The following is a 288358-nucleotide window of genomic DNA, read 5'->3' as shown; positions in this document are numbered from 1 at the left end:
GGAAATGCATTTCTTGGGTCTATATACTCTGTATAGCCACTTACGTCATCTACGAATGGGATGACCATTGCCCACCCTACATCCTCCTGTCTGGCCACATATTGTTTACATGTTTCTCCCTCAGTTTGGCTTTGTTTACTTTGACCGGTCCCCATGACCCCTGACCAGTAATAGCTTTACACACACACACAATCAAAAGGATTTAGCGTCTAATGGAGGCAAGTTCCGACTAGTCCGTCACCAACAACAGCTGTTTCATACACTGTTACATGTAGTCTTCAAAACTGCTAGCCAGGACGGAGTATCTTAGTACTTAAAGTCAGTTGTTGTCTCCACTAACTCATGCAATAGTAGACACAAGATGAACCTTATGTCCTTATAATAAAATAGCAGCAATGAAATATACAATGAAAATACAATAAGAAATGGTGAGCGATAGTAAACACAGGACACGAGTTGTGTCTATGTCCTCATAATAGAATCGCAATATTAAAATACAAACAGTATACAATATGAGTAGTACAGAACATATAAGACAAATAATTTCATGATACATATGACTCAAATAACAGAACAATTACAATATGAAGCAAAAGTGCACATTCTATACAGGTGTCACCGTGCTATCGTTTATCCGTGTATCATTAGGCGGTGGCTTTCGACACGGTAAACGGTGCGTCTTACACCTGCGTATATGTACTTATAATAGAGTTGCAATAACAAGACAAAACATAAATAGCAGCAATAAGGTACTGGTCTCAACCAAGACTACAGAGGGCCAAATTAAACCTTAAACCTAAACCTTAAATTCCGCGGAGGTCTCCCTAGACACTTTTTACCCACCCGGGTTCTACCAAAGACAAAAAAAATTCCCCAAATAACTGGATATCGATCTTAATGGGCCTTCTACAGGGCACAGAAATCAAGTCACAATATATAGACAAAATTACTCACCCTGTTGAAGGCTTTCGATTGATCGATCCCACTTCTGATCACCAGACTGTTAGGAATTATCCCGGGGCAATATTGGAAGATGAGTCTTGGAGGAAAGCAGTGACCTTCTCGGACGTCCGGGGAAACAATTACCAAAATAACACACACAGGCAGGTTATCATTAGCAAATGTTCCGTTTATTCTGGGACCAAAAGCACAATATATAGACATGGATACATGTGGGCATTTCTGGTGCGTAACATCATCTTATTGGCTAAGCATAATACAGTAATATATTTCCTAATGGCCTTATTTGGCATGCAGCATAACATATATGAAAAAAGAACAGACATGAAGAAGAGAAAAAAATGTATATTTTACAGCTTACAGGAAATAATGTAGGTGGGTAACATTTGTAACAGTTGTGGTTTTGGCTTACAAAAAGCACCTAAGTTTGTTTGGCTTTGAAAAAAGTACCTTGCTTCCTGTTGAAACACAGACAGATCAGCAACTGAAATTTGCAAATGTAACTGATATTACGAATGGAGTGCAGAAAAAATGATATTACGAATGGAGTACAGAAAAAATACATCAGTGCATAACATTATAGATAATGTAAAATAAGTACATAGGTAAAGTGTGCAACACAAATAAGTGATGTTCCCTGACACTACCTAATACCAAAAATACACAAAAACAGTAAACGCCCACCAGGACGTCCAATTGTTTCAGGAAACGACAACTTAACGGAAAAAGCGAGCCAGTATATAGACATTAGACTCAGGGAATTCTTGACTCAGATGCCCTCCTACACGAAAGATACTATGGAAGTCCTACAACACTTACAAGATATTCAATTAGATTCTGAAACGTGGTTAGTAACGACCGATGTGGAGGCACTATACACGAGCATCAAACATGAGTTAGGCCTGAAAGCTGCTCAACATTACCTAAATATGTCAACAGAGGAGGACGACAAACATAACCAGTTCATTTTAGACCTTCTTGAATTTGTTCTAAAGAAGAATTTATTCGTATTCAATGATCAATTCTACCTCAAAATACGAGGGACGGCTATGGGCACAGCATGCACCCCCACGTATGCGAACTTATTTCTAGGGTGTTGGGAACAGACAACAGTCTTTTCCAGTGAGAATGATGAGCAGACTAAGAATATTCCCCTCTGGCTGAGATACATAGATGATATTTTATTTATATGGGAAGGCCCCAAATCAGAACTTCAGACATTCTTGGCAAAATTAAATCAAAATCATCTAAATATTAAATTGACATATGATCTCAGCCAGAGGGAAGTCATTTTCTTAGATTTAAAAATCTTTAAAAGGGAAGATGGCAAATTAGGAACTGACCTTTTTAGAAAGGAAACTGCCACCAACACTTTACTATTCAGCACAAGTGCCCATTCTCCCCATACCATCAAGTCACTCCCGGTCGGAGAATTTCTGAGAACGAAAAGAAATTGTTCAGAAGAGGATCTATTCAAACAACAAGCGAAGGAACTGGAAACTAGACTATACCAAAGAGGGCATAGTAAAAGGTCAGTCCAAGCAGCCAAAAAAAGAGCGCAAAAAAACAAGAGATCTAACCTCTTAAAACCAAAGGAGCATAAACCAGATAATAAAACCAGACTGGTGCTTACGTACAATTCCCAGAGTAAAGATATATTAAATATCTTAGAAAAGAACTGGCCAATATTACAATCTGATCCAACATTAAATGAACTAATTGGACAAAAGGTGGAAGTGAGTTATAGGAGGACCAGAAATTTACAGGAGATGGTAAGCTCCAGCCATTTCACAAGAAAAAAGAGAAAAAGGACCAATATTCCGAAAGGCTCTTACGCCTGCGGCTCATGCATTAGTTGCAAACATCTCAAAAAGACCACAACTATAACCGACAGGTTTGGTAAAATTCATGCAATCAGGTCGTTCATAAATTGCAATACTACGGGGGTAATTTATACCCTAAAATGCAATTGCCCGAAAGTTTATGTAGGTATGACAACGCGTAAATTACGTACAAGATTACAGGAACATCTCCGTAATATTAAGAACGCCTCCAAACATCTAGCAAGAATGAAATCCATCACATCAGTGGCATATCATTTTTACAGATACCACCAATCCAAACCTAATTGCTTATTATGCTGTGGCATACAAAAAATTAGCCTAGGAATAAGAGGCAGAGATATGGAGACTATCCTCCTCAGAAATGAGAGTCGATGGATTTACCTACTGAATTCAGTCCAACCTCAAGGACTTAATGAACATAACAATTATTTCTCTTATCTCTAAAGGTGGAAATACACTAAGTAAATAACCCTGTTTTAATATAGATCAAATCTTGATCTGAATTCTCATTGTTAAGCGAAATAAACCTGCAATAGCGAACTCATGATATACATAAATTGACATCATACAATAAGGAAATTTATTATAACGATATAAAGATGTTGAATAAGACAAACAGTTAGAAAAGTTACTACATTATTCTTTGGGTATGTTCTTGATTTTTAATTTTTAAATATCACACCTACAAATATTTGTTTTAAATTTATCACATTTCCGTATATTAAATCCAACATGTTCCTTTAAAATTTGGGTCACGGTTTATGCTGAAATAATATTCAGTTTGTCACAACAGCTCACTAACCAACACTAGTAAAATTCACTATTCACTTTTCAAGCACAGTACACGTGTCCGTCACACCATTAGAATAAACAATCTTACGTTAATTGTATATATGAATATTATCATGAAATTTGCACTTTAATTTATTTGTTATCCCATCCCCATCAATTGCACCAAACGATATGTCACTAAGAGTATTTTAGTCTATTTCTTCACTTCAATTTATGCCACACAGTATCGCAATATTTTGATTAAATTGTGCCGTTATGTAGTTCAGCACATCATCCACACAATTATATGTGTTCACTCACTCTGTTTTAGCTTAAAACATACGAGATGTGATTTATAAAGGTAGTAAAAGTTCCTTATTAGTATTAAGTTTGATATGAATGATGTTTCCCTATAAAATGTACACAACATTAATAGCCGATAAACAGTACCATTCTACTAAGTTACATATACCCATCTGTAACTATCTAAGTGGATGTCAGCATAATACAAAATAACCAAATTTACAATACGTGTAGTTACCTATTAATGTCAATGAGAACGAACAGGCATGTTCTTCCTGAAAAAGTAAACAATGCAGCACGAATCAGATTGTGGCGTTCTCTTCTCTCATATGATTGGCTTCAACCCGTTGTATGGGTGGAGTTACAGCAAATAAATAATTCAAACAAAGGCGCGCCCGCACCCTTTGACAAAGCCAGGTTACTGGCGAAACATGTTAGGGGATAGTGGTGTTGCTTCATTTTAATTGTTAGCTATCATATTGGAATAAGTTTGTGTTCTTAACTCACTACTCATGTATTTAAACTAAAATTATGTGACTTAGTTCGCAGTACTTTACAATTTAACCTCTGTAGGGATTAATCAGGTTACATGCCGAACTATTAGTGTTCGGAAGACTACAAAGGTATAGGCCGGTAACAATCATTATTAAAATCACAGCAAAATCTCTTTTGATAATTTAGTTGTGGCTACTTCTACATACAGTAGGGCTGATAAAGTGCTATCGATAGTTTGGTATAGGCCGGTAAAATATTTATATCAGGTTGCTTACGGAGCTATCAGCTATCAGCCGGTAAAATATATATATCTAGCTACTTGCAGAGTTATCTGTGTTCAGCTAATCATAAAGGTATAGGCCGGTAACTATTATTGTAATTCCAGTAAAACTCATTTAGATATCTGGCAGCGACAACCTTAACACTCAGCAGGGCGGTCTGAGCCCTATCGATAGTATGGTATAGGCCGGTACAATATGTATAAGTATACTATCGTGTATTAGAAACCTACACGGAGGTGAAAGCAGACACATTGCAAAGCTATTTCATTACTATGGTTTAGGCCGGTATAAGTATGCCCACAACGCTATAGCCCAATATTATTTTAGCATCAGCATTGTGTGTCATACGGTGCTGAAATAAGGCTAATAAAGCATCTTGTTGTTTTGGAAAATAATCTATGTGCATTAACATCTGTTAATACGGCACCTTAATATATGTATCTGGGCATAAGTAAAGTTATAGGCCGGTCCATAATAGTCTATTCAGCAATAATCAATAGTCGGACTAACCTATATAATGTTATACCGGGCATTTAATTGAATAGAGTATATCTTTACTACCCAGAAGGTATAGGCTGGTAAATTAACTCTTTACTATTTGTACATAGATTATCAACAAATATCTGCGAGCTTATAGGCACATTGCTCGGCTATTTAACTTTGCAGCAACTTGCAAGACATTAATGATACAGGCTGGTAAATTCACGCACACTCAATAACTATTCTCAGTAATCTTGCTCATATATCCTTTAAACAAGGGGTGTTATGAGACTTAGAATCAGCAACGTGTAAATTCAATATCACTTAGTGGATGATAACGATACTAGATGCAAGACGCAAGTACCTTAGCTAACGGAATGGAATATACATTATCGCCAACCTTAGCGGACAATAACTGTTAAATAACAAGTAATCACAATAGTACCTTGTACACTTGTTAAGAGGTATAGGCTGGTAATTTTTCAGTTTGGAATAATATTATTGGTACTTGGTGATTATCTAACCTCACTAATATCTCCACATTACTCGGTTTATCCAAGTGGTTATAGGCCGGTAATACTACATATATAAAAGTAATGTTATATAAATTACTATAGTTATATTGCATTAACTGGATTAATAGGAGAGTTGGCAACCAGCTGTACACATGCCACCTGTGTCCTGAGACACATATATATTGTGGATTAAAACTACATCAGTACGTCATCATACTCTCCATTTAATTTAAACTGCTGTGACATTGCCAGCCATATTATTTTGGACCTCTGTTTTATTGGCTAAACTAATATTTATTAGTGACTTTCCCCAAAGCCAATAGAATTCGAGTATTTGTAGTTCCCTATTATCTAACCTAAAGGTAACCCCTTGTGAGGCCATTTACAGAGTATATAAACCAATATGATTCTAACGTTGATTTTAAATGTGTGTCCTTTTGTAAATACATTAATTTTTTTTTAAAAAATTTGATTAAAAGTTATATTTTTATGAGTGTGCTTTAAACTCCATCCCAGTGTTTGTAACTTATCTATCTCAATAATTTTTGAGCAGGAATGTGAGTGCTATTCAAGTGTACACTAATATCAGTTTTTTACTGATTTTTTCTAGTTGTTTCTCCAGTACACAGCACCCCAAATTCTTTACCTATTGATTACAGCACACAAGTAGGCTGATTAATCATATAAGAAACGATATTCTTGCAATACAAGTTAGTAGTGCCTTAGTAACCCCAAGTTTGTTTCAAAATACACAGGAGCAGACTGCTCTAAAACAGAGCCAGAGACAAAGTAAGCTGATCCTCTGCTAGACCGCTACCAGGGTAAGCTTAGCAGCTTTTTATTCAACCTTAAACAGAGCTGTTTAGCGAAATCCAGAACTCAACTTATATGAGGGGTTTCCTCATCAGGATGAACACTTTGCTGGCATGCTATCTAAACAGCTTAAAAAGCCCTAAGTTATAGACTCATCTATTGCACAATTATACAGAACACCTCAACTATTCAATGTGGCTAGTTCTTTTTGCCTACTGATGTTTTTCTTTATAAACACCTCACAAAGCGCACTCCAGGCTCAACTATAAGCTACACTCGCAGGCTACCCTATTATAATCATTAAGGGACCTCAAAGATATACTAATGTTATTAGCTATCACAGAAATAAATACAGCAAAGCCACTTAAAGGGATAATAAACTCATTTTTTTTTATGATTCAGATAGAGCATGCAATTTTAAGCAACTTTCCAACGTACTCCTACTATCAATTTTTCTTTGTTTGCTTGCTTTCTTTCTTTAAAAAGCAGGAATTTAAAGCTTAGGAGTCATCCCATTTTAAGTTCAGCACCCTTGATAGTGCTTACTTATTGGTGACTACATTCAGCCAACCAATAAGCATGCATAACCCAGGTTCTGAACCAAAAATGGGCCGTCTCTTAAGCTTTATATTCCTGATAAAGATAGCAAGAAAACAAAGAAAAATTGATAATAGGAGTAAATTAGAAAGTTGCTTAAAATTGCCTACTCTATCTAAATCATGAAATAAAAAAAATGGGTTTAGTGTCCCTTTAATGCACTCAGGATAATTTAAGTAACCCTTTTTGTGCAAATTGTCAAAGTGGAGAGTCTGCATATAATATTATCCTGCATTTTAACACGGGACTATTGAACTGCTATAATTTAACAATTCTTACTGCGGATATCCTTATATATAACAGAACCAATCTAAAGCTGTAACAAAGCTGCATTATAAACCAGCCTCTTGATATAATACATTGTTTTAAGTTGTGCTTTTATATACTACCAGTCACTTACAATGGCCACTAAGAAGAATGTAAAACCTGCTAAAGGTTCTCGTACCCTATCAGTTAAGGGTCAGATGGTAAGCTCCCATTTTAATCCTTTGAAGCAGAAAGTAATAGAACATGCTTTTTTGGACTGTGACATCTAGGGGCCCAGAACTATCCAATGATATCCTGGAAAATCACCCCGAAACTATGATCTAGCTATTGTAGGTCTCTATGTCCTATGGCTCTTTAGGAGGCACCAGCCTGTCTAGAGGGGGCAGGTCTTTCTTGATCAGGTAAGGCTCTTATCAGATGGCAATTGTGTATATAAGCTGTGTGTTTGTCTCAATAAAGTCTGTTCGTGTTTCACCTTAATACTGGTTTTGTCTGGTTATTAGGGTGGGCTACTTGCTATAATCACTTTCCAGCTATACAGCTACAGGTTCCAGGGTGAAGAAGGTCTTTTTGGCAGAGATACCCAGTCGGGGTATCTGGAGTCCATCACAACTGGTTGGCAGCGATGGGATGTTTCCTTCTACCTGTAACATTCAAACCACCACCAGGACCTACTCGGATGGAGCAGCGGTGTTCTGGCTTAAAAGAAGTACCCTTAAAGAATTGCTGGTAGCTTGGAGACAAGTAGCTAGCAACAAATCGAAGGCAGCGATCATAGCCGAGCTAATGGAGAATGACAGGGCCAGTGATCGTGCTAATGAGCCTGCCAGCAGCCAGGGCAGTGATCGGGCTACTGAACCATCCACCAGGGGGACTGAGATGTCCAAGGTCCAACGGGAGATCCAGTGGTGGCTGGCGCTCTATGGGACAACCCCACCACAGGAGATCATCACACAGATTATTGCCAACACTACTCGCTTCAAAATGATGGAGGTCCAAAAGGCTCTAGGGGAGCCGCCCCTACCAATCGGGGGCCCACTTCACAGCGGTAAAAGTTACCCCATGAGGCCTTCCATGCCTTTAAAGATGGAGAGGAGGAAATCAATCGGCACCTACAGGTATTAGAGACCCAGTGTGAGCTTCATCCACTGGAAATCATATGGTCCTGATGAGAGAAGTGGAGTAGCAGCATCAGAGGTTCATGCTCCTACATTCATCCGAGATTTCAGGGAAAACATCCTAACCATCCTGCTCACAGTCATCCCCGGAGGTTATGCCTAAGGAGGGGGCACTGTTAGGGTCCTTACCCTGGTCCTAGTTGCTTGCCGCAACAAATGCAGGGGCCCACCGGTCTGTCTCGGCATCCCACATGCAGAGACGCCAAGACCAGTCTGACTAGCAGCTACGGATGTGATTTAAAGATTTAAAGGTCCAGTCTCTGATTGCACGGACTCCCACCTGGAAGGCGCAGGTGTGGGAGTCCATAAGAATGCCTGGGGTTTGCATGCACAAGGCCATTTGCACAAGAAATTGTGTCCAGTGGCTTCTCCTTTGGTGAGACAGGCCCAGGGCAGAGACTAGATGAGCCTCTTGCCTTAAAGGGACATGATACCCAAATGTTGAAACACTTGAAAGTGATGCAGCATAGCTGTAAAAAGCTGACTAGAAAATATCACCTGAACATCTCTATGTAAAAAAGAAAGATATTTTACCTCAAAATGTCCTAATTATTCACAGCCTATTGTAAAGAATTTTAAGCAGCAAATCAGTATGCCTTTTCCGCGACCTGCAAGGGAGCGCGCACCATGCAAACTCGTGTTATTTCCCTCTTCAGTTTAAGGAAGTTTAGAATTGTTAGGTCAAATAGCTTTCATTTTTACATAGGGATGTTTAGGTGATATTTTCCTGTCAGCTTTTTGCAGTTATGCTGCATCACTTTCAGGTGATTTAGCATATAAGTATTATGTCCCTTTAAGAGAAAAGGGTGTTTGTAAGGTGGTGACAGGCAGCTGTAAAGTAAAGTAGTTCTGAAAGTAGCAGAAGAGGGAAAGGTGTGAAAGTGTTTCCTTGCTGAGCAGCTGAAGAAATGCTTGTTTGTGCGGAAGGGCAGGAGTAGCAGCTTAGAAAAAAAGGAAGGTGTCCGGAGAGGCCTGCACTACAAGAGGAGTAAATGCAGGCCCCGTCTCTGCCTACGGTAGGGTTGCCACCTCAGCCATGTTTTCCTGGACACTTATGAGTTACACATGCTGCAGGGTGTGCAAGGAGGAACATCTATTGTGTTTCTAGACAGCACTATTCATATTCCTCCCTGCACACCCTGCAGCATGTATAACTTATAAGTGTTCTGTATTTTAAGGGACGGGTGGCAACAATAGCCTATGGCCACACCACCCTGAATGCGCCCGATCTCGTCTGATCTTGGAAGCTAAGCAGGGTTGGGCCTGGTTAGTACTTGGATGGGAGACCGCCTGGGAATACCAGGTGCTGTAGGCTTTTGCTTTTTCAAACTTTCACCAGCAGGAGGCGCTGGCTCCAATGCACTTTTCTACACTCTTAACACACCATTCTCCTCACAGCCTTTCTCTTACAAAGCTCTTACGCAACGCACATTTTTAGCAGCACAGTACAACCCTAGGCGCCTGCAACATGGAATCAGCAAATCGCACGCCGACTCTCAAGCATTAATTAACAGAGCTACATTTCAAAACAAAGGCAACTACAGCAGTAGCACCTCTTTTGGCCAGTCGTTTTCAACAGGTGAGGCTGCTGCCGGGGGGAAGCCAGTTTATAAGCTCGCCTCTTTCCTAGACAAAAAAAAAAAAAGAGTTTGGGCCTATTAGGCTTTCTGCTGCTCTCAGGCTGTCTCGTCAGAATGAACAGCTCGCACCTGGGCCGGAGGAAGGGAGCTGAAGGCACTGCAAGATGGCCACAAGATAACAAAACGCTTGCTCAGGTTCAAAGAAAAGCAAATCTTCCTTTTTGGAGAGGTGAAAAAGATAGAAGCCTGACGCTCCTCCCCCACCCCACCATATCCGAAAGCGTGCTGTCGCGAAAAACACCAACAAGTGAGTAAAAGAAAAAGTGGAGGTGATGCAAGAGCGTGTCTGAGAGAAAGAATGCGTGTTTTTCAGGTCAGCAGAGCCCTGCGGACGATTGAAATAGGTTTGAATTGGTTTCCTGTAGTTGAGCAGAGAAGCATTTCCCCAGAAAAGCAGGCACGCTAGAACAAGAGGTGATGAACTGAAGGTGAAAGATCCAGAATAAAAAAAAAAATGAAGAAAAAAGAGCTTAACGCTCTGCTGGAAAGTCTAGTAGGTACGTGGGAAAGCCTTTCGGCAGAGGTGGTAGGAGCAAATAGAGCGGTGGAGCGTAAGAATGCCTGGGGTTTGCACGCACAAGGCCATTTGCAGAAGAAATTGTGCCCAGTGGCTTCTCCTTTGGTGAGGCAGGCCGAGGGCAGAGACTAGATGAGCCTCTTGCCTTAAAGGGACATGATACCCAAATGTTGAAACACTTGAAAGTGATGCAGCATAGCTGTAAAAAGCTGACTAGAAAATATCCCCTGAACATCTCTATGTAAAAAAGAAAGATATTTTACCTCAAAATGTCCTAATTATTCACAGCCTATTGTAAAGAACTTTAAGCTGCAAATCAGTATGCCTTTTCCGCGAGCTGCAAGGGAGCGCGCACCATGCATACTCGTGTTATTTCCCTCTTCAGTTTAAGGAAGTTTAGAATTGTTAGGTCAAATATCTTTCTTTTTTACATAGGGATGTTCAGGTGATATTCTCCTGTCAGCTTTTTGCAGTTATGCTGCATCACTTTCAGGTGATTTAGCATATAAGTATTATGTCCCTTTAAGAGAAAAGGGTGTTTGTAAGGTGGTGACAGGCAGCTGTAAAGTAAAGTAGTTCTGAAAGTAGCAGAAGAGGGAACGGTGTGAAAGTGTTTCCTTGCTGAGCAGCTGAAGAAATGCTTGTTTGTGCGGAAGGGCAGGAGTAGCAGCTTAGAAAAAAAGGAAGGTGTCCGGAGAGGCCTGCACTACAAGAGGAGTAAATGCAGGCCCTGTCTCTGCCTACGGCCACACCACCCTGAATGCGCCCGATCTCGTCTGATCTCGGAAGCTAAGCAGGGTCGGGCCTGGTTAGTACTTGGATGGGAGACCGCCTGGGAATACCAGGTGCTGTAGGCTTTTGCTTTTTCTGGAATACCAGGTGCTGTAGGCTTTTGCTTTTTCAAACTTTCACCAGCAGGAGGCGCTGGCTCCAATGCACTTTTCTACACTCTTAACACACCATTCTCCTCACAGCCTTTCTCTTACAAAGCTCTTACGCAACGCACATTTTTAGCAGCACAGTACAACCCTAAGCGCCTGCAACATGGAATCAGCAAATCGCACGCCGACTCTCAAGCATTAATTAACAGAGCTACATTTCAAAACAAAGGCAACTACAGCAGTAGCACCTCTTTTGGCCAGTCGTTTTCAACAGGTGAGGCTGCTGCCGGGGGAAGCCAGTTTATAAGCTCGCCTCTTTCCTAGACAAAAAAAAAAAAAAGAGTTTGGGCCTATTAGGCTTTCTGCTGCTCTCAGGCTGTCTCGTCAGAATGAACAGCTCGCACCTGGGCCGGAGGAAGGGAGCTGAAGGCACTGCAAGATGGCCACAAGATAACAAAACGCTTGCTCAGGTTCAAAGAAAAGCAAATCTTCCTTTTTGGAGAGGTGAAAAAGATAGAAGCCTGACGCTCCTCCCCCACCCCACCATATCCGAAAGCGCGCTGTCGCGAAAAACACCAACAAGTGAGTAAAAGAAAAAGTGGAGGTGATGCAAGAGCGTGTCTGAGAGAAAGAATGCGTGTTTTTCAGGTCAGCAGAGCCCTGCGGACGATTGAAATAGGTTTGAATTGGTTTCCTGTAGTTGAGCAGAGAAGCATTTCCCCAGAAAAGCAGGCACGCTAGAACAAGAGGTGATGAACTGAAGGTGAAAGATCCAGAATAAAAAAAAAAAATGAAGAAAAAAAAAGGAGCTTAACGCTCTGCTGGAAAGTCTAGTAGGTACGTGGGAAAGCCTTTCGGCAGAGGTGGTAGGAGCAAATAGAGCGGTGGAGCTTAAGAATGCCTGGGGTTTGCACGCACAAGGCCATTTGCAGAAGAAATTGGGCCCAGTGGCTTCTCCTTTGGTGAGGCAGGCCGAGGGCAGAGACTAGAGGAGCCTCTTGCCTTAAAGGGACATGATACCCAAATGTTGAAACACTTGAAAGTGATGCAGCATAGCTGTAAAAAGCTGACTAGAAAATATCCCCTGAACATCTCTATGTAAAAAAGAAAGATATTTTACCTCAAAATGTCCTAATTATTCACAGCCTATTGTAAAGAACTTTAAGCTGCAAATCAGTATGCCTTTTCCGCGAGCTGCAAGGGAGCGCGCACCATGCATACTCGTGTTATTTCCCTCTTCAGTTTAAGGAAGTTTAGAATTGTTAGGTCAAATATCTTTCTTTTTTACATAGGGATGTTCAGGTGATATTCTCCTGTCAGCTTTTTGCAGTTATGCTGCATCACTTTCAGGTGATTTAGCATATAAGTATTATGTCCCTTTAAGAGAAAAGGGTGTTTGTAAGGTGGTGACAGGCAGCTGTAAAGTAAAGTAGTTCTGAAAGTAGCAGAAGAGGGAACGGTGTGAAAGTGTTTCCTTGCTGAGCAGCTGAAGAAATGCTTGTTTGTGCGGAAGGGCAGGAGTAGCAGCTTAGAAAAAAAGGAAGGTGTCCGGAGAGGCCTGCACTACAAGAGGAGTAAATGCAGGCCCTGTCTCTGCCTACGGCCACACCACCCTGAATGCGCCCGATCTCGTCTGATCTCGGAAGCTAAGCAGGGTCGGGCCTGGTTAGTACTTGGATGGGAGACCGCCTGGGAATACCAGGTGCTGTAGGCTTTTGCTTTTTCAAACTTTCACCAGCAGGAGGCGCTGGCTCCAATGCACTTTTCTACACTCTTAACACACCATTCTCCTCACAGCCTTTCTCTTACAAAGCTCTTACGCAACGCACATTTTTAGCAGCACAGTACAACCCTAAGCGCCTGCAACATGGAATCAGCAAATCGCACGCCGACTCTCAAGCATTAATTAACAGAGCTACATTTCAAAACAAAGGCAACTACAGCAGTAGCACCTCTTTTGGCCAGTCGTTTTCAACAGGTGAGGCTGCTGCCGGGGGAAGCCAGTTTATAAGCTCGCCTCTTTCCTAGACAAAAAAAAAAAAAAGAGTTTGGGCCTATTAGGCTTTCTGCTGCTCTCAGGCTGTCTCGTCAGAATGAACAGCTCGCACCTGGGCCGGAGGAAGGGAGCTGAAGGCACTGCAAGATGGCCACAAGATAACAAAACGCTTGCTCAGGTTCAAAGAAAAGCAAATCTTCCTTTTTGGAGAGGTGAAAAAGATAGAAGCCTGACGCTCCTCCCCCACCCCACCATATCCGAAAGCGCGCTGTCGCGAAAAACACCAACAAGTGAGTAAAAGAAAAAGTGGAGGTGATGCAAGAGCGTGTCTGAGAGAAAGAATGCGTGTTTTTCAGGTCAGCAGAGCCCTGCGGACGATTGAAATAGGTTTGAATTGGTTTCCTGTAGTTGAGCAGAGAAGCATTTCCCCAGAAAAGCAGGCACGCTAGAACAAGAGGTGATGAACTGAAGGTGAAAGATCCAGAATAAAAAAAAAAAATGAAGAAAAAAAAAGGAGCTTAACGCTCTGCTGGAAAGTCTAGTAGGTACGTGGGAAAGCCTTTCGGCAGAGGTGGTAGGAGCAAATAGAGCGGTGGAGCTTAAGAATGCCTGGGGTTTGCACGCACAAGGCCATTTGCAGAAGAAATTGGGCCCAGTGGCTTCTCCTTTGGTGAGACAGGCCGAGGGCAGAGACTAGATGAGCCTCTTGCCTTAAAGGGACATGATACCCAAATGTTGAAACTAGGCATGCACCGAAATTTCAGCAACCGAAATTTTCGGCCGAAAATGGGCCTATCCTATTTCGGCCGAAAGAGAGACAAGCTGTCCGAAAATTGCATGTTACATTTGTGCCACACTTACACTTGCTGGCCGCCGCTAACCGCATCCACCCACACCTAAATTTAGACTGGTGCAACTAGAGGCTTTCTAGGCCATTAGGTTACTAAACTACATTTCCCACAATGCCACTCACGCATGAACAGCACAGCCTCCTCCCTCCCTTCCTATCTAGAGCGGTTTGTTTCAGAATTCAGAAGAATCTGCAGTGCGTGCACTTCCTGAAAGGCTCTGGTATTTTGCTGATTTAGTGCTGACCTTAGTGAGGAGGATGAGTTGCTCCGGTGTTAGAGACAACGGAGGTTTGATTTACAGCAGCCTAAAACTTAGTAACCCCCCTCTACCTCCAGGCACTACAAAGCTGTAAATCAAACCTCTGTTGTCTCTAAGGGAGCTGAACTGCTGAACCGGAGAAACTCTTCCTCCACACTAACAGCAGGTTAAACTCTTCCTCCTTACTAAGCAGCAGCAGTTAACCCTTAGGCAGCAAAAACTGCAATACTCTAGTCCTCAATCAAAGTCCCATAGGCAGGATAATAGCATACGTGGAGCACCTTCCTGATTTAATTTTAGTCGGAACGGTGTAAAAGCCGGAACGGAACGGAACAGGCCGGAACAGGCCTTTTATGAAGGAAATTGATTTAAAATATAATGGGATGTATTAGAGACTCTTGAGAACAATTTTAGGAACAAGAATATTTGTGATATAATAATTAATTAACCCTTTAACTACCAAAATAGTGTCCGGAACCAAACATAACAGCCCGGAACAGCACCTTCCCAGAAAACCAAATACACCAAATTCACAAGTCACATGTGACTAAATGTAATAAGTGTAATCAGCCACAAACCATCCACAGAAACCACGTTCCAATACCCGTTCCAGCCTGTAAAATGCTTTTTCGTGAAAAGTGACGGAACGGCACCTTACCAGCAAAATATACAGACCAAATTCACCAGCCACACATAACTAGATGTGATAAGTGTAATCCACCACAAACCATCCACAGAAACCACGTTCCAATACCCGTTCCGGCCTGTAAAACACTTTTTCATGAAAAGGTACGGAACAGCACCTTAGCAGCTAACCAGATACACCAAATTCACCAGTCACACATGACTAAATGTTATAAGTGTAATCAGCCACAAACCATCCACAGAAACCACATTATGGTATCTGTTCCGGCCTTTAATACACTTTTTTATAAAAAGTGACGGAACGGCACCTTCATAGCAACATATACAGACCAAATTCACCAGCTACACATAACTAGATGTGATAAGTGTAATCAACCACAAACCATCCACAGAAACCACGTTCCAATATCCATTCCGGCTTGTAAAATGCTTTTTCATGAAAAGTGACGGAACAGCACCTCACCAGCAAACCAGATACACCAAATTCATCAGTCACACATGACTAAACATTATAAATGTAATCAGCCACAAACCATCCACAGAAACCACATTATGATATCTCTTCCGGCCTTTAATACATTTTTTTATAAAAAGTGACGGAACGGCACCTACCCAGCAAAATATACAGACCAAATTCACCAGCCACAAAAAACTAGATGTGGTAAGTGTAATCAACCACAAACCATACACAGAAACCACGTTCCAATACCCGTTCCGGCCTGTAAAATGCTTTTTCGTGAAAAGTGACGGAACGGCACCTTACCAGCAAACCAGATACACCAAATTCACCAATTACACATAACTAAATGTTATAAGTGTAATCAGCCACAAACCACCCACAGAAACCACGTTATGATATCTGTTCCAGCCTAAAATACACTTTTTTATAAAAAGTGACGGAACGGCACCTTTCCAGAAAAATATACAGACCAAATTCACCAGCCACAAATAACTAGATGTGGTAAGTGTAATCAACCACAAACCATCCACATAAACCACGTGCCAATACCGTTCCGGCCTGTAAAACGCTTTTTTGTGAAAAGTGACGGAACGGCACCTTACCAGCAAACCAGATACACCAAATTCACCAATTACACATAACTAAATGTTATAAGTGTAATCAGCCACAAACCACCCACAGAAACCACATTATGATATCTGTTCCAGCCTAAAATACACTTTTTTTTATAAAAAGTGACGGAACGGCACCTTTCCAGCAAAATATACAGACCAAATTCACCAGCCACAAATAACTAGATGTGGTAAGTGTAATCAACCACAAACCATCCACAGAAACCACGTTCCAATACCCGTTCCGGTCTGTAAAACGCTTTTTCGTGAAAAGTGACGGAACGGCACCTTACCAGCAAACCAGATACACCAAATTCACCAATTACACATCACTAAATGTTATAAGTGTAATCAGCCACAAACCACCCACAGAAACCACGTTATGATATCTGTTCCAGCCTAAAATACACTTTTTTATAAAAAGTGACGGAACGGCACCTTTCCAGCAAAATATACAGACCAAATTCACCAGCCACACATAACTAGATGTGGTAAGTGTAATCAACCACAAACCATCCACAGAAACCACGTTCCAATACCCGTTCCGGCCTGTAAAATGCTTTTTCATGAAAAGTGACGGAACGGCACCTTACCAGCAAACCAGATACACCAAATTCACCAGTCACACATGACTAAATGTTATAAGTGTAATCAGCCATAAACCATCCACAGAAACCACATTATGATATCTGTTCCGGCCTTTAATACACTTTTTTTTATAAAAAGTGACGGAACGGCAACTTCCTAGCAACATATACAGACCAAATTCACCAGCTACACATAACTAGATGTGATAAGTGTAATCAACCACAAACCATCCACAGAAACCACGTTCCAATATCCGTTCTAGCCTGTAAAATGCTTTTTCATGAAAAGTGACGGAACAGCACCTCAGCAGTAATCCAGATACACCAAATTCATCAGTCACACATGACTAAATGTTATAAGTGTAATGAGCCACAAACCATCAACAGAAACCACATTATGATATCTGTTCCGGCCTTTAATACACTTTTTTATAAAAAGTGATGAAACAGCACCTACCCAGCAAAATATACAGACCAAATTCACCAGCCACAAATAACTAGATGTGGCAAGTGTAATCAACCACAAACCATCCACAGAAACCACGTTCCAATACCCGTTCCGGCCTGTAAAACGCTTTTTCATGAAAAGTGACGGAACTGCACCTTACCAGCAAACCAGATACACCAAATTCACCAATTACACATAACTAAATGTTATAAGTGTAATCAGCCACAAACCACCCACAGAAACCACATTATGATATCTGTTCCGGCCTATAACACACTTTTTTATAAAAAGTGACGGAACGGCACCTTTCCAGCAAAATATACAGACCAAATTCACCAGCCACACATAACTAGATGTGACAAGTGTAATCAACCAAAAACCATCCACAGAAACCGCGTTTCAATACCCGTTCCGGCCTGTAAAATGCTTTTTCATGAAAAGTGACGGAATGGCACCTTACCAGCAAACCAGATACACCAAATTCACCAGTTACACATAACTAAATGTTATAAGTGTAATCAGCCACAAACCATCCACAGAAAGCACATTATGATATCTGTTCCGGACTTTAATACACTTTTTTTTTATAAAAAGTGATGGAACGGCAACTTCCTAGCAACATATACAGACCAAATTCACCAGCTACACATAACTAGATGTGATAAGTGTAATCAACCACAAACCATCCACAGAAACCACGTTCCAATATCCGTTCTAGCCTGTAAAATGCTTTTTCATGAAAAGTGACGGAACAGCACCTCAGCAGTAATCCAGATACACCAAATTCATCAGTCACACATGAGTAAATGTTATAAGTGTAATCAGCCACAAACCATCCACAGAAACCACATTATGATATCTGTTCCGGCCTTTAATACACTTTTTTATAAAAAGTGACGAAACAGCACCTACCCAGCAAAATATACAGACAAAATTCACCAGCCACAAATAACTAGATGTGGCAAGTGTAATCAACCACAAACCATCCACAGAAACCACGTTCCAATACCCGTTCCGGCCTGTAAAACGCTTTTTCATGAAAAGTGACGGAACGGCACCTTACCAGCAAACCAGATACACCAAATTCACCAATTACACATAACTAAATGTTATAAGTGTAATCAGCCACAAACCACCCACAGAAACCACATTATGATATCTGTTCCGGCCTATAACACACTTTTTTATAAAAAGTGACGGAACGGCACCTTTCCAGCAAAATATACAGATCAAATTCACCAGCCACACATAACTAGATGTGACAAGTGTAATCAACCAAAAACCATCCACAGAAACCGCGTTTCAATACCCGTTCCGGCCTGTAAAATGCTTTTTCATGAAAAGTGACGGAATGGCACCTTACCAGCAAACCAGATACACCAAATTCACCAGTTACACATAACTAAATGTTATAAGTGTAATCAGCCACAAACCATCCACAGAAAGCACATTATGATATCTGTTCCGGACTTTAATACACTTTTTTTTTATAAAAAGTGATGGAACGGCAACTTCCTAGCAACATATACAGACCAAATTCACCAGCTACACATAACTAGATGTGATAAGTGTAATCAACCACAAACCATCCACAGAAACCACGTTCCAATATCCGTTCTAGCCTGTAAAATGCTTTTTCATGAAAAGTGACGGAACAGCACCTCAGCAGTAATCCAGATACACCAAATTCATCAGTCACACATGAGTAAATGTTATAAGTGTAATCAGCCACAAACCATCCACAGAAACCACATTATGATATCTGTTCCGGCCTTTAATACACTTTTTTATAAAAAGTGACGAAACAGCACCTACCCAGCAAAATATACAGACAAAATTCACCAGCCACAAATAACTAGATGTGGCAAGTGTAATCAACCACAAACCATCCACAGAAACCACGTTCCAATACCCGTTCCGGCCTGTAAAACGCTTTTTCATGAAAAGTGACGGAACGGCACCTTACCAGCAAACCAGATACACCAAATTCACCAATTACACATAACTAAATGTTATAAGTGTAATCAGCCACAAACCACCCACAGAAACCACATTATGATATCTGTTCCGGCCTATAACACACTTTTTTATAAAAAGTGACGGAACGGCACCTTTCCAGCAAAATATACAGACCAAATTCACCAGCCACACATAACTAGATGTGATAAGTGTAATTAACCAAAAACCATCCACAGAAAACACGTTCCAATACCCGTTCCGGCCTGTAAAACGCTTTTTCATGAAAAGTGACGGAACGGCACCTTACCAGCAAACCAGATACACCAAATTCACCAATTACACATAACTAAATGTTATAAGTGTAATCAGCCACAAACCACCCACAGAAACCACATTATGATATCTGTTCCGGCCTATAATACACTTTTTTTTATAAAAAGTGACGGAACAGCACCTTCCTAGCAAAATATACAGACCAAATTCACCAGCCACACATAACTAGATGTGGTAAGTGTAATCAACCACAAACCATCCACAGAAACCACGTTCCAATACCCTTTCCGGCCTGTAAAACGATTTTTCATGAAAAATGACGGAACGGCGCCTTACCAGCAAACCAGATACACCAAATTCACCAGTCACACATAACTAAATGTTATAAGTGTAATCAGCCACAAACCACCCACAGAAACCACATTATGATATCTGTTCCGGCCTATAATACACTTTTTTTATAAAAAGTGAGAGAACGGCACCTACCCAGCAAAATATACAGACCAAATTCACCAGCCACACATAACTAGATGTGGTAAATGTAATCAACCACAAACCATCCACAGAAACCACGTTTCAATACCCGTTCCGGCCTGTAAAATGCTTTTTCATGAAAAGTGACGGAATGGCACCTTACCAGCAAACCAGATACACCAAATTCACCAGTTACACATAACTAAATGTTATAAGTGTAATCAGCCACAAACCATCCACAGAAAGCACATTATGATATCTGTTCCGGCCTTTAATACACTTTTTTTTATAAAAAGTGATGGAACGGCAACTTCCTAGCAACATATACAGACCAAATTCACCAGCTACACATAACTAGATGTGATAAGTGTAATCAACCACAAACCATCCACAGAAACCACGTTCCAATATCCGTTCTAGCCTGTAAAATGCTTTTTCATGAAAAGTGACGGAACAGCACCTCAGCAGTAATCCAGATACACCAAATTCATCAGTCACACATGACTAAATGTTATAAGTGTAATCAGCCACAAACCATCCACAGAAACCACATTATGATATCTGTTCCGGCCTTTAATACACTTTTTTATAAAAAGTGACGAAACAGCACCTACCCAGCAAAATATACAGACAAAATTCACCAGCCACAAATAACTAGATGTGGCAAGTGTAATCAACCACAAACCATCCACAGAAACCACGTTCCAATACCCGTTCCGGCCTGTAAAACGCTTTTTCATGAAAAGTGACGGAACGGCACCTTACCAGCAAACCAGATACACCAAATTCACCAATTACACATAACTAAATGTTATAAGTGTAATCAGCCACAAACCACCCACAGAAACCACATTATGATATCTGTTCCGGCCTATAACACACTTTTTTATAAAAAGTGACGGAACGGCACCTTTCCAGCAAAATATACAGACCAAATTCACCAGCCACACATAACTAGATGTGACAAGTGTAATCAACCAAAAACCATCCACAGAAATCACGTTCCAATACCCGTTCCGGCCTGTAAAACGCTTTTTCATGAAAAGTGACGGAACGGCACCTTACCAGCAAACCAGATACACCAAATTCACCAGTCACACATGACTAAATGTTATAAGTGTAATCAGCCAAAAACCATCCACAGAAACCACATTATAATATCTGTTCCGGCCTTTAATACACTTTTTTTTTATAAAAAAGTGACGGAACAGCACCTTCCCAGCAAAATATACAGACAAAATTCACTAGCCACACATAACTAGATGTGATAAGTGTAATCAACCACAAACCATCCACAAAAACCACGTTCCAATACCCGTTCCGGCCTGTAAAATGCTTTTTCATGAAAAATGACGAAACAGCGCCTTACCAGCAAACCAGATACACCAAATTCACCAGTACCACATAACTAAATGTTATAAGTGTAATCAGCCACAAACCATCCACAGAAAACACATTATGATATCTGTTCCGGCCTTTAATACACTTCATTTTAAAAAGTGACGGAAAGGCACCTACCCAGAAAAATATACAGACCAAATTCACCAGCCACACATAACTAGATGTGGTAAGTGTAATCAACCACAAACCATCCACAGAAACCACGTTCCAATACCTGTTCCGGCCTGTAAAACGCTTTTTCATGAAAAGTGACGGAACGGCACCTTACCAGCAAACCAGATACACCAAATTCACCAGTTACACATAACTAAATGTTATAAGTGTAATCAGCCACAAACCATCCACAGAAACAACATTATGATATCTGTTCCGGCCTTTAATACACTTTTTTATAAAAAGCGACGGAACGGCACCTTCCCAGCAAAATATACAGACCAAATTCACCAGCCACACATAACTAGATGTTGGAACGTGGTTTCTGTGGATGGTTTGTGGTTGATCACATCTAGTTATGTGTGGCTGGTGAATTTGGTCTGTATATTTTGCTGGGAAGGTGCCGTTCCATAATTTTTTATAACAAAGTGTATTAAAGGCCGGAACAGAGATCATAATGTGGTTTCTGTGGATGGTTTGTGGCTGATTACACTTATAACATTTAGTCATGTGTGACTGGTGAATTTGGTGTATCTGGTTTGCTGGTAAGGTGTTGTTCCTTCACTTTTCATGAAAAAGCATTTTACAGGCCGGAACGGGTATTGGAACGAGGTTTCTGTGGATGGTTTGTGGTTGATTACCCTTATCACATCTAGTTATGTGTGGCTGATGAATTTGGTCTGTATATTTTTCTGGGAAGGTGCCGTTCCGTCACTTTTCTATCAAAAGTGTATTAAAGGCCGGAACAGATATCATAATGGTGTGGTTTCTGTGGATGGTTTGTGGCTGATTACACTTATAACATTTAGTTATGTGTGACTCGTGAATTTGGTGTATCTGGTTTGCTGGTAAAGTGCCGTTCCGTCACTTTTCATGAAAAAGCATTTTACAGGCCGGAACGGGTATTGGAACGTGGTTTCTGTGGATGGTTTGTGGTTGATTACACTTATCACATCTAGTTATGTGTGGCTAGTGAATTTGGTCTGTATATTTTGCTGGGAAGCTGCCGTTCCGTCACTTTTTTATAAAAAAGTGTATTAAAGGCCGGAACAGATAATATAATGTGGTTTCTGTGGATGGTTTGTGGCTGATTACACTTATTACATTTAGTCACATGTGACTTGAGAATTTGGTGTATCTGGTTTTCTGGGAAGGTGCTGTTCCGGGCTGTTATGTTTGGTTCCGGACACTATTTTGGTAGTTAAAGGGTTAATTAATTATTATATCACAAATTTTCTTTTTCCTAAAATTGTTCTCAAGAGTCTCTAACACATCCCATAAAATTTTAAATCAATTTCCTACATAAAAGGCCTGTTCCGGCCTGTTCCATTCCGTTCCGGCTTTTACACCGTTCCATTTTAGTCAGCTGACATGGGAACTGAAGTTAAAAGATATTACAAATGCTGCTTTTAAGGATCCACTATTTTTTATTTTTTGTTATAGAGCACAAGTATTTATCAGAACTGTCATTTACATAAGTGCCTTAAACAGAGAGCTGCCACTCACATATGTGAATGACAACTCTCTGTATAAAGCACTTATGTTACTGTCTTCTCTCTATAAAACACTTCTGTAAATTACAGCTCTGTATAAGCCTCTTTTATGAATGACAGCTCTCTGTATAATGCACTGCTGCTTATTACAGCTCTCTCTTTTCTATAAGGCAATCATGTGACTGACAGCTCTCTGAATAATGCACTTCTATTACTAATAACATCTCTCTGTATAATGATCTTACGTTACTAAAAGCTCTTTGTATAAGGCACATCTGTTACTGACAGCACTTTGTTGTATGAGGGTCTTCTGTTACTGTCTGCTCCCTGTATAATGAACTTCTGTTACTGGATTCTCTCTATATAAGGTACTTATGTTACTGGCTGCTCTCTGTATAAGGCATTTCTGTGAATTACAGCTATGTGTACTGTGAATGACAGCTCTCTGTATAAGACACTTATGTGAATCACATCTCTCTGTATAAAGCACTAAGGTACACTATTAATAGAGAGAGTTGTAATAAGCACCAGTGCATTATACAGAGAGCTGTCATTCACAGAAGAGGCTTATACAGAGAGTTGTAATTTACACAAGTGTTTTATACAGAGAGAAGACAGTAACATAAGTGCTTTAAACAGAGAGCAGCCAGTATCAGAAGAGCCTTATACAAAGTGCTGTCAGTAACAGATGTGCCTTATACAGAGAGATGTCAGTAACAGAAGTCTTACACAGAGAGATCTCAGTAACAGAAGAGGTTTATACAGAGAGCTGTTAGTAACAAGAGCCTTATAAAGAGAGATGTTAGTAACAGAAGAGGTTTATACAGAGAGATGTTAGTAACAGAAGAGCTTTATACAGAGAGCTGTTAGTAACAAGAGCCTTATAAAGAGAGATGTTAGTAACAGAAGAGAGTTTTATACAGAGAGGTGCTAGTAACAAGAGCCTTATAAAGAGAGATCTCAGTAACAGAAGAGGTTTATACAGAGAGCTGTTAGTAACAAGAGCCTTATAAAGAGAGATGTTAGTAACAGAAGAGAGTTTTATACAGAGAGGTGCTAGTAACAAGAGCCTTATAAAGAGAGATGTTAGTAACAGAAGAGGTTTATACAGAGAGATGTTAGTAACAAGAGCCTTATAAAGAGAGATGTTAGTAACAGAAGAGAGTTTTATACAGAGAGGTGCTAGTAACAAGAGCCTTATAAAGAGAGATGTTAGTAACAGAAGAGGTTTATACAGAGAGCTGTTAGTAACAAGAGCCTTATAAAGAGAGATGTTAGTAACAGAAGAGAGTTTTATACAGAGAGCTGTTAGTAACAAGAGCCTTATAAAGAGAGATGTTAGTAACAGAAGAGGTTTATACAGAGAGCTGTTAGTAACAAGAGCCTTATAAAGAGAGATGTTAGTAACAGAAGAGGTTTATACAGAGAGCTGTTAGTAACAAGAGCCTTATAAAGAGAGATGTTAGTAACAGAAGAGAGTTTTATACAGAGAGCTGTTAGTAACAAGAGCCTTATAAAGAGAGATGTTAGTAACAGAAGAGAGTTTTATACAGAGAGCTGTTAGTAACAAGAGCCTTATAAAGAGAGATGTTAGTAACAGAAGAGGTTTATACAGAGAGCTGTTAGTAACAAGAGCCTTATAAAGAGAGATGTTAGTAACAGAAGAGGTTTATACAGAGAGCTGTTAGTAACAAGAGCCTTATAAAGAGAGATGGTAGTAACAGAAGAGGTTTATACAGAGAGCTGTTAGTAACAAGAGCCTTATAAAGAGAGATGTTAGTAACAGAAGAGAGTTTTATACAGAGAGCTGTTAGTAACAAGAGCCTTATAAAGAGAGATGTTAGTAACAGAAGAGGTTTATACAGAGAGCTGTTAGTAACAAGAGCCTTATAAAGAGAGATGTTAGTAACAGAAGAGGTTTATACAGAGAGCTGTTAGTAACAAGAGCCTTATAAAGAGAGATGTTAGTAACAGAAGAGAGTTTTATACAGAGAGCTGTTAGTAACAAGAGCCTTATAAAGAGAGATGTTAGTAACAGAAGAGGTTTATACAGAGAGCTGTTAGTAACAAGAGCCTTATAAAGAGAGATGTTAGTAACAGAAGAGTTTTATACAGAGAGCTGTTAGTAACAAGAGCCTTATAAAGAGAGATGTCAGTAACAGAAGAGCTTTATACAGAGAGCTGTTAGTAACAGAAGAGCTTTATACAGAGAGATGTTAGTAACAGAAGAGCTTTATACAGAGAGCTGTTAGTAACAAGAGCCTTATAAAGAGAGATGTTAGTAACAGAAGAGAGTTTTATACAGAGAGGTGCTAGTAACAAGAGCCTTATAAAGAGAGATGTTAGTAACAGAAGAGGTTTATACAGAGAGCTGTTAGTAACAAGAGCCTTATAAAGAGAGATGTTAGTAACAGAAGAGAGTTTTATACAGAGAGCTGTTAGTAACAAGAGCCTTATAAAGAGAGATGTTAGTAACAGAAGAGGTTTATACAGAGAGCTGTTAGTAACAAGAGCCTTATAAAGAGAGATGTTAGTAACAGAAGAGAGTTTTATACAGAGAGCTGTTAGTAACAAGAGCCTTATAAAGAGAGATGTTAGTAACAGAAGAGAGTTTTATACAGAGAGCTGTTAGTAACAAGAGCCTTATAAAGAGAGATGTTAGTAACAGAAGATAGTTTTATACAGAGAGCTGTTAGTAACAAGAGCCTTATAAAGAGAGATGTTAGTAACAGAAGAGGTTTATACAGAGAGATGTTAGTAACAAGAGCCTTATAAAGAGAGATGTTAGTAACAGAAGAGAGTTTTATACAGAGAGCTGTTAGTAACAAGAGCCTTATAAAGAGAGATGTTAGTAACAGAAGAGGTTTATACAGAGAGATGTTAGTAACAAGAGCCTTATAAAGAGAGATGTTAGTAACAGAAGAGAGTTTTATACAGAGAGGTGCTAGTAACAAGAGCCTTATAAAGAGAGATGTTAGTAACAGAAGAGGTTTATACAGAGAGCTGTTAGTAACAAGAGCCTTATAAAGAGAGATGTTAGTAACAGAAGAGAGTTTTATACAGAGAGCTGTTAGTAACAAGAGCCTTATAAAGAGAGATGTTAGTAACAGAAGAGGTTTATACAGAGAGCTGTTAGTAACAAGAGCCTTATAAAGAGAGATGTTAGTAAAAGAAGAGAGTTTTATACAGAGAGCTGTTAGTGACAAGAGCCTTATAAAGAGAGATGTTAGTAACAGAAGAGTTTTATACAGAGAGCTGTTAGTAACAAGAGCCTTATAAAGAGAGATGTTAAGTAACAGAAGAGAGTTTTATACAGAGAGCTGTTAGTAACAAGAGCCTTATAAAGAGAGATGTTAGTAACAGAAGAGTTTTATACAGAGAGCTGTTAGTAACAAGAGCCTTATAAAGAGAGATGTTAGTAACAGAAGAGAGTTTTATACAGAGAGCTGTTAGTAACAAGAGCCTTATAAAGAGAGATGTTAGTAACAAGAGCCTTATACAGAGAGCTGTTAGTAACAAGAGCCTTATAAAGAGAGATGGTAGTAACAGAAGAGCTTTATACAGAGAGGTGCTAGTAACAAGAGCCTTATAAAGAGAGATGTTAGTAACAGAAGAGAGTTTTATACAGAGAGGTGCTAGTAACAAGAGCCTTATAAAGAGAGATGTTAGTAACAGAAGAGGTTTATACAGAGAGGTGCTAGTAACAAGAGCCTTATAAAGAGAGATGGTAGTAACAGAAGAGGTTTATACAGAGAGCTGTTAGTAACAAGAGCCTTATAAAGAGAGATGTTAAGTAACAGGAGAGCTTTATACAGAGAGGTGCTAGTAACAAGAGCCTTATAAAGAGAGATGGTAGTAACAGAAGAGAGCTTTATACAGAGAGGTGCTAGTAACAAGAGCCTTATAAAGAGAGATCTCAGTAACAGAAGAGGTTTATACAGAGAGGTGCTAGTAACAGAAGAGGTTTATACAGAGAGATGTTAGTAACAAGAGCCTTATAAAGAGAGATCTCAGTAACAGAAGAGGTTTATACAGAGAGGTGCTAGTAACAGAAGAGGTTTATACAGAGAGATGTTAGTAACAGAAGAGGTTTATACAGAGAGGTGTTAGTAACAAGAGCCTTATAAAGAGAGATGTTAGTAACAGAAGAGAGTTTATACAGAGAGGTGCTAGTAACAGAAGAGGTTTATACAGAGAGGTGCTAGTAACAAGAGCCTTATAAAGAGAGATCTCAGTAACAGAAGAGGTTTATACAGAGAGGTGCTAGTAACAAGAGCCTTATAAAGAGAGATCTCAGTAACAGAAGAGGTTTATACAGAGAGGTGCTAGTAACAGAAGAGGTTTATACAGAGAGATGTTAGTAACAAGAGCCTTATAAAGAGAGATCTCAGTAACAGAAGAGGTTTATACAGAGAGGTGCTAGTAACAAGAGCCTTATAAAGAGAGATGTTAGTAACAGAAGAGAGTTTATACAGAGAGCTGTTAGTAACAGAAGAGGTTTATACAGAGAGGTGCTAGTAACAAGAGCCTTATAAAGAGAGATCTCAGTAACAGAAGAGGTTTATACAGAGAGGTGCTAGTAACAGAAGAGGTTTATACAGAGAGATGTTAGTAACAAGAGCCTTATAAAGAGAGATCTCAGTAACAGAAGAGGTTTATACAGAGAGGTGCTAGTAACAAGAGCCTTATAAAGAGAGATGTTAGTAACAGAAGAGAGTTTATACAGAGAGGTGCTAGTAACAAGAGCCTTATAAAGAGAGATCTCAGTAACAGAAGAGGTTTATACAGAGAGGTGCTAGTAACAAGAGCCTTATAAAGAGAGATCTCAGTAACAGAAGAGGTTTATACAGAGAGGTGCTAGTAACAGAAGAGGTTTATACAGAGAGATGTTAGTAACAAGAGCCTTATAAAGAGAGATCTCAGTAACAGAAGAGGTTTATACAGAGAGGTGCTAGTAACAAGAGCCTTATAAAGAGAGATGTTAGTAACAGAAGAGAGTTTATACAGAGAGGTGCTAGTAACAAGAGCCTTATAAAGAGAGATGTTAAGTAACAGGAGAGCTTTATACAGAGAGGTGCTAGTAACTGAAGAGCCTTATACAGAGAACTGTCAGTAAAAGATGAGCTTCCAACAAACAAATATCAATAGCAAACTTAGAAGAGTCTTATACAGAGAATTGTTTAAAGGGATAGGTAACCCAAAATTTTTCTTTCATAATTTAGCTAGAGCATGTGTTTTTAAACAACTTTCTAATTTACTTCTATTAATTTTTTCTTGGTTCTCTTGGTATTTTTATTTTAAAAAGTTGGAATGTAAGCTTAGAAGCAAACTCATTTCTGGAGCACTATTTAAAGGGTTAGAAATTGATTCCCATGTGAACCTAATTAAAGTATATTTTTATAATTACTATTATAAATGCAATAATTTAAAATAGTTTTTTTAATTAAATTAAGCTTTTTACATACCTTAAATTTAAAGGTTCAATTGTCATGAAATGTGCGGTAATGACTGCCCATAAAATGAGGCATGGCTCATATATTTCATCATCCGTCCCCCATCCAATGACAAAGCTGCTGGGCCCCTTAATTTAAATATTACATTCAGTCAGCATCGCATGCGCAGTACTGACATTAAATCACAGCTGTTCACAGCTTATTCATCCTATTGGTTGAAGGGGCAGCTTTACACCAGCAACTGAGTGGAGACAGATAGGGAACAATATAAACGGGAACTCTATTACCCACGCTTCAGGATGAGAGCTGTGCAACACTTTACAAGCTGCTTCTGTCCTACACTAAGGAGAGCAGCGTGTATACTAGAATTCTTCCCTTCCTGTGATGAAGTCCATCTGTGTTTTAAACGTTGAATACGGCAGTGAGTTTGAGAGCTATGTTTATTTAACTGCCGGGCTCATCTCCCCCCTCCCTCTGGCTGTGTTTGATTAATGACGATGAGGACTCAGTTTCCACATGAAAGCAAACACAGCCAGAGGGAGGGGGAAGATGAGCCTGACAGTTAAATAAACATAGCTCTCAAACTCACTGCCGTATTCAACGTTTAAAACACAGATGGACTTCATCACAGGCAGGGAATAATTCTAGTATACACGCTGCTCTCCTAATGGTCTCTTCTCATTTGCAAGTGTGAAGCCGCCCCTCCACTCTGTGACTCTCTTGATGCAGGAGATGAGATCTGTGAACATAATCTGTCAGGTGCGGTGCCTGCTTGAAAGAACTCTCAGTAGCCTGGGGGCGAGTCTGCGCATGCGTTGCTAATAAAATAGTTTAATTGTGCATGCGGGCCGCCATGATGTTTCTACCTAAGTAGAACATCGTAACAGGACCCATATAATGTTTAAAAAATGGGTTTGGCACAGTACCAAGTTTCTAATGGAAATTACAAAAAACAGAAAGAAAACTTTACAAAGGTACCAATTACAAATGTATATATTATTTTAAGTAGTTTTTAATGAGTTAAAAATATTTTTTGGGTTTACTATCCCTTTAATATCAACAATTATTCTTCATTCAGTCCTATATAATGGAAACAGATTTATCAGATTTTTATTTATATTGGCTTATTAAGTTTATTTTCTGTCTAATTTTGGTGAGTTACTTTCAATAAAAGTGTGGTTATTTATTTTAATGGCTTGTAGTTTTTCATTTTAGAGTAATTAAATTAATTAAAAAGTCTAATATTATTAATACAATTATAGAAAAAAACTATTTTAAAATCATTTGGGAAAAAGGTCATTTTTGGTTTCGGTTTTCGGCTAAGGGCATCCTGAATTTTCGGTTTCGGTTTCGGTCCAGAATTTTCATTTCGGTGCATCCCTAGTTGAAACACTTGAAAGTGATGCAGCATAGCTGTAAAAAGCTGACTAGAAAATATCACCTGAGCATCTCTATGTAAAAAAGAAAGATATTTTACCTCAAAATGTCCTAATTATTCACAGCCTATTGTAAAGAACTTTAAGCTGCAAATCAGTATGCCTTTTCCGCGAGCTGCAAGGGAGCGCGCACCATGCATACTCGTGTTATTTCCCTCTTCAGTTTAAGGAAGTTTAGAATTGTTAGGTCAAATATCTTTCTTTTTTACATAGGGATGTTCAGGTGATATTCTCCTGTCAGCTTTTTGCAGTTATGCTGCATCACTTTCAGGTGATTTAGCATATAAGTATTATGTCCCTTTAAGAGAAAAGGGTGTTTGTAAGGTGGTGACAGGCAGCTGTAAAGTAAAGTAGTTCTGAAAGTAGCAGAAGAGGGAACGGTGTGAAAGTGTTTCCTTGCTGAGCAGCTGAAGAAATGCTTGTTTGTGCGGAAGGGCAGGAGTAGCAGCTTAGAAAAAAAGGAAGGTGTCCGGAGAGGCCTGCACTACAAGAGGAGTAAATGCAGGCCCTGTCTCTGCCTACGGCCACACCACCCTGAATGCGCCCGATCTCGTCTGATCTCGGAAGCTAAGCAGGGTCGGGCCTGGTTAGTACTTGGATGGGAGACCGCCTGGGAATACCAGGTGCTGTAGGCTTTTGCTTTTTCAAACTTTCACCAGCAGGAGGCGCTGGCTCCAATGCACTTTTCTACACTCTTAACACACCATTCTCCTCACAGCCTTTCTCTTACAAAGCTCTTACGCAACGCACATTTTTAGCAGCACAGTACAACCCTAAGCGCCTGCAACATGGAATCAGCAAATCGCACGCCGACTCTCAAGCATTAATTAACAGAGCTACATTTCAAAACAAAGGCAACTACAGCAGTAGCTATATAAATATTTAAAAAAGAGAAAGAAAAAAACAGTAAATATGTGGTTATTTAAAGAATGAGAAGGCAGCACTCATATCCCTGAAAAAATAGTGGTTTTATTTAGCTTCCTCTGCTAGTTTCCATGACACCAAATAACCCATGAGAAAAAGTGTTAAAAATACTACATACAGGTAACTAGAATTACCAGGCCTGGGTCACAATAACCAAATTGCACAAACTTAAGAGAGCACATAAGTGTATACACACGCTCTCAATAGTTAAACTAATGTACAAACTAAGGTATTATAAAATATTGCAAATTGTAGCGAAATTGTTAAACATGTACATGTCATATTGAAATTGTGTCCATATGGGAGCACTTAGTGTGATTCACACGCTCCATGTAGAAGTTGCAATAAAAGTCGCTACAAATGTACCCTTCCAATATTGAGAAAGTCAGCCAGCTATATTGAAAAAAGGCCTCACCACATTTAGCGGTAGTGTTCCTGTTTCCTTACGAAGCGTGTTCACTGAATAGAATCAAAGCAATCGCTTCTGTTAAGCTGCAGCTCCACAGCGTGAAAAACAGCCGATCTCCTTCCGTTTCACAGGAAATCCAGTGTCGTGATTTCGTTCTTTGCAAACACAATACAGGAACAAAAACAAGACTTCTTGAGCTTAAAACTCTCACTGGCAAACTTGAATCTTAGGTACCATGCCAATCCACCACAGCCACCAAAGTAATGCTTTTTACCCAACTTCAAAAGTTGCCGGTATACAGAACGTCAGGCATGACGCGTTTCGCCCCTCCCCTTTGTGGGCTGACCTTAAGGCTTCATCGGATGCAGTTAGAGGTCTAGTCCGGTCATTTATAGCACCAGTTAATTCATGATTTTTACATATTCCTCCTTCAACCATTACAGTAACTAACGGCAACATTAATTTTAAAAAGATTTTAGTTTGCAAAATCACATTTAGAATTCTTACCAAACAGTGATATTTACATACCAAAACAGGATACTCTTTGAAAGTGGCAACATTCCTTAACCTAATTACACACATAGTTGCAGAATGAAACACTTTGACACAATGCATTAAAAAGTACACTTGGCATATATGTTCCAAAGAAGCAAAATTAAAACAATGAAAAACGGGAGAGTCAGTATATAATATAAGTGTAACATATAGATCACAGGAAACATGAGAAATCAATTTTTTCATTAAGGCCATGGGGTGCCAATGTATTTAAACGATACATCCGTGACTCATTTTGAAGTAATAATTTATCAACATCGCCACCACGGTGGTGCTGTTTTATATGTTGTATCCCTGTTACTTTCATGATAGTGAAATCTGAATTGTTTACCTGTCATTGTATCTAGACATGTGCGATTCGGTTCTGTCCGAATCGAAATTCGGACGAATTTGTCGAATTCAGAGATTCGGATCGATTCGAATTTCCGAATTGCGGTAGTGCCGAATCTACCGAATAAATCCAAATCGATTCAAATTTATTCGGTAGATTCGGATGGATTCGGATGGCCGTGTATTACACTAGTATTGTACAGTATACTAGTGTAATACACCGCACATCAAACTTAACACTGACCGAAATTTCGAAATTCCGAAATTCCAAATCGATTCGAACCGAATTTCCCACAAATCCGAAAGAATCCGAATGAATCGGAAACGAATTCATTCGATTTCTTCCGAATTCGAATCGATCCGAACCGAAATTTGAATCGATCCGAACCGTACCGAACCGAATTTTTCGATGCTGCACATATCTAATTGTTTCAAATTTGCTGTTTTTTTGTATAAACCTGCAGTACATACAATGTCCACACAGGCTACACCCCTGCCATTTGCCCTTTGAACCGATCCATGTCAATGTGGGGGGCTTTCTCTTAAATTCACTTTGCACTAATTTATCTTTAAGACTAGAAGCCCTGCGTTTACAGCTTGTATTTTTACGCTGTTTATGTTGAGCACCTACTCTTAATTATAATTAGTGGAAATTGCTATAGCTCTCTTTGCTGTGTCCACGGCATTCTTTTTGAGAGTGGTAACATGGCTTTTAAAATCTCTGATGATAGATGTCAGAGTGATGTTAGTGAGGCATTTAAAGCTACTATTATCATTGATGAACAAAACGTTGATGAAAAAAGTGAAGATGTATTTACAGCCTTTAAATTATATAAGGCAAAAGCAATTAAAGAATTAAAATTAAAATGGGAAATTGCCAGCCTTGAAAATTATGTGAGAGACAAATTAATACCTAGAGGCCTAAGAATCAAATTGGACCCAGGTATTAATTTAAGGGGACTTAATGCAGATAATGATTTCATCTTAAAATGGAACGCTATCCTAACTAGATGCACCATTGAATTAATGATAGCTGAGGATAAATTGAAACTGGATGAAAGTAAGACAGAGGTAGAAAAAGCATATATGGCAGTTAATATCTTCTCTGTTGACCCTGTCTTTGAGAAACTAAATAAAGAAATTCAACGAAATATAGACAAATTACAAAATGAGATAAAATTTAGGAAGCGTAAAAAATTAATGAGGGATCAAGATGATGAGAGGAAAAATAAGATCTACATTTATAGAAATGGAAGTAATAATCGTAATTCATATGATTCAGGGACTGACAATTCGGATAATGAGATCAATGATTTACAAAATGCTAGTAATGTTTCACAAGAAGCATCCCCTTTAGGAGGAAATCAAGGAGGGGTGGGAGGTGCAAGAGAGGGAGGTGGACGCTCGCCAAACAGGAGGAGAGGTTGAGGGAGATACAGGAACAACAGAGGTACACGGATGCTAACAAGGAATCAAAGTACTTAATGTCCGTCCTCTGTACACAACCCAAAGAGAGTTCTGATACCCTTAGGGTTGTGAATTTATCTTCTTTTCCCCTTTCCCTCTCCCAAATGTCTCTGCTAAGTAGAGGTTTGTATTTCTGTCCTTCAGCTGGCCTGGATAAATTTGAGTTAATAAAAGATCTGAATCTGTTCGCAAGAAAATTGGTTCTTAAAAATGTTATGAGCAGAAAGGGAGATCCGGGCGTGCTGTTGGACATTAAGGACAAATCTGCCATGGACGATTTATTGTCACTTTTAGAGGATCAAAATGAAGATGCTGAGGTTCCTCAGCATCCGAAAAGGTCATCTACCTGGTGGAGATTCATCGACGATATTTTTGGCATATGGTTGGGGGACGTTGGGAGCCTATTGGAGTTTGTTGATCATTTAAATACAGCCGTATCTGGGCTTAAATTTATACTGAACATGATCGAAATGGGTGTCCATTTTCTAGACACCTTTGTATATATTGATGAAGATTTTCATAAAACGGACCTATATACTAAACCTACAGACAAAAATAAAGTCTTACAATATAATAGTTTTCATCCAATTAACATACTAGAAGCCATAACAAGGAGCTAGTTCATGCAAGTTAAGAGAATTGTCACCGATAAAGGGAGATGCAGCCTAAGATTAGATGAAATGGCTAAGAAGTTCATAGCAAGAGGCTACCCAGAAAATTTGATTACTGATCAACTGGAATTTGTTAACCAGAATAGTGACCAACAGGCTAGAAAAAATAAGAGTAATAAAGGCAACAGAATGATATTGGTTACCCAATACAATAATGTAGGTCCAAAAATTAGGAACATCTTGAATAAGTACTGGTACATCTTAAAAGACTGTAATCCCAATATTCAAAGCTTTCAAGAGAGACCAATGACAGCAAATAAAAAAAGCAAAAGTTTGAAAGATGTTTTAGTTCATGCTGACATAGGTAGCAAGAAGTTAAAGGGACACTGAACCCATATTTTTCTTTTGTGATTCAGATAGAGCATGACATTTTAAGCAACCTTCTAATTTACTCCTATTATCATTTTTTCTTCATTCTCTTGGTATCTTTATTTCAAATGCAAGAATGCTGGCTCATTTTTGGTGAACAACCTGGGTTGTCCTTGCTGATTGGTGGATAAATTCATCCACCAATAAAAAAAGTGCTGTCCAGAGGTCTAAACAAAAAAAAAAAGCTTAGATGCCTTCTTTTTCAAATAAAGATACCAAAAGAACAAAGAAAATTTGATAATAGGAGTAAATTAGAAAGTTGCTTAAAATTGCGTGCTCTATCTGAATCACGAAATAAAAAATTTGGCTTCAGTGTCCCTTTAAGTGTACAAACATAAATAGGATCAAATATGATTAGGTGTGAAAAATAATTCATCCCATGAATGGGACAAAACACAGAATAAAAGATTATCTAACGTGTAGGACCACATATGCAATAAACATTATCAAGTGTCCTTGTGCCAGAATTTATGTGGGTGAAACGAGTAGGGAGGATTTTGACTGGTCGCTGTTCCTTTAAATACATCTATAGAGTTTAAAATTCAATGTACTGATGCATGATTCTGATTTTATTTAAATTTTATGTATGAGGTTTGTTAAATTTTAATTTTGTTTTAATTATAGATATACTTAAAAGTATGCATGTGATAACTTTGCATTCGAATTTTAAAATACATGCAAAATTGACAGTGTTATGGTTTTGATTTTGCAATAATTTGGTTGTATACATGCATACTGAAAATTATCCACAAGATGGCAGTGTTGTTCAGCCTGTTAATTGTTTAATAGGTATAAAATAGATTCTTTGACATGACTAAGAACCAATTGCTGGTTTGAAACGTTGTTGCTGTATTATGGACCCTGTATAAGTGAATAAAGTTTTTTTAACTGACTATTTTGGAAGCTGGAAAACTTTTGAATTTTGATGCCGATATTGGGATCAGGCTAATCCCTTTTCCGTGCCCCAAAAATTTGGAGAGAGGTGCTGTCTTCCCCTGTGAATTATCTGTATCTATTAAACTCATAATGGGTGTTAGGTGATTTGCTAAAATCTTGGTTAACAATTTGAGGTCTTGGTTAATGAGGGAGATTGGACGGTAATTTTGACAAAGCTGTTTATTTTTACCCGGTTTCAGAATTACTGTTATTCCCGCAGTTAAAAGGTCAGGAGGTATATCAACACCTTGTAAGATGTCGTTATAGAATTTAACTAGTTGGGGTGCTAAGGAGAAAAATCCTGGGAATCCGTCGGGACCTGGGGCTTTATTCCATTTTAAATCTGTAACAGCCAATGAGATTTCCTGCAATGTTATGGGCGTGTTCAATGAGTCTAACTCTTCTTTTGGAATTGTCTTGAGTGAGCTATTGTCTAGTTCCACTGTTATGTTAACAACCTGTTTAGGACTTTTTAGATTGTAAAGGTTATTGTAGAAGTCAGCAAATTTGTTAGCTATTTGAAGGGGATCATTGGAGAGGTTTCCATTAGATTGTTGGATTTGTGGGATCGCGGTTGCTCTTGTTCAGAGCATAACATTTTTAACAACTTTCAAATTTACTTCTATCTAATTTGGTTAGTTCTGTTAATATCCTTTGTTAAAAAGCAAACCTAGGTAGGTTCAGGAGCTGCAATACACTACTGGTTATTAGTTGCTGCACATATATGTCTTATTATAGGCTCACCTGATGTGTTCAGCTAGCTCTCAGTAGTGCATTGTTGCTCTTTCAAAAAAAAAAAAAAAAAAAAAGATACCAAGAGACTAAAGCAAAAAATTATAAAAAGTCAATTGGAAAGTTCTTTAATATTGTATGCTCTTTCTGAATCATGATAGAAAACGTTTGGGTTTAATGTCCCTTAAATTAACATTGTAAACAAGAGTTTAAACAATCTGGGGCCCGATCCGATATGCAGCGTCATCCGCAAAGGCCGGCAACACCGAAATTTGCGCTGGTTTGGTATCACATATACGGCGTAACCTAGAAGTTACGCTCGTATATTTCTGCTTTCGCCCGTAGTTTTTTGGGCCATAGGCAGGTATACCAAACCCGCGCAGTTTGGTATCCAATATACAGCGTAAGGACTTACGTGGCGAAAATGGAGAAATCTTACTCCATTTTCACCTCGCCACAAATTGCAGCCGTAGTAAGCCTTACGCTGTCTATTGGAGCCCCGTAACTCCCTAAACTACCTGCTAAATAAAACCTAACACCTAACACATGCACAATGTCTATCTACCTGTCCACCGCAATCCCTAATAAAGTATTTAACCCCTAAACCGCCGCACACGGACCCCGCCGCCACCTACATTGAAAGTATAACCCCCTAATGTGATCCCCCTACAACGTTGCAAGCTACATTACATACCCCCTATTGTGAGTCCCTTACACCGCCGCCATCTACCTTACCTACCCCCTAAAGTGAGCCCCTACCCTGCCGCCATCTATCTTACCTACCCCCTAAAGTAGGTGCTTGGCTGAAGACTTCTCCCGGTAAGTGAATCTTTGGGGGTTAGTGCTAGGATTTTTTTAAGGGTGTATTGGGTGGGTTTTATTTTTAGGTTAGGGCTTTGGGCAGCAATACAGGGAGTGCAGAATTATTAGGCAAATGAGTATTTTGACCACATCATCCTCTTTATGCATGTTGTCTTACTCCAAGCTGTATAGGCTCGAAAGCCTACTACCAATTAAGCATATTAGGTGATGTGCATCTCTGTAATGAGAAGGGGTGTGGTCTAATGACATCAACACCCTATATCAGGTGTGCATAATTATTAGGCAACTTCCTTTCCTTTGGCAAAATGGGTCAAAAGAAGGACTTGACAGGCTCAGAAAAGTAAAAAATAGTGAGATATCTTGCAGAGGGATGCAGCACTCTTAAAATTGCAAAGCTTCTGAAGCGTGATCATCGAACAATCAAGCGTTTCATTCAAAATAGTCAACAGGGTCGCAAGAAGCGTGTGGAAAAACCAAGGCGCAAAATAACTGCCCATGAACTGAGAAAAGTCAAGCGTGCAGCTGCTAAGATGCCACTTGCCACCAGTTTGGCCATATTTCAGAGCTGCAACATCACTGGAGTGCCCAAAAGCACAAGGTGTGCAATACTCAGAGACATAGCCAAGGTAAGAAAGGCTGAAAGACGACCACCACTGAACAAGACACACAAGCTGAAACGTCAAGACTGGGCCAAGAAATATCTCAAGACTGATTTTTCTAAGGTTTTATGGACTGATGAAATGAGAGTGAGTCTTGATGGGCCAGATGGATGGGCCCGTGGCTGGATTGGTAAAGGGCAGAGAGCTCCAGTCCGACTCAGACGCCAGCAAGGTGGAGGTGGAGTACTGGTTTGGGCTGGTATCATCAAAGATGAGCTTGTGGGGCCTTTTCGGGTTGAGGATGGAGTCAAGCTCAACTCCCAGTCCTACTGCCAGTTTCTGGAAGACACCTTCTTCAAGCAGTGGTACAGGAAGAAGTCTGCATCCTTCAAGAAAAACATGATTTTCATGCAGGACAATGCTCCATCACACGCGTCCAAGTACTCCACAGCGTGGCTGGCAAGAAAGGGTATAAAAGAAGAAAATCTAATGACATGGCCTCCTTGTTCACCTGATCTGAACCCCATTGAGAACCTGTGGTCCATCAAATGTGAGATTTACAAGGAGGGAAAACAGTACATCTCTCTGAACAGTGTCTGGGAGGCTGTGGTTGCTGCTGCACGCAATGTTGATGGTGAACAGATCAAAACACTGACAGAATCCATGGATGGCAGGCTTTTGAGTGTCCTTGCAAAGAAAGGTGGCTATATTGGTCACTGATTTTTTTTTGTTTTTTTTTTGAATGTCAGAAATGTATATTTGTGAATGTTGAGATGTTATATTGGTTTCACTGGTAAAAATAAATAATTGAAATGGGTATATATTTGTTTTTTGTTAAGTTGCCTAATAATTATGCACAGTAATAGTCACCTGCACACACAGATATCCCCCTAAAATAGCTATAACTAAAAACAAACTAAAAACTACTTCCAAAACTATTCAGCTTTGATATTAATGAGTTTTTTGGGTTCATTGAGAACATGGTTGTTGTTCAATAATAAAATTAATCCTCAAAAATACAACTTGCCTAATAATTCTGCACTCCCTGTAGAGCCAAATGCCCTTTTAAGGGCAATGCCCATCCAAATGCCCTTTTCAGGACAATGGAGAGTTTAGGATTTTTAGATTAGGTTTTTATTTTGGGGGTTGGTTGTGTGGATGGTGGGTTTTACTGTTGGGGGTATTTGTATTTTTTATTTACAAGAGCTGATTTCTTTGGGGTAATGCCCCGCAAAAGGCCCTTTTAATGGCTATTAATAGTTTAGTTTAGGCTAGGGGGTTTTATTATTTTGGGGGGCTTTTTTATTTTTATAGGGCTCTTAGATTAGGTGTAATTAGTTTAAATATCTTGTAATTTGTTTTTTATTTTCTGTAATTTAGTTTTTTTTGTTTTTTTTACGTAATTTAGCTAATTATATTTAATTTATTTAATTGTATTTAATTTAGGTAAGTTATTTAATTGTAGTATAGTTTTAGGTGTTAGTGTAACTTAGGTTAGGTTTTATTTTACAGGTAAATTTGTATTTATTTTAGCTAGGTAGTTAGTAAATAGTTAATAACTATTTAGTAACTATTCTACCTAGTTAAAATAAATACAAACTTGCCTGTAAAATAAAAATAAACCCTAAGCTAGATACAATGTAACTATTAGTTATATTGTAGCTAACTTATGGTTTATTTTATAGGTAAGTATTTAGTTTTAAATAGGAATAATTTAGGGAATGATAGGAATTTTATTTAGATTTATTTAAATTATATTTAAAGGGACACTGAACCCAATTTTTTTCTTTTGTGATTCAGATAGAGCATGCAATACTGCTCTATCTTACGTAATTTACTCCTATTATCAATTTTTCTTCGTTCTCTTGCTATCTTTATTTGAAAAAGAAGGCATCTAAGCGCTTTTTTTGGTTCAGACTCTGGACAGCACTTTTTTATTGGTGGATGAATTTATCCACCAATCAGCAAGAACAACCCAGGTTGTTTACCAAAAATGGGCCGGCATCTAAACTTACATGCTTGCATTTCAAATAAATATACCAAGAGAATTAAGAAAATTTGATAATAGGAGTAAATTAGAAAGATGCTTAAAATTTCATGCTCTATCTGAATCACGAAAGAAAAAATTTGGGTTCAGTGTCCCTTTAAGTTAGGGGTGTTAGGGTTAGACTTAGATTTAGGGGTTAATACATTTAATATAGTGGCGGCGACGTTGGGGCGGCAGATTAGGGTTTAATAAATATAAAGTAGGTGTTGGCAATGTTGGGGGACAGCAGATTAGGGGTTAATAAGTATAATGTAGGTGTCTGCGATGTCCGGAGCAGCAGATTAGGGGTTAATAAGTATAATGTACGTGTTGGCGATGTCGGGATCGGCAGATTAGGGGTTAATAAGAGTAAGATTAGGGGTGTTTAGACTCGGGGTTCATGTTAGGGTGTTAGGTGTAAACGTTAAATGTGTTTCCCCATAGGAATCAATGGGGCTGCGTTACTGAGATTTACGCTGCTTTTTTTCAGGTGTTAGAATTTTTTTAAGCCGACTTTCCCCAATGATGTGTATGGGGAAATCGTGCACGACCACGTACAACCAGCACACCGCTGACTTAAGCAGCGCTGGTATTGGAGTACAGTATGGAGCACAATTTTGCTCTACGCTCACTTCTTGCCTTTTAACGCTGGGTTTGCAAAAACCTGTAATACCAGCGCTGCAGGTGAGTGGTGAGAAAAAACTGCACGTTAACACCGCACAGCTCATAACGCAAAACTCGTAATCTAGCCGTTAGTGAATGAACATTAAGAACAAGAAAGCTGCAAAATGTTTTGTTTTCAGAATGATTGTCTATAGGTTGTTTGTTATATTAAAGTTGATAAAAAAAATAAAAGCTTTGAGTGGAGGTCACATGTTTCCTGTCTAGAGTCAGTGGAGGTCACATGTTTCCTGTCTAGAGTGGACAGGAAACATGTATGATCAAGTGGCATACAGCAACCAATCAGAATAAAGTTTTTTTTTTACATGCTTTATTTATAAGTAACACTACAGGTGAAGGGTCTAGCTGCAGACTGGAGCTCTACTCTAGACAGGAAACATGTGAACTCCACTCAAAGCTTTTTTTTCATTTTTTTTTTTTAATCAACTTTAATGTAACAAACAACCTATAGACAATCATTCTGAAAACGAAACATTTTGCAGCTTTCTTGCTCTTTTCATTCACAGTGGTTTATGCTGATTTTCACTTATAAGTTAACCACTGTGACTCTCATTTATAAAGTAACCACTGTGTCATTTATAAGGTAACCACTGTGAGTGAGAAAGCTGCAAAATGTACTGGCTTCTTATTCAGTCAGCTTCTTATCATGCAACTTATTGCAATTTGCAAAATAAAGATTTATAAACAATATAGCATTATTTTTATTTTAAATAAAATAATACACTTTCCAAAAACCTAAACAAACTACATTTTATAAAAAAAAAAAAAAATCATCTTATATTGCAATAAACAGATAGCAAACATGGCATAATTTTGAGTAACTGATATTTTAAATGGGTTAAAATCCTGTGGGCCACTCATTTATGTGTGGATATATGCATCATACAACAGAAGTTAAAGGGACACTAAACACAACATTTTTCTTTCATGATTCAGGTAGAGAATACAATTTTAAACAACATTCCAATTTACTTCTATTATCTAATTTGTTTCATTCTTTAGATATCCTTTGTTGAAGAAATAGCAATGCATATAAGTGAACCAATCACAAGAGACATCTATGTGCAGCCACCAATCAGCAGCTACTGAGCCTCTCTAGATATTCTTTTAAGGAAAGGATATCAAGAGAATGAAGCAAATTAGATATTAGAAGTAAATCAGAAAGTTGTTTAAAATTACATGCTCTTTCTAAATCATGAAAGAAAAAAATGGGGTTTCATGTCCCTTTAACAGCCTGGCCCAACGCTCTTTATTTTTAAATAAATGTTATTGTTTTCAAACAGGAGCATAAATTCACATGCAATAGAAGATAACACATTTGGATGGATATTAACAACAACCACTTATAGAACATGAACGGCAACACTTGGAATCTTGATACCTTTAAACAGCATATTTAACTATGAGCCATTCAGAAATGCAAACTCTTCTAGGTTCTTAAGACAGCTTGAGTTACGGTTACAGTTTAATTAGTGATGAAATACAGATTTGACACAGTGCAATTGTGGTGAGTTCATATACCTTGCTCCCAGATAAATATTACATCAGCAATAAAGTCTTGCTTGCCTATGAACGTTTAATGTATTTTTTCTAGTTCAAGTACATGGCTCACTTCCCTAATCCACATAGCATAAGTGGGTACTACAGCTTTCTTCCAAAACCTAGGTATCAAGCGCCTGGCACAGTTAAGCATGCTATGTAGTAGTTTCTTTCGGTATAGGCATGTAATATTTGGGATATCGCTCAGCAGGACCTTGTTTGGGGTAAATTCAAGGGGCCTCCCTAAGATCGTGTCAACCTGTTTATTTATACTGTTCCAGTATGTTCGAAGAAGTGGGCAGAACCATCATATATGGAGAGGGTGCCAACCTCTCCGCAGTGTCTCCAACACAGGGATGAGGAGCTGGGAAAAATATTATGGAGTCGGTGGGGGGTTAAATACCATCTTGAAAGTAACTTAAAATTAATTTCTACTAAAATTAATGATAAGGGCGATTTTTTGGTTTCTTTGAGAATGTGGCCCCATTGATTATCGGTTAACGTTATATCCAGCTCTTTATCCCACTTTGTGATGTATGCAGGCCTTTTATTGGGAAAAGTTCCTCTAAGTAGCTTGTAGATTATGGATATGTGCAAATTAGTTATTGAGGGGGTCGTACACATGTTTTCAAAGGGAGTTAGGGGCCTAGTGAGATACGTTTTATGTGGACTGGTAAATATGGCATGTCTAGCTTGTAGGTATAAGAACCACAAATGAAATGGAGGACCCAATAGTTGGCCTATCTCCGCTTGAGGACGCATAAGTCTGTTTTGGAGTAGTATGTGTGTTGGTATATTGGAGGGGGCATCTGCAATCCGCGGTGTTAGAATGGTGTGGGATTGCAACAATAGGGGATTATTGAGCAGTGGGGAAAGAGGAGATACTTGGGTGGAAATCAGTCTATCTGTTACTAAGGATTTGTCCCACGTACGGAGTGTGGCTGCTATATAGTAGTTAACCCAAACTTCACGGGACCTCCACCTGCGTGGTATCCAGCACTGATCCCCTAGATTCAACCCACCCGTTAGAAAGGTTTCTATCTGCACCCAGGGCTTCTCTGGTGTGGAGTGTTTCCAGGCAACTATACGCGCCGATTTATAATAATTTACCAGGCTGGGAGATCCTAGGCCGCCATCTTCTCTGTTAAGGAACAGTGTGTTTCTAGTCACTCTGGGTCTTTTATGTGACCAGATGAACCGATCAAATCTTTTTTGTTGTTTCAGTAGATATTGTGTAGGGAGATCTAAGGGGAGGACTTGAAATAGGTAAAGGTATTTGGGGAGAATATTCATTTTTATCGCATTGATGCGCCCCATCCAGGAAAGATGGCCTTGTTTATGCCAGAGCTCAAGGGATTTGTCAGTTTCTACTTGGAGGGGAACATAGGTAAGATTGAATAGTTCTGTATGGTTGGGAGATATATCTATTCCTAAGTATTTAATTTTCCCGGTTATCTGGAAAGAAGTGTGTGTTGTAAGATATCGTGTTTCTTCTGCAGTAATATGTACTGGTAGTATCATCGACTTTTCCATATTGACGGAGAAGTTAGAGACCAGCTTATACTCTTCCAGATCTCTGAGGAGGGCAGGCATGGATGTGAGTGGAGAGCGTAATGTAAATATGATATCATCCGCGTACAGTAGACCTTTTTGTGGATCTCTCCGAAGGAGACACCCTGTATAAGGGGATTGCTCCTTATCCGAGCAGCCAGTGCCTCCACCACCAAGGCAAACAGCAATGGCGAGAGAGGGCACCCCTGACGGGTACCATTACTTATATGGATCCTCTGGGAAAGTGTATTATTAGCATTAATATATGCTGTTTGGTTATTATAAAGAGCTTTTATACAAGAGATCAATACCTGTGAGAACCCAAACTTTGACAGAGTGGACCAAAGGAAATCCCAGTCCACCCTGTCAAAGGCTTGTTTGGCGTATGTGGAAAGTAGGACTAGGGGCGTTTTAGAGGCTGAGGCAGAGAATAGGGTGTGCAGAACTCGAATGGTGTTCTCTTTAGCCTCCCTGCCTGGGATAAAGCCAACCTGGTCTGTATGCACGAGAGATGGAAGGTGCTGGTTGATTCTCATGGCTAATAATTTGGCGTATAATTTAATATCTGTGTTTATTAGGGATATAGGGCGGTAATTAGAAACTTTGTCTGGGGATTTACCTGGCTTAGGAATTACAGAAATTGTGGCTTCCAGGAGCGTTAATGGTAGTTGGCTACTCTGGTCAAAAGAATTGTAAATGTTTAACAGGTGGGGACAGAGGAGGGATTTGAGCATGTGGTAGAATTTAGGGGTAAATCCATCAGGGCCAGGAGCTTTGCCCTGGGGGAGATCCTTGATGGCTAATAGGATTTCCGGGATGGAGAATTGTTCGTCTAATGCTTCGCTATCTGTTTTGGATAATGTAGGGCGCCGGGTTTGTTCTAGATAGTTATTTATTCGACTAAGTTTGGTTTCCAAGTTTGTGGTTGGGAGATTATACAGAGAGGTATAGTACTGTGCAAACTGGTTAACAATATCAGTATTATTAGTATGGGTTACTCCGCTGGAGTCTGTAATTTTAACTATATAGGTTTTGTATCTCTGTCCTCAAAGACCTAGCCAAATGGCATCCTACTTTATTACTTTCGATAAAAAATTTCGACTTGGACGCAAGTGCCCTCTTAATTAGATATTGATTTAATGCTTCTCTAGCCTGTTGTAATCTCTGCAAGAGCAATTGGGATTAATGGTTACTTTTTACTGCGCTTTCGCAGTAATTAAACTCAGATGACAATGAGACAAACTGAGCTGCCCTTTGCTTACGTTGCTTATGTGTGTGACCCATGATCACCTCCCTTATGTAACATTTATATGCCTCCCAGTTATTGATTGCAGAAGTAGCTGTGGGGTTATTAAAGGAGAAAAAATCAGTTGTTTTTTCGGCCAGATCAGTAGTTATTAAGGGGTCAAGAAAAATTTGATCATTTAATTTCCAGCGTTGCTGGTAGTGTGGTTTAGTGGACCATAAAAAAGTGGTACAGACCATGCTATGGTCTGACCAAGTGGTATGATAGAGCCTGGAATCTACGAGCGAGGTAAGCATGTGTTGTTCACAGAGGATATAGTCTAGCCGAGTGAAAGAGCGTTGGGGGTTTGAGAAGAATGTGAAGTCCCTTGTGGTTGGGTGGGTGGTATAGTGCATATTGCTTGCCAAGGGATAGTGCATATTGCTTGCCAATTGGCCCTTATCTGAGAATTTCTGATATAAGACCTGCCAGAGGATGTGTCTAGCATAGGACTGATTGGAAAGTTAAGGTCGCCACTAAGGAATATTGGGCCTTTTGAAATATCTATAATCTGGTTAACCACCTTACGAAAAAAAGAGGACTTGGGACAATTGGGTGCATAGACATTAACCGAAGTAATAGGCCTACCAAAGTACAGCCCCGTTAAAATTAAAAAGCGACCTTCCTTGTCTAAGTATTTGTTAAGTAGTTCAAATGAGGTGCCTTTTCTAAAGGAGATACATACCCCATTATGTTTTGTCAGGCCTGAGCTTAAAAAGTGTTGGTCATAATAGAGCTTTGAGAGTGAGGGTTCACTAGATTTTTTGAAATGGGTCTCTTGGATCATAATAATATCAATTTTCTTTTTATAAAAATCGTGGAAGGCTATTGAAAGTTTCTAAGGGGAGAGAAAAACCTTAACATTTTGCGTGCATAGTCTAAACTGGCTGGGCTGAGTGTGTCCTTACATATTGTTGTAACTATTAGTATTCAAATGAGTATGAACCAATACAATCTAACTAACCGTGTTGTATCCTGTATATGAGGAAATTCAACAAATAAAAAGGAACAAAACCAAAATAAAATACTCTTTGAACAGTATTAACAAAGCAGATACCAATAAAAATGAAAGGTAAAAGGTAATGAGGAGAGAGAGGAAGAGGGGTGGAAGGGTGGAGAAAGGAGAGGGATGAGAGAGTGTTAAGAGCTACTGACAGTACAAAAAGTCTACCAGTAGTGAAAATATAGAAGAGCAAAGGCAAAGTAGGCAGAGAGAAAAGAAAAAAGGGGAGAAAGTGTGGCCCGACGGGCCCCTCCCGACAAACCAGGAGCTAAAAACATAAGCCCAGAACTAGAGCCAAAATAAACAATATATTATAACATATCAAGAGAATGTCTCTTAATTAAAGTAGAAAGTCTTATGAAGAACCAGGGGTGTAGCCTTTTAAAGATTGAAATCCCTGGTCAAGTGGTATAAATGTTCAGTAGTGCAGAAAGTCAGTGCGAATGGGCTTTAGGCATCACCCAGTTATAGGTGTGTGAAACCATATACTCACGAACTCCCGGGTACAGATTCAAGTAGTCACAGTTCCAGTGGGGTCCACCTTGTTAGTGGGGTCCATACATAACTTCTTGAGATGCTGCTTACTAAGGACTTCAGACCAGAGTCTTCTCTGGGGTTTTGGCATGGGCGTTGTGGATTTTGAAGACTGGGGGAGAGTGGCCTCATTTTCAGGAATGTCCAAGAGTTGACAGAAGTCATTCATATCCCCTAGAGAGGAGCATTCAAAGTGCTTTCCGTTTTTGATAATTTGTAGGGATACAGGAAAACCCCACCTGTAAGGGATTTTGAGAGACCGTAGGTGGGTGGTGAAAGGAGCAAATTCTTTTCTGAGTAGAAGCGTTCTGGCAGAGAGATCTTGATAGACTTGGATTTTCACGCCAATGTATGAAAAAGTGGGTTGCGTACGTGCCAGTTTAAATATTTTCTCCCTATGTCTTCAGCTTGAGAAGCACACAATAATGTCCCTTGGGGGCTGATTATCGCTGGGTTTGGGCCGTAGGGACCTGTGTGCTCTTTCGAGGGGTATAGGCTCAATCACTCTTTGGTTGGAGATAGCTAGGGATTGGAATAGGTTTTTTAGGTGTTCTGGTATGTCTTCGCCCTTCACAGACTCAGGAACTCCGCGTATTCGGAGATTGTTCCTTCTTGTCCTATTTTCTATATCGTCTATTTTGATCTCTAGGTCAGAGATCTGTGTTTGCTGTTCCTCTATGGCAGAGCTTTCCAAACTTTTCATGTTGGCGACACACTTTTTAGACCTACTTCATTTCGCGACACAGTAATTCAGTTGTACAAGCAAACAGGAAGTTAAACAAAATTGTTTTAAGAGATACGGACACATACATAAATTATATAATAACAAAATGTATTTACAAGTAACAGTATGTATGTACAAGAATTAAAAAAAAGTTTAATAACACCAATAGCTACTTACTATTTTAATGGGGATGTATGAGGTTGATGCGATGAACACAGTTTCTGGATATTTGGTGGCAAATTAGATAAAGACACTCGCACTTCATCATCAAGCATTTTTAAGCTTCCACTTCCTATCCATATATCAAGAACAAGAGCAGCACTGCACTACTGGGAGCTAGCTGCAAAAAAAAACACTTTGACTTCGGACTTCAGCTCACCGTTTAAGCTGCCGCCCTCAGAGCTCTGCGAGTCGGACTAACTACTGCCTGCGCTGCAAACACACTGCTATCCCTCTCACTGACTACACATGCAGTCACAAGCCGATTGAGGAGACTACACGTGCAGTCAGGAGCCAATGTGCTGCCAACGTCGTCAATGGGAATAGTTTCAGTTCTCGGTGAGCTGCGCCAATAGGTTAAGATGATCTGTGACCCACTAGGTATCAATCACGTGTCAAACAAATTTGTGATGAAGCAGGGACACCTACACACTGCCACCGACACACTAATGTGTCACGACACACAGTTTGGAAAGCACTGCTCTAAGGATTCAACCCTGTACCCTAGCTCATTGATATCTTTCTTCAGCGCAGCGCACTCAGTCTTAATGCAGGATTTAACCTGGTTAATAAGAGCCTTCATCGCTTTTAATGTAACTGGGCCATCTTCTGTGAGTTGATGTGAGTTAGAGGGAGATGACGTATGTATGGCATCAGGGTTATCTGACAGGTCTTCATCTTCACTATATATTTGAGGTTGGTCTGTTTTTTTTTATTTTATTATCGGTGCTTTTAAAAAAGGCGTTTACAGAGCCAGACACCGTGTTAGATTTTAAGTTCTTATTAGTTTTATTGGTTCTGCGCTGCGCCATGATGGCAAATTGTAGAAAAGTCTTTTATATATATGTATGAATCAGCGTATTTTATCCCTTCAGCAGTCCCAAACAGTGTACGCTTCTTTGTTTGATAACTTGGATTTAAATGGGAAGAGATGGTTCTTGCTTTATAATGGTTATTCACTGCCCAGCAGTATATGTCATAGAGTTCACATAATGCCCCTGAGGTGAGTGATATGGATGTTAAAGTAAATGCCTGGGGCTGTGTGGGCCTGTTTATCGTTTAAGGCATGTTGTGTCAAATATTCAAGATGGTGTCTGAAGGGATCGAGTCAAGTGCGTCACATTAAATAGCTGCTTACCAGACCTTTGTCAGATCAGTACAAAAACTCAAGGATCCTCCGGTTTTGGGCAAGAGACTGTTTTTAGTCTCCGGTCACTGCAGCTCTGCGCGTAACTCCTCCACGTTGGGAGCAGGCTTTAGGTGCGGCCTCTGCCGCGGTCAGAATAGCGACAGCTTTACGCTGGTTACAGCCCCAGGGAATCAATTATAGGACCTCCAGACTCTTCCCCTGCAATTAGGAGCCAGTTTCAGGCATTTCTGGTGGATTTTAGGGAGTCTGAGGGAGAGCCCCGTCGACGCCACTGCAGGAGCTCTAGTTTGGTGCGGCCATTCAGCACGCCTGCACGCTGCGCCCCGGCCCAACGCTCTTTATGGCAAACAAATTGGTGACAACCTTGTTACTTCATATATTTTGTAATCCCCCAAAAAAGAAAACCCCTATTTGGCATGCACTTAAACACATAGGTAGATCCGCAGAAAGGGAGCAAAAAATATTAAAACTTAACTTTTACTGTCAAATCGTTGAGGCTCTAAGAAAGCCCAGACGAAGCATGTGTTAGGCATTCGCCTGTCTGTGAGTAATCTGGACATGGTTATACTTTATTTGTGTGCTCTCTGTGTTTGATATACAGGTAATTCTGGTCATTCCTTAATCACTGCAAGCCCATACATTTTTCACAATAATTGTAGGCAGCTGCCTACCAAGAGATAGTCTGACCTTTGTGGGTAGCACCAAATCATAGTCAGTAGGTTATTAGGGATCTTTTTCTATCCGTGACAGTGTTGGAATCTGCTTAATTTTGCCTCAACAATTATTTTCTTATTTTGAAATAGACAATTGTAGTGTGTTTAATCCAGATGCTCCAATATTTGTATTTTAATATTTAACAATAAAAGTATTTTTTGGCTCCCTGTCTGCGGATCTACCTATGTGTTTAAGTGTGTGCCAAATAGTGTTTTTCTTTTTCTTTGAGATTACACTGTATCATACCTCCCAGCATTTCAAAATTCAAAAGAGGGACCCCCCCCCCCCGCGGAAAATATTTGAAATGTGGTGGGCAGGAGCAGGGGCGGGGCTTAAAAAAATTATAAGACCAAAGTAATATAAAAGAAAATTTATGCTTATCTGATAAATTTGTTTCTTTTTAGACACGATGAGTCATCCTTACTTGTGGGATATTCACCTCCTGGTCAGCAGGAGGAGGCAAAGAGCAACACAGCAGAGCTGTTAAATAGCTCCTCACTTCCCTCCCACTCCAGTCATTCGACCGAAGTTAGGAAGAGAAAGGAAAAGCCAAGGTGCAGAGGTGTCTGAAGTTTACAAAAATTAACAACCTGTCTCCAAAGAACAGGGCGGGCCGTGGACTCATTGTGTCTAAAAAGAAACAAATTTATCAGGTAAGCATAAATTTTCTTTTCTTTTTAAAGACACGATGAGTCCACGGATCATCATCCTTACTTGTGGGATACAATACCAAAGCTAGAGTACACGGATGATAAGGGAGGGATGAGACAGGGAACCTAAACGGAAGGAACCACTGCTTGAAGAACCTTTCTCCCAAAAGCAGCCTCAGCCGAGGCAAAAGTATCAAATTTATAAAAGTGTGAAGAGAAGACCAAGTTGCAGCCTTGAAAATCTGTTTTACAGAAGCTTCATTTTTGAATGCCCATGAGGAAGCAACAGCCCTAGTGGAATGGGCCGTAACTCTTTCAGGAGGCTGCTGTCCAGCAGTCTCATATGCAAAGCAGATGATACTCTTCAACCAAAAAGAAAGAGAGGTAGCCGTAGCTTACTGACCCTTACGTTTTTCCAGAGAAAATGACAAACAGAGAAGAAGACTGACGAAAGTCTTTAGTTACTTGTAAGTAAAACTTTAAAACACGGACAACGTCCAAATTGTGCAGAAGACGTTCCTTCTGAGAAGAAGGATAAGGACACAAGGAAGGAACAACAATCTTCTGAATAATGTTCCTGTCTGAAACAACCTTAGGAAGAAACCCCAGTTTAGTATGTAAAACTACCTTATCTGAATGAAAATAAGGTAAGGCGAATTGTATTGCAACGCCGAGAGCTCAGACACTCTTCGAGCTGAAGAAATAGCAACAAGAAATAACACTTTCCAAGATAACAACTTAATATATAAGGAATGCTTAGGCTCAAACGGATCTCCTTGAAGAACTTTAAGAACTAATTCAGACTCCATGTAGGAGTAACTGGTTTGAACACAGACCTGATCCTAACCGAGGCCTGACAAAAAGATTGTACATCTGGGACATCTGCCAGACGTTTGCGTAACAAAATAGATAAGGCAGAGATATGACCCTTTAGGGAACTTGTCGATAAACCCTTCTCCAAACCTTCTTTGAGAAAAGACAAAATTCTGGGAATCCTAACTCTACTCCATGAGTAGCCCTTGGATTCACACCAATAGAGATATTTACGCCATATCTTATGGTAAATCTTGCTAGTTACAGGCTTATGCGCCTGAATCAAGGTCTCTATGACCGAGTCAGAAAAACCCAGCTTGGATAGGATTAAGCGTTCAATCTCCAAGCAGTCAGCTTGAGAGAAACTAGATTTGGGTGAAGGAAGGGCCCTTGAATGAGAAGGTCCTTCCTCAACGGAAGTCTCCAAGGTGGCAGGGATGACATGTCAAATAGATTGGCATACCAAATCCTGCGAGGTCAAGCAGGGGCAATGAAGATCACTGATGCCTTTTCCTGTTTGATTCGAGCAATGACTCAAGGAAGAAGTGCAAACGGAGGAAATAGGTATGCTAGGCTGAAGGACCAAGGAACTGCCAGAGAATCTATCAGTTCCGCCTGGGGATCCCTGGATCTTGACCCGTATCTCTGGAGCTTGGCATTCTGACAAGATGCCATGAGATCTAACTCCGGCCAACCACATTTGAGAATCAGGCTGGAGAAAACTTCCGGATGGAGTTCCCATTCTCCCGGATGAAAAGTCTGCCTGCTCAGAAAGTCCGCCTCCCATTTGTCCACCCCTGGGATATGGATCGCTGATTGATGGCAAGAATGGGCCTCCACCCAAAGGATTATCTTGGCTACCTCGGTCATCGCTAAGGAACTCCTCGTTCCTCCCTTATGATTGATGTAAGCCATTGTCGTTATGTTGTACGACTGGAATCTGATAAACTGGGCTGAAGCCAACTGAGGCCAAGCGAGAAGAGCAATGAAGATCGCTCTTAGTTCCAGGAGGATGTTTATAGGAAAAGCAGACTCTGCCTGAGTCCATACTCCCTGAGCCTTTAGGGAACCCCAGACAGCTCCCCATCCTAAAAGGCTGGCGTCTGTTGTCACAATCACCCAGGAAGGTCTGCGAAAGCAAATTCCCTGGGATAGATGATCCAGAGACAACCACCATTGAAGAGAGTCCCTCGTCTCCTGTTCCAGGGTTATTCGAGGAGACAAATCTGCATAATCTCCATTCCACTGCCTGAGCATGTTTAACTGCAGAGGCATGAGGTGAAACCGAGCAAACGGTATGATGTCCATTGTCGCCACCATCAGTCCGATTACTTCCATGCACTGAGCCACTGACAGCCGAGGATTGGACTGAAGGGCTCGACAGGAATCTAGAATCTTTAATTTCCTGACCTCTGTCAGAAAAATCCTCATAGATATAGAATCAATTAGAGTTCCCAAGAAAGTCACCCTTGTCTTCGGGATTAAGGAACTCTTGTCCAGATTTACCTTCCACCCGAGAGATCTCAGGAAGGATAGTACAACATTGGTATGAGATATTGCTTGTTGACAAGATGGCACCAGGATTAGAATATCGTCCAGATAGGGCATCACTGCAATGCCCCGCGGTCTTAGAACCGCCGGTAGAGACCCCAGAACCTTAGTGAAAATTCTGGGAGCCATGGCCAGCCCGAAAGGAAGGGCCACGAACTGAAAGTGTTTGTCCAGAAAAGCAAACCTCAGGAACTAGTGATGATCTCTGTGGATAGGAACATGTAGATATGCAACCTTTAAATCCACAGTCGTCATAAATTGACCCTCCTGGATCAATGGAAAAATGGGACGAATAGATTCCATCTTGAATGATGGAACTCTGAGAAACTTGTTTAGACTCTTGAGGTCTAATATAGGTCTGAAGGTTCCCTCTTTTTTGGGAACCACAAACAGATTTGAATAAAAACCCTGCCCCTGCTCCTGTACTGGAACAGGAACAATTACTCCCAGGGAGGAGAGGTCTCTTACACAATGTAAGAACGCCTCTCCTTTTAACTGAACTGCAGATAATCTTGAAAACAGAAAAACTGCCTCTGGGAGAAAAACTCTTTGAACTCTGATTTGTGTCCCTGGGACACTATTTTCTATTGCCCAGGGATCCTGAACAACTCGAACCCAAGCCTGAGCGAAAACAGAATACTGCCCTCTACAAGATCCGGTCCCGGATCGGGGGCATGTTCTTCACGCTGTGTCTGATTCAACAGCAGACTATTTGTTTTTTTTTTTAAATTCTTTAAATTCCAGAATTACTTTCGTCAAGCCAGATCCCAACAAGGTCTTCCCCTTGCAAGGAATCGCTAAAAGCTTAAACTTAGAGCATACATCCGTAGAACAAGGCTCTAACCAGAAGACTCAGTGAGCTGGAACAGAGAAACCTGAAACCTATACTCCAAGTTTGAAAACTTGAAGGGAAGAATTTGAAATGAAGGAATTAGCCAACTCAAAAGCTTTTATCCTATCCTTGGTCTTTATCCAGGGGAGATTCTGACTTAGTAGCATCAGAAACCGCATCAGGCCAATATGCCGTCGCACTAGTGACGGTAGCAAAATACACAGCTGGTTGCCATTATAAGCCCTGGTGTACGATCCTTTTCAAAATCTTAACCATAGGATCTTTGAACCCAAATATCCTCTAAGGGTATTGTAGTTCTCTTAACTAGGCTGGAAACTACTCCTTCCACCCTAGTGAAAGTGTATCCAGCCTCCTTAGCTAAGCCGACCATGGAAAACATCCTTTTGATGAAAGGGAATGCGGTTCCTTTCCTTAATAACCTCCTGGACGCCCTAGATAACACCGGTAGTGTTGAAGTCGCCCAGCGTAGCTAAAACCTCCTAAAGTAACAAATGGAGGTTATCAAGCTAAAAAACAGAGAAAAACAACATCAGGATCATATAAACATATTATGCCACCTGAGCCTGAGAATTCACTATCAGATATTCCCGAAGTATCTTCCTCTTTTCGTTAACAGGGAAGAAACAGCTGGGATAGCAACTACTAAATCAATCACCCTGTTTGAAATTAATTCCTCTAGTAATGTTTTCTACCACGTTGGAAAAACTATGACGTATGAAATGCAAAGTAATTCCAAATGGAGTGTTAGAGGAAGCGCAGGGCACTGCATGTGGGCCATAATACTTTGTGGGACACTATAGGATAAATATTTGTGGCCTAGATTGACCATAGTCAACAGACTCCCATAGTAGTAGAAGGTTCAGAAAATAAACAATTTTTTCTTTTTTTTTCTTAAAAATTGACACAAACGTTACTGTCTCTTTAAAATTAAAAAGTAACTCATTTTTGTGTGTTCTTGTTCCATCCTAAGAAATAAAGGATGGATTAAACAAATAAACAGTGAAATTCCTTTAATAAAGATTAACAGATAAAACTGTTACTGTCTCTTTAAATGTAAAAATCAACTCATTGTTTGTGTGCTTTTTCCAATTAAACAGTGAAATTATGTCAAATAAGATGATCAGATAAAAATGTTACTGTCTCTTTAAATTTTAAACAGTAACTTTTTATCCTTGTGTGTAGAAAGTTCTTAGACTAGGACACAAACATAGAAACACCAGCAGAAACCTCAGATAAAACTTGCTGAGGCGCCCTCCAGATACTTTTACATACTTAAAACGTCATGTACCTAGAACGACATGACAGATTGAAACAGATGCGGAGTGCAGCTTTAGCGCTATCCGGACCCACCTAGGACAAGACACAGAGTGTTTAACTAGCCAGGAATAAGACCTATCTCAGAAACTGCTCTATTCAATATAACAGCAGAGCAAGTGCGGGCTAAGTCGGCCCCAAGCTCCGCCCTTCGTGGGCGTGACACTCCCATCTTAGAGACTGCATAGTTAAAACTCGAGATAGAATATGCTGCTGAAAAAGAAAGGCGCCAAAACTAAACCCCGCCCTTCGTGGGCGTAACAGTACATGCTCTCCCGGTCGCCATCATTATGTTAAAAATAGACTACCGGGAGATGTTATTGAAACCTTCTTGAACCTGGGGGCAAATTGTAATACCAGAGAAAGCTATAAAATGTGCATAACTTGTTAGGAATTGTTAGCATTACCGACGCCATTTTGTTCTTAGTTGCCATTTTGTCTTAGACATCCATCTTGTCTAAGAAACATTTTATTATAACAGTTATTATGTAGTGGGAAAAGATGTAGATGTTATTAAACTCTGTATAGCTAATTTGGCCTTGCAAATGTTATGGCTATAGACACATTCGCCTAGATTACAAGTTTTTGTCGGTAAGGTTGTGCGGTGCTAACGAGCCTTTTTTTCTCACCGCTCACTTAAGACAGCGCTGGTATTACGAGTTTTCTGCAAGCCGGCGTTAGCCTCAGAAAAGTGAGCGTTGAGCAAAATTTAGCTCCACGTCTCACCTCAATACCAGCGTTGCTTACGGTAGCGGTAAGCTGGCTGAACGTGCTCTTGCACGATTTCCCCATAGGAAACAATAGGGCTGAGCGGGCTGAAAAAAAACCTAACACCTGCAAAAAAGCAGCGTTCAGCTCCTAACGCAGCACCATTGTTTTCTATGGGGAAATAAAAGTTATGTCTACACCTAACACCCTAACATGAACCCCGAGTCTAAACACCACTGATCTTACACTTATTAACCCCTAATCTGCCGTCCCTGACATCGTCACCACCTGCATAATATTATTAACCCCTAATCTGCCGCTCCAGACACCGCCGCCACCTACATTATACTAATGAAGTAATGAACCCCTAATCTACTGCCCCAAACATTGCCGAACCCTACATTATATTTATTAACCCCTAATCTGCCCCCCCAAATGTCGTCGCAACAATATTAAATTTATTAACCCCTAATCTGCCGCCGCCAACGTAGCTGCCACTATAATAAATGTATTAACCCCTAAACTTAAGTCTAACCCTACCCCCCCTAACTTAAATATAATTTAAATACATCTAAATAAATTTACTAGTTCTAACTAAATTATTCCTATTTAAAAATAAATACTTACCTGTAAAATAAACCCTAAGCTAGCTAAAATATAACTAATAGTTACATTGTAGCTATCTCAGGGGTTATTTTTATTTTACAGGCAAGTTTGTATTTATTTTAACTAGGTACAATAGTTATTAACTATTTAATAACTACCTAGCTAAAATAAGTACAAATTTACCTGAAAAATAAACCCTAACCTAAGTTACAATTACACCTAACACTACATTATCATTAAATTAATTAAAAATACCTACAATTAATTACAATTAAATTAAATAAACTAAATTACGAAAAACAACAAACACTAAATTACAGAAAATAAAAAAGAAATTACAGATATTTTAAACTAATTACACCTAATCTAATCCCCTTAACAAAATAAAAAAGCACCCCCAAAATAAAAAAAATCCCTACCCTAAATTACAAATAGCCCTTAAAAGGGCCTTTTGCGGGGCATTGCCGCAAAGTAATCAGCTCTTTTACCTGTAAAAAACAATACAATACTCCCCAACATTAAAACCCACCACCCACACACCCAACCCTACTCTAAAACCCACCCAATCCCCCCTTAATAAAACCTAACACTAACCCCCTGAAGATCACCCTACCTTGAGACGTCTTTACCCAGCCGGGCACAAGTGGACCTCCAGAGGGGCAGAAGTCGTCATCCGATCCGGCCAGAAGAGGACATCCAGACCGGCAGAAGTCTTCATCCAGACGGCATCTTCTATCTTCTTCCATCCGGAGCGGAGTGGGTCCAACTTGAAGACATCTGACGCGGAGCATCCTCTTCCATCCGACGGCGACTGAAGAATGAAGTTTCCTTTAAGTGACGTCATCCAAGATGGCGTCCCTTCAATTCAGATTGGCTGATAGAATCCTATCAGCCAATCGGAATTAAGGTAGGAAAAATCCTATTGGCTGATGCAATCAGCCAATATAATTGAAGTTCAATCCTATTGGCTGATCCAATCAGCCAATATGATTGAGCTTGCATTCTATTGGCTGTTCCAATCAGCCAATAGAATGCAAACTCAATTCTATTGGCTGATTGCATCAGCCAATAGGATTTTTCCTACCTTAATTCCGATTGGCTGATAGGATTCTATCAGCCAATCGGAATTGAAGGGATGCCATCTTGGATGACGTCACTTAAAGGAACCTTCATTCTTTAGTCACCGTCGGATGGAAGAGGATGCTCTGTGTCGGATGTCTTCAATATGGACCCGCTCCGCTCCGGCTGGGTGAAGACGTCTCAAGGTAGGGTGATCTTCAGGGGGTTAGTGTTAGGTTTTATTAAGGGGGGATTGGGTGGGTTTTAGAGTAGGGTTGGGTGTGTGGGTGGTGGGTTTTAATGTTGGGGGGTATTGTATTTTTTTTACAGGTAAAAGAGCTGATTACTTTGGGGCAATGCCCCGCAAAAGGCCCTTTTAAGGGCTATTTGTAATGCCCCGCAAAAGGCCCTTTTAAGGGCTATTTGTAATTTTAGTTTAAAATATCTGTAATTTCTTTTTTATTTTCTGTAATTTAGTGTTTGTTTTTCGTAATTTAGTTTATTTAATTTAATTGTAATTAATTGTAGGTATTTTATGTAATTAATTTAATGATAGTAATTGTAACTTAGGTTAGGGTTTATTTTACAGGTAAATTTGTACTTATTTTAGCTAGGTCGTTATTAAATAATTAATAACTATTTAATAAGTATTGTACCTAGTTAAAATAAATACAAACGTGCCTGTAAAATAAAAATAAACCCTGAGATAGCTACAATGTAACTATTAGTTATATTGTAGCTAGTTTAGGGTTTATTTTATAGGTAAGTATTTAGTTTTAAATAGGAATAATTTATTTAGATGTATTTAAATTATATTTAAGTTAGGGGGGGTTAGGGTTAGACTTAGGTTTAGGGGTTAATACATTTAAGCGGCGACATTGGGGGCGGCAGATTAGGGGTTAATAAATGTAGTTAGGTGTTGGCGATGTTAGGGACGGCAGATTAGGGGTTAATAAAATTTAACTAGTGTTTGCGAGGCGGGAGTGCGGCGGTTTAGGGGTTAATACATTTATTACAGTGGCGGCAATGTCCGGTCAGAAGATTAGGGGTTAAATAATTTTATTATAGTGTTTGCGATGTGGGGGGGCCTCGGTTTAGGGGTTAATAGGTAGTTTATGGGTTTTAGTGTACTTTATATCACTTTAGTTAAGAGTTTTATGTTACGGCGTTAGCTCATAAAACTCTTAACTACTGACTTTAAAATGCGGTAGGAGTCTTGGAGGTAGAGGGTTTACCGCTCACTTTTTCAAGCGATCGTAATACCGGCGTTAGGAAAATCCCATTAAAAAGATAGGATACGCAATTGACGTAAGAGGATTTGCGGTATGCTAAAATTGCGGAAAAAAAGTGAGCGGTACACCTGTACCTGCCTGACTCGTAATACCAGCGGGCGTTAAAAAGCAGCGTTGGGACCCCTCAACGCTGCTTTTTAAGGCTAACGCAAGACTCGTAATCTAGGCGATTGCTTCTCAAAACTGTCTTTTATCTAATTATAATAATGGGCTTACTTCTTTCCTGACAAATACTGTGTAAAATGACGCGGTCATAACGTGTCATCATGTTAACCTTGTATGCTGTAACTATTGCCTATAAGAAGTGCTTTTCATCTTTCAATAAAGGAGAATAGTTTTTAGACTCATTTCTGCGTGGTCTGATTTCTGTTCTCTGGGATATCCTAATCAAATAACCTCTTCATTTCCAGCTGATACGGTGTGCTCCAGGCCAAGCTCTGACTGACACTCCCACTCTGAAAATAACACCTAACATAACTTAAAAAGCTTATACAGATGAATTAAGCCAGCCTACAAAAACATAAAAATAATATACTAAGTGGTTTAGCCCTCATTGTTATAGGGCATATCCCTCATGGTATCCAGATTAAGTGCCCCCAAAAGCCACTCCCCTCAGCCCCAGTGCCTGCTATAAACATGCTGTCAGAAAATCCTCCTAATTCTATATATAGGAGATATACAGGCATATCCCAAATTTACATACACTATGGGACCAGAGCATGTATGTAAAACGAAAATGTACTTAAAGTGAAGCAATACTTTTTTTTTCACTTCTCAATGCATGTACTGCATTATAATAGTCATTTATAGGCATAACTGATATAAATAATACATTTATAACTAAAATAAACACAATACTTTAAAAGAAAATATTTATTGTAAAATAAACACATTTTTTTCTAAGCTTAGGATCAGCTTAGGGCAACAGAACATACAGTATTTACTGTATTGCAAAATAAAGACAACATTTTCTAAGCTTAGGATCAGCTTAGGGCAAGAGAACATATTTACTGTATTGAAGAATAAACACAACATTTTCTAAGCTTAGGATCAGCTTAGGGCAACAGAACATATTTACTGTATTGCAAAATAAAGACAATATTTTCTAAGCTTAGGGTCAGCTATGAGCATTTATTCTAGTAAGGATGAAGTCATACTGGTATCTTCTGTTTCACAAGTCAACTCTTCAAAGGCGAGACGCTTTCTTGCTGGCGAATTTGGTGTACTACAAGTAGCAATAAGAGAAGGAGCAGGACTGGGTGGTGATGTCAGAGCTGGAAATGGACTGTCAGTTGATGTTGATGATCTGGGATCCAAATGACTGTCTGTCGATGATGATGATGATCTGTGTGCTGATGGACTTTTAGAAAAGTAAGTCTCTATGTAGGTTTGAAGTGTAGTTCTCTTCTTTTCTCTCTAGATTTCTTTGTAACAGGAATAAGCCCCTGAAATGTTACCATTGACTGTGGAGCTTCTTTCAAAGTCCCTATCATGCTTTTCAAAAAGAGCCATGGCGCTATCAAGATGACGGAAAGCTTGAAAGTGAATTTTTGAAGTTAAGCCTTCAGGCTGTTTAATGGTCTCAACCCCATTTTGCATACCTTCTTCTTCTTCTTCTTCTCTCTCCCCTTCAAGTTCTAGAAGATCTTCTTTGCTGAGGGGCTCAGTATGGGACGCAAGCAGTTCAGGAACATTTTTTGGCTCTACTTCCAGCTCTAACTTCCTTGCCATGTCTACAATATTTTCAGTAACATTAGCTACAGAATCATCAACGCCTTCGGAATCATCAGCTAACTGTGGGCATAATTTTTTCCAGGCCTTTTTCATTGTGGTATCCTTTATGTCATTCCAAGCATCTCTTACAGTTTTAATGCAATCCAAGATGTTGTAGCTTTTCCAGAATTTCGATAGGACTTCTTGCCCTGCACCTTCTTCTTTGTCTATTGCTGCAATACACTTACTGAATGTTCTTTTTAAGTAGTTTAACTTGAAGGCAGCTATGACATATTGATCCATGGGCTGCCGTAATGAGGTGGTATTTGGTGGTAGGAATTCCACTCTAATGTTAGGGTTGAGCTCATCTAGCGTTCAAGGGTGTCCAGGGGCATTATCAACAAGCAGCAAAATGTTGAAAGGGATATTATTGTCCTTGCAATAAGCTTTCACCTCTGGAACAAAGCAGGTGTCAAACCAATCCTCAAAAAGGGCTGCAGTTACCCATGCTTTTTTATTAGCCCTCCAATGCACTGGAAGTCTAGTTTTAACGTAGTTCTTCAAAGCTCTTGGATTTTGAAAACGGTAAATTAGCAAAGGCTTTAGCTTTAAGGTACCAGAAGCATTGCCACCTAACAGAAGGGTTATTCTATCTTTAGCTGGCTTGTAGCCTGGCATTGATTTTTCCTGTCTTGCAATGAAGGTTCTTGCAGGCATCTTCTTCCAGAATAGACAAGTCTCATCCACATTAAAAATTTGATTCATGGAATAGCCTCCATCTTCAATAATTTTTGCAAAATCACTTGGATAGCTTTCTGCAGCCTCAGTATCTGCAGCAGCTGCCTGTCCTTGTACTTTGATGTTATGTAGATTAGACCTCTTCTTAAACCTATCAAACCATCCACGGCTTGCAACAAATTCAGCATTCTTTGCTGCTTCACCTTTCTTAGCCTTCAGGTCATTGAATAGGCTTAAGGCTTTACTTTGTATAATTGCCTGGTTTACAGGAACATGGCGTGTTGTCTGATTTTCTATCCAAAGTATTAGGAGTGTCTCCATGTCTGCAACAATGCTATCCCTTTTTCGAATTGTTGTGGTGTTAACAGGTGTAGCTTTTAACTTCTGCAACAATTTATTTCTCTGTTCTTCATGACTGTGTTAAAGGGCCATAATACCCAAATGTTTAAACACTTGAAAGTGATGCAGCATAGCTGTAAAAAGCTGACTAGAAAATATCTCCTGAACATCTCTATGTAAAAAAGAAAGTTATTTTACCTCAAAAGTTCCTCAGTAGCCACCTCCCATTGTAAAGGATTTCTAAGCAGCATTTTAGTGTGTCTGTCCTAGGACAGCTTAGGGGATGAGCCTCGTGAACTCTCATATTATTTCACCAATCAGGTAAAGCAAGCTTACTATGAAATCTCATGAGAGTTAAGTCAAATCTCATGAGATCACAGTAAGAGTTCATGACCTCAGCACTGCTGATGCTGATTGGCTGCTGTTCATTTCTTCATTTTTTTTTATTTTTACCTGCAGCTGGGAGCAGGTGAAGTATAACTTTTTACACAGAACTTACTCTGCTGAGCTGAGGAGATTGTGAGGTAAAATATCTTCCTTTTTTACATAGAGATGCTCAGGTGATATTTTCCTGTCAGCTTTTTACAGTTATACTGCATCAGTTTCAAGTGATTTAGCATATGAGTATTATGTCCCTTTAACTGTGGTCCTAGTGAAGCCTAGCTTTCGGCCTATTTCAGCTTGAATTACACCTTCATCATATAATCTAATAATTTTAAGCTTCATATCCAAGGTAATAGATTTACGGCATTTCTTTTTATCTGCCATTATTGCAAAGCTCCAACAATCAGTCAGCTCTAGATAAAGGTACAGTTGTACTGTGTGCCAAGCGTGTTACAATCAATACTGTACGTGTACTGTATACAGTATATGTTCCCCAAAGTTCTATGTACGTGGTGCAGTATTATGGCAGGAATAAAATACCAATTTGGGTGCAGGAATCTTCTATACAGTGTACTGTACTCACGATTCACTTTTTAACTTTAATGTCGTTAGTGCGCGGCTTCTAGACAGTGAGCGGAAACCCCACCTCTTCCTGGTGCGCAGCAACATCTTCCTGGCGCGCGGCAACCTCTTCCTGAACCTAGACTAACAGGTTTTGTCCGTTCTCGCGAGTGTCCGTAAAGAGAGGGTCCATAATAGGTATCTACGTACTTGCGAGTGTCCGTAAAGTGAAGGTCTGTAAAGCGGGGTATGCCTGTATGTCTCAGTAAAGTGCTATACTTCCTCTGTCCTGAATTTTTTCTGTGTGCTTCAGACCCAGAATAAAAAGTTAGCACTTACCTTGATATTCTGCCCGACAGCAGGGCAGCTCAGCAGGTTTAGGAGGTCCTCTCCCTCCCATAGCCCTGTGGAAGATGATAAAGCCTGAGTTAAATTTGCTTAGGCTATCAGGATAAGTGCAGCATAAATGTATAGGAGGCGCAGTGAGAATTATGTCCCACCAGTTCCTATTGCTCTAAAGCCACCAATAGCTCTACTGTAGAGACTGATATGGACTACAGCTACACGCCAGAACAAAGTAGCACTCTCTGCCACTACTTTAAAAATAAAAAACTCTTGATTGAAGAATCTAAAACTAACACCTCACTTTACCGCTTCCTATCACTAACGTAGGCAAAGAGAATGACTGGGGCAGGAGGGAAGGGAGGAGCTATTTAACAGCTCTGCTGTGGTGCTCTTTGCCTCCTCCTGCTGACCAGGAGGCGAATATCCCACAAGTAAGGATGATGATCCGTGGACTCATCATGTCTTTAAAAAGAAATACAATTCTAAATAAAGTCATATATTTTAATACTCTTAGGCAGCAAATCAAACACAAGCTCAAACCACTGGTATAGCTATGTGAGCTCTGTATTTAATTAACCTTTGCAGAGACAGTGCTAAATATTTTTATCTTAATTGGACATTTACTAATAGATTCTTTAAAACTGCTTTTTGCATTCCCCATTAATATTCTAGATGCTGGCCTTTAAAGTTAGCAAAAATGCACAGTAACACACTACATAGCATACACTTACATATGCACACAAACACACACACACTACATATCATACACTTACATATGCACATACACACACACTACATAGCTTACACTTATACATACATATACACACTACACAGTATACACTTATACATGCAGATACACACACATACTTATACACACACACACACACACACTACCCAGCATACACTTATACATGCAGATACACACTTATACATACAGATACACACACACACTACACAGCATACACTTATACATGCAGATACACACACACTACACAGCATACACTTATACATGCAGATACACACACACACACACACACACACTACACAGCATACACTTATACATGCAGCTAGACACACACACTACACAGCATACTTATACATACAGATACACACACTACATAGCATACACTTATACATACAGATACACACACACTACATAGCATACACTTACACATGCAGATACACACACACTACATTGCATACACTTACACATGCAGACACACACTACATATCATACACTTATACAGGCAGATACACACACTTCATAGCTTACATTTATACATGCAGACACACACACTACATAGCATACACTTATACATGCAGATATACACACACACACTATATAGCTTACACTTATACATACAGATACACACACTACACAGTTTACACTTATACATGCAGATACACACACACACTTATAGATACAGATAGACACACACACACACACACACACTACACAGCTTACACTTATACATGCAGATACACACACATACACACTTATAGATACAGATAGACACACACTACATCATATATGGGTATCTGTAACTCATTGTATGAGGTCCTGGGGTTGGCAAGCACATTAGCTGGCAGTCTGAGGCTGCCAATGCTCGTTACCCTGGTGTTAGCACTGCTCATCGTATAAAACTGAAGGCATGCTAGCATTATCACCAGGGGTTAGACGTCATCACTACCAGGGGTTAGAGGTCACCATTACCTGAGGTCAGAGGGTATACAGCCTTCTTACTCCTACTTAACCCACACACCATTCCTTTTCCACAAGGAATTTAACAGGTACATAACCCTGGGAGAGAAAAGCCAACTGCTTCTGAGTATGGGCCCAATAGATTTTATTTTTTTTAATGCATGGGGCAATGCGTGACAGATGGCTATCAACCCGGGACAGCGGGCCCCTAAAATCGGGACTGTCCCGTGAAAATTGGGACAGTTGGGAGGTATGCTGTATACCAATCACTAGGGCACCCCCCACACTCCCCTAAGGAATATGAGTGTATGGGTTATAGATGGAACCATAATTTGATCCATAAGGCAGTTCTATACCTATCTCATTGATATACACTTAATATATTTTACCTTTTCTGAATAAGTAACTGGTATTTTAAAAGGGTTAAAATCCTTTGGGCCATTAATTTATGCGTGGATACATACACGGCGTGAAGCCCTACATAGGATACACATGTTTTTACAGAAAAAAAGTGTGTTAAAGATACTGACACTCTCTGGCTCTATTTTGCTAACCCAAAGAATTGGCAAATCTCCAAATTGCCAATCAAAAAATGACAAGAAAAAAAAGAGGGGTATGGGTAGCGCTAATGAAAGCTTAGAGTAGAAAAAACAGAATTTATGCTTACCTGATAAATTACTTTCTCCAACGGTGTGTCCAGTCCACGGCGTCATCCATAACTTGTGGGAATATTCTCTTCCCCAACAGGAAATGGCAAAGAGCACAGCAAAAGCTGTCCATATAGCCCCTCCCAGGCTCCGCCCCCCCAGTCATTCGACCGACGGTTAGGAGAAAAAAAGGAGAAACTATAGGGTGCCGTGGTGACTGTAGTGTATAGAGAAAGAAATTTTTCAAACCTGATTAAAAAACCAGGGCGGGCCGTGGACCGGACACACCGTTGGAGAAAGTAATTTATCAGGTAAGCATAAATTCTGTTTTCTCCAACATTGGTGTGTCCGGTCCACGGCGTCATCCATAACTTGTGGGAACCAATACCAAAGCTTTAGGACACGGATGAAGGGAGGGAGCAAATCAGGTTACCTAAACAGAAGGCACCACGGCTTGCAAAACCTTTCTCCCAAAAATAGCCTCCGAAGAAGCATAAGTATCAAATATGTAGAATTTGGCAAAAGTGTGCAGAGAAGACCAAGTCGCTGCCTTACATATCTGCTCAACAGAAGCCTCGTTCTTGAAGGCCCATGTGGAAGCCACAGCCCTAGTAGAGTGAGCTGTGATTCGTTCAGGAGGCTGCCGTCCGGCAGTCTCATAAGCCAATCGGATGATGCTTTTCAGCCAGAAAGAAAGAGAGGTAGCAGTAGCTTTTTGTCCTCTCCTCTTACCAGAATAAACGACAAACAAAGAAGAAGTTTGTCTGAAATCCTTTGTTGCTTCTAAATAGAACTTTAAAGCACGGACTACATCTAAATTGTGTAACAAACGTTCCTTCTTTGAAACTGGATTCGGACACAAAGAAGGAACAACTATTTCCTGGTTAATATTCTTGTTGGAAACAACTTTTGGAAGAAAACCAGGCTTGGTACGCAAAACAACCTTATCTGAATGGAACACCAGATAGGGTGGATCACACTGCAAAGCAGATAATTCAGAAACTCTTCTAGCAGAAGAAATAGCAACCAAAAACAGAACTTTCCAAGATAGTAACTTGATATCTATGGAATGTAAGGGTTCAAACGGAACCCCTTGAAGAACTGAAAGAACTAAATTTAGACTCCAGGGAGGAGTCAAGGGTCTGTAAACAGGCTTGATTCTGACCAAAGCCTGTACAAAAGCTTGTACATCTGGCACAGCTGCCAGTCGTTTGTGTAACAAGACAGATAAAGCAGAAATCTGTCCTTTTAGAGAACTCGTTGACAATCCCTTATCCAAACCCTCTTGGAGAAAGGAGAGGATCTTAGGCATTTTAATCTTACTCCAGGAGAATCCCTTGGATTCACACCAACAGATATATCTTTTCCATATTTTATGGTAAATCTTTCTAGTCACAGGTTTTCTGGCTTTGACCAGAGTATCTATCACTGAATCTGAAAACCCACGCTTGGATAAAATCAAACGTTCAATTTCCAAGCAGTCAGCTGCAGAGAAACTAGATTTGGATGTTCGAATGGACCTTGTACTAGAAGATCCTGTCTCAAAGGTAGCTTCCATGGTGGAGCCGATGACATATTCACCAGGTCTGCATACCAAGTCCTGCGCGGCCAAGCAGGAGCTATCAGAATCACCGAGGCCTTCTCCTGTTTGATCCTGGCTACAAGCCTGGGAAGGAGAGGGAACGGTGGAAACGCATAAGCTAGGTTGAACGACCAAGGCGCCACTAATGCATCCACTAGAGTCGCCTTGGGATCCCTGGATCTGGACCCGTAGCAAGGAACCTTGAAGTTCTGACGAGACGCCATCAGATCCATGTCTGGAATGCCCCATAATTGAGTCAACTGGGCAAACACCTCCGGGTGGAGTTCCCACTCCCCCGGATGGAAAGTCTGACGACTCAGATAATCCGCCTCCCAGTTGTCTACTCCTGGGATGTGGATTGCAGATAGGTGGCAGGAGTGATCCTCCGCCCATTTGATGATTTTGGATACCTCTCTCATCGCCAAGGAACTCCTTGTTCCCCCCTGATGGTTGATGTAAGCTACAGTCGTCATGTTGTCTGACTGGAATCTTATGAATCCGGCCTTCGCTAGTTGAGGCCAAGCCCGGAGAGCATTGAATATCGCTCTCAGTTCCAGGATGTTGATCGGGAGAAGAGACTCTTCCCGAGACCATAAACCCTGAGCTTTCAGGGAATCCCAGACCGCGCCCCAGCCTAATAGACTGGCGTCGGTCGTGACAATGACCCACTCTGGTCTGCGGAAACTCATTCCCTGAGACAGGTGATCCTGGGACAACCACCAACGGAGTGAGTCTCTGGTCATCTGGTCTACTTGAATCTTTGGATACAAGTCTGTATAGTCCCCATTCCACTGCTTGAGCATGCACAGTTGTAATGGTCTTAGATGAATTCGAGCAAAAGGAACTATGTCCATTGCTGCAACCATCAACCCTACTACTTCCATACACTGAGCTATGGAAGGCTGCAGAATAGAGTGAAGAACTTGACAAGCGTTTAGAAGCTTTGACTTTCTGACTTCTGTCAGGAAGATCTTCATTTCTAAAGAATCTATTACTGTTCCCAAAAAGGGAACTCTTGTCGACGGAGACAGGGAACTCTTTTTTACGTTCACCTTCCACCCGTGAGATCTGAGAAAGGTTAGAACAATGTCTGTATGAGCCTTTGCTTTGGAAAGAGACGACGCTTGGATTAGAATGTCGTCCAGATAAGGTGCCACTGCAATACCCCTTGGTCTTAGAACCGCTAGAAGGGACCCGAGCACCTTTGTGAAAATTCTTGGAGCAGTGGCTAGCCCGAATGGGAGAGCCACGAACTGATAATGTTTGTCCAGAAAGGCGAACCTTAGGAACTGATGATGATCTTTGTGGATAGGAATATGTAGATACGCATCCTTTAAATCCACGGTAGTCATAAATTGACCCTCCTGGATTGTAGGTAAAATTGTTTGAATGGTTTCCATTTTGAACGATGGAACTCTGAGAAATTTGTTTAGAATTTTTAAATCCAGAATTGGTCTGAAAGTTCCCTCTTTTTTGGGAACTACAAACAGATTTGAGTAAAACCCCTGACCTTGTTCCATAGTTGGAACTGGGTGTATCACTCCCATCTTTAACAGGTCTTCTACACAATGTAAGAATGCCTGTCTCTTTATTTGGTTTGAAGATAAGTGAGACATGTGGAACCTTCCCCTTGGGGGTAGTTCCTTGAATTCTAGAAGATAACCCTGAGAGACTATTTCTAGTGCCCAGGGATCCTGAACATCTCTTGCCCAAGCCTGAGCAAAGAGAGATAGTCTGCCCCCTACTAGATCCGGTCCCGGATCGGGGGCTACCCCTTCATGCTGTTTTGGTAGCAGCAGCAGGCTTCTTGGCCTGTTTACCCTTGTTCCAGCCTTGCATTGGTTTCCAAGCTGGTTTAGTCTGGGAAGCGTTACCCTCTTGTCTAGAGGCTGCAGAGTTGGAAGCCGGTCCTTCCTGAAATTGCGAAAGGAACGAAAATTGGACTTATTCTTAGCCTTGAAAAGTCTATCTTGTGGGAGGGCATGGCCCTTTCCCCCAGTGATGTCTGAAATAATCTCTTTCAATTCTGGCCCAAAAAGGGTCTTACCTTTGAAAGGGATATTAAGCAATTTTGTCTTGGAAGATACATCCGCCGACCAAGACTTTAGCCAGAGCGCTCTGCGCGCCACAATTGCAAACCCTGAATTTTTCGCCGCTAACCTCGCTAACTGCAAAGCGGCGTCTAAAATAAAGGAATTAGCTAACTTAAGTGCGTGAATTCTGTCCATGACTTCCTCATACGGAGTCTCCCTACTGAGCGACTTTTCCAGTTCCTCGAACCAGAACCACGCCGCTGTAGTGACAGGAATAATGCACAAAATAGGTTGAAGGAGGTAACCTTGCTGTACAAAAATCTTTTTAAGCAAACCCTCCAATTTTTTATCCATAGGATCTTTGAAAGCACAATTGTCCTCAATGGGAATGGTCGTGCGCTTGGCTAGTGTAGAAACCGCCCCCTCGACCTTAGGGACTGTTTGCCATAAGTCCTTCCTGGGGTCGACCATAGCCTATATAGAAGCCAGGCATACCTTTTGTCCCTCCTCCTATATTTAAGAAATTGTTCCCTATGGTCCATAGGGAACAATTTCTTAAATATAGGAGGAGGGACAAAAGGTATGCCTGGCTTCTCCCACTCCTTATTCACTATGTCCGCCACCCGTTTAGGTATCGGAAAGGCATCAGGGTGCACCGGGACCTCTAGGAACTTGTCCATCTTGCACAATTTTTCTGGGATGACCAGATTGTCACAATCATCCAGAGTAGATAGCACCTCCTTAAGTAATGCGCGGAGATGCTCTAATTTAAATTTAAATGTCACAACATCAGGTTCTGCCTGCTGAGAAATTCTTCCTGTATCAGAAATTTCTCCATCTGAGAAACCCTCCCTCACTGCCACTTCAGACTGGTGTGAGGGTATGACAGAAAAATTATCATCAGCGCCCTCCTGCTCTACAGTGTTTAAAACAGAGCAATCACGCTTTCTCTGAAATGCTGGCATTTTGGATAAAATATTAGCTATGGAGTTATCCATTACTGCCGTCAATTGTTGCATAGTAACAAGCATTGGCGCGCTAGAAGTACTAGGGGTCGCCTGCGCAGGCATAACTGGTATAGACACAGAAGGAGATGATGTAGAACTATCTCTACTTCCTTCATCTGAGGAATCATCCTGGGCAACCTTACTATTTGTGACAGTACTGTCCTTACTATGTTTGGACGCTATGGCACAATTATCACATATATTTGAAGGGGGAACCACATTGGCTTCCATACATACAGAACATGATCTATCTGAAGGTACAGACATGTTAAACAGGCTTAAACTGGTTAATAAAGCACAAAAACCGTTTTAAAACAAAACCGTTACTGTCTCTTTAAATGTTAAACAGGGCAAACTTTATTACTGAATATGTGAAAAACTATGAAGGAATTATCCAATCTTTACCAAATTTTACCAAATTTTCACCACAGTGTCTTAACGCATTAAAGTATTGCACCCCAATTTTCAAGCTGTTAACCCTTAAAATGTGGAAACCGGAGCCGTTTGCAATTTTAACCCCACTACAGTCCCAGCCACAGCCTTTGTTGCGACTTCACCAATCCCAGGGGGTATACGATACCAATTCAAGCCTTCTAGGAACGTTTTCAGTGGATACCAGACCCTCACACATGCAGCTGCATGCACTGTACTCAAAAGTAACTGCGCAATAATGGCGCGAAAATGAGGCTCTGCCTACTATAGTGAAAGGCCCTTCCTGACTGGGAAGGTGTCTAAACTAGTGCCTGGCGATAAAAACGTTCCCCAAACAATAAAAGTGTGAAAATTACTTCAAACTTTCAAAAATAATTTAAATAAACAATCGATTTAGCCCTTAAGAGTGTCCACCAGTTAATAGCCCATAATAAGCCCTTTATTCTTTCTAAGTCTAAGAAAATGGCTTACCGATCCCCATGAGGGAAAAATGACAGCCTTCCAGCATTACACAGTCTTGTTAGAAAAATGGCTAGTCATACCTTGAGCAGAAATGTCTGCAAACTGTTCCCCCCAACTGAAGTTCTCTCAGCTCAATAGTCCTGCGTGGGAACAGCAATTGATTTTAGTTACTGCTGCTAAAATCATACTCCTCTTTTAAACAGAACTCTTCATCTCTTTCTGTTTCAGAGTAAATAGTACATACCAGCACTATTTTAAAATAACAAACTCTTGATAGAAGAATACAAAACTACAACTAAACACCACATACTCTTCACCATCTCCGTGGAGATGCTACTTGTTCAGAGCGGCAAAGAGAATGACTGGGGGGGCGGAGCCTGGGAGGGGCTATATGGACAGCTTTTGCTGTGCTCTTTGCCATTTCCTGTTGGGGAAGAGAATATTCCCACAAGTTATGGATGACGCCGTGGACCGGAGACACCAATGTTGGAGAAAATGCAAGTGAGATTAAGGTGCGAGTAAACTAGAAATTATATCTGAAACCAACTCTGTGGTGTGGAGGTGGATAAATCAACTATAGGTTTTATGGAATTATCGTGAGAAAATGCTGATATGTCCTTGATATTATAGCTAAATTAAGATATATTATAAGAGGGACAATGTGAAATCGTGTGTTGAAGTATTGAAAGATAATAAAAATATATAATAAAAAATAAAAATTGATACAATATAAAGTGAACAATAATAAAGTAAATTTAATGTAAATAAAATTGATGTAATTAAGATCAAAGATAAAAATATATATTCAAAAGTGCCGGCACTAGATACAATAGAATAATACATTGAGATAAAATACAAGATAATAATAACAAATGATAGACTATAAAAGCACCTATACTCCGTGCTAATGGAAACGGAATACCTAATAGCTTGCTGGTTTAACTTGTTGCAAAATGTAACTGGCAATATTGGCCGTTTTGTTAGAAAGTTCTCATCTAGTTAGATGGTTACAATATTACCGTCTCTGATGTAGTGGAAGTATCCGTTATTTATTTGAAAAGAGTCCCGTGTCTTTATGGTTTATCATTCAGCGCTCCAGTCTGAGAGAACATGCAGTAATCCAGATTCAGCACGTCTATTGTAGGTTTCAGACCGTATGGAAAAGCCGCTGTAAAGAACAGTTCGGCGTCCTCGATGTAAGTCTCGATATTACCAGAGGGGAGCAGGTAGGTCTTGGGACCGAGGTATTTGCTGGCAGCTGTCATCTCCTTACTAGCTGTACCTACAGGTCCTGCTACCGGTTCCGGTGTGAGAGGTTAGGGGGCTGAATCCCCTTGTAGATTAGGTATAAGTCCCAGATATTTCGGCAATAAATCAGACCATATGTCTTCAGAGTGCAAGGCCTTTATCTTGATAAAGGCCTACAGGGCTGAAACGCGTTGATTTGTTCATCTATTTTACTTCTGAATCCATTGTACAAACTGGTTATAGTAGGTGTGGTGCATGAAGCCGCTTGCCATATCTTGAGCGGAATATATATGCTTAATTTTCCCACCCATGATCTATATACCGTTTGCACTCTGAAGACATATGGTCTGATTTTCTCACAATAATTCCATAAAACATTCACATGTTTTTAGCCTGGCCCAATGGTTTCTATGGCAAAAAAAAAACATGCCTCTTCATATATTTGACCTTTTCTAAATAAATAACTGGTATATCAAATGACTTAAAATCCTTTGGGCCACTCTTTACTGTGTGGATATATACCGGGAGTGAGCCCCTTCATAGGATAAATATGTTCTCAGCCTGGCCCAACGCTTTTTGTAGCAAACAAACTGGTGCCAACGTTGCCATCTCATATATTTTTAAATTTCTGAATAAGTAACTAGTATTTTAAAAGGGTTAAAATCCTTTGGACCATTCACTTCTTTGTGGATATATACAGGGCGTGAACCTCTCCATAGAATAAACATGTTCTCACTCTGGCCCAACGCTTATTGAAGCAAACTGGTGACAACCTTGCCACCTCATATATTTTACCTTTTTCTAAAAAGGAATCAGATATTTTAAAATAGTTAAAATCCTTTGGGCCCTTTTGGATATAAACAAGAAGTGAGCCCCTTCATGGGATAAACATGTTTTCAGCCTGGCCCAAAGCTTTTTGTAGCAAACAAACTTGTGCCAACATAGTCATCTCATACATTTAGGGTTTCCAGCTGTCCTTCGAAAAAAATACTGGACACCCAAACAGATAACCGGGGGGGGGGGGGAAGTGGGGGGAGGGGGGTCACGGCACAGGGCACGGTATTAAATACTTATATATATTTTATATATATATATATATATATATACACACACACACACACACACATATATATGTATATAATTAATATATAAATATATATATACACACAAGTGTGTGTGTATGTGTGTATATATATATATATATATATATATATATATAAAATATATATAAGTATTTAATAATATATGTATAATATAATATTATGTACGTATATATATATATATCCTCTCCAAGAACACAGGCACTCACTGGTCTTTATAAAAGGTAATCCTTTATTCAATTCATTAAAACGATAATAATACCATGACGTTTCGGCACAACATTGTGCCTTTATCAAATGTATCAAAATATTAAAAGCTTCATACCAAACTTACCCCAAGTCACCACTTAAATACTGCTGGAGTATAGCACCTGCCGTCAACTCATCGTGTGCAAAGTCGGCGTCTGACGTCATCAGGGAGCGCTAGACTGTGCGCCCTGTGAGATCGTAACGCCGATGTTGTCATAGCAACATGTAAACTATACACGGTCACCCGGCGGCTATGCAATAAACCAACAGCTATATTTGCTAATCGAGTGTGTCGCCGATTACATGTGTTAGCGGAGATCCCCATACCTATAGCAATGGGACAAAATGCCGCTGATCCCCAAACTATTGGATAAAGAACAATATCTGTATCGGCGCTACGCTCCCAGCAAATGATACTAAAAACAGTGTGCATAAAAAACAATGTGCATAAAAAACAACAAAATGTGTTTAAAAAGGTGCATCTATATAACATTGTATCTATATCATAGTAAGTGAAAAATATCACAATAGCTTTTAGTGTCATAGAGACAAAAAAACTACCTACATTTACATGTAGTATGAACTATTAGCTGACTGTCATGCCCACTAGTATTATGGTAGAAACATAGGAACAATATGCGAGAGATAATTATATGTCCATTTGCTGAAACCCATATGCTACATCAGATTAGATCTGTATACTCAGATTATGTAACCAGGACAGAATTTATCTAGTAGAAGGGACTAAAGTCCAGCGATGTATTGAGGCCATATGGAGCGATGGTATTTAACCTGTAGATCCACTTGGTTTCACATTGTAGTAACAGGTTCCCCCTGTCACCTCCCCTTGGGAGTGGGGGTATATGATCTATGAGCATTGTACGTAAACTGGAAACTGCATGCTTATATTGGATGCAATGCCTGGCTACTGGTTGTTCTGATTCTCCAGTACGTAGGGCCTCCCGTATTGCACACCGGTGATTTGCCATACGTTCGCGCAAGGTTGTTACTGTTTTGCCGATATATACCCTGGAACATGGGCAAATGATCATGTATACTACATATATGCTGGTGCAGGTGAGGCGATGTCTGATGTCAAATCTTCTGTTGCTATGAGGATGTTGGAATGAGTTGCCCCTAAGCATACCATTGCAGGTCACACATCCAGAGCAGGGAAAACAGCCCAATTTCGTGGGTTTAAGCCAAGTATCCTTTTTGTAGTTCTTTATTGGATCTGACTTAACCAATATATCCCTTAGATTATTTGCTCTATGGTATGCTATTCTGGGGGCAGTCACCCTCCCAAAAGGTAGTGTGGGATCACTGCCTACCACAGGCCAATGTTTCCGAACCGCATCAGCAAGGTGTCTCGAATCTGATGTATATGTAGTTACCATATTGATCCGATTAGGGTCTGATTTAGTTGTCCCTTGTCTATTTTCCAGATTGATGGGATCCATAAGATCATTACGTGCCTTCTTGACCATATCCCTGGTGTAGCCTCTCTCCACTAGTTTCATGTCCATTTCCTCTAGTTGTTGGTGTAGCATAGGCGTCTCGCTATTGTTCCTAATGACACGAGTGAGTTGGGAGGTGACAATCCCTTTCTTTTGATGCAGAGGGTGAAAACTCCTCGCATCCAACAAGGAATTGCGGTCAGTAGGCTTGGTATAAAGGGAAGTACCAAACCGAGTGATACCCTCTGCATCAACTTTAAAGATGTTAAGATCCAAAAAGTGTACAGATACTGTACTGTAATCCAACTTAAACCTAATAGGACAAGCCATGGTGTTCAAATGTGACACCCACTCAAGCAATGCTGGCTCACCACCTCTCCACACCAAGAACACATCGTCGATGTAGCGTGTGTAATACATGATATTGCTGTTATCATGTGGCCGCATCAAAGTGCGTTCATACCACGCCATGTAGAGATTAGCATAAGTGGGTGCCACATTCGAACCCATGGCTGTACCTGAAATTTGTAGAAAATACTCATTTTCGAACTTAAAATAATTCATCTCAAGACAATGTTTTAACATTTCACAAAGGAACTCTATGGGTGGACCATTATATAAATCATTGCCCGTCACCATGGACCTGACAGCCTCCACACCCTCAAGGTGAGGTATAACTGTGTAAAGGCTGTCCACGTCCATGGTGACAAGCACATCGTCAACATTTAGACCAACATATTCCTTTAGAACACGAATCATCTCTGGGGAATCCTTAAGGTAAGAATCAGTATGTTTTACAACCTGCTGGAGGTGCGAGTCAATATACATGGCCAAACTGGACAGAATAGAACCCCTGGCAGACACAATCGGTCTGCCAGGTGGATTAAGTAAGGTTTTGTGTACCTTTGGCAATAGATAGAGCACCGGAACCTTTGGATAATCCGTAATAAGAAATGACTGCTCCTGTTCACTAAGTATGCCAGCCTCAAAACCCTCCTGTAGAAATCTGTCAATGACCCTTTTATAGGCTAATGTAGGGTTACCAGATAGTTTCTTGTACGTTTGGTTATCCCTTAGCTGTCTAAGTGCCTCTTTCCTGTATTCTGTATAGTCTAGAATGACAACAGATCCTCCCTTATCCGCAGGGCGGATAATGATGGATGTGTCATTCTTCAAGTCAGTAAGTGCTTGGGCCTCGGCCTTACTCAAGTTAGAATATGTCTTTTTTTGAGGTATTTCTTTGATGTCATGGCTGAGAGCTCTTGTATATCCTCTGATAGAATTATGTGTGTTTGCAGGTTCAAAAGTAGATTTTTTCTTGAATGGGGTAGGGACATATGTGTCATTTCTGAAATGATCTCTTAATTTTAACTGTCTCTGTAACTTATGTATATCTACCAGCATATCAAAAGAATCACTTTTGGGTGGTAGGTATGAATGATAGCCCCCGATTTAGCAGGGATGTTTCCGCTTCATTCAATTGTCTGTTGCTGAGATTAAATATAATGTCTACTTTTTCTTTGCTAATTGCTTTTTTGTGGCCCCCCCTTCTGATTTTTCTATCTATTGCCAAAGGTACACAAAACCTTACTTAATCCACCTGGCAGACCGATTGTGTCTGCCAGGGGTTCTATTCTGTCCAGTTTGGCCATGTATATTGACTTGCACCTCCAGCAGGTTGTAAAACATACTGATTCTTACCTTAAGGATTCCCCAGAGATGATTCGTGTTCTAAAGGAATATGTTGGTCTAAATGTTGACGATGTGCTTGTCACCATGGACGTGGACAGCCTTTACACAGTTATACCTCACCTTGAGGGTGTGGAGGCTGTCAGGTCCATGGTGACGGGCAATGATTTATATAATGGTCCACCCATAGAGTTCCTTTGTGAAATGTTAAAACATTGTCTTGAGATGAATTATTTTAAGTTCGAAAATGAGTATTTTCTACAAATTTCAGGTACAGCCATGGGTTCGAATGTGGCACCCACTTATGCTAATCTCTACATGGCGTGGTATGAACGCACTTTGATGCGGCCACATGATAACAGCAATATCATGTATTACACACGCTACATCGACGATGTGTTCTTGGTGTGGAGAGGTGGTGAGCCAGCATTGCTTGAGTGGGTGTCACATTTGAACACCATGGCTTGTTCTATTAGGTTTAAGTTGGATTACAGTTCAGTATCTGTACACTTTTTGGATCTTAACATCTTTAAAGTTGATGCAGAGGGTATCACTCGGTTTGGTACTTCCCTTTATACCAAGCCTACTGACCGCAATTCCTTGTTGGATGCGAGGAGTTTTCACCCTCTGCATCAAAAGAAAGGGATTGTCACCTCCCAACTCACTCGTGTCATTAGGAACAATAGCGAGACGCCTATGCTACACCAACAACTAGAGGAAATGGACATGAAACTAGTGGAGAGAGGCTACACCAGGGATATGGTCAAGAAGGCACGTAATGATCTTATGGATCCCATCAATCTGGAAAATAGACAAGGGACAACTAAATCAGACCCTAATCGGATCAATATGGTAACTACATATACATCAGATTCGAGACACCTTGCTGATGCGGTTCGGAAACATTGGCCTGTGGTAGGCAGTGATCCCACACTACCTTTTGGGAGGGTGACTGCCCCCAGAATAGCATACCGTAGAGCAAATAATCTAAGGGATATATTGGTTAAGTCAGATCCAATAAAGAACTACAAAAAGGATACTTGGCTTAAACCCACGAAATTGGGCTGTTTTCCCTGCTCTGGATGTGTGACCTCCAATGGTATGCTTAGGGGCAACTCATTCCAACATCCTCATAGCAACAGAAGATTTGACATCAGACATCGCCTCACCTGCACCAGCATATATGTAGTATACATGATCATTTGCCCATGTTCCAGGGTATATATCGGCAAAACAGTAACAACCTTCCGCGAACGTATGGCAAATCACCGGTGTGCAATACGGGAGGCCCTACGTACTGGAGAATCAGAACAACCAGTAGCCAGGCATTGCATTCAATATAAGCATGCGGTTTCCAGTTTACGTACAATGCTCATAGATCATATACCCCCACTCCCAAGGGGAGGTGACAGGGGGAACCTGTTACTACAATGTGAAACCAAGTGGATCTACAGGTTAAATACCATCGCTCCATATGGCCTCAATACATCGCTGGACTTTAGTCCCTTCTACTAGATAAATTCTGTCCTGGTTACATAATCTGAGTATACAGATCTAATCTGATGTAGCATATGGGTTTCAGCAAATGGACATATAATTATCTCTCGCATATTGTTCCTATGTTTCTACCATAATACTAGTGGGCATGACAGTCAGCTAATAGTTCATACTACATGTAAATGTAGGTAGTTTTTTTGTCTCTATGACACTAAAAGCTATTGTGATATTTTTCACTTACTATGATATAGATACAATGTTATATAGATGCACCTTTTTAAACACATTTTGTTGTTTTTTATGCACATTGTTTTTTATGCACACTGTTTTTAGTATCATTTGCTGGGACCGTAGCGCCGATACAGATATTGTTCTTTATCCAATAGTTTGGGGACCACCGGCATTTTGTCCCATTGCTATAGGTATGGGGATCTCCGCTAACACATGTAATCGGCGACACACTCGATTAGCAAATATAGCTGTTGGTTTATTGCATAGCCGCCGGGTGACAGTGTATAGTTTACATGTTGCTATGACAACATCTGCGTTACGATCTCACAGGGCGCACAGTCTAGCGCTCCCTGATGACGTCAGACGCCGACTTTGCACACAATGAGTTGACGGCAGGTGCTATACTCCAGCAGTATTTAAGTGGTGACTTGGGGTAAGTTTGGTATGAAGCTTTTAATATTTTGATACATTTGATAAAGGCACAATGTTGTGCCGAAACGTCATGGTATTATTATCGTTTTAATGGATTGAATAAAGGATTACCTTTTATAAAGACCAGTGAGTGCCTGTGTTCTTGGAGAGGATACGAATTGGCTTGCAGTGCACCTTGGCAGTTGAATTGGCGTAAGATTGTGCTGTCCTCTATCTGGACTATATATATATATATATATATATATATATATATGTACACAATATTGTATTATACATATAATATTAAATATACTTATATAAATTGTACATGTACTTGTGTGTATGTGTATATATATATATATATATATATATATATATATATATATATATATATATATGAAAAAGCAAAGGGAAATCCGGAGGTCAATAAAAAATTCTAAATTTATTCATATTCCACAGAGGATAAAAAACCCATGGGGGTCTGTACAGAAAACACTCAGCACATGGTACTTCCAGCTGACATGTTTCGGTGTAATACCGTAATCATAGCTGATGGGATGCACCAGTGCTGCTTAATTTAAAAGACAAGAAGCAACATCATTGGTTGATTAGAATGCTTTCCAATGTGTGAGTTAACAAGTAAAAAAACATTAACCATTGACTAACTGGGCAGTTAAGATAAATACACACTACATAATATTAGATTGTAAGACAAATAAATCTCTAAAAGAACCTGCACATTAACTATGCAAACTAATACTTAAAGTAGTTATGCCACAAATATCCAAGCCTTATGACAGGCAACAGGAGTCCTCTGTCTGTTGTATCCTACTTTGAAAAAAAAATTTTTTTGCCCTTTTATCTTCACTTATATCAGGGTATGCCTCACACACTAATTTTTACTTTTCCATTCATGCTGTATTGTAATCATATGTTATGCAACCTGATTATGCATCAAAGTGAATATACAAGGAGCAAATTAATTTCCATCCCAACATGTATAACGTGTGTGTATTAACATGATATGCTTCTGCATATATAATTTCATGTCTTGCTCTCTACCTTATTTTTTTTTCCAAGTAGGATACAACAGACAGAGGACTCCTGTTGCCTGTCATAAGGCTTGGATATTTGTGGCATATCTTTTCTGTGTGGATATTTACAGAACGTGAGGCCCATCATAGGAGAGACATGTTCTCAGCCTGGCCCAGCCTGGCAAATAAACAGGTGCCAACCTTGCCACTTTATATATTTTACCTTTTCTAAGTAGGTAAATAGTATTTTAAAACGGTTAAAATCCTTTGGGCCACTGGTTTCTGTGTGGTTATATAGGGCATGAGCACCTTTGTACAATCCAAGTGTTTTCAGACTGTCCCAAAGATTTATATGGCAAAGAAACCCTTTCAAAATAGCAGAAACTTATTTAGAAAAGGTAAAATATGTGATTTGGCAAGTATTGTATTATGTATTGTTTTGCACTTTTGTATCTGTTTCTATATAATTTTTCCTCTTTTCTCTTTCTTCCTTCTCTCATTTCCTTCCTCTTTCCTCCCTCTCTTCTCTCTATTTCATTCTCTCTCTCTCCTCTGTTACGTATCTCTCTTCTACCTCCTCTTACTCTCCCTTCTTTGGTTTTCCTCTACTTACCTCTCTCTCTCTCCTGCTCTTTTTTCTCTCGCAGGCCTCTATTTGTTGTCCTATCTACCCCCTTATTTTCATTCTCTCTCTGTTCTTTCTATTCCTTTTCTCTTCTGTCTCTCCTCCTCTCTTCTCTACCCTCTTGTGGTTTCTCTTTTTCTCACTCTGTCATCTCTTTTCTGTCCTCTCTCTCCCAGTGTTTTTTTTCTTTTTTCTCTTTTTCTATCTCTTCCATCTCACTTCTCTTTCTACATTCTCTCTCATCTCTAGTCCTTCTCTCTTATTTCCTTTTCCTCTCCCTCTCTGTCCTCACTCCCTCCTGTTTTCTTATAAGTCAATATTTGAAAACTTGATGATTCAGGTGTCAGATGGTGCATACGCCAGGAATGAAGAAAAGAACAAGTTTATATAAATGTATCTTTATTTCTCATGCAAATGTCTTTATCCAATGTGTCCAATAGCAGCATGTTGGGGGAAAAAGACAGTTTGGTTGGGCGCTAAAACACATTAATAAACACTGAACAGCATGCAGAAAAGTGACACATCAAAATAACCACATACTTCTGTATCCTTGATTTTTCACAGATCTAACTAAATAAAGCTTTTTATTTAAATGATATTATTTATTTATTTTTTTGGTCCAATAAATCATTTTTAACCTAGTTTATGGTAAGCAAAAAAATCCTGACCGTAGATGTAATTTAATGCTTTATAAGTATACTCACAAATCTAAAATAAATAATCAGATGACCAGGTTTATTGGCGCGACCACATGTGGTGCTTTTAAACACCAAGGTTTAAGGGAATTTATTCAAAGGAGATAGAAACTAGAATGACTGTGTTTATGTAAAAAATCTCAAAAAGAAAAGATTCCCTAAATTCACTAGAAATATCTTATCTCTGTGTGAGAAGAATATTATAACTAATGTTTAGATAAGATTTATACATTACTCTCTCATGTTTGTAAGAGGTCGGTGCTCAGCTTGATATCTTTTAGCACTCAGATGGGAGAATGTGTAGCGTATAACAAAATGCACAACTAAAAAAATTAAAGACAACTGCCACTCACAGATTATACCACACACTTCACACAATCATACACTCACACTCGCTGTATGAAGCTGTATTATCACATTACACATCTTTTGCAGTAAACCAGGGTTAGGCCGGTTTTTATCAAACGTAGGAACAAGCCAAAATATTCAGAAGCCAGCTCTGCACTTTTTTTAAGAGCTGGGGTAAAATTCTAGCTCCCTGACTCCTGCATTAAACATAGCTGTTTTTCTACATCTCAACTCTCCTAAGTTTTCTGCACAGCTTTCTGTATTCTCTCTGCCCACACTACGCAACTCTAACCCACACACGGTTATTATTATCATTTATTTGTAAAGCGCCGCCATCAGTTGTCTTTGTCCAAGAGTTATCTGTTTTTCTAGATGAATCCTCTAACCTGCTGGAAAACTACTGCAACTATGTCAACAACACTACTTTAGTCTCTGCCTCGCTTCCCTGATGAAACTAATAATAATAAAAAAAGTATTTTTCACCATTCTTTCAATATTGTCATACTTTTTCCTCCTTTCCATTGGGTTCTTCTTGCTTCTTAGGAAGTTCAAAATCTACTGTTTCTCTGATCTGCTCCCAGCTGTCTAACTACTTTTACTGGCTGTTATGTTCTTCCTTTCTCAGGGTAACATCTTTTTGTCACCTTTTCCTCACCATCATCGTTTCCGTTTATTCTCTGACTTGCTCAGGGTATTTCTTCCACTGTTATTGCCCTCTTATCATGCTTACAGCATTTTCTATACTCTTGGTATTATCTCTATCTCAAGAGCATGCACATAATATTTGTGTTGATTACTTCTAGGCCCAAGATATACTCTTTATTTTAGTATCCCTATACACTTATGAGTCTTTTTCCATGTTCACCACATGACCTAAATGTATTTTTGCTATATTTAAAAATATATTACTCTTTCTTTCTAATCTCTTATTTGCCCCTACTGCTTCCCTCAATCAACCATCTTATTTTAGGGGCTTTCTCTTGACCACTCTCCTCCCCCTTCAGCTCTCTCTCGCTCTTAGTTTCTCCTCCTCTCATCCCCCATTGTTAGGCCTTCGTCTTCTGCTTCTTTATCATTTTCTCCCAGCCCTCCTCCCATAGACAGAATCTCCTCTGGGATGGGCTCCAGTTCCTCGCTCTGCAAAGCTTGTGTGATGAGCATCAGTTCTTCACAGAGAGTCTCATGTCTGTACCCAACCCGAATGTCAGGGACATTGGTTCGACGGATATCATTTGCCTCTGGTCCGTCTCTCATGTAGTTAGGGCCTAGCCAGTAACTCTTGACCTGTAAATTAGAAACATGATTGTAACACGTGTCACCTATTGAGAAGTGATTTAAAACATTTTCGTAAGGCATTCTTTGTTAACACAGATGATGCTTTGTACGAAATGTAAGCATTGTAAAGCAACATTGCAGTCATATTTACTTTTGCTTCATGTAAGTGGCACATTGCAAAATATATTGCTATTATTATCATTATTATTACTATTATTGGACTAAATGTTTCTTTCCAGAATAAACCAATTTTTTTCTTGTTAAGGTGGTCACTAAAGTCAGGCTTGAAGTTTCATGATTCAGATAAAGCATGCAATTTTAAAAAATAAAAAGAATTCCAATATACTCAAAAAGTACACATTCTTTTTATATACACAATCTCTGAGGCTCCAGCTCTTGAGCATGTGCAAAAGTGAACAGTATATTAATAAAGGCATTTTGTGATTGGCTGATGGCTGTCACATGATATAGATGGAGGGAAACGTGGGTCAACTTTGAAATTTGTCAGAAAATATTCTACTACTCATTTCAAAATCAAAATAAGTGCTATTGCATTGTTTTATTGGTCCTTTATGTTAGCCGTGTCCCTCTTCGTTTGCTGATTGGTCCTTACTAACCAGTGAGCATTAATAGGAAGTACAAAAATGATAATGCATTATAGGTTTCACTAAACAGACTTTAGTTAACCTTTTTTAGGCAAAAAATGTTACAAATGCTGCTCATTCACATGTATGATAGAAATGTTTGAGCATCATGTCCCTTTAATGTTAAAAGTCAGCAGTTTAGGAGAAGGGCACTTGGTTTACATTTTGTCATGTTATAAAAATATATAGATATTGTAGCGTGTATGGCTGGTATGATATTCAGAACCTTTCTGTAATGGGGGTGTAAATGACTTAAACTGATTATATTCAAATGTGTGTAAGTTATTTGCTTATTAAGAAACATATTTTTACCTTGTGGGGGAAACCGCTCATTAACACGCTGTTCCTTGAAAGTTCACACATATCGCATGAACTCAATTTCCACACTTGAGCTGCAATGCTGTATTCTTCCATTAAAGGTTCCTGTAGTAGAAACTTAAGGTCAGTTCCAAACCCAAAACCCATGATCTCAATATGAAGCACCCTTTGCTTGAAATCCGATTAATTACCACCCTCTAAGCTTAAACACTCACCGATGAGCTTTTTTCACTGGTCAAAACGCAATTTAAACACCCTAAATATGTGACCTATCTACTAAATTATGTATACTGACTTTTAACAACTGATGCTTCAATCTGTTACATCAAAGCTAAACACTCAAAGAAGGTATTGCTGGTCATTTTCTTTAGTTAAAGGGATACTGAACCCAATTTTTTTATTTAACAATTCAGATAGAGCATGCAATTTTAAGCAACTTTCTAATTTACTCCTATTATCAATTTTGCTTCGTTATCTTGGTATCTTTATTTGAAAAAAACAGGAATGTAAGCTTATGAGCTGGCCCAATTTTGGTTCAGCATCCGGGTAGCGCTTGCTGATTCAGAGGATTTTCATACACATCTATCAATTGAAACAAGATTCTGGGATTTCAATAGCAAGCACACACAAGTCTAAGACTTCCAATTCAGCGCATTCCCATACCTGTGGCCGGTGTTATATACACCACTATACATTGGTTTATATTACTGAGCACTCCCCATTTCGAGCCTTAAATATTAAACTCACATATACTTGTGCCTCCTTTACTGAACACTTCTTTAATCTAACTAAACGCAAACCTGAGCTTGTGATATTGAACCTCAACAACAACCTGAAGACTCAAACCAAAGTACCCTTTATCCTAGGCCCCCATATTGAGTGATGAACCTAAGTCACAATAGTGAGCTTACTTTACTTAAGAACAAAGGTAGCACCCTTCAAAAAACCTGATACCTCAATATAATGCATCCTTACAAAGCCTGCCTCCCACACATTGTGAAGTTCCCTTGCCCTGTAGTACCTTTGTGAAGTGAAACTGCAGTGGATCATCAGTTGAGAGAGATACCATGAGACCTCGAGACAGAAAATCTGGAAGCGGATTTCGATGATAACTCAGAAACAGACTGTTATTACTGAGAGGAGACATGGCAATTCCAATCTGGGCCAGATAGTACAAGTATTGCAGTACCGGGGCCTGTAGGCAAACAAAACAAGAGATAGATAGTACTTCTCATAGGATGGTTTAAGATAAGATAGAAGGGAAGGAGAATGGCAGGCTATTATTTGTGTGACATAGAGAATGGATCTCAAAGTCTGAGAGGGCAAAAGGCTTGGAGATGAGACTATGGGAATGAGAGGGAACCTATCAAAAGGATGTTAAAAAGGATGGCACAAAAAAAGGTAAAACTAAATCCTTCAGAGAAGAACTGGAAGTTGCAAGTCAAATCTCAGTTAGTGGTTGGGAATAGTGATGTGGGTGAAAATGGTGTCTGTTGTGATACCAGTTATAGTACTTATACTTCACCTTGCGCAGCAAAAGCCCGTGTGAGATGTTCTGTGACAACATAAAACCGGATACCAAATGGTGAATGGGCCCTGCTTCACCACAGTGTGGCCTTAGCACAAATGTGTGGAATCCGCGCTGCCTGTTACCATGAAGACAAAGAAAAAAGGAAGTGATGAGAAACAATACCAATAATTTTGTGCATAAAACCACAGATTTCAAGACAAGTAAAATCGGTCATTCCCTTAAAGGGATGGTAAACTCAATGTAATGTAAGATGCATAAATCAGATTCATAATGTATAAAAGTTGAAACGCTAGTGTATTTTTTTTATACTTGCATTTTCTTATTTTATTATATTCTAATCTTGATCCGTTACGTTCTCCAACTCCGCCCCATGGTATAGTGCTTGTTCTTTTCCGTGTCGTGTACAGCAGTTCCACCAGCTGTATACGTCACTCCCTAAGTGTGCTCCCGATATCGATAGTAAATAGCGCATGCGCAAATTCTAAATTGTCAATGAACAAAGTAAACATTGAATCACGAGATTCATTGTTTACTTTGTTCATGGATAGAGAACAAGAATGCTGTTTAGGTTTTCTTACCCCTAGCACAAACAAGCAATCAAATTTATCAGCGTAAGTATGTTACCTGCGTAGACAGACAATTGAGATTATTAGATATACGCATGCATAAAGAAAATCGTGAACGCGCATAGTGTCTAAATAACTGTTTGTTCTTGATATGCTGAACGTAATGAATGAATTTTTAACCAAGATGCTAGTTGCCTCGCATAATGACAAATGTAAACAAGCCCATAGACACGTATTTTGATTGGACGCGTCTGAGCAATAGATTTCTTCTAGCGAGGGGGCCGGCGAGGGAACGCGATGCACATAAAAGTAATTGATTAATTTACATAACATTTAACATACACTTCATTTAGAGAAAAAACATATGCAAATTTATTGTGCTACAAACTATTTATTACTGACAGATGACAGAACTGAGTTTACCATCCCTTTAATGAGTTACCAAACAGACATCCTATTATCTATCTATTATCTATCGGGGAAATTTGAGTTTACCAGTTTGTACGTATATAAATAATGTGTTATTATACCTATAAATGATCATTTAATGAAAATGTATTTACGGTAACAACATACATTTGTTTATTAGCAATATGTTGGAAACATGCATTTCCCTCTCATTCTCTATGGACGTCCCAATTTTACTAGTAGTATTGATAAGGGATTTTCTTTGTACAAGAAAGGATCTCTGAATAACCCCTTAATGACTTAATGGTCTTTAAATGGGGGAACCACTTTCAGTAGCGCTGTCTCGCCGTTGGCTATTTTAGGAAGCCATACGGATGGAGGGAGGAACTAATAGCGCAGTCTTGCCGCTCAGTGCATGACCTGTTCTATTATAGCAGCACAATCCCTTTACGACCAGTGACGTACAGGGTACGTACCGGTCGTTAAGGCGTTAAGAATATATCTGAGTTTTGGCTACATAAAGAAATTATACTATACATATTGTAACAATAGCGCCTCTTATTTGTACTATTTGTCCAGGGAACAGCGATACCACACAGTCTTTAAAAGTCCCAAAAGTCTTGTTGGTCGGCTAATCCATAGCCAAACAATTTACACACCAAGGGCCAGATTACAAGTGGAGCTCTATTTAACGCTCCGGTTCAAGCATTATCTGCGCTAGAAGTAAGCTTTTTGTGCTCATCGGGTTGTGCTCGTATACTGAGTTGATAACCTATTCCCCCATAGAAGTCAAAGGAGCAAAAAAGTGAGAAACAAAAACTAACAACCAACTCGCACGCAAACCTGATTGCATATTCTCAAGTGTGGTAACCCAACATGAAAATATGAATATTTCACATTCCAATGTTCATCAGATATTAGTATATGTTCTATTTATATAGATATCTACCTATATACTGTATGTATATATAATATCCTGCCGCTCACACACACAGCCCCCTGATAACACTCATAGACTGCCTCCTCTTAATCCACTCAGCTTCGTTCCCTCACACAGTGCCCACTACTCTATTACTGTAACTACCGGTACCTCCCTTTAGCCATCCTGTATACTTTTTTTGGGCAACATCCCGAGTATAGGCCGCACCCCTAATTTAAAGACTTGCATTAGGGGAAAAAAGTGCGGCCTATACTCGGGACAATACGGTATATTTATACACACACATTATTATATATTGGTATAGATATATACAGAGCTATATATGAATATCTATTTAGAAATACTTAGAACATATTCCCCTATGAGCAGAACATTGGAATGTGAGGTATTTACAGTAAATACATAGTTAAAATATTTATTAAATATGAATGCATAAAACATAAATTATGCTTACCTGATCATTTCATTTCCATCGTTACGAGGAGAGTCCACGGCTTCATTCATTACTTGTGGGAAATACAGAACCTGGCCACCAGGAGGAGGCAAAGACACCCCAGCCAACTGTTTAAATACCTCCCCCACTCCCCTTATCCCCCAGTCATTCTGCCGAGGGTACAAGGAACAGTAGGAGAAATATCAGGGTATAAATGGTGCCAGAAGAAAAAACTAAAGAAATTTAGGTCCGCCCAACGGAGAACCGGTTGGGAGCCGTGGACTCTCCTCGCAACGATGGAAATTAAATTATCAGGTACGAATAATTTATGTTTTCCATCTAATACTAGGAGAGTCCACGGCTTCATTCATTACTTGTGGGAAACAAATACCCAAGCTCTAGAGGACACTGAATGAAAAACGGGAGGGTAAAAATTAGGCGGACCCTATTTTGAGGGCACCACAGCCTGCAAAACCTTTCTCCCAAAAGCTGCTTCAGCCGAACAAAAAACGTCAAATTTGTAAAACTTTGAAAAAGTATGTAAGGAAGACCAGGTAGCTGCCTTGCAAATCTGCTCCATATAGGCCTCATTCTTAAAGTCCCAAGAAGAAGCCACAGATCTAGTTGAGTGAGCCGTAATCCTCTGAGGAGACTTATGTTCCGCTGTCTCGTAAGCCAAGCGAATCATGCTCCTCAGCCAAAAGGATTGGGAAGTGGAAGTGGAAGAAGCCTTTTGCCCCTTGCGCTTCCCCGAATAGACAATAAACAAAGCTGAAGTTTGTCTGAAATCCTTCGTAGCCTGAATATAGAATTTCAAAGCTTGAACCACATCCAAGTTATGAAGTAACTGTTCCTTCGAAGAAGGTTTAGTACACAAGGAAGGAACCACAATTTCCCAATTAATGTTACGAACAGACACAACCTTAGGGAGAAATCCCAGTCCAGTACGAAGGACAACCTTATCTGCATGGAAAACCAAGTAAGGAGGCTCACATTGCAAGGCCGCTAATTCAGACACCCTGCGTGCCAAAGCAATGGCCATTAGAAAAAGAACCTTCCAAGACAATGTGAAAAGAATGCATAGGCTCGAACGGAGCCCCCTGCAAAACCTTCAGAACTAGATTCAAACTCCAAGGAGGAGCAGAATGTCTAAACATAGGCCTGATCCTGGACAGAGCCTGAACAAAAGACTGTATATCAGGGAGGTCAGCGAGCTTCTTGTATAACAACACAGAGCCGAAATCTGTCCCCTTAAGGAACTGGCGGCAGGTCCCTTCTCCAAACCATCCTGGAGGAAGGAAAGAATTCTGGATACCCTGACCTTATCCCAGGAATATCCACGAGTTTCACACCAGAGTAAGTAAGTCCTCCACACCTTATGATAGATGCGATGGGTGACCAGCTTTCTGGCTTGACTGAGAGTATCAATTACCCTCTCAGAAAAACCTCTTCTGGCTAAGACTAAGCATTTAATCTCCACGCAGTCAGCCTCAGAGAATCTAGATTCTGATGCACAAAGGGCCCTGTACCAGCAGTTCCCTGCGACAGGGCAACCTCCATGGAGGGGACGATGACATCCCCACTAGATCCGCAAACCACGTCCTCCACGGTCACGATGGAGCAATCAGAGTAGTTGACGCTTGCTCCTGTTTGATGCGTGCCACTACACAAGGTATACGTGGTAATGGTGGAAATTAGACTTGTGCGCAGCGATAAAATTCGGTTCGTTTCGAATTTCAGATTCGGATTGATTCGAATTCGGATACATTTGAATGCATTTGTTTTGGATTCATTCAGATTCGAATACATTCGGATGTATTCGTTCCGGATTCGATTCGTAAATTCGGAAGTTTAATATTATTTCAAACAGTATTAGACTAGAAATACTATTTTGAATTTGAATGTAGCATTCAAATTTGAATATTACATTTATTAAACACAGTTGTAGACTAGAAATAATATTTCAAATTTAAATGTTACATTCAAATTCGAATGTATCATTAAACACAGTTGTAGACTAGAAATACTATTTCGAATTTGAATGTGACATTCAAATTCGAATGTGACATTTGAATTTGAATATTACATTTCGAATGTAACTAATAAATCCGAACTAATTCAGATTTATTTGGTACAAATGCATTCGGATTAGCAAAGTTCCGAATGCTAAACTTCCGGCCCTTACGTTTACCAGAAAATATAACAAAAAAGGTAGTAGAATGTCAAAAATTCCTAGTTGCCTGCAGATACAGATTCAAAGCACGCACAACATCCAGGTTATGCAACAGACGTTCCTTATGAGAAGAAGGATTAGGACAGAACGAAGGAATGACAATTTCTTGATTGAAACTGCAGTCCGAAACCACCTTAGGAAGAAATCCCAATTTGGTACGAAGGACAGCCTTATACGCATGAAAAATAAGATAATGGGATCACAATGTTGAGCCGAAAGCTCTGAGACTCTACGAGCAGAAGAAATAGCGAGACAAAATAAAACTTTCAAAGACAATGACTGAATATCAACAGAGTGCATAAGCTCAAACCGAGCCTGCTGCAGAACCCTAAGAACAAGATTAGGGCTCCACAGAGGAGCAACAGACTTAAACACAGGCCTGGTTCTAAACAGGGCCTGAATAAGAGATTAAATAACTGGCAGGTCGGCCAAATGCTTATGCAGTAGAATCAAAAGGAAAGAAATCTGACCCTTTAGAGAGAAATCTGACCCTTCTGAAACCTCTCCTGACTCCAAGAAAAAGGTATGTGCGCCTTAAGGAATATCTTGCGAGATACCGGTTTACGAGCCTGAATCATGGTATCAATAACCTACTCAGAAAAACCTTGTCTAGACAAGACTAGGCGTTCAATCTCCAAGCAGTCAGCTTCAGAGAGTCTACGATTTGGATTCAAATCTGGACAAAAAGAAAGAGAGGCGAGACACCAAGTCAACGCTCTCTGAAAAACCCTTTAGGGATATCCTTAGTAACAGTTCTGGAAGAAAGATCCACTCCCCGCTACTTGAAGCCAAAGATAGATCCCAAAACCGGGAAATTCTTTGGATAAGACATTCTTCCTAGAAGGATCTGTAGACGTATCTGGTTGAAAATCAAACTCTAGTCTAAAAGGACAATGCCAAAAACCAATAGGTCACAGCTGTCTCCGAGAAAAGTCCAGCCGCCAGGGTGGATACAAGCTCTCAACCACTTTCTAGCTGGACAGGTTAAACCGAAGATAAAGTAGAACAAAAGAAAACAAGGACAAAAAGGGGATTAAAGAATTAAAAAGCCACAGAAAATCTTAACTGAAAGGAACCATAGCTTTCAGGGCTGGAAGCCTCGCAGAGAACATAAAAAAAAAGTGTCTACAGAGAGGCATGAATTCCGACCTTCAGAATAGGAGACTGACACAAGCTCCATACTGCACTAACAAGGCCCAGCTATCCAAGCCTCAGAAAGGACAAGAGTTCTTGAAAAGGCCAGATTTTGAAGTGGGATCTGAACCAATGCCTCCATTCGGAGACCAGAACACCCAATCACTGGGAAGATGAAGATCCTGAGTCTAGCACCTTAGACCACTCAACTACCCTGTCCGCTCCCAGGACAGCTAGGAAGGCTGAAAACTTAAGAACGAAGTCCTTGAATACCTAAACAATAGGTAGAACAAAACAGACAGGGGGGAAGAAGCCATCAATGATGACAGCAAGAACCCACGAAGAACAGGAAATAAACCTGAACTAAAATTCAAAAAAAGGTTTATATTAACCCCTTAACAACCAATGACGTACCAGGTACGTCCTGCAAAAACTGTCAGTTAGTGACAATAGACGTACCTGGTCTAATTGAGCACCTTAAGAGATTGCGATCGCTTCCAGCAGCTCTCAGGGTATTGCAGGTGGGTGGGAGCTTAGCAGAGAGGCGGGTGGGTGGGCCAACGCTACCCAGCATCCGGTTTCCTGTATGTGCACTCCAGGTGCCGGGAGCATGCAGGGGGGCCTGCGGGGGCGCACTCGCAGCAACCACTGCTACCAATGTTCCTTGGATTGCGAAGTGAGAGGCCGGGAAAAAAAAATAATATAAAAGGATTTGGGAGGGGGGTATTGAGGGGGGGCAGCTACACAACAGAAAAATCGATCATTTATAAAAGACAGCTGCCAGTACCCAAGATGGCAACTAATAGGTATCGGGGGAGGGTTAGAGAGCTGTTTGGGGGGGGATCAGGGAGGTTGGGGACTAAGGGGGGGTCCATCACAGCTGAGCAGATATTTAAAAAAAAAACAACTTAAAAATAAAATAAAAAATTTATTATAGTACTGGCAGACTTTCTGGCAGTATTTAAGATGGCGGGGACAATTGTGGGGTGGAGGAGGGAAAAGAGCAGTTTGGGAGGGATCAGGGGGTCAGGTGGGAGGCTGATCTCTACACTAAAACTAAAATTAACCCTGCAAGCTCCCTACAAGCTACCTAATTAACCCTGTCACTGCTGGGCATAATACAAGTGTGGTGCACAGCGGCATTTAGCGGCCTTCTAATTGCCAAAAAGCAACGCCAAAGCCATATATGTCTGCTATTTCTGAACAAAGGGGATACCAGAAAAGCATTTACAACCATTTGTGCCATAATTGCACAAGACGTTTGTAAATAATTTCAGTGAGAAACCTAAAATTGTGAAAAAATTTAACTTTTTTTTAATTTGATCGCATTTGGCGGTGAAATGGTGGCATGAAATATACCAAAAATAGATCAAAACTTGGGGTTGCCTACTACACTACACTAAAGCTAAAATTAGCTCTATAAACTCCCTACAAGCTCCCTAATTAACCCCTGCACTGCTGGGCATAATACATGTGTGGTGCGGAGCGGCATTTAGCGTCCTAATTACCAAAAAGCAACCCCAAAGCCATATAAGTCTGCTATTTCTGAACAAAGGGGGTCCAGAGAAGCATTTACAACCATTTGTGCCATAATTGCACAAGTTGTTTGTAAATAATTTCAGTGAGAAACCTAAAGTTTGCGACAACATTTGTAAAAAAGTGAATCATTTTTTTTATTTGATCGCATTTGGCGGTGAAATGGTGGCATGAAATATACCAAAATGGGCCTAGATCAATACTTTGGGTTGTCTTCTAAAAATAAATATATACATGTCAAGGGATATTCAGGGATTCCTGACAGATATCAGTGTTCCAATGTAACTATCGCTAATTTTGAAAAAAACATAATTTATGCTTACCTGATAAATTTATTTCTCTTGTAGTGTAGTCAGTCCATTACTTATGGGATTATATCTCTTCCCCAACAGGAAGTTGCAAGAGGATCACCCAAGCAGATCTGCTATATAGCTCCTCCCCTCACATGTCATATCCAGTCATTCGACCGAAACAAGACGAGAAAGGAGAAACCATAGGGTGCAGTGGTGACTGGAGTTAAATTAAAATTTTTTGAACTGCCTTAAAAGACAGGGCGGGCCGTGGACTGACTACACTACAAGAGAAATAAATGTATCAGGTAAGCATAAATTATGTTTTCTCTTGTTAAGTGTAGTCAGTCCACGGGTCATCCATTACTTATGGGATACTAATACCAAAGCTAAAGTACACGGATGAAGGGAGGGACAAGGCAGGAACTTTAAACGGAGGGAACCACTGCCTGAAGTACCTTTCTCCCAAAAATAGCCTCCGAAGAAGCAAAAGTGTCAAATTTGTAAAACTTTGAAAAAGTGTGAAGTGAAGACCAAGTCGCAGCCTTGCAAATCTGTTCAACAGAAGCCTCATTTTTAAAGGCCCAGGTGGAAGCCACAGCTCTAGTAGAATGAGCTGTAATTCTTTCAGGAGGCTGCTGTCCAGCAGTCTCATAGGCTAAACGTATTATGCTACGAAGCCAAAAAGAGAGAGAGGTAGCCGAAGCCTTTTGACCTCTCCTCTGTCCAGAGTAAACGACAAACAGGGAAGAAGTTTGATGAAAATCTTTAGTTGCCTGCAAATAGAACTTCAGGGCACGGACTACGTCCAGATTATGCAAAAGTCGTTCCTTCTTTGAAGAAGGGTTAGGACACAATGATGGAACAACAATCTCTTGATTGATATTCCTGTTAGAAACTACCTTAGGTAAGAACCCAGGTTTAGTACGCAGAACTACCTTGTCTGAATGAAAAATCAGATAAGGAGAATCACAATGTAAGGCAGATAACTCAGAGACTCTTCGAGCCGAGGAAATAGCCATCAAAAACAGAACTTTCCAAGATAACAGCTTAATATCAATGGAATGAAGGGGTTCAAATGGAACGCCTTGCAGGACGTTAAGAACTAAGTTTAAGCTCCACGGCGGAGCAACAGTCTTAAACACAGGCTTAATCCTAGCCAAAGCCTGACAAAAAGCCTGAACGTCTGGAATAGACAGAGCAGAAATCTGTCCTTTTAACGAACTAGCGGATAAGCCCTTTTCTAAACCCTCTTGTAGAAAAGACAATATCCTAGGAATCCTAACCTTACTCCATGAGTAACTCTTGGATTCGCACCAATACAAATATTTACGCCAGATCTTATGGTAAATTCTTCTGGTAACAGGTTTCCTAGCCTGCATTAGGGTATCAATAACCGACTCCGAGAAGCCACGCTTTGATAGAATCAAGCGTTCAATCTCCATGCAGTCAGCCTCAGAGAAATTAGATTTGGATGGTTGAAAGGACCCTGAATTAGAAGGTCCTGCCTCAGAGGCAGAGACCATGGTGGACAGGACGACATGTCCACTAGGTCTGCATACCAGGTCCTGCTTGGCCACGCAGGCGCTATCAGAATCACTGATGCTCTCTCCTGTTTGATCTTGGCAATCAGTCGAGGCAGCAGCGGAAACGGTGGAAACACATAAGCCATCTTGAAAACCCAAGGGGCTGCTAGAGCATCTATCAGCGCCGCTCCCGGGTCCCTGGACCTGGATTCGTAATGAGGAAGCTTGGCGTTCTGGCGAGACGCCATGAGATCCAGATCTGGTTTGCCCCAACGATAAATCAGTTGAGCGAAGACCTCCGGATGAAGTTCCCACTCCCCCGGATGAAAAGTCTGGCGACTTAGAAAATCCGCCTCCCAGTTCTCCACGCCTGGGATGTAGATTGCTGACAGGTGGCAAGAGTGAGACTCTGCCCAGCGAATTATCTTTGAGACTTCCAATATCGCTAGGGAACTCCTGGTTCCCCCTTGATGATTGATGTAAGCCACAGTTGTGATGTTGTCCAACTGAAATCTGATGAACCTCAGAGTTGCTAACTGAGGCCAAGCTAGAAGAGCATTGAATATTGCTCTTAACTCCAGAATATTTATTGGGAGGAGTTTCTCTTCCTGAGTCCATGATCCCTGAGCCTTCAGGGAATTACAGACTGCGCCCCAACCTAGAAGGCTGGCGTCTGTTGTTACAATCGTCCAATCTGGCCTGCGAAAGGTCATCCCCTTGGACAGGTGGGGCCGAGAAAGCCACCATAGAAGAGAATCTCTGGTCTCTTGGTCCAGATTTAGTAGAGGGGACAAATCTGAATAATCCCCATTCCACTGACTTAGCATGCACAATTGCAGTGGTCTGAGATGCAGTCGCGCAAATGGTACTATGTCCATTGCCGCTACCATTAAGCCGATTACTTCCATGCACTGAGCAACTGACGGGTGTGGAATGGAATGAAGGGCACGGCAAGCATTTAGAAGTTTTGATAACCTGGCCTCCGTCAGGTAAATTTTCATCTCTACAGAATCTATAAGAGTCCCTAGGAAGGGAACCCTTGTGAGTGGTAATAGAGAACTCTTTTCCACGTTCACCTTCCACCCATGCGACCTCAGAAATGCCAGAACTATCTCTGTATGAGACTTGGCAGTTTGAAAACTTGACGCTTGTATCAGGATGTCGTCTAGGTACGGAGCCACCGCTATGCCTCGCGGTCTTAGTACCGCCAGAAGTGAGCCCAGAACCTTTGTAAAGATTCTTGGAGCCGTAGCTAACCCGAAGGGAAGAGCTACAAACTGGTAATGCCTGTCTAGGAAGGCAAATCTTAGGTACCGATAATGATCCTTGTGAATCGGTATGTGAAGGTAGGCATCCTTTAAGTCCACAGTGGTCATGTACTGACCCTCTTGGATCATGGGTAGGATGGTTCGAATAGTTTCCATTTTGAATGATGGAACTCTTAGGAATTTGTTTAGGATCTTTAAGTCCAAGATTGGTTTGAAGGTTCCCTCTTTCTTGGGAACCACAAACAGATTTGAATAGAATCCCTGCCCGTGTTCCGTCCGCGGAACTGGGTGGATTACCCCCATTAGTAAGAGGTCTTGTACACAGCGTAGAAACGCCTCTTTCTTTATTTGGTTTGCTGATAACCTTGAAAGATGAAATCTCCCTTGTGGAGGAGAAGTTTTGAAGTCCAGAAGATATCCCTGAGATATGATCTCCAACGCCCAGGGATCCTGGACATCTCTTGCCCAAGCCTGGGCGAAGAGAGATAGTCTGCCCCCCACTAGATCCGTTTCCAGATAGGGGGCCCTCTCTTCATGCTGTCTTAGGGGCAGCAGCAGGTTTTCTGGCCTGCTTGCCCTTGTTCCAGGACTGGTTAGTTTTCCAGCCCTGTCTGTAACGAGCAACAGCTCCTTCCTGTTTTGGAGCGGAGGAAGTTGATGCTGCTCCTGCCTTGAGGTTACGAAAGGCACGAAAATTAGACTGTTTGGCCTTTGATTTGGCCCTGTCCTGAGGTAGAGCATGGCCCTTACCTCCCGTAATGTCAGCGATAATTTCTTTCAAGCCGGGCCCGAATAAGGTCTGCCCTTTGAAAGGAATATTAAGCAATTTAGATTTAGAAGTCACGTCAGCTGACCAGGATTTAAGCCATAGCGCTCTGCGCGCTTGGATGGCAAATCCGGAGTTCTTAGCCGTAAGTTTGGTTAAATGTACGACGGCATCAGAAACAAATGCGTTAGCTAGCTTAAGTGCTTTAAGCTTGTTCATAATTTCATCCAATGGAGCTGTGCGAATGGCCTCTTCCAGAGACTCAAACCAGAATGCCGCCGCAGCAGTGACAGGCGCAATGCATGCAAGGGGCTGTAAGATAAAACCTTGTTGAACAAACATTTTCTTAAGGTAACCTTCTAATTTTTTATCCATTGGATCTGAAAAAGCACAACTATCCTCCACCGGGATAGTGGTACGCTTAGCTAAAGTAGAAACCGCTCCCTCCACCTTAGGGACCATCTGCCATAAGTCTCGTGTGGTGGGGTCTATAGGAAACATCTTCCTAAATATGGGAGGAGGGGAAAAAGGCACACCGGGTCTATCCCACTCCTTGCTAATAATCTCTGTAAGCCTTTTAGGTATAGGAAACACGTCAGTACACACCGGTACCGCATAGTATCTATCCAACCTACATAATTTTTCTGGAATTGCAACCGTGTTACAATCATTCAGAGCCGCTAATACCTCCCCTAGCAATATGCGGAGGTTCTCAAGCTTAAATTTAAAATTAGAAATCTCTGAATCCAGTCTCCCTGGATCAGATCCGTCACCCACAGAATGAAGCTCTCCGTCTTCATGTTCTGCAAATTGTGACGCAGTATCGGACATGGCTCTCACATCATCAGCGCGCAATGTCCTTAACCCAGAGCTATCACGCTTGCCTCTTAATTCTGGCAATTTAGATAATACTTCTGTCATAACAGTAGCCATGTCCTGCAAAGTGATTTGTAAGGGCCTCCCTGATGTACTTGGCGCCTCAAAATCACGCACCTCCTGAGCGGGAGGCGAAGGTACTGACACGTGAGGAGAGTTAGTCGGCATAACTTCCCCCTCGTTGTCTGGTGATAATTTCTTTGCATGTAAAGACTGACTTTTATTCAAAGTTATATCAATGCATTTAGTACACAATTTTCTATGGGGCTCCACATTGGCCTTCATACATAGTGAACAAACAGATTCATCTGTGTCAGACATGTTTAAACAGACTAGCAATGAGACTAGCAAGCTTGGAAAATACTTTTCAAATAAATTTACAAGCAATATAAAAAACGCTACTGTGCCTTTAAGAAGCACAAAAAGCTGTCACCGTTGAAATAACAATGAACCAAATTAGTTATAGCAACCAAATTTTCACAGTAAATGTATTAAGTTAGCAAAGGATTGCACCCACCAGCAAATGGATGATTAACCCCTTAATACCCAAAAACGGATAACAATTTAATAATTAACGTTTTTATCACAGTCAAACACACTGTCACAGGTCTGCTGTGACTGATTACCTCCCTCAAAATGAATTTTGAAGACCCCTGAGCTCTCTAGAGACGTCACGGATCATGGAGGATGAAGTAGGAAGATTGTGACTGAATTTTTACTGCTCAAAAAAGCGCTAAAATAGGCCCCTCCCACTCATATTACACAGTGGGAAGCTTAGTTAACTGTTTCTATGCAGAAACAAAAGTTTGCCATGTGGTAAAAATCATGCCCAAATAAGTTTTATCACCAAGTACCTCACAAAAAACGATTAACATGCCAGTAAACGTTTTGAACATACATTTTAAAAGTTATGAAGTGTTATTAATAAGCCTGCTACCAGTCGCTTTTACTGCAGTTAAGGCTCACACATTACTTCAGTATTAAAAGTATTTTCTGAGTCAAATTCCATTCCCTAGAAAAATACTTCAGTGTACACACACTCCTCAGCCTAATACCAGTCGCTACCACTGCATTTAAGGCTGTACTTACATTACATTGGTATCAGCAGCAATTTCTCAGTCAATTCCATTGCTTAGAAAAATAATTTACTGCACATACCTCGTTTGCAGGGGGCCCTGCATGCTATTCCCCTCTTCTGAAGTTACCTCACTCCTCAGAATGTGCGAGAACAGCCAGTGGATCTTAGTTACGTCTGCTAAGATCATAGAAAAACGCAGGCAGATTCTTCTTCTAATGCTGCCTGAGAAACAAACAGCACACTCCGGTGCCATTTAAAATAACAAACTTTTGATTGAAGAAATAAACTAAGTTTAAAAACACCACAGACCTCTCACAACAACCTGTCTTTAGTTAGCTTGCAAGAGAATGACTCGATATGACATGTGAGGGGAGGAGCTATATAGCAGATCTGCTTGGGTGATCCTCTTGCAACTTCCTGTTGGGGAAGAGATATAATTTCATAAGTAATGGATGACCCGTGGACTGACTACACTTAAAGGGACAGTATACTGTAAAATAGTTTTTCCCTTAATGTGTTTATAATTGCTTTTTTTACCAACTGCAGAGTAAAACATGTATGAAAATTAGCTTTTTAAGGTGTATTTCTGTATATTAAAGCTCTGATTTTGTGTTTTGAAGCCACAGCCTAATAAAATAGTTTGAGCTTGTAGTTATAATCAGATCTCATTACTGTATCACATTGTGCACATATACCTGCTTCTTTATCTTATATCTGTCCTTAAAACAATCACCAATACTTTGAGAGAACAATGGAAAATCAACATTTTATTACCTTATCTCTGCTTTATCACACTGGGAGTGTAATTTCTTCTGCTGGCTGTGTTTACAAAGCTTATCTATAGCTGGTACGCGCGGCCACAAACTTTCAGAATAGGTGGGGATACCACATGCTAAATTAACAATTTCAAATGCCAATATAAGGGTAAAGGAGCTACTTGTAAACAATTTAATACACTCCAGCAGGTAAAGTGGATCATTGGGAACAAATTAAAGGGGAGAACATTTTTGGGTAAACTGTCCCTTTAACAAGAGAAAAGTGGTTTGGAAATAGCAAAGTGCTACTTGTATTTATTGCCCTATAACTTGCAAAAAAAGCAAAGAACATATAAATATTGGGTAGTTCTAAACTCAGGACAAAATTTAGAAACTATTTAGCATGGGTGTTTTTTTGGTGGTTGTAGATGTGTAACAGATTTTGGGGGTCAAAGTTAGAAAAGGTGGGGTTTTTTTCATTTTTTTCATCATATTTTATAAAAAAATTATAGTAAATTATAAGATATGATGAAAATAATATTTTTAGAATGTCCATTTAATGGCGAGAAAAACTGTATATAATATGTGTGGGTACAGTAAATGAGTAAGAAGAAAATTACAGCTAAACACAAACACAGCAGAAATGTAAAAATAGCCTTGGTCCCAAACGGTCAGAAAATGGAAAAGTGCTGTGGTCCTTAAGGGGTTAAACGAACATATAAAGCGTCCCAGAAATACAAATAAAAACAATGTATCTAAAAGGACAAGAATGTAGCAACAGTCCTTAGAAAGAACCTCCTTTCTAAGATAAAGGATAGAAATCTACAGCTACATCTGACAGAACATGAAGCAGCAGTCCATGGTAGAAGACCTTCTCATATGAGAAAGGGCTAATATACCAAAAATAGGAAGAGCTGAACATATTGGAATCCTAAGATTACTAAGCAAATTATGATTTTAACATAAGACTATCAAATATGTCACGTATAAGAAGAGAATATTGACTCCTGAGAAAAAGAATTAAGTATCCTATACATACGATAGGTACTGAAAAACCTCTTAAGTGTCCTGAGATCACTAAGAAAAAGAATATGATATATTAAGAAAACACATGATGTCTCAGACACTATCAGAAATCACCTCCATAAACCTAAATATGGAAACATAAAAATAAACATTAGTGTCCTAAGATCACTAAAAAAACAGAATTTATGTTTACCTGATAAATTACTTTCTCCAACGGTGTGTCCGGTCCACGGCGTCATCCTTACTTGTGGGATATTCTCTTCCCCAACAGGAAATGGCAAAGAGCCCAGCAAAGCTGGTCACATGATCCCTCCTAGGCTCCGCCTTCCCAAGTCATTCGACCGACGTAAAGGAGGAATATTTGCATAGGAGAAACCATATGATACCGTGGTGACTGTAGTTAAAGAAAATAAATTATCAGACCTGATTAAAAAACCAGGGCGGGCCGTGGACCGGACACACCGTTGGAGAAAGTAATTTATCAGGTAAACATAAATTCTGTTTTCTCCAACATCGGTGTGTCCGGTCCACGGCGTCATCCTTACTTGTGGGAACCAATACCAAAGCTTTAGGACACGGATGAAGGGAGGGAGCAAATCAGGTCACCTAGATGGAAGGCACCACGGCTTGCAAAACCTTTCTCCCAAAAATAGCCTCAGAAGAAGCAAAAGTATCAAACTTGTAAAATTTAGTAAAAGTGTGCAGTGAAGACCAAGTCGCTGCCTTACATATCTGATCAACAGAAGCCTCGTTCTTGAAGGCCCATGTGGAAGCCACAGCCCTAGTGGAATGAGCTGTGATTCTTTCAGGAGGCTGCCGTCCGGCAGTCTCATAAGCCAATCTGATGATGCTTTTAATCCAAAAAGAGAGAGAGGTAGAAGTTGCTTTTTGACCTCTCCTTTTACCAGAATAAACAACAAACAAGGAAGATGTTTGTCTAAAATCCTTTGTAGCATCTAAATAGAATTTTAGAGCACGAACAACATCCAAATTGTGCAACAAACGTTCCTTCTTTGAAACTGGATTCGGACACAAAGAAGGCACGACTATCTCCTGGTTAATGTTTTTGTTAGAAACAACTTTCGGAAGAAAACCAGGTTTAGTACGTAAAACCACCTTATCTGCATGGAACACCAGATAAGGAGGAGAACACTGCAGAGCAGATAATTCTGAAACTCTTCTAGCAGAAGAAATTGCAACCAAAAACAAAACTTTCCAAGATAATAACTTAATATCAACGGAATGTAAGGGTTCAAACGGAACCCCCTGAAGAACTGAAAGAACTAAATTGAGACTCCAAGGAGGAGTCAAAGGTTTGTAAACAGGCTTGATTCTAACCAGAGCCTGAACAAAGGCTTGAACATCTGGCACAGCTGCCAGCTTTTTGTGAAGTAACACAGACAAGGCAGAAATCTGTCCCTTCAAGGAACTAGCAGATAATCCTTTCTCCAAACCTTCTTGAAGAAAGGATAGAATCTTAGGAATTTTTACCTTGTCCCAAGGGAATCCTTTAGATTCACACCAACAGATATATTTTTTCCATATTTTGTGGTAAATTTTTCTAGTTACAGGCTTTCTGGCCTGAACAAGAGTATCAATGACAGAATCTGAGAACCCTCGCTTTGATAAGATCAAGCGTTCAATCTCCAAGCAGTCAGTTGGAGTGAGACCAGATTCGGATGTTCGAACGGACCTTGAACAAGAAGGTCTCGTCTCAAAGGTAGCTTCCATGGTGGAGCCGATGACATATTCACCAGGTCTGCATACCAAGTCCTGCGTGGCCACGCAGGAGCTATCAAGATCACCGATGCTCTCTCCTGATTGATCCTGGCTACCAGCCTGGGGATGAGAGGAAACGGCGGGAATACATAAGCTAGTTTGAAGGTCCAAGGTGCTACTAGTGCATCTACTAGAGTCGCCTTGGGATCCCTGGATCTGGACCCGTAGCAAGGAACCTTGAAGTTCTGTTAAACACTAAAAAACTCTAAGCCATCTCCGTGGAGATGTTGCCTGTACAACGGCAAAGAGAATGACTGGGGAAGGCGGAGCCTAGGAGGGATCATGTGACCAGCTTTGCTGGGCTCTTTGCCATTTCCTGTTGGGGAAGAGAATATCCCACAAGTAAGGATGACGCCGTGGACCGGACACACCTATGTTGGAGAAATATGTATGTTATACAAAGGACCAATGATGATGTCACAGACATCAGAAGAAATCATCTCAATATGAGAGAAATTATGAAATGAGTCCATATAAATAAAAAAAATAGAAACAAACTAAACATCTTAGAATGTTCACTAAGAAATATGTAAATGTCACATACATTAGCAAAAATCACCTCAATATGAGAGAGACAATATTAAGCCCATATACCCAAACTAGGGAAACATAAAAATAAGCCACAGCGCCACTGTTAGTGACTTAAAATCACTAAGAAACATATTTATGATTATGCACAGCAGACAAAGATAAGATAAGCAGACATAATGCTTATAACAAACTCATGTATATATTACTGCAGAATAGGGATAACTCATGAAAATGTTAATAATTCCTAAAAATATATATTAAATATGCACAGCAGACAAAAGATAATATAAGCAGACATAAGGCTTATAACAATATCCAGAATATACATCTAATGTAGAAAGATAGGGATAAATTGTGTAAAAGTTAAAGGGACACTCAATCAAAATTAAACTTTCATTATTCAGATAGAGCATGCCATTTTAAACAACTTTCCAATTTACTTCCATTAACAAAATGTGCACAGTCTTTTTATATTTAAACTTTCTGAGTCACCAGCTCCTACTGAGCATGTGCAAGAATAAGTGTGTATGCATTTGTGAATGGCTGATGGCTGTCACATGGTACGTGTATGCATTTGTGAATGGCTGATGGCTGTCACATGTACAGGGGGAGTGGAAAAAGACATAACTTTTAAAATTGTCAGAAAAAAAATCTACTATTCATTTGAAATTCAGACTAAGTGCTATTGCATTGTCTTGTTATCTTGCATTTGTTGATTATGCAAATCTACTGTGTTGACTGGTCCTTTAATAATCCCCAAGCACATAAATTTAATATGCACAGCAGACAGAAGCTAAATTATGCAGACATAATGCTTATAGCCATATCTATCATATAATCTACTGTAGAAAAATAGGGGAAATCATGATTAAAATATTTCTTCCTATCCATCTACCACATCCCATGTAGAAGGAGTATCTTTAACCAGGGCTAAAAACCTCCAAATGTAAACAAAATACTTAAGAACATCACTAGGCTTAAAGTTATTACAGCCCAGTGCATTTATATTATTGATATCCCTCCTTAGTTGTATGATATCATGAAGGCATTAACCCCAGATAAGAGGGAAATGACAAAAGACAATCTGATGTCATTCTAATAAAAGACTGCAATTACAAAAACAGCCACTAGATGGGAGCAAATGATCAGGATTCCTGCTGAATTGAGCATGGTACTGCTTTATCATACGAGAAAAGACGACAACACAAAAAATAAAATAATTTAGGGGGTAGAAAACATAATCCGACAAAAGAAATAAGTAAGCTGATTGTTTAAAACATACATACCAGTGAAAAAACAACAACAGCATGACGAAGAAATAGCTGTCAGTCCTATAACAGAGGTTTACAAAGTCTTCCTAAAAAAGAAAACAGACCTGTGGCGGGAATATTAACCCCACCACCGCCAGTCTTAAGCTCCAACCTGAAAAACACCTATGTACCAAAAGTCTAACGAAGAGCAGATCTAATAACCCCAAGTGGGATTGAAAGCCATATCTCTAAATACAGCTCAGCAGCTTATCACTTTGCTAAACAGCAGTAAAGATCCGGCTAACCACTCTCACCTGTGGCTTGACAGTACAAATCTGGTTAAACACCCTTAGTGCTATTCACTGAGACCCCCTTCTATATATATATATATATATATATATATAAAAACATATCGAGAGGAAATGTAAAGCAGGCTACGCAGACTCTTAGCTCCCTCTGAATTAGATAAAGGGATTACCACTGATCCCCGTCATGCTAAACCAAGACAGCTAAAAGTTGAAGCCGCACACACATCCAGCTCGATTTACTGGAAATATTTTTGTAATGATAGCTTTCTCGTAAAATTATTAACAGCCACAAAAAGTTGGAACATATTAGGTGTGTTGGATGGACTAAAAGTTAGACCTTTTTTTGAAAAAAACAGATCCCCACAAATAAAAACAAACTGGCACCAAGTAAAATAGTTAGGGACAAGGTACATCTAAATAAAACGATGACCACCAATACCATTAAAAAAACATTTTGGGGTAATTTTGTACCCAGATGTGGTATATTCAAGTGTCACAAATCCAGATGTAATATGTGTAAGATTGTTAAAATTGGTACTAGAATTTTTCAGTCTAACATCACAGCAGAAAAGTTTACTATTAAGAAGCGCCTCCCATGTGAGTCCACTTATGTTATATACCTAATACAGTGCTTATGTGGGGCCCAATATGTAGGGCGTACGAGCGTAAAATAAAAAAACGCTGGAGCGAACATATCCTAAATGTTAAAAATACATTTTTGAAACATAGTGTCTCAAGACATTGCACATATGCCCATAGGGGAAGTTCCAAAACACTATCTGTTTTTCCGATTGAACAAATCTCCAGAAATACTCATAATCCTATGCTGCTTCTTAGACGCAGGGAGACATACTGGATCCAGGCTCTGTCCTGGGTCCTCTACTCTTCTCTATTTACACTTCTTCACTGGGTAAACTTGTCAACAGCTATGGCTTCAGCTATCACCTCTATGCTGATGATACCCAGATCTACCTTTCCACCCCTGCACTCTCTGCTTCTGTAAACTCTCACATCAGCGACTGCTTATCTGGCATTTCCTCCTGGATGGCCTCTCACCACCTAAAAATAAATATGTCCAAGACCGAACTACTTCTAATTCCCCCCTCTAGCTCCACTCCAGTCTCTAATTTTTCTATCACTGTTGGCGGCACCACTATCTCCCCATCACCCCAAGTCCGCTGCCTCGGAGTCACGCTTGACTCAAATCTGTCCTTCATTCCCCACATCCAACTGCTCTCTTCATCCTGCCGCAACCACCTACACAATATCTCCAAAATTCGCCCGTTTCTGAGTGCTGAAACTACCAAACAGCTCATCCACTCCCTGGTAATTTCCCGACTTGACTACTGTAACAACTTACTAACTGGCCTCCCTCTCTCCCGCCTCTCTCCCCTCCAATCCGTCCTAAATGCATCTGCCAGACTAATCCACCTCTCTCGACGCTCTGTTTCTGCTGCGCCTCTCTGTGAGTCCCTTCACTGGCTCCCCATTCACAACAGAGTTAAATTCAAAATTCTCACCCTGACCTACAAAGCCCTCACCAATGCTGCCCCACCCTACCTGTCCTCACTCATCAACAAATATACTCCTGCCCGTCCCCTAAGATCCAACAACGACCTGCTTCTTGCCTCCTCCACCATCACCTCCTCCCATGCTAGACTACAGGACTTCTCTCGTGCGGCACCAACCCTCTGGAACGCACTTCCTCGAGATGTCAGACTTGCCCCTAACCTCTCCTCCTTTAAACGTTCCCTAAAGACCTTTCTGTTCAGGGAAGCTTATCTACCGACTTATTAACAAATTAACCAATTAACTAACAGTTGCCCTCTATCTCCTCACTAATATAATTCTCACCTCTGCAGTCCCCACCTCCTGTTTCCAATCCTCCTACCCATCTAGATTGTAAGTTCCCACGGGAACAGGGCCCTCAATTCCCCCTGTATTCGTCTGTAAAATTTTGTGTCTTATCGTATTGTTTCTCCACTGTACTGTTATCCTTGTACCCATGGGCAGCGCTGCGGAATCTGTTGGCTCTTTATAAATAAATAATAATAATAATCCACAAATTACATACTTTGACCCCAGAAGGCTTAAATGAATGTGTGGATTTAGCAGCTTTTGATCTTTGATCATATTGTTCTTGCTCTCATTTTTTATTGATATACCACTCATCTACACACACTGTTCATTAAATGGACACTAAACCCAAAGTGTTTCTTTCATGATTCAGGTAGAGAATAAAATTTTAAAAAACATTCCAATTTACTTCTATTATATATTTTGCTTCATTCCTTAGATCTCATTTGTTGAAGAAATAGCAATGCACATGTGTGAGCCAATCACACGAGGCATCTATGACCAGCACCAAATCAGCAGCTACTGAGCATATCTAGATATGCTTTTCAGCAAAGAGAATGAAGCAAATTAGATAATTGAAGTAAATTAGAAAGTTGTTTAAAATTGCGTGCTCTATCTGAATCACAAAAGAAAAAATGTGGGTTTTATGTCCCTTTAATTGTCTTGTACATTCCTTTCTCACTTTTATACCACTAATCTTATATATATTATTTCTACAATTATTAATATTCCTCATTTATTGGAGACACACATCACTTTCATATATTTATAGGTATATATTTTTATATAATATTTTATATATATTTTTATATATATCTTATTATCACGCATCTATATACACCTTTTAGGCATAATACTCATTTATGTGTTATCACTATTTATCATCTATTATATACATCATTCATATATTTACACACATGTTTTGTTTTAATTATTTATTATACACAAATATATATTCATAGGTAAGTTAGACACCTCCCTTATCTCTTTATTTTGATTATTTAATTATTTGACGCTAGATCCAATCCCTATTGTTTTTTGTTTTCTGGTCACTCCTTATCCACCTATCACATAACACGTCTCAGAGATGGGCGTGTTTTACGTTACTTTCTATCCACCTATTGTCATCCTGACACTTAACACATCACAGAGATGGGCGTGTATTACATTATTATGTGATTAATATAGTGGATGGCAGTGACGTTTCTGTATCATTCCCTATTATAGTATGGACTCTACATAGATACGGCCCCGCCCCTTTTGCGCTCCTTAATATTCAAGATAGAGTTACTATTTAGTATCATTTAGCTACTGAAAATGTTTTATAGACCTATACCAACAAGACTCGTAATAGCAGCGTTAGGGAAAATGAAGCATTATGGGCGATAACGATGCTATTTGACTCATAACACAAAACTCGTAATCTAGATGTTTGTTAGGTAAGGTAAATACCCCTGCACCACAGAAAAAAATAAATTTAAGACTATATATAGAAAGGAAATACACTATACATATATACAGTATATATATATATACACACACACAGAGTATATACATTATATTATATATATATATCAATATCAATAAATGGTTACGTTTAATATACAATCTGGTTTCCATTGAGTGCGCTCATAATGAGAAACTATATATATATATATATATATATATATATATATATATACACACACACACAAGAGATTTCTTGGACTATATACACAAACCTGCGCAGATGGTTAAGGATGGTCATGTTTGCATACATATAGTACAAGTAATAAGAATATGGTGGATTGTCATCTAATGTCCAGTTCTCTGGTAGCGGGCTGTCCAGGTTGAAAATATGATGCTCTGATTTTGACTCATCATCTACACTATCAAAACCATCCACCTGAAAGACAATAAATGGATATAACAATCAGTGTAATGTGAACATGTGTATTTCAATACTTTGCTAAGATTTTTTTTATGGAATAACACATTATTTTCCACCATAATAAGCCCAAGGAAAACTATATGGACCTTTAGTGATTTTTATCTTGACTTCCACTCTCTCATTTAACCCCTTTAAGGGATACGAAACCCAATTTTTTTATTTCATGATTCAGATAGAGCATGTGATTTTAAGCAACTTTCTAATTTACTCCTATTATCATTTTTTCTTTGTTCTCTTGGTATATTTATTTTAAAAAGCAGGAATGTAAGTTTAGGAGACGGCCTATTTTTTGTTCAGCACCCTGGGTAGCGCATGTTGATTGGTGGCTACATTTAACTCCAGACATCTGCAAGTATATGGAACTGGAGCACGATTAATGCTCCGGTTCCATATGAAAGCAGATGCTTGATCGTTACAGATGGTGACACTGTGTGTGTCGCCATCTGTAACGATCATTTCTTGATGCGGGCGGGAGGTATGGGAGGGAAATCAGGAGACGGATGGGCAGTCCAACAGCGGGAGAGGGAGTGGGATGGCCATACACAGCAGAAAATAAAATGAAGAGAGATGGAGGGATGGGGAGCTACGCTACAGAAAAAAATGTGAGGTGAGGAGGGGGGGCCCTAGCTAACAATTGCAGGAGGTGGAGGTTGGGGACCACTACACTTCAGAAAAATAAAACAAATTCAAATAAATAAAAAAAACTTATGTATAGGTACTGGCAGACAGCCGCCAGTACTAAAGATGACCACAATTAGTGGGAGGGTTAGAGAGATATTTGGGGAGGATCAAGGAACTGGGACGGCTGAGGAGGTTCACTACACTGCAGAAAAACTAAATTTATGCTTACCTCATAAATTTCTTTCTTTCCGGGCATGGAGAGTTCACAACGTCATTCCAATTACTAGTGAGATATTTAACTCTTGGCCAGCAGGAGGAGGCAAAGAGCACCCCAGCAAAGCTGTTAAGTGTAACTTCCCTTACCCATAATCCCCAGTCATTCAGCCAAAGTGAAAATGGAAAAAGAAGAAAACACAAGGGTGAAAAGGTGCCTGAGGTTTAGTCCAAAAAACTGCCGAATTATAATTAAAAGAGAGGGCCGGGATTCTCCATGCCCGGAAAGAAAGAAATGTATCAGGTGAGCATAAATTTTGTTTTCTTTCCTATGGCATTGAGAGTCCACAACGTCATTCCTATTACTAATGGGAACCAATACCCAAGCTAGAGGACACGGAATGAACAAGGAGGGAGAACAAGGCAGGAGGACCTAAACAGAAGGCACCACCGCTTGAAGAACCTTTCTCCCAAAAGAGGCCTCAGCCGAGGCAAAAGTATCAAATTTGGAAAAAGTATGCAGAGAGGACCATGCAAATCTGTTCCACAGAAGCTTCATTTTTGAAAGCCCAAGAAGAGGAGACAGCCCTAGTGGAATGAGCTGTAATTCTCTTAGGAGGCTGCTGTCCAGCAGTCTCACAAGCAAAACAAATCAAACTTCTCAACCATAGAGAAAGAGAAGTAGAAGTGGCCTTCTGACCCTTATGTTTTCCAGAGAAAACAACAAACAGGGCAAAAGATTGACAAAAATTCTTAGTAGCTTGTAAGTAAAACTTTAGAGCATACACAACATCCAAGTTATGCAAAAGACGTTCCTTATTTGAAGAAGGATTAGGACAAAAAGAAGGAACAACAATTTCCTGATTAATGTTTCGATCCGACACCACCTTAGGGAGAAAACCTAATTTAGTATGAAGGACCGCCTTATCTGCATGAAAGATAAGGTACAGGGAATCACACTGCAGAGCTGAAAGTTCAGAAACTCTGCGAGCAAAAGAAATAGCAAAGAGAAACAAAACTTTCCAAGATAACAATTTTATATCAACAACATGCATTGGCTCAAACGGTGCCTGCTGCAAAACTTTAAGAACTAGATTAAGGCCCCAAGGAGGAGCAACAGGTTTAAACACAGGCCTGATTCTGACTAGGACCTGTACAAAAGCTTGAACATCTGGTAAATCTGCCAGAGTCCGTTTGTGCAAAAGGATAGACAATGCAGCAATCTGACCCTTCAGAGTACTGACTGACAAACCTTTCTCAAGGCCATCCTGAAGAAAAGATAAAATACGGGGAATTCTCACCCGGATCCAGGAGAAACCCTTAGATTCGCACCAATAAAGATATTTACGCCATACCTTATGGTAAATCTTGCGAGTAACAGGTTTGCGAGCCTAAAGCATAGTATCAATAAACGCTTCAGAAAAACCACGTCTAGACAGAACTAGGCGTTCAATCTCCAAGCAGTCAGCTTTAGAGAATCCAGGTTTAGATGGAGGAAAGGACCCTGAATTAGAATGTCCTTTCTCAGAGGTAACCTCCAAGGAGGTAGAGATGACATCCTTACCAGATTCACAAACCAGATCCTGTGAGGACATGCAGGGGCTATTAGAATTACCGATGCTCTCTCCTGTTTGATCCAAGCAATGACTAGTGGAAGGAGAGCAAACAAAGGAAACAGATATGCCAGAGAGAAGATCCAAGGAACCGCTAGGATAGAGCTTCTATCAGAATGGCCTGATGATCTCTTGACCTTGAACCGTACCTTGGAACCTTGGCGTTTTGACAGGAAGCCATTAGATCCAACTCAGGAACCCCCCACCTGAGGGTTATCCGAGAGAATACTTCCGGATGGAGAGCCCACTCCCCAGAATGAAAAGTCTGTCTGCTCAGAAAATCTGCCTCCCAGTTATCCACTCCTGGAATGTGAATGGAAGATAGGAGACAATCGCGAGCTTCCGCCCACTGCAGTATGAGTCACCTCCTTCATGGCCAAGGAACTCCGAGTTCCTCCCTGGTGGTTGATGTAAGACACTGAGGTGATGTTGTCCGACTGGAATCTGATAAACCGGACTAAAGACAATTGGGGCCACGCTGTTAAGGCATTGAAGATTGCTCTCAACTCCAAAATGTGTATGAGAAGATAATACTCTTCCCGAGACCACAGACCTTGAGCCTTCAGAGAACCCCAAACAGCTCCCCAGCCTGACAGGCTGGCGTCCGTAGTCACAATCACCCATTAAGGTCTCAGGAAGCAAGTGCCCCAAGACAGATGTTCCTGTGAAATCCACCACAAGAGAGAGTCTCTTGTTAGGTGGTCCAAATTTATCCTTTGTAATAAATTTGAATTGTCTCTGTTCTATTGACGGAGCATGCAAAGCTGCAGCGGTCACAGATGGAACCAAACAAATGGAATGATGTCCATGGAAGCCACCATCAGACCAATCACCTCCATGCATTAAACCACTGATGGACGAAAAGCAGACTGGAGGGAAAGGCAGGAAGCAAGAAGTTCACACTTTTGTAGTTGGAACTAGAGAACTCTTTTTCAAATTCACCTTCCACCCATGGGAATGTAAAAAAGACAACAACATCTCTGTATCAGATTTTGCTAGTTGAAAAGATGATGCCTGAACCAAGATGTTGTCTAGATAAGGCGCCACCGCAATTCCCTTGGATCTGATCACTACCAATAGGGCTCCCAGAACCTTTGTGAATATTCTGGGAGCTGTGGCAAGACCAAATGGAAGGGAAATAAACTGGAAATGCCTGTTCAGAAAGGCAAACCTTAGAAACTGGTAATGATCCCTGTGAATGGGAACATGTAAATACGCATCCTTCAAGTCTATGGTCGTCATTAGCTAACCTTCCTGAACCAATGGAAGAATGGAACGGATAGTTTACATTTTGAAGGACGGAACCCTGAGGAATTTGTTGAGACACTTTAGATCTAGGATGGGACGAAAAGTCTCCTCCTTTTTGGGGACCACAAATAGATTTGAATAGAATCCTAGACCTTGTTCTTTTAGAGGGACTGGTACAATAACTTCCAGGGAGGATAGGTCCTTTACACAATTTAAATTTACACACAATTTTACACAATTTATATATATATATATATATATATATATATATATATATATATTATTTTTTTTATTATAATTTTTTATACCTGGATATTTGTAAGATTTTATATGTTATAAGGAATCTCCTCTCCCCCACACTTCTTTTTGGTCAGCTCTTTCACTAGAGCGCTTTGTCCCGCCTCCCTTTTTTACAATTTAAGAAGGCCTCCCGCTTTACCTGGTTTGAGGATAGTCTCGACAGGAGAAATCTGCCCATTTGGAGGGCAAGACTTGAATCCTATTTTGTAACCTTGTGATACTCTGTCCACCGCCCATGGATCTGGGACATCACGTATCCAAGCCTGTCGAAAAAAAGAAAGCCTACCCCCCACCTGATCCAAAATCAGATCGGGGCGGACCCTTCATGCTGATTTAGAGTCCGCGGAAGGCTTTTTGTTTTGTTTTCCCTTATTTCAGGGCTGGTTGGATTTCCCAGTGGACCTGTATTGGTATGGTTTGGAAGAGGAGGACTTATGTCCTTTGAAGTTGCGAAAGGAACGAAAATTAGAATTCTGACAACCCTTAGGTCTATTTTTCGTGTCCTGAGGTAGGAAAGATCCCTTTCCACCAGTAATTTCAGAAATGATCTCCGTCAGACCAGGACCAAAGAGAGTTTTACTCTTGTAAGGTAAAGCCAAAAGTTTGGCTTTAGAAGATACATAAGCCAACTAAGATTTTAGCCACAGAGCTCTGCAAGCTAGAACAGTGAAGCTAAATATCTTAGCTCCTAGTCTAATTACCTGCATTTTGGCATTACAGATAAAGGTATTGGCCAGTTTAAGAGCTTTGAACCTATCCTGGATCTCCTCTACCATAGTTTCTTCTGATATCAGATCAGATAGGACATCGCACCAATAAGATGCTGCTCCCGCAACCGTGGCAATACTAGCAGCAGGTTGCCACTGTAAACCTTGATGGATGTACATCTTTTTTAAGTAAGCCTCAAGCTTCTTATCCATTGGGTCCTTAAAAGAACAACTATTCTCTATAGGAATGGTAGTTCTTTTAGCTAGAGTAGAGATAGCTCCCTCTACTTTAGGCACAGTGCGCCATGAGTCCCGAATGGAGTCCGCATGAGGGAACATCTTAAAAACAGGGGAATGGGAAAACGGAACCACTGGCTTATCCCATTCCTGAGCTATAATATCAGACATCTTGTCTGGAACAGGAAAAACATCCTCAGACGGAGAATCATAAACTCTATTAAGTTTAGAGGACTTCTTGAGGTTGACAGCAAACGAAGGTTCAGAATCATCCAAGGTAGCTAGAACCTCCTTCAGAAGTAATCAGAGATGTTTAAGGTTAAATCTGAAATGCACTTCTTCAGATTCAGAAGGTTTTTCTCCCATAGTATCAGAGTCTGAGATTTCACCTTCAGAAGCTACTGAAGTATTTCTTCATCAGACATCTGAGAAAGGTTGACCAGCGCAGTCTTAGAGTCAGAAACCTTGCTAGTAGGTAAATGTTTAGATTTCCTTTTACACTTACCCGAAGAAGGGAAAACAGACAAAGCCGGAGATACTGCAGAAGTAATCTGAGTGGCAAAATCCCCAGGTACATAAACACCCCCAGAGGGATGAGAGGACACAGAAGGCACTGCATGAGAAACAACAAAGGCTTGGGACATTTGAGGAGAAAGCTGAGGAATGTCACGCACAGCAGTATCCTGAGAGACACTGGTCTATTTCTGATTCCATAAATGCATAAATCCGATTTCTTAATAAAAACAAATTAGAATGCAAAAAAACCCACAACATTTTTAAATTTTAATATATAGCTAAAAAGTACATAAGGCAAAATATAAAGCAAAATACAGCAACCTCAGATTGCCTGAGGCTCCTACCGGACAGAATTGATACCCCACAAGCAAGTAGAAACGACTGTCTCCTGCAGAGATCTGCCATTCTATTGCAAAACGATCCGGTAGATGATAGACTGATGAACTATAATCTCAAAGCCGACACTGATCCTCTACGTATTCCAAGAAGCAAAGCCGTTTAAATAAACTATACCCAATAAACTTGTCATAGCCCAATGAACTGCCATAGCCCAACTGCTATAATAAAGGAAAAATAAAAATCCTTTAAACCCTTTAGCCAGGTGTCTCTGTTAACCCTTAAGTCTCTCACAGGAATAAAAAGTCAAAAACATAAAAAAATTTAATACACAAAGTGCCTAAGAATCTGTCTGTTAGAAGTATCCTTAACCTTAATAAGGATATCTATGCCCCAAAGAAGATCCATATGAGGATTAACCTCTTAAGTGCCGCTGTCCTTCAGTACCTAGAAGGCAAAGGCACCTTACCTTGGATCCAGATGCAGGACAGCTACTTAGGTGTGACAAGCACTCCACTCCCTGTCCTGGACCTGTAGGTAAAAGAAAAAACAGAGTAACCAACTCTGGCTTTCTGCAAAGGGGTAACAGAAAGTGTTAAAAACATAATTTATGCTTACCTGATAAATTCCTTTCTTCTGTAGTGTGATCAGTCCACGGGTCATCATTACTTCTGGGATATTACTCCTCCCCAACAGGAAGTGCAAGAGGATTCACCCAGCAGAGCTGCATATAGCTCCTCCCCTCTACGTCACTCCCAGTCATTCGACCAAGGACCAACGAGAAAGGAAAAGCCAAGGGTGAAGTGGTGACTGGAGTATAAATTAAAAAATATTTACCTGCCTTAAAAACAGGGCGGGCCGTGGACTGATCACACTACAGAAGAAAGGAATTTATCAGGTAAGCATAAATTATGTTTTCTTCTGTTAAGTGTGATCAGTCCACGGGTCATCATTACTTCTGGGATACCAATACCAAAGCAAAAGTACACGGATGACGGGAGGGATAGGCAGGCTCTTTATACAGAAGGAACCACTGCCTGAAGAACCTTTCTCCCAAAAATAGCCTCCGATGAAGCAAAAGTGTCAAGTTTGTAAAATTTGGAAAAAGTATGAAGCGAAGACCAAGTTGCAGCCTTGCAAATCTGTTCAACAGAGGCCTCATTCTTGAAGGCCCAAGTGGAAGCCACAGCTCTAGTAGAATGAGCTGTAATTCTTTCAGGAGGCTGCTGTCCAGCAGTCTCATAAGCTAAACGAATTATGCTACGAAGCCAAAAAGAAAGAGAGGTAGCGGAAGCTTTTTGACCTCTCCTCTGCCCAGAGTAAATGACAAACAGAGAAGACGTTTGTCGAAATTCCTTAGTTGCCTGTAAGTAAAATTTTAGAGCACGGACTACATCCAGGTTGTGCAGTAGACGTTCCTTCTTTGAAGAAGGATTTGGGCATAAAGAAGGAACAACAATCTCTTGATTGATATTCCTGTTAGTAACTACCTTAGGTAAGAACCCAGGTTTAGTACGCAGGACTACCTTATCCGAATGAAAAATCAAATAAGGAGAATCACAATGTAAGGCTGATAATTCAGAGACTTCGAGCCGAGGAAATAGCCATTAAAAATAGAACTTTCCAAGATAACAACTTTATATTAATGGAATGAAGGGGTTCAAACGGAACGCCCTGTAAAACATTAAGAACAAGGTTTAAACTCCATGGTGGAGCAACAGTTTTAAACACAGGCTTAATCCTGGCCAAAGCCTGACAAAAAGCCTGGACGTCAGGAACTTCTGACAGACGTTTGTGTAACAGAATGGACAGAGCTGAGATCTGTCCCTTTAATGAACTAGCAGATAAACCCTTTTCTAAACCTTCTTGTAGAAAAGACAATATCCTAGGAATCCTAACCTTACTCCAAGAGTAACCTTTGGATTCACACCAATATAGGTATTTACGCCATATCTTATGGTAAATCTTTCTGGTAACAGGTTTCCTAGCCTGTATTAAGGTATCAATAACTGACTCAGAAAACCCACGTCTTGATAAAATCAAGCGTTCAATTTCCAAGCAGTCAGCTTCAGAGAAGTTAGATTTTGATGTTTGAAGGGACCCTGTATCAGAAGGTCCTGTTTCAGAGGTAGAGACCAAGGTGGACAGGATGACAAGTCCACCAGGTCTGCATACCAAGTCCTGCGTGGCCACGCAGGTGCTATTAGAATCACTGATGCTCTCTCTTGTTTGATTCTGGCAATCAATCGAGGAAGTAACGGGAAGGGTGGAAACACGTAAGCCATCCTGAAGTCCCAAGGTGCTGTCAGAGCATCTATCAGGACTGCTCCTGGATCCCTGGATCTGGACCCGTAACGAGGAAGCTTGGCGTTCTGTCGAGATGCCATGAGATCTATCTCTGGTTTGCCCCAACGTCGAAGTATTTGGGCAAAGACCTCCGGATGAAGTTCCCACTCCCCCGGATGAAAAGTCTGACGACTTAAGAAATCCGCCTCCCAGTTCTCCACTCCCGGGATGTGGATTGCTGACAGGTGGCAAGAGTGAGACTCTGCCCAGCGAATTATCTTTGATACTTCCATCATAGCTAGGGAGCTTCTTGTCCCTCCCTGATGGTTGATGTAAGCTACAGTCGTGATGTTGTCCGACTGAAACCTGATGAACCCCCGAGTTGTCAACTGGGGCCAAGCCAGGAGGGCATTGAGAACTGCTCTCAATTCCAGAATGTTTATTGGCAGGAGACTCTCCTCCTGACTCCATTGTCCCTGAGCCTTCAGAGAATTCCAGACGGCACCCCAACCTAGAAGGCTGGCGTCTGTTGTTACAATTGTCCAGTCTGGTCTGCTGAATGGCATCCCCCTGGACAGATGTGGCCGAGAAAGCCACCATAGAAGAGAATTTCTGGTCTCTTGATCCAGATTCAGAGAAGGGGATAAGTCTGAGTAATCCCCATTCCACTGACTTAGCATGCACAGTTGCAGTGGTCTGAGGTGTAAGCGTGCAAAGGGTACTATGTCCATTGCCGCTACCATTAAGCCGATTACCTCCATGCATTGAGCCACTGACGGGTGTTGAATGGAATGAAGGGTGCGGCAAGCACTTTGAAGTCTTGTTAGCCTGTCCTCTGTCAGGTAAATCTTTATTTCTACAGAATCTATAAGAGTCCCCAGGAAGGGAACTCTTGTGAGTGGAACGAGTGAACTTTTCTTTTCGTTCACCTTCCATCCATGTGACCTTAGAAATGCCAGCACTAACTCTGTATGAGACTTGGCAGTTTGAAAGCTTGAAGCTTGTATCAGAATGTCGTCTAGGTATGGAGCTACCGAGATTCCCCGCGGTCTTAGTACCGCCAGAAGAGCACCCAGAACCTTTGTGAAGATTCTTGGAGCTGTAGCCAATCCGAATGGAAGAGCCACAAACTGGTAATGCCTGTCTAGGAAGGCAAACCTTAGGTACCGATAATGATCTTTGTGAATCGGTATGTGAAGGTAAGCATCTTTTAAATCTACAGTGGTCATGTACTGACCCTCTTGGATCATAGGTAAAATTGTCCGAATAGTCTCCATCTTGAACGATGGAACTCTTAGGAATTTGTTTAGGATCTTTAAGTCCAGGATTGGTCTGAAAGTTCCCTCTTTTTTGGGAACCACAAACAGATTTGAGTAAAACCCCTGTCCCTGTTCCGATCGTGGAACTGGATGGATTACTCCCATTAACAAGAGCTCTTGTACGCAGCGTAGAAACGCCTCTTTCTTTGTCTGGATTGTTGACAATCTTGACAGATGAAATCTCTCTCTTGGAGGAGAGTATTTGAAGTCCAGAAGGTATCCCTGAGATATTATCTCTAGCGCCCAGGGATCCTGAACATCTCTTGCCCAAGCCTGGGCGAAGAGAGAAAGTCTGCCCCCCACTAGATCCGATCCCGGATCGGGGGCCCTCAATTCATGCTGTTTTAGGGGCAGCAGCAGGTTTCCTAGTCTGCTTGCCCTTGTTCCAGGACTGGTTAGGTTTCCAGCCTTGTCTGTAGCGAGCAACAGCTCCTTCCTGTTTTGGTGCAGAGGAAGTTGATGCTGCTCCTGCTTTGAAATTACGAAAGGAACGAAAATTAGACTGTCTAGTCTTGGCTTTGGCTTTGTCCTGAGGCAGGGCATGGCCTTTACCTCCTGTAATGTCAGCGATAATCTCTTTCAACCCGGGCCCGAATAAGGTCTGCCCTTTGAAAGGTATATTAAGCAATTTAGACTTAGAAGTAACATCAGCTGACCAGGATTTTAGCCACAGCGCCCTGCGTGCCTGAATGGCGAATCCTGAATTCTTCGCCGTAAGTTTAGTAAGATGTACTACGGCCTCCGAAATGAATGAATTAGCTAGTTTAAGGACTCTAAGCCTGTCCGTAATGTCGTCCAGAGTAGCTGAACCAATGTTCTCTTCCAGAGACTCAATCCAGAATGCCGCTGCAGCCGTGATCGGCGCAATGCATGCAAGGGGTTGCAATATAAAACCTTGTTGAACAAACATTTTCTTAAGGTAACCCTCTAATTTTTTATCCATTGGATCTGAAAAAGCACAGCTATCCTCCACCGGGATAGTGGTACGCTTAGCTAAGGTAGAAACTGCTCCCTCCACCTTAGGGACCGTTTGCCATAAGTCCCTTGTGGTGGCGTCTATTGGAAACATTTTTCTAAATATCGGAGGGGGTGAGAACGGCACACCGGGTCTATCCCACTCCTTAGTAACAATTTCAGTAAGTCTCTTAGGTATAGGAAAAACCTCAGTACTCGTCGGTACCGCAAAATATTTATCCAACCTACACATTTTCTCTGGTATTGCAACTGTGTTACAATCATTCAGAGCCGCTAACACCTCCCCTAGTAATACACGGAGGTTTTCCAGTTTAAATTTAAAATTTGAAATATCTGAATCCAGTCTGTTTGGATCAGAACCGTCACCCACAGAATGAAGCTCTCCGTCCTCATGTTCTGCCACCTGTGACGCAGTGTCTGACATGGCCCTAATATTATCAGCGCACTCTGTTCTCACCCCAGAGTGATCACGCTTACCTCTTAGCTCTGGTAATTTAGCCAAAACCTCAGTCATAACAGTAGCCATATCCTGTAATGTGATTTGTAATGGCCGCCCAGATGTACTCGGCGCTACAATATCACGCACCTCCCTCTGAGCGGGAGATGTAGGTACTGACACGTGAGGCGAGTTAGTCGGCATAACTCTCCCCTCGTTGTTTGGTGAAATTTGTTCAATTTGTACAGATTGACTTTTATTTAAAGTAGCATCAATACAGTTAGTACATAAATTTCTATTGGGCTCCACTTTGGCATTGCAACAAATGACACAGGTATCATCCTCTGAATCAGACATGTTTAACACACTAGCAAATAAACTTGTAACTTGGAAATACAATTCAATTAGAATAATATTAAAACGTACTGTGCCTTTAAGAAGCACAGAAGATCTATGACAGTTGAAAATTAATAAATTGAAACAGTTATAGCCTCAATCCTTGTAAATAACACAACTTTAGCAAAGGTTTAATTCCATTAGCAAAGATAACAAATTCTGAAAGCAGGAAACAAATTACAGAATAAACGTTTTTTATCTCAGTCAAACTATAATTCTCACAGCTCTGCTGAGAGAAATTACCTCCCTCAAAATAAGTTTTGAAGACCCCTGAGCTCTGTAGAGATGAACCGGATCATGCAGGGAATACAATGAGTTGCTGACTGAAATATTTGATGTGTAGTAAAAGCGCCAAAAAAACGGCCCCTCCCCCTCACACACAGCAGTGAGGGAGAACAGAAACTGTCAGAAAACAGATTAAGCAACTGCCAAGTGGAAAAATAGTGCCCAAACATTTATTCACTCAGTACCTCAGTAAATGAAAACGATTTTACATTCCAGCAAAAACGTTAAACATAATCTCTAGTTATTAAACAGCTTTATGTATTTCTTACAGTGTAATTCTAGTGAAGTACCATTCCCCAGAATACTGAAGTGTAAAGTATACATACATGACATTATATCGGTATGGCAGGATTTTCTCATCAATTCCATTGTCAGAAAATAAAAACTGCTACATACCTCTATGCAGATTCATCTGCCCGCTGTCCCCTGATCTGAAGTTTACCTCTCCTCAGATGGCCGAGAAACAGCAATATGATCTTAACTACTCCGGCTAAAATCATAACAAAAACTCTGGTAGATTCTTCTTCAAACTCTGCCAGAGAGATAATAACACACTCCGGTGCTATTTTAAAATAACAAACTTTTGATTGAAGATATAAAACTAAGTATAATCACCATAGTCCTCTCACACATCCTATCTAGTCGTTGGGTGCAAGAGAATGACTGGGAGTGACGTAGAGGGGAGGAGCTATATGCAGCTCTGCTGGGTGAATCCTCTTGCACTTCCTGTTGGGGAGGAGTAATATCCCAGAAGTAATGATGACCCGTGGACTGATCACACTTAACAGAAGAAAGTAAAGCAAAGACTACCTCGCCTCCTTTTAACTGCTAAAAAGCCACCACTACTCTTACTAAAGAGATTGACATGGACACAGCTAGACCCCAATCCTTGCTTTCAGGGAAAAATACCAATAAAAGGATTAAATATATTCAGATACCAACTTCGCACATCCTCCATTGACAGAGGCAAAGAGAATGACTGGGGATTATAGGTAAGGGAAGTTACAATTAACAGCTTTGCTGGGGTGCTCTTTGCCTCCTCCTGCTGGCCAGGAGTTTAATATCCCACTAGTAATTGGAATGACGTTGGGGACTCTCCATGCCATAGGAAAGAAAAAACAAGTATATATATATATATATATATATATATATATATATATATATATATATCCAAGTTATAACACAAGCACTCACTGGACTTGATACAGGTGAAATAAAAAGTGTTTTATTCCATATAAACAAGTGACGTTTCGGGGTGTTCACCCCTTCATCAGACCAAATCTCTTAAAAAGACGTACATGTTTCTGTATAGTTTTGGAGCACAACAAATTAAATGGATAGTAAACCCAAACATTTTCTTTTATGATTCAGATAGAACATACAATTTTAAACAACTTTCCAATTTAGTTTGATTATCAAATATGTTTCATTCTCTTGTTATCCATTGCTGAAGGAACAACATTGCACTACTGGCAGCTAGCTGAACACATCTAGTTAGCAAATCACAAGAGACAAATGTGTGCAGGCACCAATCAGCAGCAGCTCCCACTGGTGTATGATATGTGCGTATTCATTTTCAACAAGAGATACTAAGAGAACAGAGCACATTTGAAAAACAAAATGTATGCTTACCCGATAAATGTATTTCTTTCTTGACACGGTGAGTCCACGGATCATCAATTACTGTTGGGAATATCACTCCTGGTCAGCAGGAGGAGGCAAAGATCACCACAGCAAAGCTGTTAAGTATCACCTCCCCTCCCACAACCCCCAGTCATTCAACCGAAGGAAAAGGAGAAAAGGAAATAACACAAGGTGCAGAGGTGCCTAAGGTTTATATGAAAAAACTGTCTGAGAAAACAGGGAGGGCCGTGGACTCACTGTGTCAAGAAATAAATAAATTTATCAGGTAAGCATAAATTTTGTTTTCTTTCTTAAGACACAGTGAGTCTACGGACCATCAATTACTGTTGAGAATCAATACCCAAGCTAGAGGACACAGATGATAAGGGAGGGCAAGAAAGGTAACCTCCAAAAAGAAACCTCATTATTAAATTTAGAAAATTTTGAAAAAGTGTGCAAAGAAGACCAAGTTGCAGCCTTGCAAATCTGTAATACAGAGGCCTCATTCTTGAAGACTCAAGAAGAAGAAACATCCCCAGAGGAATGAGCTGTGATTCTCTCCGAGGACAGCTGTTCAAAAGTCTCGTATGTCAAACGATTATTACTTCTCAACCCAAGGGAAAGAGAAGTGGCAGTGGCTTTCTGAACCTTGCGTTTCCCAGAAAAACACACAAACAATGCTGAAGACTAGCGAAAATCCTTAGTTGCCTGCAATAAAATTTAAGAGCCCGCACATCCTCCAGGTTGTGAACAGACATTCCTTAAAAGAAGAAGGATTAGGACAGAGAGAACAACAATTTCCTGATTAATATTTCTGTTCGAAAACAACCTTAGAACGAAAACCAAACCTGGCATGAAGAACTGCCTTATCTGCATAAAATATGAGATAAGGGGAATCACACTGCAAAGTTGAGGGTTCCGAAACCCTACAAACAGAAGAGAGGCAGTAAGAAACAAAACCTTCCAAGAACCATTTAACATCTTATGGAATGCATTGGCTTAAACGGAGCCTGTTGCAAAACTCTAAGAACAAGGATAATGCTCCAAAGTAGAGAAAATTACTTAGCACAGGCCTAAATCTGATTGAGGCCTGCCAAAGGATTGCACAACTGGCACATCCATCAGATGCTGTGCAGCAAATTAGATAGGGCAGAAATCTGACCCTCCAGAGTACTGACAGACAAACTCTTCTCCAGATATTCCTGGAGAAAATAAAACATTCTTGGAATCTGACCCTACTCCAAAAATAGCTCCTGGATTCACACAAATAAAGACATTTACGTCATATCTTATGGTAAATCTTACAAGTAACAGGCTTCCAAGCCTGAAACATGGTCTCAATGGCCGCGTCAGAAAAAAACACATAACTAAGTGTAAAACCTCAAAGCGGTCAGCTTCAGAGAAGCGAGATTTGGGTGAAGGAGTAAACCCTGATTAAAAGGTCCTTCCTCAAGACCACCTCCAAGTTGCAAGAAATGACATCTTCACTAGTTCTGACAACCAGATCCTGTGAAACCACGCAGAGGATATTAGAATTACCAATGTTTATACCTGCTTGATACAAGCAATCACTCGTGCACGGAGAGCAAATGGAGTAAAACAGGTATGCTAGACTGAAAACCCAAGGAATCTCTAGAGCATCTATCAGAGCGGCCTGCGGAACTCTGGACCTAGAAGCATATCTAGGAAACTGACGAGACACTAACAGCTGCAGCTCTGGCACCCCCTATTTAAGGGTGAACCAGGAGAAAACCTCCTGATGGAGAGCCCACTCCCCGGAATGAAATGTCTATCTGCTCAGGAAGACCGATTCCCAGAGACCACTCCTGGAAAGTGGATGGCATATAAACAGTAATTGCGTGCTTCGACCCACTGAACATTCCGAGCTACCTTGTTCCTGGCTGAGGAAACTCCCTGATGTTAAAGTAAGCCACTGAGGAGATTTTGACCAGAAAGTTCTCTGGAAAGCATCTGCCCTGAGACAGATGCACCTGAGAAAACCACCACGTGAGAGAGTCTCCAGTCGACTAATCTAGATCTATCCTCTGAGACTGATCCGAAAGATCCCTGCCATAGACTGAGCATGCAAAACTGCAGTGCTCGGAAATATAAATAAGCAAAGGGAATGATGTCCATAGAAGTGAACATAAGGCCAATTCCCCCATACCATGAGTCACTAATGCCTAACAGTAGACTGCAGACTAGAAAAGGGTACTATTTTGGTCCCCTGGAAAACTACCCACGTAGCTGGAACAAGAGAACTCTTATCCAGAATCACTTTCCATCTGTAAGAACATGAAAAGACAACAGTATCTCTAAAAGAGAGATAGCTTTTTGAAATACGGCATCTAAACCAATATCCAGGTAGGTCGACACTACAATTCCCGAGACCTAATCACTGCCAAAAGAGCACCCAGAACTTAGAGAAGATTCTGGTAACTGAGGCAAGGCCAACCGGAAAAGCCGCAAACTGAAAAGGCTTGTCTAGAAAGGCGAAGCTCATGAACTTGATGATCCCTGTGAATGGGAACATGAATAAATTAATCCATCCAGTCTATGGTCGTCATGCTGACCCTCTTGCACCAAGGGAAGCATGGAACAAATAATCTCCATTTGAAGGATGCTACTTATGAGACACTTTAGGTCTAACAAGGAAGAGAAAGTCCCTTTTATTTGTGAACCACAACAGATAGGTATAGAATCTAGACAACCACTCCCAGGAAGGAAAACAATCCTGGATACATTTCAAGAATGCCTCTCTCTTTTTCTGGTCTGCAGACTAACATAAGAGGAGGAATCCCTGGGAGGAAGTTATGAATTCTATTTATAACCTTGATTACTGTGTCCACAGCCAAAGGATTCTAGGCTTAAAAAAAAGGGAAAATCGGTCCCCCACTTGATCCGATCGAAGATCGGGGACAAACCCTTCATGCTGATAAAGACTCAGCTGCAGATTTCTAGAATGCCTCTCCTTGCCCAAAGACTGCTTGGGCTGCCAAGAAAACTTGGACTGTTCCCGCTTGTAATAGAGAGAGAGGAAGACTGTCCTTTGCAGTTACCGAAGGAACGAAAATTGCTCTGGCGTCCTTAAGGTCTATTTATTTGTCCTTCTTTGTCCTACCCTTTTTCACCCATAAAATCAGAAATAATTACTGCCAGACCAAATCCAAACAAGGTCTTGCCCTTGTAAAGAAGTGCCAGAAACTTGGACTTGGAGGAAGACTCAACTGACCAAAATAATAGCCACAACGCCACTCGGGCTAGCACAGTAAAGCCAGATATTTTGTCTCCCAGTCTATTTAGACAAGGCACATTCAAAAGATTCCACTCTTATATCTTGGTTCCTTCCAATGAAAACCTGGATGATCAATAAGCCTCCAGCTTCTTGTCCATGGATCCATAAAGGAGTCACTAACCTTCATAAGGATCGAAAATCTCTAGCAAAAAATGCGTCAGAGTTCACACAAATAAGGTTTTTATTTTATCTTTGAAACCATACATTATGTTAGTTCATCACTATATATGCTATACACAAGTATGGGCATATTACTTTATTTTGTGTAATTTGGATACACAAAAAAAAGTTAATGGCACATTAAAAGCAACAACAAAAATTACTTAAGAATTATATGAGTTTGAGCATAGGTATATACTTTGTATGTATATGGATTGATATATATTGTGTTAGGTCCAATATAAAATTCTCAATAGGCAAGTAATAACCTACATAGAAGAATATATATAGCCTATATTTGAAACAGTATATACAGTATGTGTAACAAAATGTTTTTTCACACAATCTATTTTCAGACAAATGTTTATGCATTGTTTTTTATATTAAATACCCATAATAGAAGTTTCTTTTTTTGTGTTTAAATAAGCATTCAGAAGTATAGGGTTAATACACTGTGAACCTAAGTAGGGGATAGATAATTGGAATCAATTATCCAATAGGAATCAGTTTATACCTTTAAATGGCGGTTTTAGCTTTTAAGATCTAACAGCTTTGACTATGGCTTAGAGCCGAAACGCGTTAGCTGCATCTGGCTGATGTCCTATTCATAAAATTTTATGTTTGTAACTTTGTACAATATACCTCTGGTATCCAATTTTTTAAAAATTATAATGAATAAAATTTGGAACTTTTTTAATACCACCGGCTGGTGCTCCATTTTCCCTGTTTTCCACATGTTTAGCGAGAAGTACTCTCATATAGATCTCTTCCCAATGTATAATGAAATCATTGCAAGAGATCCCAAATCTTGTCCGCACCTAGCAAGGGAACTGCGGCTGCCCGAACTGTACACATTGTTTTGGCTCACTGAACGTTTCCCCTCTCTGCAGTAGCAGAAGAGCAAGGGAGAGCACAACCTGTTTAAAGAAAAGCGCTGAGTTTTCGCACTACAAAATGTAAACACAGACTCTATGAGTGTACAACTCAGTATAAGGCAGGTAAAACCATTTCAATATGTCACATAACCAAATAAGGGGTTAAAGAAACGTCTCTTTCACATACTTAAAACGTGCCTGCACCCTGCCCTTAACAATATCCTTACTAAGGATATTTGTGTCCCAATGAAATTGCAGATATTGAAAAAAGTGCCAAATCTCATTAGAAGACCCAAAGGCACTTACCTGTATCTAGCTGTCCGGCAGGAAGACAGCTTACCCGGCATGAGAGGATGCCACTCCCCACAGAGGCCTGTAGAAAAAAAGAAAGATCAGAATAAACCTATTCTGGCTTTCTGTACTAGGGCAGCAAAGTGTTAGGAAAACGCAGCAAGGCCCACCTTACAAGTTCCTAACTGCTTAAAAGCTACCTTAAAAGCTACCACAGCCCTAACGTGGAGTACAGCTAAACCCAAATGTCAGGGAAGATCAGAGCAAGCCTGCTCAGGCTTCCAAAATAAAAAAAATCTTGATACAGGAATCTCAATCAGACACCTAATGACTTGACCACCTCCTTGCACTAATGCCAAAGAGAATGACGGGGGTTGTGGGAAGGGAAGTGATAATTAACAGCTTTGCTGTGGTGATCTTTGCCTCCTCCTGCTGGCAGGAGTGATATTCCCAACAGTAATTGATTATCTGTGGACTCACCGTGTCTTAAAGGAACAGTCTAGTCAAAATTAAACTTTCATGATTCAGATAGGGCATGCAATTTTAAACAACTTTCCAATTTACTTTTATAATCAAATTTGCTTTGTTCCCTTGGTGGTATTTTTGAAAAGCTAAACCTAGGTAGGCTCAAACTGATTTCTAAACCGTTGAAAACCGCCTCTTAGCTCAGAGCATTTTGAAAGTTTGTAACAGTTAGAGAGTGCAAGTTCATGTGTGTCATAATGATACCATTGTGCTCACTCCCGTGGAGTTATTTAGGAGTATGCATTCATTGGCTAAACTGCATGTCTGTCAAAAGCACTGAGATAAGGGGGCAGTCTGCAGAGGCTTAGACACAAGGTAATCACAGAGGTAAAACATATATTAATATAACTATGTTGGTTATGCAAAACTGGGAAATGGGTAATAAAGTGATTATCTATCTTTTTAAACAATAACAATTCTGGTGTAGACTGTCCCTTTAAGAAAGAAAATAAGTGAATTTAAAAGTGTCTTAAAATGACATGCTCTATCTGATTCATGCAAGTTTAATTTTGACTTTCCTATCCCTTTAATTGCACACATGTCCTCTATTAGCATCACTACACATTATTAAAGGGGCATAAAAGCCAAAAGGTTTAATTCCTGATTTAGACAGAACATACAATTTTAATCAACTTTTCAATTTACTTCTATTATCTAATTTGCTTCATTCTCTTGGTATCCGTAGAGGAAAAGTATACCCAGGTAAGCTCAGGAACAGCAATGCATTACTAGCACCTAGCTGCTGATAAATGCCTCTTTTTATTGGTTCACCAGATGTGTTCAGCTAGCTCCCAATAGTGCATAGCTGCTCCTTCAAAAAAAAGAAAAGGATATCAAGAGGATGAAAAAACTCTGCTGAAAACTTTTTGCATCTCATTAATTTAATAAAATGATAAGTCTTACATATTTACTATTTTTAAACATAGGATGTGAATTTGCATTTTAAAACGAAAACTTTGTTTTTTCAATCTATGGATACCTTGCTAATTCACATCCTTTCTTTAAAAAGAATAAATATTTAAGACTTTATTAAATTAATGAGATGCAAAAAGTTTTCAGCAGAGTGCGTATAGAAATCTTCCTCCTCCGTCAGATTTTCCTACCCAAGTAATACGCATGTGCTAGTAGGGAAATCTGATAGAACACAAACACTGTCTCTGTCAGATTTTCCTACCTCTTGACTACGCATGCGTTAATGACGTCACAGCGCTCCTGAGGAAAGCTGGAGTAATTGTTTCCATAACCCCTATCAGATTTCCCTACCCTTCCATCTGCACATGAGCATAATGACGTCAGTACATTCCACAGATGTTTTCGGATGATTTGTGGAATGTGATGGCGTAGTATGTGCATGCGCAGTAAGAAGGGTAAAAACATTTGATAGAACACACAGTACAGCTGAATAGCGTACCATGAAGGGCCCCATGACAACTCCCTAGCCAGTCACTGTGTTGTTGATGAAAGTGTAGAAACAAAAATGCCATTGCCATCTTGGCCGGTTGTTTACACGGCTGTACTTTGACCCAAAGGGCTCCTGATCTCTCACTCCCACCCTGGCTATACTGGAGAAAAGAGTCTTTAGGCTGATGCACTGCTGTGTACATCCTGGTGTAGGAGCTAAGCGGATTTCACAGAGGGGGTAAAAAAACTATACCTACATCATAGCTTTACTCTCTGTGCCCTCTTCATAATATAAATACATGCCAAAGGGCTTTACTGTTCAAAATATATTTCAATCTGTGCTCAGACTGCAAAAATATAACCTGAGCTGTGGGTTAATTTTGCCTGACACCTGAAAAGGGGACGCTTAGTTTGTTTTCATATACTTGCTTACTTCTTACATATTTTGAGGGGTCCTTGCTAAACCTAAATCAAGATCAATTGCACATATCTGCAGCAATACATGACAGTAAATAGTGCTGCCATCTACTGCTCTTGCTAATGTATAACATTGTTGCAAAAGTCCTGCCATTAAGTGTTGCAGACACGTGCACACTCCTGAACGTACCTACTGCTTTAGGAAAGGTAAGTTCAGGAGTGTGCACGTGTCTGCAGCACTATATGGCAGCAGTATTGTGACAATGTTATACATTAGAAAAAGAGGAGGATGGAAATCCGAACTTTAAAAGGAAAGCTTTATTAGGTACATGTTAAAAATATCCAGCATACATCCAGTGTGTCAGTAAACAAGTTGTTATAATAATGTTCTTATATGTTATAATAATGTTATACATTAGCAAGGCCACTAGATGGCAGCACTATTTCCTGACATGTAGCGCTCCAAACTTGTGCACGCTACCTATCTATATATCTCTTTAACAAAGACTAACATGAGAACAAAGCAAATTTGATAATAGAAGTAAATTGGAAAGTTTTTTTAAAATGACATGCTCTGTCTGAATCATGAAAGAAACATGTTGGGTTTCATGTCCCTTTAAGGCTAATTAAAGACTACCAAGACAAATGTGTGTGGATTTGATATTGTACAGTGTTTGGAGAATACAATTATACTGACTTCTTCACTGTAACAACAGGTAACCCAAAGCCCGCCCATAGAATGCTGACATATTATGAAGAACATTTGGTGAATTGGATCAGTATCTGTTTGCTACTTATACTGAATTTAATATTAAATATTATGTAATATAAATGTGTAAAAAATGTAGGAAAATAACTAAAAAGCAGAAGTAGTAAATATTTTTTTGTTATTAAAGTAACCAATCAATGTAATTTTGATTAAACTGTTATAGGCAAAAATAAAAACATACAAACATCATGTTATTTCTAAATGTGATTCACAACAGGAAATGCACAGACTTTTGTTACCAACATAAACTTTTACCAAATGTATTCGCAGATGAGCACAACTCGGTTCATTAAAGGGACATGCAACTCAAAATGTTTATTTCATGATAAAGATAGAGCATAAATGTGTAATCAACTTTCCAATTTACTGCTACTATAAATTTAGCTTCATTCTCTTGTTATCCTTTCTTGAAGGAGCAGCAATGCACTACTGGGAACTAGCTGAACACATCGGAAAGCCAATCACAAGAGGTATTTATGTGAAGCCACCAATCAACAGCTAGGTCCCAATTGTATGCTCTATCTGAATCATGAAAAACATAATTTATGTAAGAACTTACCTGATAAATTCATTTCTTTCATATTAGCAAGAGTCCATAAGCTAGTGACGTATGGGATATACATTCCTACCAGGAGGGGCAAAGTTTCCCAAACCTTAAAATGCCTATAAATACACCCCTCACCACACCCACAATTCAGTTTAACGAATAGCCAAGAAGTGGGGTGATAAGAAAAAAGTGCGAAAGCATATAAAATAAGGAATTGGAATAATTGTGCTTTATACAAAAAAATCATAACCACCACAAAAAAGGGCGGGCCTCATGGACTCTTGCTAATATGAAAGAAATGAATTTATCAGGTAAGTTCTTACATAAATTATGTTTTCTTTCATGTAATTAGCAAGAGTCCATGAGCTAGTGACGTATGGGATAATGACTACCCAAGATGTGGATCTTTCCACACAAGAGTCACTAGAGAGGGAGGGATAAAAATAAAGACAGCCAATTCCTGCTGAAAATAATCCACACCCAAAATAAAGTTTAATGAAAAACATAAGCAGAAGATTCAAACTGAAACCGCTGCCTGAAGTACTTTTCTACCAAAAACTGCTTCAGAAGAAGAAAATACAACAAAATGGTAGAATTTGGTAAAAGTATGCAAAGAGGACCAAGTTGCCGCTTTGCAAATCTGAACAACCGAAGCTTCATTCCTAAACGCCCAGGAAGTAGAAACTGACCTAGTAGAATGAGCTGTAATCCTATGAGGCGGAGTCTTACCCGACTCAACATAGGCAAGATGAATTAAAGATTGCAACCAAGATGCCAAAGAAATGGCAGAAGTTTTCTGGCCTTTCTAAAACCGGAAAAGATAACAAATATTCTCGGTATTCTAAAAGAATGCCAAGAAAAATGATGAGAAAGACACCAAGAAATATAAGTCTTCCAGACTCTATAATATATCTCTCTGGATACAGATTTACGAGCCTGTAACATAGTATTAATCACAGAGTCAGAGAAACCTCTTTGACCAAGAATCAAGCGTTCAATCTCCATACCTTTAAATTTAAAGATTTCAGATCCTGATGGAAAAAAGGACCTTGAGACAAAAGGTCTGGTCTTAACGGAAGAGTCCACGGTTGGCAAGAGGCCATTCGGACAAGATCCGCATACCAAAACCTGTGAGGCCATGCCGGAGCTACCAGCAGAACAAACGAGCATTCCTTCAGAATCTTGGAGATTACTCTTGGAAGAAGAACTAGAGGCGGAAAGATATAGGCAGGATGATACTTCCAAGGAAGTGATAATGCATCCACTGCCTCCGCCTGAGGATCCCGGGATCTGGACAGATACCTGGGAAGTTTCTTGTTTAGATGAGAAGCCATCAGATCTATTTCTGGAAGTTCCCACATTTGAACAATCTGAAGAAATACCTCTGGGTGAAGAGACCATTCGCCCGGATGCAACGTTTGGCGACTGAGATAATCCGCTTTCCAATTGTCCATACCTGGGATATGAACCGCAGAGATAGACAGGAGCTGGATTCCGCCCAAACCAAAATTCGAGATACTTCTTTCATAGCCAGAGGACTGTGAGTCCCTCCTTGATGATTGATGTATGCCACAGTTGTGACATTGTCTATCTGAAAACAAATGAACAACTCTCTCTTCAGAAGAGGCCAAGACTGAAGAGTTCTGAAAATTGCACGGAGTTCCAAAATATTGATCGGAAATCTCACCTCCTGAGATTCCCAAACCCCCTGTGCCGTCAGATACCCCCACACAGCTCCCCAACCTGTAAGACTTGCATCTGTTGAGATTATAGTCCAGGTCGGAAGAACAAAGAAGCCCCCTGAACTAAACGATGGTGATCTGTCCACCATGTCAGAGAGTGTCGTAAAATCGGTTTAAAGATATTAATTGAGATATCTTTGAGTAATCCCTGCACCATTGGTTCAGCATACAGAGCTGAAGAGGTCGCATGTGAAAACGAGCAAAGGAGATCGCATCTGATGCGGCAGTCCTAAGACCCAACATTTCCATGCATAAGGCTACCAAAGGGAATGATTGTGACTGAAGGTTTTTGACAAGCTGATATCAATGTTAAACTTCTCTTGTCTGACAAGGACAGAGTCATAGACACTGAATTTATCTAGAAACCTAAAAAGGTTACCCTTGTCTGAGGAATCAATGAACTGATTGGTAAATTGATCCTCCAACCATGAACTTGAAGAAACAACACAAGTCGATTCGTATGAGATTCTTCGAAAATGAGAAGACTGAGCAAGTACCAAGATATCGTCGAAATAAGGAAATACCAAAACCCTATTCTCTGATTACAGAAAGAAGGGCACCGAGAACCTTTGAAAAAAATTCTTGGAACTGAGGCTAGGCCAAACGGTAGAGCCACAAAACTGGTAATGCTTGTCTAAAAAGAGAATCTCAGACACTAAAAGTGATCTGGATGAATCGGAATATGCAGATACACATCCTGTAAATCTATTGTAGACATATAATGCCCTTGCTAAACAAAAGGCAGGATAGTTCTACAGTAACCATCTTGAATGTTGGTATCCTAACATAACGATTCAATAATGATAGATCCGGAACTGGTCTGAAGGAATTGACCTTCTTTGGTACAATGAAGAGATAAAATAAAACCCCAGCCCCTGTTCCAGAACTGGAACTGGCATAAATACTCCAGCCAACTCTAGATCTGAAACACATTTCAGAAATGCTGAGCCTTTGCTGTGTTAACTGGGACACGGGAAAGAAAAGAATCTCTTAGCAGGAGGCCTTAACTTGAAGCCAATTCTGTACCTTTCTGAAACAATGTTTCTGAAACCAGAGATTAAGAACGGAATTGATCCAAATTTCTTTGAAGAAAACGTAATCTGCCCCATACCAGCTGAGCTGGAATAAGGGCCGCACCTTCATAGGTACTTAGGAGCTGGCTATAGGTTTCTATAAGGCTTGGATATATTCCAAACTGGAAATAGTTTCCAAACTGATACCGCTCCTGAGGATGAAGGATCAGGCTTTTGTTCCTTGGAACGAAAAATGATTATTTACCCTGGAAAGAAAGGGAAAGCAAAGTTGACTTAGAAGACATGTCAGCATTCCAAGTTTAATCCATAAAGCTTTTCTAGCTAAAATAGCTAGAGACATATACCTGACATCAACTCTAATGATATCAAAAGATGGTATCACCAATAAAATTATTAGCATGTTATAGAATAATAATAATGCTATAAAATTATGATCTGTTACTTGTTGCGCTAAAGCTTCTAACCAAAAAGTTGAAGCTGCAGCAACATCCGCTAAAAATATAGCAGGTCTAAGAAGATTACCTGAACATAAGTAAGCTTTTCTTAGAAAGGATTCAATTTTCCAATCTAAAGGATCCTTAAATGAAGTACTATCTGCCGTAGGAATAGTAGTACATTAGCAGGAGTAGAGACAGCCCCATAACCTTAGGGATTTTTGTCCCAAAAAACTCTAATCTGTCAGATGGCACAGGATATAATTTGCTTAAACGTCTAGAAGGAGTAAATAAATTACCCAAATTATTCCATTCCCTGGAAATTACTTCAGAAATAGCATCAGGGAGATAAAACACTTCTGGAATACCTACAGGAGATTTAAAAACCTTATTTAAACGTTTACATTTAGTATCAAGAGGACCAGAATCCTCTATTTCTAATGCAAATAACACTTCTTTAAGTAAAGAACAAATAAATTCCATCTTGAACAAATACAAAGATTTATCAGCATCAACCTCTGAGACAGAAACCTCTGAACCAGAAGAACCATTATCAGTATCAGAATGATGATGTTCATTTAAAAATTCATCTGAAAAAAGAGAAGTTTTAAAAGACTTTTATGTATACTAGAAGGAGAAATAACAGACATAGCCTTCTTAATGGATTTAAAAAATAAAATCTCTTATGTTATCAGGAACACTCTGAAAATTAGATGTTGACGGAACAGCAACAGGTAATGTAACAGTACTAAAGGAAATTTTATCTGCATTAATAAGTTTGACATGATATGCAATACAAATAACAGCTGGAGAAACAGATACCAAAAGTTTATAGCAGATACACTTAGCTTGGTAGCTCCAGCACTGTGCAGTGATTTTCCTGAAGTATCTTCTGACTCAGTTGCAACGTGGAACATCTTGCAATATGTAAAAGAAAAAAACAACATATAAAGCAAAATTGATCAAATTCCTTAAATGACAGTTTCAGGAATGGGAAAAAAATGCCAGAGAACAAGCTTCTAGCAACCAGAAGCAATAAATAATGAGACTTAAATAATGTGGAGACAAAAATGACGCCCATATTTTTTAGCGCCAAAAAAGACGCCCACATTATTTGGCGCCTAAATGCTTTTGGCGCCAAAAATGACGCCACATCCGGAACGCCGACATTTTTGACGCAAAAAAACGTCAAAAAATGACGCAACTTCCGGCGACACGTATGACGCCGGAAACAGAAAAAAAATTTTGCACCAAAAAAGTCTGCGCCAAGAATGACGCAATAAAATGAAGCATTTTCTGCCCCCGCGAGCCTAACAGCCCACAGGGAAAAAGTCAAATTTTTTAAGGTAAGAAAAAATGATTGAAACAAATGCATTTATCCCAAATATGAAACTGACTGTCTGAAAAATAAGGAATGTTGAACATTCTGAGTCAAGGCAAATAAATGTTTGAATACATATATTTAGAACTTTATAAATAAAGTGCCCAACCATAGCTTAGAGTGTCACAGAAAATAAGATTTACTTACCCCAGGACACTCATCTACATGTTTGTAGAAAGCCAAACCAGTACTGAAACGAGAATCAGCAGAGGTAATGGTATATATAAGAGTATATCGTCGATCTGAAAAGGGAGGTAAGAGATGAATCTCTACGACCGATAACAGAGAACCTATGAAATAGACCCCGTAGAAGGAGATCACTGCATTCAAATAGGCAATACTCTCCTCACATCCCTCTGACATTCACTGCACGCTGAGAGGAAAACCGGGCTCCAACTTGCTGCGGAGCGCATATCAACGTAGAATCTAGCACAAACTTACTTCACCACCTCCATCGGAGGCAAAGTTTGTAAAACTGAATTGTGGGTGTGGTGAGGGGTGTATTTATAGGCATTTTAAGGTTTGGGAAACTTTGCCCCTCCTGGTAGGAATGTATATCCCATACGTCACTAGCTCATGGACTCTTGCTAATTACATGAAAGAAACATAAATTATGCTTACCTGATAGTTTCATTTCCATCTGTGGGAGGAGAGTCCACTGCTTCATTCATTACTTGTGGGAATTAAGAACCTGGCCACCAGGAGGAGGCAAAGACACCCCAGCCAAAGGCTTAAAGGACCAGTCAAGACAGTAGATTTACATAATCAACAAATGCAAGATAACAAGACAATGCAATAGCACTTAGTCTGAACTTCAAATGAGTAGTAGATGTTTTTTTCTGACAATTTTAAAAGTTATGTCTTTTTCCACTCCCCCTGTACCATGTGACAGCCACCAGCCATTCACAAATACATACACGTACCATGTGACAGCCATCAGCCATTCACAAATGCATACACACTTATTCTTGCACATGCTCAGTAGGAGCTGGTGACTCAAAAAGTTTAAATATAAAAAGACGGTGCACATTTTGTTATTGGAAGTAAATTGGAAAGTTGTTTAAAATGGCATGCTCTACCTGAATAATGAAAGTTTAATTTTGATTGAGTGTCCCTTTAAATACCTCCCGCACTCCCCACATCCCCCAGTCATTCTGCCAAGGGAACAAGGAACAGTAGGAGAAATATCAGGGTATAAATGGTGCTGTAAGAATAATATAAAATGTAGATCCGCCCATCGGAGTAAACGGGCGGGAGCAGTGGATTCTCCTCCCACAGATAGAAATTAAATTATCAGGTAAGCATAATTTATGTTTTGCATCTTAATGGGAGGAGAGTCCACTGCTTCGTTCATTACTTGTGGGAACAAATACCCAAGCTCTAGAGGACACTGAATGAACAAAACAGGAGGGTAAAAGGAGGCAGACCCTATACTGAGGGCACCACAGCCTGCAGAACCTTTCTCCAAAAACCAGCTTCTGCCGTAGCAAAAACATAAAATTTGTAAAATTTTGCAAAAAACATAATTTATGCTTACCTGATAAATTCCTTTCTCCTGTAGTGTAGTCAGTCCACGGGTCATCCATTACTTATGGGATATTAACTCCTCCCTAACAGGAAGTGCAAGAGGATCACCCAAGCAGAGCTGCTATATAGCTCCTCCCCTCTACGTCACACCCAGTCATTCGACCGAAAACCAAACGAGAAAGGAGAAACTATAGGGTGCAGTGGTGACTGGAGTATAATTTAAAATTTAGACCTGCCATAAAAAACAGGGCGGGCCGTGGACTGACTACACTACAGGAGAAAGGAATTTATCAGGTAAGCATAAATTATGTTTTCTCCTGTTAAGTGTAGTCAGTCCACGGGTCATCCATTACTTATGGGATACCAATACCAAAGCTAAAGTACACAGATGACGGGAGGGACAGGCAGGATCTTTACACGGAAGGAACCACTGCCTGAAGAACCTTTCTCCCAAAAACAGCCTCAGAAGAAGCAAAAGTGTCAAATTTGTAAAATTTGGAAAAAGTATGAAGAGAAGACCAAGTTGCAGCCTTGCAAATCTGTTCAACAGAGGCCTCATTCTTAAAGGCCCACGTGGAAGCCACAGCTCTCGTAGAATGAGCTGTAATTCTTTCAGGAGGCTGCTGTCCAGCAGTCTCATAGGCTAAACGTATTATGCTACGAAGCCAAAAAGAGAGAGAGGTAGCAGATGCTTTTTGACCTCTCCTCTGTCCAGAATAAACGACAAACAGGGAAGAAGTTTGGCGAAAATCTTTAGTTGCCTGTAAATAAAATTTCAGGGCACGGACTACGTCTAGATTGTGCAGAAGTCGTTCCTTCTTTGAAGAAGGGTTAGGGCACAATGATGGAACAACAATCTCTTGATTGATATTCTTGTTAGTGACTACCTTAGGTAAGAACCCAGGTTTAGTACGCAGAACTACCTTGTCTGAATGAAAAATCAGATAAGGAGAATCACAATGTAAGGCCGATAACTCAGAGACTCTACGAGCCGAGGAAATAGCCATTAAAAACAGAACTTTCCAAGATAACAGCTTGATATCAATGGAATGAAGGGGTTCAAACGGAACACCCTGTAAAACGTTAAGAACTAAGTTTAAGCTCCACGGTGGAGCAACAGTCTTAAACACAGGCTTAATCCTGGCCAAAGCCTGACAAAAAGCCTGAACGTCTGGAACTTCTGACAGACGTTTGTGTAAAAGGATGGACAGAGCTGAGATCTGTCCCTTTAAAGAACTTGCAGATAAACCCTTTTCTAAACCTTCTTGTAGAAAAGACAATATCCTAGGAATCCTAACCTTACTCCATGAGTAACTCTTGGATTCGCACCAGTGTAAATATTTACGCCATATCTTATGGTAAATTTTCCTGGTAACAGGTTTCCTAGCCTGTACTAAGGTATCAATCACTGACTCCGAAAATCCACGCTTTGATAAAATCAAGCGTTCAATCTCCATGCAGTCAGCTTCAGAGAAATTAGATTTTGATGTTTGAAAGGACCCTGAATTAGAAGGTCCTGTCTCAGAGGCAGCGACCAAGGTGGACAGGATGACATGTCCACTAGATCTGCATACCAGGTCCTGCGTGGCCACGCAGGCGCTATTAGAATCACCGATGCTTTCTCCTGTTTGATCCTGGCAATCAATCGAGGAAGCATCGGGAAGGGTGGAAACACATAAGCCATGTTGAAGACCCAAGGTGCTGTCAGAGCATCTATCAGCGCCGCTCCCGGGTCCCTGGACCTGGATCCGTAACAAGGAAGTTTGGCGTTCTGGCGAGACGCCATGAGATCCAGATCTGGTTTGCCCCAACGTCGAAGTATTTGGGCAAAAACCTCCGGATGAAGTTCCCACTCCCCCGGATGAAAAGTCTGGCGACTTAGGAAATCCGCCTCCCAGTTCTCCACGCCTGGGATGTGAATCGCTGACAGGTGGCAAGAGTGAGACTCTGCCCAGCGAATAATCTTTGAGACTTCCATCATCGCTAGGGAACTCCTTGTCCCTCCCTGATGATTGATGTAAGCCACAGTCGTGATATTGTCCGACTGAAACCGGATGAACCTCAGAGTTGCTAAACTGAGGCCAAGTCAGAAGGGCATTGAGAACTGCTCTCAATTCCAGAATGTTTATTGGAAGGAGACTCTCCTCCTGAGTCCATGATCCCTGAGCCTTCAGGGAATTCCAGACAGCGCCCCAACCTAAAAGGCTGGCGTCTGTTGTTACAATCGTCCAGTCTGGCCTGCTGAAGGGCATCCCCCTGGACAGATGTGGCCGAGAAAGCCACCATAGAAGAGAATCTCTGGTCTCTTGATCCAGATTCAGCATAGGGGACAAATCTGAGTAATCCCCATTCCACTGACTTAGCATGCACAATTGCAGTGGTCTGAGATGCAGGCGTGCAAAAGGTACTATGTCCATTGCCGCTACCATTAAGCCGATTACCTCCATGCATTGAGCCACTGACGGGTGTTGAATGGAATGAAGGACACGGCAAGCATTTAGAAGTTTTGTTAACCTGTCCTCTGTCAGGTAAATTTTCATTTCTACAGAATCTATAAGAGTCCCCAAGAAGGGAACTCTTGTGAGTGGTAATAGAGAACTCTTTTCTTCGTTCACTTTCCACCCATGCAACCTTAGAAATGCCAGTACTAACTCTGTATGAGACTTGGCAGTTTGGAAACTTGACGCTTGTATCAGAATGTCGTCTAGGTACGGAGCTACCGATATTCCTTGCGGTCTTAGTACCGCCAGAAGAGAGCCCAGAACCTTTGTAAAGATTCTTGGAGCCGTAGCTAACCCGAAGGGAAGAGCTACAAACTGGTAATGCCTGTCTAGGAAGGCAAACCTTAGATACCGGTAATGATCCTTGTGAATCGGTATGTGAAGGTAGGCATCCTTTAAATCCACTGTGGTCATGTACTGACCCCTTTGGATCATGGGTAAGATTGTCCGAATAGTTTCCATTTTGAACGATGGAACTCTTAGGAATTTGTTTAGGATCTTTAAATCCAATATTGGTCTGAAGGTTCCTTCTTTTTTGGGAACCACAAACAGATTTGAGTAAAACCCTTGTCCGTGTTCCGACCTCGGAACCGGATGGATCACTCCCATGAGTAAAAGATCTTGTACACAGCGTAGAAACGCCTCTTTCTTTATTAGGTTTGTTGACAACCTTGAAAGATGAAATCTCCCTTGTGGAGGAGAAGCTTTGAAGTCCAGAAGATATCCCTGAGATATGATCTCCAACGCCCAGGGATCCTGGACATCTCTTGCCCAAGCCTGGGCGAAGAGAGAGAGTCTGCCCCCCACTAGATCCGTTTCCGGATCGGGGGTCCTCACTTCATGCTGTCTTAGGGGCAGCAGCAGGTTTCTTGGCCTGCTTGCCCTTGTTCCAGGTCTGGTTAGGTTTCCAGCCTTGTCTGTAGCGAGAAACAGCTCCTTCCTGTTTTGGAGCAGAGGAAGTTGATGCTGCTCCTGCCTTGAAGTTACGAAAGGCACGAAAATTAGACTGTCTAGCCCTAGGTTTGGCTCTGTCTTGAGGCAGGGCATGGCCTTTACCTCCCGTAATATCAGCGATAATTTCTTTCAAACCGGGCCCGAACAATGTCTGCCCCTTGAAAGGTATGTTAAGCAATTTAGATTTAGAAGTCACATCAGCTGACCAGGATTTTAGCCACAGCGCTCTGCGCGCCTGAATGGCGAATCCGGAATTCTTAGCCGTAAGTTTAGTTAAGTGTACTACGGCATCAGAAATAAATGAATTAGCTAGCTTAAGGGTTTTAAGCTTGTGTGTAATCTCATCTAATGGAGCTGTGTCAAGGGTCTCTTCCAGAGACTCAAACCAAAATGCTGCCGCAGCCGTGACAGGCGCAATGCATGCAAGGGGTTGCAATATAAAACCTTGTTGAACAAACATTTTCTTAAGGTAACCCTCTAACTTTTTATCCATTGGATCTGAAAAGGCACAGCTATCCTCCACCGGGATAGTGGTACGCTTAGCTAAAGTAGAAACTGCTCCCTCCACCTTAGGGACCGTTTGCCATAAGTCCCGTGTGGTGGCGTCTATTGGAAACATTTTTCTGAATATAGGAGGGGGTGAGAAAGGCACACCGGGTCTATCCCACTCCTTAGTAACAATTTCAGTAAGTCTCTTAGGTATAGGAAAAATGTCAGTACTCGTCGGTACCGCAAAATATTTATCCAACCTACACATTTTCTCTGGGATTGCAACTGTGTTACAATCATTCAGAGCCGCTAACACCTCCCCTAGTAATACACGGAGGTTTTCCAGCTTAAACTTAAAATTTGAAATGTCTGAATCCAGTTTATTTGGATCAGATCCGTCACCCACAGAATGAAGCTCTCCGTCTTCATGTTCTGCAAATTGTGACGCAGTATCAGACATGGCCCTAGCATTATCAGCGCACTCTGTTCTCACCCCAGAGTGGTCTCGTTTACCCCTAAGTTCTGGCAATTTAGACAAAACTTCAGTCATAACATGATTAAGGGCTATTAGGCCCAAAACGTCATGGTTTTTACCTCCAGGTACTAATAAAGCTTTAAAAAGATAAACTACTGTGGTGCTGCTGGACTTTCTTTGGTTCAGTCATAACATTAGCCATGTCTTGTAAAGTGATTTGTAATTGCCGCCCTGATGTACTTGGCGTTACAATATCACGCACCTCCTGAGCGGGAGATGCAGGTACTGACACGTGAGGCAAGTTAGTCGGCATAACTTCCCCCTCGTTGTCTGGTGAATGTTGCTTAACATGTACAGATTGGCTTTTATTTAAAGTAGCATCAATGCAATTAGTACATAAATTTCTATTGGGCTCCACCTTGGCCTTTGAACATATTGCACAAGGAGATTCCTCTGTGTCAGACATGTTTAAACAAACTAGCAATTAGACTAGCAAGCTTGGAAAATACTTTTCAATTGAATTTACAAGCAATATAAAAAACGTTACTGTGCCTTTAAGAAGCACACACAAAAAAAAAAACTGTCACTTTGATATAACAATGAACCGGTTTAGTTATAGCAATCAATTTTTCATATGAAATGCATTAATTTAGCAAAGGATAGCACCCATCAGCAAATGGATTATTAACCCCTTAATACCAAAAAAACGATTGACAAATAAATACGTTTTTCTATCACAGTCAAAGCACAGTCTCACAGGTCTGCTGTGAGTGATTACCTCCCTCAAACTAGTTTTGGAGACCCCTGAGCTCTGTAGAGACGTCCTGGATCATGCAGGGAGAATAAGGAAGACTGTGACTGAATTTTTAATGCGTAGTAAAAGCGCCAAAAATAGGTCCCTCCCACTCTTAACACAGCAGTGGGGAAGCTCAGTAACTGATTTTATACAAAATAAACGACAGCCAAGTGGAAAATAATGCCAATAAATTTTCACCAAGTACCTCAGAGAAAAAACCCCAAAAACGATTAAACTGTCAGTAAACGTTTTAAATATATGAAATAAGAATAAAAGCCTGTTGCTAGTCGCTATCACTGCAGAGAGGCTAGAGTTATATGTATACAGTATTTTCTTAGTGAAGTGCCATTCCCCAGAAATACTTTGGTGCCAACATACATACATAACAGCCTGATACCAGTTACTACTACTGCATTTAAGGCTGTACTTACATTATATCGGTATTAGCAGTATTTTCTCAGTCAATTCCATTCCTTAGAAAATAATATACTGCAACATACCTCTTTGCAGGTGAACCCTGCCCGCTGTCCCCTGTTCTGAAGTTACCTCGCTCCTCAGAATGGCCGAGAACAGCAAATGGATCTTAGTTACGTCCGCTAAGATCATATACAAACTCAGGTAGATTCTTCTTCTAATACTGCCTGAGAAAAAACAACACACTCCGGTGCTGTTTAAAACAACAAACTTTTGATTGAAGTAATAAAAAACTAAATTTAATAACCACACTCCTCTCACACATCCTATCTATTAGTTAGGTGCAAGAGAATGACTGGGTGTGACGTAGAGGGGAGGAGCTATATAGCAGCTCTGCTTGGGTGATCCTCTTGCACTTCCTGTTAGGGAGGAGTTAATATCCCATAAGTAATGGATGACCCGTGGACTGACTACACTTAACAGGAGAAATATGTAAGGAGGACCAAGTAGCCGCCCTACAAATTTGCTCCACAGAGGCCTCGTTCTTAAAATCCCAAGAAAAGGCCCAGCCCTAGTTGAGTGAGCCGTAATCCTGTGAAGAGGCGTATGTCCTGCTGTTTCATAGGCCAAACGGATAATGCTCCTCAACCAAAAAGACGGTGAAGTGGAAGAGGCCCTTTGCCCCCTACGCTTCCCTGAATACACAACAAATAAAGACAAATAAAGACAAAGCTCAAACCACATCCAAGTTATGAAGTAACCTCTCCTTCGACAAAGAAGGGTTAGGACACAAGGAAGGAACTACTATCTCCTGATTGATATTACGATCTGATATCACCTTGGGAAGAAACCCCAATCCTGTGCGAAGCACAGCCTTATCAGCATGAAAAACCAGGTAAGGAGGCTCAAATTGCAAGGCCGCTAACTCAGAGACTCTGCGAGATGATGCAATAGCCAGAAGAAATAGAACCTTCCAGGAAAGAATCTTTATATCAAGCGCATGCATAGGCTCAAATGGAGCCCTCTGCAAAACCTTAAGAACCAAATTTAAGCTCCAAGGAGGAGCATAAGTTCTAAACACCAGTCTGATTCTGGACAGAGCCTGAACAAAGTACTGAATATCAGGAAGCTCCGCTAGCTTTCTGTGTAACAGAACCAATAAGGCTGAAATCTGTCCCTTTAAGGAACTGGCGCCAAGGCCCTTATCCAGACCATCTTTGAGAAAAGCCAGAATCCTGGATACCCTAATCTTGTGCCAGGGATATCCACGTTCCTCACACCAGGAAAAATAGGTCCTCCACACCTTATGATAGATGCGACGAGTGACCAGTTTCCTGGCCTGAATCAGAGTATCAATCACTCTCTCCGAGAACCCTCTCTTTGCCAAGACTAGGCGTTCAATCACCACGCAGTCAGCCTCAGAGAATCGAGATTTTGTTGGAGAAAGGGACCCTGAACCAGCAGATCTCTGCGACAGGGTAACCTCCATGGAGGAGACAATGACATTCCCATCAGCTCAGCAAACCATATCCTTCACGGCCACAACGGAGCAATCAGAATGGTCGAAGTTTGCTCCTGTTTGATGCGGGCCACCACTCGAGGAAGAAGTGGAAATGGGGAAAAATGTAAATTAGGTTGAACTCCCAAGGAACCGCCAAGGTATCTATCAGCTCCGCCTGGGGATCCCTGGACCTCGACCCATATCTGGGTAGCTTGAAGTTGAGTCTGGATGCCATGAGATCTATTTCTGGCATCCCCCATCTGTTGCTAATATCCGCAAAAACATTGGGATGGAGAGACCATTCCACGGATGAAACATTTGTCTGCTGAGGAAATCCACTTCCCAGTTGTACACACCCGGAATGTGGCTCACTGAGAGCGAACAGCTGTGGGCCTCTGCCCATTCCAGAATCTGAAACACCTCCCACAGGGCTAGGGAGCTTCTTGTCCCCCCCTGATGGTTTATGTACACCACCGAGGTAATGTTGTCTGACTGGAATCTGATGAAAAGGCACAACCCCAAAAGGGGCCAAGCCCTCAGAGCGTTGAATATTGCTCGTAGTTCCAGGATATTTATCGGTAGGGTTGACTCCTCTTGAGTCCACCTGCCATGTGCCCTTCTGGAACCCCAAACAGCTCCCCATCCTGATAGACTTGCATTCATGGTCACAATCTCCCAGGAAAGTCTCAAGAAGGATGTCCCCTGGGACAGCTGTCCCGGATGGACCCACTAAGAGAGGCATTGCCTCGCTCGATTGTCCAGAGATATCTGCTGGGATAGATCTGAGTGATTGTCTCAACATGCATAACTACAGAGGTCTGAGATGGAACCTGGCGAAAGGAATGACATCTAAGGAGAAGCAGAAGAGCCCTCGAGTGGTCCTCTGCAAGACTGCAGGATGGAGCCTGGACCAGGATATCGTCCAGGTAAGGAGCCACCACAATACCCCTGGCTCCCAGAACCTTCGTAAAAACTCTTGGGGCAGTCGCCAGACCAAATTGTAGGGCCACAAACTGGAAGTGTTGGTCCAGAAATGCGTATCTTAGGAACCTGAAGTGGTCCTTGTGGATTGGCACATGAAGGTAAACATCTTTCAGGTCTATTGTCGTCATAAATTGCCCCTCTTGAACTAAGGAAAGACTGACAGAAACTTGTTTAGGCACTTTAGGTCCAGAATTGGGCGGAACGTGCCCTCCTTCTTTGGTACCACGAAAAGGTTTGAATAGTACCCTAGACTCCTTTCTGCTAGAGATACTGGAACGATTACTTAGAGAGAGGAGAGATCCCTCACGCACTCGAGAAAGGCATCTCTCTTCTCTGGCCTTGAGGATAGGTTTGACAGGAGGAATCTGCCCCTGGGCGGATCAGTCTTGAACCCTATCTTGTAACCCTGGGCGATAATCTCCAGAACCCAGGGATCCTGTACGTCTCTCATCCAAGCCTCGGCGAACAGAGATAGTCTGCCCCCTACTCGATCCAGAGACTTTGTCTCGGCGGGCTTCTTGCTCTGCTTGGACTTGTTCTAAGATTGAGCTGGCATCCAAGATCCCTTTGACTGCCCGGTCTTCGCAGGCTGCTGGCGTTGAGACTTGTCCGAATGAAAGGGGCGAAAAGTAGAGCTCTTAGGCTTGTTCTTTTTATCCTGCGGAAGGAAAGTACCCTTGCCTCCTGTGACCGTGGATATGATAGAGTCCAGGCCTGGACCAAAAATAACTTTCCCCTGAAAAGGAAGGGATAGTAATCTAGACTTGGAAGTCATGTCAGCAGACCACGACTTTAACCATAGAGCCCTGAACAGTGAAACCTGATGTCTTGGCATTCAGGCGAATAACCTGCATGTTTGCATCACAGATAAAAGAATTAGCTACCCTTAAGGCCTTAATCTTTTCCTGTATCTCCTCGAGGGGAGTCTCCACCTCGACCATAGCGCATAGTGCGCACACCAATAGGTAGCAGCTCCAGCCACCGCAGAGATCGCCACTGTCGATTGAAAAACAAACCCCGTTAGTTGAAACATCTTTCTCAACATTGATTCAAATTTTTTATCCATGGGCTCTTTGAACGACAAACTATACTCGAGGGGAATAGTCGTACGCTTAGCGAGCGATGGCCCCCCATAGCTCGATCTGAGAGTCCGGAACGGGGAACAGCTTTTTAAATGAGCTAGAGGAAGAAACGGACGAGCCAAGTTTTTTCCCACTCACTCTTAATAATAGTAGAGATCTTCACGGGAAGTGGGAAGGTCTGAGGCACCACCCTGTCCTCGTAAACCCTTTCTAGCTTAGGGATCGAAGGTTTTTTCGGGAGTTTCGGTTCCGGAACCTCCAACGTAGCAAGCACTTCTTTCAGTAAAATGCGCAAATGTTCCATCTTAAACTTAAAATCTGGCTCCTTCGCAGCCGGAGGTCTAGATGACGCCGATTCTGTCCCAGAGAGAGCGCCCTCTGAAGAATCGGAGACGTCCTCATCAGCGGATAATCTATTAGAGACATCCAACGGAGTAGATGACCCCTGGGACAGAAGGCTATGTCTTTTCCTTCGCTTGCGCTTCGCAGGACGTGGTAAAGCATGGAAGGCCTCAGAAACCACTGTTTGCAACTGGGCAGCGAAATCTGGCGGCCAAGAGGCCTCTCCCATGAGAGGATCAGTAGGGTCCTGGGGAGCTGCATGAGTAATCGGAGATGAATGTAGGGAATGCACCTTGCGGGATGGAGAGCCCTCAAGGTGGACGGCTTAGTAGTACTGAATATCTGATTCTTTTTAGATATTGTAATCTTATCAAAGCATGTGGAACACAGTTGAGCAGGTGGATCAACCTGCACCTCCTCACAATAAACACAGTGTCATGAACCAAGCCTCCAGACTAAAAAGAAAAAGAAAAGGTCTGGGAGGCATTTTGCTCGAAAGGGCTGTGCAGGGATTTGAACCTGTGGCTCTGTGTTTACTACTCTGTTTTGCTTGTATGTTGAGCCACAGACAGTTCTAGCAGTTTAGGAGTTTCAAATGCAATAGCATGCAACTTAAAAGATCTGTGAAATGAGTACTTGTCACACCTGTGCAAAACACAGGTGCTCTCAATTTTGGATTTACTCAGAACCAATTCTGTACAAATCCTCCCTATTTAAGGCTGGCTGTTAGGCTGCATATTGTCTTGACATTGGTTCTGTTTTGTCACAAGCCAGAACCTGTTGCCTGTACTTCATATATGGAGGAAGATTTACATTTGCACCTGTTTACAAGTTTGTTTCCTGCTTTGTGTAAATCCTGCACTTCAGATATTACCAGGACAAAGACTTTATCTTTAAACCTGTTATCTGTTTACAAGGTTGTTTCCTGCTTTGTGCAAATCCTGTACTTCAGTACATTTTTGGACAAAGACTTTACCTTTAAACCTGCTGCCTGTTTACAAGTTTGATTCCTGCTTTGTGCAAATCCTGCACTTCAGTTATTACCAAGATAAATACTTTCCTTTTGAATCTGCATCTGTGCTTACTTGTTTGTTCCTTTCCACTCCTGGCGTATGTGGACATAACATACCTGAATAGTATATATATTAAAAATACCCTGCAAGTATTTGCTTAATCAAAGTATTTTGTTATTTGAATAAATCTGATATCTTTTCAATCTATATGGCTTCTACTAATCTTCATTTAAAGCAACTGTTCCAGACAATGAGGCTCTCACAAAATATCCTGAGACAGAACATGACACACAGGTATTAGGTTTAATTAAAGAGGGAGTATCCTCTAACATATCAGAGTCCTCCATAGTTTACGCCTTTAATACGGACTAGGAAGATTAAATGGCACCTTTACACACCAATGGCCGGGACACTCACCACCTCCTATGACCCAGACCACAGATAAACCGTTACATCTCCCGCAATTGCCGATCAGAAAAGAGGAAGTTGAAGAGGCCACACCCGGTCACATAGAGTGCCATGCAGGACCGCCCCTGCATTATAGAGAAAATGCGCCAAAAAAAGGCTGTGCCGATCTACACCTGACTGTTCACACATTGCTAGAGCCTCATCTCACACATGACGCAGCATCAAACACAATAAAGCGATTATGCATAAATCCCCCCCCTGTTCAATAATCCCCCTTCCAAGGATATTAACCCTTGATTCTATACAGATAAAAGGAGGCACACTGTGACCCTGTCTTCTTGCGTTATCATATGTGTATAAATGAAAACGATCTTTCCAGAATCTATGCAATGGAACAGGAACATGGCCCTTCAAGTGTGACAGGTTAGTAGCATCACTCCTGACATGGACTTGAGTGCATAAAGCAGGCAGCTTAACTCGTCAACGCTGATTGCTTAAGGAGCTGTTAATCATGAGTCGGGATGGTTTTGCATAAAGACTCTCCCTGTATCTCCGGACTCTAACTTTCACCCATGCTCTCACTGAGAGGCTGACAGGGTTACTTAAAACTCCAGTCCCATTTCAAAGAGTACTACCCTCCATAAGAGACTACTCCAATCTTCCGACACTTCTCTGCCAACCTCCTGTGACGAAAGGCAAAGAATGACTGGGGGATGAGGGGAGTGGGGGGAGGTATTTAAGCCTTTGGCTGGGGTGTCTTTGCCTCCTCCTGGTGGCCAGGTTCTTAATTCCCACAAGTAATGAATGAAGCAGTGGACTCTCCTGCCATTAAGATGGAAAGATTTTTTTTATTTTCATGTCCCTTTAAGATAAAACAAACAGCCCATTTGACAAACAAAACAGTGTAATCTAAACTTTGTGAACAAATGCCAGTCTGGTTTGCAAAGTTTTCAGAAAGTGTCTGCCAGTCTTTTATAGGAGTGCTAACTCATTCTCAGGCTTCTGATTGCAGTACTCACATGTTCCAGGAAGAGGTGTAGTTCTGGGTGACTAGCAGGATTCACAGTGGCTTCAAACAGAGGAAGGAAAATGTTTTCTAACATCTTCTGAAAGTGAGGAACCTGGTTCTTGCTGCGAAATACATCACTGAAAGGAGAGTAAAAAGACAAGATTTTCTTACTGGACCTTTACCTAAATTGTAGAATGCCTTAATATCAACAAATATAGAATGATCTTATCATTTTGTGAAAAAAATCTATAAATCTATATACAATGTTATGATTTTATAAAACATTGCAATATACATATTTGGGTTTTTTTTTGTTTTTTTTTCTGTCTCACTAGAAATCTGTGTCATCTTATTAAGATTTAGGGGCTAAAACAACCTAAATAGGCAGATCTTACCCTAGGGGTCACAGACATATTGGTCAGTTTCAGGTACCACATTGTTAGAGGTTGTGCTAATGCAGTGGGCATCACACACGCTTATTCTTCTATGGTTTAATACATATTTGTGTGTTAAATGATAGCAGTAATAAAGACAAAAGTCTTGGTTGAATTTCAATGGCAGTTACAAAGATGACCTTGAGATTCTCTGCTCCATTCTAGAAGACTCTTCCATCACCCAATTTTCTTTCTTCACCCTAAAGCTGTATAACATTCTTTACACACTAAACAAGTGATTAAGTCTTCTAGATATACAAGTATTTATAAGCCTCTTCCTACCCATAGGAGAGCATGCAATTTTAAACAACTTTCCAATTTATTTCTATTATAACATTTGTTTAGTACTCTTGGTATCCTTTGTTTAAGAATAAACTTAGGTAGGCTGATAGGATAGGAGGTTGCACATGTCTTTAGAAGTCTATTGGAGCAGGATTTGTAACAAAAAATCTTAAGTAGGCTGATCTACAAATGTCGTAAGCAGTCTATGGCAGCAGTGTTTGCAACTATGTATAACATTGCTGTAAACATTGTTGCAAACACTGCTGCTAGATGGCTGAATACAAGTACACAACCTGATCTTACCTTAGTTACTCTTTAACAAAGGATACCAAGAGAACTAAGCAGAAATGTATAATAGAAGTAAATTGGAATGCTGTTTACAATGCCATGCTCTCTCCAATCCAATTACATTTATTTTTTACTTTATTGTCCCTTAGTTGTGACTCTGTCTCAGCACAAAACCCCTTACACCCCGCAAACACATTTATCCTAAACCCCCTTTTCTATATAATCCCCCTCCTGTAACCGCTACTCTATGCCCTGCACTATTGAAATTACAGTTGCTGTTGGCTGGAAAAGGAAGAAGAATGAAAATTATTCAGATGATTATAACCAAGGATTTATATGTCCTTTATAAAATAATTCTATTTTTATTACGGACCACATAGAGACAGATTCGGTTAAAAAGCTTAAGTTAGTGCATTAATTCTGTTGTCATAACTTCACCTTGCATGCACTATGTTTACATGAGATTTAGAGACAGAACTGCTGCTTATCGGATACACTTTTAGCCTTTGAACTATTTATCTTGCATCAGCTGAGGCAGAAAAGGATTATCTTACATAACTATAAAAATGTGATCCTCTTTTACTTAGTCCAAAAGCAATTATTTTACAGAAGAAAAAAAATACTATGGATTTCAAATAACAGAGAAATGTTTATATAAAATGCTGACTTATTGAAAGGGATATGAAACCCAATTTTATTCAGATAGAGCATGCTATTTTAAACAACTTTCCAATTTATTTCTATTAATGAATTTGTATCCTTTGTTGAAAAGTATACTTAGGTAAGCTCAGAAGCTGTGGGTGGCTGCACACATATGCATCTTTTCATTGGCTTTGAACTAACTCCCAGTAGTACTTTGCAATTCCTTCATCAAAGGATTCCAAACAATTGAAATAAATTAGATAATAGAAGTAAAACAGAAAGTTGTTTAAAATTCTATGAGCTATCTGAATCATGAAAGATAAAATGTGGGTTTCATGTACCTTTAAGTGCTTTAATTTAACATCAACAAATAATGCTTATTTATTCTTTACATAACATACACCTAGATTACAAGTTTTGCGTTAGAGGCTATGTGGTGCTAACGAGCAGTTTTCTCTCACCGCTCACTTACCTACAGCGCTGGTATTACAAGTTATCAGAAACCCGTAGTTAAAAGACAAGAAGTGAGCATTGAGCAAAATTTTGCTCATTACCGCACTCCAATACCAGCGCTGCTTAAGTCAGCGGTGAGCTGGTCATACGTGCTCGTGCACGATTTCCCCATAGGAATCAACGGGGAGAGCCGGCTGAAAAAAGTCTAACACCTGCAAAAAAGCAGCGTAAAACTCACTAACGCAGCCCCATTGATTCCTATGGGGAAATAAAAGTTATGTCTACACCTAACACCCTAACATGAACCCCGAGTTTAAACACCCCTAATCTTACACTTAATAACTCCTAATATGCCGCCCCCGACTTCGCCGTCACCTGCATTATATTATTAACCCCTAATCTGCCGCTCCGGACACCGCAGCCACCTACATTATATGTATTAACCCCTAATCTGCTGCCCCCAACATCGCCGACACCTACATTATATTTAATAACCCCTAATCTGCCGCCCCCAATGTCGCCACCACCTACCTACACTTATTAACCACTAATCTGCCGCCCCAACGTCGCCGCCACTATAATAAACATATTAACCCCTTAATCGCCGCACTCCCGCCTCGCAAACAGTAATTAAATATTATTAACCCCTAATCTGCCGTCCCTAACATCGCCGCCACCTACCTACATTTATTAACCCCTAATCTGCCGCCCCCAACGTCACAGCCACTATATTAAAGTTATTAACCCCTAAACCTAAGTCTAACCCTAAACCTAACACCAATTAACTTAAATATAATTTAAATAAATCTAAATAAATATTACTATCATTAACTAAATTATTCCTATTTAAAACTAAATACTTACCTGTAAAATAAACCCTAATCTAGCTACAATATACTTAATAGTTACATTGTATCAAGCTTAGGATTTATTTTTATTTCACAGGCAAGTTTGTATTTAATAACTACCTAGCTAAAATAAATACAAATTTACCTGTAAAATAAAACCTAACCTAAGATACACTAACACCTAACACTACACTATAATTAAATAAATTAACTAAATTAAATACAATAACCTAAATTAAATTAGCTAAAGTACAAAAATAAAAACACTAAATTACAGAAAATAATAAACAAATTACAGAAATTTAAACTAATTACACCTAATCTAATAGCCCCATTAAAATAAAAAAGCCCCCCAAAATAAAAAAAAACCCTAGCCTAAACTAAACTACCAATAGCCCTTAAAATGGCCTTTTGCGGGGCATTGCCCCAAAGTAATCAGCTCTTTTATCTGTAAAAAAAAATACAAACAACCCCTACAACAGTAAAACCCACCACCCACACAACCAACCCCCAAATAAAATACTATCTAAAAAAAACCTAAGCTCCCCATTGCCCTGAAAAGGGCATTTGGATTGCCGCCCAAACCCTAATCTAAAAAATAAAACCCACCCAATACACCCTTAAAAAACCTAACACTAACCCCCTGAAGATCGACTTACCAGGAGACGTCTTCATCCAAGCCGGGCAAGTGGTCCTCCAGACGGGCAGAAGTCTTCATCCAAGCCGGGCAAAAGTGATCCTCCAGACAGGCAGAAGTCTTCATCCAAGCCGGGCAGAAGTGGTCCTCCAGACAGGCAGAAGTCTTCATCCAGACGGCATCTTCTATCTTCATCCATTCGGCGCGGAGCGGCTCCATCTTCAAGACATCCGACGGGGAGCATCCTCTTCTTCCGACAACTAAAACAGAATGAAGGTACCTTTAAGTGACGTCATCCAAGATGGCGTCCCTTAGATTCCGATTGGCTGATAGAATTCTATCAGCCAATCGGAATTAAGGTAGAAAAAATCATATTGGCTGATGCAATCAGCCAATAGGATTGAAGTTCAATCCTATTGGCTGATCCAATCAGCCAATAGGATTGAGCTCACATTCTATTGGCTGTTCCAATCAGCCAATAGAATGCAAGCTCAATCGTATTGGCTGATTGGATTAGCCAATATGATTGAACTTCAATCCTATTGGCTGATTGCATCAGCCAATAGGATTTTTTCTACCTTAATTCCGATTGGCTGATAGAATTCTATCAGCCAATTGGAATGTAAGGGACGCCATCTTGGATGACGTCACTTAAAGGTACCTTCATTCTGTTTTAGTCGTCGGAAGAAGAGGATGCTCCCTGTCGGATGTCTTGAAGATGGAGCCTCTCCGTGCCGGATGGATCAAGACTTCTGCCTATCTGGAGGACCACTTCTGCCCGGCTTGGATGAAGACTTCTGCCCGTCTGGAGGACCACTTCTGCCCGGCTTGGATGAAGACTTCTGCCCGCCTGGAGGACCACTCCGCCCAGCTTGAATGAAGACGTCTCCCGGTAAGTCGATCTTCAGGGGGTTAGTGTTAGGTTTTTTTAAGGGTGTATTGGGTGGGTTTTATTTTTAGGTTAGGGTTTGGGCCTGCAATAGAGCTAACTGCCCTTTTAAGGGCAATGCCCATCCAAATGCCCTTTTCAGGGCAATAGGGAGCTTAGTTTTTTTTAGATAGTATTTTATTTGGAGGGTTGGTTGGGTGGGTGGTGGGTTTTACTGTTGGGGGGGTTGTTTGTATTTTTTTTACAGGTAAAAGAGCTGATTATTTTGGGGCAATGCCCCGCAAAAGGCCCTTTTAAGGGCTATTGGTAGTTTAGTTTAGGCTGGGTTTTTTTTATTTTGGGGGGGGCTTTTTTATTTTAATAGGGCTATTAGATTAAGTGTAATTAGTTTAAATTTCTGTAATTTGTTTATTATTTTCTGTAATTTAGTGTTGTTTTTTTTTGTACTTTAGCTAATTTAATTTATTTAATTGTATTTAATTTAGTTAATTTATTTAATTATAGTGTAGTGTTAGTGTAACTTAGGTTAGGTTTTATTTTACAGGTACTTTTGTATTTATTTTACCTAGGTAGTTATTAAATAGTTAATAACTATTTAATAACTATTCTACCTAGTTAAAATAAATACAAACTTGCCTGTAAAATAAAAATAAACCCTAAGCTACAATGTAACTATTAGTTATATTGTAGCTAGCTTAGGGTTTATTTTATAGGTAAGTATTTAGTTTTAAATAGGAATAATTTAGTTAATGATAGTAATATTTATTTAGATTTATTTAAATTATATTTAAGTTAGTGGGTGTTAGGTTTAGGGTTAGACTTAGGGTTTAGGGGTTAATAACTTTAATATAGTGGCGGCGACATTGGGGGCGGTAGATTAGGGGTTAATAAATGTAGGTAGGTGGCGGCGATGTTAGGGATGGCAGATTAGGAGTTAATAATATTTAACTAATGTTTGTGAGGCGGGAGTGCGGCGGTTTAGGGGTTAATATGTTTATTATAGTGGCGGCGAAGTTGGGGGTGGCAGATTAGGGGTTAATAAGTGTAGGTAGGTGGCGGCGACATTGGGGACGGCAGATTAGGGGTTAATAAATATAATGTAGGTGTCGGCGATGTTGGGGGCAGCAGATTAGGGGTTCATAAGTATAATGTAGGTGGCGGCGGTGTCCGGAGCGGCATATTAGGGGTTAAAATTTTTATTATAGTGTTTGCGGTGCGGGAGGGCCTCGGTTTAGGGGTTAATAGGTAGTTATGGGTGTTAGTGTACTTTTTAGCACTTTAGTTATGAGTTTTATGCTATGGCGTTGTACCATAAAATTCTTAACTATTGACTTTTTAATGCGTTAGGACTCTTGACAGGAGAGGGTGTACAGCTCACTTTTTGGTCTCCCAGGACAGACTCGTAATACCGGCGCTATGAAAGTCCCATAGAAAAAAGATTTTACAAAGTTTACGTAAGTCGTTTTGCGGTAAGGCCAAAGAAGTGTGCGCTGCCCCTAAACCTTCAAGACTCGTAATAGCAGCAGGCGTAAAAAAGCAGCGTTAGGACCTCTTAACGCTGCTTTTTTACCCTAACGCACAACTCGTAATCTAGGCGATAGTCTTTTAAATGTGGGTATCTGTCTCAAACATGAGAGGTTGATGTGGGGCCCATTTAATATTTACAATATACTCACTAGAGTCGGGGGATCTGCACAAGCCATCTGACATTGTTAGAGTGCACTTTATAGTTGACAGCCCACCGAGCAAGGCTGTCCCATTCCTCACGACTGCGCCCATATATAGAGAGGCGCAGTTCTGCATTCTGATATTTACTCTCTTCAAAGTCTGCCATTACTTCCTGCAAAAGGGAAAAAAAAAAGTAGGTGTATGGGTGTGAATGTGCAATAATAATAACGGATACTTGTATAGCGCACAACCTCGACTTGCGGCACTGATAACAAGTGTTATTATTACCCAACGGTACTCATTTTACCGACCTTGGAAGGATAAAAGGCCAAGTGGACCTTGCCGGGATTGAACCTGCAACCATCAGATCTCTGCAACAGTACCATGAGCTATCTATCCAGCTACTGATGGGTGTGAATGTGTGAGCACACACAAGACATCATTCCCTATATCTCTGAAAGAACTGCACCTACCTCTCCATGAATCAAGAATATTTGTAATCCCCTATTATCTCTTTGCATCATTGCACCCTCTGTGTGAGAACAGCTTTACACTTCATGCACTGTCGTGTCTCAGTGTTCAAAGGCCTGTCAGAAGTTCATGGTATTTGTCTGATTAACATGATCATAAAGTGCTATTAATCCCAAAAAATATGCATGAAAGAGCAGTATTTAAACATTTTTAAAAGATTTTGCCATGAAAAAAAGATGTTACAAGTAATTTTGAAAGTAACAAGAAGCGCATGTTTATACACAACTCATCCCTATGGATAAACTGCTCACTGGCTGACAAGGATATCTCCTACAGCTCCAGAATTGGACAAGGACATGCCCTCAGCAATATGCAAACAAATGAGATATATTCAGAACAGGAAGATCAGTTTAAAAAAACAACTTTGCATTTAATTTTAATTTGTAATAAAATTTTTGGGAAAAAAATGTGTGCTCTAAAAAAATGTTTTAATTTTTTTTTTTTTTTAACCCCTTAATGACCACAATGTACCCTGTATGTCACTGGTCGTTAAGGGTTTTTTCAGGACATAATAGCACAAGTCTAGCAAGAACACGCTATTAATGCCCTCCCTCCAGAAGGCTTTGTGGAATAGAGCAGTCTCAACGCTGGTGGCAAGACCGTGCTATAAAACAATCAAGTCCCAAAAAAAGGCCAGCGACATACAGGGTACGTCGCTGGTCCTTAAGGGGTTAATCTTCTGCTTCTGGTGTCGTTGCTCATCTGTGTGAGTGTTCCTCATCAGCCAATGAACTGCTATCCCATGGCTAGTTGTACACTTCTTGTTAGTTTCAAAATCAAAATAAGAAGGTTTAAAGTTACATTTTTCCAGATTAAAAAAAAACAAAAACATATTTAAATAGTGCTCTTTCAAATACAATACCTGTATAGAAAAATTTAGCTTTTTCTTACCTTTAATAAAATAGGTATTATTGTTTATGAATAATATACAAGCAGAAAGTTTACCTTGGAGATTTTTCTACAAAACTCTTTTTATATCATTACCATTTACATTGTATATTTCCTCAAAGTTTATTATTATTATTTTTAAGAAGGGGCTTCTGATGCTCTGACAGTATAGATCTGTATTCTAGATGGATGTTTTGTTCTATGCAACAAATAATAATTATATAAAACATGATGCTTTACAGTCTGCAAGAAGTTTATGTATGTGAGCATGTTAAAAAAAAAAAAAGTGTTAAAAAACATAATTTATGTAAGAACTTACCTGATAAATTCATTTCTTTCATATTAGCAAGAGTCCATGAGCTAGTGACGTATGGGATATACATTCCTACCAGGAGGGGCAAAGTTTCCCAAACCTCAAAATGCCTATAAATACACCCCTCACCACACCCACAAATCAGTTTAACGAATAGCCAAGAAGTGGGGTGATAAGAAAAAAGTGCGAAAGCATAAAAAATAAGGAATTGGAATAATTGTGCTTTATACAAAAAAGTTCATAACCACCTCAAAAAGGGTGGGCCTCATGGACTCTTGCTAATATGAAAGAAATGAATTTATCAGGTAAATTCTTACATAAATTATGTTTTCTTTCATGTAATTAGCAAGAGTCCATGAGCTAGTGACGTATGGGATAATGAATACCTAAGATGTGGATCTTCCACGCAAGAGTCACTAGAGAGGGAGGGATAAAATAAAGACAGCCAATTCCGCTGAAAAATAATCCACACCTCAAAACAAAGTTTAAATCTTATAATGAAAAAAACTGAAATTATAAGCAGAAGAATCAAACTGAAACAGCTGCCTGAAGAACTTTTCTACCAAAAACTGTTTCAGAAGAAGAAAACACATCAAAATGGTAGAATTTAGTAAAAGTATGCAAAGAAGACCAAGTTGCTGCTTTGCAAATCTGATCAACCGAAGCTTCATTCCTAAATGCCCAGGAAGTAGAGACTGACCTAGTCGAATGAGCTGTAATCCTTTGAGGCGGAGTTCTACCCGACTCGACATAAGCATGATGAATCAAAGACTTTAACCAAGATGCCAAAGAAATGGCAGAAGCCTTCTGACCTTTCCTAGAACCAGAAAAGATAACAAATAGACTAGACGTCTTTCGGAAATCTTTAGTAGCTTCAACATAATATTTCAAAGCTCTAACGACATCCAAAGAATGCAACAATCTTTCCTTAGAGTTCTTAGGATTAGGACACAAAGAAGGAACCACAATTTCTCTACTAATGTTGTTAGAATTCACAACCTTAGGTAAAAATTTAAATGAAGTTCGCAACACCGCCTTATCCTGATGAAAAATCAGAAAAGGAGACTCACAAGAAAGAGCAGATAATTCAGAAACTCTTCTAGCAGAAGACATGGCCAAAAGAAACAAAACTTTCCAAGAAAGTAATTTAATATCCAGCGAATGCATAGGTTCAAACGGAGGAGCTTGAAGACCCCCCAGAACCAAATTCAAACTCCAAGGAGGAGAAATTGACTTAATGACAGGTTTTATACGAACCAAAGCCTGTACAAAACAATGAATATCAGGAAGATTAGCAATCTTTCTGTGAAAAAGAACAGAAAGAGCAGAGATTTGTCCTTTCAAGGAACTTGCAGACAAACCTTTATCCAAACCATCCTGAAGAAACTGTAAAATTCTAGGGATTCTAAAAGAATGCCAAGAAAAATGATGAGAAGAACACCAAGAAATGTAAGTCTTCCAGACTCGATAATATATCTTCCTAGAAACAGATTTACGATCCTGTAACATAGTATTAATTACGGAGTCAGAGAAAACTCTATGACTGAGAATCAAGCGTTCAATCTCCATACCTTCAAGTTTAAGGATTTGAGATCCTGATGGAAAAAAGGACCTTGCGATAGAAGGTCTGGTCTTAACGGAAGAGTCCACGGTTGGCAAGTAGCCATCCGGACAAGATCCGCATACCAAAACCTGTGAGGCCATGCTGGAGCTACCAGCAGAACAAACGAACGCTCCTTTAGAATCTTGGAAATCACTCTTGGAAGAAGAACTAGAGGAGGAAAGATATAGGCAGGATGATACTTCCAAGGAAGTGACAATGCATCCACTACTTCCGCCTGAGGATCCCTGGATCTGGACAGATACCTGGGAAGTTTCTTGTGTAGATGAGAAGCCATCAGATCTATTTCTGGAAGTCCCCACATTTGAACAATCTGAAGAAATACCTCTGGGTGAAGAGACCATTCGCCCGGATGTAATGTTTGGCGACTGAGATAATCCGCTTCCCAATTGTCTATACCTGGGATATGAACCGCAGAAATTAGACAGGAGCTGGATTCCGCCCATACAAGTATTCAAGATACTTCTTTCATAGCCAGAGGACTGTGAGTCCCTCCTTGATGATTGACATATGCCACGGTTGTGACATTGTCTGTCTGAAAACAAATGAATGACTCTCTCTTTAGAAGAGGCCACGACTGAAGAGCTCTGAAAATCGCACGGAGTTCCAAAATGTTGATTGGTAATCTCGCCTCCTGAGATTCCCAAACCCCTTGTGCTTTCAGAGACCCCCATACAGCTCCCCAACCTGTCAGACTTGCATCTGTTGAGATCACAGTCCAGGCCGGAAGAACAAAAGAAGCCCCCTGAACTAAACGATGGTGATCTGTCCACCACGTCAGAGAGTGTCGAACAATCGGTTTTAAAGATATTAATTGTGATATCTTTGTATAATCCCTGCACCACTGGTTCAGCATACAAAGCTGAAGAGGTTGCATGTGAAAACGAGCAAAGGGGATCGCGTCCGATGCAGCAGTCATAAGACCTAGAATTTCCATGCATAAGGCTACCGAAGGGAATGATTGAGACTGAAGGTTTCGACAAGCTGAAACCAATTTTAGACGTCTCTTGTCCGTCAGTGACAGAGTCATGGACACTGAATCTATCTGGAAACCTAAAAAGGTTACCCTTGTCTGAGGAATCAACGAACTCTTTGGTAAATTGATCCTCCAACCATGTTCTTGAAGAAACGATACAAGTCGATTCGTATGAGATTCTGCTAAATGTGAAGACTGAGCAAGTACCAAGATATCATCCAAATAAGGAAATACCACAATACCCTGTTCTCTGATTACAGATAGAAGGGCACCGAGAACCTTTGTAAAAATCCTTGGAGCTGTTGCTAGGCCAAACGGCAGAGCCACAAACTGGTAATGCTTGTCTAGAAAAGAGAATCTCAGAAACTGATAGTGATCTGGATGAATCGGAATATGCAGATATGCATCTTGTAAATCTATTGTGGACATATAATGCCCTTGCTGAACAAAAGGCAGAATAGTCCTTATAGTTACCATTTTGAATGTTGGTATCCTTACATAACGATTCAATATTTTTAAATCCAGAACTGGTCTGAAGGAATTCTCCTTCTTTGGTACAATGAAGAGATTTGAGTAAAACCCCAGCCCCTGTCCCAAAACTGGAACTGGCACAATTACTCCAGCAACTCTAGATCTGAAACACATTTCAGAAATGCTTGAGCCTTCACTGGATTTATTGGGACACGGGAAAGAAAAAATCTTCTTGCAGGAGGCCTTATCTTGAAGCCTATTCTGTACCCTTGTGAAACAATATTCTGAATCCAAAGATTGTGAATCGAATTGATCCAAATTTCTTTGAAAAATCGTAATCTGCCCCCTACCAGCTGGGCTGGAATGAGGGCCGCACCTTCATGTGGACTTGGGAGCTGGCTTTGGCTTTCTAAAAGGCTTGGATTTATTCCAGACTGGAGATGGTTTCCAAACTGATACCGCTCCTGTAGGGGAAGGATCAGGTTTTTGTTATTGTGACGAAAGGAACGAAAACGATTAGCAGACCTAAATTTACCTTTAGATTTTTTATCCTGTGGTAAAAAAGTTCCTTTCCCCCCAGTAACAGTTGAAATAATAGAATCCAACTGTGAACCAAACAATTTATTACCTATGAAAGAAAGGGAAAGCAAAGTTGACTTAGAAGACATATCAGCATTCCAAGTTTTAAGCCATAAAGCTCTTCTAGCTAAAATAGCTAAAGACATATACCTGACATCAACCCTAATGATATCAAAGATGGCATCACAAATAAAGTTATTAGCATGTTGAAGAAGATTAACAATGCTATGAGTATTATGATCTGTTACTTGTTGTGCTAAAGCTTCCAACCAGAAAGTTGAAGCTGCAGCAACATCCGCCAAAGATATAGCAGGTCTAAGAAGATTACCTGAACATAAGTAAGCTTTTCTTAGAAAGGATTCAATTTTCCTATCTAAAGGATCCTTAAAGGAAGTACTATCTGCCGTAGGAATAGTAGTACGTTTAGCAAGAGTGGAGATAGCCCCATCAACCTTAGGGATTTTGTCCCAAAACTCTAATTTGTCAGATGACACCGGATATAATTGCTTAAACCGTTTAGAAGGAGTAAATGAATTACCCAAATTATTCCATTCCCTAGAAATTACTTCAGAAATAGCATCAGGGACGGGAAAAACCTCTGGAATAACTACAGGAGGTTTAAAAACTGTATTCAAACGTTTAGATTTAGTATCAAGAGGACCAGATTCCTCTATTTCTAATGCAATTAAGACTTCTTTAAGTAAAGAACGAATAAATTCCATTTTAAATAAATATGAAGATTTATCAGTATCAACCTCTGAAACAGAATCCTCTGAACCAGAAAAATCATTATCAGAATGATGATGTTCATTTAAAAATTCATCTGAAAAATGAGAAGTTTTAAAAGACCTTTTACGTTTACTAGAAGGAGGAATAACAGACATAGCCTTCTTAATAGATTTAGAAACAAAATCTCTTATGTTAACAGGAACACCCTGAATATTAGATGTTGATGGAACAGCAACAGGTAATGGAAAATTACTAAAGGAAATATTATCTGCATTAACAAGTTTGTCATGACATTCATTACAAACAACAGCCGGAGGAACAGTTACCACAAGTTTACAACAAATACACTTAACTTTGGTAGATCCAGCATCAGGCAGCAATTTTCCAGAAGTATCTTCTGATTCAGGGTCAATCTGAGACATCTTGCAATATGTAATAGAAAAAACAACATATAAAGCAAAATTGATCAAATTCCTTAAATGACAGTTTCAGGAATGGGAAAAATGCCAATGAACAAGCTTCTAGCAACCAGAAGCAAATAAACAATGAGACTTAAATAATGTGGAGACAATAATGACGCCCATATTTTTTAGCGCCAAAAAAGATGCCCACATTATTTGGCGCCTCAATGCTTAAGCGCCAAAAATGACGCCACATCCGGTGACGCCGACATTTTTGGCGCAAAAACGTCAAAAAAATGACGCAACTTCCGGCGACAAGTATGACGCCGGAAATGACAAAGAAAATTTTTTGCGCCAAAAAAGTCCGCGCCAAGAATGACGCAATAAAATGAAGCATTTTCAGCCCCCGCGAGCCTAACAGCCCACAGGAAAAAAAGTCAAATTTTAAGGTAAGAAAAATTGATTATTCAAATGCATTATCCCAAATAATGAAACTGACTGTCTGAAATAAGGAATGTTGAACATCCTGAATCAAGGCAAATAAATGTTTAAACACATATATTTAGAACTTTATATAAAAGTGCCCAACCATAGCTTAGAGTGTCACAAAAATAAGACTTACTTACCCCAGGACACTCATCTACATGTAGTAGAAAGCCAAACCAGTACTGAAACGAGAATCAGTAGAGGTAATGGTATATATAAGAGTATATCGTCGATCTGAAAAGGGAGGTAAGAGATGAATCTCTATGACCGATAACAGAGAACCTATGAAATAGACCCCGTAGAAGGAGATCATTGAATTCAAATAGGCAATACTCTCTTCACATCCCTCTGACATTCACTGCACACTGAGAGGAAAACCGGTCTCCAGCCTGCTGCGAAGCGCATATCAACAAAGAATCTAGCACAAAATGACTTCACCACCTCCATGGGAGGCAGACTTTGTAAAAACTGATTTGTGGGTGTGGTGAGGGGTGTATTTATAGGCATTTTGAGGTTTGGAAAACTTTGCCCCTCCTGGTAGGAATGTATATCCCATACGTCACTAGCTCATGGACTCTTACTAATTACATGAAAGAAATGTCCTTTCTACATGCAAAAAAATTTTTAAAAAATGATTGCCCCACTGCCTTATTGATATATAGTGATATGCCTCACAAGCATACAATTTTTTTTTATATCTATGTCTTTATATTTACATCATTAATTTCAGGGCTTTAAATATAATATAATATTATATAATAACACATATAATATATAGTAAGAATAAGTAAAGAATTATACACGTATTACATTACTAATGTCAGTTTTGAGAAGGGCCTGAAACCTAACTCGTTTTACTTCCCATAAACTTACATTATATAACTGGGTTAATTTTACACTGAATTTTTTTAAAACAGTTCCTTTAGGAACAGAGCCCTGGTGTAAACTGAGGGCTACCTGCACCTCTTTCTAAACTGTAAGCATGCTGTCACTTGATAACAATGCCTGTGTTTGTATTATTATCAAGCAACATAAAATGTGTGCGCTTAAAAAGACATAAATATATGTTCTGACAGATATAAGTATATTTATAACAAATGTTTTAAATTTAAAAATTCCTAAAAAACATTCAATACATATAAAAATGATATTTTGGCAGTTTTCCATACATAAAGTTATTTCAATTGTAAATTAGCAGTGAATATGAAGTTTCCTATTTGTTTTAAACAAGTTTATACCTTTTAGAGTATATATATATATATATCCACCGGTGGTAGAAACAATTTTTATATATTTCTATGTATTGAATGTTTTTCAAAAATAATTTTTATATGTATTGAATGTTTTTTTTTTAGGAATTTATAAATTTGAAACATTTGTTATAATTATACTTTTATCTGTTAGAACATATATTTATGATAGCTGTCTTTTAAGCGCACTCATATTATGTTGCGTTTGGATACATCTCTTTAAAAGAGTTGCTACTCTATCGTATAAAGGGTTAAAGCTTTTTTGTTTATTGTATTATTATCCTCAATAAAAATTATTAGTAAAAAAATAGCACTCACTGATAACGGTTACCATAAGTATTTTTGCATCCCTTAAATTTCCCTGCAATAATGTAACATTCTTTTTCTTTATATTGCTGGTCCCAAATTAATGTTTAAGGCTGTTTCAAATATATTTTCCTTCTTAAACATATCAATGTCCCATTTTATTTGGAATATCTTTTTATTTAATTGCCACTAAAAACCTAAAACCTCAGTGTTCACTGCTTTATTTGAGAGAGCAACAAAATGTTTAGTTGGGGAAGAAAAATAGTGAAGTTATGAAAACACTCTCACAGGATCAAGCTGGGCAAACTCTTACCTTGATGATGTGGGCAAAGTATTTCCCGCCCACTTTGTTATCGGTTTTGATAAAAATTTCCCTCAGGACGGATTCTCCGATTGGATTATATTTGGCATTGAATTTGTCAAACCGATGGAAGGTGTTTCTGTCCTGAAGTACAAAGAACTGTTAGTACCGATTTTAACCCATTGGCAGCCTGACAACTTTTGGTACAAAGAACTGTTAGTACCGATTTTAACCCATTGGCAGACTGACAACTTTTGGTACAAAGAACTGTTAGTACCGATTTTAACCCATTGGCAGCCTGACAACTTTTGGTAGCCATGGAGTTAATTAATTAACCTATTATTATGTTCATGTGCACATGTTCTGCTAAGTACCTCACGTGCCTCATGCACCTTATGCGTGTATCAATTTCTCATATGCATATCACTCTTTGTGCTGTTTTGTGCATAAATAAAACTTTGGGCATAATTCACCCTCTATAATAATGTTTGTAAATATATATCACTGCATCACTAAGTTACTATGCATCTGTGTTAAATGGTGTTTCCACGGTTCTGCATATTTGTCTCCCTGCTTCAACCTATGTTCTTTTATGTATGGCATTTTATATTTTATTCTTTCCCAATGTCTTGTTTGTTTATGTAATGCTCTGATAGTCTAGGTTCCTGTAGGAACTGTATGTATATACTGGAAGACCCAAGTCTTTCCTCTCACCGCATGCATGTCCAAAGTATCCACACTGAGGTCATATGCAGACAGGTTCATGCTCTGGAAGACTTCACGTAGTGTCTGCTCCTTTCCTCTCTCCTCATGCACAATTTCATCACTATTTTTCTTCATGGCTCGTTTGATGAAACGGAGCAGATGCTTCTGATTCATGCAAGAGGCAGCATGAATGTGAGTATCCACCTACATGCAATACAAATGTTATAAGTCAGCTCTCTTCAACCAAATGCCATTTTTTAATGTGGTAGGTCATGTGTTATTTCACCTTGCGTATATTATAAAAGTCTCGGTGAGGCACTTTCTTCTGAGCTGCCAACTCCTTCATCTCATTGAGCAAAACATGCATTTGGAAGCGGGAACTGAGGTACTGCAGCCGGCGGTAGCAGAATGACTTACTATAGGTAAAAAAAATAAAGGATTAATGACATAAGCAAGATGATAATTAAAAATGAAATCATGACACTGGTCAATTTTGTCCCTTCTCTGATTAATCAAATAAATATTACATAAATATATTACATGCAATAAAGGCAACATGTCACACAAAAATGTAGTAAATACAGTAGTAACAATTCATTAAGGCCTCTAAAATGGTTCTATCAAGGTTTAATGAGATAATAAGTGAAAAGGCAGATGTAAAACATGTCAAAGTTTTATTACCATGGAAGACATGGTCTCTCCCTTAAGTAATGTGCTTTGTACGATTTTATCTTCTCTTTTGAGTTACTCACATAGGTCCGTTGATGATCAGGGCCATCAGAACATTCATATCAGCAACAAATTCTGACAGGTCTGGATATGGAAGATCAAGCTCTGTGCTCCTGATGGAAAGAGTACAAACTAATGTGAGACACTAAGGTTACTCACAAAGTGGACAGAATAGAATAGACATTAGAATCTCTTATTTTAAAAAACTAGTAGAATACAAAACAAAAATACATATTAGAAGCACTTTTTCTATACAGCTTGAATATACATAATTCAAACCTACATCACACATATACAGAACACACTATCTTTGAAAACTTACGAATCAGTTATTTCACGCTTAGTGTACACATGAACTACACCATCGACCATCTTCAGTCCGAACCCAGTGTCAGGTGGCATGGTGCTGGGATCACACACTTCATATGGGTGCTGCTCTGAAAAAGGAGGATGCACAGGGACATCTGCAGAAAGGTGAAAAGGGGAGAACAAAAAAGAGAATTTATACTAACTGATGATTCCATTTCTCTCATTCTCAAAAAGACATTGTAATCAATGTTTTCCAGAAAGGGACAGTAAAATCAAAATTAAAGTGTTTTCGTTTCACACAGAGAAGGCAATTTTAATCAATTTTACAATTTACTTCCATTAGCCAATGTGCTATGTTCTCTTGGTATCCTTTGCTGAAAAGCATTCCTAGGTAAACTCAGGAGCAGCCATGCACTACTGGGAGCTAGATGGTGATTGGTGACTTTACATTTTTGCCTCGTGTCATTGGCTCAGCAGAGGCATTCAGCTAGCTCACAACAGTACACTGCTGCTCCTGAGCTTACCTATGTTTACTCTTCAAAACAGGATACCAACAGAACAAAGCAGATTTGATAGCAGAAGTATATTGAAAAGTTATTTAAAATTGCATGTTCTATCTGAATCATGAAAGTTTAATTTTTACTTTACTGACGCTTTAAGTTAGTTTCAGTTAACTTAACTGCCCCTACCGCTTTGAGAATAACATTATCTGTTCCATGTAAGTATGTCCACAGTCACCAGAATTCTGTAAAAACATAATTTATGCTTACCTGATAAATTCCTTTCTTCTGTTGTGTGATCAGTCCACGGGTCATCATTACTTCTGGGATATAACTCCTCCCCAACAGGAAATGCAAGAGGATTCACCCAGCAGAGCTGCATATAGCTCCTCCCCTCTACGTCAGTCCCAGTCATTCGACCAAGAAACAACGAGAAAGGAGTAACCAAGGGTGAAGTGGTGACTGGAGTATAATTTAAAAGATATTTACCTGCCTTAAAACAGGGCGGGCCGTGGACTGATCACACAACAGAAGAAAGGAATTTATCAGGTAAGCATAAATTATGTTTTCTTCTGTTATGTGTGATCAGTCCACGGGTCATCATTACTTCTGGGATACCAATACCAAAGCAAAAGTACACGGATGACGGGAGGGATAGGCAGGCTCATTATACAGAAGGAACCACTGCCTGAAGAACCTTTCTCCCAAAAATAGCCTCCGAAGAAGCAAAAGTGTCAAATTTGTAAAATTTGGAAAAAGTATGAAGCGAAGACCAAGTTGCAGCCTTGCAAATCTGTTCAACAGAGGCCTCATTCTTAAAGGCCCAAGTGGAAGCCACAGCTCTAGTGGAGTGAGCTGTAATTCTTTCAGGAGGCTGCTGTCCAGCAGTCTCATAGGCTAAACGTATTATGCTACGAAGCCAAAAAGAGAGAGAGGTAGCAGAAGCTTTTTGACCTCTCCTCTGTCCAGAGTAAACGACAAACAAGGAAGAAGTTTGGCGAAAATCTTTAGTTGCCTGCAAGTAGAACTTGAGGGCACGAACTACATCCAGATTGTGTAAAAGACGTTCCTTCTTTGAAGAAGGATTTGGACACAAGGATGGGACAACAATCTCTTGATTGATGTTCCTGTTAGTGACTACCTTAGGTAAGAACCCAGGTTTAGTACGCAGAACTACCTTGTCTGAGTGAAAAATCAGATAAGGGGAATCACAATGTAAGGCTGATAACTCAGAGACTCTTCGAGCCGAGGAAATAGCCATTAAAAACAGAACTTTCCAAGATAACATTTTTATATCAATGGAATGAAGGGGTTCAAACGGAACACCCTGTAAAACGTTAAGAACTAAGTTTAAACTCCATGGTGGAGCAACAGCTTTAAACACAGGCTTGATCCTAGCTAAAGCCTGACAAAAGGACTGGACGTCTGGATTTTCTGACAGACGTCTGTGTAACAAGATGGACAGAGCTGAAATCTGTCCCTTTAATGAACTAGCTGATAAACCCTTTTCTAAACCTTCTTGTAGAAAAGACAATATCCTAGCGATCCTAACCTTACTCCAGGAGTAACCTTTGGATTCGCACCAGTATAGGTATTTCCGCCATATTTTATGGTAAATCCTTCTGGTAACAGGCTTCCTAGCCTGAATCAGGGTATCAATAACCGACTCAGAAAAACCACGTTTTGATAAAATCAAGCGTTCAATTTCCAAGCAGTCAGCTCCAGAGAAGTTAGATTTTGATGTTTGAATGGACCCTGTATCAGAAGGTCCTGTCTTAGAGGTAGAGACCAAGGCGGACAGGATGACATGTCCACTAGATCTGCATACCAAGTCCTGCGTGGCCAAGCAGGTGCTATTAGAATTACTGATGCTCTCTCCTGTTTGATTTTGGCAATCAATCGAGGAAGCAGCGGGAAGGGTGGAAACACATAAGCCATCCTGAAGTTCCAAGGTGCTGTCAAAGCATCTATCAGAACTGCTCCCGGATCCCTGGATCTGGACCCGTAGCGAGGAAGTTTGGCGTTCTGGCGAGACGCCATGAGATCTATCTCTGGTTTGCCCCAACGTCGAAGTATTTGGGCAAAGACCTCCGGATGAAGTTCCCACTCCCCCGGATGAAGAGTCTGGCGACTCAAGAAATCCGCCTCCCAGTTCTCCACTCCCGGGATGTGGATTGCTGACAGGTGGCAAGAGTGAGACTCTGCCCAGCGAATTATCTTTGATACTTCCATCATTGCTAGGGAGCTTCTTGTCCCTCCCTGATGGTTGATGTAAGCTACAGTCGTGATGTTGTCCGACTGAAACCTGATGAACCCCCGAGTTATTAACTGGGGCCAAGCCAGAAGGGCATTGAGAACTGCTCTCAATTCCAGAATGTTTATTGGAAGGAGACTCTCCTCCTGATTCCATAGTCCCTGAGCCTTCAGAGAATTCCAGACAGCGCCCCAACCTAGTAGGCTGGCGTCTGTTGTTACAATTGTCCAGTCTGGCCTGCTGAATGGCATTCCCCTGGACAGGTGTGGCCGATGAAGCCACCATAGAAGAGAATTTCTGGTCTCTTGATTCAGATTCAGAGTAGGGGACAAATCTGAGTAATCCCCATTCCACTGACTTAGCATGCATAGTTGCAGCGGTCTGAGGTGTAGGCGTGCAAAAGGTACTATGTCCATTGCCGCTACCATTAAGCCGATCACCTCCATGCATTGAGCTACTGACGGGTGTTGAATGGAATGAAGGACGCGGCATGCATTTTGAAGTTTTGTTAACCTGTCTTCTGTCAGGTAAATCTTCATTTCTACAGAATCTATAAGAGTCCCCAAGAATGGAACTCTTGCGAGAGGAAAGAGAGAACTCTTCTTTTCGTTCACTTTCCATCCATGCGACCTTAGAAATGCCAGAACTAACTCTGTATGAGACTTGGCAGTTTGAAAGCTTGAAGCTTGTATTAGAATGTCGTCTAGGTACGGAGCTACCGAAATCCCTCGCGGTCTTAGTACCGCTAGAAGGGCACCCAGAACCTTTGTGAAGATTCTTGGAGCCGTAGCCAATCCGAATGGAAGAGCTACAAACTGGTAGTGCCTGTCTAAGAAGGCAAACCTTAGATACCGGTGATGATCTTTGTGGATCGGTATGTGAAGGTAAGCATCCTTTAAATCCACTGTGGTCATGTACTGACCCTCTTGGATCATGGGTAAAATTGTCCGAATAGTTTCCATTTTGAACGATGGAACTCTTAGGAATTTGTTTAGAGTCTTTAAATCTAAGATTGGCCTGAAAGTTCCCTCTTTTTTGGGAACCACAAACAGGTTTGAGTAGAACCCTTGTCCTTGTTCCGACCACGGAACCGGATGGATCACTCCCATTGTTAACAGATCTTGTACGCAGCGTAGAAACGCTTCTTTCTTTATCTGGTTTGTTGACAACCTTGACAGATGAAATCTCCCTCTTGGGGGAGATAATTTGAAGTCTAGAAGGTATCCCTGAGATATGATCTCTAGTGCCCAGGGATCCTGAACATCTCTTGCCCAGGCCTGGGCGAAGAGAGAGAGTCTGCCCCCTACTAGATCCGGTCCCGGATCGGGGGCTCTCGGTTCATGCTGTCTTTGGGGCAGCAGCAGGTTTCCTGGCCTGCTTGCTTTTGTTCCAGGACTGGTTAGGCTTCCAGCCTTGCCTGTAACGAGCAACAGCTCCTTCCTGTTTTGGTGCAGTGGAGGTTGATGCTGCTCCTGTTTTGAAATTCCGAAAGGGACGAAAATTAGACTGTCTAGCCTTAGCTTTGGCCTTGTCTTGAGGTAGGGCGTGGCCCTTACCTCCCGTAATGTCAGCGATAATTTCTTTCAAACCGGGCCCGAATAAGGACTGCCCCTTGAAAGGTATATTAAGTAATTTGGACTTAGAAGTAACATCAGCTGACCAGGATTTTAGCCACAGTGCCCTGCGTGCCTGTATGGCGAATCCTGAGTTCTTAGCCGTAAGTTTGGTTAAATGTACTACGGCCTCCGAAATGAAAGAATTAGCTAGTTTAAGGACTCTAAGCCTGTCCGTAATGTCGTCTAGCGTAGAGGAACTAAGGTTCTCTTCAAGCGACTCAATCCAAAATGCTGCCGCAGCCGTAATCGGCGCGATACATGCAAGGGGTTGTAATATAAAACCTTGTTGAACAAACATTTTCTTAAGGTAACCCTCTAATTTTTTATCCATTGGATCTGAGAAAGCACAGCTATCCTCCACCGGGATAGTGGTACGCTTAGCTAAAGTAGAAACTGCTCCCTCCACCTTGGGGACCGTTTGCCATAAGTCCCGAGTGGTGGCGTCTATTGGAAACATCTTTCTAAATATTGGAGGGGGTGAGAACGGCACACCGGGTCTATCCCACTCCTTAGTAACAATTTCAGTTAGTCTCTTAGGTATAGGAAAAACGTCAGTACTCGCCGGTACCGCAAAGTATTTATCCAACCTACACAGTTTCTCTGGTATTGCAACAGTGTTACAATCGTTGAGAGCTGCTAAGACCTCCCCTAGTAGTACACGGAGGTTCTCCAATTTAAATTTAAAATTTGAAATATCTGAGTCCAATCTGTTTGGATCAGAACCGTCACCCACAGAATGAAGCTCTCCGTCCTCATGCTCTGCGAGCTGTGACGCAGTATCAGACATGGCCCTAGCATTGTCAGCGCACTCTGTTCTCACCCCAGAGTGATCACGCTTGCCTCTTAGTTCAGGTAATTTAGACAAAACTTCAGTCATAACAGTAGCCATATCTTGTAATGTTATCTGTAATGGCCGCCCAGATGTACTAGGCGCCAAAATATCACGCACCTCCCGGGCGGGAGATGCAGGTACTGTCGCGTGAGGCGAGTTAGTCGGCATAACTCTCCCCTCGCTGTTTGGTGAAATTTGTTCACATTGTACAGATTGACTTTTATTTAAAGTAGCATCAATACAGTTAGTACATAAATTTCTATTGGGCTCCACCTTGGCATTGGAACAAATGACACAGATATCTTCCTCTGAGTCAGACATGTTTAACACACTAGCAAAAAACTTACAACTTGGTTATAATCTTTTTTAGCAAAAAACGTACTGTGCCTCAAAGAGGTACTAACGATTAAATGACAGTTGAAATAATGAACTGAAAAACAGTTATTGCATCAAATTTTAAAAACAACACAACTTTTAGCAAAGGTTTGTTCCCATTAGTAAAAAACAACACTAATTAAATTTGTACATAAGAAAACAAAACAACGTTTTTTTTTTTTTTTTTTTTTTTTTTTTTTTTTTTTTTTTTATACACAGTCACTATAAGAATTCTCACAGCTCTGCTGAGAGAATTTACCTCCCTTCAAAGAAGTTTGAAGACCCCTGAGATCTGTCAGAGATGAACCGGATCATGCAGGACATATAAAAGTAGCTGACTGGAATTTTTTGATGCGTAGCAAAGAGCGCCAAAAACGGCCCCTCCCTCTCCCACACAGCAGTGAAGAGAAACGAAACTGTCACAATTAAAGCAAAAAACTGCCAAGTGGAAAATAATGCCCAAACATTTATTCACACAGTACCTCAGCAATGTAAACGATTCTACATTCCAGCAAAAACGTTTAACATGAGAATAGTTATTAAAAGGATTAGTGACCTTAACACAGTAGTTCCGGTGAAATACCATCCCCAGAATACTGAAGTGTATACATACATGTCATTTTAACGGTATGGCAGGCTTTTCTCATCAATTCCATTCAGAAAATAAAAACTGCCACATACCTCAATGCAGATTCATCTGCCCGCTGTCCCCTGATCTGAAGCCTTTACCTCCCTCAGATGGTCGAGAACAGCAATATGATCTTAACGACTCCGGTTAAAATCATAGTAAAAAATCTCTGTCAGATTCTTCCTCAAACTCTGCCAGAGAAGTAATAACACGCTCCGGTGCTATTTTAAAATAACAAACTTTTGATTGAAGTCATAAAAACTAAGTATAATCACCATAGTCCTCTCACACATCCTATCTAGTCGTTGGGTGCAAGAGAATGACTGGGACTGACGTAGAGGGGAGGAGCTATATGCAGCTCTGCTGGGTGAATCCTCTTGCATTTCCTGTTGGGGAGGAGTTATATCCCAGAAGTAATGATGACCCGTGGACTGATCACACATAACAGAAGAAACCCCTGATTCTGTAGCCAGATTTTGTTTATTAAATTACTTTGAATTGCAGACAATGGGCTCCATTTATCAAGTTGCAGTTGCAGCTTTCGGAGCCGCAGTCTTAGGGGTTGATTTATCAAAGGCTGACAAGAGAACCTGCAGTCCGTATTTAACAAGCAGCGGTCATCAGACCGCTGCTTTCCTAACCTTTCTCCGCCTCTAAGGTGGTGAATGTTAATCTCCCCGGTCTCGTCCGACCGGGGAGATTGACAGCTCCTGTCTGCGCGTGATTGGCTGTGCGCAGGAGGGGGGTGGGATTGCAAGCGAGCAGGGGAATTCAGCCTGCCAGAGATGAGCTGCATGGACAGAGGCGCTTATATGCGCCCCTGTCTGCTGCAGCTTGATAAATCAACCCCTTAAGGTGACAGAGTGAGATCAACCTGATTATGTCTAACCAGGATGATTGTCAGTTGCTTGCTTGAGAGCAAGGGGGTTTGCCACAATGCTGGGCAGACAGGTTCCCGACAGTGAAACTTGTCCTCCCTGCATTTGATAAATGAGGACCAAAACATTTTTAATTTTGGGACAAATACAACTTTTTTAATTTGCTATACCAAGATGAGATAAACTAGATGGAGTTTAACTTTTACACTATAGCACTATGGGCCTGATTTTCAAAAATACTTGGAGAGATGAGAGCTGCTTCCCATAGAAAGTCATGAAACTCTCTAAGATACAGACTCTCACATGGGTGTGTGAGGTTAACAGGGGAGCCCCTGGTGCCAATATAAATTCTTAGGGCCTGATGATTAAAAACCCAATTGCGTTTTCTCAAGTGCGCTAACCTAACATGAAATATTAATATGTCACATTCCACTGTTCTTCACATAGCAGAATATGTTCTATTTATTCTTAAATACATATTTCTACATATATCTAATGTGTTTTTTTGGTAAAATATATATCTTTATATATATATATATATATATATATATATATATATATATATATATATATATATATATTGCCCTCCACTAATATTGGTACCCTTGTTAAATATGAGCAAAGAAGGCTGTGAAAAACAGCTTTATACTTTAACTTTTTAATATTTTGTTCAAAAAATACACAAAAATATTCTACTCTCATGGATATCAAACAATTGCAAACACAGCACAGGTTTATCCCAAAGAATTTTTTTTTGTTAATTATGTGTGGCACAATTATTGGCATCCTTTTAGTCGACACTTTGTGCTTCTTCCCTTTACCAACATAACAGCTCTGAGTCTTCTCCTATAATGCCTGATGAGGTTGAAGAATACATGACATGGTTCTGAGACCATTCCTCCATACAGAATCTCTCTAGATCCTTCAAATTTCGAGGTCAACGCTGGTGGACTGTCCTCTTCAGTTTACCCACAGGTTTTCTATGGGGTTCAGGTCAGGGACTGGGATGGCCATGGCAGGACCTTGATTTTGTGGTCAATAAACCAATGTTGTGTTGATTTTGATGTATGTGTTGGATCATTGTCCTGCGGCAAGATCCAACCACAGCCCATTTTAAGTTTTCTGGCAGAGGCAGTCAGGTTTTCATTTAATATCTGCTGATATTTGATAGAGTCCATGATGCCATGCATCCTAACAAATTGTCCAGGTCTTCTGGCAGAAAAAGAGCCACAACTATATTTAACCGTGAGCATGAGGTACTTTTCCATATGGCTACCTCTCTGTGGCCTAGATTTGGAGTTCGGCGGTAGCCGTCAAAACCAGCGTTAGAGGCTCCTAACGCTGGTTTTGGCCGCCCGCTGGTATTTGGAGTCAGTGATTAAAGGGTCTAACGCTCACTTTTCAGCCGCGACTTTTCCATACCGCAGATCCCCCTACGCCATTTGCGTAGCCTATCTTTTCAATGGGATCTTTCTAACGCTGGTATTTAGAGTCGTTTCTGAAGTGAGCGTTAGAGCTCTAACGACAAAATTCCAGCCGCCTGAAAATAGCAGGAGTTAAGAGCTTTCTGGCTAACGCCGGTTCATAAAGCTCTTAACTACTGTACCCTAAAGTACACTAACACCCATAAACTACCTATGTACCCCTAAACCGAGGTCCCCCCACACCGCCGCCACTCGATTAAAATTTTTAACCCCTAATCTGCCGACCGCCACCTACGTTATACTTATGTACCCCTAATCTGCTGCCCCTAACCCCGCCGACCCCTGTATTACATTTATTAACCCCTAACCTGCCCCCCACAACGTCGCCGCCAGCTACTTAAAATAATTAACCCCTAATCTTCCGACCGCAAAGCGCGGCCACCTACGTTATCCCTATGTACCCCTAATCTGCTACCCCTAACACCGCCGACCCCTATATTATATTTATTAACCCCTAATCTGCCCCCCTCAACGTCGCCGACACCTGCCTACACTTATTAACCCCTAATCTGCCGAGCGGACCTGAGCGCTACTATAATAAAGTTATTAACCCCTAACCCGCCTCACTAACCCTATCATAAATAGTATTAACCCCTAATCTGCCCTCCCTAACATCGCCAACACCTAACTTCAATTATTAACCCCTAATCTGACGACGGGAGCTCACCGCTATTCTAATAAATTGATTAACCCCTAAAGCTAAGTCTAACCCTAACACTAACACCCCCCTAAGTTAAATATAATTTAAATCTAACGAAATTAATTAACTCTTATTAAATAACTTATTCCTATTTAAAGCTAAATACTTACCTGTAAAATAAATCCTAATATAGCTACAATATAAATTATAATGATATTATAGCTATTTTAGGATTAATATTTATTTTACAGGCAACTTGGTATTTATTTTAACCAGGTACAATAGCTATTAAATAGTTAAGAACTATTTAATAGCTACCTAGTTAAAATAATAACAAATTTACCTGTAAAATAAATCCTAACCTAAGATATAATTAAACCTAACACTACCCTATCAATAAAATAATTAAATAAACTACCTACAATTACCTACAATTAACCTAACACTACACTATCAATAAATTAATTAAACACAATTGCTACAAATAAATACAATTAAATAAACTAGCTAAAGTACAAAAAATAAAAAAGAACTAAGTTACAAAAAATAATAAAATATTTACAAACATAAGAAAAATATTACAACAATTTTAAACTAATTACACCTACTCTAAGCCCCCTAATAAAATAACAAAGCCCCCCAAAATAAAAAATTCCCTACCCTATTCTAAATTAAAAAAGTTACAAGCTCTTTTACCTTACCAGCCCTGAACAGGGCCCTTTGCGGGGCATGCCCCAAGGATTTTCAGGATTTACCCCCCCCCAACATTACAACCCACCACCCACATACCCCTAATCTAACCCAAACCCCCCTTAAATAAACCTAACACTAAGCCCCTGAAGATCTTCCTACCTTGTCTTCACCATACCAGGTTCACCGATCCGTCCTGGCTCCAACATCTTCATCCAACCCAAGCGGGGGTTGGCGATCCATCATCCGGTGCTGAAGAGGTCCAGAAGAGGCTCCAAAGTCTTCCTCCTATCCGGCAAGAAGAGGACATCCGGACCGGCAAACATCTTCTCCAAGCGGCATCTTCAATCTTCTTCCATCCGGTGCGGAGCGGGTCCATCTTGAAGCAGGCGACACGGATCCATCCTCTTCTTCCGTTGTCTCCCGACGAATGACGGTTCCTTTAAGGGACGTCATCCAAGATGGCGTCCCTCGAATTCCGATTGGCTGATAGGATTCTATCAGCCAATCGGAATTAAGGTAGAAATTTTCTGATTGGCTGATGGAATCAGCCAATCAGAATCAAGTTCAATCCGATTGGCTGATCCAATCAGCCAATCAGATTGAGCTCGCATTCTATTGGCTGATCGGAACAGCCAATAGAATGCGAGCTCAATCTGAGTGTTAGGTGCAGACGTAGGAAGTCTTTCCCCATAGGAAACAATGGGGCTGCGTTAGGAGCTGAACGCTGCTTTTTTCAGCTCAAACAGCCCCATTGTTTCCTATGGGGGAATCGTGCACGAGCACGTTTTTGAGGCCGGCCGCGTCCGTAAGCAACTCTGGTATCGAGAGTTGCATTTGCGGTAAAAATGCTCTACGCTCCTTTTTTGGAGCCTAACGCAGCATTTGTTTAAACTCTCGATACCAGAGTTAAATTTATGGTGCGGCCAGAAAAAAGCCCGCGGAGCGTTAACAGCCCTTTTACCGCCGAACTCCAAATCTAGGCCTGTGTGTGCCAAACCCACCGCTGCTGTTTATTGCCAAAAAGCTCTATTTTGGTTTCATCATTTGAAGTTCCAGTAGTGTCTGGCAAAATTAGTTTGTTTTTGGATGAGAGTAGAGGCTTTTTTGAAACCCATCCAAACAACTTATGGTGATGTAGGTGACCTTGGATTGTAGTTTTGAAGACTTTCTGACCCCAAAACGCAACTAACTTATGCAATTCTCCAGCTGTGATCCATGGAGATATTTTGGCCACTCGAACCATCCCCTTCACAATGGGTAGAGACAATATTGATACACATCCTCTTCCAGGTTGATTCATAACATTTCCAGTTGACTGTAACTTTTTAATTATTACCTTGATGGCGGAAATGGGTATTTTTAATGCTTTTGCTATTTTCTTATAGCCACTTCCTATTTTGTGAAGATAAACAACCTTTTGCGCACATCACAACTATATTCCTTGGACTTGTGATGAATGACTAAGGAAATTTGGCCTATGTGTTACCTCATATTTATACCCCTGTGAAACAGGAAGCCATGGTTGTACAATTTCCTGTTTCTAGTCACCCAGTTTTACTAAAAATGTAAAATATAAATGGGAATATACTTCAAATATATTTTTCCCATATGAATTCATAGGGTGTCAATAATTTTGCCACATATATATTTAACAAAGATTATATATTTTTTGGATAAACCTGTGTTTGCAATTGTTTGATATCCACAAGAGCAGAGTATTTTTGTGTATTTTTGTAACAAAAGATCAAAAGGTTAAAGAATAAAGACAATTTTTCACAGCCTTCTTTGCTCATATTTACCAAGAGTGGCAATACTAATGGTGGGCACTGTAGACATTTTTGTAGCTATGTTTCAGCCCCCTCTTGTGAAAACTAGAGTATTTACATGATGATTACTAATATTACCTATTATGAGTTGGCAGAGTTGGGGGTACATTTTTTAATATAATCCTGATTAGAACAGTAGAGGGTTATCTTTTAAGTGTAGTTCAATTAACTGTGGAACTATTATTATGGATTGTTTACATGCTATTGGGCCAAATTATCAAGCTCCGAATGGAGCTTGATACCCCTGTTTCCGCACAAGCCTAACTTGAGGCCGCGGACATCAATCCGCCCGATCCTATACGATCGGGCTGATTGACACCCCCCCTGCAGGGAGCGGCATTGCACAAGGAGTTCACTAGAACAGCTTGTGTAATGATAAATGCTTGTATGTTGTCAGCATTTATCGATGTCCGGCGGACATGATACACTACATCTTATCATGTCCACTCGCACTTTAATAAATTGACCCCTTTGTATCAAAAAGGGTAAGAGTATATGTTAAGAAGCATCAATGAAACACAACAGAATATCATCAACACAGTACTTTTAATTCCAATAAGTAAAAATATTTAATTGGGGTCAATTTATTAAATGGCGAGCGGACATGATTCGCTATAGCGAATCATGTCCGCTCGACATTGCTAAATGCTGACAGTGTACGCTGTTGACATTTATCATTGCACAAGCATTCAGGCCGCTATCAGGGGGTGTCAATTATCCTGATCTTCTGACCACTGCTTCTTAACTTACGTTTCTAGCGAGCCAGAAACGATAGGCCTAGAAAGCAGCATCCGCTGCTTGTTAAATCTACCCCTTTGTCTTTAGTGATTCAAGGAAAGTAATAGCTGTTATGTTTTTAGAATTGTGTACCTGAAGAAAGCAAAATTACCTATACTGGATACAAATCCACCTTGTCAGTCTTCTTAATTTTTATATCTACATTTTTAATGCAGCAAATGGCCTTATTAAAGGGACAGTCTACACCAGAATTTTTATTGTTTTAAAAGATAGATAATCCCTTTATTACCCATTTCCCAGTTTTGCATAACCAACACAGTTATAATAATATACTTTTAACCTCTGTGATTATCTTGTATGTAAGCCTCTGCAAACTGCCCCTTTTTTCAGTTCTTTTGACAGATTTGCAGTCTAGCGAATCAGTGCCTGCTCCCAGATAACTTATCGTGCACGAGCACAGTGTTATCTATATGAAATATGTGAACTAACACCCTCTAGTGGTGAAAAACTGTTAAAATGCATTCTGAAAGAGGTGGGCTTCAAGGTCTAAGAAATTAGCATATGAACCTCCTAGGTTAAGCTTTCAACTAAGAATACCATGAGAACAAAGCAAAATTGGTGATAAAAGTAAATTGGAAAATTGTTTAAAATTACATGCTCTATCTGAATCATGAAAGTTTATTTTGGCCTAGACTGTCCCTTTAAGTAATAAGAAAAAAAAATCAAGCTAAGCATTTTAAAAAAAATAAGTAAAGAAAAATTAAATGCAAGGTTATTTGAATCTATAAGCTGCCTCTTTAGTCATTATGCATTTTGGGAGGGGATGTGCTAATTGTGCTTTTCCAGCCTTAAACCTATCCATCAACAGACAATGCACCAACATTTCTGCAAGTTGAGCCATGTACATTAGTTTCTTGCTACACATTACTGAGGACTAGATGTGTGTCTGATAGTTTGACATCTGACATGTAGTAACAAACTGACACACTAACTTGTCACCAAGTAATTACAAGCTGAACTCATTTTAATCAATTTTAGTATTTGTCTGTTCCTGTTATAATCGCAAATAGACAAAAATATATTTGAAACAAACTTCTCATCTATATGAACAGTTGTGCAAAGTGCTTTGCCAGAGGTATTCCAATATATCCAAATTCCTCTTTTGAGCACTTGTTACATGATTGATAAAGTTTCCTATTTCAAATGAGCAACACCAGAATTAGGGGGTCATGATCTCAAGTTGAAGGGTAGTAGTTTCAGGAGTAGTTTGTGAAAGCACTTTTTCACACAAAGGGTAGCTGATTCTGGTGATAAACAGCCATTAGAAGTGGTAAAGACAAAAACTGTGGGGACTTCAAGAATGTCTGGAATAAGCATACAGCTATCATTCATACTAAATAAGCTTAAAGATTTGTTGGGCCTATAGTTCCTATCTGCCGTCAAAATCTGTGCGAGAGAGATAAGTGATGCCCAGTTTGCTTGAGGGGGCTCCTCCAGAAAGTGGTTAATAAGTTACGCTTAGACAGTGAGGGCTAGATTACAAGTGGAGCGCTAATTTATGCACACCTGCAAATGGTCAAATTTGTCCGTTTGTGGGCGTTCAATAAATAACCAGCCATTACAAGTGCCTGGTTATTGTTACTGTGAGCTTGCAGTAGCAATTAGCGCTCAGAAAATTAACCAGAGATCAGATCCCTGGTTAATTTCTAAACAAGCCCCAAATGCCCCTAAAATAAAGGGTCTTTTATTTATTTTATGCCAATTTTTTTTAAGCGTTTAAAAAAATTAACTAAATATACTGCACTAGGCAGTTTTTAGGGGTTAAAAGTGGTGGGTGTTAGAAAAAAAAAAAACGCACTGAAAAGTGCTTTACATAGAGGTCTATGGGAACTGTGTGATCTCTGTAAATATATATGTATTTGCTTACACATATTAACACATACAGTGGGTACTGAATAAAATCACCACCCTTGAAAAGAATCACATTTTGTGGCTTTGCATCCTGAAATAAAGACAGACACAGTTTTTGTTTATCCAGTTGTATTTACTCAGTGTAACTTATAACATCCAAGTGAAAGATATAATGCCAACATGTAAGGCAAAAATAAAGACAATTCCAAAACAGAATCACTGGGTAGGAAAAAAGGATCACCCCCTCCTAAAATTACTTGTAAACTCAATCAGGTGTAGCTAATCCCCTTCTCAACAGGACACACAAAGCCATTTGACCTTCAACTGTGATCAGCTGTGGGCATATTGCTTAGTTCAACATGAAAAGTAGTAGTGCAACTGAAGCAAACAATCAACTATGGATGGCAAGGCACTGTCAAAAGATCTCCAGGATAAAGTTGTGCACAAGCACAAGTCAGGAGATGGATACAAGAAAATATCAAAGGCTTTATCAATGCCTAGAAGCACAGTAAAGTCTATTATTAAGAAGTGGAAGGTATTTGATACAACACATACCCTCTCTGGATCAGGATGTCATTCCAAACTGAATAAATGAGCCAGGCGGAAACTGGTCAGAGAGGCTACCAAGAGGCTCATAGCAACTCTGAAGCAATTGCAGGAATTTATGACAAAGAGTGGTCATTGTGTGCATGTGACAACAATATCATGAATTATCCACAAATGTGGCTTGTATGTGAGGGTTGCAAGAAAAAAGCCACTCCTCAAGACAGGCCACATGCAGTCACAACTGAGCTTTGCCATAACACACCTAGGAGATTCTTAGGCCACATGAAAAAGGTGTTATGGTTATATGAGACTAAAATTTAATTATTTGGCCTCAACACCAAACAATATGTCTGGAGGAAATCCAATAAAGCTCACCATCCAAATAACACCATACCTACAGTAAAGCATGGAAATTGTAATATCCTTTTAGGGGTGTGTTTCTCTGCAGCAGGCACTGGAGCACTTGTAAGGATAGAAGGAATAATGGATGGGGCCAAATACCGTAAAATTCTTGTGGGAAATCTGCAGCCCTCTGCCAGGAAGTTGTCAATGGGTAGAAGGTTTACCTTCCAACATGACAATGACCCAAAGCACAAGCAAAAATGACCAAACAGTTGTTGAAGGAGAAAAAGGTGAATGTCCTTGCATGGCCTAGTCAGAGCCCAGACTTAAACCCCATTGAATATCTGTGGCATGACATGAAGACTGCAGTCCACAAACTGTCACCATCAAATGTAACGGAACTGGACAGTTCTGCAAATAAGACTGGGCAAATATTGCACAGTCTAAATGTGCAAAGTTAGTAGAGACATATCCCAACAGACTTAAGGCTGTAATTAACCCCTTGAGTGCTAACGACGGCTCTGAGCCGTCGCAGAGTTTCTCACTCAGGTGCTAACGACGGCTCAGAGCCGTCGCTAGCACTCTCCCACCTTGAGGGAGATCTGGGGGCTCCCACCCGCTCCTACCCCGGCGATCGTGCCTGTAGAGTGACAGGCATCGCCGGGGCTTCCCCTTTTGCATGGTGACGTCACGCGTAATGACGTGATGATATCACCGCGCAACTTTATGTAAAAAAGACAATGGACAATATAGGGAAAAGGGGCATGCTGCTTAGAAGCCTATATCTCAGGCATCTAAGCAGCTACAGACCCCCAAGACCCACCATTGGAAAGGTAATCGCCTAACCTTTCCAATTGTATAAGTATTGGGGATCTGAAAAGAAAAGGAAAAAAGTTTAAAAAAAAAAAAAAAAAAAAATTAAAAAACCCTCAAATGTGCTTAGCACCCAGGTGGGAAAGTGCTTAGCACTCAAAGGGTTAAAGCAAGAGGTGGTTCAACAAAATGCTGACACAAGGGGATGATCCTTTTTCCAACTTAGTGATTCTGTTTTTGAATTGTCTTTATTTTTGTCTGACATGTTGGTGTTATATCTTTCACTTGGATGTTATAAGTTGCACTGAGTAAATACAACTGAATAAACAAAAAACTGTGTCTGTCTTTATTTCAGGCTGCAAAGCAACAAAATGTGATTATTTTCAAGGGGGGTGATTCTTTTCAATACCCACTGTAAATATATATATGTTTATATTCATTTACATATGTATTTATATTTGCTTGCCATCGCTGCACAACTTACCCCCTTTGCTGCGCTAGTTCTCATTCTGTGTCTTCTGTGCAATGCGAACACGAGGTCGTGTTTGCATTGTACCTAACTAATAATACAGGCGCACATTTGCGTACGCTGGTATTACTAAGTTGAGCGCATATGTGGCTCTAAATGGGGCTGGGCAAGTGTTAGAGAAGAGTGAAAAGGTATCAGCCTAGTATTGATGCTGGGCTAGGAACAGAGATAGTGTATGGGGCCCAGACTGAGTCAGAGGAAGGACCATTGAGAGACGGTGCAAGGAAGGAAGTATATAGAACCTGTGAGAACAGATGACTGCAAAAGGAATGGAGTGGAACCCAGACATGCCAATAGGGCTATAAGGCCCTGAGCACCTCAAATACTGTGTCCAGTGTATTTATTTCAGGAATTAAGCAATACAGTCAAAAGGTTGAAGCACTTAAGATTTCTTGCTCTCTGTGAATTAACCAAAGGTGATTCGAAGACACTGTCTGAGGCTAAATGTCAGTACCTGGCTTGGCACAAAAATTAAGTTGGTCTCTGGCAGTTTTCAGTTGAGTTGGTTCCTGGATACTACTGTACTGTGTACTGTGAGGTATTTATTTAATTTCCCTCTACCACAGAGAGATGGTGCAGTGTGAAAAACATAATTTATGCTTACCTGATAAATTCCTTTCTTCTGTAGTGTGATCAGTCCACGGGTCATCATTACTTCTGGGATATTACTCCTCCCCAACAGGAAGTGCAAGAGGATTCACCCAGCAGAGCTGCATATAGCTCCTCCCCTCTACGTCACTCCCAGTCATTCGACCAAGGACCAACGAGAAAGGAAAAGCCAAGGGTGAAGTGGTGACTGGAGTATAAATTAAAAAATATTTACCTGCCTTAAAAACAGGGCGGGCCGTGGACTGATCACACTATAGAAGAAAGGAATTTATCAGGTAAGCATAAATTATGTTTTCTTCTGTTAAGTGTGATCAGTCCACGGGTCATCATTACTTCTGGGATACCAATACCAAAGCAAAAGTACACGGATGACGGGAGGGATAGGCAGGCTCTTTATACAGAAGGAACAACTGCCTGAAGAACCTTTCTCCCAAAAATAGCCTCCGATGAAGCAAAAGTGTCAAATTTGTAAAATTTGGAAAAAGTATGAAGCGAAGACCAAGTTGCAGCCTTGCAAATCTGTTCAACAGAGGCCTCATTCTTGAAGGCCCAAGTGGAAGCCACAGCTCTAGTAGAATGAGCTGTAATTCTTTCAGGAGGCTGCTGTCCAGCAGTCTCATAAGCTAAACGAATTATGCTACGAAGCCAAAAAGAAAGAGAGGTAGCGGAAGCTTTTTGACCTCTCCTCTGCCCAGAGTAAATGACAAACAGAGAAGACGTTTGTCGAAATTCCTTAGTTGCCTGTAAGTAAAATTTTAGAGCACGGACTACATCCAGGTTGTGCAGTAGACGTTCCTTCTTTGAAGAAGGATTTGGGCATAAAGAAGGAACAACAATCTCTTGATTGATATTCCTGTTAGTAACTACCTTAGGTAAGAACCCAGGTTTAGTACGCAGGACTACCTTATCCGAATGAAAAATCAAATAAGGAGAATCACAATGTAAGGCTGATAATTCAGAGACTCTTCGAGCCGAGGAAATAGCCATTAAAAATAGAACTTTCCAAGATAACAACTTTATATCAATGGAATGAAGGGGTTCAAACGGAACGCCCTGTAAAACATTAAGAACAAGGTTTAAACTCCATGGTGGAGCAACAGTTTTAAACACAGGCTTAATTCTGGCCAAAGCCTGACAAAAAGCCTGGACGTCAGGAACTTCTGACAGACGTTTGTGTAACAGAATGGACAGAGCTGAGATCTGTCCCTTTAATGAACTAGCAGATAAACCCTTTTCTAAACCTTCTTGTAGAAAAGACAATATCCTAGGAATCCTAACCTTACTCCAAGAGTAACCTTTGGATTCACACCAATATAGGTATTTACGCCATATCTTATGGTAAATCTTTCTGGTAACAGGTTTCCTAGCCTGTATTAAGGTATCAATAACTGACTCAGAAAATCCACGTCTTGATAAAATCAAGCGTTCAATTTCCAAGCAGTCAGCTTCAGAGAAGTTAGATTTTGATGTTTGAAGGGACCCTGTATCAGAAGGTCCTGTTTCAGAGGTAGAGACCAAGGTGGACAGGATGACATGTCCACCAGGTCTGCATACCAAGTCCTGCGTGGCCACGCAGGTGCTATTAGAATCACTGATGCTCTCTCTTGTTTGATTCTGGCAATCAATCGAGGAAGCAACGGGAAGGGTGGAAACACGTAAGCCATCCTGAAGTCCCAAGGTGCTGTCAGAGCATCTATCAGGACTGCTCCTGGATCCCTGGATCTGGACCCGTAACGAGGAAGCTTGGCGTTCTGTCGAGACGCCATGAGATCTATCTCTGGTTTGCCCCAACGTCGAAGTATTTGGGCAAAGACCTCCGGATGAAGTTCCCACTCCCCCGGATGAAAAGTCTGACGACTTAAGAAATCCGCCTCCCAGTTCTCCACTCCCGGGATGTGGATTGCTGACAGGTGGCAAGAGTGAGACTCTGCCCAGCAAATTATCTTTGATACTTCCATCATAGCTAGGGAGCTTCTTGTCCCTCCCTGATGGTTGATGTAAGCTACAGTCGTGATGTTGTCCGACTGAAACCTGATGAACCCCCGAGTTGTCAACTGGGGCCAAGCCAGGAGGGCATTGAGAACTGCTCTCAATTCCAGAATGTTTATTGGCAGGAGACTCTCCTCCTGACTCCATTGTCCCTGAGCCTTCAGAGAATTCCAGACGGCACCCCAACCTAGAAGGCTGGCGTCTGTTGTTACAATTGTCCAGTCTGGTCTGCTGAATGGCATCCCCCTGGACAGATGTGGCCGAGAAAGCCACCATAGAAGAGAATTTCTGGTCTCTTGATCCAGATTCAGAGAAGGGGATAAGTCTGAGTAATCCCCATTCCACTGACTTAGCATGCACAGTTGCAGTGGTCTGAGGTGTAAGCGTGCAAAGGGTACTATGTCCATTGCCGCTACCATTAAGCCGATTACCTCCATGCATTGAGCCACTGACGGGTGTTGAATGGAATGAAGGGTGCGGCAAGCACTTTGAAGTCTTGTTAGCCTGTCCTCTGTCAGGTAAATCTTCATTTCTACAGAATCTATAAGAGTCCCCAGGAAGGGAACTCTTGTGAGTGGAACGAGTGAACTTTTCTTTTCGTTCACCTTCCATCCATGTGACCTTAGAAATGCCAGCACTAACTCTGTATGAGACTTGGCAGTTTGAAAGCTTGAAGCTTGTATCAGAATGTCGTCTAGGTATGGAGCTACCGAGATTCCCCGCGGTCTTAGTACCGCCAGAAGAGCACCCAGAACCTTTGTGAAGATTCTTGGAGCTGTAGCCAATCCGAATGGAAGAGCCACAAACTGGTAATGCCTGTCTAGGAAGGCAAACCTTAGGTACCGATAATGATCTTTGTGAATCGGTATGTGAAGGTAAGCATCTTTTAAATCTACAGTGGTCATGTATTGACCCTCTTGTATCATAGGTAAAATTGTCCGAATAGTCTCCATCTTGAACGATGGAACTCTTAGGAATTTGTTTAGGATCTTTAAGTCCAGGATTGGTCTGAAAGTTCCCTCTTTTTTGGGAACCACAAACAGATTTGAGTAAAACCCCTGTCCCTGTTCCGATCGTGGAACTGGATGGAGTACTCCCATTAACAAGAGCTCTTGTACGCAGCGTAGAAACGCCTCTTTCTTTGTCTGGATTGTTGACAATCTTGACAGATGAAATCTCTCTCTTGGAGGAGAGTATTTGAAGTCCAGAAGGTATCCCTGAGATATTATCTCTAGCGCCCAGGGATCCTGAACATCTCTTGCCCAAGCCTGGGCGAAGAGAGAAAGTCTGCCCCCCACTAGATCCGATCCCGGATCGGGGGCCCTCAATTCATGCTGTTTTAGGGGCAGCAGCAGGTTTCCTAGTCTGCTTGCCCTTGTTCCAGGACTGGTTAGGTTTCCAGCCTTGTCTGTAGCGAGCAACAGCTCCTTCCTGTTTTGGTGCAGAGGAAGTTGATGCTGCTCCTGCTTTGAAATTACGAAAGGAACGAAAATTAGACTGTCTAGTCTTGGCTTTGGCTTTGTCCTGAGGCAGGGCATGGCCTTTACCTCCTGTAATGTCAGCGATAATCTCTTTCAACCCGGGCCCGAATAAGGTCTGCCCTTTGAAAGGTATATTAAGCAATTTAGACTTAGAAGTAACATCAGCTGACCAGGATTTTAGCCACAGCGCCCTGCGTGCCTGAATGGCGAATCCTGAATTCTTCGCCGTAAGTTTAGTAAGATGTACTACGGCCTCCGAAATGAATGAATTAGCTAGTTTAAGGACTCTAAGCCTGTCCGTAATGTCGTCCAGAGTAGCTGAACCAATGTTCTCTTCCAGAGACTCAATCCAGAATGCCGCTGCAGCCGTGATCGGCGCAATGCATGCAAGGGGTTGCAATATAAAACCTTGTTGAACAAACATTTTCTTAAGGTAACCCTCTAACTTTTTATCCATTGGATCTGAAAAAGCACAGCTATCCTCCACCGGGATAGTGGTACGCTTAGCTAAGGTAGAAACTGCTCCCTCCACCTTAGGGACCGTTTGCCATAAGTCCCTTGTGGTGGCGTCTATTGGAAACATTTTTCTAAATATCGGAGGGGGTGAGAACGGCACACCGGGTCTATCCCACTCCTTAGTAACAATTTCAGTAAGTCTCTTAGGTATAGGAAAAACCTCAGTACTCGTCGGTACCGCAAAATATTTATCCAACCTACACATTTTCTCTGGTATTGCAACTGTGTTACAATCATTCAGAGCCGCTAACACCTCCCCTAGTAATACACGGAGGTTTTCCAGTTTAAATTTAAAATTTGAAATATCTGAATCCAGTCTGTTTGGATCAGAACCGTCACCCACAGAATGAAGTTCTCCGTCCTCATGTTCTGCCACCTGTGACGCAGTGTCTGACATGGCCCTAATATTATCAGCGCACTCTGTTCTCACCCCAGAGTGATCACGCTTACCTCTTAGTTCTGGTAATTTAGCCAAAACCTCAGTCATAACAGTAGCCATATCCTGTAATGTGATTTGTAATGGCCGCCCAGATGTACTCGGCGCTACAATATCACGCACCTCCCTCTGAGCGGAAGATGTAGGTACTGACACGTGAGGCGAGTTAGTCGGCATAACTCTCCCCTCGTTGTTTGGTGAAATTTGTTCAATTTGTACAGATTGACTTTTATTTAAAGTAGCATCAATACAGTTAGTACATAAATTTCTATTGGGCTCCACTTTGGCATTGCAACAAATGACACAGGTATCATCCTCTGAATCAGACATGTTTAACACACTAGCAAATAAACTTGCAACTTGGAAATACAATTCAATTAGAATAATATTAAAACGTACTGTGCCTTTAAGAAGCACAGAAGATCTATGACAGTTGAAAATTAATAAATTGAAACAGTTATAGCCTCAATCCTTGTAAACAACACAACTTTAGCAAAGGTTTAATCCCATTAGCAAAGATAACAAATTCTGAAAGCAGGAAACAAATTACAGAATAAACGTTTTTTATCTCAGTCAAACTATAATTCTCACAGCTCTGCTGAGAGAAATTACCTCCCTCAAAATAAGTTTTGAAGACCCCTGAGCTCTGTAGAGATGAACCGGATCATGCAGGGAATACAATGAGTTGCTGACTGAAATATTTGATGCATAGAAAAAGCGCCAAAAAACGGCCCCTCCCCCTCACACACAGCAGTGAGGGAGAACAGAAACTGTCAGAAAAACAGATTAAGCAACTGCCAAGTGGAAAAATAGTGCCCAAACATTTATTCACACAGTACCTCAGCAAATGAAAATGATTTTACATTCCAGCAAAAACGTTAAACATAATCTCTAGTTATTAAACAGCTTTATGTATTTCTTACAGTGTAATTCTAGTGAAGTACCATTCCCCAGAATACTGAAGTGTAAAGTATACATACATGACATTATATCGGTATGGCAGGATTTTCTCATCAATTCCATTGTCAGAAAATAAAAACTGCTACATACCTCTATGCAGATTCATCTGCCCGCTGTCCCCTGATCTGAAGTTTACCTCACTCCTCAGATGGCCGAGAACAGCAATATGATCTTCACTACTCCGGCTAAAATCATAGCAAAACTCTGGTAGATTCTTCTTCAAACTCTGCCAGAGAGGTAATAACACACTCCGGTGCTATTTTAAAATAACAAACTTTTGATTGAAGATATAAAACTAAGTATAATCACCATAGTCCTCTCACACATCCTATCTAGTCGTTGGGTGCAAGAGAATGACTGGGAGTGACGTAGAGGGGAGGAGCTATATGCAGCTCTGCTGGGTGAATCCTCTTGCACTTCCTGTTGGGGAGGAGTAATATCCCAGAAGTAATGATGACCCGTGGACTGATCACACTTAACAGAAGAAAGTTTTTTTTAATTCACATACAGGTATGCACAACATCCTGGGACACATCAATCACAAAGTCAGATATGTCCACTCAATAAATTTGTAAGTAGTTTGCAACAATCCCATTCTCATAAAGTACAATTATGCAACATTCCACTAGTGATATATCTTGTGTCATTACTCCTTCATTCTTAGCTTTAAAACCAGCATATACACTTATACAGAATTTTTGTTGTTTAAAAAGATTATCCCTTTATTACCCATTCCCCAGTTTTACACATTTTGCCTCTGTAAGTACCTTCTATCTAAGCCTCTGCAAACTGCCCCCTTTTTTCAGTTCTTTTGATCGACTTGCATTTTAGTTGACTCCTAGATAACTTCACATGCGTGAGCTCTATTTTATCTATATGACACACATAAACTAACGTTCTCTAGCAGTGAAAAACTGTCAAAATGCATTCAGATTAGAGGTGGCCTTTAAGGTCTAAGAAATTAGCATATGAGCCTACCTAGGTTTAGCTTTCTACTAAGAATACAAAGAGCAAAAAGCAAAATTGGTGATAAAAGTAAATTGGATATCAATAAATAACAGTCCACATAGGAAATACATTATACACCCTCTCAACCCATTTGAAAGCATTTGTATAAACTCTAACATAGAGAAATCCCACCTCTCAATAACTTATAAGATACTCAGAGGTTCATTCCCTCAAAAAAAGACCAGTATATATCTCCAAATGGGAATCAGAATTACAGAGTCAATTTACAGACAAGATTTGAAAACGTTGATTCAAAATGACACACTCATCAGTTTCACTAATGCTAGCAGAACTAAACTACAAAATTTTTACACGTTGGTATCTCACACCTTTAAAAAATATGAGACATTTTCCCAGGGGCCAGCTCAGGCTGTTGGAGAAGGTGTGGTGAAATTGGCACACTCACTCATATTTTCACTTATTTTCTTCACAATTAAATAATGGGGGGGGGGACTATAATAGATTGTTAAAAGACTGAAATGAAGCTCAAAGCGACATCCTATAATATAAAAGGCCAAGTGTGTTTGTCCGAAGCTATCATGCACAGTAGAGACAGCGCAAGGACACACCTGGCCTTCAACAAACTGACCTAGCAGCTGGACCTGGGCCGACCGTGTGTGATGGGGCGGGGCCAGGCGTAACATGGGTGGGGCCGTGCACAACGTGGGCAGGGACGGATGCGACGTGGGTGGGACCGGGTGGACGCGAGGGAGAAGCTCAAAAGAGGGGGGATAGAGAGAGCAAAAGAGGGGGGGTAGAGAGAGCAAAAGAGAGGGAGAGAGATGGCAAAAGAGAGGGGGAGGGAGAGAAAAAGAAAGGGGAGAGAGAGCGCAACATATGGGAGATATTGAGAGCTAAAGAGAGGTAGAGAGACAGCAAAAGGGAGGGGGGAGAAAGGGGAGAGAGAGAGCAAAAGAGAGGAGTGAGAGCAAAAGAGAGGGGGAGAGCGCAAAAGAGGGGAGAGAGAGTGCAAAAGAAAAGGGGGAAAAGGGAGGGGGGAAAGAGAGTAGGGGACAGAGAGAGCAAAAGAGAGGGGGGAAGAGCGCAAAAGAGAGGGGGGGAGAGAGAGAAAGCAAAAGGGGGGAGAGAGAGAAAGCATAAGAGAGGGGGAGAGAGAGAGCAAAAGAGAGGGGGGAGAAAGAAAGCAAAAGAGAGGGGGAAAGAAAGAGCAAAAGAGAGGGGGAGAGAGACAGCAAAAGAGAGGGGAGAAAGAGCAAAAGAGAGGAGTGAGGGCAAAAGAGAGGGGGAGAGCGCAAAAGAGGGGAGAGAGAGAGAGCGCAAAAGAAAAGGGGGAAAAGGGAGGGGGGAAAGAGAGTAGGGGATAGAGAGAGCAAAAGAGAGGGGGGAAGAGCGAAAAAGAGAGGGGGAGAGAGAGAAAGCAAAAGAGAGGGGGAGAGAGAGAAAGCAAAAGAGAGGGGGAGAGAGCATAAGAGAGGGAGAGAGAGAGCAAAAGAGAGGGGGGAGAGCGAGTGCATAAGAGAGGGGGGAGAAAGAAAGCAAAAGAAAGGGGAGAGAGAACAAAAGAGAGGGGGAGAGAGAGCAAAAGAGGGGGGATAGAGAGAGCAAAAGAGAGGGGGAGAGAGAACCAAAGATAGGGGGGGGGACAGAGCATAAGAGAGGGAGGAGAGAGAGAGCAAAAGAGAGGGGAGAGAGACAGCAAAAGAGAGGGGAGAAAGAGAGCAAAAGAAAGGGGAGAGACAGAGAGCAAAAGAGGTGGGATAGAGAGAGCAAAAGAGAGGGAGAGAGACAGCAAAAGAGAGGGGGGGAGAGCAAAAGAAAGGGGGGAGAGCAAAAGAGGAGGATAAAGAGAGGGAGAGAGACAGCAAAAGAGAGGGGAAGGGAGATGGCTTTCTTCTGGGACCTCTTTGTTTACATAGCTTTTCTATAGCCTTTACTTATTTATATTTTCAGTATAGGTGGCAGTTTTAACTGGAAAATCAGCTATTCTAAATGACAAACTTAAGGAAAATAAGTTATTTGTAAACAGTTTAATCCCTTAGTGACCAGACCATTTATCAATTTTCTTACCGTGTGGGACCAGGGCTATTTTTACATTTCTGCTGTGTTTGTGTTTAGCTGTAACTTTCCTCTTACTCATTTACTGTACTCACACATATTATATACCATTTTTCTAACCATTAAATGGACTTTCTAAAGATACTATTATTTTAATCATATCTTATAATTTACTATAAAAAAATGATAAAATATGATGAAAAAAAATGGAGAGAAAAAAACACTTTTTCTGAATTTGACCCCCAAAATCTGTTACACATCTACAAGTACCAAAAAACACCCATGCTAAATAGTTTCTATATTTTGTCCTGAGTTTAGAAATACCCAATGTTTACATGTTCTTTGCTTTTTTGCAAGTTATAGGGCAATAATTACAAGTAGCACTTTGCTATTTCCAAACCATTTGTTTTCAAAATTAGCGATAGTTACATTGGAACACTGATATCTGTCAGGAATCCCTAAATAACCCTTCACATGTATATATTTTTTTAGTAGACAACCCAAAGTATTGATCTAGGCCCATTTTGGTATATTTCACGCCACCATTTCACCGCCAAATGCGATCAAATAAAAAAAATCGTTAACTTTTTCACAAACTTTAGGTTTCTCAATTAAATTATTTACAAATAGCTTGTGCAATTATGGCACAAATGGTTGTAAATGCTTTTCTTGGATCCCCTTTGTTCAGAAATAGCAGACATATATGGCTTTGGCATTGCTTTTTGGTAATTAGAAGGTAGCTAAATGTCGCTGTGCACCACACTTGTATTATGCCCAGCAGTGAAGGGGTTAAATAGGTAGCTTGAAGTGAGCTTGTAGGGTTAATTCTAGCTTTAGTGTAGTGTAGTAGACAACCCAAAGTATTGAGCTAGGCCCATTTTGGTATATTTCATGCCACCATTTCACCGCCAAATGCGATCAAATAAAAAAAATCGTTAACTTTTTTACAGTTTTAGGTTTCTCACTGAAATTATTTACAAACAGTGCATTCATGGCACACATGGTTGCAAAGGCTTCTCTGGGATCCCCTTTGTTCAGAAATACAGACATACAGTATATGGTTTTGGCATTGCTTTTTGGTAATTAGAAGGCTGCTAAATGCCACTGCGCACTAGACTTGTATTATGTCCAGCAGTTAAGGGGTTAATTAGGTAGCTTGTAGGGTTAATTTTAGCTTTAGTGTAGAGATCAGCCTCCCACTTGACACATCCAACCCCCTGATCCCTCCCTGACCCCCCTCAAACAGCTCTCTTCCTTCCCCCACCTCACAATTGTCACTGCCATCTTAAGTACTGGCAGAAAGTCTGCCAGTACAAAAACAAAAGGCATTTTTTTATTTTATAGTGATTCTGCAGTGTTGGATCCCCCCTTAGCCCCCAACCTCCCTGATCCTCCCCACACAACCTAAGTTTCAAATTGGCACCACCTATGATTAGAGGAAGGTGCCTGAAATGTATTTAGTGTCCTTTAAACTGTTTTTAAGTTTTCTATGTTAGACAGGACTATTTTATATAGGTTGTTTGTTTTTTCTCTTTTAATAAGTTTGTTCTGTAAGGTGTTCAAGGCATTTTTCTCCTGGCTTCATAGTGAAACTCATTCTATGCGCTGAAAAGTGAACAGTTTCAAGACAGATGCTGCTCCATTGATTATACTGAAGAGTGACTTTCAACTCGCGGCTTTGATGAATTTTGGGGACAAATCTTTATGATTTCCGCAAAGTTTGAGTTGCAATGCTGCAGCTATTTTTATCCTGCGAGATATTAGTTACACAAAAGGGTTTTATTGAATGTAGGCTAATGTCTCATCAGTTGTGGAAGAATTACTATAGATTGCCTTTTTCCTGTAAAATGTAATGTTTATTGCCAAGGGAGCCCAATGGATTACTTGTAAAAATTATGTAGGAGCAAACAGATGGCATTTGTCTGCCGGTTCAAAGACTGCATTAGCAGGAAACCAAAAGGATATATTAATGATTAAAGGGACACTGTACTCATAAATGTTCTATCATGCGTATGAAAGAACAAGCATCATTTACATGAAACAAAGAAAAACATGAGAGCAATACATCTTTAAAGAGAAACCATTACCCAAAATCAAACAAGCATACAACATATTTTCATGTTTCCTCTGTTATACAAGACTAATCATTAATACACCATAGAACATGGATATGAAGGAAAATCAAACAAAAAAATAAAGTGGAGGTTAATTCTTCATGCATTAATTCAATCATGATGCAACAGATAACCAGGGCTAAATTAGAGGTGTATTTTTCATGAAAGAGCCTACACTTATGTTTTCCCCCACTCACAAGACCAACTAACAAAATTTAAGACATGTTAAACAAAATTAGTAATGCTTCAAATAGGCAATTCTAGTCAAATAAGTGCCACATAACTATGTATTTACACTGTATCCACAGAAACAAGCCAGATGCCGAGCAATTATATATCTGATATGCATCATTTATATTGCTCCCAACTAAGCAAACTTCTTCCTGCCAGTAATACACATATAGAACATAGTGTTTAAATTAAACTGCCCAGATAGGGCATGTAATTTTAAACAACTTTCAAATTTACTTTTATCATAAAATTTGCTTTGTACCTTGTTGGTAGTTTTGAAAGTTTTTCATAGTTAGACAGTGCAAGTTCATGTGTGTCATAAAGATAACATTGCACTCACTCCTGTGGAGTTATTTAGGAGTCAACACTGATTGGCTAAAATGCAAGTCTGTCAAAAGAACAGAAATAAGGGGGCAGTTTTCAGAGGCATAGATACAAGGTAATTACAGAGGTAAAAAATATATTAATATAACTGTGTTGGTTATGCAAAACTGGGGAATGGATAATAAAGGAATTATCTATCTTTTTAAACAATAACAATTCTGTTGTAAACTGCCCCTTTAACACATTTTCCTTCAATAACTGACACAGTCCTATAATATAATCTCATATTTCCAGTAATACTTACAATACAGATTTAACCTCAGTGTAACCAGAGATACGAGATAAGAGCAGTTATTTCTCCTTTACATTGCTAGAAATTCATACAGTGTAGAAATGTAAACCCCTCGTTTTCAGTCAGCCATACAGTCAGTCCCCTCATGTAACCACCCATATTGCCAATGAGGTCTAGAATACAATCTAACTAAGGGTAAGAGCATAAGGGTAATCTTAGACCTGAACAGAATAAAAAATATCAAAATATCAAGAGAACCGATAACAGGTAGTGGTGATAATATCAGACATATGTAAATGCTTATGTAACATACACACCACTCAGACAATTCTTATCATGCTTAAAGGGACATGAAACCCAATCATTTTATTTCATATTTTAAGTAGAACATACCATTTTAAACAACTTTCCAGTTTACTTCTATTATCAAATTTGCTTCATTCTCTTGTTGTCATTTGTTGAAGGAGCAGCAGTGCACAACTGGTTTCTAACGGAACACATGGATGAGCCAATGATAATCAGTATATATATGCAGCCACCAATCAGCAGCTAGAACCTAGGTATTTTGCTGCTTCTGAGCAAAGGATAACAATGATAGCAAAGGATAACAAGAGAAGGAAGCATTAAAAATATTACATTAAAGCTATATATATTGATTTTGAAACTGAGACTATATTTTTGTGCACAATCATCCATAAGATTAAAGCTCACTGGGTGACAAGGACAGTTCACACAACATTGGGCAAGATTACAAGTGATGCGCTAATTTTTTTTTCTGCTCACGCACAAACTTGGCTAGAAGTAATCTTTTAACGCCTGCAGGTTAGCACGCGCATTTTATATATATATATATATATATATACACAGATATATATATATATATATATATATATATAAATAAATATTTAAAAAATAAAAAGAACATTTTCTTCTAAGTGAAGGACATTGGAATATTAAATATTTATATTACAAACACAGTTAAACACATTACAATATATAAACACGTATTAAAAATATTTCTGATGTTTAAAGATATTTGATTGGAAAGGGCTCCAAAGTGTATAGAATGTATGTGTATATATCTGTGTTCTCCCCAGGACCATTTTAGTGGATGCACCAGGTGACTGATTTTACTGACCAACTGGCTAAAGTTTTGGTCAATATTAAGTTAAAATTAGCTATATTAGCTTACCTACGTATGTTTTTCAACAAAGGATACTAAGAGAACGAAGCAAATTAAATAAGAGGAGTAAATTGGAAAGTTTTTTTTTAACATAGCATGTTCTATCCGACATTAAAGTTAAATTTTGACTTTACTATCCCTGCAATGCCATTGCTTACCTGTAAATCTATGCACACAGAATCAACTCTTACTATGTTTTAAGAAGCTCAATGAATAGAAGATTGCTTTAAGTAGAATAGATCTGCGCAAGAACCTAAGTGTGAGGAGCAAACATTAAAAATAAAATATAATGTTATTGTTTTAGTTAAAGGGACACTGAACCCAAATTTTTTCTATCATGATTCAGATAGAGAATAAAATTTTAAGCAACTTTCTAATTTACTCCTATTATCAAATTTTCTGCATTCTCTTGGTATCTTTATTTGAAATGCAAGAATGTAAGTTTAGATGCTGGCCCATTTTTGGTGAACAACCTGGGTTGTTCTTGCCGATTGGTGGATAAATTCATCCACCAATAAAAAAGTTCTGTCAAGAGTGCTGACAGAAAAAAAGCCTAGATGCCTTCTTTTTCAAATAAAGATAGCAAGAAAACGAAGAAAATTTGATAATAGGAGTAAATTAGAAAGTTGCTTAAAATTACATGCTCTATCTGAATCATGATAGAAAAAATTTGGGTTCAGTGTCCCTTTAACTAAAACAATAACATTATATTTTATTTTTAATGTTTGCTCCTCACACTTAGGTTCTTGCGCAGATCTATTCTACTTAAAGCAATCTTCTATTCATTGAGCTTCTTAAAACATAGTAAGAGTTGATTCTGTGTGCATAGATTTACAGGTAAGCAATGGCATTGCTGGGTTCAGTGTCCCTTTAAATAAAGCTATTTAAATTATTATTATTAAGGTAATCACTATTATTCTCCTTCCAATAAAGTAAAGCTGAAAAGTCAGATATGAACCTATTAAACTGGAGAAAGTTTAATACACCTTTGTGTAGAAAACTTATTGCTAGTGATTTAAATTGTGATTTAAATCTTGACAAATCATCTAAATGTATACATATAAACATGTCATTGGAAATAAGGCTACGCAGATTATATTCTTTAAAGATACTTGCGCATGTTACTTTGTCATCTTTGAAGCTAGGCTGATATTTTGTTAATCTGATTTAAAAAAAAAAAAAAGAATCCTACACCCGTCAGTTAAATACTTATCTATTTTTAGAATATGAGAGGAACACTATCAGGAGGATATCACAAGGATACATTTAGGGGCTTAGATTAAATGGGCACGAACTGAAACATTTATTGAAACATTTATTGAAAGTGTGTGAAGTCCAGTATTTGCTCCTTTAAATGGGAGCATTAGACATTCAGCTATAAATAAATGATATAAAGAAGGTTAAGCAAAAAATAAAAATAAATATATGAACAAATAAATAAAATGCAAAATAAAAGATCAACAAAAGGATTTAGTTCATCTGTGTTGGAAGTGATTTATCCAGTATCCTCTGCCAAAAAGATCACACAGAGAACATCTGCTGCTGGGTAAATCCCTGATTCTTATAAATAACAGCACAGGTTTTGTGTCTAATTTGCGTAATCTCTTTATTAAAAGGGTTATTAAAGTAGCATTGAAATAATGTTTTGTTGCATTTAGAAGAGAATATTTTAAAGTGTGTTACACAAGGTATTTATTTGTAAAACAGATACTTCTGTCCTGAATAAAACTACTTTTTGTTTTAATGAATAAAACTACTTTTTGTTTTAATGAATAAAACTACTTTTTGTTTTAAAGGGACATAAAACCCAATATGCAATTTGAAACAACTTCTCATTTACTTATATTATCAATTTTTCTTTCTTCTCTTGGTATCTTTTGTAGAAAACCAGGAACCGGCCTATTTCTGGAGCACTATATAGCAGCAGTTCTTTAAGAATGTTATCCGTTTACAAAAGCACTACTTCCTGCCATATAGTGCTCTAGATGCCTACCTAGGTATCTCATCCACACATAATATCAAAGGAACAAAGCAAATTTGATAATATATGCAAATTGGAAACTTTTTCAAAGTGGTATCACAATGTCTGAATCACAAAAGAAAACATTTGGGTTTGATATCCCTTTACTGTTTATAGAGGCCATTAACACAGATAAGAGATTAGATAAGTAAGCAATGGATTCCTATTTAGCCAACCTGCATTCCATCCTAGTTTTCAGAAAGGTCAAGTCAAAATACAATTGTCATGGTCTAGATCAGTGCTTTCCAAACTGTGTGTCGTGACACATTAGTGTGTCGGCAGCAGTGTGTAGGTGTGTCCCTGCTTCTGCACAAATTTTTTTAAGAATTTTTATTTTGGTTTCTGACTTTACGCCTGCCTGCTACGCATATCACATGGTTGACACGTGATTGATACCTAGTGGATAACAGATCATCTTAACCTATTGGTGCAGCTCAGCGGGAACTGAAACTATTCCCATTGGCGGCACATTGGCTCCTAACTGCACGTGTAGTCTCCTCAATCGGCTCCTGACTGCATGTGTAGTCAGTGAGTAGGACAGTAGTGTGTTTGCAGCGCAGACAGTTGTCAGTCGGACTCCCAGAGCTCTGAGGGCGGCAGCTTAAACGCTGAGCAGAAGTCAGTGTTTGTTTTTGCAGCTAGCTCCCAGTAGTGCATTACTGCTCCTGCTCTTGATATATAGATAGGAAGTTTAAAGTTTTAGTAAAAGCTTAAAAATACTTGATGTTGAAATGCGAGTGTCTTTAATATTCCGCCAAATATTCAGAAACTGTGTTCATCCCATCAACCTCATACATCCCATTAAAATATTAAGTAGCTATTGGTGATAGTAATTTTTTTTAATTCTTGCACATACATACTGTTACTTGTAATCACATTTCGTTATTATATAATTTATGTTTGTGTCCGTATCTCTTAAAACAAGTTAGTTTAACCTCCTGTTTGCTAGTACAACTGAATAACTGTGTCGCGATATGATGTAGGTCTAGAAAGTGCGTCACCAACATGAAAAGTTTGGAAAGCTCTGGTCTAGATAAACAACTTTCCAAATGACTTCTATTGACAAATTTGCGTCATACTTTTGGAATGATTGAAAAGTAAAGCGAGGTGTGCTGATTGGGCCTTAGGAGTGTGCATTTGTCTTTAGTGCTCAATGGCAGAAGTCTTTGTAACTTTGTATAACATTGTTATAAATTTGATAATAGGTAAAACATTGAAAAGTTGTATAAAAGTGCTTACTCTATTTAAATGGAGGAGGACTTTGCAGGAAGTTATTTGCTGTTTTTTACACAGTATTTTTAATTTTTATATTTACTTTGATTTAACATATTTGTTTTTACCAAAGAAGCACTGTTAAATATCCCTTTAATACCACATTATATTGAACTGTTTCATATAAAATATGTTAATTTGCTTAATTACTGCATTAAAGGGACAACTATCCAATATACTTATATTATCAAATGTGCTTCATTCTTTTGGTACCTTTTGTTGAAATAGCAAAAATGTACTGCTGGGAGATAGCTGAACACATCAGGGGGTCGATCCGATATAAAGCGTCGCCCGCAAAAGCCGGCGACGCCAATATTTACGCTGATTTGGTATCCTATATACGGCGTAACCTAGAAGTTACGCGCGTATATTTCTGCCGTCGCCCGTAGTTTTTTGGGCCATAGGCAGGTATACCAAACCAGCGCAGTTTGGTATCCAATATGCAGCGTAAGGACTTACGTGGCGAAAATGGAGAAAACTTACTCCATTTTCACCTCGCCACAAAAAGCAGCCGTAAGAAGTCTTACGCTGACTATTGGAGCCCCGTAACTCCCTAAACTGGCTGCTAAAATAAACCTAACACCTAACGCATGCGCAATGTCTATCTCCCTGTCAACCGCGATCTTCTAAAATAAACCTAACACCTAACGCATGCGCAATGTCTATCTCCCTGTCAACCGCGATCCACCCCCCCCCCCCCGAAATCCCTAATAAAGTTATTACCCCCTAAACCGCCGCTCCCGGACCCCGCCGCCATCTACATAAACTAACCCCCTACTGTGAGCCCCTAAAACCGCCGCCATCTACCTTATCTATCCCCTAATTAGAACCCCTTACACCGCTGTCATCTACCTTATCTATCCCCTAATCTGACCCCTTACACCGCCGCCACCTATATAAAAATTATTAACCCCTAATTTAATCTACCTACCCCGCCGCCAGCTATGTTATCTATATTAACCCTAAGTATATTATAGTTAATATAGTTATTACATTATATATATTAACTATATTAACCCTAATTATATTAGGGTTAATATAGTTAATATAGTTACTATAGTATTTATATTAACTATATTAACTCTATCTAACCCTAACACCCCTAACTAAATTTATATTAAATTAATCTAATTAATTTATAAACTAAAATATTCCTATTTAAATCTAAATACTTACCTATAAAATAAACCCTAAGATAGCTACAATATAATTAATAATTACATTGTAGCTATGTTAGGGTTAATATTTATTTTACAGGTAAATAGTTAATTATTTTAACTAGGTATAATAGATATTAAATAGTTATTAACTATTTAATATCTACCTAGTTAAAATAATTACCCAATTACCTGTAAAATAAATCCTAACCAAAGTTACAAATACACCTACACTATCAATAAATTTAATAAACTACAAACATCTATCTAAAAATACAATTAAATTAACTAAACTAAATTACAAAAACAAACAAACACTAAATTACAAAAAATAAAAAAAAGATTACAAGATTTTTAAGCTAATTACACCTATTCTAAGCCCCCTAATAAAATAATAAACCCCCAAAATAAAAAAAATTCCCTGCCCTATTCTAAATTAAACAAATTTCAAAGCTCTTTACCTTACCAGCCCTTAAAAGGGCCTTTTGTGGGGCATGCCCCAAAGAATTCAGCTCTTTTGCATACAACAAATACAATCCCCCCCCCCCATTACAACCCACCACCCACATACCCCTATTCTAAACCCACCCAAACCCCCCTTAAAAAAGCCTAACACTACCCCCCTGAAGATCTCCCTACCTTGTCTTCACCACACCGGGCCGAACTCCTGATCCGATCCGGGCGATGTCTTCCTCCAAGCGGCAAAGAAGAATTCTTCCTCCGGCGATGTCTTCCTCCAAGCGGCAAAGAAGAATTCTTCCTCCGGCGACGTCTTCCTCCAAGCGGCAGCAAAGTCTTCATTCTTCCGGCGGCATCTTCAATCTTCTTTCTTCGCTCCGCCGCCGCGGAGCATCCATCCAGGCCGACGACTGAACGACGAATGAGGTACCTTTAAATGACGTCATCCAAGATGGCGTCCGCCGAATTCCGATTGGCTGATAGGATTCTATCAGCCAATCGGAATTAAGTTAAAAAAATCTGATTGGCTGATTGAATCAGCCAATCAGATTCAAGTTCAATCCGATTGGCTGATCCAATCAGCCAATCAGATTGAGCTCGCATTCTATTGGCTGATCTATGTTAGGGAGGCGTGTTAGATAGTGCGGGCTATGTTAGGGAGGCGTGTTAGACAGTGCGGGTGTTTTAGACTTTAGTCAGGTTTTATAGGCGCCGGCAGTTTCTAACGTGCCGCAAGTCACTGGCGACGCCAGAAATTTGTACTTGCGCAGATTTCTGGACATCGCTGGTTTGTGAGACTTACGGCACGTTAGCATCTGACGGCGACTTATATGGGATAGCTCGAGTTGCGAGCTAAAACTGCGGGCGACGCCGGTTCCCTCGCTTGCGCCGCAAACTGCGATCTATATCGGATCGCGCCCCAGGTGAGCCAATGACGAGAAGCATATATGTACAGCTACCAATCAGCAGCTAGATCCCAGTTGTGCATTGCTGCTCCTGAGCCTACCTAGGTATGCTTTTCAACAAAGGAAACAAAGAGAACAAAGCAAATTATAAAACAAATAAATGTTTCCTATTGGTTGCGTTTTTATACTAGTTAGATTATCAATATAAAACTTTATATGTTTTTCTTGTCGGAGCTGTTTATGTTCAAATAGTCGGCTTAATAAAAAGTGCTTTCTTGCTTTACAGCTTAGTTTACTACAGAGTTTTACCACAGAGTGGCTATAGTTACTGCACTTAAATCTTCCTCAACAGGATGCTTTGTATACCCCTTTGTATACTTGCCACATAGCATTCAAGACACATACATACTCCTGAGTCTACTTCAGTGTGCCCTAAATTAAGAAAGTTTAACCCCTTAACGACCAACGTCGTACAGGGTACGTCCTACAAAAAAAAGGTTGCTAACGACCAAGGACGTACCCTGTACGTCGTTGGTGTTTCCAAGCGGTGGAAGCGATCCTGATCGCTTCCAGCAGCTTTCATGTTATTGCAGTGATGCCTCGATATTGAGGAATAACATTTGTTAGCCATCCAATGCAGAGAGAGCTACTCTGTGGTGTGTGGGAGCCGATGCAGGGAGGCGGCCATCAATGGGAGGATGTGGTCAAGGGGGGGGCGGATCGCTTGCAGGGACACCGGGGGGCGCACATGGGCACTCACGCGTGCACGGGGGCGGGTGGGAACGCTACACTATGAGACAATTTATTAGATAAGGTGGGAGAGAGGAGGGGGGGATTTTTAGCATAGGGATCTGGGAGGGGGTGGGGGGTTGGATATTGAGGAGGGGCAGCTACACTACAGAAAATATTTAATAATTTTATTTAACCCCTTAATGACCACAGCACTTTTCCATTTTCTGTCCGTTTGGGACCAAGGCTATTTTTACATTTTTGTGGTGTTTGTGTTTAGCTGTAATTTTCCTCTTGCTCATTTATTGTACCCACACATATTATATACCGTTTTTCTCGCCATTAAATGGACTTTCCAAAGATACCATTATTTTCATCATATCTTATAATTTATTATAAATTTTTTTATAAAATATGAGAAAAAAATAGAAAAAAAACACTTTTTCTAACTTTGACCCCCAAAATCTGTTACACATCTACAATCACCAAAAAACACCCATGCTAAATATTTTCTAAATTTTGTCCTGAGATTAGAAATACCCAATGTTTACATGTTCTTTGCTTTTTTTTGCAAGTTATAGGGCCATAAATACAAGTAGCACTTTGCTATTTCCAAACCATTTTATTCAAGATTAGCGCTAGTTACATTGGGACACTGATATCTTTCAGGAATCCCTGAATATCCCTTGACATGTATATATATTTTTTTAGAAGACATCCCAAAGTATTGATCTAGGCCAATTTTGGTATATTTCATGCCACCATTTCACCGCCAAATGCGATCAAATACAAAAAATCGTTCACTTTTTCACAAACTTTCGGTTTCTCACTGAAATTATTTACAAACAGCTTGTGCAATTATGGCATAAATGGTTGTACATTTTTCTCTGGGATCCCCTTTGTTCAGAAATAGCAGACATATATGGCTTTGGCATTGCTTTTTGGTAATTAGAAGGCCGCTAAATGCCGCTGCGCACCACACGTGTATTATGCCCAGTAGTGCAGGGGTTAATTAGGGAGCTTGTAGGGTTAATTTTAGCTTTAGTGTAGTGTAGCAGACAACCCAAAGTATTGATCTAGGCCCATTTTGGTATATTGCATGCCACCATTTTACCGCTAAATGCGATCAAATTAAAAAAAAGTTGAATTTTTCACAATTTTAGGTTTCTCACTGAAATGATTTACAAATAGCTTGTGCAATTATGGCACAAATGGTTGTAAATGCTTCTCTGGGATCCCCTTTGTTCAGAAATAGCAGACATATATGACTTTGGCGTTGCTTTCTGGTAATTAGAAGGCCGCTAAATGCTGCTGCGCATCACACGTGTATTATGGCTAGCAGTGAAGGGGTTAATTAGGTAGTTTGTAGGGAGCTTGCAGGGTTAATTTTAGCTTTAGTGTAGAGATCAGCCTCCCACCTGACACATCAGACCCCCTGATCCCTCCCAAACAGCTCCCTTCCCTCCCCCACCCCACAATTGTCTCCGCCATCTTAAGTACTGGCAGAAAGTCTGCCAGTACTAAAATAAAAGGTTTTTTTATTTTAATTTTTTTAAAGCATATTTACATATGCTGGGGGTGTAGCATCCCCCCTTAGCCCCCAACCTCCCTGATCCCCCCAAACAGCTCTCTAATCCTCCCCATCTGCCTTATTGGGGGCCATCTTGGGTACTGGCAGCTGTCTGCCAGTACCCATTTTGCAAAATAAAAAGTTTTTTTTTTGTTTTTATTTTTAGTTTCTGTAGTGTAGCTTCCCCCCCCCCACAGACCAACCCCCACCACCTGCCTGATCTTTTTAATTCCAACTTTATTTCCCCTTTTTTGTAAATTTTACTGCTACTTTTTCTGTAATGCAGCGGTTCCCACCCGCTCCCTCCCCGTGCACGCGCCCGCCCCCACCCTCCCGTGCACGCGCGCGCCAGTGCGCGCCCCCGGGCATCCCCGCCCCCGATCCCGCCCCCCTCAGCATCATCCAGGGCCATCGATGGCCGCCACCCGCCTCCCACACCGGCTCCTATCCACCCACAAACCTAGCCGTTAATGTCCGGTGCAGAGAGGGCCACAGAGTGGCTCTCTCTGCATCGGATGGCTACAAATGGTTATTGCAGGATGCCTCGATATCGAGGCATCACTGCAATAACCGGAAAGCAGCTGGAAGCGAGCAGGATCGCTTCCAGCTGCTTTCCACACCGAGGACGTGCAGGGTACGTCCTCAGGCGTTAACTGCCTTTTTTTTGAGGACGTACCCTGCACGTCCTCGGTCGTTAAGGGGTTAAAAAAAAAATTATATGGCAAACTGACAGCTGCCAGTACCCAAGATGGTGCATAATAAGGTAGAGGGGGAGGGTTAGAGAGCTGTTTGGGGTGGGGATCAGGGAGGTTGGGGGCTAAGGGGGATCCTAGACAGCTGAATATGTTTAAAAAACAACAAAAATAAACCTTTTATTTTAGTACTGGCAGACTTTCTGCCAGGACTTAAGATGGCGGGGACAATTGTGGGGTGGGGGAGGGAAGAGAGCTGTTTGTGAGGGATCAGGGGGTGGGATGTGTCAGGTGGGAGGCTGAACTCTACACTAAAGCTAAAAATAACCCTGCAAGCTCCCTACAAGCTACCTAATTAACCCCTTCACTGCTGGGCATAATACACGTGTGGTGCGCAGCAGCAATTAGTGGCCTTCTAATTACCAAAAAGCAATGCCAAAGCCATATATGTCTGCTATTTCTGAGCAAAGGGGACCCCAGAGAAGCATTTACAACCATTTGTGCCATAATTGCACAAGCTGTTTGTAAATAGTTTCAGTGAGAAACCTAAAGTTTGTGAAAAAGTTTGTGAAAAAGTGAACACTTTTTTTTATTTGATCGCATTTGGCGGTGAAATGGTGGCGTGAAATATACTACAATGGACCTAGATCAATACTTTGGGTTGTCTTCTAAAAATATATATATACATGTCAATGGATATTCAGGGATTCCTGACAGATATCAGTGTTCCAATGTAACTAGCGCTAATTTTGAAAAAAAAAAATGGTTTGGAAATAGCAAAGTGCTACTTGTATTTATTTCCCTATAACTTGCAAAAAAAGCAAAGAACATGTAAACATTGGGTATTTCTAAACTCAGGACAAAATTTAGAAACTATTTATCATAATTGTTTTTTGTTGGTTGTAGATGTGTAACAGATTTTGGGGGTCAAAGTTAGAAAAAGTGTGTTTTTGTCCATTTTTTCATCACATTTTATAATGTTTTTTTATAGTAAATTATACATGATGAAAATAATGGTATCTTTAGAAAGTCCATTTAATGGCGAGAAAAACGGTATATAATATGTGTGGGTACAGTAAATGAGTAAGAGGAAAATTACAGCTAAACACAAACACCGCAAAAATGTAAAAATAGCCCTGGTCCCAAACGGTCAGAAAATGGACACGTGCTGTGGTCTTAAGAGGCTAAAGGGACATGAAAGTCAAAATTAAACTTTCATGATTCTGAAACATTAAAGTAATTTTAAGAGCCTTTTCAATTTACTTTTATTATCAAATGTACTTTGTACTCTAGGTATCCTTTGTTTAAAAGTATACCTGGGTAGGCTTGAGAACAGCAGAGCCCTACTGGAAGCATGCTGGTAAATAGTGGCTATGTGTTATATGCCTCTTGTAATTGGATCATTAGATGTGTTCAGCTAGGTCCAAGTACTGCATTGCTTCTCTTGAGCTGACTTTATAGAAATTAAACACATAGTTATATGCAAGCAACAGCACAATAATAAAATGCTCTTACACAACAGATCATTTTGTTTTTATATGCCTATTTAGTTGTGTGTTTGTATACATTTACCAATGTCCTTCATTTGTTTTGCACTTTTGTTACTGCACTCTGCAATCTGAGGTATCCCAAAATAGTTTCCAGCAATGTCATGAAGTAACTAAGCTGGGAATTAAATCAATTAGTTCTCAGCAACAAAAGGATCTAACTACCTCAAACTTCCTGGAACTCCGTCACTGTATATACAGACAGATTTAAAGAAAATCTTGTGATGCAGAGAAAAATGTACACTGTGACCTTCTAGCTACGTTTTTACTTCTTGGCAAACAATTGTGGTTGAACCGTAAAAAGCTAAATAAATAACTATTAATGATATTAAAAATATGAAGACAATGTATTACTGGGAGTTTTTTTAATCACTTCCACAATTAACTACAAATAGTGGACTTAAAGTGATTGTAAACTTCCTCTTTTTAAATTCAGATCCAGGATATTTTAGATGCAGTTTAATTCATCAGTTGTAAAGAATATGCTCAATAACTTGTTTTTTTTTTTACTTTCTTTATTTTGAATCCAACAATGTGTGCCAAAAATACAAAATACAAAACTTATGCCATGCAGGGCTGCATGCAGAAACAGCAACATCAACAGAAAAACATATAATGTGTACAAAAAACATAATTTATGCTTACCTGATAAATTTATTTCTCTTGTAGTGTATCCAGTCCACGGATCATCCATTACTTATGGGATATTCTCCTTCCCAACAGGAAGTTGCAAGAGTTCACCCACAGCAGAGCTGCTATATAGCTCCTCCCCTAACTGCCATATCCAGTCATTCGACCGAAAACATGCAGAGAAAGGAAAAACCATAGGGTGCAGTGGTGACTGTAGTTTAAATGAAAAAATTACCTGCCTTAAAATGACAGGGCGGGCCGTGGACTGGATACACTACAAGAGAAATAAATTTATCAGGTAAGCATAAATTATGTTTTCTCTTGTTAAGTGTATCCAGTCCACGGATCATCCATTACTTATTGGATACCAATACCAAAGCTAAAGTACACGGATGAAGGGAGGGACAAGGCAGGAACTTAAACGGAAGAGACCACTGCCTGAAAAAAAATCCTTTCTCCCAAAAATAGCCTCCAAAGAAGCAAAGTATGAAGTGCAGACCAAGACGCCGTCTTGTAAATCTGTTCAACAGAAGCCTCATTTTTAAAAAAAAAAGGCCCAAGTGAAAGCCACAGCTCTAGTAGAATGAGCTGTAATCCCTTCAGGAGGCTGCTGTCCAGCAGTCTCATAAGCTAAACGAATTATGCTTTTAACCAAAAAGAAAGAAAGAGGTTGCTGAAGTCTTTTGACCTCTCCTCTGTCCAGAGTAGACAACAAACCAAGTAAATGTTTGATGAAAATCTGAAGTAGCTTGTAAGTAAAACTTTAAAGCATGAACCACGTCCAAATTGTGTAAAAGACGTTCCATCTTTGAAGAAGGATTAGAATACAAGAATGGAACAACACTCTCTTGAGTGGTAATCTTGTTGGATACCACCTTAGGTAAAAAACCCAGTCTTGATACACAGGACTACCTTATCCGTACGGAGGACCAGATAAGGAGAATCACATTGCGAAGCAGATAACTCGGAGACTCTACAAGCCGAGGAAATATCTACCAAAAAGGAACATTCCAGGATAAAAAGTTTGATATCTATAGAATGAAAAGGTTCACACGGAACTCCTTGAAGAACCTCAATAATCAGGTTTAAGCTCCATGGCGGAGCAATAGGTTTAGACACAGGCTTGGTTCTAACCAAAGCCTGACAAAATGCCTGAACGTCTGGAGAATCTGCCAGACGCTTGTGCAAAAGAATAGACAGAGTAGGAATCTGTCATTTTAAGGAACTAGCTGACAACCCTTTTCTCAAAATCATCTTGGAGAAAAGATAGTATCCTGGGAATCCGGACTTTACTCCATGAGTAACCCTTGGATTCATATCAATAAGATATTTATGCTATATCTATGTTAAATTTTGCTAGTGACAGGCATTCATGCCTGTACTAAGGTATCAATGACTGACTCGGAGAAGCCATGTTTCGATAACATCAAGCATTCAGTCTCCAGGTAGTCCATCTCAGAGAAGTTTAATATAGATGGTTGAAAGGACCCTGAGGTAGAGGGTCCTGTCTCAGAAGCAGAGACCATGATGGAAAGAATGACATGTCCACCAGATCTGCATACCAGGTCCTGCGTGGCCACGCAGGCGCTGTTAAAAACACTAAAGCAGTCTCCTGCTTGATCTTGTGCAAAGACCTCCGGAGGGAATTCCCCACTTCCCCGGGAGAAAAGTCTGACGACTTAGAAAATCCACCTCCCAGTTCTCAACACCTGGGATATGGAGAGTTGATAGACAAGAGAGAGTCTCTGTCCAGTGAATTATTTAAAGATTTCTAACATCGCTAGGGAACTTCTGTTCCCCCTTGATGGTTGATGTAAGCCACAGTCGTGATATTGTCCGACTGAATCTGATGTACCTCAGAGTTGCTAACTGAGGCCAAGCCTGAAGAGTATGGAATATCGCTCCCAATTCCAGAATATTTATTAGAAGGAGGGTCTCCTCCTGAGTCTACTATCCCTGAATCTTCAGGGAGTCCCAGACTGTATCCCAACCTAAAAGGTTGGCATCTGTTGTAACAACTATCCCATCTGACCTGCGGAAGGTCATACCCTTGGACAGATGGACCCGAGATAGCCACCAGAGAAGAGAATCTCTGGCCTCTTGGTCCAGATTTAAGAAGGGGACAAATCTGTGTAATCCCCGTTCCATTGACTGAGCATGCATAGTTGCAGCGGTCTGAAATGTAGGCGTGCAAACGGTACTATGTCCCTTGCCGCTACCATTAGGCCGATTACATTCATGTACCGGATGGAATGAAGAACACGGCAGTAATTTAGAAGCTTTGACAACCTGGACTCCGTCAGGTAAATTTTCATTTCTGCAGAATCTATCAGAGTCCCTAGGAAGGAAACCCTTGAGATTGGGGATAGAGAACTCCTTCCTTGTTCACTTTCCACCCCTGCGATCTCAGAAATGCCAGTACTACATCCGTATGAGACTTGGCAATTTGAAGTTCGACGCCTAAATAAGGGGCCACTTCTAAAGATTCTTGGGGCTGTAGTTAACCCAAAGGAAAGAGCAACAAACTGGTAATGCCTGTCTAGAAAGGCAAACCTGAAAAACGATGGTGATCCTTATGCATCGTTATGTGAGGATAAGTATCCTTCAAATCCATTGTAGTCCTCTATTGACTCTCCTGGATCCTAGTTAAGATGGTACGAATAGTTACCATCTTAAATGATGGAATTCTAAGGAATTTATTTAAGATCTTTAAATCCAAAAGAGGTCTGAAGGTTCCCTCTCCTTGGGAACCACGAACAGATTTGAGAAAAACTCTGACCCTGTTCCTGTCTTGGAACTGGATGGGTCTCGTACACAATGTAAGAATGCCTCTTTCTTTATCTGGTGTGCAGATAATTGTGAAAGGTAAAATCTCCCCTATTTCGGAGGGGAAGCTTTGAAATCCAGAAGATATCTCTGGGATATAATTTCCAATGCCCAGGAATCCTGGGCATCTCTTGCCCACGCCTGGGCGAAAAAAGAAAATCTGCCCCCTACAGGATCCGTTACCGGATAGGGGACCTTTCCTTCATGCTGTCTAAGATGCAGCAGCAGCAGGCTCCTTGGCCTGCTTATCTTTGTTCCAGGTCCGGTTGTCTCCAGACCATCATGGACTGAGCAAAAGTACCCTCTTGATTTGCCTAAGAGGAAGTTGATGCCACACCTGCCTTGAAGTTTCGAAAGGCACGAAAATTAGACTGTTTTGGCCCTTGATTTGGACCTGTCCTGAGGAAGGGCAAGACCTTTTCCTCCAGTGATATTAGTAATGATCTCCTTCAAACCAGGCCCTAATAGGGTCTGTCCCCTGAAGGGAAGTTAAGTAGCTTATTTATTAAAGTCACGACAGCTGACCATGAGATAAGCCATAGCGCTCTGCGTGCCAGTATAGTAAAAACAGAATTCTTAGCCGTTAGTTTAGTCAAATGAACAAAGGCATCAGAAACAAAGGAATTGGCTAGCTTAAGTGCTCTTAGCTTGACAAGTATATTCATCCAATGGAGTCGCTACCTGTAAAGCCTCATCCAGAGACTCCAACCAGAATGCTGCAGCAGCAGTGACAGGAGCAATGCATGCAAGGGCTGCAGGATAAAACCTTGTTGAATAAACATTTTCCTAAGGTAACCCTCTAATTTTTTATCCATTGGATCTAAAAAAGCACAACTGTCCTCGACAGGGATAGTGGTACGCTTAGCTAGAGTAGAAACTCTTCTCTCCACCTTAGGGACCGTCTGCCATAAGTCCCGTGTGGTGGCATCTGTTAGAAACATTTTTCTAAAAATAGGAGGGGAAGAGTGGTCTATCCCATTCCTTATTAATAATTTCTGTAAACCTCTTTAGGTATTGGAAAAAACATCAGTACACACCGGCACTGCATAGTATCTATTCAGTCTACACAATTTCTCTAGCACTGTGATTGTAACACAGTCATTCAGAGCTCCTAAAACCTCCCTGAGTAACAAGTGGAGGATCTTAAGCATAAATTTTAAATGTAGAAATATCGGAATCAGGTTAAATCATCTCCCCTGAGTCAAAAATATCACCCACAGACTGAAACTCCCCTCAGCTTCTGCATATTGTGAGGCAGTATCAGACATGGTTCTTGACGCATCTGTATGCTCTGTATCTACCCCCAGAGCTATCTTGCTTTCCTTTAATTTCAGGTAGTCTGACTAATACCGCTGCCAGAGTATTATTCATAACTTTCGCCATGTCTTGTAAAATAAACGCTATAAGCGCCCTTGATGTACTAGGCGCCATTTGAGCGTGAGTCCCTGGAGCGGGAGTCGAAGAGTCTGACACGTGGGGAGAGTTAGTCGGCATAACTTCCCCCTTGACAGAATCCTCTGGTAAAATAAACGCTATGGGCGCCCTTGATGTACTTGGCGCCATTTGAGCGTGAGTCCCTAAAGCGGGAGTCAAAGGGTCTGACACGTGGGGAGAGTTAGTCGGCATAACTTCCCCCTCGACAGAATCCTCTGGTGATAATGTTTTTAAAGACAAAAAATGATCTTTATTGCTTAACATGAAATCAGTACATCTGGTACACATTCTAAGATGGGGTTCCACCATGGCTTTTAAACATAATGAACACAGAGCTTCCTCTATGTCAGACATGTTAGAACAGACTAATAATGAGACTAGTAAGCTTGGAAAACACTTTAAATCAAGTTAACAAGCAAATTTAAAACACGTTACTGTGCCTTTAAGAGAAACAAATTTTGTCAAAATTTGAAAAACAGTGAAAAAACAGAATTTATGTTTACCTGATAAATTACTTTCTCCAACGGTGTGTCCGGTCCACGGCGTCATCCTTACTTGTGGGATATTCTCTTCCCCAACAGGAAATGGCAAAGAGCCCAGCAAAGCTGGTCACATGATCCCTCCTAGGCTCCGCCTACCCCAGTCATTCGACCGACGTTAAGGAGGAATATTTGCATAGGAGAAACCATATGGTACCGTGGTGACTGTAGTTAAAGAAAATAAAATATCAGACCTGATTAAAAAAACCAGGGCGGGCCGTGGACCGGACACACCGTTGGAGAAAGTAATTTATCAGGTAAACATAAATTCTGTTTTCTCCAACATAGGTGTGTCCGGTCCACGGCGTCATCCTTACTTGTGGGAACCAATACCAAAGCTTTAGGACACGGATGAAGGGAGGGAGCAAATCAGGTCACCTAAATGGAAGGCACCACGGCTTGCAAAACCTTTCTCCCAAAAATAGCCTCAGAAGAAGCAAAAGTATCAAACTTGTAAAATTTGGTAAAAGTGTGCAGTGAAGACCAAGTCGCTGCCCTACATATCTGATCAACAGAAGCCTCGTTCTTGAAGGCCCATGTGGAAGCCACAGCCCTAGTGGAATGAGCTGTGATTCTTTCGGGAGGCTGCCGTCCTGCAGTCTCGTAAGCCAATCTGATGATGCTTTTAATCCAAAAGGAGAGAGAGGTAGAAGTTGCTTTTTGACCTCTCCTTTTACCGGAGTAAACAACAAACAAGGAAGATGTTTGTCTAAAATCCTTTGTAGCATCTAAATAGAATTTTAGAGCGCGAACAACATCCAAATTGTGCAACAAACGTTCCTTCTTTGAAACTGGTTTCGGACACAGAGAAGGTACGATAATCTCCTGGTTAATGTTTTTGTTAGAAACAACTTTTGGAAGAAAACCAGGTTTTTTTTTTTTTTTAAACACTAAAAAACTCTAAGCCATCTCCGTGGAGATGTTGCCTGTACAACGGCAAAGAGAATGACTGGGGTAGGCGGAGCCTAGGAGGGATCATGTGACCAGCTTTGCTGGGCTCTTTGCCATTTCCTGTTGGGGAAGAGAATATCCCACAAGTAAGGATGACGCCGTGGACCGGACACACCTATGTTGGAGAAAAGGCAGTAAATCAAACGAAATTTTTACAGTATATGTAATAAGTTAACAGAGCATTGCACCCACTTGCAAATGGATGATTAACCCCTTAATGCAAAAAACAGATAAAAAAAAACGACATAGACGTTTTTTAACAGACACAACAAAACTGCCACAGCTGAGCTGTGGATTACCTTCCCTATAAACGATTTTGGAAGTCTTTTTAGCCCTTTAGAGATGTCCTGTAGTATTCATGGGACTGCTGAGGGAATCTGGATGATTCATTTTGTAATTTTAACTGCGCAAAAAAGTGCTAAATTAGGCCCCTCCCACTCATATTACAACAGTGGGAAGCCTCAGTTAACTGTTTCTATGCAGAATTTAAGCCAGCCATGTGGAAAAATTAGGCCCCAATAAGTTTTATCACCAAACATATGTCAAAAAACGATTAAACATGCCAGCAAACGTTTTAAAACACATTTTTATAAGAGTATATATCTCTATTAATAAGCCTAATACAAGTCGCTCTCACTGCATTTAAGGCTTTACTTACATTACTTCGGTATCAGCAGCATTTTCTAGCAATTCCATCCCTAGAAAAATATTTTAACTGCACATACCTTATTGCAGGAAAACCTGCACGCCATTCCCCCTCTGAAGTACCTCACTCCTCAGAATGTGTGAGAACAGCAAATGGATCTTAGTTACTTCTGCTAAGATCATAGAAAAACGCAGGCAGATTCTTCTTCCAAATACTGCCTGAGATAAACAGCACACTCCGGTGCCATTTAAAAATAACAAACTTTTGATTGAAGAAATAAACTAAGTATAAAACACCACAGTCCTCTCATGACCTCCATCTATGTTGAGGGTTGCAAGAGAATGACTGGATATGGCAGTTAGGGGAGGAGCTATATAGCAGCTCTGCTGTGGGTGAACTCTTGCAACTTCCTGTTGGGAAGGAGAATATCCCATAAGTAATGGATGATCCGTGGACTGGATACACTTAACAAGAGAAACATGTTCCATTCAGTACAAAAAAAGAGAGAAAAATATATGTCTGCCTTTTACATACACATTGTTGGAGTTTTTAGTTTTTATAATAAAAATAACCTACTCGAAATCATATCATTCTTTTTGGGATAGAGCCAGATCTAGTGGAATATTGTGGTCTTTCTTCTAAATTTTAGTCATATACATCCACGTTCCAGCCCATCCCTTCATCACCCATAGGTATGTCTGATAGTCAGTAGGGTTATTTAATTTTCCAGATTAATTCACTTCCTATAGGTCCTATATTAATATCTCCGGTCATGGTAATCCTATCTACTTCTATAGAGTAATATAACATCCGTATTCCAACAGGATGTATACTAGAAGAAAAAGAGAGAAAAAGAAAAAAGAGGAAAGAAACGAGAGAGAAAGAAGAAAAGAGAACAAACCTACCCTCCTTCACTATTCTATCCATGATCCTGGGAGAACCGCGCTCTGTACCAAATAACAGAATTATGCATTTAGTTTTTTAAGTGGTGCTATTAAATGTCGCTGTAATTTTATTGGATATGTTTTTATTGGTCCTGCCCACTTCCCCATGTAACTGTTTAGAGATTTCTCTATATTAGGTGCTATAAGATATTGTTCCATAATTATTAGATTTCTTGTTTCTTTTGAGAAGCTTGAAAAGGGAGGGGCATTGTTTGCTTTCCAATTTGCTAGAATAAGGTTCCTTCCAAATAATATAACTGTGTTTATCAATTTATAGTTTCTGTGTCTATCTGCTACGCATAGAAAAAAGATAGTTTTCATGTCAAAGTGGAAGTCTCTGTCTAGGGCCCTGTTCAACCAGTAATTGATCTTGTTCCAGTATTGACTGATTTTTAGGCAAAGCCAGAAACAATGGGTTAGATCGGCCGATACATTTTTACAACTAGAACATTTTGAGATGTTATTTGGAGACCATTTACCTAATTGTGCTGGCGTTATATAGGTTCTATATATTATCTTACATTGTGATTCTCTCCAGGTCTCTACAAAGAAATATCTAATGGCTAAATCGAAGCTTTTCTTAATCTTATCCGGAGTTATAGAAGGGAAATCCTTTATCCATTTAACTTATAAACCATTCAAGTGTATTTTGTCTAGATTATTGATCAGAATATTGTATAAAAATGTTATGGAATACAGTCCCTGATTATAAAGATTAATTGCGGAATCTAGGTTGCCTAATTCCCATTTTAAGTTAGTATTCTTGATCTTTTGATAAAAAGAAATACCTTAGTTGGAGATAGGCATAAAAGCCATGATTGTTGAGTTCAAATTCTCGCTTAAGTGTTTCAAATGTTTTCATGTCATCTAGTCCTTCTTCCTTTACTTGAAATAGATTCCTAATGCCTTTATCTATCCACTCTTTAAATACTAAAGAAGTGATTCACGGAGGGAATTCTGGAATGCCTCTTATAGGTAGGTGTTTGGATAGTCAGTGATTAACCTGAATTTCCTGCATATATATCTGACAGGCCAGTTTTGGCCTTTGAATATATGCATTTCTAATAAATAGTTTGGAAATAGTTTGGAATTTTAGGTTTAGCACAGAATAATAATAGCTTTCAAGGAGAATGGAGCCACAATTTTCAATTCAAGGTTTATATCTAAAACCACTTTCACTAGAGTCGCTAAATTATAATATTTTAAATTAGATAGGTCTAAACCTCCTGCAGATTTATGAAAACTAAACTTTGTAGAGGAGATCCAGATTTTTTGCCAGATCAACCTTTCTGTAACTCTGTTAAAGTTTAAGATGTCTTTAGTATATATAGTAAGTGGCAAATGTTGTAGTAGGTATGGTAGCTGAGGAAAAAACTAAATTTATGCTTACCTGGTAAAAGTCTTTCTTTCCGGACATGGAGAGTCCACAACGTCATTCCAATTACAAGTGGGATATTAAACTCCTGGCCAGCAGGAGAAGGCAAAGAGCACCCCAGCAAAGCTGTTAAGGGTAACTTCCCTTACCCATAATCCCCAGTCATTCAGCCGAAGGAAAATGTAAAAAGAAGAAAACACAAGGGTGAAAAAGGTGCCTGAGGTTTACTCAAAAAAACTAACAAATTATAATTAAAAAGAGTGCATGTCCGGAAAGGAAGAAATGTATCAGGTAAGCATACAATTTGTTTTCTTTCCTAAGACATGGAGAGTCAACAACGTCATTACAATTACTAGTGGGAACCAATACCCAAGCTAGAGGACACGGAATGAACAGGGAGGGAGAAAAAGGCAGGAGGACCTAAACAGAAGGTACCACCGCTTGAAAAACCTTTCTTCCAAAAGAAGCCTCAGCCGAGACAAAATTATAAAATTTGTAGAATTTGGAAAAAGTATGCAGAGAGGACCATGTAGCCACCTTGCAAATCAGTTCCACAGAAGCTTCATTTTTGAAAGCCCAAGAAGAGGAGACAGTCCTAGTGGAATAAACCGTAATTCTCTCAGGAGTCTGCTGTCCAGCAGTCTCATAAGCCAAACGACTCAAATGTCTCAACCAAAGAGACAGAGTAGTAGAAGTGGCCTTCTGACCCTTACGTTTTCCAGAGAAAACAACAAACAGGGCAGACGTAGCTCGTAAGTTAAATTTTAGAGCTCACACAACATCCAAGTTATGCAAAAGACGTTCCTTATGGGAAGAAGGATTAGGACAAAAAGAAGGAACAACAATTTCCTGATTAATATTTAGATCCGACACCACTTTATGGGAAAAAAAAACAATTTGGTACGAAGGGCCACCTTATCAGCATGAAAAATAAGGTATGGTGAATCACACTGCAGAGCTGAAAGCTCAGACACTCTGCGAGCATTAGAAATAGCAAGAAGAAACCAAACCTTCCAAGATAACAATTTTATATCAACAACATGCATCGGCTCAAACGGAGCCTGTTAAAAAACTTTAAGAACTAGATTAAGAACTAGAGTAAGTCTGCCAGATGTTTGTGCAAAAGGATAGATAGTGCAGAAATCTGACCCTTTAGAGTACTGATTAATAAACCCTTCTCCAGGCCATCCTGAAGAAAAGACAAAATCCAGGGAATCCTCACCCAGCTCCAGGAAAACCCTTTAGATTCACATCAATAAAGATATTTATGCCATACCTTATGGTAAATCTTGCGAGTAACAGGTTTGCGAGCCTGGAGCATAGTTTCAAAGACCGCTTTAAGGATTCCAAAACTTTACTATTGTTGGCACAACATGACCATCCTTTTCAAACCACAAACGTCTATATTGCCAAACTAACCTACTTTTACAGCAAAACGATCGTTCATAATACTATAAAATAATTTTATATTTCTAGGTGACGTAATTTATTCGAACCCTCTTTTAAGGGCCATTCACTAGCAAACTCCATCGCCAATCCTAATGCGATATCTTACATACCATTAACTGACGATTTTGTCACTCGGCTCATGCGTATTGCGACCCGCTGTCTCGCGTATGCGCATATACTATCTCTGTTACCACACTTACCCTTAGAATGCTGTTGGAATAACGCTTGATGCTGGATTGATGCTGCGTGACGTAAACAATGATGAGTCAGGAATATCGCGCATGCGCAAAACAACATTTGTCCACCATTTTCATAACCTAGGTTATCGGTCACGATTGGAGGATGATAAAGACTAGCCAGCGGTGGGTTCAGAAAACAATTTATTTTCAAAGTAAGATATATAATAAACTGGAGTAATTGTAAACGCAAAGCCAATTACAAATATAGGTAAAATATATTCATCTTGCAATTGGAGATTAGTTTTTATCACAGTTTAGTGTCCCTTTCAGAAAAACCATGTCTAGACAGAACTAGGCGTTCAATCTCCAAGCAGTCAGCTTCAGAGAACCTAGGATTGGATGGAGGAAAAGACCCTGAATTAGAAGGTCCTTCCTCAGAGGTAACCTCCAGGGAGGTAGAGATGACATCCGGACCAGATCTGCGAACCAGATCCTGCCAGGCCATGCAAAAGCTATTAGGATTACTGATGCCCTCTCCTGTTTCATACGAGCAATGACTCATGGAAGGAGAGCAAACGGAGGAAACATATAAGCCAGAGAGAACATCCAAGGAACCACTAGAGAATCTAGCAGAAGGGCCTGAGGATCTTGACCTTGAATCGTACTTTGGAACCTTGGCGTTTTAGCAGAACAATATTAGATCCAACTCTGGAATGCCTCACCTGAGGGTTATCTGAGAGAATGATGGAGATGGATAGCCCACTCCCGGGGTGAAAGGTCTGTCTGCTCAGAAAATCCACCTCCCAATTGTCCACTCCTGGAATGTGGATGGCAGATAGAAGACAATAGTGAGCTTCCGCCCACTGCAGAATGCAAGTCACCTCCTTCATGACCAAGGAACTCCGAGTTCCTCCCTGATGGCTGATGTGAGCCACTGAGGTGATGTTTTCCGACTGTTATCTGATAAACGGGACTAAAGATAATTGAGGCCAAGCTGTCAAGGCATTGAAGATTGCTCTCAACTCCAAGATATTTATGGGAAGAGAAGACTCTTCCTGAGACCACAGGCCCAGAGCCTTTAGAGAACCCCAAACAGCTCCCCAGCCTGACAGGCTGGCATCCATTGTACCAATAACCTAGGAAGGTCTCAGGAAGCAAGTGCCCCGAGACAGATGTTCCTGTGAAATCCACCACAAGAGAGTCTCTTGTTAGGGGGTCCAGATTTATCCTCTGCGATAAATGTGAATGGTCTCCATTCCATTGACGGAGAATGCAAAGCTGCAGCGGTCGTTGATGGAACAGAGCAAAAGGAATGATGTCCATGGAAGTCACCATCAGACCAATCACCTCCATACATTAAGCCACTGATGGACGAAAAGCAGACTGGAGGGAAAGGCAGGAAGCAAGAAGTTTGGATTTTCTGACCTCCATCAGGAAAATCTTCCATGGACAGGGAATCTATGATAGTCCCTAGGAAACACACCTTTGTAGATGGAACTAGTTGAAAAGATGGTGTCTGAACCCAGATGTCGTCTAGATACGGCACCACAGCAATTCTCTGGGATCTGATCACTGCCAAAAGGGCTCCCAGAACCTTTGTGAATATTCTGGGAGCTGTAGCCAGACCAAATGGAAGGGCAACAAACTGGAAATGGATGTCCAGAAAGGCAAACCTTAGAAACTGGTAATGATCCCTGTGAATGGGAACGTGTAAATACGCGTCCTTCAGGTCTATGGTCGTCATGAATTGATTTTCCTGGACCAATGGAAGAATGGAACGAATAGCTTCCATCTTGAAGGACGGAACCCTGAGGAATTTGTTTAGAAACTTTAGATCTAGGATGGGACAAAAAGTTCCCTCCTTTTTGGGAACCACAAATAGATTTGAATAGAATCCTAGTCCTTGTTTCTTTTGAGGGACTAGTTCCCAGAGAGGATAGGTCCTTCACGCAATTTAAGACGGCCTCCCTCTTTACCTGGTTTGAGTGTAATCTTGACAGGAGAAATCTGCCCCTTGGAGAGCAAGACTTGAATCCTATTCTGTAACCCTGGGATACTATGTCCATAGGCCATAGATCTGGGACATCGCATATCCAAGCCTGCCGAAAAAGAGAAAGGATGCCCCATACCTGATCCAAACTCGAATCGGGGGCGTACCCTTCATGCTGATTTAGAGTCAGCGGAAGGATTTTTGTTTTGTTTTCCCTTGTTCCAGGGCTGGCTGGATTTCCAAGTGGACCTTGATTGGTCTGGTTTGGTGAAAGAGGAAAAGGCGGACTTCTGTCCCTTAAAGTTGCAAATGAAATGAAAATTAGAAGACTGTCAACCCCTAGGTCTATTCTTCTTGTCCTAAGGTAGGAAAGATCCCTTTCCACCCGTAATCTCAGAAATGATTTCCGCCAGACCAGGTCCAAACAGAGTTTTACCCTTATAAGGTAAAGCCAAAAGCTTGGCCTTTGAAGAAACATCAACTGACCAAGATTTTAACCACAGAGCTCTGTGGGCTAGCACAGTGAAGCTAGACATCTTAGCTCCCAGTCTAATTATCTGCATATTGGCATCACAGATAAAGGTATTGGCCAGTTTGAGAGCTTTGATCCTATCTTGGATCTCCTCTACCGTAGTTTCCTCTGAAATGAGATCAGACAAGGCATCGCACCAATAAAATGCTGCTCCCGCAACTGTGGCAATATTCACTGCAGGTTGCCACTGTAATCCTTGATGGATATACATTTTTTTTAAGTAAGCCTCTAGCTTCTTATCCATTGGATCCCTAAAAGAGCAACTATCTTCTATAGGAATGGTAGTTCTCTTAGCAAGCGTAGAAATAGCTCCTCCTACTTTAGGTACAGTGTACCATGAGTCACAAATAGAGTCAGTAACAGGAAACATCTTTTTAAAAACAGGGGAAGGGGAAAAAGGAAACCTTGGCTTATCCTATTCCGGAGCTAAAATTTCAGACATCTTCCTTGGAACAGGAAAAACCTCCTCAGAAGATGGAGAATTCTAAAAAATCCAGTTTAGAAGACATCGTAGGGTTGACAGCAGCCGAAGGTTCAGAGTCGTCCAAAGTAGATAGAACCTCTTTCAGTAGTAACAGGAGGTGCTCAAGCTTAAATCTAAAATTAACCTCTGAAGATTTTTCTTCTAAAGTGTCAGAGTTTGAGATTTCACCTTCAGAAGCTACTGAAGTATTTTCCTCATCAGACAATTGAGAAAGACTGACTAATGCACACTTAGAATCAGAAGCCTTACTATCAGGCAACTGTTTAGATTTTCTCTTACGCTTACCTGAGGAAGAGAAAGCTGACAACAACACTGAAACTGCAGAGGTAAATCCTTAGGTAAATAAACACTCCCAGGTGGTTGAGAGGACACAGAAGGCACAGTATGAGAAACAACTAACGCTTGGGACTTTTGAGGAGAAAGTTGAGGCATGTCACGCACAGCATTATCCTAAGAGACACTTGGCTCAGAAGGAAGTAACTTGTCTTTACATTTGAAAGTTTTAGTTAAACATGAGGAGCAAAATTGCATAGGCAGGACAATTTGGGACTCTAAACACAGTAAACAGTTATCCATAGAGATAGATTGATCTTGTTCTGAGTCCATTGCTATAGTAGAACAATTCCCACTAGCAATGACAAAATAAAATATTTTTTTTTTTTTTTAAATATCTACCCAAAAAAAATTTAAACATCAAATGTAATAATACATATAGATGGTCGATTGTATTGAAAACAACCTCAGATTGCCTGAGGCTCCTACCGGCCAGAAAGACACCCAACTAGTAAGAGGAAAAAACGGAAATCTCTTTGCAGAGATCCTCTCCTCTTAAACGATCCTTGTAGATGCTAGAAAAAAACCTTCTAGCCGCAGCCAACACGAGAAGCCTCTAGCTGTGTAGGAAAGTTTTTACTATCTTCCTCAATAGCTCCGCTCCGAAAACCGGAAGTGCGGACGTCACGTGAGCGGGACCCAAATGAACTGCGCCATCTGAAAAAAAAGTGTGCAAAAGAGCCTCACAGTGAAAAAACTGCAGTTTAATAAAACCGTTTTAATACAGGAATAGATAAGCCCCATCAAGCACAGCCCCATGAAGGGCAATAACTAAGAATAAGCCTCTCAACATAGAAGCAATAAAATATGATAAGTCAAAGAATAAAGGAAATCCTCTATCATTAACCCCTAGCATCCCTTAGCCAAGTGAACTCCCTAAGTCTCATACTGGATTATAAGTGCCAAGAATTGTCCCCATATGAATTCTTAACTGATAAGGATTATTATGTCCCAAAATGGATCTGATAATGAGGATTAACCTCTTAAGTGCTGCATTTCTTTTGTACCTAGAAGGCAAAGGCACTTACCTTAGATCCAAAGACAGATGCTGCTCCTTAGGTGTGGCAGGTACTTCACTCCCTGTCATGGACCTGTAGGAAAAGAAAGAACAGAGTAGCCAACTCTGGCTTTCTATAATAAAGGGTAGCAAAGTGTTAAAAGTAAAGCAAAGACAACCTCGCCGCCACCACTACTCTTACTAAAGAGATTGACATGGACACAGCTAGACTCCAATCCTTGCTTGCAGGGACAAGTACCCATAAAAGGATTATATCTTCAGATACCAACTTCGCACATCCTCCATTGACAGAGGCAAAGAGAATGACTGGGGATTATGGGTAAGGGAAGTTAAAGCTTTGTTGGGTTGCTCTTTGCCTCCTCCTGATGGCCAGGAGTTGAATATCCCACTAGTAATTGGAATGACGTTGTGGACTCTCCATGTCTTAGAAAAGAAAGATAGTTTTAATTAAAGTTATTCTGGCCGATAGGGAGATTGGTAACCGAGACCATCTTTTAAGATCTTCCTCAAGCTTAATGAATAGTGGAGCGAAGTTTAGTTTGTACCACCTAGTTGGATCTCTACATATTTTAATTCCCAGATAATTAATTGAGTCCACAATTTTAAAAGGGAATTGATAATTATTTGAACTCGGAGGTATAATCCATAACAACTCTGATTTATCCGGATTCATTTTATGTCTGGAAAATTATCCAAATACATCTGCAAGATCTATAAATTGCTTAATGGATGATTCTGTCTTACTTAAAAATAGTAAGAGATCATCTGCAAAGAGCGTTAATACAGATTTATATTGACCGACAATGATGCCTGTCATCTCCTGTCGTAGAAGGATTGCAAATGGCTCCAGTGATAAATTAAATAACAGTGGTGATAACATCCCTGTCGTGTCCCTCTCTCTAGTACAAAGTTATCATTAAGGCATTTATTTATTTTCAGGTTAGATACAGGTTGCTGGTAAAACAGTTGTATAAGATTTAGAAAATTACCCTGGAAATCATATCTATTCAAAGCCGTGACAAGGTGGTCCCAGCTGATTAGGTCAAACTTTCTTTTTTATATAGATATGAAATTCAAATTACCCAAGCTCTGCCGCCCACTTCAAAAGTAATTTTTTTGTGAGCTAAAGGTTTAAATTGTCCTCCAATTAGCACTCTCCCCATATGGCACTTTTGTTGTAGCTAGAGCGCTGATTGGAGTACAATTCAAACCAACAGCTCACAGAAAAAATTGCTTTTGAAGTGGACGGCAGAGTGTAGGGTATTTGAATTTCATCTATATTAAAAAGCAAGTTATATTGCATCTTCAAAACAACTGATCAATGAAACTCCATCTAAAATATCACTAACATTCCGGATCTCATTTTAAAAAGGGGAGCAATTACCATCACTTTAATGAAGAACCAATTTTATAACTTCATATGAAACTTATCCAATTCTTAAATGTCCAGTCAACACAATAGTTTTGCATAATCAACAAATGCAAGATAACAAGACAATGCAATAGCACTTAGTCTGAACTTCAAATGAGTAATAGATTTTTTTTCTGACAATTTTAAAAGCTGTCTATTTCCACTCCCCCTGTACCATATGACAGCCATCAGCCAATCACAAATGCATACACATACCATGTGACAGCCATCAGCCAATCACAAATGCATACATTTATTCTGTGAATTCTTGCACATGCTGAGTAGGAGCTGGTGAAGTGCAAAGACTGTGCACATTTTGTTAATGGAAGTAAATTGGAAAGTTTTTTAAAATTGCATGCTCTATCTGAATAGTGAAAGTTTAATTTTGACTTGAGTTTCCCTTTAAGAAAAAAACACCATTGCATAGACAACAAATAGATATAACAAAATTAAATAACTTTATTTAGAGACCATAGTTGTTGCAGACACAACAGATTTAATGGTTAAACTGAGCCATAGCATATCATGAGTGATGTAAAACTAAATCCTATGTAACAATTTCCACTAATGTTTAATATGTTTAATAGGCATTAATTGAGAATTAAGCTCAGGCAATATATTACAGACTCATGACATACCTGCTGCTATAGGGGTGTCGGGTGTCTCCTCCTGTAGGGGACTGTCCATGCTTCCCTCACTGAGCGCCTTTAGATGCTGGGCTGTTATTCGGCAGAAGCTTTGAAATGACAGATTCATGTACTTCTGGCGCATAAACAAAGCTCGAACCACACTCTTAGCTGCATCCAGCAAGTCTGTAAATGGGACCTAAGGAAAAGAAGAGGTGAGAGGCACACAATGGTAGGAGAGAGGGGCAGGCACAGGCAAGCGGGTGATAGATGCATACTCAAGGAAGGGAGAGCACTTCTGTGGGGAAAATATGAGAATGACATGGGCAAAGGGCAACCAATACAAAGAGGAATGTAAAAAGGGTAAAAAGAGCATGGCAGGGCACACACTTGCAGTGGCACAGCAAGGAGGTGACGAGACACACCTGATGGGGAGAGATGGAGTATGGACCTGCCCCAACTGGGGAGATGAAGAATGTTAGATACTGTCTTGGTTAGAGTTAAGGAAAGGGAGGGAGGGGATCGTAGTTATGTCTAGAGAGGAGAAAGGAAAATTTATTGTCTACAAAGAATGAAAAACTGTATCTATTTTCTTTTAATGCTATTTCTATTTTATTAGCCTATATCGAGATTTAAAAACATATACATTTTTTTACTATAGAGTCAGATACATAGATAGATGTACATATTAAATAGATAGATAGACAGACAGGCAAAGATAGATAGATAGATAGATAGATAGATATAGACAGACAGAGAGAAAGATATATGTAGATAGATAGATAGATAGATAGATAGATAGATAGATAGACAGACATATGATAAATAAATAAATAGATAGAACAACATAAACAGTTTTAAAACTAAATTTAAGTAAATATTTTTGTGAGAAGTCTTAAAAATCCATAGTGTCAATAATTATACTATTTCCTTAATTTTATTTGAGCATTTTTCAAACCAACTCACCCCACATTTTTCATCCCCTGCAATGGAAACTCGCAGATACTCTCGCTCAGTAATAACCTCTTTAGGGAGATAATCCACATAGTCTTCATTTGCCTCTCTGAAATACCTACCGTTCAACAAAAAGGAAAAGCAAGGAGGAAAGAGGAAGAAAAGGAAGGAGTACCAAAGGAGGGAGAAAAAGGAAGAAGGTGAGAAAAAAAGTAAGCAGATAATATTGTGCGATGCAGATAAGAGTTTTGTTTTTTAAAAGTTAGTAACAATTTGGAAACATTACAAGTAGTCAAGTGAATGAATAAGACTCACTGTAGACAGAAAGAGAGGAGAAACTTACTCTAAGTCCGAGTTGCTGTCAATTTTCATGAAATCTTGTTTAGCTCTAATTAAAATGTCAGGCTCAAATCTATGAAAAAAATGAGGTGGGGAAGAGATACAGTGTAGAACTAAGTTAAATGGAAATAGACAAAAAGGAAAGGAATACACATAAAGAGAGATATTGAAGAGAGGGAGGGGGAAGACACAACAGAGAACCCTAAAAAAGTAGTTTGGAATGGTTTATAATAATATCCTCTTTGCTTTAAGGTATTTCCTTTTCAGCATTCATCTCTGCAACTAGTTTTTCCCATGACTCAATTTATTAAGGCCTGACTCCACTTTAAAATTGCTTTTAATTCTCTAATATGTCCCTCATGGTCCTAATTATCTGTAATGCAATAACTGTTGTCTATACTCAAGACCAGCCAGATGCCTTCCAGTGTCTTATATACCACACAGATTTTCCACTTGGCCCACTTTCTCTGTATCTCTTCTAAAGGCTTTTGAGTATATTTATCTTATGTCATTTGCTTGTAAGGACAATTCAAATATAAATGTGCTCCTGTACTGATCAACCAAACTGTGTGGCATGCAGCAGGATCAGAGTTCTGAAGTCTGCAGGGTACACTCAAACCTCTTTTGACAGAGTGGTAAAAAAAAAATTCTAGAGGTAAATTACATGAAAAGCAGACAAGATAAATAATTGAGTACATTGCATACTTATGTTACCATGTAGTATTAAACATTTTAGTCTAGATTGCAAGTGGAGCAGTATTTTTCACAATATTTCTAGCATAAATACGCACTCCAGTGAAATCCATACCACTATTATAACTTGAGCATCTTTGTGCTCGTATTATAAGTTCAAAGTAAAATTTTCCCTTAAACACAAATAACCAGAGCTGAAAAACATAATTTATGCTTACCTGATAAATTCCTTTCTTCTGTTGTGTGATCAGTCCACGGGTCATCATTACTTCTGGGATATAACTCCTCCCCAACAGGAAATGCAAGAGGATTCACCCAGCAGAGCTGCATATAGCTCCTCCCCTCTACGTCACTCCCAGTCATTCGACCAAGAATCAACGAGAAAGGAGAAACCAAGGGTGAAGTGGTGACTGGAGTATAATTTAAAAAATATTTACCTGCCTTGAAAAACAGGGCGGGCCGTGGACTGATCACACAACAGAAGAAAGGAATTTATCAGGTAAGCATAAATTATGTTTTCTTCTGTTATGTGTGATCAGTCCACGGGTCATCATTACTTCTGGGATACCAATACCAAAGCAAAAGTACACGGATGACGGGAGGGATAGGCAGGCTCATTATACAGAAGGAACCACTGCCTGAAGAACCTTTCTCCCAAAAATAGCCTCCGAAGAAGCAAAAGTGTCAAATTTGTAAAATTTGGAAAAAGTATGAAGCGAAGACCAAGTTGCAGCCTTGCAAATCTGTTCAACAGAGGCCTCATTCTTAAAGGCCCAAGTGGAAGCCACAGCTCTAGTAGAATGAGCTGTAATTCTTTCAGGAGGCTGCTGTCCAGCAGTCTCATAGGCTAAACGAATTATGCTACGAAGCCAGAAGGAGAGAGAGGTAGCCGAAGCCTTATGACCTCTCCTCTGACCAGAGTACACGACAAACAGGGAAGACGTTTGTCGAAAATCCTTAGTTGCCTGCAAGTAGAACTTGAGGGCACGAACTACATCCAGATTGTGTAGAAGACGTTCCTTCTTTGAAGAAGGATTCGGGCACAGGGAAGGAACCACGATCTCTTGATTGATGTTCCTGTTAGTTACTACCTTAGGTAAGAACCCAGGTTTAGTACGCAGAACTACCTTATCTGAATGAAAAATCAAATAAGGAGAATCACAATGTAAAGCTGATAACTCAGAGACTCTCCGAGCCGAAGAAATAGCCATTAAAAATAACACTTTCCAAGATAACAACTTTATATCAACGGAATGAAGGGGTTCAAACGGAACTCCTTGTAGAACGTTAAGAACAAGGTTTAAACTCCATGGCGGAGCAACAGTTTTAAACACAGGCTTGATTCTAGCTAAAGCCTGACAAAAAGCCTGGACGTCTGGATTTTCTGTCAGATGCCTGTGCAACAAGATGGACAGAGCTGAGATCTGTCCCTTTAATGAACTAGCCGATAAACCCTTTTCTAAACCTTCTTGTAGAAAGGACAATATCCTAGGAATCCTAACCTTACTCCAGGAGTAACCTTTGGATTCGCACCAGTATAGGTATTTACGCCATATCTTATGGTAAATCCTTCTGGTAACAGGCTTCCTAGCCTGTATCAGGGTATCGATAACCGACTCAGAAAAACCACGTTTTGATAAAATCAAGCGTTCAATTTCCAAGCAGTCAGCTTCAGAGAAGTTAGATTTTGATGTTTGAATGGACCCTGTATCAGAAGGTCCTGTCTTAGAGGTAGAGACCAAGGCGGACAGGATGACATGTCCACTAGATCTGCATACCAAGTCCTGCGTGGCCATGCAGGCGCTATTAGAATCACTGATGCTCTCTCCTGTTTGATTTTGGCAATCAATCGAGGAAGCAGCGGGAAGGGTGGAAACACATAAGCCATCCCGAAGTTCCAAGGTGCTGTCAAAGCATCTATCCGAACCGCTCCCGGATCCCTGGATCTGGACCCGTAGCGAGGAAGTTTGGCGTTCTGGCGAGACGCCATGAGATCTATCTCTGGTTTGCCCCAACGTCGAAGTATTTGGGCAAAGACCTCCGGATGAAGTTCCCACTCCCCCGGATGAAAAGTCTGGCGACTCAAGAAATCCGCCTCCCAGTTCTCCACTCCCGGGATGTGGATTGCTGACAGGTGGCAAGAGTGAGACTCTGCCCAGCGAATTATCTTTGATACTTCCATCATTGCTAGGGAGCTTCTTGTCCCTCCTTGATGGTTGATGTACGCTACAGTCGTGATGTTGTCCGACTGAAACCTGATGAACCCCCGAGTTTTTAACTGGGGCCAAGCCAGAAGGGCATTGAGAACTGCTCTCAATTCCAGAATGTTTATTGGTAGGAGACTTTCCTCCTGACTCCATTGTCCCTGAGCCTTCAGAGAATTCCAGACAGCGCCCCAACCTAGTAGGCTGGCGTCTGTTGTTACAATTGTCCAGTCCGGCCTGCTGAATGGCATCCCCCTGGACAGATGTGGCCGAGAAAGCCACCATAGAAGAGAGTTTCTGGTTTCTTGATCCAGATTCAGAGTAGGGGACAAGTCTGAGTAATCCCCATTCCACTGACTCAGCATGCACAATTGCAGCGGTCTGAGATGTAGACGTGCAAAGGGTACTATGTCCATTGCTGCTACCATTAAGCCGATCACCTCCATGCATTGAGCTACTGACGGGAGTTGAATGGAATGAAGGACACGGCATGCATTTAGAAGCTTTGTTAATCTGTCTTCTGTCAGATAAATCTTCATTTCTACAGAATCTACAAGAATGGAACTCTTGTGAGAGGAAAAAGAGAACTCTTCTTTTCGTTCACTTTCCATCCATGCGACCTTAGAAATGCCAGAACTAACTCTGTATGAGACTTGGCAGTTTGAAAGCTTGAAGCTTGTATCAGAATGTCGTCTAGGTACGGAGCTACCGAAATTCCTCGCGGTCTTAGTACCGCCAGAAGGGCACCCAGAACCTTTGTGAAGATTCTTGGAGCCGTAGCCAATCCGAATGGAAGAGCTACAAACTGGTAATGCCTGTCTAAGAAGGCAAACCTTAGATACCGGTAATGATCTTTGTGAATCGGTATGTGAAGGTAAGCATCCTTTAAATCCACTGTGGTCATGTACTGACCCTTTTGGATCATGGGTAAGATTGTCCGAATAGTTTCCATTTTGAACGATGGAACTCTTAGGAATTTGTTTAGGATCTTTAAATCCAAGATTGGCCTGAAAGTTCCCTCTTTTTTGGGAACCACAAACAGGTTTGAGTAAAACCCTTGTCCTTGTTCCGACCGCGGAACCGGATGGATCACTCCCATTAATAACAGATCTTGTACACAGCGTAGAAACGCTTCTTTCTTTATCTGGTTTGTTGACAACCTTGACAGATGAAATCTCCCTCTTGGGGGAGAGAATTTGAAGTCTAGAAGGTAACCCTGAGATATGATCTCTAGCGCCCAGGGATCCTGAACATCTCTTGCCCAAGCCTGGGCGAAGAGAGAGAGTCTGCCCCCTACTAGATCCGGTCCCGGATCGGGGGCCCTCGATTCATGCTGTCTTAGGGGCAGCAGCAGGTTTCCTGGCCTGCTTGCCCTTGTTCCAGGACTGGTTAGGTTTCCAGCCTTGTCTGTAACGAGCAACGGCTCCTTCCTGTTTTGGTGCAGTGGAAGTTGGTGCTGCTCCTGCTTTGAAATTCCGAAAGGGACGAAAATTAGACTGTCTAGCCTTAGCTTTGTCTTTGTCTTGAGGCAGGGCGTGGCCCTTACCTCCTGTAATGTCAGCGATAATTTCTTTCAAACCGGGCCCAAATAAAGTTTGCCCTTTGAAAGGTATATTAAGTAATTTGGACTTAGAAGTTACATCAGCTGACCAGGATTTTAGCCACAGCGCCCTACGTGCCTGAATGGCGAATCCTGAGTTCTTAGCCGTAAGTTTGGTTAAATGTACTACGGCCTCCGAAATGAATGAATTAGCTAGTTTAAGGACTCTAAGCCTGTCTGTAATGTCGTCCAGCGTAGCTGAACTAAGGTTCTCTTCCAGAGACTCCATCCAAAATGCTGCCGCAGCCGTAATCGGCGCGATGCATGCAAGGGGTTGCAATATAAAACCTTGTTGAACAAACATTTTCTTAAGGTAACCCTCTAATTTTTTATCCATTGGATCTGAAAAAGCACAGCTATCCTCCACCGGGATAGTGGTACGCTTAGCTAAAGTAGAAACTGCTCCCTCCACCTTAGGGACCGTTTGCCATAAGTCCCGTGTGGTGGCGTCTATTGGAAACATCTTTCTAAATATTGGAGGGGGTGAGAACGGCACACCGGGTCTATCCCACTCCTTAGTAACAATTTCAGTTAGTCTCTTAGGTATAGGAAAAACGTCAGTACTCGCCGGTACCGCAAAGTATTTATCCAACCTACACAATTTCTCTGGTATTGCAACAGTGTTACAATCATTAAGAGCCGCTAAAACCTCCCCTAGTAATACACGGAGGTTCTCCAATTTAAATTTAAAATTTGAAATATCTGAATCCAATCTGTTTGGATCAGAACCGTCACCCACAGAATGAAGCTCTCCGTCCTCATGCTCTGCAAGCTGTGACGCAGTATCAGACATGGCTCTAGTATTATCAGCGCACTCTGTTCTCACCCCAGAGTGATCACGCTTGCCCCTTAGTTCTGGTAATTTAGCCAAAACTTCAGTCATAACAGTAGCCATATCTTGTAATGTTATCTGTAATGGCCGCCCAGATGTACTAGGCGTCACAATATCACGCACCTCCCGGGCGGGAGATGCAGGTACTGACACGTGAGGCGAGTTAGTCGGCATAACTCTCCCCTCGCTGTTTGGTGAAATTTGTTCAATTTGTACAGATTGGCTTTTATTTAAAGTAGCATCAATACAGTTAGTACATAAATTTCTATTGGGCTCCACCTTGGCATTGGAACAAATGACACAGGTATCTTCCTCTGAATCAGACATGTTTAACACACTAGCAAATAAACTAGCAACTTGGTTACAATCTTATTTAACAAAAACGTACTGTGCCTCAAAGAAGCACTAAACGATTAACTGACAGTTGAAATAATGAACTGAAAAAAAAAAAAACTGTTATAGCATCAATCCTGAAAACAACACAACTTTTAGCAAAGGTTTGTTCCCATTAGTAAAGTAACAATAATTAATTTTGAAACGTAAAAATTACAGAGCAACGTTTTTAATCACAGTCAATATATAAGTCTCACAGCTCTGCTGAGAGAATCTACCTCCCTTCAAAGAAGTTTGAAGACCCCTGAGTTCTGTTAGAGATGAACCGGATCATGCAGGAAATACAAGAGTAACTGACTGGAAATTTTTGATGCGTAGCAAAGAGCGCCAAAAACGGCCCCTCCCCCTCACACACAGCAGTGAGTGAGAAACGAAACTGTCACAATTAAAACAAGCAACTGCCAAGTGGAAAAATAATGCCCAAACATTTATTCACTCAGTACCTCAGAAAATGCAAACGATTCTACATTCCAGCAAAAACGTTTAACATAATAAATACCTATTAAAAGGTTTAATATACTTTTTACAGAGTAATTCCAGTGAAGTACCATTCCCAGAATACTGAAGTGTAGCGTATACATACATGTCATTATAACGGTATGGCAGGATTTTCTCATCAATTCCATTCAGAAAATAAAAACTGCTACATACCTCAATGCAGATTCATCTGCCCGCTGTCCCCTGATCTGAAGCTTTTACCTCCCTCAGATGGCCGAGAAACAGCAATATGATCTTAACTACTCCGGTTAAAATCATAGTAAAAACTCTGGTAGATTCTTCTTCAAACTCTGCCAGAGAGGCAATAACACGCTCCGGTGCTATTGTAAAATAACAAACTTTTGATTGAAGTTATAAAAAACTAAGTATAATCACCATAGTCCTCTCACACATCCTATCTAGTCGTTGGGTGCAAGAGAATGACTGGGAGTGACGTAGAGGGGAGGAGCTATATGCAGCTCTGCTGGGTGAATCCTCTTGCATTTCCTGTTGGGGAGGAGTTATATCCCAGAAGTAATGATGACCCGTGGACTGATCACACATAACAGAAGAAATTAACTGTGATTCCCATTGTGAAGTTACCAGAAACCTACTAGTTAAACCTTAAACAAGTTCAAATCAGTGACATAATCGCCATTCAGCAGGAATATCCCTTACAATACAGGTGTTTACATCAATACCGTTCTATAGTATGAAATGGCAATAGAACTTTACATGTGAAATGAACTGTTTCACTTCCAAAAGAATAGCAAAACTTGTAAATGAATTAGTTATACATTGAGTTAGGGCATTATGGGTATACGGTACGTATGTCATTTGTATGCATTATACTATAAACTGCTCATTATAGCCCACATATTGTTATTTGCACCAAGTCTCTTTTCTGTTCTGCCTTGCCTTGTTTAAAATGTTTCCCCTTTTTTTCTTTCCTTATTCCCAGTTCTATATACCGTTTATCTCCATATTATCTGTAGTTCTCATGTTCAGTTATGAAAACTTACTTAATGTCCTGGCTAATCTGTCTCTCCAGACGCTGTCTCCTTTCCTCAAGCTTCTCAATAGGACTCTCTTCTGGAAACTCATAGGGAGCTGAACGCATTTCGCTGTCTGCAAGGGAACGACTGAAAAGTTCCTTGAGGATAAAAAAGAGAATTAAATGAAGAAAAAAGAAAAAAGCACATATTAACGGAAAGGGATAAAAAAAAAAACAGGTCTTTTAGACATATAGGTAATGAAAGAGACTAAATCTAAAGGATTGAAAAATTAAATGATCAATTCAGGAACCAAAATAGAATCATTCAGCATATACAGGGAGTGCAGAATTATTAGGCAAATGAGTATTTTGACCACATCATCCTCTTTATGCATGTTGTCTTACTCCAAGCTGTATAGGCTCGAAAGCCTACTACCAATTAAGCATATTAGGTGATGTGCATCTCTGTAATGAGAAGGGGTGTGGTCTAATGACATCAACACCCTATATCAGGTGTGCATAATTATTAGGCAACTTCCTTTCCTTTGGCAAAATGGGTCAAAAGAAGGACTTGACAGGCTCAGAAAAGTAAAAAATAGTGAGATATCTTGCAGAGGGATGCAGCACTCTTAAAATTGCAAAGCTTCTGAAGCGTGATCATCGAACAATCAAGCGTTTCATTCAAAATAGTCAACAGGGTCGCAAGAAGCGTGTGGAAAAACCAAGGCGCAAAATAACTGCCCATGAACTGAGAAAAGTCAAGCGTGCAGCTGCCAAGATGCCACTTGCCACCAGTTTGGCCATATTTCAGAGCTGCAACATCACTGGAGTGCCCAAAAGCACAAGGTGTGCAATACTCAGAGACATGGCCAAGGTAAGAAAGGCTGAAAGACGACCACCACTGAACTAGACACACAAGCTGAAACGTCAAGACTGGGCCAAGAAATATCTCAAGACTGATTTTTCTAAGGTTTTATGGACTGATGAAATGAGAGTGAGTCTTGATGGGCCAGATGGATGGGCCCGTGGCTGGATTGGTAAAGGGCAGAGAGCTCCAGTCCGACTCAGACGCCAGCAAGGTGGAGGTGGAGTACTGGTTTGGGCTGGTATCATCAAAGATGAGCTTGTGGGGCCTTTTCGGGTTGAGGATGGAGTCAAGCTCAACTCCCAGTCCTACTGCCAGTTTCTGGAAGACACCTTCTTCAAGCAGTGGTACAGGAAGAAGTCTGCATCCTTCAAGAAAAACATGATTTTCATGCAGGACAATGCTCCATCACACGCGTCCAAGTACTCCACAGCGTGGCTGGCAAGAAAGGGTATAAAAGAAGAAAATCTAATGACATGGCCTCCTTGTTCACCTGATCTGAACCCCATTGAGAACCTGTGGTCCATCATCAAATGTGAGATTTACAAGGAGGGAAAACAGTACACCTCTCTGAACAGTGTCTGGGAGGCTGTGGTTGCTGCTGCACGCAATGTTGATGTGAACAGATCAAAACACTGACAGAATCCATGGATGGCAGGCTTTTGAGTGTCCTTGCAAAGAAAGGTGGCTATATTGGTCACTGATTTGTTTTTGTTTTGTTTTTGAATGTCAGAAATGTATATTTGTGAATGTTGAGATGTTATATTGGTTTCACTGGTAAAAATAAATAATTGAAATGGGTATATATTTGTTTTTTGTTAAGTTGCCTAATAATTATGCACAGTAATAGTCACCTGCACACACAGATATCCCCCTAAAATAGCTATAACTAAAAACAAACTAAAAACTACTTCCAAAACTATTCAGCTTTGATATTAATGAGTTTTTTGGGTTCATTGAGAACATGGTTGTTGTTCAATAATAAAATTAATCCTCAAAAATACAACTTGCCTAATAATTCTGCACTCCCTGTAGTATGGAGATAAGAGAGTATTACTAGAGCATAAATAGTTACCTCTGCTATTTCCTTGTACTTCCCCTCCATGGATGTTCTCAGTTCTCGACTCAGATGCTTCAGACTATGGGGAGAACCAGAAAATGACTTGGCTGACTGCAAAGGGTGAAAAGGAGACCCCCGAATATCTGAAAAGCAGATTCAGAGGATGAATTAATAAGATCCAAGTTAAAGAAGGAATCAAAATGAGAGAAAAAAATGTGTTCTTTATGAAAGTCACCATGAGAATGGTGCCATCATATGAAAGTCATATGGAGTCCCTGCCCTCAACTCTTAATGCTAATGGGTTAAAATGTGTGCCAAAAAAGGAAACAGGGTTATCACTAGGCCAGAGTTAATGGAAGCTATGGGGTTCTGGCCACTAGGAACTCCACATGCGTGAGCACAGTGTTATCTATATGACAAACATGAACTAACACCCTCTAGTGGTGAAAAACTGTCAAAATGCCCTGAGAGAAGAGGCGGCCATTAAGGGCTTAGAAATTAGCATATGAACCTCCTAGGTTTAGCTTTCAACTAAGGATACCAAGAAAAGTAAATTGGAAAATTGTTTAAAATAAATTGCCATATCAGAATCATCAAAGTTTATTAGAGACTTTTCAAAGGGGGTATGTGTGGTCTTCTAAAAACAGGAACATTATAAGTTTTACTAACAAAGCAACCATTTTAAATGCTTATGAAAAAGATATTTTAATTTAGATCTAGTGCTGTGTACTAAGCATTTTTTATAATATGTGTACATAAAAAATGACAATAATGTAGTCAGAATTTCCTGTAATTTTTGCTTTTGAGAAAGAAAATCATTGAGGTAAAGCAATACCAACCCTTTATGTTTCTGAGAATTAAAAACTAGCTTTTAAATCTGAGAAATATGACTAAAATTACACCTTAAAGTTACAAGAAGTCCAACATTTTTCTTTCATGATTCAGATCGAACATAACATTTTAAACAACTTTAAGTTACTTCTATTATCAAATTTACTTTGTTCTCTTGGAATCTTTCGTTGAAAAGCAAGGATGTAATCTCAGGAGTGGCAGTTGTTTTGCAAGAATGTTATCCATTTGCAAGACCACTAGATGGCAGCACTATTTCCAGCCATGTAGTGCTCTAAACACCTACCTAGGTATCTCTTCAACAAGGTCTTTTTTTTTTAAATTGTATGCTCGATCTGAATCCCAAAAGAAAATTCTGTTTCATATCCTTTATTGGGACAGTAAAAACCTTAAGAATTTTTTAAAAAAATCAACTTTGCTCCTCTTTCTTGTAATTTATTTCTGAAAATTGTGGATTTTCTAATTCTTAGAAGAAGGAAATGCACACTGTAGACTTAGTAAAGCTAACTCTGCTACATATCTTTCCTTAAAGGGCCAGTAAACCCACAAAATAATGTTATATAATTCTGCACATAGTGAATAGACAGCGTGCCCAATGCGCTTAGGGAAAACAAACAGACCCGCTCAGTAGAGCTAGGAGCGGCGTACTGTAAAAGTCATTTTTGTAGGAAAATTTCTCTAAAATCCTTTCAGGTAAAAAGCTGGCGCTAAGCTGATGTTATATAATTCTGCACTAGGTGCAGAATTATATAATATTATTCTGTGGGTTTACTGGCCCTTTAAGTGTCTTCAGCAGGTAGCTGCAAAACATTACAGTTTATTCTAACTTAATAATCATAGCTAATTTTATTGCCCTGAGACTCATGCTAAGATTGGCTCCTCCAAATAAGGCAAGTGGTGAGTGGAGTTTTGTTATTTGAAAGACAATTACTACAAACAAAATGTTAATTTGTTTAAAAAAATGTTTACATTTGGCTGATATTTTACCCTATAACAAGACAGCAGAAATATCTTGTAATTTCAAGGTGTTTACTATACTTTTAAGTTAACCCTAACATCAAGCATTTTCAAATATTTGCATCTATATTTGTGTACTCTAGAAAGACAGAATGTTTCATAAATAAAAATGTACAGAATGAAACTATTTTAGCCCAAGGGTTATCAGGTCTTATCAGGTGAAGAGAACAGGGAAGGTTAAAGTATATTGTTTACCTGGACACTTATGCGTTACACATGCTGCAGGGTGTGCAGGGAGGAACATGAATAGTGCTGTCCATGATAACTATTTGTGTGCTGCCCAGGGGTGCAATTCATGTTCCCCTCTGCACACCCTGCACCATGTGTAACTCATAAGTGTGCAGGAAAACATGGCCAAGGTGGCAAACCTATTACTGGCCTCTGTTTTTGCAAATCACTAGGCTTTTGGACTGACTAGCAGGCCGAACCCTGAGCTCTTTAAATCTTTGTCCTTTAGTCACACGTACCATATGTGCATATGCAGCTGAAACAGTAACAGCTTTTACTAGAAGCATTTTTGCTAATAAAAGTGTAAATACAAAAAAAAAATATTATATATAAAGTTGAAATGCACTCATACACATTTCAATTTTGACCATTCTTTCCCTTTAAAGTTGCAAATTCTCAGATATGTTAGGGAGCTGCTAGCTCTGTACTTGCTATGTTTCTCTTTGTAAAATGACTTGAAAATACCACTGCCTTTATCCAGCTGGTTGACTTGAAAGTGACCTAAGTGTTCCATGTTAAAGGGACAGTAAACCTTAAAAAAAATGTTATATAATTCTGCACATAATGCAGAATTATATAACATTACATTAGCCAAACTTTTTAAATCATAATATTGCCTTTTTATTTTTAAAAAATATCGCCGTTTTACAGACCTGCTCTCTGGGCTCTGCTGACCGGGTCTGTTGTTTTTACTGAGCGCATCGGGCCAGCTGTATAGTCACAGCCCAGCCCGACCGCGCCATTAGACACAGTACAGCTCGCTCCCGCTGTCAGACAGAGCAGGAGCGAGCTGCATTGTGTCTAATGGCGCGGTTGGGCCGGGCTGTGACTATACAGCTGGCCCGATGCGCTCAGTAAAAACAACAGACCCGCTCAGCAGAGCCCAGAGAGCGGGTCTGTCAAACGGCGATATTTTTTAAAAATAAAAAGGCAATATTATGATTTAAAACGTTTGGCTAATGTAATGTTATATAATTCTGCACTATGTGCAGAATTATATAACATTTTTTTTAAGGTTTACTGACCCTTTAAAGTTGTTCTACCCAAAACCCATTATTTAAAAAGCACATTAGAGATAAGCTACAAGAACACCCAGACAGGATGCTTACTTGTCACTTATAAATAATAAAAAGCAATTAAATTGATACTGAAAGGGACATGAACCCCAGCATTTTTCTTTCATGATTCAGACAGCGAAAACAATTTTTTAAAAAGTTTCCAATGTACTTGTATAATCAAATTTGCTTTGTTCCTGTTATTCTTTGTTGAAGAGATACCTAGATAGGTTGCGTGCACATCTCTAGAACACTACATGACAGGAAATAGTGTTGCCATTTAGTGCTCGTGTTAAAGGGACACTGTAACCAAAATTTTTCTTCCGTGATTCAGATTGAGCATGAAATTTTAAGCAACTTTCTAATTTACTCCTATTATCAAATTTTCTTAATTCTCTTGGTATCTTTATTTGAAATGCAAGAATGTAAGTTTAGATGCCGGCCCATTTTTGGTGAACAACCTGGGTTGTCCTTGCTGATTGGTGGAGAAATTCATCCACCAATAAAAAAGTGCTGTCCAGAGTACTGAAACCAAAAAAAAGCTTAGATGCCTTCTTTTTCAAATAATGATAGCAAGAGAACGAAGAAAAATTGAAAATAGGAGTAAATTAGAAAGTTGCTTAAAATTGCATGCTCTTTCTGAATTACAAAAGAAAAAATTTAGGTTCAGTGTCCCTTTAATGTATAACATTGTTGCAAAACTGCTGTGATATAGTGCTGCAGACACATGCACACCGCTGAGCTTATACATTCCTGCTTTTCAACAAAGGATAACAAGAAAACAGAAAATTTGATAATAGAAGTAAACTGGAAAGTTGTTTAAAATGATATGTTCTATCTAAATCATGAGAGACAAATGTGGGGTTTTATGTCTCTTGAAGTCAACATAAATAGTAACTTATTTTGAGGACTATAAAAAACAAAATTACAACACATATCATAAAATGTTTACGTATCAATGGAAAAAATAATATCTGCAACATGCTTCTCTTTACGCTTCCACTGCAACCTTAGCACATCCTCTGTTCAGCTCAATAAATGGTAGTAGGCTTAGCGAACAAGCATTACCGATGTGCACATGAGCAGAGAGTGTCCGACGTCACCGTTATGGGGTTAAATCACGTTCACTGTGCCTACTCTATTATAGGCCACTGAAAAGTGGGCATGCAAGGGCTCTAGGAGAAGTGGAACGGAGAACAATTTGCATTTCAAATTTCTCCATTATTCAAATATTTAAAATGTGCTATTTTGTTTTTTTAGCCCTGACAGTAAATCAACATTACTATTTATGTAATCTTTTCTGCACCTTTAATTAGTATTACAGGACAACAGCAGTGCACATTGCCACACTTAAAACTAAGACACTAACCTCGCACAGTAATAATATTGCTCTTTTAAAGGGAAACTTAAAGGGACAGTAAAGTCAAAAATAAACTTTTAGGATTCATATAGAGCATTAAATTTTAAACAACTTTCCAATTTACTTCTATTATCAAATTTGCTTCGTTATTTTGGTATCTTTTATTGAAGAGTAAAACTAGGCAGGCTCATAAGAGCTCAGGAGTGTGCACGTGTCTTTAGTACTCTATGGCAGCAATGTTTTGCAACATTGTAATGCAAAGCTACAAATAATGTTGCAAAACACTGCTGTCATAGAGTACTAAAGACATGTGCACACTCCTGAACTCTTATGAGCCTGCCTAGTTTTACTCTTTAATAAAAGGTACCAAGAGAACAAAGCAAATTTGATAACAGAACTAAATTAGAAAGTTGTTTAAAATGGCATGCTCTATCTGAATCATGAAAGTTTAATTTTGACTTTACTGTTCCTTTAAAGGGTCATTAAATACTTTGAGATGGTAATATAAAATGATACATTATAACATAATTTATGCTTACCTGATAAATTCCTTTCTTCTGTTGTGTGATCAGTCCACGGGTCATCATTACTTCTGGGATATAACTCCTCCCCAACAGGAAATGCAAGAGGATTCACCCAGCAGAGCTGCATATAGCTCCTCCCCTCTACGTCAGTCCCAGTCATTCGACCAAGAATCAACGAGAAAGGAGTAACCAAGGGTGAAGTGGTGACTGGAGTATAATTTAAAAAATATTTACCTGCCTTAAAACAGGGCGGGCCGTGGACTGATCACACAACAGAAGAAAGGAATTTATCAGGTAAGCATAAATTATGTTTTCTTCTGTTATGTGTGATCAGTCCACGGGTCATCATTACTTCTGGGATACCAATACCAAAGCAAAAGTACACGGATGACGGGAGGGATAGGCAGGCTCATTATACAGAAGGAACCACTGCCTGAAGAACCTTTCTCCCAAAAATAGCCTCCGAAGAAGCAAAAGTGTCAAATTTGTAAAATTTGGAAAAAGTATGAAGCGAAGACCAAGTTGCAGCCTTGCAAATCTGTTCAACAGAGGCCTCATTCTTAAAGGCCCAAGTGGAAGCCACAGCTCTAGTGGAGTGAGCTGTAATTCTTTCAGGAGGCTGCTGTCCAGCAGTCTCATAGGCTAAACGTATTATGCTACGAAGCCAAAAAGAGAGAGAGGTAGCAGAAGCTTTTTGACCTCTCCTCTGTCCAGAGTAAACGACAAACAAGGAAGAAGTTTGGCGAAAATCTTTAGTTGCCTGCAAGTAGAACTTGAGGGCACGAACTACATCCAGATTGTGTAAAAGACGTTCCTTCTTTGAAGAAGGATTTGGACACAAGGATGGGACAACAATCTCTTGATTGATGTTCCTGTTAGTGACTACCTTAGGTAAGAACCCAGGTTTAGTACGCAGAACTACCTTGTCTGAGTGAAAAATCAGATAAGGGGAATCACAATGTAAGGCTGATAACTCAGAGACTCTTCGAGCCGAGGAAATAGCCATTAAAAACAGAACTTTCCAAGATAACATTTTTATATCAATGGAATGAAGGGGTTCAAACGGAACACCCTGTAAAACGTTAAGAACTAAGTTTAAACTCCATGGTGGAGCAACAGCTTTAAACACAGGCTTGATCCTAGCTAAAGCCTGACAAAAGGACTGGACGTCTGGATTTTCTGACAGACGTCTGTGTAACAAGATGGACAGAGCTGAAATCTGTCCCTTTAATGAACTAGCTGATAAACCCTTTTCTAAACCTTCTTGTAGAAAAGACAATATCCTAGCGATCCTAACCTTACTCCAGGAGTAACCTTTGGATTCGCACCAGTATAGGTATTTCCGCCATATTTTATGGTAAATCCTTCTGGTAACAGGCTTCCTAGCCTGAATCAGGGTATCAATAACCGACTCAGAAAAACCACGTTTTGATAAAATCAAGCGTTCAATTTCCAAGCAGTCAGCTTCAGAGAAGTTAGATTTTGATGTTTGAATGGACCCTGTATCAGAAGGTCCTGTCTTAGAGGTAGAGACCAAGGCGGACAGGATGACATGTCCACTAGATCTGCATACCAAGTCCTGCGTGGCCAAGCAGGTGCTATTAGAATTACTGATGCTCTCTCCTGTTTGATTTTGGCAATCAATCGAGGAAGCAGCGGGAAGGGTGGAAACACATAAGCCATCCTGAAGTTCCAAGGTGCTGTCAAAGCATCTATCAGAACTGCTCCCGGATCCCTGGATCTGGACCCGTAGCGAGGAAGTTTGGCGTTCTGGCGAGACGCCATGAGATCTATCTCTGGTTTGCCCCAACGTCGAAGTATTTGGGCAAAGACCTCCGGATGAAGTTCCCACTCCCCCGGATGAAGAGTCTGGCGACTCAAGAAATCCGCCTCCCAGTTCTCCACTCCCGGGATGTGGATTGCTGACAGGTGGCAAGAGTGAGACTCTGCCCAGCGAATTATCTTTGATACTTCCATCATTGCTAGGGAGCTTCTTGTCCCTCCCTGATGGTTGATGTAAGCTACAGTCGTGATGTTGTCCGACTGAAACCTGATGAACCCCCGAGTTATTAACTGGGGCCAAGCCAGAAGGGCATTGAGAACTGCTCTCAATTCCAGAATGTTTATTGGAAGGAGACTCTCCTCCTGATTCCATAGTCCCTGAGCCTTCAGAGAATTCCAGACAGCGCCCCAACCTAGTAGGCTGGCGTCTGTTGTTACAATTGTCCAGTCTGGCCTGCTGAATGGCATCCCCCTGGACAGGTGTGGCCGATGAAGCCACCATAGAAGAGAATTTCTGGTCTCTTGATTCAGATTCAGAGTAGGGGACAAATCTGAGTAATCCCCATTCCACTGACTTAGCATGCATAATTGCAGCGGTCTGAGGTGTAGGCGTGCAAAAGGTACTATGTCCATTGCCGCTACCATTAAGCCGATCACCTCCATGCATTGAGCTACTGACGGGTGTTGAATGGAATGAAGGACGCGGCATGCATTTTGAAGTTTTGTTAACCTGTCTTCTGTCAGGTAAATCTTCATTTCTACAGAATCTATAAGAGTCCCCAAGAATGGAACTCTTGTGAGAGGAAAGAGAGAACTCTTCTTTTCGTTCACTTTCCATCCATGCGACCTTAGAAATGCCAGAACTAACTCTGTATGAGACTTGGCAGTTTGAAAGCTTGAAGCTTGTATTAGAATGTCGTCTAGGTACGGAGCTACCGAAATCCCTCGCGGTCTTAGTACCGCTAGAAGGGCACCCAGAACCTTTGTGAAGATTCTTGGAGCCGTAGCCAATCCGAATGGAAGAGCTACAAACTGGTAGTGCCTGTCTAAGAAGGCAAACCTTAGATACCGGTGATGATCTTTGTGGATCGGTATGTGAAGGTAAGCATCCTTTAAATCCACTGTGGTCATGTACTGACCCTCTTGGATCATGGGTAAGATTGTCCGAATAGTTTCCATTTTGAACGATGGAACTCTTAGGAATTTGTTTAGAGTCTTTAAATCTAAGATTGGCCTGAAAGTTCCCTCTTTTTTGGGAACCACAAACAGGTTTGAGTAGAACCCTTGTCCTTGTTCCGACCACGGAACCGGATGGATCACTCCCATTGTTAACAGATCTTGTACGCAGCGTAGAAACGCTTCTTTCTTTATCTGGTTTGCTGACAACCTTGACAGATGAAATCTCCCTCTTGGGGGAGATAATTTGAAGTCTAGAAGGTATCCCTGAGATATGATCTCTAGTGCCCAGGGATCCTGAACATCTCTTGCCCAGGCCTGGGCGAAGAGAGAGAGTCTGCCCCCTACTAGATCCGGTCCCGGATCGGGGGCTCTCGGTTCATGCTGTCTTTGGGGCAGCAGCAGGTTTCCTGGCCTGCTTGCTTTTGTTCCAGGACTGGTTAGGCTTCCAGCCTTGCCTGTAACGAGCAACAACTCCTTCCTGTTTTGGTGCAGTGGAGGTTGATGCTGCTCCTGTTTTGAAATTCCGAAAGGGACGAAAATTAGACTGTCTAGCCTTAGCTTTGGCCTTGTCTTGAGGTAGGGCGTGGCCCTTACCTCCCGTAATGTCAGCGATAATTTCTTTCAAACCGGGCCCGAATAAGGACTGCCCCTTGAAAGGTATATTAAGTAATTTGGACTTAGAAGTAACATCAGCTGACCAGGATTTTAGCCACAGTGCCCTGCGTGCCTGTATGGCGAATCCTGAGTTCTTAGCCGTAAGTTTGGTTAAATGTACTACGGCCTCCGAAATGAAAGAATTAGCTAGTTTAAGGACTCTAAGCCTGTCCGTAATGTCGTCTAGCGTAGAGGAACTAAGGTTCTCTTCAAGCGACTCAATCCAAAACGCTGCCGCAGCCGTAATCGGCGCGATACATGCAAGGGGTTGTAATATAAAACCTTGTTGAACAAACATTTTCTTAAGGTAACCCTCTAATTTTTTGTCCATTGGATCTGAGAAAGCACAGCTATCCTCCACCGGGATAGTGGTACGCTTAGCTAAAGTAGAAACTGCTCCCTCCACCTTGGGGACCGTTTGCCATAAGTCCCGAGTGGTGGCGTCTATTGGAAACATCTTTCTAAATATTGGAGGGGGTGAGAACGGCACACCGGGTCTATCCCACTCCTTAGTAACAATTTCAGTTAGTCTCTTAGGTATAGGAAAAACGTCAGTACTCGCCGGTACCGCAAAGTATTTATCCAACCTACACAGTTTCTCTGGTATTGCAACAGTGTTACAATCGTTGAGAGCTGCTAAGACCTCCCCTAGTAGTACACGGAGGTTCTCCAATTTAAATTTAAAATTTGAAATATCTGAGTCCAATCTGTTTGGATCAGAACCGTCACCCACAGAATGAAGCTCTCCGTCCTCATGCTCTGCGAGCTGTGACGCAGTATCAGACATGGCCCTAGCATTGTTAGCGCACTCTGTTCTCACCCCAGAGTGATCACGCTTGCCTCTTAGTTCAGGTAATTTAGACAAAACTTCAGTCATAACAGTAGCCATATCTTGTAATGTTATCTGTAATGGCCGCCCAGATGTACTAGGCGCCAAAATATCACGCACCTCCCGGGCGGGAGATGCAGGTACTGTCGCGTGAGGCGAGTTAGTCGGCATAACTCTCCCCTCGCTGTTTGGTGAAATTTGTTCACATTGTACAGATTGACTTTTATTTAAAGTAGCATCAATACAGTTAGTACATAAATTTCTATTGGGCTCCACCTTGGCATTGGAACAAATGACACAGATATCTTCCTCTGAGTCAGACATGTTTAACACACTAGCAAAAAAAAAACTTACAACTTGGTTATAATCTTTTTTAGCAAAAAAACGCACTGTGCCTCAAAGAGGTACTAACGATTAAATGACAGTTGAAATAATGAACTGAAAAACAGTTATTGCATCAAACTTTAAAACAACACAACTTTTAGCAAAGGTTTGTTCCCATTAGTAAAAAACAACACTAATTAAATTTGTACATAAGAAAACAAAACAACGTTTTTTATACACAGTCACTATAAGAATTCTCACAGCTCTGCTGAGAGAATTTACCTCCCTTCAAAGAAGTTTGAAGACCCCTGAGATCTGTCAGAGATGAACCGGATCATGCAGGAAATATAAAAGTAGCTGACTGGAATTTTTTGATGCGTAGCAAAGAGCGCCAAAAACGGCCCCTCCCTCTCCCACACAGCAGTGAAGAGAAACGAAACTGTCACAATTAAAGCAAAAAACTGCCAAGTGGAAAATAATGCCCAAATATTTATTCACACAGTACCTCAGCAATGTAAACGATTCTACATTCCAGCAAAAACGTTTAACATGAGAATAGTTATTAAAAGGATTAGTGACCTTTAACACAGTAGTTCCGGTGAAATACCATCCCCAGAATACTGAAGTGTATACATACATGTCATTTTAACGGTATGGCAGGCTTTTCTCATCAATTCCATTCAGAAAATAAAAACTGCCACATACCTCAATGCAGATTCATCTGCTCGCTGTCCCCTGATCTGAAGCCTTTACCTCCCTCAGATGGTCGAGAACAGCAATATGATCTTAACGACTCCGGTTAAAATCATAGTAAAAAATCTCTGTCAGATTCTTCCTCAAACTCTGCCAGAGAAGTAATAACACGCTCCGGTGCTATTTTAAAATAACAAACTTTTGATTGAAGTCATAAAAACTAAGTATAATCACCATAGTCCTCTCACACATCCTATCTAGTCGTTGGGTGCAAGAGAATGACTGGGACTGACGTAGAGGGGAGGAGCTATATGCAGCTCTGCTGGGTGAATCCTCTTGCATTTCCTGTTGGGGAGGAGTTATATCCCAGAAGTAATGATGACCCGTGGACTGATCACACATAACAGAAGAAATATATATATATATATATATATATATATATATATATATATATATATATATATATATATATATAAAAGAATATCTAAATGTTGGAGGGCACTCACAGGACTTGTATTGAAATACAAAACAGTGCAATTTATTTCCAAATAAGTTTCACATCAATTTCAAATGTTGACGTTTCGACCCATGTACGGGTCTTCTTCAAGAAAATATATCATTATTGTAATGCTGGATACAGTACTCTCAAACGGCGTGATATCATCATCGATAACGCTGCTTTGTTGGGAGTCCGTTTTGCACGCCGTTTGAGAGTAATGTATCCAGCATTACAATAATTATATATTGTCTTGAAGAAGGCCCGTACATGGGTCGAAACGTTGACATTTGAAATTGATGTGAAACTTGATGTGAAACTTATTTGGAAATAAATTGCACTGTTTTGTATTTCAATAAAAGTCCTGTGAGTGCCCTCCAACATTTAGACATTCTTACATACTCATATGACAGCACCCGGGCAGTGATTACACCTGTGTGGAAGGAGTGCTGGGCTACCGGCTATGTATTATATATATATATATATCAATGTAAATATTTGCATAGGAAATTAGTACATCTAAGCAAGTATCCCCGCTTGCCCCCAGAAATTACATTGATTTAATTTTGAGACATGGAGGATTTTAATTTCAGTTTTTTATCTCCCCCCCCCATAATTTTAATATATATATATATATATATACACACACACACACAACTCTGCAATATACTTTCATTATTTATTCTGTTCCCTTTTCCTTTAATTCCATTCCGAAATTATGAGCTTTTCAGTTCCTAATAGAAATGGAAGTGCAGAACACTATTATATCACACACAGACATTGGCTGCACACTCTAGTGACCTATTTATAACTGTCCCTAATTGGCCACAGCAAGGAAGGTAACCTAAGTTACAACATGGCAGCTCCCATTGTTTTATAGACACTAAAACTTTAAACTTATTTAGTCAATATTTAATCAACTAATGAAACTTTAAAAAATACATCATTTACATGTTATTCTTAAACTAATCTGTCTTTAAAAGCATTAGTCTATCTAGCATTTATTTAGCGTTGAATGTCCCTTTTAAACTGCATGATTCAGACTGAACATGCAAATTTAAGAGACTTTTCTATCTACTTCTATTATCAAGTTTACTCCATTCTCTTGGTATCTTCTGTTGAAAAGCATACACAGGAAAGATCAGAAGCAGCAATGCACTACTCTGAGCTAGCTGGTGATAGGTGACTACACACATATGTCTCCTGTGATTTGCTTACCAGATGTGTTCAGCTAGCTCCTGGTAGTGAATTGCAGCTCTGAAGCAGATTGCACATAGTTATATACAAGCAATAGTGCAGTAATACAATGCATATTGCAGTTTCTTCTTTATGCACTTTTATGTCTGAACATTTAGTGCAAGTTTCACTGTAAATAATATTGCCACTTAAAATACTATACAACAGATATATAGTAAAACATGTTGGGATGCTTTAATGTTGTTAAAGGGACATAAAACCCCAATTTTTTTCTTTGATGATTCAGATAGAACATACAATTTTGAACAAATTTCCAATTAACTATTATCAAATTCTCTTAATTTTCATGTTATCCTTTGTTGAAAAGCAGGAAGGTAAGTTCAGGAGTGTGCACGTGCCTTAAGTACTATATGGCAGAAGTTTTGCAACCATGCTATACTTTAGCAAGAGCACTAGATGGCAGCACTATTTTGTGTCATGTAGTACTCCAGACTTGTGCACGCTACCTATCTAGATATCTCTTCAACAAAGAATAACAAGAGAAAGAAGCTAATTTGATAATAGAAGTACATTGGAAACTTTTTTATAAATTGTGTTCTCTATCTGAATCATGAATGAAAAAAAATTGGGTTTGATGTTCCTTTAACCCCTTGAGTGCTAATGACGGCTCTGAGCCGTCACAGAGTTTCCCACTCTGGTGCTAATGAGGGCTCAGAGCCTTGAGGGAGATCTGGGGGCTCCCACCAGCTCCTACCCCGGCGATTGGTGCCTGCATAGTGACAGGCACTGCCGGTGCTTCACGTTATGCGCAGTGACGTCAAGCGCAATAACGTGATGTCGTCACCGCGAAACTTTATTTATACTTAACAATGTTAAGTATAGGAGCAGGGGGCATGCTGCTTAGAAGCCTGTATCTCAGGCATCTAAGCAGCTACAGACCCCCAAGTCCCACCACTGGAAAGGCAATCGCCTAATCTTTCCAACAGTGTAAGTCTTGGGAGTCTGAAAAAAAAAAAGTTAAAAAATTTTGTTCAAAAAATTAAAAAAAATTAAAAAAACTTAAAAAATCTTAGCACCCAGGTGGGAAAGTGCTTAGTAGTCAAAGGGTTAATCATTACAGACATAGAGCAAAAGATCTGTCTTGTTTTCATTCCTCTTGACATAGGGTGAGCACTTTCTATATTTCTTGTTCCCCCTCCTTACTATTTATCCAGACCCATCCACAAATTCCCTCTACCTCATCTGCTGCCTTATTCACTCTCCCACAAGTGCTACCCTTTCTTATTTACCCTATCTTATTTGACAGCAACACCAAGAACCTCATAAAGCACTTGGGAGCTTTGCATGCACCACCTACCTTTCCTCCACAACAACAAAATATGTCCTATTTTTAACTTTCAGAAAAATAAAAAATCTTCTATATGTCCCAACATAACACCTGCATTTCCTCTCCACACCCATTTTTATGCTTAATACGCTTTCACACCCACACATTAGACTTAAAGAGACAGTAAGGTCAAAATTAACCATTCATGATTCAGGCAGAGAATTCAATTTTGAACAACTTTACAATTTACCTACATTATCCTATGTTGAAGAGCATACCTAAGTAGGCTTAATAGCATCAATGCACTGCTGGGACCTAGCTGGTGTTTGGAGGCTGCACATGTATGCCTCTTGTCATTGGCTCATCACATGTATTCAGTTAGCTCTCACTAGTTCAGCTCCTGAGTCTACTCTTCATCAAAGGATACCAAAAGAACAAAGTGAATTTGAAAGTACAAGTAAAATTGAAAGTTATTTAAAATGTTATGCTCTGTATGAATCATGAAAGTTTATTTAGAGTTTGCTATTCATGTAAACACTTTTTTTCTGGTAAAAATAAGAGTTAAAGTACAATACAGTCTTGGGAAAGTTTTAGGACAACATTATCAGCTGGGGTTGCCACCTTACTTACATAATTATACAGCATAACCTAAAAACTAAAGATTCTAATGTTGATTATAAAATATAATTTGTTAATAAATATATTCAAATACACTTAGAAATTATACCATATATTTTGTTATATATCATCTACATGGACCATAAAAAAAACAAATCTGGACAGCACCCTTATAGTCAGCCCTTTATATAATAATGGTTAAAGGATAGCAAATGTATCACTCTTTTCCCTGTCTTCATTATTCCATTATTTCTCCTTACTGTGGACCTTCCATAGAATACACTGCATTTTTTCATTTTTGTACATAAAATGCATCATTTTTAGCTCACATCCCACAAATCTATTTCCCTTACACCTCTAGTTTTCCTCCCTCAAGTACTTTTTACTTCAGTATCTCCTATGTGCCATTTGTATCACTTTGCCTTCCTCTGTGTCCCTTTTCTATTCTGTATATTGCTCTTTGCTGCACCTGTGCCCTTTTCTCAGTATGATTGTATGGCACTGTCTGCTTCCCTATATTATCTCAGCTTTTCTTGCACCTCTCACAGCACCTTGACTAATTTCTCTGGGTCCCATCATTTCTCCTTGTCATCACTGCTCGGTGCTCCTCTCTATACATTGATGTTACCCCACCGGGCCTCTTCTCTCTCTGCTACCCCTTTGGCTACAAACAGCCGCCTCCCCTATTTCTCTCGTGTACTTCCTCACTCGGTGCCCCTGTAACTATTGATTGTACCCCTTCAAAATCTGTGCCCCCATACTGCCCCCTTGCAGCACTTTCCTTATGCAAGTGTTATCTTGTATTTATTACGCCGCTCTAATACGTACTATGTCAGACACCCTCTGCAGTGTTTCCCCTGTATGTATCTCCATCCCTCTGTCCTTTTGCTCCCTCAGTGTTTAGTACAACCTACCCACTTTACCTCTTCTTCACCTCTCTCATCCACCTTTCTCTTCCTACACTGCTTCTGTTTTTATTTCTCTCTCCCCGACCCGTACTTCCCTATGCTTCCATTATAACTTTGCTTATAATCTAATATCGGCCCTTGCTTATGTCGCATCTCTCCCCGGTACCTGAAACTGACCGGACAGCTGTTCCCGGACTGCAGCATAGAACCAGCTATCACCCCTCTGCTCTATAAGTCTTGGAAGCGTCCGAGCCGCAGTCCCTGAGGAACAAACGCAAGAGCCGGCGAGGGATGTACCAAGTGGTGAAGCAGAGGGGGCAGGGCTACATATCCAAGGATCAGCTGCAGAGCTGCTGTGTTCACGACCAAAGGGGGGTGAAGGCGGGGGACTGTCACAAAAAAAAAGAAAAAAGGACAAGAGAGCACAAGAGAAGAGAACTAGAATGACAACAAAAGAAAAAGAAAAAAAAGCCTGAGACAGATGTAGAGCAAGATCTAGTTAGAAGATGAACAGCGCGTTGTGAAAAGGTTACGTTGTTGAAGGCACCAAAAAATAAACACTCAAAATGTTACAAAGTGGAACATATGCACTAAACTGTAAGAAAGTTTTCCAAATATTAGTCAGCTGCATAGAAAACACGAGCATTGTAAAGAATCTGCCCAGATAGTGTAATTATTTATTTGTTTTGTTTTCTTAAATCTAGGGCAGGTTCTGGGCATAGTGGCCCTATTCCTTTCTTGCCGGTCCCTATTTACAACACTCTAAACACTCCAATTTATACAATTTGATTTCTGTAACCCATGGATCCTATATGAATATGCTATCTATCATCTATCTATCAATCTATATCTATCTATCCATTGAAAAAAGGTTCAGTGTCCCCTTGTATGAAAAGGCTACTTTTAATCCAGGGGACTGTTTGGGAGAACATAAAGTAAGTATACAGATGGTGCTATACTCTGACAGGATACAGTGAATGCTACAGTTATATAAATATTGGATGCTATTTGGTGTGTCGCTAGTGGCAGTAGAGAACAGACTTCTTATTGAATGTCTGTGGGAAAGAGAACTAAAGAGGTTATGTGGAAATTAAGAGTAGACTTGTAGGAGGAGTATGAATGAAATGAGAAAAGCAGTGGGAGGGAGAGAGGCAAACAAGAGTTATATAAGAGACTGTTAGATTATAGATAAAACGTATGATGGGGGTTAATGGCCAGATATATTATAAAACATAACAGTCTAATATTTTTGAAGAGTTTTTAAAGTATACATATGAATATAAAATCTCCATTTACACTAATAAAAATGCAAATATTCTACTTATTTTGAGTAAAAGTGACCAAACACAGCACACATCTGTCTGCATTTGTTATGAAAAATGATATATTTTGCTCAGTTTTATTTGCTATTTGTTCATGCCAGCTATTTATCCAGCTCAGCAAGTTTATTTTTGTCTACATCCTTCTAATTAAAGATATTTCTTTTTTTTAGCAGCATACACACATATGTTGTTAGTGTCCCATGCACCAGCACTCAAACATCAGCAGCAATTGCATGTCACAAATTAAAGGGACATGAAACACAAAACAAAATCTTTAATGATTCATTTAGATGATATAATTTTAAACAGCTTTCCAATTTACTTCTATTATCTAATTTCCTTTGTCTTTGGTATACATTGTTGAAAAGCAATGCACTACTGGGAGCTAGCTGCTGATTGGTGGCTGCATGTATATGCCTCTTTTAATTGGCTTACCCAATGTATTCCCAGTAGTGCATTGCTGCTTCTATAACAAAGGATACAAAGAGAATGAAGCATATTTGATAATATAAGAATATTGTAAAGTTGTTAAACATGGTATGCTCTATCTGAATCATGAAATACATTTTGTTTGTGTAACATATGTGCATATGCTGCTGAAACAGCAATAACTTTTACTTGCTAATGGAAGTATACTGTAAAATGCTTCTATGTAAAACTGAAATGCACTCATGCACATTTCACTTGTTACATGTTTGTCCCATTTCTTTTATTTATATTCAAAGCTCAAATCTACTTTACAAATGTGAGATTTGCACATCTTTTTTTAATATGAGTGCTAATTGTTTATTTTATGAGTGCTAATTGTTTATCATGCACAATGTTGTGAAACTACTAGACCTGTTTTATACACAATACACAGAAAGATCTTGTTCCTTTGAAATCTGCTCGATAGCTCAGGTCTGGTTAAACTGATTAATTTCAGCTTGCTTGGCTTTGCTGCAACACAAGCAGACAGCTCCTTCTACTGGCTATTTTAATAAATGCACTGCTTCTCAATGCTTTTCAATAGCAGTCACATGACTGGAAAAAAAGGTTGTTATTCTGAAACGGTGTAAATTGAACCGTTGTAAAACGAGGGCCACCTGTATAAGCAATATAATATAGATAGATATGCAGACAGATAGGTATGGCGCATTGCACAATGTGTTATTTTATGAAGTGGATTCATATAGTAGATAGATAGATAGATATATATAATATTTCCTAAGTTGGCTACATATTGCAAGATTTTGTATTATCAGTGTAGGGAAATAATGTGTACAGTACTAGAGCAGTTACGTTTGCAAGACTGGCTCATGGGTAGGATTAAGGAGAGAGCAGCTGGTGGCTTTTTTAGGGAGGATGGTAATACAGGATGGGACAGTCCCTGTTTATTGTTTCACTGGGAAAGACTTTGAGATTGATCCTTCTATAATAAACAGGGGGATAAAAGCAGAAACCAAGCACAGCCAAATCCTGTGTTTACTAAATATATTCTTTATTTGTAAGTAATATGTGTTCATGTATGTGTGTCAGTGTTAGTGCACGTGTTTATATGCAGTTGTTTGTGCATGTGTGTATGTACTTGTGCGTGCATGAATTTGTGCATGTGTGTATGTACTTGTGCGTGCATGAATTTGTGCATGTGTGTATGTACTTGTGCGTGCATGAATTTGTGCTTGTGTGTATGTACTTCTCTGTGTTTTTAATCCTGTGTGTGTAGAAAATATTGAGTTTCGTTTAGATTCTGAAAGTGGAGCAGTATTTTGTGCTTCCGCACATGCGTTAACTGCGCTAGAAGTAGCTTTTTGCACGTATCGGGTAGCACATGTTTTACAAGTTAAAAGTAAAAAACTTTCGCATGAGCTCTAACCCATGCAAAAAGCCAAAGTTTGAATATAGTGACCATGTTAATGTATTCCCACATAGAAGTCAGTGGAGCAAGAAAAGTGGAAAAAAACATTAAAATGTCCCCCATTCCTTCTAGAAGGTAGCACCCCTAAACAAGTTGTATCCCTAGGTGCCTCATCAAAGTGCTGGCAACATACTAAAAGGGCAACTTGAGTTCCAGGAGCCCAGCTAGGCCGGCAAGGTTTTGCCGACCCGCCAGCGTTTTAGCACATCTCTGTTACACATTATTTAAACATTGATTATAACTTTAGCGACATAGCTTTATAGTTATAATAGGGAGGTTTATTATTTAGTATTGTTTATTATAGTGAGTTATTTTTTTAATACTAGGCAGTATGGGGAAGTTATCTAGGTTGTTCCAGGGAAGTGTATTTTAGACATGCCGTAAGTGTAGGCGGTATTAGGGACTTAGTTGGGCATTCCGGGGGGTGTAGATTGGACGTGACGTAGGTGTAGGTGGTCAGGGGGAGTTAGCTAGGCAGTGCAGGCGGAGTGTAGGTTAGGCATGACTTAGATATAGGCTTTCAGGGGGAGTTAGCGGAGCGTGCTAGTGGGAGTAGCCTTCACTTTGACATAAGATCAATATGTTCGAATCAGCGAAGTGCAGGTAGCGAGGAGGTTATCAGTCATGTTTGTCTCGCTAGCTATCAGCTGTCGAGACTACATCGCCTGAGGTAGTTAGTGTAGGTGTAATAAAACATAGGTCCCCATGGTAATATTTGGAGTGTGACTACACATAAACTATTTTTAGTTTCAGTGAGCGCAATTCAATTTAACACACGTCAGGTTAACGTGTCCTCAGAGCTCTTGTTAACTGTTTTGCGATACATAAAAGTGTCACACAACACATCACAAATACATTTAAAACATAATTTATGCTTACCAGATAAATTCCTTTCCTTCCGTATAGGGAGAGTCCATGGCTTCATTCCTTACTGTTGGGAAAACTATACCCAAGCTCCAGAGGACACTGAATGAATAACGGGAGGGAACAAAAATGAAGAGGCGGACCCTATTCTGAGGGCACCACAGCCTACAAAACTTTTCTCTCGAAAGCTGCTTCAGCTGAAGCAAAAACATCAAACTTGTAAAATTTTGAAAAAAGTATGTAAGGAGGATCAGGTAGCCACCTTACAAATCTGATCCATAGAGGCCTCGTTCTTAAAGGCCCAAGAGGGAGCCACTGCTCTACTGGAATGAGCTGTTATCCTCTCAGGAGAACAATGTCCCACTGTCTCGTAAGCTAAGCGGATGACACTCCTTAACCATAAAGATAGGGAAGTCAAAGTAGCCTTCTGCCCCTTACGCTTCCCCGAATAGACAACAAACAAAAAGGAAGATTGTCTAAACTCCTTAGTAGCCTGAAGATAGAACTTCAAGGCGCGAGACACATCCAAATTGTGAAGTAAGCGTTCCTTCGATGAAAAATAATTATGACACAAGGAAGGAACCACAATCTCCTGATTGATGTTGCGATCTGACACAACTTTAGGAAGAAAACCAAATTTAGTACGTAAAACTGACTTATCTGCATGAAAAATCAGATAAGGGGGCTCTCTTTGCAAAGCAGAAATCTCAGAAACTCTGCGTGCAGAAGCAATAGCCAATAAAAAAAAGAACCTTCCAAGATAACAATTTAATGTCAACGGAATGCAGAGCCTGTTGCAAAACCCGAACAACAAGATTTAAGCTCCAAGGAGGAGCCCCAGATCTAAACACAGGTCTGATCCTAATCAGATCCTTAACAAAGGACTGCACATCTGGAAGCGCAGCCAGTCTCTTGTGCAATAAAACCGACAGGCCTGAAATCTGTCCCCTCAGCGAACTAGCAGAAAGGTCCTTCTCCAGCCCATCCTGGAGAAAAGATAAGATCCTGGCAACCTTAACTCTGTGCCAGGAAAAAACCATGCTCTTCACACCAGAATAAGTAGGTCCTCCACACCTTGTGGTAGATATGCCAAGTAACTGGTTTATGAGCTTGAATAAGAGTATCAATGACACTCTCAGAGAAACCCCCTCTTGGCTAAGACTAAGCATACAATTCCCATGCAGTCAGCCTCAGAGAATCTAGATTCTGATGAACAAATGGACCTTGTATCAGCAGGTCTCTGCGACAAGGTAACTTCCACGGAGAAGATGAGGACATCCCCACTAGATCCGCGAACCACGTCCTTCGCATCCATGATGGAGCAATCAGGATTACTGATACTTGCTCCTGCTTGATGCGGGCCACCACTCAAGGAAGAAGCGGTAATGGAGGAAAAATATATGAGTATGAACCTCCAGGATACTGCTAGTGCATCTATTAGATCCGCTTGGGGATCCCTCGACCTCGACCCATACCTGGGTAGCTTGGTATTGAGACGGGACACCATGAGATCTATCTCCGGCGTCCCCCACTTGCTGCATATCTCTGCAAACACCTCGGGATGGAGAGACCATTCCCCTGGATGGAAGGATTGCCTGCTGAGAAAATCCGCCTCCCAGTTGTCCACACCCGGAATGTGGATCGCTGACAGCGAACAGCTGTGGGCCTCCGCCCACTCCAGAATCTGAATTACTTCCTTCATCGCTAAGAAACTTCTCGTTCCCCCCTGATGGTTGATGTAAGCCACCAAGGATATATTGTCTGATTTGAATCTGATAAACTGGGACGAACCCAGAAGTGGCCAAGCCTTCAAGGCCTTGAAGATTGCCGTAGTTCCAAAATATTGATCGGGAGGGAGGACTCCCCCTGAGTCCACAACCCCTGTGCCTTCCTGACACCCCAAACAGCTCCCCATCCGGATAGGCTTGCGTCCGTAGTCACAATCTCCCACTATGGTCTTAAGAAGCATGTCCCTCGGGACAGATGATCTGGACAGAGCCACCAAGAGAGCGATTAGCTCGACCAGCTTTCTAATACAATCTGTTGAGACAGATCTGAATGATCACCGTTCCACTTCCTCAGAATGCACAGTTGTAAAGGTCTGAGACGGAACCTGGCAAAAGGAATGATGTCCACTCAGGACAACATGACACCAATTACCTCCATACACTGAGCCACAGAGGGACTCAAGGAGGTCCGGAGGGCAAGACATGCTGGAGTTAGCTTGCAAAGTCTCTGGTCTGTTAGAAATATCCTCATGATATGGAGTCTATTATCTATTTCCAAGTTTATCTTCCATCCATATAATCGAAGAAGACTGAGAAGGGACACCGAGAATTCTTCCGCAAGACAAAAGGATGGTGCTTGCTCCAGAATATCGTCCAAGTATGGGGCTACTGCAATACCCTGAGCTCTGACAACTGTTAGAAGAGTGCCCAGAACCTTCGTAAAGATTCTTGGAGCAGTAGCTAGGCCAAACAGAAAGGCAATGAACTGGAAGTACTGGTACAGGAATGCAAACCTCAGGAACTGAAAGTGTTCCCTGTGGATTGGAACATGAAGTTAGGCGTCCTTCATATCTAAGATCTATAGTAGTCATAAACTGACCTTCCTGAATTAAAGGAAGGATGGACTTTATCGTTTCCATCTTGAAGGAAGGGAGACTGAGAAATGTGTTTATGCACTTAAGGTCCAGAATTGGGTGGAAAGTTCCCTCCTTTTTTGGGACCACGAAAAGGTTTGAATAAAAGCCCAAACCTCTTTCTTCGATAGGCACCAGGACAATAACTCATAAGGAAGATAGATCCCGAATGCACCCTAGAAAGACAATGCTCTTTTCTTGTCTGGTAGACAGATTCGAGAGAAGGAATCTGCCCCTTGGCGGATGGGATTTGAAGCCTATCTTGAATCCCTGAGATACCACCTCCAGGACCCACAAATCCTGTACGTTCTTGGACCAGGCGTCTGAAAAAAAGAGACAATCTGCCCCCTACACGTGCTTCTTATTCTGCTTGGATTTATTCCAGGACTGAGTACTCTTGGGTTGCTCGGGCTTGGAGGAGGATTGTTGTCCTTGGGATTTGCCAGAATGAAAGGAACGAAAATTTGGAGGTTTGTCGTCCCTTAGACTTGTTCTTCTTATCTTGCGGTAGGAAGGCACCCTTGCCTCTGGTAAAAGTAGAAATAATGGAGTCCAGGCCTGGGCCAAATAAACTCTTTCCCTTGAAGGGAAGAGAAAGGAGTCTGGACTTAGAAGTCATATCCGCAGACCAAGACTTCAACCAGAGCACCCCTTCAGTTGAGAGTCCGGGACCGGGAACAACTTTTTTAAAAGTAGATGAGGGGGAAAAGGAAGAACCAATTCTTTCCCATTCGTTCTTATTAATGGTCGCCATCTAAACCGGCAAAGGAAAAGTCAAAGGAACTTTCCTATCTTCGTAAATTCTGTCTAATTTAGGTATCATAGGTTCTTCAGGCAGAGCGGCCTCTGGAACCTCTAACGTAGACAGAACCTCCTTTAAAAAAAAATGCAAATGCTCAATTTTAAATCTAAAGGACGGTTCCTCCACAGCAGGAGGCTTAGACGCTAAGGACTCTGACCCAGAAAGTTCACCCTCTGAAGCTACAGATGTTAACTTATTATCAGATAACTGGGACATAATAGCTAAATCCGATAAATATTTAGATGACTCTGGGTCAGGAGAGCTATGTTTAACCTTTCTCTTGCATTTGTTAGAGCGAGGTAATGCACTGAGGTCCGCAGACACCGCCGTTTGTAACTGCACGGCAAAGTCCGCAGGAAGAAGGCCCCATCCGGATGGAGGATTAGATGTGCTACGCTACGGGGAACTGCATGTGGAGTGGATAATGTAGCAAGGGTAGTAATCTCACGGGATGTCGAGTCCTGAGAGGTAGACGGCTTAGAGGGATTAAGAGCCTTAGCGGGCTTGTCTTCCTTCTTAGACTTTATAACGGTGTTAAGGCATGTGGAACATAATTAAGTGGGCGGGAAAACCACGGCCTCCTCACAATATAAAAAGGTATGATTTAGTACAGAAGGAGTACCTACTAACATGTCAGAGTCCCCCATAGTTCAGATTTTACCCACAGAAGGACACAAATAAAAACGTTTTTTATTATAGAAAACTGCACCTTTATACCCCACTCACCCAGACAGTTAACAGAAGAAACGCTCTCCTCAGGTTCAAGTCTCAGCCGGAATGAAGGAAATGAACATAGACCACATCTGGTCACATGGAGTGCAAGACAGTACTTCCCCTGTTTTTACAAGCACAGCAAGTAATAGGAGCTTTGAAACACTTTCAAAAACGAAAGTGAAACTTAAAAGTGAAACCTGTTTGTTCCAGCCAAAAACATACAGTCTATCAGTCCAGGAAAAAATCACACAAAGCAGCATGTAAATAATTAATACACTGATTAATTAACGCCAACTGTTTAATAAACCCCCTTCAGAGGATATTAACCCTGGATCCTATCAAGGTATACAGGAGCCACACTGTGACCCTGTTATAGCGTTTTATGTGTAAAAATTGATCTTACCTCCAGGATCCATGCTGTGGAACAGAACACAGCCTCTCAAGTGTGACAGTCTTATAGCAGTGCTCCTGACATGGACTTGAGTGAGAGAAAGCAGGCAGTGAAACTGGATGGTTTTGCTGAAAAACTTTCCCTGCATCTCCAGACTCTAACTTTCATCAATACTCTCACTGAGAGGTTGACAAGACTGCTTAAAACTCCAGTCCTATCTCAAAGGGCAAATACCTTTTTTCAGGACTCTCCGAATCTTCTGACACTTCTCTGCCACCTCCTAACATGACAAAAGGCAAAGAATGACTGGGGTAATGAGGTAGTGGGAGGGATAATTAAGCCTTTGGCTGGGGTGTCTTTGCCTCCTCCTCGTGGCCAGGTGTTGTATTTCCCAACAGTAAGGAATGAAGCCGTGGACTCTCCCTATCTTAGGCAAGAAAAGTACAGTTACACTTATAATAACACCATCTAATAAAAAATATTTTAAAAAAGTATTACACACAAAAGTTATAAGGGCTCAAATATATGAGGTCTCCTCTCAGGTGTTAGAAAACAAAAGCAGGCAAAGTGCTTTAAAGGGACACTCAGGTTAAATAAAATTTTCATGACTCAGATACAGCATGTAATTTTAAACAACTTTCCAATTTACTTCCATTAAAAAAAATGTGCACAGCCTTTTCTATTAACACTTTTTGAGTCACCAGATCCTACTGAGCATGTGCAAGAATTCACAGACTACACGTATATGCATTTGTGATTGGCTGATTGCTATCACATGGTACAAGGGGAGTGGAAATATACATAACTTTGAAATTTGTTATAAAAAAAATCTACTACTCATTTGAAGTTCAGATTAAGTGCTATTGCATTGTCTTGTTATCTAATGTGTTGACTGGTCCTTTAACACATGTCTAACTGTATGTGTGTGTATATATATATATATATATATATATATATATATATATATATATATGTCTATGTATGTGTACATGTTTATTTATGTATTTATATGTGTATATATGTATTTACAGACATATATACTTATATAAACACATATATACATACATACACATATATAGACATATATATAAGTGAATTGGAGCCCTTTGCAGTTAAGTAGATGAAAACATGAAAAAGCATATTTTTGCAATATTCATATTTAATAAACTGTTACACTGTGTATTAACTTTAAATATTTCACATTCCAATGATCTGCACATAGCAGAATATGTTCTATGTATTTATAAATGGATATCCCTATATATATCTGTATATATCTATACCTATATATAATCATGTATATATTTATTAGGTATATATATATTTTTTATCAAAAAACAAGATATATGTAAACATATTTATTTATGAATAAATAGAACATATTCTATGTGAAGAACATTGGAATGTCAAATATTCATATTTTCATGTCAGGTTAGCCACTTGAGAATATGCAATCGTGTTTGCACGTGAGTAGGGTGTTTTTGCTCCATTGATTTCAATGGGGGAATAGGTTATCGTGCGTGTGATATTGTAAGTTCGGCTTTTTACGCGTCAGGTTAGAAAACATTTTACTTTGTAACTTGTAATACGAGCGCAACTTGACACGCGAAAAAAGGCATACTTCTATCGTAGTTAATGCTCAAGCGGGAGCGTTAAATAGTTTAGTGGGCCCTAGGCACTTTTTCCTTTGTAGGTCCTTTTCTCAATATATATATGTACTTTCAACTTGTAATACGAGCGAAAAACCCGACACATGCAAGCAGCCGAGATAAACCCCTATCGCTCATGCGTAACTGTTAGCACTAGACTCGTAATCTTGCCCATTGTATATACTTTTGAAAATGGATAAACAAAAAACAAGATAAAAATACAACTGTGTGTCAGTGAAATTAAATTAGTTCCAATTATTTTTTATGAAGAAAAAAAAAAAAGGTTGGGTGGTTGATTCTTGAAATAAACTTCCATTAGAGGCGGTAAAGACAAATACTGTGGGCAACTTCAAGAATGCCTGGAATAAGTATAAAGCTATCCTAAAAGTAATTAAGCATATACGGTACTTTATAGGAAATGTGGGCATATTTGTTTGAGCCTATGGTTCTTATCTCCCGTCAAAATGGCTGAAAATGCATACTGGATACTGAAGTGAGAGGGACAATCCCTAATTCTGAGTTCTGTCCCGCTGTCCCTTTGCAGGGCTGGATTGGGCTGCTGGGATACCAGGAAAAATCACAGAGAGAGCTCAGCACATGTGAGCCGCTGGTGAGGGAGCTGAGCGGCCGGTCTGCTTTTTAAACACATAGATAAGACAGAGACTCAAGCAGCTCAGATGCGCCTATCGCCGCTCTGCCTCCACTCCAATAGGCAATGGTATTAAGCAAAGCAATAGTGTGAGAGCAGGTGAGGGAGCGGTCAGCGGAGGCTATTGCCTTTTGGATCAGCTGCAGGGAGGTGTCTTTACATTGCTGGGGCGAACAGGACTCGGCTACGGCCTCATCTGCAGTTCTTTTTGAGCACATAGACAGAGGCTCAACTGCAGTTGGAAAGGATGTAGCCGTTCCAGTCTGCTCCTATAGGCATTAGGCAATTAGCACTGTGGAGAGGGAATATGAGGAGCAGGGACATCACATGTGCACACACAGTTAGTCACTCGTGACAAGGAGGGAGCCGAGCTGGAGGCCACGTGGGCAGGCACAAAGGGAGCAGCAGCAGGCCACACCACAGAGCGCTAGGAGGAGCATGGCACCTGGAAGTAAGTACTAAGTAGGCTCCGGGTGCTAATAATATTGCTTGGAGTTTATACAAATGCAATCTTTTAATATCCAACAGATAATATCTATTAAAAAAAATGATGTTGATGAAAATAGATTTCCTCTTTTTTTTAACCCCTTAATGACCGGACCATTTTTCAATTTTCTTACCCTTAATGACAATGGCTATTTTTACATTTCTGCGGTGTTTGTGTTTAGCTGTAATTTTCCTCTTACTCGTTTACTGTACCCACACATATTATATACCGTTTTTCTCGCCATTAAATGGACTTTCTAAAGATACCATTATTTTCATCATATCTTATAATTTCCTATAAAAAAAATATAAAATATGAGGAAAAAATTGAAAAAAACACACTTTTTCTAACTTTGACCCCCAAAATCTGTTACACATCTACAATCACCAAAAAACACCTATGCTAAATAGTTTCTAAATTTTGTCCTGAGTTTAGAAATACCCAATGTTTACATGTTCTTTACTTTTTTTGCAAGTTATAGGGCCATAAATACAAGTAGCACTTTGCTATTTCCAAACAACTTTTTTTCAAAATTAGCGCTAGTTACATTGGAACCCTGATATCTGTCAGGAATACCTGAATATCCCTTGACATGTATATATATTTTTTTTAGAAGACAACCCAAAGTATTGATCTAGGCCCATTTTGGTATATTTCATGCCACCATTTCACCGCCAAATGTCATCAAATAAAAAAATAAGTTCACTTTTTCACAAATTTTGTCACAAACTTTAGGTTTCCCACTGAAATTATTTACAAACAGCTTCTGCAATTAAGGCACAAATGGTTGTAAATGCTTCTTTGGGATCCCCTTTGTTCAGAAATAGCAGACTTATATGGCTTTGGCATTGCTTTTTGGTAATTAGAAGGCCACTAAATGCTGCTGCGCACCACACGTAAATTATGCCCAGCAGTGAAGGGGTTAATTAGGTAGGTTGTAGGGAGCTTGCAGGGTTAATTTTAGCTTTAGGGTAGAGATCAGCCTCCCACCTGACACATCCCACCCCCTGATCCCTCCCAAACAGTTCTCTTCCCTCCCCCACCCCACAATTGTCCCCGCCATCTTAAGTACTGGCAGAAAGTCTGCCAGTACTAAATAAAAGGAGTTTTTCTTTTTTTTAATAAAAAAAATTAAAATGTTTTAGCTGTGATGGACTCCTGCCTTAGCCCCAACCTCCATGATCCCCCCCCCCAGCTCTCTAACCCTCTCCCCTACCTAATTGCCGCCATCTTGGGTACTGGCAGCTGTCTGCCAGTACCCAATTTGCCCCCAAAACAAGTGTTTTTTTTTGCAATTTATTGCCAGTTTACATTTTTCTGTAGTGTAGCAGCCCCCCACAATACCCCAACCCCCTCCCAGATCCTTATATATTTATTTATTTATATTATATTTTTGTCCCCCCTTCCTTTCTCATTGGTGGCAGTGGCCATGTAATCGGGCGCGCACGCGCGCCCCCGCACGCTCCCGGCACCCGGCGTGCACATAGCACTTACAGGAACCGGATGCCGGGTAGCGATGGGCCGCCCACCCGCCTCCCTGATGTGCTCCCACCCACCAACGAACCGGCACCATCGCTACCGGTGCAGAGAGGGCCACAGAGTGGCTCTCTCTGCATCGGAGTCTTCTAAATGGTATTGCAGGATGCCTCCATATGGAGGCATCACTGCAATACCCTGAGAGCTGCTGGAAGCGATTGCGATCGCTTCCAGCACTCTCTTAGACAACTGACGTACCAGGTACGTCTATTGTCATTAACTGTAAGTTAATGCATGACGTACCTGGTACGTCAGTTGTCATTAAGGGGTTAAATCAGCTATAAAAATCAAATGTAAAAATCAAGCGATCATGTTTTAAGCATTACTTATTTTTTTAAATATGAATGAGACATCTGAAATGTTTGCGCTATAACTTACTTTTTAGTGCAGCACTAAAATTCAAATACCTTTCACTCTGGCCGCCCACTTGATGGTTTGTACTGTTCTCCAATTGGTGCTCTAGCTACAAATGTGTAAGTGCCATATGGCTAGAGCCATATAAACAAAGGCTAGTACTTAAAGGGCCATTATAGTAAAAAAGTGGCATGCTTTAATGCGTTAGAGCATGTCATTTTAAGACTATCGACCCTACCTACACTACTTTGTGTTTAACCACCACAAAGGGGTTAAACAAACAGTATAAATACTGCTCAGGACTTGCAGAGCACTGCTGGCCCTGAGCAGAAAACACAACTCATCCAATCATTAGCACTAGTCACGCGATTCACATGTGGAACTAGTGCTGCTGATTGGATCACCTGCGTTTTTAGTCAGGACCAGCAGTGCTCTGCAATTCCCGAGCAGTATTTCTACTGTGTGTTTAACCCCTTTGCGGGTTAAACACACAGTAGTCTAGGGTCGATAGTCTTAAAATTACATGATCTAACAAATTAGAACATAAAGAAAGGAAATAATATAAATTACATATATAGATATACTGTCTACTTTGTCTTGTGCAATTTTGTAAAGTTGTTGAAAACATTAAAGGGACATTAAACACTAAATTCATGCTAGATATAATGATGCATTCAAAGAAAAGATTAGTCCATGAGTAACATGTAGATGTATTTTTTAAAGTTTCATTAGTTGTTTAAAAAGTGACAAAATAAGTGTAAAGTTTTAGTGTCTATAAAACACTGGGAGCTGCCATGTTGTAACCTGTGTTACCTTCTCTGCTGTGGCCAATTAGGGTCAGTTATAAATAGGCCACTAGAGTGTGCAGCCAATGGTTGTGCTGGATTTAACAGTGTTTTGCACTTCCATTTCTAACAGGAACTGAAAAGCTCACAATTTCAGAATGGAATTACAGACAAAGAGGACAAAATAAATAATGAAAGTATATTGCAGAGTTGTTTTATTATATACAATGTATCATTTTATATTACCATCTCAAAGTGTTTAATGTCCCTTTAAAGGGACATTAAACTGCTAGTACAACCACATGAGCATAGTTAGTAATCAATATACCATTTAAAATGATAGAGAAGAAAAAAGTGAGATCACATATAACACTCTTACCTATATCCTTTATTTTAGTAGAACACAAGAAATCAGTCTGGACTCAAGTTTAGCGTTTTAATTATACAAAAAAAATGAATAAATACCCATCCAGTTAGTAGCCCAGAAGAAGCCTTTTGGTGAAACTTTTGTTCTACTGCTAAGGAGGAGCTTTGCATTTGGCGTACTCTGCCTAGCTATCTTGGAGGAGCTCTGCACGTGGAGTATTTTTTGCCATTTAATTTTAGATTATTTCGTGGGTGGAAGCTAATTCTATTCGGATTTCCCGGCTGCACCGGATTGGCTGAGTGATCGACTACCCGCACAGAGTTAGAGACCACCACCCTGCTTCAAGTATATCCCTATCCTCAAGTGTATGTTAATAGCTGCTGTACTATCTCCCTATATATGCCCCTTTATCAGGGCTCATTTGGGAGTTTTAACACAGTTGTTTCACATAAGGTTTTAAGTGTCAATCTCCGTTATGGGAGCTTGGATCCCGAGTTCCCTCTTCAGCCACGATTAAAGCACCATACTCTGGCTTTACTAAAATATTTCAACATGTATAGGAGAGTAGTCATTTAATGAACAGGACTTGGATTTGTTTCGTTGAGACTATTGGGTCTATTTATTATTGTGCAGATGGACATGATACGATGTAGCGTATCATGTCCGCTGCACATCGATAAATGCCAACAGCATACACTGTCGGCATTTATTATTGCACCAGCAGTTCTTGTGAACTGCTGGTGCAATGCCGCCCCTGCAGATTTGCGGTGTCAATCAACCCAATCGTATTCGATCGGGTTGATTTCTGTACGCCGTCTCAGAGCAGGCAGACAGGTTATGGAGCAGCGGTCTTTAGACCGCTGCTTCATAACCTCTGTTTCAGGCGAGCCTTCAACACGGGGCATCAAGGTCCGTACGAAACTTGATAAATTGACCCCTAAGTATATGGACATTTGGTCCTTTAAAACCAAAATTAAAACTTTCATGATTCCGATAGGGCATGTAATTGTAAACAACTTTCCAATTTCCTTTTATCATCAAGTTTGCTTTGTTCTTTTGGTACTCTTAGTTGAAAGCTAAACCTAGGAAGGCTCATATGCTAATTTCTAAGCCCTTGAAGGCCGCTTCTAATCTCATATTACCGTTTTCACAGCTAGAGGGAGTTAATTAATGTGTGCCATATAGATTACATTGTGCTCACGCCCGTGGAGCTATTTAAGAGCCAGCACTAATTGCGTGAAATGGAAGTCTGTCAAATGATCTGAGATAAGGGGACAGTCTGCAGAGGCTTAGATACAAGGTAATTACAGAGGTAAAAAGTATATTAATATAACAGTGTTGGTTATGCAAAACTGGGGAATGGTAAATAAAGGGATTATCTATCTTTTTAAACAATAAACATTTTTTTTGTTTACTGTCCCTTTTAATCTACTGTTTGGTTCTTTTAGCTACTGTTTCATAAGCGCCTTTTTTGATAATATTTGTAACTGGATGGGTATTTATTCACTTTTTTGATTAATTAAAATGCTACATTTGAATCCAGACTGGTTTCTTGTGTTTTAGTAAAGTAAAGGGTATAGGTAAGAGTGTTATATGTGATCTCACTTTTGTCTTCTCCATTATTTTAAATACATTTTAAGATCATAGCACCAGTATAATTAATACCTTTTACCTACCTTATATTTTCTCCTAAACAGCTATCCTAACATTTTTTATTAATCACTATACTATTGTTTCCCTCCTGTACCTGTAGCTCTCTTTAAAGCCATACTCCTACTCTTTTGGTAAAGTGATACATCTTTACACTGGGAGCCGCCATCTTGTAGCGCGCATATTGTTGCATCCTGTGACCAAAGCATTGTGCTTTCACAGATTACAGATGTTACTGACTTTTTGACAGCTTTACCTTGCACGTTGGGTTAGCTTGCACATTAAAAAGGGGGACCTTTACATTTTTTGCCATTTTTTAAACAGTTTTAAAGGGCCATGGAAGTCTAATGAGATTTTAAGACTAGCAACCTTGCACTACTCGGTGTTGAACCCTGCAAAGTTGTTAGACACAAAGTAGAAGTACCACTCTGGACCCATAGAGCACTGCTAGTTCCAAGTGGTTATATAGTTGATTTGCGCAACTAGCCCTGCTGATTAGATCAGTTGCACTTTCCGCTCAGAACCAGCAGTGCTGCATAGTAGTGCAGGGTTGCTTGTTTTAAAATGACATGCTCTAATGAATTAGCACATGTAAAAAAAAATTACTTTTATGGCTCTTTAAAGTTACTGTACATAAAATATAAGACGACCCTGCAATGCAGTCACCTTAAAAACATACAACCCCCACTCTGTATTGTTCACACTAAACTGAAATGCACAGTATGGCTAGTCAAAAAGACAACAATTTCACTGATTGGTGAATGTGTAGTGCTTCTGTCCTAGGGTGCGAGAATTCTTAAATTCCAATCTGAAGATGCAGAGCTTTAAAACTAGAATTTATAAAGGGTTAAAATAAGAGAAAGACTTTCAAGAGAACTTCTGGGAAAGAAGGAAAAACAATAAAATGGTGGCAGTAACCATTCTACTCTTGTTGTACCCAGTCGTTTAATGTCTTAAGTAAAGAAAACAATGATAAAGTACAGTTCTGCACTCCCTTAGGTGCTTGTTTAACCTTAGTCCTGGTCTCCCCTTACTAAATGCTTTTTTTCTTAAAGTGCTAGTAAATCCTAGTTGTGAGGTGATGTTTCCACCTCTTAGCCAATAGCCGTGTGGGCCAGCTGGCAATATGCCGGATAGCTAGCACGCTATTGGCTAAGAACACCTCACAGCAAAATAGCGTTCTGCCGTGGGCAGCCTGAGGTGCTCAGCGCGTGAATACTTCAGACTACTGAAAGTCCCCTTTGTTTGTTCCACTGGCAAATCCTAGCGTTTCACATACTTTAAGTTTGGGATGCCGTATTGACCTTCAACATCATACACCCCACTCTCTCTGTTGCACATTTGTTGCTAAGACTAATCTATGACAGCATGAATGACCAATCATAGAGGCCTTGCAGCCCTCAATCAGCCTCAAAATACACATTAGATCAGATACAGCACACTGCAGCCCCTTTGTTAGCCACATACCAATATTAGACCATTGACCTCAGACCCCTAATGGTCCATCTGTCTGCTTGGCTGACATCTGCTGCTAGGAGTTCCCATACGTATGGTATACTGTCTCTCAAGTCCCGCAAGTGGGCCTGTGCAGAGGGAGAGAAGATAAGGACTGGTCTTGGCCTGGTTGCCTCATTGTCTGACAAACCTTTTACAGACTTCCCAACTGTCCCTATTTGAGAGGGACAGTTCCTAATTCTGAACTCTGTCCCTCTGAGACAGCCATATGTCCCTCTTTACAGAATTTTCCTTAGCCCCACCCATGGAACACCCAGAAACAACCACAAACTGCCCTGGCACTCCCACAGACCACCCAGAAACCAGCACAATCCCACCCACTAATCACCCATGATCCCTTCCTCCCAACACAGCTCCACCCACAAAATGGTGACGGCTCCTATCAACCTTCTGTGTCCCTCATTCTCAACCACAAATGTTGGGACATATTCAAACAGACATATGTATGACAAGCAGCATAACTCATGCTGTGTGGCACCAAAAGTCGTGGCACCTCTCGTGATGTCAGTTTAACTCTGAGTACCTTAGGTTGCTGACCTCTGCTTTACCATAGCATTTACAGCTTTTAATTTGTATCTTTTAATGTTTTGAGCATACTGAGAGCAAATATGAGTACTTAACTTAATTATTGCTGCTAGTATGGACCCTGTATTGGCCTCTCATTGGTGTAAGACAATTTATTTTAAATAACAGTGATACATTGCTTTAAAAATTCCATTTAGCTATTCAGATGGAATAAAATAAATAACAAATAAATAAACAAAACTCTGCTTTTCCAGTAAATTACAAATTTAAAAGGATATAAAACCCACATTTTTTTCTTTCATGATTCAGATAGAGCATGCAATTGTAATCAACTTTTAGCCACCAATCAGCAAGCACTACCCAAGTGCTAAACCAAAAATGGACCTTTCCTAAGCTTACATTCCTGCTTTTCAAATAAAGATTCCAAGAGAACTAAGACAATTTGATAATAGGAGTAAACTTGAAAATTGCTTAAAATTGCCTGCTCTTTCTGAATCATGAAAGAAAAAAAATGAGTTTCATATCCCTAAATACAAAATGGAATAAATCTTTAAAAAAATTGTAATTCTTTTATAAAGCTACAAAATTCAAAAGGAAAGATTGTAAACATACTAAATTATGTCTGATATTAACATAAGTTAAAAAAAAGAGCACCTTTTTTTTTTGTTTGTGTATATATATCCTGTTGGCACCTTTGCTTTATCCATTCATCTTTTTAGAGCTCCACTAAATCATCTTTGTTATTTATTGTTATTTATTCTATGTACAAGTCAATAGTCAAGTAAATAACACATCAAAATAATAAAGTACTGATTTTGGTGGGGGGGGGTAGGGAGGGTCACCTTTTTATAAAATTTTTTTTTTTAAAAAAATATATTTTTTTAATTTTTTATTTTTATATAAAAAAGGCTGTAATACCTAGATTGGCACTGCCTCACCTGCCTCCTATGAGTGCATGTCACTGCTATGTACTTTGTGTAAGGTACTTCCTGGATTTTGTTTTACCCCTTTTATTTTGTTTCTGAATCAGCTAATGTTTGCTTATATATCCTGAAACAAGTGGCAGCTTATTAAAGGGACATCAGCAATATAATAAAATATTCTAATTAATGACATAATTTTATGTGTGAATAAACTGTCATAGCTAATTGCAGATGAGTATATATTGCTGTTTATAATTTTGACCCGCAAAACGTTAAACCGTTCGGATGGTTTAAAGTGTTATCAGCTTCCATTTTTCATTAGTTCTACCTACTCTCTCATTCCATTTTATATGTGCACAGGTGTTTTAATGTTTTAAATATCTTTCATATTTCGTAATAATAGTTGTAAAGGGTCATTTGACCCTTTTTGCCTAGTAGAAAATAAATAAAAACATTAACAGCATAAAGTCAAATTACATTTTCATGATTTAGATAGAGCATGAAGTTTTAAGAGAATTTCCAAATTACTTAAATTATCAAATAGTGCACAATCTTTTTATTTGCACACTTTATGAGTCACCAGCTATTACTGAGCATGTGCAAGAGTTCACAGTGCATACTTATTTGAGTTTGTGATTGGCTGATGGCTGTCACATGATAGAGAGTGCCAACAAATAGAAATAAGTTTTTAAATTTGTCAGCAAAAATCTACTGCTCAATTTAAATTTAGAGTAAGTGCTATTGCGTTGTATTTTTATTATGCACATGTTGATTATTCAGTGCTACCGTATTTAATGGGCCTTGCACAAAATGTATAATTTATACTTTTGAGGCTTCCATTGACTTCAAGGTGAAAACAAAAATGCTGATGCTGTAATTTGGATGGTACAAAACTGCTGGATATCTTTTTGGTAGTTATTTTAACAGCTGTTGTCCATTTATGGCCATGAAATTTTTTTTTATTTTTTTTTAAATATATCTCCCTTCTGGACTAAGTGGTTGCATTTTTTTCTGCATTCATTTGTATACTCAAAAACAATGTATTTTGAGGTACTAAATATTTTTTTCTCTGCTTAAAGGGTCAGTAAACCTAAAAAATAATGTTATATAATTCTGCACATAGTGCAGAATTATATAACATTATTTTAGTGCTATCGTTATAAAACCTTTTTTTTCTATTTTAATTTTTTAAAAATATGCCCCTTTTACAGACCTGCTCTCTGCTGAGCGGGTCTGTTTTTTTAACACAGCGCATCGGGCCAGCTGTATAGTCACAGCCCGGCTCTGTCTGACAGCAGGAGCGAGCTGCACTTAATGTTATGGCGCGGTCGGGCCGGGCTGTGACTATACAGCTGACCCGATGCGCTGTGTAAAAAAACAGACCCGCTCAGCAGAGCAGAGAGCGGGTCTGTAAAACGGGAATATTTTAAAAAATTCAAATGGAAAAAAAGTGTTATAACTATAGCACTAAAATAATGTTATATAATTCTGCACTATGTGCAGAATTATATAACATTATTTTTTAGGTTTACTGTCCCTTTAATTCTTTGTCACTTTAATTTAAACCAATATTGTTCATAATTCAGAATGGCTAAACACCCTTTCCATCAACTGGAAAGGGTGTTTAGCAATTCTATCAATTAAAACACAAAAGCAATTTTAAAGATATTTGTGGAGAATTTTCTAAAATGATAATAAAATAATAATAACTGTCAAGGGAAAGAGCAACATTTAAACATGCAGGCATTTTTGTTGCATACAAGTATCAATGGTAATTGGCTTATAGCAAGGGTTTTCAAACCTGTCCCCAGGCCTCCCAGATTTTCAGGATTACCTTGGGTGAGAGCAGGTAAATAACCAGGTTTACTAATCATCTGATTGTTTCACCTGTGCTCCAGTTCAGATATCCTGAATATCTGGTTTGTAAGGGAGGTCTCAGGACAGTTTTGAAAACCCCTGGCTTATAGTCAAGCTCAGAGGTAGAATTATTAAACTGCATACATAGCTTTTCCAGCTATGTAGAGCAGGTTTGCATAAGTAAGCCCTCTGTCACATATTTAAGAAGCAGAAACTGATATTTTTTCCTCTCTGCCACCTCAGAAGTGACGAGATCAATCACCCTGACACTCGCTCATTCAGGAGATTGACATACCCTGCTCTAGTGCAATTGGTTGCGACGGAGAAGGGGCAGCATTGCACAAGAATACTCTTGTGCAATGCTACATTTTACTGTGCGATGAAACATCACAAGTGGCGATTGCAGACGGACAGGTCCATAAGTTGCGAACCTGTCCACCTGCATGGGATGGTAAATTTACCCCTCAGTGTTATCAGGAAGTACCTGTCAACTAACTAGCATTTACAGGAAGTACAGATTTGCCAATTAACATTAGCAGAAAGTGCCTTTTAGTCAGTGATCATTAGCAGGATGTGCACAACTGATACACCTGTATTATTATTATTATTTCATATAAAACTATAAATAAATATAAAGATGTTTAGATGTTGTTCTTTGATATGGATGACAGAAAGTCTATGGGTACATTGTTCCTTTAAGGTCACTGCTTACCTCATCTATCCTCCTCCATTCTTTCCTATATTACTGTCACATTCTCTCCACTCTCTCTCTCTGCCCCCTCAGCTTTCTTCTATATTACTATCTCCACATTATCTCTTTGCGCCTCTCCTGCCTCTGGTTACATCCTTCTCAGCTGTCCTCCTCCGCTGTATCTATAATTCCCCTCTCCCTGTCAACCGCTGTCCCTTTACACTGACACTATAAATAAACCTGCTTTGCTTCTCTATAGATAACAAACTGTTCAAAGGTCTGTGTGATTTCTGGAAGGCAACTCCTAGTATAATTTCTACGTTTCTACAGCATCATTGAAAAGAAAATGGAAAATATACATACTTTCTGCATGTGATAAAAGTTGTCATTTTTCCTTAAAGGGATTTTTATGAAAAATATTTGGTTATGTGTAATAAAACAACTTTGTAATATGTTTTTATTAATATTATGTAATTTAGCTCTGACAAATTAACCATTTCTAATTTTCAGAACTTGAAATGCACCCTGCCTACTCATCGAGGCTAACTCTGCTACATATATCCCTAATTGGCTTTATCAGATAAGAACTGTAAAACAATGCAATTTATACTAACTTTATGACAGTGACTAGCCTTGTTGTCTACAGACTAAAGCCCAGATTGGCTGCTCCAAATACGTTAAATAATGGGTTGCCTATTGTTTGCCTATTGAAAACTAATTGCAGTAAAATGATGTTACAACTTGGCTGATATGTTATTCTATAGTCGCACAACAGAAATATCTTGTAATTTCTTGTGTATTTCAAACACCCCACACCTGCCAACTTTAGCCCCCAAAATGTGCTTCATGCAGTTTAAAAAAAAAAAAAAGGAAAAAAAGCTACAATTTTTTATTTTATAAAACAAACCTCACACATTTTTTTGGGGACAACTGGAGAACATTTAAAAAATTAACTAGAGGTCTGACCTCTGGTAAATTTTTTGAGCGCTAATTTCTACCATGAGCTTGCGGTAGCAATAAGTTACCAGCCACTTGTAATGGCTGGTTATTTATCGCACAAATTTGTCCATTTGCGGGCGTGCGTTTAATTAACGCTCCACTTGTAATCTAGCCCTTTATTGGACATTACTGAACTTAGAAAACATTTGCGCTTATATTAGTCCAAAGCAAATTTTTATTGCCCAAGCAATAGTCTAGTGCAAGCTAACATCTGCATTTCTGATAGCACGGGCAGGGGCGGAACTACCATTGGTGCAGCAGGTGCTGTCGCACCAGGGCCCAGGAGCTGGAGGAGGCCATAATAGCCAGTCTATACATAGTGCAGGATGTTTACAATCCTAATGCAGGGGAGCCTTTTATTAGTGCAGGTTGTAGGTCCATCTGTTTATCGATCTATCTGTTTGTCTATCTATCCTCAAAATCATTATACAGTGCTTTCTACTGAGTTACCTATCTATTTTTACCTTTGGGGGGCCCCAGAAAATTCTTGCACCAGGGCCCTCTGTTGAGTAGGTCCGCTACTGAGCCCGGGTACACTAACTTCGTCACATAATAGACTTCTTTGGGCGGTACACAGTAAAATTCATGTTATATATTCTTATTGCATGAGCTCTAAGCCAGTGGTGACAACAAATCCACACAAGTAGTGCAATTCTTCATTGCTTTTATGCTAACACTTTTACACACACACATACCTTTGACACTTTTTGTATAAATAAACCTCTGTTTCATAACTATTAAGGTTAGCGTATGTGTTTTCTTATACGTTAAAGTTAAAGGGATATGAAATCCCCAATTTTTCTTTCATGATTTAGATAGAGCAATGATTTTCAAACCTGTCCTCTGGACTCCCCAGGCCAGGTTTTCTGTATTACATTGGATGTGAGCAGGTAAAATAACAGTTTACTAATCAGCTGATTATTTCACCTGTGCTCCAGTTCAGATATCCTCAAAATCTGGCCTGTTAGGGAGGTCTGAGGACAGGTTGGAAAACCAATGAGATAGAGTATCCAATTTAAAAAAAAAACTTTCTAATTTACTTCTATTTTTAATTTTTCTTCATTTTCTTGTTATCTTTTTTTCTTTTCAAAGCAATGACGTAAGCTTAGGTGCCGGCACATTTCTGGAGCACTATATGGAAGCAGTTTTGCAAGAATGTTATACATTTCCAAGAGCACTAGATGGCAGCACTATTTCCTGCCATTTAGTGCTCCAGATGCCAACATAGGTATCTCTTCAACACAGAATACCATGGGAAGAACGCAAATTTGATAATAGAAGTAAATTGGAAACTTTTTTTTTTTAAATGGTGTGTTCTGTCTGAATCACAAAAGAAAATGTTTGGATTTCATATACCTGTAATGGTTTACTTCAGGTCTCAGAAAGAAATAGCGAGGCCGCAACACTTAACTCACCACTTATAATACAAACTCCCTGAGTGAAACATTAAAAGTATAGGGTGTGCTCAACTTTTGGCCACGTTGAGATGCATTGGTTATAATAATTGCTGTAATACCAGATTGTGTGTTATTGTTTGTACAAGTTGACAAAAAAGTAAAAATACCATGCAACAGGGGCATATTATGGCCTAGGCAAACAAGGCACTTGCCTAGGGCGGCAGATTGGGAGGGGGCAGCACTTTTTTTGTAGCTATACTTGTAAGAATCTTACAGTTATTTTAGAAGTATTATACAGGTATATAATGGGAGATTTTGCCCAAAGAGCTTACATTCTAGGGGGTATATTAAGGGACTGCCTATAAAGCTTACAGTTTAGAGGTAGCTCTGAACCTTTCTTTTATTCAGCTAGTTCTGTTGGTTTTAATCCCTTAGTATTGTGTATGGGAAAGTGTTGTTTATATATATACTGAGAGAGAGAGAGAGAGAGAGAGAGAGAGAGAGAGAGAGAGAGAGAGAGAATATATACAATATGCACTCTCTGGATTTATAACACAGCACTCTTTATTATGTTGTGACGTTTCGGGGGAATTCAGCCCTTCCTCACAGCACTCTTTATTATGTTGTGACGTTTTGGGGGAATTCACCCCTACCTCAAGTCTGAGGAAGGGGTGAATGCCCCGAAACGTCACACAACATAATAAAGAGTGCTGTGTTATAAATCCAGATAGTGCATATTGTATATTGCTCTATTTGACTGTTTATGCACCCGGGTCCTAATACTTTGGCGAGCGGGAGTGCGCTATCCTCTTTATATATATATATATATATATATATATTGTATTGTAGCAATAGATAGATGTGTGTGTATGTATGTCTGTGTGTGCACATGAGTGTATATGTGAGTGAGGGGGGGAGTAGAATATTAATCACTTTTCAGTTGTAATGTAGTGCAAGGTGTTTAACCCCACAAAGTCAGTCCCGCTTGGGAGTACAAACATTGCTACTCCTGAGCAGAACATGGGTGGTGAGACAATCAGGAGTTGCAGTTGCACCATTAACCAATCCCAGGTCATGTTCTCCTCAGGGGCTGCAGCTAATGTAATAACAGATTGAAATCCATTCATTAGACCATGACATTTTTTCATAATTGACCCTAGATAACAAATAGGTAAACTCCTGCTTGGTAGTTTTGGCAGGTGCCGTAGTTGTGACACCCACCAATCACTGGCCATATTCTGCTCAGGAGCCACAATGCATGAAGATCCTGAGTGTGACTTTACCTATGTGTTCAACCCCATTGTGAGAGATAAACATCTCTCATAAAATCTATCTAGGGTCAATAATGCAAAAATGGTATTCATTAGACTGTCTCTTTAGAATGTTTGGAATGACAAAAGCACAACTTTTGTGTTCTTGGCATAATGTTGCACATTTAGAATGTTGTTAGCATTAAAAAGCAATTTAGTGGACAGCAACCATTTAGAATGTTGTCACGTATATAGGTCAATTTATCAAGTGGCAAATGCCCCTATTACTTGCAGACTCGCTCATTTGAGCTTGCAACTGATATTTGCGAAGCAGTTTAAACCACTGTTTCCTAAACCCTCACTCACTGATCCTACTGTGGTAAAAGACAAGTCCTGCTCTCGTGCAATTGGTTGCACAAGTGCAGGGGGCAGCATTACATGAACCGATGCTCATGCATTGATAAATATGGGGATTGAATGCAATCTCGGGTGGGCAGGTTCACTAAATGTAAACCCTGTCAGTGCGCTCAATGATATATAGGCCCCTTAGGGTACAATTTAGAGTCTGTGCTGGGATTAAGTATATGCCACAAAGGTCTAAGGTAACGTCAGTATTTTAAATCAGTGTTTCTCAACCACGTTCCTCAAGTACCCCCAACAGGCCAGGTTTTCATTATAGCTGAACTAGAGCAAAGGTGAATAATCAGCTGATCAGTAACACCATGGTAACTAACCTGCTCTCACACATCACCTGATTATTTCACCTGTGCTGTAGTTCAGCTATAATGAAAATCTGACCTGTTAGGGGTACTTGAAGACCGCGGTTGAGAAACACTGTTTTAAATGATCACCATTTTGACACATCTTTCTAAACAAATTACATTGCCCTGCAAATTTATATGTTTTGATTTTATCACTTGCTGTATTTAAAATGTTACTGCATTAAAATTTGGGATCCAATGATGTTTGGGTTAGGCATGGGGATACAATAACAGACATCCCAACCTGCAAAAACTAATTTCAGGGAGGTGGCTTCTCCCGCTACTGCGCCGTCACCCCCCACCCCAGTTATATATTGGACACCTTGAAACTCTAAATAAGATAGTGACTTATCATTAAAGTAGCTTCCCACTAAAGTAACATTAAAAAAGTAACTTTATTGCACAACCACATACAACAAACTTATTTTCCAGTGATCGTACGCTTGTTGAATGCTTAAATATTTTAAAATACAAAGTTTAATTACGTGCAGTAAATAAGGTAGTATTTGTGTTTTATTTTATTAAAATCAGTGGGGGCTTTTTGGTTACTGATGCACGCTTTAATGATTCTATAACGTCCCAGCAACTAAAGGCATTCCTTAAAGAAACACTTTTCCGGCTTTGGGCCACTTTGGATCATGGTACTTGGAGTTTCAGGGAGATTGCACTCCATTTGCTGGCATCAGGGAGCCGGCGTAGGGATGGGCGAATGTTTCTAAAAATTCGAAATTTAAAACGAATTTTGATACATTCGTTCAAATCGAATTTCGAATGTTTATATAACATTCTAACATTCTATTTTTGAATTTTCGTTTTCGAATTTTTCAATAAAATTTGAAAATATTCGCTCGAATAATAGAATGTTTAGCTATGTATTCATTCAATTTCGAAATGTAATATTCGAATTTGAATGTGACATTCAAATTCGAAATAGTATTTCTAGTCTACAACCGTGTTTAATAAATGTAATAATCGAATTTGAATGCTACATTCGAATTCGAATGTCACATTCGAATTTGAAATAGTATTTCTAGTCTAGTACTGTGTTTTAAATGTAATATTAGAATTTGAAGGTGACATTCGAATTCGAATGTCACATTCGAATTTGAAATAGTATTTCTAGTCTAATACTGTGTTTTATAAATGTAATATTCGAATTCGAATGTGACAATCGAAAACTGTGAATAACATTCGAAAATCGAATTTTTAAGAATATTCGTTCTTATCAACATTCTATTGTGTAAATCGAATTTCTACAATAACATTTGTTCTAACATTCGAATTCGAATATAAACACATTCGCCCATCCCTACCGCTATTACAATCAGGGAGACTCCCTGAACATCAGGGAGAGTTGGGATGTCTGCAATAAGTGCACGTATAAATAAAAAAAGGATGCTAAAAACTGCTGGGTGCAGTATCAACAGTGAAGAAATGGGTGGCTGGCTTAAAAATATCAGTGCTGGACAACATAATAGCAGCATGAAGGAAGAATGTTTACCAGAAATCACGGTTATTAGGTGTAATGCCTGCATAATTATATTACAAAAATCAAAAATATAATTTCTCATTCAGCTAACAAACTCTTTCCATTATATGATAAGGGTTTATGTGTGGGGGGAAAAACACTTGGAAGCTAAGATATTAATTTTATAATTTGTCATGTTATTTTATAAGTATTCATGTTATAAGCAAATGACAGAGCTAAACTAAATATATGGTCTGTCACAACATAAGCTGTTTCTTCTCATTATCTTGCTTCACCGATGTTAGAACCACCTGTTACATTCACCTCCTCTTCAGCTAAACTGATATCCCCCCTCCCCCCTCCATTCGTTGTTGTGTAATTTTTATATTCTCTGTCACTGCACCCTCTAAGTCTTGTTGTTGCTCGATGTCCACATATTTTCTCACCCATTACCCCCTCCTTGATGCTACATCATCGCTCTACCAGTACACTGCCCACTTTTTTCCACCTTGTCAGTTACTGTCCTTTTTATCTGATTCCTGACACCCCCGTCTACTTTTGAATCTGACACAGGCGACACATTGTGCAAATATCTGTGTGACTTCTGGGCAACAACAACTCCCAGTATCAATTCCTCTTAAGCAATGCAGTACATCTCTCATTTTTTCCTCCCCTTTTTCACTCCGCCACATTCTGTCCTGTTTTAAAATATCAGTCTGCTGTAGGCTGAACCTTTTTATAAATTATTTAAAAGGTCAGTGGCTCTGCCAGGAGGGCCTGCAAAGAAAAAGAAAGGCTGTCTGAGCAACACTCGTGCAGAGTGGCTGCTGAGCTGACGCAGCCATCTTGCTGAGAGGGTTAACAGGAACAGCACTCTGTTACTGATAGCGTGAGCAAAGTGCATCTGATTTACTAGGGAAACAATTACTTCTGTACTACTGTAGCACTGGCATTTACTCTCTCATGAGACAGAGATATAGAAAGACAGACATAGTCTTCTTCCTCCCATGTCCCTCCACATATACACATTCTTCCCCAGACACTTTTCTCTTTAACCCCATTTTGATTTTTCTTTTCACTCCTGTACACTTAATTCTCTTTCTCCTTGTCCCTCTTTCTCCATCTCCAAATTATTCTCTACTTTTTTTAAACCTTTTATTTTCCTTTACCCTATTTCAGCCTTCAAACACCTCCTCACCCCCCACCCCCTCATTTTCACTCACCTGCTGAGGTTGGAGCCTGCAGACTGGCTCTTTTTTTAAAAGGGGATTTGGTTCCTGACATGGTGCCTGTAGAGATCTGTGCCTCTATTTATAATTACAGAGCAAATTAAATTTGCCAGAGAGCTGTAGAATGTCTGTAACTATGTATCTCTGTGTATGTGGCTATATATCTGTGTGCAATTGAGTATGTTTGTGTATTTGGCTATATATATGTGTGTTTGCATTTGAGCATCTCTATATATATAAAAAGAGCTGCAGAGATTGAGAGCAGTGCCTTAAAGCCTCATGTGTGTGTCTCTGTGTGAGTGTGTTTAATATCAGTTCGTGCAGTGCATAGTGATGTAGCAATATGACAGCAGCAGAAGAGGAGGAGGCGGCTGTGTGTGTATGATTGTGTGAGTGTGACTGTGTATGTATTTCTATGTGTGGTTGGGGAACTGCTTACAGTTTTTACAAAAGTCTCCTCCCCTTCTGCAAGCAACAGTGTGAGGGGCTCTTAGCACGAAGGGGAAATCTGTGGGTGTTTTAATGTATTCTCCAGATTAAAGATGTCTACTCTGTGCTCTGGGCTAGAACAGAATATTAATAATGACTGTTACTACATTAGTATGGTAAAAAGGCCTTTTATGTGTGTTGCATTGTTTTTTTTGTTCAATAAAAACCTGCTTCCTGTCAGGAAACCTGCAAAGTTTGGCAATAGCTCCATCTCATTATTTGTGCTAGATTGAATAATACTCCCAGCCCTGGCAACTATAACCAGACATCACAGGTAACTGTTAGATTAATTTAGATATGTGGTGTAATCTTACAGGACCTGCCAATTTTGGACTTAGTCCCATAGAAACTAATGGACATTAATTATACCCTTAACCCTCCAATAAATGAAAATCACTGCTGCCATAGAAACAAATGGTTCTTATACACTTTACATAACTCACTCTTGTTTCCGAGGCTTGTTTTTTGAGCCTTTATGCAAATAAATGCAAATTTTTTCATGCCAGGTGATTACTATAACCACAGTGAACACAAACCCCTCCATCCAACTACCTTAAGCCCTCTTCTCCTTCCCAACACTTCCAGCTTGCTCCGGGTGATGCCAGAACCCTAGACCTCCGAGGGATTAGGTGTAAGTGAGCTCCAAAAACACCCCCCAGATGACGACAAGGGGACGTCATCATCGATAAATACATTGTGCGGATGATAACCACGTGTCATCATGCACTCTTAAAGGGTTAATGTAGGTAAACTATATATTTGCCTCTTATTTCTTTTTTGAAAGTCCCATAAAAATGTTAGTCAACTATAGCACGGTGAGCAGAGTTTTTCTACTTTTTCGTTGACCTACAAGAAAATTCGAAACCACGGTGACTCCTACCACTTCACCAGTACTGTAAGAGATATTTTGTACAAGAAAGGCTGTGTGTGTACTACTTAAATATATTTTGCTACCTACAAATAAAATATTAATCTGTATCATAAAATGATTTCACTTCTCATGAGTGCCACCCTATTCCTTTTTTTGTTTTAACGTCTGATAACATTAATTGGAATAAAGTTTGCAATCAAAATGCAAGTTTTATTTACTTTACCATGCCGATTTATATTTTATTTGTGAGTACTATTGAAAGGAAAATAGTGTTAGTTTTTTTTTAAATAATATACACAGCCTTGGTGAGATTAAATATAAATGGCTCCATTTATCAAGCAGCGGTTGCTTCCGAGGCCCATCAGTTCAGGCTCATGTGAAACGAAAGTTAAGGAGCAACGGTCATAAGACCGCTGCTCCTTAACCTGGCGGACTGAATTCATCCCGATACGATGGAGATGATTGACAGCCTCTGCTAGCAGCTGATTGGCCACCAGTGAGCAGGAGGCGGCATTGCACAAGCATTTCTGGTGATGTCCAGCAGACATGATTGAATATAGCAAATCATGTCAATTCAACATTTGATAAATCAAGCCCAAAATATGTGATGCAAATACACATTCATATCCTAATCAAAAATTATTCTCTCCTTCTTCTGAAAATACTAAACACCCCTAAGTAACTTATTTAATTTCCAGTGGGATTTTGTTCTTCATTTATTTCACAAGGCACACCTGAGATCTGGGGCCTAATGATCAAAAACTCGCCGACATAGAGAGAAATCACACAAAATGTGGGATTTTTTTAGACCTTATATTTTAATATAGGAATCGCAATTTCACAGGTTAAATTTGTCTTTCTAAAATTATATAAGGGACTTCACTGTACTGACAAGACTTCTTAAATCATCTAGCCTGAGTGAGAGGTTTAGATCTTGAATCTGGCTCACTTATCTTTTTGAGGGATTATAACATTTATTTGCTGTAAAAGCGCCCTGCTCAAGAAACGCCCCAGTCACACATGACACTTCTCTTCTACAGTGGCCAAAACCACAAAAAGCCAGTGGGGCATAATCCCACAAATCCCCTCACCTGGAAAGTGTGAGGCCTCTTTTGTAACTCTGGGAGTGAGATTAAGGGGCAAATTCCTGCATATCCTCTATGCCACTTCAGAGGTGGGAGATAAATCGCCCGAATAAGTGAGTTTGGGGTGATTAACAGGACCTGGTCTTGCAAAAGTGGTTGCTCGAGAGCAGGGGGTGGGATAGCACAAGATAGCTCTTGTACAATTTTAAACTTTGCCAAGTAATGTGATTTTGGACAGTCAGGTTCTCTGCTTGAGAACTTGTCCACCTGTATAAATTTACTCCAAACTATAGTCATCTTATATTAATGATTGATTTTTCCATCTGAATGAGTCCTTTCTGATTATTTAAAAGCAGTTTAATTAAACCATCTGATAATCTAATATGTCTTCACAATTTTGTCTTTCAGGCTTCTCAAAATCTAGCATCTGTTTATTAACTTGTCTTGTTGACTCAGTGGGACCTGCTCATCTGTCAGATTACAGGTTTTGCATTCACCCAGGTCTGCTATGGCCATGCTCATGCATCACTGATCCACATAATACACACTCTGACCCCATTTCATTACTCCAGTTACAAAAATGTAATTTAAGCTGTTCCACTGACAGCTCCGAGGGCACATTAAACTTTTACCATATTGGTGTATCTAACAGAAGAAAAACCTCAGCCACAGTCATTTATATAAGTAACACAAATAAATCATAACAACTCTATATTAGAGAAATGTCACTACTGACCTTCCTTTGTACTAGGCATGGTGCAAGAAGTATTTGTCTTTGCCACTGGCTTTACTATGATGGCTGTAGTTTAAAGCTGTGACCAGTTTTACACAGGGCTTGACTGAATTCTCCTGAACGTCTCTGGTCTGCATGTGTCACTCTCCAGATATGACAGCTGACGGCGCTACGTTGTTAGGCAGTTAATATAACGGAGCAGGAGCAGACACACCTGGGCAAAGATTAATAGTATGCAAATCTGTTACAGTATTCTGTGTTTGCAGAGAGCAATGGCATGCATCAATGTGGGCGTGTAAATGTGTGAGTATCTGTTTGTGTGTGCTTGTGCTTGTATGTTTGTGTTTGCGAATTTGTGTGCACATGTATGTTAGTGCTTGTGTATATGTGAGTGTATGTTTAGCATGTTTTAGTGTGTGTGTATAGCATATATTAGTATGCAAAGCCAAGTATGAGACTATAAAAAATGCATATTCATCTGCTCACAATGAAATATCTACTATGCATGTATGTTTAAATGCATTTGTATTATGTTTGGCCCATATTTCCGTATGTATAGCTATACAAGCCTAGTTAATTTGATGTGTTTGGTATAAACCTATGTAAACGTATCCTTTTACCCCTCAGTCATTGTGTGTAGCACACCTTAAAAATTGCCTGTAATATCTACTGATATTAGCAGAGACTTAAAGGGACATTCCAAAATTTAAATGCACATAGATTTATTACATCTTTGAATAGAAACATATTTGCAATATACATGTATTGGCAAAAATGTTCCTAGTAAAAGTTATCACTGTTTTAGTGTTAGTATTTTTCTCTGCACGTGCATGAGAAGCATAGCTAGATATTGTCACTGCACCCACCTTTTAAATACTGCAGCTGCTCAGATCATCAGTGGGGATTGTATCATGTAAGCAATTAACAAATTGAGTCATTACCAGATGGTACAAGCACTTTAGGCTCTCTGAGCAGGTGCTGGGTTTAAAATGCTGGTGCACGGTTCATACTTAAAGGGTCAGTAAACCTAAAAAATTATGTTATATAATTCTGCACATAGTGCAGAATTATATAACATTATATTAGCGTTAGCTTTATGCAATCTAATATTGCCTGTGAATTTTTATAAAAAAGACTGTTTTTCAGACCCGCTCTCTGTGCTCTTCTGAACGGGTCTGTTTTTATTACAGAGAGCATCTGGCCAGCTGTCTAGTCACAGCCCGGCCCGACCGCGCCATTACACTCAGTGCTCTGTCTGTCAGAAGAGCACAGAGAGCGGGTCTGAAAAACAGTCTTTTTTATAAAAATTCACAGGCAATATTAGATTGCATAACACTAACACTATGTGCAGAATTATATAACATTATTTTTTAGGTTTACTGGCCCTTTAAATACACTTTTGAAACAGCTATAGCTTTTATTAGAAGCATTCTTGCTAATACATGTATATTACAAAATTGCTTCTGTTCAATACCAAAATGCTCCCATGTGTTTTCCAATTTTGGCTGGAATATCCCTTTAAGATAGGGAGCTAACAGTGTAGTGCTATAACCAAACTAACATTATAACATAGAATAAAAACAAGGAGACCAAGACTGGAGAAAAAATCATGTTTATTCTTCACAACATAATTTAACCAACTGAACTTATTAAATAACGAGGATGATGGCTATTGAGTCCCTAGTCAACTCAAGTTAGTAAGAGGTCAAGGCCCTGCAACGGAACCCCCATGTTCCACCCAAGGCAATATAAATAGGGCTTTGCAGGGAGTTTCAGGCCCTTTTTGTTGGCCTGGCCATCACCCCACCCTATTTCTTAACATAAGGTGAAAAAGATTTCAAGACCTTCCGCCACAAGAGGCACCAGCAAACTTGACTCTTGCCGCCACTCATCCAACAAAAACAGATAAGCACCTTAAAGGTACACAGCCAAGGCCAATTCAATATTCAACAAAGAGTACTTTACATACCCTGAGTGGCACTGGCCTTGTGGACAAGTTTTTCTAGATTTTGTTCTGTCTCAGTGAGTGCGTCTCTCAGTTCTCTTGTTTTTATGTAAAGTATTCTTAGGTCTCCCTAAGAGTAAAAGGGGGAAACCAGATATGGACTCCTCCTAGAGATATGCAACTGCACCTCACTGACGCGGCCCAAGGGAGGCCGAAACGTACGTCTGGGGTTTGTTGTTTTGTCTTGTTCAGAGAAGAATTGCCTGGTATTTCGGCGCTGGACTGTCATTGGTTAGGATCAGACTGATATACTACAGGATATTTTTTCTCTGTGAAAAGGCATGGTGTGCAAAAAGAGGCTGCGCCCTGAGTGGCACTGGCCTTGTGGACAAGCACGGAAGTTTTTCTAGCTTTTGTTCTGTCTCAGCGAGTGCATCTCTCAGTTCTCTTGTTTATATGATGTAACCAACCACAGAGCGGACCTGCTTGAGATTGAAGACTTGAATGTAGAGTTGCTAGCATTGGATGTACTACACTTACCTCATAGGTTTTAACTGTTAACAATTGTTTTTTTGTTTTCCAAATAATATCTTGGAGAAATAAGATTGTAAGCCATTTCTGTTGTAACGCATCAATGATAACATTTTTATTTTTTTTATTTTTTTGAGGAATTGTACATTACGTTTAACATATTGTCATAAAGTGAAGCGAACAATACAAACAGTGCACATAAAACTTAGTTATACATATTAAGCTTCAATCCTCATATTTTTGTCCCTGGTAACATCAGTTCAGGCCACTCTTGGGACCTTAATTTGTGTAAAAATAAGTATCTGGGGATATCATAAAACAAACAATTGAGTATGTAACTTATACTCAAGAGCCCAAAACCAAACCTTTTTGTTAATAATGCTTAACTAAATTAAATTATACAGAGCCTAGTCTAGTACATACATGTTTCTTTTATATAGAAGGAGCAAAGAAGACAAACTTGAGAAGGTGTAAAGAAATGGTGCTGAGAATATGTGTCTTGATGAGTATATGGGAAAGGGGGGAGGAAGGTATGCCAATGCACCAGAAATGAACCTCAACTGAAATACAAGGTATAATTACTATCTTGGGCATACTGAAATATGTGACTAAGTGGTAGCAAGTAAGAAAGATAAGAATAAAATGTCTAATTCCCTAAGGGGGTTGTAGGTATTTGTTTAGTGGGTGTCATGTTGGGTGTATGAAAGCAGGAGAATATTAGATATATGGATCAAGAAGGAATTCCACCATGTGTACAGAAGTGATATATTGGTCATAGTGAGCTTGTGAGGCTAGTTGGAAATAAATTTCTTATTCCCCAGGTAGGTTATGATTGCCCGTAAAGCTTCTAGATTTATAGGATTCAGAGCCTCTTACAGCATTTAAACAGTCCCCAGTCCTCTGTTTTATTCTAATAATATATTCTCCCGTGGCTCCGGCCGCAAGCCACACGGAGAAAGACATCATGGCGCTGAACTGTTGTAGAAGAGGGAGAGTGAAACATTGATAAGTGACGTGCTCTAACTTATTTTAGGACAGCATATAAGTATAAATGATACAGCAAAATCAATTTATCCTAGAGAACTCTTCCATGTCTGTTTCTACACGAAGGTGCAGATAGCAATGTATTATACATAGAAGAATAAACCAGACAACGCCTTTATAATATTTCCGATTGTAATAAAAACCACCCAATAGATTATGCCTGATTTGTTTCCCCCCTGGTGTATAAATATCAATATTATATACTAGCTTAAGTGAAACATACAACATTGATGAAGTAAGGTTAAGTTAACTAAACCGGATACAAGTTCAAAACGGCAAAAATGAGAACACAACATCATTAATTAGTAGATGCGTCATTACTATCGGGCGAGTGGCAATAATAACAGATTGTGTTAATTCATAAACATTAACCCCACGATTTTACTCTAAGGATAGGTGGTGTCCCATTAGTAATATAAGAGTCTCTTTGGGATGAGTCATGACGGCAGTACCACGGCAAGCGATAACTCCAACCGACCATCTCTGATGTCTCTTTGTAGAGAGTCGGGAGCCTTGCATAATTAAATTATTCGTAAGAGTTCTCCAACTGTAAGCCAGTGTTTTTATACTTGAACTCCGGTTTGGTGATGTGAGTTAGGAAAGGTGTCTGGATTAGTGTTGCAGCGTCCTGGAAGTCCCCCACATACTCCCATTCGGCCACCTCAGATGGAGCGTGTCCTTCCATGTGTAGAAAACTGCCATGAGTGCCGAGTAGATCCTTAAGTATTGATCTTGGTTTTAAAGGATGCCTTGGTTCCAATGTTTCCTCGAGAAGGCAGTGTGATGCTCTCGATTTCCCCTTTATGGACAGGTGCGTAGTTGGTAAAGCAGATGGAGCCTCCGGTTGCAGACAATTCCCACGCCGGGGATTTGATGGCTGTGCTTTAAGTGCTTCCTCATAAACTACCTCCGCCGTATCTATGATAGTCAGGCGGCTCAATAAAAAGTCATAAGGTGCATGATCTATAAGGTATTGACATTGTTCTTCAAACTTGGCCATATAATCGCTCATGTAAATTTCAGAGAATGTTTTCTGTGTAGCGGCCATATTATCTGCTAGGTAAGACAGATCTATTGCGCTGGTTACCTTTTGTATATTTGTAGTATTCCCTTTAGCTCCTTCTAAACAGCTGTGGCTAGGCTCTGGGATTATGGCAAAATACCTTGGATTACCAAGGGGGGTAACGTTTGCCTACTGTGAGCCGCCGCTCTAGGCCTCTCTTGTCCAATCCTGTGCCCCAGTATCAAAAATACAGCGTTGGTAAAGGTATTTAGTGCACCACTATATGCCGCAGCCCAGTAGCGTTCAGTGAAGATAATATTTGCTGTTGTTGGTCTCCTAAAATCGGCGGTTTTTCAGAGTTTCAGCTGGAGCTCAAGGAGTGTGCGACCGACTAGGATCGCTGCTAGGACACGCCCCCCAATGATAACATTTTAATAGATGATCAACATAGTATAATTGTAAAATGCTTAAAAATCTGATGGATAGGAGAGATACCTTGATGTAAACCGGATTCAGTACACCTGTGGTTAGGTGTGTTACTGATGAAGGTGGGCAGAGCTAAAGGTATAAATACATTGGAAGATATTGCAAGGCCATAGCAGCTTGTTTTATTGCTCTTTTAACTTTTGCTCTTGAAAAAGGCTATTGCTATAGCCGAAACGCGTTGAGCTATATTTTAATAAAAGATTGGAAGCTGTACCTAAAGACATCCTTGTTTGATGGTTTTAATAAACGCTGATTTTTAACTTACGTCTTGTGAGTATGCTCTAATTCTGCGCCATTACATTGTATTGAATTTGCTACACTATTGTGAGCCTTTGTTTTGGAGGTGGAAAGAGCGAGGAATACCCTGAGGATGAGGGCAGCTTCAATCCCTGGAGGGTGATACAGAGCCGCAAAATTTATGCTTACCTGATAAATTATTTTCTTTCCTGTCATGGAGAGTCCACTACCCGCCCTTAATTTTATTTAAGATGGCTTTTTTGTAAAAACATCAGACACCTCTATACCCTTGTGTCATCTTCTCTTTCCATATTCCTTCAGCTGAATGACTGGGGGCTTATGGGAAGTAGGAGTGATACTTAACAGCTCTGCTGGGGTATTCTTTGCCTCCTCCTGGTGGCCAGGAGTTGAATTCACACTAGTAATTAGAATGGATTCGTAGACTCTCCATGCCAGGAAAGAAAATAGTTTATCAGGTAAGCATAAATTTTGTTTTTTACCTCTGTGATTATCTTGTATCTAAGCCTCTGCAGACTCCCCCTTTTGTTTCAGTTCTTTTGTATTTTTGTCAATCAGTGACATCTCATAAGTAACTTCATGGGCATCAGCACAATGTTATCTAAATGGCACATGAACTAACGCCCTCTTGCGGTAAACAATTATCATATGCATTCAGATAAGAGATGACCTTCAAGGGCTTAGAGCCTACCTAAGTTTAGCTTTAAACTAAAAATACCAAGAGAACAAAGCAAATTTGATGATAAAAGTACATTGGAAAGTTATTTAAAATCTGATTCATGAAAGTTTAATTTTGACTAGACTACATGATCTAATTTGTTAGAAAGTGTCATTTGCAGCACTCACAGTGGAACCCTATGTGTTTACCTATGTGTTTAACCCCTTGGCAGGGGTTAAAGTCCAGCTCATTAGTTACAAGTACTGCAGCTCTTGAGCTGAAGACAGCTGATGATTGGGAGAGTCGTATGACTGCTGATGCCTATTGGCTCACTAACTGTTTCCTGTTTAGGGCCAGCAGTTGTCTCATTGTCTTTTTCCATTATAATGTCTCTTTAATAAATTAAAGTGTGTTGATTTCTGTGTTGGCATGTATTAATTAGATAGACAGGACAGCCTTGTTAGTGCAGTTTATATCAAAGCTTGTGGGGAAAATTTCAGAGGTCATATAAGACAACAGTAGACGGGATAAAGATGACATAATTGTGTGTACTTCAGTAATGTTCCCACAGGGACATTCCTCATGCAAGCTTATTTGCAAAAAATAGAGACTCTAATTCGACCTTGGGTGTTTTACAAGTCTGCACAAAGTAAGATCCTGAGAATATGGAGCAACATAATCAGCTGAAAATAAAACACACAGAAGGGGGGCGGGGGGGGGGGGATTCAAGAGCAGTCTGAATGTGAGAATAACAGTAAATAGCTAATGTCCCTATGCTGTTTACCAAGGACCCTCAACCAGGATATTTACAGAACATTTAACAGGACATAATTCAATAATAAAATGCCCTTAAAGAGACATTAAATACTAAATACATTTCATGCACCTCCTAATTATGGGTGCCTCCATTTTGGAACCTAGATTTCACTGTAAACACATCAGCACTGGAATGCAGTGAAACCTAAATTTCAACATGGCAGCTACCTATAACTAGAGGGCGGTGGGGAATAACCTCAATACTAGGATTCTAAAATGTATTTAGTGTTACAATCTGAATCCATGCACTTCACGCCAACCCCCTAAGCTTATTCAAAAGCAAGTGCCAAACAATACACACCATGTAATTCAAGCAATGGAAGCATATAGCACTTTAATTGGAGACTCAGTTTGGGAGCGTAAATCAAGCAAAAGCTACAAAATATGGTCAGAAGTATGTGGACACCTGAGCATCACACCTATATGAGTTTGTTGGACATCCCATTCTAGAGCCATAGGCATTAATATAGAGTTGTCCCCTGCATTTGCGGCTACAACAGCCACCACTCTACTGGAAAGTCTTTCCACAAGAGTTTGGAGTGTGTCAGTGGGAATGTTGCCCATTCAGCCACATAAGCATTTTTAAGGTCAGGCACTGATGTTAGACTATAGGGTCTGACTCGCAATGATCATATCTTTGCAACTAAAAGTTCATATTTTGTCTTTTCATCAGATTTGTTATAAGAATATGTTTGAAAAATCTCATGTGAAATTGTTTAAAGAATAAGTGCAATAAAACATCTGTCTATATTTTTTTGTGTGCCGCTATCTTGCCTCTTTTTTGCATCATTGCTTACAATGGAGTTTGCAGCAAACAGATAGACAAAATAGACATACAATTTTAAACAAATTTCCAATTGACTTGTATTATCTAATTTAGTTCTTTGGTATCATTTGTTGAAAAGCATACTTAGGTATGCTCAGGAGGTGCTAGCTAGCTGCTGATTGGTGGCTGCACATATATGCCTCTTGTCATGAGCTTACCAATGTGTTCAGTTAGCTCCTAGTAGTGCACTGCTGCTTCTTCAACAAAGGATACCCAGAGGTTGAAGCAAAATTGATAATAGAAGTAAATTGGAAAGTTGTTTAAAAATATATACTCTGAATAATGAAAGGAACATTTTTGGTTTAATGTTCCTTTAAACTTTCATAATTCAGATAGAGGATGTCATTTAGGACACTTTTAACTTAAAGGGACAGTCAAGTCCAAAAAAAACCTTTCATGATTCATATAGGGCATGTAATTTTAAACAACTTTCCAATTTACTTTTATCACCAATTTTGCTTTGTTCTTTTGGTATTCTTAGTTGAAAGCTAAACCTAAGAGGTTCTTATACTAATTTCTTAGACCTTGAAGGCTGCCTCTAATCGGAATGGTTTTTCGCCACTAGAGGGCGTTAGTTCATGTGTTTCATATAGATAACATTGAGCTCACGCACATGAATTTACAGAGGAGTGAGCACTGATTGGCTAAAATGCAAGTTTGTCAAAAGAACTGAAATAAGGGGGCAGTCTGCAGAGGCTTAGATACAAGGTAATTACAAAGGTAAAACATGTATTATTATAACTGTGTTGGTTATGCAAAACTGGTGAATGGGTAATAAAGGAATTATCTATCTTTTTAAACAACAAAAATTCTGGTGTTGACTGTCCCTTTAACCCCTTAATGACCAAGGACGTGCCAGGCACGTCCTCCATTGGAGGTCACTTACCTGGCACGTCCTCTGGGGTTTGAAGCTCTGGAAGCGATCCTGATCACTTCCAGCAGCTTCTATGGTATTGCAGTGATGCCTCAATATTGATTTATCACTGCAATACCTTATTTGGCACACCGATGCAGAGAGGGCCACTCTGTGGCCCTCTCTGCATTGGCCAGCGATGGTGCCGATCGTTGGTGGGTGGGAACAGCTGCAGGGAGGCGAGTGGGTGGCCCATCGCTGGCAAACTTCCGGCCAGCAGTCGGAAAAGATCGCCAGGTACGTGCATGTGCGTGTGTGCACATGCATGCCCGAGATCTGGGCTTAATCATTTCAAAGTGGTGGGAGAGGGTTGTGGGTGGTAGAGGAGGGGGGAAATATTTTTTCAAAATAGATCTAGGAGGGGGGAGGGTATGCAGGGGGGCAGCTACACTACAGAAAAAAATTGGTTATTTAAAAAAAAAAACACATTTAAGTGCAAAGTGGGTACTGGCAGACAGTGGGAAATAGTTATTGGGGGGAGGGTTAGAGAGCTCTTTGGGGGAGATCAATGAGGTTGGGGCCTAAGGAGAGATTATACACAGCAGAATATATATATATATATTTTTTTTAAATGGGAAAAAATGAAAGAAAGCCTTTTATTTCAGTACTGGCAGACTTTCTGCCAGTATTTAAGATGGCGGGGACAATTGTGGGGTGGGGAGGGGGATGAAAGCTGTTTGAGAGGGATCATGGGATGGGATGTGTCAGGTGGGAGGCTGATCTCTACACGCTCCCTACAAGCTACCTAATTAACCCCGTCACTGCTGGGCATATTACAAGTGTGGTGCGCAGCGGAATTTATCGGCCTTCTAATTACCAAAAAGTAATGCCACAGCCATAAATGTCTGCTATTTCTGAACAAAGGGGATCCCAGAGAAGCATTTACAACCATTTGTGCCATAATTGCACAAGTTGTTTGTAAATAATTAGTTAGAAACCTAAAGTTTGTGAAAAAGTGAACAATTTTTTTTAGTTGATCGCATTTGCTGGTAAAATGGTGGCATGAAATATACCAAAATGGGCCTAAATCAATAGTTTCGGTTGTCTTTCTTCTAAAAAAAAATATTTACATGTCAAGGGATTTTCAAGAATTCCTGACAGATATCAATGTTCCAATGTAACTATCGCTAATTTTGAAAAAAAAAAAGTGGTTTTGAAATAGCAAAGTGCTACTTGTATTTATTGCCCTATAACTTGCAAAAAAAGCAAAGAACATGTAAACATTGGATATTTCAAAACTCAGGACAAAATTTAGAAACTATTTAGCATGAGTGTTTTATGGTGCTTGTAGATGTGTAACAGATTTTCGGGGTCAAAGTTAGAAAAAGTGTGTTTTTTTCCATTTTTTCATCATATTTTATAATTATTTTTATAATAAATTATAAGATATGATGAACATAATGGTATTTTTAGAAAGTCCATTTAATGGTGAGAAAAACGGTATATAATATGTGTGGGTACAGTAAATAAGTAAGAGGAAAATTACAGCTAAACACAAACACCGCAGAATTGTAAAAATAGCCTTGGTCCTAAACGGTCAGAAAATGGAAAAGTGCTGTGGTCACTAAGGGGTTAAAGTGATAGTAAAGCTATCTTATTTAAAGTTATACTAAACCCACATTTTTCTACTGATTTACCCACCAATCAGCAGGCGCTATCCATGTCCTTAACCAAAACTGGGCCGGCTCCTATGCTTACATTCCTGTTTTTTCAAATAAAAATAGCTTAAAATTGCATGCTCTATCTGAAATCAGGAAAGAAAACATTTGGGTTTTGTGTCCCTTTAATAATATACTATGAATCCAATTTACAGTATACATATGTAAGTCATTTTTAATTTTATTTTAATTAATATGTAAAATATTTTAATGCAATTAATTGTTTTAACGACAAATGCCTCTTCTGCTTGCCCCTCTGTAAA

General features: G+C 40.0%; 1 protein-coding gene and 4 non-coding genes across 8 annotated transcripts; 4 read left to right on the top strand and 1 right to left on the bottom strand.

Moving 5' to 3' along the window:
* The first annotated feature begins 9700 nt into the window (after positions 1–9700).
* LOC128655007 (5S ribosomal RNA) lies at positions 9701–9819 on the top strand. Its single transcript, XR_008401614.1, has one exon. It is a non-coding gene; the product is annotated as a 5S ribosomal RNA (ribosomal RNA).
* A 1580-nt stretch (positions 9820–11399) lies between these two features.
* Positions 11400–11518, top strand: LOC128654904 (5S ribosomal RNA). The gene has a single exon (XR_008401548.1). It is a non-coding gene; the product is annotated as a 5S ribosomal RNA (ribosomal RNA).
* Positions 11519–13137: 1619 nt separating this feature from the next.
* On the top strand, positions 13138–13256 carry LOC128654893 (5S ribosomal RNA). Its single transcript, XR_008401539.1, has one exon. It is a non-coding gene; the product is annotated as a 5S ribosomal RNA (ribosomal RNA).
* A 17301-nt stretch (positions 13257–30557) lies between these two features.
* Positions 30558–30676, top strand: LOC128654758 (5S ribosomal RNA). Its single transcript, XR_008401487.1, has one exon. It is a non-coding gene; the product is annotated as a 5S ribosomal RNA (ribosomal RNA).
* Positions 30677–79995: 49319 nt separating this feature from the next.
* Positions 79996–275190, bottom strand: AMPD2 (adenosine monophosphate deaminase 2). Of its 4 annotated transcripts, none has more exons than XM_053706770.1 (18): positions 274777–275190; positions 231035–231162; positions 229123–229253; positions 221906–221974; positions 221575–221680; positions 220621–220807; positions 163140–163281; positions 162841–162930; positions 162375–162504; positions 162098–162292; positions 161396–161527; positions 152540–152703; positions 146401–146527; positions 106706–106869; positions 84419–84539; positions 83915–84088; positions 82888–82998; positions 79996–81940 (listed from the first exon to the last, which is right to left on the bottom strand). In XM_053706770.1, exons 1-18 carry the CDS (start codon positions 274835–274837, stop codon positions 81674–81676), a joined length of 2499 nt encoding a protein of 832 aa, XP_053562745.1. In that variant the 5' UTR covers positions 274838–275190; the 3' UTR covers positions 79996–81673. The 4 variants fall into 4 exon arrangements, with proteins under 4 accessions (XP_053562745.1, XP_053562748.1, XP_053562746.1 ...); XM_053706773.1 differs by lacking the exon at positions 274777–275190 and adding an exon at positions 246237–246387; XM_053706771.1 differs by lacking the exon at positions 274777–275190 and adding an exon at positions 246226–246334.
* Positions 275191–288358: the final 13168 nt, after the last annotated feature.

This window comes from Bombina bombina, chromosome 3 (assembly GCF_027579735.1).
Source record: "Bombina bombina isolate aBomBom1 chromosome 3, aBomBom1.pri, whole genome shotgun sequence".
NCBI classification, from domain to species: domain Eukaryota; kingdom Metazoa; phylum Chordata; class Amphibia; order Anura; family Bombinatoridae; genus Bombina; species Bombina bombina.
This window is presented reverse-complemented; position numbering and strand designations above follow the sequence as displayed.

Excerpts from the sequence above, each read along its gene's own strand:
- AMPD2 (XM_053706770.1), bottom strand. The coding sequence starts at position 274,837 with ATGTCAGGAACCAAATCCCCTTTTAAAAAAAGAGCCAGTCTGCAGGCT. Across the intron at positions 161,528-162,097 it reads ATACTTTGGACATGCATGCG|GACAGAAACACCTTCCATCG; the intron begins GTGAGAGGAAAG and ends TTTGTACTTCAG. Across the intron at positions 146,528-152,539 it reads GTGCAGATCCCCCGACTCTA|TGATGTATTTCGCAGCAAGA; the intron begins GTGAGTATATTG and ends CTCTCCTTTCAG.